At 39.4% G+C, this 230,905-nt stretch overlaps 11 protein-coding genes and 2 pseudogenes across 16 annotated transcripts in view; 6 read left to right on the plus strand and 7 right to left on the minus strand.

Annotated features, from left to right (window-relative positions):
• Positions 1-17,082, plus strand: part of cntnap3 (contactin associated protein family member 3) — a 128,902-nt gene extending 111,820 nt beyond the window's left edge. Inside the window, exons 20-24 of the mRNA XM_088336283.1 lie at positions 2,083-2,216; positions 9,372-9,459; positions 11,602-11,820; positions 12,937-12,999; positions 14,071-17,082. Of these exons, the coding sequence (XP_088192409.1) occupies positions 2,083-2,216; positions 9,372-9,459; positions 11,602-11,820; positions 12,937-12,999; positions 14,071-14,267 (701 nt within the window). The 3' untranslated portion in view covers positions 14,268-17,082. The remainder of the gene's footprint in view (positions 1-2,082; positions 2,217-9,371; positions 9,460-11,601; positions 11,821-12,936; positions 13,000-14,070) is intronic.
• Positions 17,083-24,566: 7,484 nt separating this feature from the next.
• LOC148374425 (U2 spliceosomal RNA) lies at positions 24,567-24,705 on the plus strand (annotated as a pseudogene).
• A 12,102-nt stretch (positions 24,706-36,807) lies between these two features.
• Positions 36,808-79,950, minus strand: LOC148374426 (zinc finger E-box-binding homeobox 1-like). Its single transcript, XM_088336295.1, has 8 exons — positions 79,843-79,950; positions 59,539-59,730; positions 58,332-58,529; positions 56,769-56,968; positions 54,620-54,743; positions 48,343-50,003; positions 44,264-44,444; positions 36,808-42,484 (listed from the first exon to the last, which is right to left on the minus strand). The coding sequence occupies exons 1-8, from the start codon at positions 79,898-79,900 to the stop codon at positions 41,790-41,792; spliced, it is 3,309 nt and encodes a 1,102-aa protein (XP_088192421.1). The 5' UTR covers positions 79,901-79,950; the 3' UTR covers positions 36,808-41,789.
• Positions 79,951-97,926: 17,976 nt separating this feature from the next.
• On the minus strand, positions 97,927-112,290 carry LOC148374427 (acyl-coenzyme A thioesterase 3-like). Its single transcript, XM_088336309.1, has 5 exons — positions 110,431-112,290; positions 107,110-107,587; positions 104,886-105,073; positions 104,196-104,566; positions 97,927-102,286 (listed from the first exon to the last, which is right to left on the minus strand). The coding sequence occupies exons 2-5, from the start codon at positions 107,579-107,581 to the stop codon at positions 102,049-102,051; spliced, it is 1,269 nt and encodes a 422-aa protein (XP_088192435.1). The 5' UTR covers positions 107,582-107,587; positions 110,431-112,290; the 3' UTR covers positions 97,927-102,048.
• A 172-nt stretch (positions 112,291-112,462) lies between these two features.
• On the minus strand, positions 112,463-121,733 carry LOC148374428 (acyl-coenzyme A thioesterase 3-like). Its single transcript, XM_088336355.1, has 5 exons — positions 121,238-121,733; positions 118,341-118,818; positions 117,262-117,449; positions 115,555-115,925; positions 112,463-114,273 (listed from the first exon to the last, which is right to left on the minus strand). Exons 2-5 carry the CDS (start codon positions 118,810-118,812, stop codon positions 114,036-114,038), a joined length of 1,269 nt encoding a protein of 422 aa, XP_088192481.1. The 5' UTR covers positions 118,813-118,818; positions 121,238-121,733; the 3' UTR covers positions 112,463-114,035.
• A 3-nt stretch (positions 121,734-121,736) lies between these two features.
• On the plus strand, positions 121,737-128,401 carry sdr39u1 (short chain dehydrogenase/reductase family 39U, member 1). Its single transcript, XM_088336367.1, has 6 exons — positions 121,737-121,904; positions 122,840-122,946; positions 123,027-123,109; positions 124,312-124,433; positions 124,515-124,664; positions 127,604-128,401. Exons 1-6 carry the CDS (start codon positions 121,889-121,891, stop codon positions 128,062-128,064), a joined length of 939 nt encoding a protein of 312 aa, XP_088192493.1. The 5' UTR covers positions 121,737-121,888; the 3' UTR covers positions 128,065-128,401.
• A 694-nt stretch (positions 128,402-129,095) lies between these two features.
• Positions 129,096-134,647, minus strand: mettl17 (methyltransferase like 17). The gene is made up of 13 exons (XM_088336340.1): positions 134,415-134,647; positions 133,246-133,387; positions 132,944-133,093; positions 132,743-132,830; positions 132,556-132,637; positions 132,402-132,475; positions 131,803-131,897; positions 131,636-131,706; positions 130,425-130,532; positions 130,229-130,348; positions 130,073-130,159; positions 129,800-129,990; positions 129,096-129,240 (listed from the first exon to the last, which is right to left on the minus strand). Exons 1-13 carry the CDS (start codon positions 134,487-134,489, stop codon positions 129,126-129,128), a joined length of 1,398 nt encoding a protein of 465 aa, XP_088192466.1. The 5' UTR covers positions 134,490-134,647; the 3' UTR covers positions 129,096-129,125.
• A 7-nt stretch (positions 134,648-134,654) lies between these two features.
• parp2 (poly (ADP-ribose) polymerase 2) lies at positions 134,655-145,490 on the plus strand. 2 transcript variants are annotated; one of them, XM_088336331.1, is made up of 17 exons: positions 134,655-135,028; positions 136,680-136,898; positions 137,116-137,283; positions 137,755-137,825; positions 137,904-137,954; positions 138,030-138,126; positions 138,196-138,271; positions 138,346-138,448; positions 139,519-139,672; positions 141,120-141,258; positions 141,484-141,547; positions 142,306-142,443; positions 142,530-142,657; positions 142,745-142,844; positions 144,555-144,653; positions 144,730-144,854; positions 144,956-145,490. In XM_088336331.1, the coding sequence occupies exons 1-17, from the start codon at positions 134,959-134,961 to the stop codon at positions 145,128-145,130; spliced, it is 1,977 nt and encodes a 658-aa protein (XP_088192457.1). In that variant the 5' UTR covers positions 134,655-134,958; the 3' UTR covers positions 145,131-145,490. The 2 variants fall into 2 exon arrangements, with proteins under 2 accessions (XP_088192457.1, XP_088192448.1); XM_088336322.1 differs by having other exon boundaries at positions 134,656-135,028; positions 137,113-137,283.
• Positions 145,447-155,810, minus strand: LOC148374432 (protein lifeguard 1). Its single transcript, XM_088336382.1, has 6 exons — positions 155,787-155,810; positions 153,627-153,909; positions 153,284-153,484; positions 148,461-148,589; positions 148,248-148,391; positions 145,447-147,181 (listed from the first exon to the last, which is right to left on the minus strand). Exons 2-6 carry the CDS (start codon positions 153,906-153,908, stop codon positions 147,047-147,049), a joined length of 891 nt encoding a protein of 296 aa, XP_088192508.1. The 5' UTR covers position 153,909; positions 155,787-155,810; the 3' UTR covers positions 145,447-147,046.
• Positions 155,811-156,380: 570 nt separating this feature from the next.
• Positions 156,381-174,259, minus strand: LOC148374433 (uncharacterized). 2 transcript variants are annotated; one of them, XM_088355016.1, is made up of 9 exons: positions 174,096-174,259; positions 170,405-171,075; positions 170,167-170,328; positions 164,151-164,258; positions 159,636-159,708; positions 159,453-159,537; positions 158,310-158,362; positions 158,109-158,219; positions 156,381-156,615 (listed from the first exon to the last, which is right to left on the minus strand). In XM_088355016.1, the coding sequence occupies exons 2-9, from the start codon at positions 170,981-170,983 to the stop codon at positions 156,512-156,514; spliced, it is 1,275 nt and encodes a 424-aa protein (XP_088211142.1). In that variant the 5' UTR covers positions 170,984-171,075; positions 174,096-174,259; the 3' UTR covers positions 156,381-156,511. The 2 variants fall into 2 exon arrangements, with proteins under 2 accessions (XP_088211142.1, XP_088211151.1); XM_088355025.1 differs by lacking the exon at positions 164,151-164,258.
• Positions 174,260-181,859: 7,600 nt separating this feature from the next.
• On the plus strand, positions 181,860-199,104 carry LOC148374434 (heterogeneous nuclear ribonucleoprotein C-like). 4 transcript variants are annotated; one of them, XM_088336430.1, is made up of 9 exons: positions 181,864-182,075; positions 184,910-185,032; positions 187,443-187,708; positions 188,613-188,685; positions 188,796-188,843; positions 188,908-189,092; positions 192,719-192,832; positions 193,559-193,773; positions 198,608-199,104. In XM_088336430.1, exons 2-9 carry the CDS (start codon positions 185,028-185,030, stop codon positions 198,710-198,712), a joined length of 1,011 nt encoding a protein of 336 aa, XP_088192556.1. In that variant the 5' UTR covers positions 181,864-182,075; positions 184,910-185,027; the 3' UTR covers positions 198,713-199,104. The 4 variants fall into 4 exon arrangements, with proteins under 4 accessions (XP_088192539.1, XP_088192556.1, XP_088192531.1 ...); XM_088336405.1 differs by having other exon boundaries at positions 181,866-182,075; positions 188,745-188,843; XM_088336421.1 differs by having other exon boundaries at positions 181,868-182,075; positions 188,793-188,843.
• LOC148374435 (U2 spliceosomal RNA) lies at positions 195,106-195,248 on the plus strand (annotated as a pseudogene).
• A 1,929-nt stretch (positions 199,105-201,033) lies between the features above and the next one.
• Positions 201,034-211,030, minus strand: LOC148374436 (uncharacterized). The gene is made up of 13 exons (XM_088336392.1): positions 210,881-211,030; positions 209,194-209,298; positions 208,647-208,844; positions 208,317-208,418; positions 206,700-206,844; positions 204,970-205,262; positions 204,460-204,564; positions 204,078-204,225; positions 203,711-204,009; positions 203,511-203,618; positions 202,098-202,239; positions 201,925-202,029; positions 201,034-201,388 (listed from the first exon to the last, which is right to left on the minus strand). Exons 2-13 carry the CDS (start codon positions 209,290-209,292, stop codon positions 201,336-201,338), a joined length of 1,797 nt encoding a protein of 598 aa, XP_088192518.1. The 5' UTR covers positions 209,293-209,298; positions 210,881-211,030; the 3' UTR covers positions 201,034-201,335.
• Positions 211,031-230,905: the final 19,875 nt, after the last annotated feature.

Below are 230,905 nucleotides of genomic sequence, written 5' to 3' on the forward strand. Positions count from 1 at the left end.
AATGCATTCAATCGTGTTCACTCCTTTTCAGTTATTTCCAATGATACCAAATTTGTAAGGGTGGAGCTTTGTTATCTTGACTTCACCATAGAAGAAAACGGCTTCCCTCAGTGCAAGCACTTTTTATGGGAAGAGGAGGAGTAAGTGTTTAATACTTTTTTGAAACATATTGTGTCTTGAAATACTGTTGGCATTTTCTTAAAAAGACTATGAACAAGTTAATGTGTTGTTTGCGTTATTTTAAGCGTATTTGAGATGAGTATTTAAGTGTTTAAAAAATGTCCTCCGTAGTGGACATTTGAAGTGATTTAATACATTTTGCTCTTTTATGACCAAACATTCAAATGTATTGGCCCTAAAGTACTAGAGTAACAATTTAGCAGAATCCATGACCAGAAATCACTTTTACTAATATAGAAACTCCATCAAGCTGGTCAACGACCTTGGTGTTTCAGATGAAGAAAAAACAAGTTTTCTCTTGTGGAGAATCATTTCCCTCAGGAAAGGGAAAGCTGTCCAAGTCTGCCCAGAACAGGAAAATTGTCCATTGCCAAGCAAATCGTTTCTTATACTGGCCAGTGTGCCAGTATGTATCGAGCAAACCAAACCTAACTGGACCTAAGGTATTTGTCTTGGCTGCACCAACTTGTCTAATTTGGGATTTTGTTGTCCACGAAGGCAAGACTACTTTTCCAGCTGTAAGTGAAAAGGGCGTCGGGAAGAAGTTGTTCTTCAATCGACAGTCTGTTCCCCATGGCACCCACCTGTTCTTTGACAGGTATTTTACAATAATCAACCTCATTGACACCCTGATGACAAAAGGAATGACAGCGATTGGAACCAAAGATCCAAAGGAATGCAAGATCATAGACAAAGAGCTCTTCCAAAAGAAAAGAGGGTCAGGAGAAATTGTTGTGAGACAAAGCACACCTGAACTTTCTGTCATAATGCGTGTGACAACAAGCCATCTGTCCTGGCATCATCTGCTTATGGAATTGAACCTCAGGACAATCGCAGAAGATGGTCCAAGATAGAGAATACATTTGTCCAAGGGTCAAGGCCACTGGCAATTGCGGAGTAAAACACCAACCAACATGGGTGGAGTGGACTTGATCAATCAAATGTTGAGCTTCCACAGGATCTTCTCTCGCACTAAAAATGGTGCTTGCAATTTTCTATATTTTTTTACCTGGGAATCACTAACTCGTGGCTTTAGTATAAGAGTGACTGCCAGTGTCTGGGGACGAAACAAAGGCTTCTTGACTTCAAATTGCCTCATGGTTAAGGGTTAGTTGCTTGTGCCCAACAGGACATGCAGAAAGTCAGAGCAAAGATGACTAGACTCCCCCACGTCCATAATGGAAACTACAGCCGAATGCAGCTCTGAGACACTATGGTGCTCTGCATCTTCCAGAGACGGTGGATGAACACACATGCATCAATGTGTCACCAATCTTGCTGCAACAGTAAAACATATGCTATGTGCTACAAGTGCAAGATGTTTCTTTGATTTTCCATAAAAGGGAATTACTTTTTGAGGTATCATACCAAATAAGCATAATTTAAACAAAAGTAAAACCATGGTGGACAAATATGTCTAGGTTGAACACTTCAAGTTGACTTTTTAATATTTTTGTTGGACTGTTTCTCAATGACATCATAACTTCACAACAACAAAATTGCAGTATTCCAATTACTTTAACTACATTGGGGAATTTTAAAATAATTTTACATTCTTTTTCCTGGTTGTCAGGAGAATAGCACAGTGCTGTCCTTTATTGGAATTAATTAGCATACTTGAAAGGAGCTTTAAACTCGGTGTGAAGGAAAACTGTTCTATTCTTCGCTGCTGCGAAGACAGCTGAACGTGTCTTCTTAATGTAGGTGTAATATTGGAAAAATTAATTTCTGTCATTGATAGGCAATGAGCTCTAATCCTCTTTAATATGCAAAGCTCCTCATTGAGATTCAGTGCTCGGATGAAAGATGCAACTTTGTACTAACAATAAATGATTCCTGGGCAGGATAAGAAATAAGAAAAAGGTTTCAATTTTCTGTGTGCGTGTGTCTGTGTGTGTGCAGAAAAGTTGGAAGTACGCTACAAGCTCCACGGCAGCAAGGAAGCCGAAGTGTTGAAAAGCCAACTTAAGGGTTTCGCAGACGGGCGTCTGCATACTGTGGTCGTCAGCAGAGTGATGGACGCCGTGTCTCTGCAGGTAGGGTAAAACAAACAAATTGGACGGACCAAAATTCACAAAGGAGCCCATTAGAAGTGGTGTACAATTTTTCACTCACTTGACCCTACCACATTTGCACTGAAGGAAACCAGTTTACTTTTACAAAAATATTTTCTTCTATACTGACAACCAGTGGCGCACCGTGAATTTTACACATGGGGCTTTATTCCAGTCTCAATCAGTGATGTTTCATGCAATTAACAAAACTGAGCAAATTCCTGTGGCACACTAGACAAGGTCTCGCGGCACGCTACTGTGCCCTGGCACGCTAGTTTGAAAACATTGCTCAAGAGCATCTTTCGGTCCAGAAAATGTGGCACTGTAAATGACATCCAGGGAGTTTGGATTCTTGAAAAAGTCTTAAAACCTGAAAATTGGAAATCAGTAACCTGAGTTGTAAACATCTGATTTTGCACTCACATTAAAACGGCTGTTTAAATGTCAAAAAATATTAATAATGTTCATCCTTGGCGTCCTTTGAAGACACAAATTTACCATAGCCACTATATTGAGCTGCCAGGTTGACAGACTTTACTTTATCTTTCCCTTTAAGTCTCAATTCTTCATTTTTCACACTCTCGATAATATTCTTTTTATCGGGTTATGACACTCAGAATTGACGAGCAGTCCTAGTGGAGATGACAAGGTTGCGTAAGGAACATGTAAAGAGCCTCTGATGAAATATTCATCATCTTTTTGGCACTTGATGATGTATAAAGTCCTCTCATCACCTAATTGTCTGAAAATAAAATCCAAGGTGACTTTCTCTGTCTGCATTAGTGTCTTTCCAATTGTGTCTCATGCAACATCAGTCATAAGCATTTATTGTAACGATAAATACAAAATAGCCGGCATTGTTAAATGGAAGCTAAGCTTAGACAAACAACTGATCATCCTGGATTTGTGATTTGGTTGAAACGCCTAGCAGTAGCATAATTGCCGACCTGGAGTGAGCCGTTAGAGATTATATTTACATTGTTTGATATTACTATTAAAGGAATACTTAAAATTAAAAAAATCTATATTTCGTTTTTAATCATTGATTAAATTTATTACGTTTTTAGATGTGTTTAAATTTGTTATTGGACTACTTACAGTGAGTACAAATGTAAGAGTTCTATATCTTACTAACAGTGATAAAGGGTGATAAAGGGAATAATTAATTTTTCTTTTTGTTTGAAATCAGATTCAGATTCAGATTCAGATTCAGATCTACTTTTGTATGTATCATTGTATTCAGGAAGGCAATTTTATTCACTCAAAGTCGAAGAAATTAAATTGGTAAAAAGAAAAAAGTATATATATATATATAATATATATTCATGTATATTCATATTTAATAGAGGGTCTGGCAAACTTTTTGAGTCACAGGCCGCATTGGTCTAAGTAAATTGCATAAGGGGCTAAGAAGGTATTGATTTTACTTTTTGTATATCCCGATGCAGTCTTGAATCCAATACCTTGGCCATATCATATCATCGCTGCTATTTTAAAATCTCAGTCTTAAAGCATTTTTTTCAATGTAAACATTTTAATTATGCAAAAAAATGAAAATATTTGGGATTTTTTTTTTTTGATCGCAGCAATGGTATGAGTCTATGAAATAATTTGTACATTTTACATTTCAGTGTTTTCCTATGGATGGACTAGTTAGATAGATAGATAGATAGATAGATAGATAGATAGATAGATAGATAGATAGATAGATAGATAGATAGATAGATAGATACTTTATTCATCCCCTAAGGGAAATTCACATTTCCAGCAGCATCCCTGAGCTGAGAACAGTACAATAATAAAGCCAAAAGAATACAATATACAAATACCCAGTGTGACGTGCAAATGCCCACTGTAGCGTGTTATATAGAGTAACTAAATAGTGCTACACAGAATACATATTGCAGTAAGATTCGGTAATATCCAATGTAGGTGGTGTGGTTTAATGTGGGCCTTTACTCTGCCGGGTGGAGTTAAAGAGCCTCATGGCATGAGGAAGAAAAGATCTCTTCAGTCTGTCCGTAGTACAAGACAGTGACAGCAGTCTGTCGCTGAAACTGCTCTTCTGTCTGGAGATAATGCTGTGTAGTGGATGCGATGGATTGTCCATGATTGACCTCAGCTTTTTCAGTGCTCGTCTCTCAGCTACTGTTGTTAGGCTGTCCAGCTCTTTGCCCACAACAGAGCTCGCTTTCCTAGCCAGTTTATTGAGACGAGAGGCATCCTTCTTCTTGACGCTGCCTCGCCAACACGCTGCCGCATAGAAGAGGGCGCTTGCCACTACTGTCTCATAGAATATTTTCAGGAGCTTTTTGCAGATGTTGAAGGAGGCCAGCCTTCTGAGGAAGTAAAGTCGGCTTTGCCCTTTCCTACATAGAGCTTCTGTGTTGGCAGTCCAGTCCAGTTTGTTGTCCAGCTGCACATCCAGGTATTTGTAGGTCTGGACAAATTCTACACATTCTCCCTTGATGGTTAATCAATTAACAATCAACATTCACAATCGATGCAAATTAATATATAAAGTCCCCTTTTTTAAGCATTGAATTTGATATTATGCATTGAAAAACTTAAAATGCAATAGGGTTAGCTGAGAAAGGTTTTTTTTTGCATAAATAATAAAATAAATGCATAATCAAAAAAATTGTGGCTAAAGAAAAATGTACCCATCCATTTGAATATTGGGTACACTTATACTGACACTGGCATAAATTATAGCAGTGCAATGTTTGTGTTAAAAAAATGATAGTTCACCGTAAGAATAGTGCAATCAAAATAAGTACAATAACATTTAGCAGCAATACAAATCTCAAAACAAGTCACAAGATTTATAGTTTTAATTACCATCTTATATATATTTTACTTTTAACTTTTAATTTGGCAGGCTGGATCCAGAATCCTGACGGGCCGCTTGTGGCCTCCAGGCGGTAGTTTGCCCACCCATGGTATAGTATATTTTTCATAAAATGGAAGTTTCGAGGCTACGAGTAAACTTTGGAAACTGACTGGCTAAAGCTAGCACATTGGTCATGATCCTTGTTCAGTGCATCTTTATCTAACAAACGCTGCTCGACATGAAAGAAGCTGCATGGGCAGAGAAGCCGACTTGCCGGCTCTTTGAAGCAGGAACTTAAAAGATTTCTGCCGGGATTTAAAGCTTTAGCCCGACAAACCACGTCAGACTTCCGAAACAGGGGTTGTCGGTAGCAGTTTGCGCAGGGTCACCCGTCTTTATAGGTTCATCTTCTGTCTGACAAGATTTAAGGCAGACATGGTTCACAAGGCAAAGATTTAGCTTGGCTTCCACAAAGAAGATCTGGAGATGTTTTCCTTTTATTTTTATTTTGACTTGACAAACATGTGTGTTTATAAGACAGAATGTTAAACAGAGCTGTAGGTTTTGTGGACTATGTCTGAATATTGGTTCCTTTATGACAAATAACCTTTAAAGGACTTAAAAAAATCAGCCTCTTAAGCCATTTGTGTTCATTAACATGACATTTTCTAATCAAGCAAAATTGATTTGTATAGCCCTTAATCATAAAAGGTCTTAAAGGGCTCTGCAGACAACCATTACTACATCCCTGGAGCTGAAAAAACTCCCAAAAACTAAGCATGAGGGAAATGTTGAGAAGGGACCGCACCTGAGGTAACCCCCCTTCCAGGATGTCCAGAGTGCAATGGATGTTGCAAGGGCATCAACAAACAAAACCCAGTCACCTTCAACAATAAGTTCCAATTGACAACAACCTTCCAGTCTCGAAACCTTGGTCAATTGCAGCAACCTCGAGATCTCTGAAGGCAATATACAATGATAACATTAATAAATTATCATAAAAAATACCAAGTATGAGCTATTTGAATGTTGACCATGAGCCCAATGGAAAATCTGTTTTTTACAGTGGAGCACGGATGAATACTGCAGATAAGAAAAGCACCAAAACGACTATATGTATTTGTATTTACTGTGACAATACCGTTTTGGGAAAACAGATAATATTTAAATCATTATACTTACCTCAAAATCCATGTTTGCTGGGGCCTAAGGAAATTCAACCACAGAAATAATTGATCTTTTGCACATTCCCGGCGCTTTATTCTTTCTTAAGTTGGAAAAATTCCTCACTTTTGCATGTTAAATCTCTAATGCCAAAATCCATTAAGAAGTCTCTGAAACCTAAGCCTGGGATAAAAAGACAGTTATTATTTATAATCACTATGTATATTAAGGTTTTGGGTGCTCTGAGGAGAGTGATGAGCACCAAGAGTATGAGTATGGATGTTAAGAGGGGACTGTATGAGAGTGTGATTGTGCAGACTGGGTTGTATGGTGCAGAGACTTGGAGCCTGAATGCAGATTTGAGAAGGAAATTAAATCTTTTTGAGATGAAGTGTTTGAGGAGTATGTTAGGAGTGACGAGATTGGACAGATTGAGAAATGAAATTGTGAGAGACAGAACTGGAGTAGTAGTGGAACTGAGCAAGCGTGTGGATAAGAGAGTACTCGGTTCGTTTGGACACATGGAGAGGATGGATAAGGAGCAAATGTTGAAGAGGATCTACAGAGCAGAAGTCACTGGAAGGAGAACAAGAGGAAGGCCGCGAATGACGTGCATGGATGGTGTTATGAGTGTACTACAGGAGAGAGGTCTAAAACTAGTCAAAGCTAGAGCTATTGTTGGTGATAGAAATGAGTGGAGAGGTGTTGTAAAAGGATAGTGGGATGTTTGGGCACGTTCTAAGGGATGGGCAGGGCCTGTATGATGCGGCAGGGGTAAACCAGTGAAAGCTGTCGGGCCCTGCTGTTGAACAGAAAAGTGTGTTGTGTCACCCTGACCCGGGTGACATGGCCGCTTTCTTGTGTCCCGTTTCATCTGGAGGGACGAAAGCATGACCAACTTGGGTGCCGAGGTGCTTAACTTGTTTGGGTGTTTAGGCATTTGGGTTGGCCATGGTCCAAAAACATTTTTGTGTGTTTTTTGCTATTTTTTCCCTTTTATTTTTTTTGTTATTGAATGTGTTTGTCTTGCTGTCAGTCACCCCTCTTGAGGGATATGACCATGGTAGGTAGATAGATAGATAGATAGATAGATAGATAGATAGATAGATAGATAGATAGATAGATGGATATTAAATTTGCATATTTCAGTTGTGACTGATTCCAGTTCATTTGAATCCCCTCCAGAGCAAAACAATATTTGTGTCATTATCAAACAATACTAATTTTAATATCCTCAATACCTTACAAATGTCACCTTAGAATCCAGTACTTACCCCCGGAAGAGGCCACAGGCATAATAATCTCCTAATCCCTCGTATTGCTTCCTGTCCCTTGATTAACTCCTCATGCAGTGTAGTACAACCCCCCTAACCCCTAACCCCATAGCATTCAAGTTTATTGATTTAATAAATTATGATTGATGGTGTCGAATATTCCGACTGCGTACTGTTTGTTGTATATTGGCTTTGTTATTTCCTCAATTGATTCAATTAATGCTCGAGATGTTGAGCTATTCAATCTGAATCCGTATTGACTGTCAGAGAATAATTTATGCTTATCAATACGTTTTTTTTAAAACATTGTTCCAATATTTTGGGAACATGTGAAAGTAATGAGACCGGCCTGTAATTTGTGAAGTGGTTTTGGGATTTTTTTTTTTGGGGCAGTTTGGGTCTAAAATTTCATCATCATACATGTCATTCTTTTCAATGTTATTATCAATGAAATATTGAGGCTAACTTTGCTGTCTTGAGCCGGGTTTAATAATACTCAAGACATCTCGTATTCTTTTAATATTGTTTTTATAATTGTTTAATACTTAACAATAAAATCATTTCTTAAACGCCTGCCGATTACGTAGAGCAGTTTGATCGGGTGGGCAGTTGCAGGAGTGGACGGAGTTGATTGGGTGAGTGGTAGGGGGCTTCATTCTCACAGGCGCCAACTGCGCTAAAGGAAAATTTTAGTTTGCAGTATTTTGTGACATTTTTACATAGAACTGCTTGCACCCTGTTTTGAAACCATTATCCACGAAACAAAAGAAGGTAAAAATGAGCCTCAATGGTCTTAAGTAACTATGGGAGGGAGACAAGTTTAAAATGTTTTTTGTGGATATGGGACAGAGGCTCTGGCATCATTTCATATATTTTATCATATCATCCAACAGAACAAAGTGAAATCAAATGCGTGGAAAAATTAGCTTTTGTCCGGAGTGCGGCTTTGGCAACTTTGTTGAATTTTTGTCATGAAATATATAATATGGCTCTCTCAAATAAATAAATAAATAAATAAATAATCATAAGATTGTGCTATTATGGCTCTTTGGGTCAAAAAGGTTCCTGACCCCTGCCATATTGGCTTGAATGCTACTTGAATCCTACAGAGGGAAGTCAGACTATGTTTCTGGTGTGCTCTCTAAATGTGTGCACGTAACTGAGCTTATGCCTTCATACGCAAGGTCTGCTTAACGAACCTTGCAAGTAGTCTTTCAATTCGCATAATCCAGACTAAATTCTCCCAAACTTAAAAAGTGTGGGTACACGAATGTGATGTTGTTGCCACCATTTCTGTATGCTTATGTAACCGGTCCAGACATAGACGCTATTGCGCTTGTGCGACTCCTAGCAGAGATTTATTTTGTATAGAAATGCCTCTTTCTGTTGGAAAAACATGTCTGGCGACAATGGTCAACTATTTCCATCATCGAATTTTGTGGACAATATCGACTAATCTTTGCAGCCCTCGTTCTCTGATTACAAAAAGTTTGGACTAATTCTTTTAGTGTGTCCACGAAGAATGAGAATTGGCCAGCGTCGGAAATAAAATTCGAAAAAGTGATAAGCGGTCGTAATTCTTTTTTTGAATCTTTGCTGTCACATAACTGGAACATTTTAAGTGCCTTTCTTTCCTTAGCCCTCATTAAATTCACCTCCAGCGCAAAACTTTGCCACCCTTGATTGAATGTTTTTCATTTGAGATTCTAATTCTGTGGAAGCGCCTTCATCTGCCCCCACGCTCGACCGCTGGGAGCAGCTGTTACCGACCTCTCTGAGGACATACTTGAGCTTCTATATGCTGATCAGTAAAATAACTTTCATCGCCATTACTTTTAAGCCGTGTTGTGTTTCTCTCATATCCAGATTGATCAAAAAAGCAAAGAAAACTTCAACTTGACATCTGACGTCGAATTTAACGGCGTGAGGTCACTGCTGCTCGGTAAAGTACAAGGTGAGTGAAAGAATAAACACTTTAAAATTCTGTCATCGAAGTTGGTTTCAGATTGTTTGCACCATATATTGTAGAGCAGGGGTCGGGAACCTTTTTGACTCAAAGAGCCATAAAAGCAAAAAATATTAATTTTATTTTGGGAAAGAGCCACACCATATATTATGAGACAAATTTACTAAATTGCTAAACCCGCGCCCCAGACAAAAGCTTAGTCTTCAGCACATTTATTTTTGATGATTTGATAAAAATTATGAAAAGAGAATAATGCCAGAGCCCCTGTCCCAAATTCAACAAACAGACCACTTTAAACTTGTCTCTTTCTTGCAATGACTCAAGATCGGTTAAACTCCTTTTGACCCTTTTTTTCATACATATTGGTTTCAAAACCAGATGTACCAGTTTTAAGGGTTATTGATCTATCTTCGTTATTCATTATCCATTATCCAGCACCGAATCCTGGCCACAATCCTACTGCACTTGTAAATGTTAAAGAAAATTGCATTAGATTTTATCTTATCATTACACTATTTTCATTCACGGTGCCACATTGCCGCAAAGCGTGAAGCAGCGATAGCCGAAGCGCCAATTAGCGAGGGGTCTCTACTTCCTAATGCTACTTTGAATTAACGGCCGATAAACATTGACCATTTCATGATGATCCAGATGCTCAAAAAAGAAGAATTGAAAAAAGCCTGTCAGTCAAGCAAGTGGGCCGTTAAAGTCTAACGCTGACTAGCTAGAGGGCACGGTCGTACTTTCACCGGCCTTTAACTGCTGGTGTCAAATCGTAAACAAGGGAAAGCGATGGCAAAGTGGGTTTTCTGTCACTTCCTGCCAAGCCCGTCATCCATCAGCAAAGTAAATAGAGAGTCGAGCATGGTGGGTGTCAGGGACCCTAGAGGAGCTTTTAGGTTTAGGTTACGCGTGTCATTGCACAGTCGAGGTCATGAAGCTGGGACAGGGTTTGCAAATTTCTGTTTACAAAATATTGTGGATAAAACGAGTGAAACAAACGGCTGAGGAAATGTAATTTTATTATCGTGGACCCTTTTAACAAATAGAAAAAAAATTATAGTAACATACAGTAGCATTTCTGTACGTAAAAACATATATGAGCCTGCAAAAACGGTGATGCAGAAAAAACCCTACAATGTAAATGTCAAGTGTACAAATAAAAATATTGTTTCCAAAAAATCCAAGTAAAAAAAAACACTAATGTTATGGTAGATATTCGTTTGCATGATTGGCAATATTGTCACACAAAAGTCAAACATAAAACAGAAGGCCGTTAAAACCAAAGAAAATGATGATAAAACAAATGTTAAGGATATACGTTAAAATAATGCTTTTTATACCATCAAAAGGAACTATAATACATTGATTTTGAAAAAGTCTTTAACGCGGTAAAGAGTTGTGTTTAAAAATAATCCGGAAACGCGTAACTTCTTTGTAATGCTCTAGATCAGGAGGCTTTAGCTCAGGAGGTAAAGTGCTTGGCTCCATGTTATGTCGAAGTGTCTTTGGGCAAGACACTGAATCCCTAATGCCCCCGATAGCAGATAGTTGCCTTGCATGGTTGACGCTGCTATCGGTTAGTTAGTGTTTAAAAGGGAAAAGTGTGAAGCACAATGTAAAGCGCTTTGGGAGGTCTTCATTGACTTGAAAAGCGCTACATAAATGCAGACCATTTACATTTACATCAGGCTGGGGTGCTCATTAACATCAATCACGATCTTCAGGTTTATTTTCAAAATAAGTAATGAAAAATATTAGAAATGAGCACTCACATGTTGACATATTGTGATTACATGTTCAACTATTTTGCATGTATAGGTTGAAGAGCACTGGTGGTGAGACAATTCAATAATGACCCATGCTAATGTGACCGACGTGAAAGATGCAACTGATAATATAGGAAACAGCAAAGAATTGTACCAAACCATTTGCATAGATGTACAGCAAAATCTGTAACTTGTTCAAATAAATTGAGGATGTGCATTAGTGATTCAGTGTTGTGAGGGTTGAACAAGTCATTTTTAGATTTTCAGGTCTGAGCAGTGAAACATACAAAAGAAATTGAACAAATTGTATTACAAATGATGGCATTAGAACCGCCATTGAAAGTCTTATCGTTCCCCGCAGAGGCCAACGAGGTTGATCCTGATCTTTTGCGTTTATCCTCGCTGGGCTTCAGCGGTTGTTTGTCAGTGGTCCGCTTCAATTCCATCAGCCCCCTCAAAGAGGCGCTGCTGAGGCCACAAGCCGGGACCGTTCACATCAGCGGGCCGCTAGAGCGCTCCAACTGCGGCTCCACGGAGGCGTCAAACCCCTACGCTGAACACAACACACCCCACTTATCGGGTGAGACCTATAAAACACTAGCTTACCATGCTAATGCTAATTATCACCACATTTTAAAAAATGGTTATTGACCAAGGGCGTCAAACATGTGGCCTGCGGGCCGGATCAGGCCCGCCTGGGTTTTTAAACGAGAAAAACGAAATGCGGTTTTTATATTCATCTGCTGGATGTCGCCAAAGCCAGGCGCTACTCACAAAGCGACTGGAGTTGTATTTAATTCTCTCTCTCCTTCTTTCTTTATTTCTTCTTTCTCTCATTCTCTCTTTCTTTCTCTCTCTCATTCTCTCTTTCTTTCTCTATCTCTTATTTCTTTATTTCGCTCTCTCTTTTTTGTCTCTCTGTTTCTGTCGCTTTTTCTCTCTCTCTCTCTTTCTCCTTCTTTCTGTCACTCCGATTTTCTTTCTTTCTCATTAATTTACTAGTCCGGCCCCCCTAGGATTTTTTTTCTACCATGTGGCCCCCGAACTTAAATGAGTTTGACACCCCTGTTTTAAAATGTAACATCATTTCTGACTTACAATGTATTTTTTTGACTTGTGACCTGTCATTTCGTTTTGGGCACCAGTTACAATCAGAATTTTGATGAGCGTTAGCTTCATGACATCAGTTTAACAACCAGAAGAGTGCTTTCCGAGTAATCAAGTAATGTTCACTACAAAAAAACAATATTATTCTGTTAATGCTACCCTCAAGTTTATTGTCAATTGAACACAGGACAAAATAATTGTACACGTATTCAAAACAGTAGCAGTTTTTTCCTGCCTTTCCTAAACATGTCTGTATGTTTTATACAGCTAAAAGTACAGTCATATTATATTGAAACATTTGCTATATATCTTTTTCTTGGTTGACTGTGTTTGAATTTATATTATCTGAACTCAGCATCTGAAAGAGTAGGCTTCACTTAAGATCGACAGATACAGTAAAACGGGCGCTTGTATGGATGGAGGGACAGATGATTATAAATCGCTTGAGTTTTTCCGCCGTGCTGGGTGTTTATTTTCCGCCTGGTCGCTTTGAGCCTCATCAGTCATCTGCGTGACTTTGCAATCTGCTTTGCGCTAACCTTCCTTTCTTGTTTTCTGTTCTTCCTCTTCTTGCCTTTCTCTACGGTAGACCCATCAGGTTCTGGTCAACCTTTGGTCAATGCCATGCGGACAGACTCAGCACTCATTGGAGGTACAACTTTGCCGCTTTTATTGGACTGTAAAAGGAAATATGGGGGGAGATTTCATCCGATGGGGCTTTACCTTTCTTGCCCTCAAGGCCATCTTTGTTTATAATAAATTTCGTTTGACTTTATTTTTTTCTCTGTCTGCATTAATTTCTTCACAGGGTTGCCATCTGTTGCTCTGCAGAAATAATCGAGCTTGATCACAATTTCCTTACTCGTGTTTCACAGTCAAAGCACTGCCATGTATGAAGATTAAAATGGCTATAAAGAGGAAGGATGGAAGAAAGGAAGCAGGGTAGGAGGGACGAGGGGAGAATGAAGAAAGGAAGGAGGGGAGGATGGTAGGAAAGACGGAAGGATGGTAGAAGGGAAGGAAGGAAGGAAGGGTGGAAGGAGGGAAGGGAGGAAGGAAGGTAGGGAGGATGAAAGGATTAAAAGGAGGATGGATCGAATGATTTAGGAAGGGACGGAGGGAAGAATTTCGGGAGAAAGGGGAAGGATTGAGGGAGGGAGGGAAGGAGCTAGTGAGGTAGGAAGGGAGTGAGGGAGGGAGTGAGGGAAAGAGTGAGGGAGGAAGGAGAGGGCAAGGAGGTAGGGATGACCGGTTAGAGGCAGGTAGGAAGGAGAGAGGTAGGTAGGAAGGAGGGATGACCGGTTAGAGGCAGGAAGGAAGGAGGCATGACTGGTTAGAGGCAGGAAGGAAGGAGGGATGACAGGGATAGATGGAGGAATTATAGTAAAGTAGGAAAATGGAAGAGTATGTACCTAAAAAGGAAGGAAAGAATGTATGAAAAGAAGAGGAAGAGAAAATGTGAGCAATAGGGAACAAGAAAAAGAATGTAAGGAAGAAAAAATGTAAGAAAGTGGGAAAACAGGAGGGAGCATAATACAAAGGGAAAGGGGGACTCAAGAAAGGAAGAAAATCAATATCTAATTTCACCTTCCTGGTCAAAGGTGGAATTCACCACTATCATGCCAAAAGTTCTGAAATATCCATCCAGCCATACATTTTAAATCTACTTCTTTCTGGCTATTTTGCTCATTAGTTCAACAGATTTATGACTTTTCCCCCACAGGCCTAATCGCGGTAATCATCTTTGTGACGGTGGCCGGCCTGGCTGTGGGGGCCAAGATCCTGTATCGGCGGAAGGAGACATACCGCGACAAAGAAGTCCAAAGCAGTCGGCGTGAGGAAAGCCAAGATCTCCCCTTTGAACACCAAACGGACTCCCAGAATGCTTCGGAGCAGAACACAAAGGAATACTTCATTTGACAACATGGAGGGGAAGGCGCTCACATGGGTCACACGTGTAAATAGTTGTACACACGTGTACATATTCAACAATGTCAACAACAACTCTGTGTCTTTGTTGAAAGTTTTACGACAGTTTTGAAAGTTTCTCAAGTGAAGCGGGGAGAGGAATCGGCGGATAACCCCAGCTATTATGGGCTGAAGGGTACACGCCAAAGTGACATGGAAACTCCAAGGACGTTTTAGCCAATAAAAACTGGAAGGAAGTCATGTTAAAAAAAAAGAACAATGCAGAAATCTATGTGATTGATTTTTGTGATGTATGCTAAAAAAAAATTCAACACAGAGCACAAAATACTTGTTGTGCCGGGGGTCGGGAACGTATGGTTCGTGAGTCAGGTATTGTCATTTCATGAGTACATCTGGCTTAGGGGTAAAACATGGGCCATGTACATCATTCCCGTTTTAGTAGACAAAAAGCCGAAGCAACACAGTAGGCAATTAGTTCTTTCCAGCGAAAACTGTACAGGCCGAGTCCCAACTACAGATTACTGTCGCGGTGTTACACCAACAGGCCCCGTTATGGCTGCACATTTCCATAGAATCCTGTATATGAAAGCTCATTAAACAATATATGTCCACTGTTGAGACACTTTATGATGAAAACCTACAGAACAAACTGTAAACAACCGAAATGCGGGCAAAGCACCCATAACAATTTGATTGGGTTTGCGATAGAAGTGGGTGGATCTCTGCACATAGCAAACTCCCCCAAAATACATCCATATCCTTCTCAGTTGCAGTATTTAGTGACATTCTGAGAAGAAAAATTTGATGTGGTGTATTTTTACATATGGTACACGGGTTCTGGCATTATTATTATTATGTCATAGATATTAAACATCACACCGTGAAATAAAATATCCTGAAAAATTAGATTTTTTTTTCCTGGAGAGCAGATTTTTTATTTATTTATTTTGTTTTGAAATGTATGGTGTTCTCAAAAAAAAAATATTTATGGCTGTTTGAGTCAAAAAGAATCCCGACCCCTGCACTAAATGCATATTTGCTATTTCAGTATTTCTTATTGTGTCCCAGCACCTTTGGGTTTTTGACAGATATAATCACTATGGGCAGTAATTGAGTTAAAAAACATGTACTGAAAGGTGCGCAAAGGTAAATGTTAATGATTGTTATAAAAAATGACTCGAATGGGAAAAAAAAAAAAGTGTGTTCAGATACTTTTAAAGTGAGATCAAACCGGGAAGAAAAAGATCCGGATCTCAACTCGCCTCCATCCCTCATCCCCTTTTGTTGGCCTGGCTGAGGTAACGATCCTGGTGAAAAAGACATCCGATTGTGGTTGCTTTATTCTCGCTGTCCTACTGAATTATTGATCCCATCAACGTTGCTGAAGCCGGACTGAAATCCCCAAAACGGACCTGTGAAATGTCTTTATATCCTCAAAAGCTGATTTAATGTTTTTTTTCGTTCATTCTTATCTCATTTCCCTCCCGCCTGCTGCAAGCTTGCGGCAGCTATCTGAAAGTCCTTTGAGAGCTTTTGAAGCGTCCCCAAAGGAGGCCGCCGGCGGTCCGTAGCGACGGCGCTTGTTTTTTGGAAGAGCTCATTTCGACGCCGCCAAACGCGTCAGGCGCTCATGGACGTAATGAAGAAGCGTCACGACTGAGCCGAACCGATTGACAACTCGGCAGCTGTTTGTCAAGCAGACGGCGAGAGTTTTAATGAGGGAACTTTCAGCAGCTTCAAGGTGCATTTCGTGTTTCATCTCTGGAGCACATTTTCTCTTTTTATACAGTTTTTTTTTCCTTTTTTCGCTTTCCCGCTGCTTCTCGAGCAACAAAGGGTGAAAAGAATCGAACGGCCTTGGCTGTTTGAAGGTCGGGACCAAAGTCTTTGAAAAAAAAACAGTAAGCATTGTAAAGATGATTGGGTTAAGAATAATTCAAGTTTGGGTCAAAAGTTGACCAACCCGATTGATAAGTCTAAATTTAAGTAGACGTTTAAAAAGAGACGACATCAATGGATTCCAAACTTGCAGGGAGGACAGGGAGAGAAGGCTTCATATATGAAAGTCCAACCTGACCTCACCTTAGCCCTTTATTTTTATTAAGTCTGCGAAGTCAAAAAAGCCCTGAATCAAAGAACGGCAACATGACTTGCCAGTGGCAGAGATGTAATAGTCAAAACAACAAAACGGTGCAGAATAATAGTCATAGGCATCCGAGGCAATCTCCTTTGCAGGTGTCCAATATTAAAAACGTAATAAACTTATCACTGATGTTTGGGTCATTCGACCCAATGTCCTTTGTTGTTTTGAAGAAACGACCCCCATATCAATATAATCATATTTTTGTTTTTTTTGTATGAAAAAAACGTATCCCAATACTTTGGTCCTTTGGTGATAACGTACAATGATAATAAATTAATGATTTCTATGAACTTGAGTGAGCAGCTATAAATACACCACGGCATATTTAAAGCACATTTTACCTTTGTTCTTGACTGTTGACACACAATATTAAAAGTCATTTTATAAATAGACAATGCCCTTCTTTTCTCTTACTCTAATAATCGGGCCTCATGCCGTCTCTGATACAAGACTCATAACTTTCAGCCATATCTTCTCATCTGTTTTGAAATTAACACAGCAATAACATGTTCCTTTGATTGTGAGCGGTCGTGCTATTAATAACCAAACAGGTTTTGATGATTACACCTTTGTTATTTTCTTAAAAAACAATGCGAAAACAGTCTTTGTGCTACTCTGCTGATACAAATACCCATGCTTGTCATTGCAAATTGACAGCGAGGCTACTATTGAACAGATTGTGATTAAATGGAAAAATTCGTTCAGTTCTTTGTTTGTGCGGTTATATTTAACTTGAACAATGTTTAAAGATTATTAAGATATTTATCAATCCCCCAGAAAGAGTCAGAAATGTGTTCTTGACTCTAGCCACCTCCCACTAGGGGGATATAGCTCCGGTAATTCAGGGTTGGGTAGGGTTACTTTAACTTGATTACTTTCAATTACTTTTGGATTACTCCAATACCAAATATGCTAATAAAAGACAAAAGAAACTAAATATTAAACAAATTATGACTCACAACACGTGGTAAGCTTTCTCTCCTGGCTTTGATCTCTTTGATCTCCGGCAAAACTAACATAAAATGCGACAGAAACAAAATGAAAATAAATCCAAACAGCTTGCCAACATCATTTTTGCCATTCCATGTATTCCGTTACTCCCCGAGCCTGCACAAAATTTAGTAATTTTATTCATATTTAGTTTCTTTTGTCTTTTACTAGCATATTTAGTATTGGAGTAATCCAAAAGTAATTGAAAGTAACCAAGTAAAAGTAACCCTACCCAACCCTGTCCGGTATGTGTATATATATATATATATATATATATATATATATATATATATATATATATATATATATATATATATATGTAAAAAAAACAAAACATCCAAACATAACAATGCCCATTCACATTTTGGCTTTTCTAAAACCAGTGGTGGGCCGTCGGGGCCAGCAAAGCCTTCTCTGCTGGCCTAACGTAACCAGACATCATTAACATAATTGAAACAAAAGTCAATTTTAAATGTATTTTTCCAAAGTGTATACTTGTTGAGATTATATTTTATGCATTTGGTAGTTGTTAGAATCAGAACAAATGGTAGACCCAAACACGTAATGTTTCACTCAAAAGTTTATTGGGATATCGAGGAAACAAACGCCAGCGATCCGGTGCTTGCTGGACAGGGGGGGAGGGCAGCTCACGGGATCAGAGCGCGATCGGAATGCGGAAGTGGATTTGCCGGGGTAGGAGATTGGAGCGTGGTCAAACGGGGAAAAACGGGTCGATAGACGGAGTGGGAGGTCAGAGCGTGGTCGGTGGTCAAAAACGGGTCGTTAGCCGGAGCGCGAGATAAGAGCATGGTTAATGGACAAAACGGGTTGATAGCCGGAGCAGGAGATCAGAGCGTGGTTGGTGGTCAAAAACGGGTCAATAGCCGGAGGCAATGGGACATCAGGAACAGACGAGTAGGATACGGAAAAAGACAGGACCGACGGGAGCCAGAGCCAAAGTGCTTGCCTTTCGTATGCAGAGGTTCGCTGACAGCCTGACAAGGAGTGACTGGAGTACTGGGTATAAATAGGAGGGGAATCAATCAGGCAACTAGCAGCAGCTGGCACCAAACGAGCGGGCAAATTTGAGTGCAATTAATAATCATGACAGTAGCACTCTTTGCATAAATGTAAGGTCTGAGTATTTATCCAATCATAATTCAGATAGCCTGTGTCGACACCCTGAAATAAATCTGCAGAATAAACAGTGCCGGCGTCAGTGCACAATAAGTGAAGCTGATAGATAGTTGCAAAAGCCAATTTGATCCAGAGTAAGCAACAACAGGCCAGCTAGAAAGTCTCATGTTGAACGTGACATGTATGTGTTTTGTGATTGGATACTCCCTTGAGTTAAGAGAAGGCAGTGCTATAAAGATCAACCAGGAAACATCATTGCTTTTTTAAAGTTAAAAAAAAAGTTAAATGTGTCGGAACAAAAATTTGAACCCACAACGGCGATAGCAGGTGACATTAAACATTTTTGGGAAGAAAGCCATTTTCAAGACGGACCTTTCAAGAGATCGCAGGAGGAGGTCAAACTTTGAGGACATTCCTTTTGATTTTTTTCTTTAATGTTTACAGTATGTGTACATTTTATTGATAAATGCTCCAAAAAATAGCCTGTGTTGTACACGAAAAAGGTGATGTTGACTCCAAGTCGTGGCACGTGTGCCTCTGTGTAGAATTTTTCGAACCGTGATGCCATAAATGATGGTATTTGGATGTATATTTGTTCAAACCAGCCTAAGTCAGACATCACTGAAGGCCGCCACAGTCTAAAATCCTTAACAGGTTATTGCAATAAATTGCAATCAAAAAACGAATCTTTTCTCGGACATTTGGGGAGTGTAGGAAAGGGAGTGCTCACAAAACAATGCTTCAATCAATAAAACGAGGAACAAAGTAGCAAAGCAGCATGAACAAAAGCAGACCAGGACACAGACAATTAAGGGGATGCCTTCAGCGATACTTGCAAGGACCTGACAACCACTGTGATACGTCTTAACACAATACAAGAGGCTGAGGGAGTTGATTAGCTGACAAACTGAAGAACAAGGAGATGCTTGCAAAATTAGATCGACAGACATTAAGAAACACAAATTGGGGTTCAGTGACATGTGGTGAGGTTTGTGTCTAGAGAGGCAGAGATTTACAAATAGATAAACATCATTGATTGGCAGAGCAATAAAGGAATATACAGTCGTATCTACTAGTGATCCCATGAGCCAAGAAATCCGCAGGTTCAAGAGCGTTCTTTATTCGCGCCCTGGTGCTGTGGGATGCTCTTCCCCCTGAGATTCGATATGCAACCTCAGTGGAACTGTTTGAATCTAGGCTTAAAACACACTTCTATTCCATAGCATATAAATAATCTAGATTTAATGTTGACAATATCTGCGTTTTATTTGTTATTGCAACATCCATTGCAGCCTGGTCATTTTGGAAGGGGGATAACCTCATGTGAGGTCCCTTCTCAAGGTTTCTTCATTTTCCTCATGCTGAGGTTTTTGAGTTTTTCTTTGCCCTCATGTAGGTTTTAGATCAGGGGATGGTGTAATAATAGTCTGTGGTTTGCAATAAGCCGGTGGTCTGTGCAGCCTTTTGAGACACTTTGTGATTAAGGTCGTCACAAATAAACATAACTTAACTTACTGTCTATCTATACTATACTATCTCTTGATACGAGCTTAATCTGTTACAGGATTGTGCTTGTAGCTTAAATTGTTTGTATAACGGGCAAATTTTCCCGATATGAAAAAGTAGCTGGTCCGCTCCTTCTCTCCCAAAAGCATCTAAGTGAACACTAAAGAGTGATAACACATCTTCCTCATCACTAAAATAGATTCAAATTGTAGTTAAACATAAAAAAAATCAGTAATAACATAAATAAGAAGATATTGACGAACGAAAATGTGAGTTTATTATGAGGACTTACAATGGAGTCTCTGTAAAGAATGCGTGCATGTGGTGTTGAGGAAGGGGGGTTTGGGTAAGAGGAGGTGCTAGAAGGAGTCACAGAGATTGCATACCGGTCAACTTATACATTTTTGTTTTGATTCACTCACATGCGCCCACTGCTCTGAAGGGAAATACATCAATGAACTTTTCGTTTGCAGTTTGTTTTTGTTATTACATATATACAAGGAACTCTGCTTGCACCTTGTTTTGAAGCCATTATTTACGGGGGGAAAATGAGGGTCAAAATGAGCCTCAATGTTCTCAAGTAACTAAAAGAGCGAGACAAGTTTAAAGTGGTATATTTGTTGATATGGGACACAGGCTCTGGCATTATTCTTAATTCTTAAATTTGATTAAGTCCTCTAACGTCACACAGAGAAATAAAATACAAAATCTTTGTCTGGAAAGCGGGTTTGACGGATTTGCTGAATATTGTCTTAAAATATAGGGAATGGCTTTCTCCCCCCCAAAAAAATTAAAATTGTTTGCGTTTCTTTGGGTCAAAAAGGTTCCCGACCCTTGAACTATAACATATAAAAGAAATGTTTTATCGTTTTACCTGAACAATTAGATGAAGTCTAAAAGCACCGACAGATACATATGAAAAAAGCCCACGCAAGGAGAAAACCAAAATGACTGGATGGCTTGACTTGGTGTTAGCTAGCTAATATATTTATCTATCTATCTGTCAGGAAGGACCAGAACAGAGCAGGGGACCCCAGAGCGTTCGTTACAAGTCTTTATTTGGGGAAGCACAAGGGTTAGCGGGAAACACGATGACCGTCGAACGTCAGCAGCAACGTCGTGAAGACAACTTCGGAAGACGTAGCTAATCGTAGCGTGGGACGGAAGCAGGTCGAGTTTACCAGGACTGGAGAGAAGATCGTAGCGTGGACGGAAGCAGGTCGAATCGGAGGCAGGCAGGCAGAATCAGGTAAACAAGAAGGCACAGGTAATCGGGAGAGTCTTACGGGGTACAGAAGTAATCCTCCGACCAAGAGGTCTCCGCGTAGCATGCTTAAAAAGGGAACATTAACCAATCAGGAAGCACATTCCAGCGCGCCACATGATTACCCTAGGTGGCTCCACTTGGGTAATCATGACACTATCTATGAAATGAAATGATATGCATTTTATATAGCGCTTTTCAAGTGAATGAAGACTTCCCAAAGCACTTTACAATGTGCTTCACATTTACCCATTCATACACACTCACACATGAATAGTGGCCGTGCAGCCATGCAAGGCGCCAACCTGCTTATTGGGGGCATTAGGGGTTCAGTATCTTACCCAAGGACACTTCGACATGTAACACAGAGGAGCCGGGATTCGAACTGCGATCTCTTGATCCCAAGACGAGCGCTCAATCTCCTGAGCTACTCTCTATCTATCTATCTATCTATCTATCTATCTATCTATCTATCTATCTATCTATCTATCTATCTATCTATCTATCTATCCATCTATCTATCTATCTATCTATCTATCTATCTATCTATCCACCTCGGTCATATCCCTCAGGAGGGTGACCGACAGCAAGACAAACACATATAATAACAAAGAAAATAAAAGGGAAAAAATAGCAAAAACACACACAAAAATTTTTGGACCATGGTCAACCCAAATGCCTAAACACCCAAAAAAGTTAGACACCTCGGCACCTAAGTTGGTCATGCTTTCGTCCCTCCAGATGAAACGGGACACGAGAAAGCGACCATGTCACTCGGGTCAGGGTGACACAACACACTCTTTTGTTCAACAGCAGGGCCCGACAGCTTTCACTGGTTTACCCCTGCCACATTATACAGGTGACCCTGCCCATCCCTTAGAACGCGCCCAAACATCCCACTATCCTTTTACAACACCTCTCCACTCATTCCTATCACCAACAATAGCTCTAACTTTGACCAGATTTAGGCCCAATCCCATTTCTCTCACTCGGCCCTGAGAACCCTCCAGTGAGGTCCCTCGATAGAGGAGTGCCCTCCGCGAGTGGAGTGCAAAGTGGAGATGGTTTGGACAAGACTTGCAAGGTTCCACCCCTGTCCAGGAGATGGCGGTAATATTAATTGGCTGTAGAGCTTAGTGACGTATAGGCCTACGTTACATGTAAACAACTCGAGTTGAAAGTTGACCTCAAAAGGCAGTTGCAGTTCCCCAGGGAGATCGCAGAAACATCATTGCAGCCAGACATTGTCCTGTGGTCTGTAGCCAGCATGGCGGTCCTCCTGGTTGAGCTCACTGTCCCCTCGGAGGAGGGAATAGAGGCAGCATATGAGAGGAAACGGGCAAAATATGAAGATCTGGCAGCCGAGTGCAGGGAGGCGGGCTGGAAAACAACAGTATGCCCAGTGGAGGTGGGGTGCAGGGGTTTTGTGGGCTCCTCAACCTCCCGCTTGCTCAGAGACCTTGGATGCACAGGAGCGAGCAACCGGAGAGCAACTAAAGAGCTGTCAGAAGAGGCGAAAAAGGGCAGCTTCTGGCTGTGGCTGCGGAGGAATGACAGGAACTGGGGGCCTTCAAGTAACACCTAGGGCATCAGTGGGGTTGGCAGGGAGATTTCCCAGCCATCGCTCCGCCACCGAGAGATGTGCTGGGGTTAAAGGAGCGAAACATCAATGACCGGTGGTCCCCAGCTGATGACCTAGTCAGGCCCGAGGGTTCAGGGCACACAAGCATTCCAAAGGCGCCGGAGGAGGCGCGTCAGGCAGAAATGCCCAGCAGGAAGACCACCATCCTGTATTTCCATTTGTCAGTAGTTCTATTGTTTGAAGCTGAAATGCGCGCCAGAATCCTTGGTCTATTGCCCTCTGCCATGAGGAAAGAGAATTGCACGCCTCACTTTGCATCCGCAGATGCTCAACACAGTAATAGGCTGCATAGTAATCATATTAAGAATATTCGTAATACAAAAAGGAAATTCAGATATTTTGAAAAAGAATTGTAAAACAAGAATGAACTTTAACACTGAATAAATATAACCACTCAATTTATTTGTAATTCTATATTTCAAATATGACAGGAGACCTGCCTCCCCGACTGGGTTCCATTCACGTACAAAATGATGATACGCGACGTCTACACTGACAACAAGTCGGTATATGCACACACTAACTAACAGACGCCGCATAACATCGCCAACCTATACATCAGCAGAGTTGTGGCACTGATGGAATGTCATTTTCTAAATATTGAAGTCACGTCACTTTGGTCGCATGGACAGAATTTTGGCACTAATGGATACGCATGACTCCAAACATGACTGGTATACAAGCTGTTATTTTCCCACAACACATTTTTACCTCCAAATTTTGACAATATGTTTGCTCAAAATTCCCATAGAGTGTTCCCTGCTCATTGTTATTTCTATACAAATACAGTGCCATGAAAAAGTATCCACCCCTTTCCGAATTCTGTGTTTTGGTGCATATTTAGGACTCACAAAGGTTTCAAATCCTCAAACCAATTTTAATATCACACAGAGACAACCCAAATAAATTCAAAATGCAGTTTTGAAATGTTGGTTCCATTTATTACGGCACACAAAAAAGATAAAAACCTAAGTGTCCCTAAGTGAAAAAGTAATTGCCTCCTGAAACTGAGTTGGGCCACCTTGAGCAGCAATAACAGAAGTCAAACGTTCATGATAATTGGTCATGAGCCTTTTACAATGCTTTGTGGGAATTTTGGCCCACTTTTCTCTGCCTAATTGTTCTAAATTGGCCATATTGGGTTCTTTTTTTGGCATTAACTGCTCGTTTAACGTCACACAACTGAATTTCAATTGGAATTCAATCCGCACTTTGATTTGGCCACTCCAGAACCCTTATTTTATTTTTTTGATCCATTCAGAAATGGACGTGCTGGTGTCTTTGGGAGCGTTGTCCTGCTGCACAATCAAAGAGCCCTTGAGTTAAAGAGCATGTACTGAAGGCCTGACGTTCTCCTTCAGGATTTTCCAATAAACACTAGAATTCATTATTCCGTCGACCCTAGCAAGTTTTATTTTCTAAAGTACCACCCACTACTGTAACGTACAGGCAGAATTGATATTTTCACCCTCGGGCAAAGTGAGGAATAATGTTAATGTTTGGGATCTATATCTGTTTGCCTATCTTTTAAAGAGGCATACCGATGCTAGGCCCTTAGTTTGGCCTAGCTTTGATGCTAAGTCCTTAGCTTGGCTTAAGGCTTTGATGCTAGGTCCTTAAGGCTTTGATGCTAGGTCCTTAGCTTGGCCCTTTGATTTTTGCATTTCGGAGATGGAATATGAGCTTGCTCTGTCCACTCCACGCATCGGCCCGGTATTGCAGTACCTCCGGGAACGGTGCATTCGCAATGATCGCAGCAAGGCTTTAGGGCTAGGACCTTAGCTTGGCCTTTTGGCTGAGAGTAAGTGTCCCGGCTCCTAGGCTTTGTAGCATATTATGAACTGACCGATATCGGATAATGGATAATGAATAACGAAGATAGATCAATAACCCTTAAAAACCCCAAAACCCCCTATTTGTCTGTCCGTCTGTTTGTCCGTTTGTCCGTTCATCCGTTTGTGTGTATGTCCAGCCAGGAAAAGGGGGGAGGAGTTTAAATATCAACACAGGCTGTCAGTTAGCTTACCCTAGATGTGAAAACTGCCCCCCCTCCCCCCCCAAAAAAGCTGACTCTGCGTTGTAGGTTTTGCTGACTCAAAAGCTTTCCCAGAAAGGCCAGAACAAGTATCGCATCACAACACGGGCGATGCTCAAATGACGCGCAGCCATTTTAGTTCCCGTATGTATTATTTTTTTGCCCAATAAACAGTTTCTGCGAGAACTCAAGAGAAGAAAAACAGCAAGGGCGATGCCCTGCGGGCCTCTGAAGTCTCGCTTCCGTCTTGCGTGTCGCCTTTAATCCCATGCTGCCATTCGCACAGCGGGGCTTTGCGGGGTGTGATGAGGGCATGGGCGGGCCCTCTCATCAGCTCTCTGAGGCCTGAAAGGGGGGAAAAAAGGGCTGGGGAGTCGGGAGAGAGTCTCGGGTAAAGATAACATCTGCTATTTTGACAGCAGCAGCATTTTAGTAAATATTAATTGATTTTTCCGGAATGACGGCTGAGTAATGGGCCGAGTCGGGACCGCTTGAAAAGCAATGTCTGCTCTTTTTGATTAGAAGGCTACAATGTGGAAAGATGGCTTTAAGGTAAGGATAAGGGTTTAGTCAGAGGGTAGACTGGTTTTGGGACCATTTAATGGAAAATGTCACATTTCATATGGTGTTTTTGTAAGTGAACAGAAAAAGTCAACTTGTGTTGTGCATCTGCAGTGATTAAAAAGCCAAAGTTAATTTACACCTAATTCTGAATTAAGATAACTTGTATTTGCAACCCTCACGAAATCCATCAATGATGGAAAATTGTCGGTTAATGTATTCTCTGCAGACTCATAAATATAAATGTTTATGCAGTTGTGTAACTTACAATTTGTTACAAGAAACATGCTTTAATTTGTCATCATAAATCACCTCACATTCTACAGAGCCCTAACAAAAAATATGAAATTTCGGGTTTGCTCTGGGCTTGGTCCTGTAATTTAATTTTTGAATTGATAATTCAATTTTTTGGGCTCAGACTTTTGTATTTGTTTGATGAAATTTTTAATTTTAAAAAGTGACATTGACTCACGGCAAAGTTGCCACCAGTCCATTCCTTGATGTTGTCGACTCAGTTATTTTTCGGTCTTTCCCTCCTTGAACTGTGCCCTGGAGAATTATCTTGGTCAGTCCTGATAATATTGTGATGTAACCATACCACTAAAGTTTCTGTTTCTGTGCACAGTTCACAACAGTTCTCCTTAGGGTCTAATGTGCCCTTTGGCGGTGTTGCGCACCGTTTCATTTGTCACAAGTAGCTGATACTGAGAAGTTTTCTGCAGTATAAAAAAATAAGTGTGAATAACCTATACTTTTCGTGGACAATATCTCTGTATTATTTGTGATTGCAACATCCTTTGCTGTCTGCTAATCTTGGAAGGGGGATGCCACATGTGCGGCCCCTTCTCAAGGTTTCTTCATTTTCCTCATGTTGACGTTTTTTAGTTTTTCCTTGCCCTCATGTTGGTTCCAGATCAGGGGATGGTGTAATAATAGTCTGAAAAAAATAGTCTGTGTAATAAGCTGTGAAGCCCTTTGAGACTCTTTGTGATTAAGGGCTATACAAATAAAAATGACTTGACTTGACTTGACTTGCAGCATTGCATCTCCAAGGTCAGGATTTTCTTTTCCAGTTTTGCTGTGAGAATCCATGTCTTGCAAGCGTAGACGAAGATGCAAGTAACCAGCGCTTGCATGAGTCGGATCTTTGATACCACTGTTCTTTGTCCCTCTAGATGGGTTTAAGTCTGGCAAGTGCGGCTTTGGTTTGAGCTAGCTGGGCCATGATTTCTGGTTCTGATTCCTCTTTTGATATGACAGCTTCAAGATATTTAAATCTTGTGACAGGTTTTAGCTTTCGGTGGTTTATGGCGATGTTTGTGCGGATACTTTGGGGATTGTTGGTCATTATTTTAGTTTTTTTGCTGTGCAGATTTCCATCCTGTACCTGGTTGCAATCCAGCATATCATCAGTATAACCGGTTAGTGATGTTGTGTCCCCTAATACTGACTGTACCTTCATGTTGCTCCAGATGTTCAGACATGATCCAGGAAGATGTTGAATAAAGTTGGAGAGAAAATGCAACCTTGTCTGACAGAAAACATGGACCTCGTCAGTTGGCATTCTGCAAAGTTCCTCCATATGGTCTCACAAAGACCCAAAAGGTCCCAAGAGTGACTTTACATCATGTAAAGGAGTTCTTCCAACTTTCCTTGTTAGTTTAAGGTGTGGACATTCCATGTGGCAGCAGTAAAGGTGTTCCCACCACGCAATCTACCAGTCACACTGTAAATGACCTCATCTGGAGTTCATCATAATTATTTTTGTTATTTGCTTCAACACTGCTTAAAACTATTTCAATCATATTAGTAAGATTATTCTATGTTTATATATGTACATGTTCAGATTATATACATCACTCTTATTTTGAAGGTTCAAAACGTGTGTTGACATCAGACACGCAGACCGCAGAGGCACTTTCATTCATTTTGTTATTGTTTTAGCACTCGCCTAAACGGCAGTTTTCTCAAGGTTGTTGGATGTTTTTTTTATAAACGAACAGATTGTCATTAAGCAAACTGAAAAACCATCAGTTAAGACTTGGGGTTGCTACACTTCCTAACAGTCACACACTTATCAATGTCATCATGCTAAAATTGTTTCCGAATATAAAACTCTAAATGGCATTCTCAAAAATATTAAAAGGTGCATTGCACGTGATGCCCATTTAAAGATTTTTTTTTCACAGCAGATTTTTTAGCAACAACAAACACTAAAGTGAAGCACAAATAATTAAATGAAACTCACGACATCTTGAGCAGCAAACAAACAAATAGGGTGACGTCATGAACGTCCAACATTGCAGAGAAAAAATCAGGTTCAGTTACAAACAAAGCAAATACGCTTTCCTGTGAGCTCCCACAGGGCTGGCCCGCCGTTCGCAGGACGAATGTTCGTAATTACTACAATCGTCTCAGCGGACGCTGGTATTACAAACGGTGGGCTTTGTCATTAAAGGCGGCCCGCTATGAAAAGAGATGTATTTTTCTGACTTCCTGCAGGGTGCAGCAATGCAAGTTGCTCCAAAGACAACGTTGCTCATCAAATAGCAAATCATCGCAACGATACTTTTGGAGATGGATGATACACAAAAACTGATGCTGTGGATAACCTCGAAGATGATGAGATTTTAAATGCCACACAAAGTGAATTCTGTGAAATGGAATATTTGAAAGTAATTGCGGAAAACCTGCAGGGACTGCGGGAATGCGGAACTTAGTTGTGGGGATAACTGAGCTAGCACACAAAGAAGAGAAATTTGGGCTAGCTGGAAAACTGTAAGAAAAAAGTTTGGATTTGACCGTAGGTTAGTGAAGGGGACCTAATGCTAAGTGCCTAATTGTTTCTCAGTGACAACCCAGCGGGAAACGGAGATCTTTAGGTAGCTCAAACATGTGGGGAGACCAGGTACAGTTGTAACAAGGGGACAAATGTAACAGTGAAAATGTTACCAATTGGAAGAGAGTTTTATTGATGCAACTGATATATGATACTCCGCTACCATTTAGACCTCAAACAATGTATCAATTGTAGGGTCAAAAACACATTTTCAGGTAAATATTCTAAAGATTGGCAAATTTCTTGCACATGGCTGTAATGTCCACATTCTTGGCTTCAATCATTTGTGTTTTTGTATGCTGGCTAACAATCACAAGAAGAAAATGTTGGCGTTATGATGGCTGATAGGTATGTGTTATGTCCGTAAAATTGTTTGTTGTGCTGTTTTTTTCTAGTAGGCCTAGGGAGAAAATCAGGAATAAATAAGAGTACGCAGCCCAGCCTGGCTCAGCTAGCTCGATCTCACATGGTGAATCAAAGTTTTCAGTCCAGGTACTGTGCGTCCTTATCCAAAATCAGCACCAATAAAAACTGTCAAAAGCAAAAGAAAAAAGGTCCAGAGTCACAAACACCCATGTGAATACTACATGTGAGGAGGAGGAGAGGGATATGAAAAAGAAGAGAAATTCCAGTGCAAAAATAACACTCCACAGATCTTTCTCAGTTCAAAAGAAACAAACGAGAAAACAAATGAGCCCTACACTCACAGAATCCGATGATGAAGACAACTTCTGTATGGTCTGTATGGAGAAATGCAAGGGCAAGAAAAGTGGGTTCACTGTTTTGATTGCAAGCAATTTTCCCAGAAAGGCGGCACCCCAGGCTTATACATTTGCCACAACTGCCTGTCAGACTCTGATTAGCAATACTGTCCATACAAAAGGATAGATAGAACACAAGCATATTGTTTTTCCAATTGAATGAGGAGTTCTTCAAATGGACTATCTGAACCTTATTTGTAATAATAAATCACACTGTTTCTACTAACAGTGTGCAGGTACTGGGTGCGGTTCTAACTCTGTGTATCTCCCCAACGCATTTGTAGCAATTAAACACATATGTCAGGTTGCTGTGTGTAGACTTTATCTCAGCGCTTAACACCATCTTCCCAGGGAAGCTGGCGCTGAAGCTTGAAGCTAAACGTGAAGAGACTGCCTGCGTCATTGTGCCACTGGATCAGAGACTTTCTCACCCACAGGCCTCAGCTGGTGAGAATAAGGAAAACGACATAATCCCCTCTGGTTCTCAGCACCGGCCTTCATCACCCTACTTATTTACGACTGTGCTGTCTACCATCCCACCAATACGGTTGCAAAATTTGCAGATGACTCTACGGTGGTGGGTCTCATCCCAGGAAACAATCAGACCCAATACAGAGAGGAAATACACCAGCTCTCACTGTGGTGTTTAGCAATCAACCTTGTGCTGAACACTGAGAAGACCAAGAAAGTCATCATGGACTTCAGGAGGTCAAGAAAGACTGTGCAAACCCCTCCCTACAACAGTATGGTGAAGCGTGTAGACGACATTGAATTTCTGGACGTGCACATCAAAATAGACCTCTCCTGGTCTATTAACGAGGAAGGCTTAGCAAAGAATCCTCTTTCTCAGGAAACTTAAACGGGGTATTTTTTCTCCTTGGCTGCTCCTAAACTTTTACAACACAACAATCGAGAGCATCTTCTGGCTCACGGTGACTCCATCTTATAAAAGCTGCATGGCACAGGAGAGTAAACAACTGGCATGGGTGGACTGCACAGAGCATCCTAGGCTGGCCATTCCCTGACTTGGAATCCATATATGCGGGCAGAGTCAAGAGGAGGGCAAAGGCCATCGCCATGGGTTCCAGCCACCTGGGTCACAGACTGTTTGTACCACTTCCATCAGGAAAGTGGTACAGTAACATCCACGCTAGCAGAGGCGATTTCTCTTTCAGAGCTGTCAAGTCATTCAGGTCACCCACGACCACCCTAACTGCAGGAAAATAATTAATAGGGGTGAGCCACAGCACAACACACTTTACTAGTTAGTACCTTGATGTACGTACGTATACAACATAAAATTATCTTGGGAAAAAATACACACTCCAAAAACATCTGTATGTTTGTATGTATGTATACATATATATTTCCATCTCCAGACACAGATACATAAAAAGTGAAACATTTGCTTTGACGAAGGCGTGTCTTGGCTTTGTCATTCATGTACCACCTGGCTAGCACCCCGAGCAATCAACATGGCCGCCCTCGCTTTTTCTTACAGCGAAAACAGAAAGGCATTCAGTTTTACACGGAGTGAGATCTTTCAGAGCCGCACGCTGTGCCAGACGTTTCCGCGTTAATCCAAAAGTTCCCGGCAACATGCCTCAACAACTCCCTCACCGCGGCCCTGAGGATCCTTTTTGTCTTTGTTATGAAAAACAAAAGGTTTGTGAAATCCTTTCATCTGGCATCCTTGTGCATACAAAAGTGTAAGAAATATGAGCTTCACCGAACAAAATGACTTGCCAACAAGATTGTGACGTGCTCAATAGGGCTGCAACTTACAATTATTGTAATCAGCGATGAATTGGACCATTATTTTTTTAACTTAAACGATGAATACGATTTTTTTTTTAAAAGACAAGCTGAGATGAGCAGTTTATTGGAAGTTTTTTTTAAAGAAGATTCAGGAACCAATTAGCTACAGTAAAATGGCAGTGAGATTCATGAATGCACAGTCAAAATGGCTAAAATGTACTTTTATACTGGGAGGGTGGGCTGAAGGCTGAGCAAACACAAAACTAAGAGTAAGCTGGAATAGAAAATCCACAAAAAAAAGAGTATTTTTGTCCAAACCGTTTTTAAGAGGAACTGATATGAGGAGCCCAAGCCACCTTCAACTACAAAATAAAATACAACTTAAAATTTAGAGAAGCTTCATAAATGAAGAAGATGAAAACACATTTTTGATTTTTTTTTTTAAGCTGGGCAAAACTTTGCTACACGTGAATTTTGTTTATTGCTCTTTCTATGTTTTTGTTTCGTATGAGTATAAACGTAATATAATTTTAGATAATCTGGTTGGAAAAGAGTATCTTACATATTTTCAGGTGTACAGGATATATCTATTTCTTATTTGTTGTTAAATTACTTGTCAATTTTTGTTTAGTTTTATATTACAGAATATTGTTGTTTTTATGCACTATTTTTCTATCCTTACAAAACTTCAATATTTAAATAAAGTGGAGGACATTTTAAACCTGTTTTTTAGGAATCCGATACATCGATTAACCTAAAGAATAATCGACGTTTTATCAATCATGGAAATAATAATCTGTTTCAGCCTTAGTATTAACGATGTGTTTTAAAATCTTCAATATAATTTCAAGTTTTCTTGATTCGAGTTGAACTTTGATCCACGCCTGTCTGTTCTTTCTTTAATGGCCTTATCCCTCTGCCGGCGTTTTCTGTGCATAGCGTCCGAGAGCTTTGATGACACGTTGGCAAGATATTATTACGCGAGCTCCTGATTTGCCGGCAATGCATTAAACAGCAGCTAAAAATAAATTCCTGCTTACCGTGCCCGCATGAATAATACATTTGCAAATGGACGTATTAAAAGGCACCTAAGTGTGTGCCTGCGTGTGTGTGTTTGTGAGACATTGCTGACAGCAACTGAAAAGAGGATTTGGGGGTATCCGCTTTGCCTGGGTGGGGGTGCACCTATTTCCAAAATATCCTCCTTAATGGCGTCTTTTCAAGTTAGCAGTGCCAATGCGGGCAATCAAATCTGCGCTGCCAGGGAATCTGCCAGCTAGATTTGGAGCAAACGAGACGATTTTTACTACTTGAATAAGGCGCTAATCCTCGCTGAGGAGAGTTAACGGGACTTTGGAGAGATGCTCTGGTTGCCGAGCAACCAGAATGAAAAGACAGGTAAAAAAGAAAAAAAGTTCTCTCATTACTTTTCTCATTTACTTTGCAATATATTTAATTAGTACGTTTGTTTCGTTTTTAATTTTGGAAGAAATGCAAAAAATATTTCAAGGGATGGCAGTTCCTTATTTTGACTATTAATGCACACTGTTGTTTATTGTTTCGACGATTAAATAATTGTTGCTATCAGCCAATAATGTGTCTGTTCTTTGATACCTACACCCCATATTGCTGATCTGTTTTTTGGAACCTTGAAAATTTAACAAAAAAGAGGGGACTCAGGTGATGGGGTTAGAACAGGGAATGGAATTCTCTCATCTAAACGTTTCTCTCCCTGTTTGTCTTTGCAAGGTCAAAATCTATTGATGTCTTCTCTCCTTACTTTGAATGTCTGCTAACGTTTACATTTTACTCAGTGAGCTTGTTTTGTTGAATTGGGTTAAAGCAGAGTTTCTCAAGACACGTCTTTTTTCGTTAGTCAATCTTAAGGCACACTGTCCTGCAATAACGTTTAACAATTAAATGCAGTTTAATTTTTTTTTTTTTTTTTTAAGCTGAACAAGTTTCTTTAAAGCAGCGGTTCTCAAATAATGGGGTGAGTTTGGCTTCATCAGTGGCTATGGGCAACAGCGTCGGGTTGTTTGACTTTTTTTATTACTTTCCCAGAGAGAAGTGCAATTGCACCTCCAATACAGTAGGGGAGCAGTGGTGCGCTCTATATTACCAAAAAAACGCGGCAGGGAGAAGCTACATGTCATAATGTGAGGCTGATAGGTTGCTGTGTTATAACCGACCCAACAGAAGCATAAACTTTAGTTTAATAAAAATAAAACACTTTCTGTAGAACAAATCATATTGTTACAGTTCATCTTCACATTGGTTGAACGTAAAGGCCACAGCATGCCTTTATCCATTTCAAACACTTCTCCAAATTAGTTTTTGGCTAAGGAAAAGGGACAAACCTCACCCCAGCCAATCGTTCTGGAAACCTCTGATCAACGTTACAAGTGCCCCAGACACATTGTTGAACCCAGGGCCTGAGCCTTCATGGGGCCTTAAGAAAAATTAGATTTGGGGCCCCTTATTACTTGATAATTTGCATACCTACGATTACTCATTCCATGTTTTAATCCAGGGATGGGCAACTATTTGGAGTCGGGGGCCCGCATTGTGTTCAAGATTTTGGGCTAATGGGCCAATCTTGTAAAAAGATAAAATTTTTAAATTTGTGAATAAATATATATTTACATTTACATGGTATAGTTCTTTTGAACCTGATTAGTCTCATCAAATTGGTTTTGAAACAATCACAACTACAGCAAAATAATATATAAGGTTCCTGTTTTAAGCAATTCATTTGAGATTTATTTTTTAAGTGTTCCAGTAGTGCTTTTTTTAAAGTATTTTTTTAGTATTTCTGTAGTCGGATTTTTGTTAAGGTTCAGTAGTTTTTTTTGTACTATTTCTGCAGTAGTTTTTTGGGTAGTTTTTCCATAGTAATAAATTCTAAGTATTTCTGTAGTATTTTCGTTGTATTACAATAGTAAATTTGTTGTTGTATGTCCGTAGTATTTTTGTAGCATTACAGCACTAACGATTTTGGTGTTTTTGTAGAAATACTTATTATTATTTTCGTATTTCTTACTATTTCTGTTGTGCTTTGTAGTATTTCCATTGCAGATTTTTTTATGTACATCCGCAGTATTCCTGTATCACTGTAGTTTATTTTTTGTTGTTGTATTTTTGTCATATTTTCATAGTAGATTTTTTGTAGTATTGCTTAGTTGTGTTTTGTTGTAATACTTCTATAGTAGTATTTCTTTAGTAATATTTTCTGGTAGTGTTTGTATTAGTATTATGAAGTGGTATTTTTTAAGTATTTATGTAGAAGTTCTTGTTAAGTATTTCCAAAGCAGTATTTTAGTAATATATTTTAATATTTTTTGAAGTATTCACAAAGTATCGTTTTTTTATTCCTTCAGTATTTTTGTAATAATACTGTAGTTGTGTTTTTGTAGTAATTCTGAGGTAATATTTCTGTAGTATTTTGTATCATAGTATTCTTGTAGTATTTCGTAACTGTTTTTTTCTTCTTTTCCAAACGGTAAATGGTAAATGGAAGCACTACATTCGATCTTTAGTTTTGTCGGGCTTTTGTAGTATTTCTGTGGTTCTGAAGTTTTTTTTTTTTTTTTTTGCAAACACACAAACGAGACGACAAATTGGGTCCAAAAAAAGTGAACCGCTCTTTGGGGCCCCCTAGAGGTCGCGGCGCCCTAAGTAGCCGCTTGGTTCACATATGACTTGGGTCGGCTCTGGTTGAACCATTTTTGATAGAAAACAGTCTACTTACAAATGTTTCAGGTTACAAAGCTTCTCCCAAAACGAACTCAATTCTTAACAAGAGGTACCACTGTACACCACTGTGGATCACATGAGATACAAACATGGACGACCTCAATCGACAGCCACCGGCTGTTGTCATCCTCACGTTCTGATTGGCTGACAACAAGCGCTGTCAGATCTATTAATTCTTCCTCGACTGCCTGAAAATTAAACTTTTCCCAAACTTCTGTCTTTTCTTTGTGTGACTGGTAGTCATAATAACATCATTATCGCCCTTAAAAAACAAAACATTTTATGCCTTTCTGTGGCAATTGTTGGCAGTGAAAAAAAATGATAAGGTGCGCCGCTTGCATATTCATCGAAGCCTTTTAGCAAAGCACTCAGGTGCCCTTTTGTAATGGCACTACCGCCTCATATTTGCATTGGCTGCATTAAGTCACTTTAGCGCACACACAAAAGCTTTTTTTCTTTTCCTTTTTACTTCTTGATGCACTTTGCAGAAATTTACAAATACATTAAAACTCTTCGTTCACATTTTGATAAGGGAAAACTGACAGCGCGTTCATCAGAAGGAATGTTGTTCTGTCTTTTGGCGCTATCTAGTGGATTTTATTTTAGTGCCTCCGCTGCAAAGAAATTCAGGAGATACAATTGGACACCCCCCAAAAAGGGACAGTGTGTATTATTTAGCGGTTTAGTGGTAGACAAATACAATAAAAATAAAAACAAACAATATTAATTTGTATAATGAACAACAATTTAGAAAGTATCATAATAAATGGTATTTATTTTACATCATATGACACTCACCTAGTCAGAAATGTTACACTAAAGTATAGTTCAAATGTTTTAAGTAAATGGTTTACCTTGACAAAACTGTCATTTATTTTGTGAAACATAATATAACGTCAACAACACAGAATCCATAGAAAAAAAGGCTTATTGACCTATCACTAGAAGCAAAAAAGCTCTGTGAGGGAGCCAACTGCCTATTAAAGGGGTGTAAAGCAAATGTGTCGGGGCTGACTGTTCAGCCTGGCGTTCTTTTCACAGTCTTCAATAACCATAGAGGAAAATAAGGTTTGCAGTGCCTGGCAATCAGTGGTGCAGCCTCGTAGCTCGCCTCTGTACCATTTTTATTTTATATGCAGTCACGTGAAAAGGCGTTGCTGTGCCGTTAAAACAGTTTCCAGTTGCTTCACCTTTTCACAGCGTTCATCTCCAGTAAGATTTTTTTAGTCATCAAGTTTTGTCTGGCAGTGCCTCTTGATATGATATACATTGAAAACAGTCAGTCTTTTGGCGAATTGGGCAGATGCAGTTGTTTTGGATTTAGATGAAAACATACTCCTATTTCCACTTGTCCTGTAAAAACAGTTTGGACCGATCAATCATTATCAAAGCTTAATACGTTTAGAGTATAGCTTGCTTCGTGATAAATGTTACTAGAAACAAAAAGAGGCTGTTTGGGAACTAATTCGTGTGGGAAACCGTGAGCACCACCTTCTGGCCGATTCTATAACCACCGAATTGGATTCTAAACCAAATAAATATAAAGTGATTTACTCTACAATATGTACTTCCATCCATCCATTATCTGCACCGCTTATCCTCAGTAGGGTCGCAGTAGTGCTGGAGCCCATCCCAGCTATCGTAAGGCAGCGGGCAGGGGACATCCTGAGCTGGTTGCCAGCCAATTCGCTCGCTCATTCATACGTATTTGCTTTATTTAAATTTTAGATTTCTGATAGTATGTTAATATTTTGAGGATTTTTAGGGGGTCGCTTGTATTGGAGTATATGCAGTAGGCTGCTCCAAGTTTTCTTTGGTCTTGCTGTTTTTAGTTTGTTATGTTTTTAGTATATCATACCACCTCTGGTTTAAACTGCCCAATCGTTTGATTGGATGAATTTGAAGTGTATTTTTACTCTTGATTTGTGTCACAGCCTGTCATTAGGGTGGAAAGGTGGGTCCTCAAGTCAGACCGAGTGAGAACCACTGCTTTAAGGGGTATTGCTGCAACACCTTTGGTACATCTGGCTATTTGGTAACAAAAAATAGAATGTGTCAAAGGGAGAAAGCTTTAGAGATTTGGGCAAATATGACATGGTTTTGTATTGAGCAAACATTAAAATTGGAGACAACCGCATGTCAGGGATGCAGTCACGTTTATTGTGAAGGGACAAAACAAAACAAAAAAGACAGACGTGATGCAACAATGGCACGACAAAATGGATCAAAGAGAACAAAAAAATTCAAGCAAACAAAAAAACCAAAAGGATTGTAACTTCATGTCATGCGTTTTCAATCAGTAGCTTCATAAAGACGACGTGTAACACTTTCGTTCGGCTTTTCTTCATTTTGTAACACTTTATAGAATACAAGATGATTTTTTTTTAATTTTTTTTTTGCTTTTTATTGTGTTTTTTCCCACTTTTTTTTCTGTAAAACAAACCCCCAAAGTCCTAAAAACACATTTCAGGCTTATCATGTTTGAATTCTTGTTTTTCATACTAAAATATATTATTATCAGTCCATACTAGAGTCATTTACACTAAGATGAATAATGCGTAATAAATAACCAACAAAAAAAGGGAAATACAAATCGTAAGACATAAATATTTTTTGAAAAGTTGTGTAGAGACATTGTAATACTGGCTTTGTTAAAAACACACGCTCAAATACAAGTAGAAAAACAAATAAACAAAAACAATACTGTTTCGGTAAAGTCAAGAGGACACAACAATTAATAAGCGAGTGCCACGTTGGCCAACGTTTGCCGCCCAAAGTGCAGGGAAGTGGGCAGCCATTTACAACCTGAAGTGCACATGAAAAACTGAAGTCCACCAAGATAATTTTTTTTAAATTAAGTAAAAGTTGTAAATGTGAACTTTTATAGCTTTGTAGTGGAAAAGTTGAATTTCTTGTTTATAAAAATTGATTCAATTTCACTTTTTAAAATTGTCGACCAAAAAACGCACTTCACTAACAATGTGGTATGAAATCATTTAAGATGAGAGTATAAAAAGTGGCATTAAATCATATTTTTACTTTCTTTAAAGACGGAAAAACATTGAAGTTAACCTTTACCATGGAATGAGAATTTTGTGAAAAGGAGAAAACATATGGCTAATTAAAAACAATTTCCAAATTGTGCAGATTTCCTTTTTTAATATAATCCTGGGATTTTACCACTTCTAAAATCCCAGTAGATATTTTGATGTTATCTTAAAAATTGTAACAAAATATCTACAGCTTGATGAATTACTGCACACACTTGTAAAATGTCTTTATGTGTGAAGAACTTTACGGATAGGAAAAAAAGATAAAAATCACCATTTGCATGCCCGATTAGGAAAAACTAACCACATTTTGAGCTTACCAACGACTACACCATTTTAAATGGATGAACAGTGTAATTTCCACAAGTTTTTAAAGTCCAATAAAATATGTAAAAATCACAAATTGTTTTTAATAAACAAGAATTTAAAGTAAAAATGGAAAGAGATGTAAACCATTTTATGGCTTTGCGATTCCCGATTAATCATTAAAAATGTTTATACATTAATTTTACACTCAATATACTTCCCCAAAATCTTGTTTACTAGATCATTTTTCTCAATTCAAATATTATTATTCTTTTTATTATTAGTTTTTCCTTGTAAAATAAATGTTTGATCAAATTTAGGTCAAAAGACAAAGTCTCAAAGGATTGCAAAGGCGAAAATTACACATTTTTATTCAGGCAGATCCTATTATCTTTTTTTACTCCATCAAAATACTTAATTGTAAACAACTTTTCCATATAATATCAAAAATAATACCTAAAATGAAGGATTTATGGCAACATTTACTCTTGAGGAACAAGAAAAGATTGTTAGGGAAAATAATGGGTTTCATTTATTCTAGTGGGAAAACGATGTGTTTCAATTGTATATTTTACTGCCTTTACTGGTCGAGGAATAAACTACAATTAAATAATTGCTAAATGATTCAGTGATTTGATAGTGTTTCATACAGCAGCTAGCAAATCATTTTGCTCAATTTAAGTATTATTTTCCTTATTTTACTGTATGTCTAATTTGTTTGTTTTTTAAATGTTAACGTGTATACTTAATCAAAATATTTCATTGCAAAAACATTTGTCTATATGATCAAAAATGATCCCTTTGATCTTTTTTTTTATAAATCTTTTTCTTTTTTTTTTTGCAACCAGATATCACTAAGGAAGATAATTGTATTATTTTTAGTGTAAAAGCAAAAACACTTAGTGGAATTTTACATTTTACTTCTTTTACTGTTTATGAATAAACTCAAACTCGAAAACTGTTTAAATAAAGTAATCTAATGGTGTTTCATGCAGAAGCTAGCAGATAATTTTACTCAATTTAAAGTATTATTGTATTATTTTATCAAAGGTTTCATTTTTTTTCATTCTAAAACAAATACTTGATCAAATTTAGGCAGATGGTATTATATTTTTATTTGATCAAAATACTAAATTGTAAAAACCTTTGTTCTTATACCATCGAAAATAATCCCTAAAAATATCTATATTTTTTTTAAATAGCAAATATTCCCTAAGAGAAAGAAGAAATATTACTGGTAATTGTTCTACTTATTTTAGTATAAAAACGATTACAACTGTTAATGTCTTCGAACGCTACATTTGACTGCTTTTACTGGTCTGGAATAAACAAATTGGAAAGAAAGTAAATAAATGATGCCAGTGATTTGATAGCGTTTCATGCAGCGGCTAGCAAATAATTTTGCTCAATTTGGGTATATTTTTCTTTTACTATATCTCAAATATGTTTTTAATTTTCATCAAAATACTTAACTGTAAACACATTTCTTAATTACTTTTAAAAATAACCCCTCAAAATAATGAGATATTTTGAAAATAGCAAAATTCTTAGATGAATAAGAAAAAAATGACTGAGGAAGATCGTAACTGTAACTCACTTGAATTTCAAATTTTTTTAGTACTTTTACTCGTCAAGAATTATCTAAGATTGGATAATGATTGAAATGATGCAGGCGTTTTGATAGCGTTTCATGCGGTGGCTGTGATAAGCAGGCGGTCAAACGGATGCAAACGTGGCCTTGTGCGCTCGTGAATTACAAAAGCAATCCGGATAATGTAAAAAAAACATTAAGGTATGTAGATTAACGTAAAGTAAATCAAAGTAACTCAAAGTAACAGATGTGAATAAGCTCCATACGAGTTGAGGAGACGACCACAACACCGTTCAATGGCACTTTTAACAGCACGCAGGTCTTTGCATAAGGCATAAAGGGTGTGGGGTGAGGGGGTCCGCCCATTTTGCTCATGTATGGGGGGGAAACACTGTTGTTTTCCTTAAGGCTAACAGTCATAAATCAAAAACAAACGCCCAACGCGGACGTCTCTTAACACTGTAAGGGAGTCGGATTGGTAAACCGTAGTGCAGCGACTTTTGTTCAATGAACTCGAGAAAAATACTGACGACGTCGGGAACGTTGGCAACCCAAACGATAACAGAGTCGAGGTTAGTAACACGAGCAAAGCATCTCTAAACGTTTGTAACACTGATTTTTGCACACACACACAAAAAAAAAGAAAGTTCAGGCACACCCGGGTGTTCGGACACAGTGGTGGACCGTTAAAAGCAGCCAACCGGAGAGTCAGAGCCGGAGCCAAAAGCCGAGTTAGAGTCAGTGCAAACAGACCCTAGAAAATATTCCCTCGCCTGCACGGAAGAAGTGCCCAACTCAACAAGATACTAATAGGAAACCTCTTCAAAAACAGTCACCAACTCACGCTTTTGTTCTTCACTTCAGGCAAAAACAAATAAAATTGTACCGTATTTCCTGTAATATAAAGCGCACGCAAAAAGCCCAAATTCGCCAGAAATTTGAACACGCCCCTTATTATCTTATATGCAGGCAAAATTGGAAATGGGTTACCAATTTTTGTGCAATTATTGATCAGTGGATACATTTTATCACTGACCACAATTGAATAACAACAGCAAAGGGGATCAAAATTGTAATTAGAAAAAGTGTCAAATTGGTTCACTTTTTTAAGCTCAAACTAAGTAAAACATGTTTTGAATACATGCGGCCATGCATTTAATTATATCTGTCAGGACAATCGAATTACTTCAGAAACGGTCTTTCTCTTCATTTAGTTAAGAATGACCGTATTACTTCCCACAATGCCTCTTCATTCAGTTAACAATCTTGTGCACTTTGTAAAGACTTTGCGATGCAATACTGTATTTCAATGGTCCCCGAGCTTTTCTGAACCACAGACCTGTTTAATGTTTGACAATATTCTTGCGGGCCAACCCAATGCTAACCAAAAATTTGGTACTGTGACTACAACTGGTGTGATGATTATGCCTTTTTATGTATCGTCTGTATCTCTTGTGTTCCCTAGTGCAGAAACCAAACGTAGGTCGCGGATCCATTCAGTGGGTTGCAAGCTTTGGCAAAAATAATGCTAAGAAATAATAACTAAGGGTCAATTAAGCTTCTCAAAACTAGCTGGTGATTGTTGACAATAAATGCGAGTTGATATGTTTGTTCTTTTAAAAAAATAAATAAGTTTAAGAAGTGGCTTTTCTTCTTGATTAGGGTTGCGGCTTGTAATTCAGGTAGTAGGGTGGGTCCTGAAGTCCGACCAGTTGAGAACCACTGGTCTAGTGGATACATTTGATCTCCATTTAATCCAATGTTATGCAATTGTGATCAGTGATAAATTCTGACTGATCAATGATGCAAAAACATGATCCTTTTGAAAATATTTTTTGGCAACCCTAGCCCTTACTTTAGTTTTAATTCCATGCGCCTTATGGTCTGGTGCGCCTTATAAATATAAAAAAATATATATCACAAAAGACTACTTTTTAGGGGTGCGCCTTACAGTGTAAGAAATACGGTACTTCGGTGCCTTTTCTGTGCCCAAGAACTAAGTTGGCGTAATTGAAGAGCTTCATTTAGATAAAAATAGTGCTTTGTTGCAAAAATGTATGTGGCATCTGGCGAGATTTCACAGCTGTCAATTTGGGGCAGAGTGTCCATATTCTACAGGCAGGTCCGTTACCAGAAAGGTCTCGATCTGGATCAAGATCTAGGACCGGGTCGGCTTATTTTGTGTCCGTCACAGCTTGGTCATCGGAGGATTCCTCGCTGTCCGACCAGTCCCTGATGCGTTTGTACGCGCAGTCGGCCATTTGCTCCAGGCGGACGTCGGCCGCCTCCGTTTGGTCCGCCTTCTCCTCAGTGACGGGCTCCTGCGTCTGGTCGTGTTTCAGCTCCACCTCCACCACCTGGCAAGCAAACTCGTCCACGTCCAAGTTTTTCTCCTTCTCTTCATTTTCTGCTCCTCCCTCAATCTTGTCAGCCTCTTCACTTGCACTCTTCTGCACATCCCCCACCTTTTCCTCTCCCTCTTCCTCTTCCTCGAAGTCACCCTCGTAGATTTCGCACTCACCGTCGTCCACCTGCACAACTCGGATGTCATCCACACACATGGCCTCGTCGTCATCGTCTTCGTCGTCCTCGCTCTCGCCGCCCTCTGAGTCTAACGCAGCATCCGGGCTGCCTGCTTCCACAGCGGCGGAGGTGTCACCAGCATCCGGGCCATAATCTGAGCCGTCTGGCTTACAGTAGGAGTAGCGGTGGTTCATGTGCTGCGAATAGGAACCAGAGTGCGAAAAGCGCTTCCCGCACTTGTTGCACTGGTAGGGTTTTTCGCCAGAATGGAGGCGGGAGTGCTCAATCAGGTGGTGCTTGTGCTTGAAGGCCTTCTTGCACACTGGGCACTCGTGAGGACGCTTTCCTGCAAAGAGTTGAAGAGCCCATCGTTAAATCAAAGACATCAGTTTCCTGGTCTGTAGGTCCAAGGACCCTATTGGCCTTTTTTTTTTTCGAATGAAGGTACAGACGCTCCCCTACTTACGACCATTTAACTTACGAAAAACGGTAGATACGAACATTTTTTTCGGGATGTCGAAAAATATCCAGACATTGCTGTAAGTTAGATTTTGTATTGTGCACCTTTTTCCCAGTACAGGACATTACTGTAGTGCTTCATTCCGCCGCAACTGCCGTGTGGCTCTGCAAGTGGTCACGCAGCATCCACCCTGAAGAAGAAATCCACTTCCTCTTCCGAGTTCGTGGGTAAACATTCTATACTGTATCTCCAGCGCGCTAAGAACTTTGACATTTTTATTGTTTAATATCTCCTGCATTCATTAAATATGGTTGGTGTAAAGTGTAAAGAGGCGAGGCGTTTCTATTGAAATGGAAGTGGAAAGCTTGATGCGTTTGAGAAAATTGAAATGCTTTTTTTCGCCCACTTTCTACCATGAAGGAGGAAGTGACCTAACTCTTGAAGCCCATCTTCCACAGGTAAGTTAAACATTACTTTATTTATCTTTAAGAACATATTATTTTAAGAAATGTTTATTTTTTTAGTACACAACAATACAGGTTACTTCTACAAACATACTCATATAAACCGTAAACACACATTCCATACAAAATATATATCTCGTTCATAATTAGGGCAGCGTCTGTACTTTATATGAGCACCTACAACATACGGTCTTGGTGTACGAGTTATATTCGCAACAAATATGTTGCTCGCCATTACAAAGGAAAATCCAGTTAGCGAGCACTCTCAGAGGCTACCTATAGACCCCTCAGGATTGCTCACCGCTTCTGACTGCTCATTGCCATCTACTAAAAAGTAAGAAAAAAAGAACAATTGCGCTGTAAAAAAGTTGCGTGTTATTCATTTTAAATTAAGACCAAAAACATATAGCGTGGCTCTCTCGAGTTATGTCCCAGTACAATGCGGAGATGACAATTCATGTCTCGATTACTGTAACGTACTAGCCTCCAGTCTCCCAAAGCCCAAAATCAAGCGGCTGCAGCTGGTAGAAAATGCTGCACCGAGGCTTTTTAACTAAGACAAGAAAGTTTGATCACATTACCCCGATTTTAGCTAACCTGCATTGGCTCCCTGTTAGCTTAAGATGTGATCTTAAAGTTCTGTTGGTAGTATACAAAATCATGCATGGACTTGCTCCCTCATATCTTTCAGATTTAATTTCCCCCCATGTTCAAGATGACATGCCAATGTACTCACTCTTTTTATGTGTTTCGCGACGTTTGCGCGTTATCAGCGTTGTCTGGATAATAATGGTCTTCACTTTGAAGATTTGCGAACATGATTCTTCAATTACATTTGTCTCATGTATTCATGTATTCGATGCTATTTCGCTTCACTCTATGTTTATAAATAAAGATTTTCTCGTCATTCTAAGAGTGAGTACATTTTTTGAGACACCCTGTGTATATATATATATATATATATATATTTTTTTTTTGTTTGTTTGTTTTTTGTTTTTGTTTTGTTTTTTTTTTGTTTTGTTTTTGTTGTTGTTGTTGCTTTTACGGGTCTTTGGGTCGACCCCTGGACTAATCATTTTAAAAAATTCTTTAGATGCAGCACCAGAAAAGAAAAATGAATAAAGTTGTATTCTGCTGAGAAATTACTTCACCAGAAGTATTTTATGGAAAAAAGGTTGAAAAACACAGCACTAGGCCAAACCTGTGTGTTCGTATTTGTGTCTGAGTAAGGAGCTCCCCTTCTGGAAGACCTTGTTGCACAGGTCGCAGGCGTAGACGCCGTTCTCCAAACGCAACCTTTTGGCTGGCAAAGAGTCTTTCGGTTCGTCGGGCACCGCATCAGCAATCAGTTCCGGCGCCGCATCGGCGATGGGTTCCGGCGTCTGCGCGGAAAGACATATAAATAAATGTTAAAAGAATCTTATATATGGAGCTGCGGAAAAAATGTTATGACTTGGTTACTCGGGGTTGCCCCAATCGTGAGCGTCGAACCATTCCGGGGCGCGAGGTAGTAATTTTTTCTTTTTGGGACCACGGGAGCTGTCCCTTAAAGGGGGGGCTCTGTCATGGTCGCCTTGGCGACCGGTCTGCCCCGCCCCCTGGGCACCAGCTGAAGCAGTTCAACTAATCGCGTGTCTGCCATTTAAGGCTGGATTGTGGGCTTTGCGGGGGCTGGCTCATTATTATATACACATTGTCCGTTCTGTTATGCCTTGTCCTGTTTTGTTGAGTTGGAAGAAGCCTGTGTTTGCACGTTTTGTTAAAACCTGTTTGTTCTGTCTTGTCCCTGAGTTATGGACAACTTTTATTTTGGTAAATAAAAGTTTTGGATCGTCACGCAATTGAGTTCTCCCTTCCTGCCTCCTGCCTCCGTTCTGGTCCGGTCACCCCTTCCACTCCGTGACAGAATGAGCCAGCCAACATTTGAACTCAGCGAACGATCCCTGCGCGATTTGGGGAGAGCTGGAGGACGCCGTTTGGCAAGCACCCATTGAGGTATCCTTCCCTCCCCGTTCGAACCACGGCCCCGCCCGTCGTGGCCTATGCTGTGCCTTGAATGGAGTCCCGGGAGGATTTGACGCCTGCTATTCCGACTCCCCGTCCTGCCAGTCCGACTCCCCGTCCTGCCAGTCCGACTCCGACTCCGCCGCCTGCCAGTCTGACTCCGACTCCGCGGCCTGCCACTCCGACTCCGCGGCCTGCCACTCCGACCCCGACTCCGCGGCCGGCCAGTCCGACTCCGACTCCGCCGCCTGCCAGTCCGACTCCGACTCCGCCGCCTGCCAGTCCGACTCCGCCGCCTGCCAGTCCGACTCCGCCGCCTGCCAGTCCGACTCCGCCGCCTGCCAGTCCGACTCCGACTCCGCCGCCTGCCAGTCTGACTCCGACTCCGCGGCCTGCCACTCCGACTCCACGGCCTGTCACTCCGACCCCGACTCTGCTGCCTGCCAGTCCGACTCCGCCTGTCCTGTTTTCGCCTGTCCTGTTCGACTCTCCGGCCTGCCTGTCCTGTTCGACTCTCCGGCCTGCCTGTCCTGTTCGACTCTCCGGCCTGCCTGTCCTGTTCGACTCTCCGGCCTGCCTGTCCTGTTCGACTCTCCGGCCTGCCTGTCCTGTTCGACTCTCCGGCCTGCCTGTCCTGTTCGACTCTCCGGCCTGCCTGTCCTGTTCGACTCTCCGGCCTGCCTGTCCTGTTCGACTCTCCGGCCTGCCTGCCCGTTCGACTCTCCGGCCTGCCTGCCCGTTCGACTCTCCGGCCTGCCTGCCCGTTCGACTCTCCGGCCTGCCTGCCTGTTCGACTCTCCGGCCTGCCTGCAGACTGCCTGTACTGATTTTGTCCAGTCTTGCCTGTTCTGATTCCGCCTGTCCTGTCTTGCCTATTCTGATTCCGCCTGTCCTGTCTTGCCTGTTCTGATTCCGCCTGTCCTGTCTTGCCTGTTCTGATTCCGCCTGTCCTGTCTTGCCTGTTCTGATTCCGCCTGTCCTGTCTTGCCTGTTCTGATTCCGCCTGTCCTGTCTTGCCTGTTCTGATACCGCCTGTCCTGTCTTGCCTGTTCTGATTCCGCCTGTCCTGTCTTGCCTGTTCTGATTCCATCTGTCCTGTCTTGCCTGCTCTGATTCCGCCTGTCCTGTCTGAATCGCCTGTTCTGAATCTGCCTGTCCTGTCTGAATCGCCTGTTCTGAATCTGCCTGTCCTGTCTGAATCGCCTGTTCTGAATCTGCCTGTCCTGAGTCCGACTCTTCTGAATCTGCCTGTCCTGAGTCCGACTCTTCTGAATCTGCCTGTCCTGAGTCCGACTCTTCTGAATCTGCCTGTCCTGAGTCCGACTCTTCTGAATCTGCCTGTCCTGAGTCCGACTCTTCTGAATCTGCCTGTCCTGAGTCCGACTCCCCTGATTCTGCCTGTCCGACTCCCTTGTTTACCTGTCCTGTTCTCGCCGGTTCTGCCTGTCTGTTTTCGCCTGTCCAGTTTGCCCGCCGGACCCCCCCTGCCGAGCGCCGATTCCGATCCGCCCGACGCAGATGGCGCCTGCCTCTCCCCGTTCCTGCGTGTTCAGAGGAGGGAGCGGGGTTGCCCCAATCGTGAGCGTCGAACCATTCCGGGGCGCGAGGTAGTAATTTTTTCTTTTTGGGACCACGGGAGCTGTCCCTTAAAGGGGGGGCTCTGTCATGGTCGCCTTGGCGACCGGTCTGCCCCGCCCCCTGGGCACCAGCTGAAGCAGTTCAACTAATCGCGTGTCTGCCATTTAAGGCTGGATTGTGGGCTTTGCGGGGACTGGCTCATTATTATATACATATTGTCCGTTCTGTTATGCCTTGTCCTGTTTTGTTGAGTTGGAAGAAGCCTGCGTTTGCACGTTTTGTTAAAACCTGTTTGTTCTGTCTTGTCCCTGAGTTATGGACAACTTTTATTTTGGTAAATAAAAGGTGTGGATCGTCACGCAATTGAGTTCTCCCTTCCTGCCTCCTGCCTCCGTTCTGGTCCGGTCACCCCTTCCACTCCGTGACAGATGTCTATCTCAATTTGGTTCTTTAGGTGGTGATGATTTGGTTTGACGTGCTTCTCAAGTCGACGCAAACTACTTTTTAATGTTTAAAATAGTGAGTTTTTTAATGACAGGGTAATGACTTGTTTTTGACGGATCTTATGAGTAGTCTCTACTGACCATTTTCCAGAAGCACACAGCATACAGAAAAATATATACTTGCTCCAAAAGATGTGTTATATAGTGTACTACAAATAAATATTTAGGGATGATTAAGATCACATTTGTTTATTAAGTACCCAAATCTTGAATATTAATCATTAACAATGTCACAATTTAATACTAATATTATCGACAATTACCTCTGCAAAACATAAAAATATTGGAATGCCTCTTGACACTTGAATAGGGAATTTGCACATTTCTTAGGTTGAGTCCTTAGTTTAAGTTTCCACACATTAACCATTAAATACATAAAATACATGAACATCGTATCTGCTTCTACTTACTGACTACAAATTTGGCTAACTTGAAATGAAATGATCTGCATTTATATAGCGCTTTTCAAGTCAATAAAGACTTCCCAGAGCGCTTTACAATGTGCTTCACAGTTCCCAATAGCGGCTGGTCAGCCATGTAAGGCGCAAACCTGCTTATTGGGGGCATTAGGGGTTCAGTGTCGTGCCCAAGGACACGTCGACATATAACACGGAGGAGCCGGGATTCGAGCTGCGATCTCTTGATCCCAAGACGAGCGCTCTACGTCCTGAGCTACTGCAGCAAAGTGTGCAGAAACATCCCTTTATCGTTATCACACGCGAGGTTACAGTGGTTCGGTAGGTGGAACTTTAAGGCTTCAATCCTTTTAAGTGTAATTAGATCTTGCACAAGTGAATCATGGGCCCTGAAGTAACTGAAGCCATACGTTGTGATCATCTAAAAAAATGCTGTTTTTATGTCACTAGTTATAAAAGTCTTATGTTAGAATGGTAAAAACTCTGAACACACGGTCTCTTGAAGGCAAGCGTCCAAAATACAAGTGTTTTAAATATACCATATAAAACCAAGGGATTGCTCTGATATGGGGATTATATTTTATGACGCTTTAATAAAACAGTCCTATAGTTCTACACAAAAGGTTTGTGTATTTTGAGCTAAGCTAGCCCTTTGAGACTCCATGTGATTAAGGGCTATACAAATAAACATGACAATGATAGATAAATTAATAGACATTTTCCAGCATGCACAGGGTTCTTTGCTCGAACAAATGTTGTTGCTGAAAAGACATTCATACCTTGTGACCATTGAGCACAACTGTCTTGGCTGTGCCTGTGTTGGTGTTGGCGTATGTATAGGTGAGCTGTGGGATGAGGATGGTCCGCTTGGCCGAGCCCTCGAGGGTGCCGAGACAGCCCACTGTGCCCTGCCCTGCAAAGGCCACCAGGGTGGGCAGCTGTGGGGAGGCCACAATATTGACAGCGTTTTTGCGCTTCTGAGGCGTGACCATGTAAACAGTGCGCCCGCCTACTTGGTCCTTCCTCAGACAGGTCAGGTTAAATGGCTGCGGTGCTTTTTTGGCAGGTGGCAAATCTTCTAAGGGGGTGACTGAAGGGGGTGTGGAAAGGAGCTTTGGAAGAGACAGGTCCAAGGGTTCTGCCTGGGATTCCGGTGATTTGGGTTCCTCTGGCTCACTTTTCACTATGACCAAGTCACTGGTGTTTAGTGATGGGGAATCAGATCGGGATTGACACGCAAGTGGTTTGAGTTCCTCCAAAGCAGACTTTTTTGATTGTACCTGTTCGGATAACGTTTTTTTCTGGTTTGTATTCGTCCCAGAGTTCTTCTTAGCGAACCAAGTACGCAACACACCTACAGGAATTCGCATAGAGTCTGAGAGCTTTTGCAGCTCCGCATGGTCGGGGTTGGCGTTGGAGGCAAAATGAGTCTTGAGGAGGGAAAGGAGATCGTCCCCAGCCGGCTCCTGCTTCAGCGTCACCCCGGCGTCACTGAGTAAAGCGGCAAAAGAGGGGTCCAAGGCTGCCGAGTCCACTGCCTCACCATTGGCAGTCTTGTGGTGTTGAAGCAAGTGCAGGGCCTCAAGGTGGTCAGGACACTCGTCACAGAGAGAACAAGTGCCAGAGTCAGTGTCGGGTAAAAGCTCCTCAGCTGCTTCCTCCTTGATGGTCATTTTCTGGTCTGTTTTTTTTTCTGTGATCAGCAGTGACTCTTCTGGTTCATCCTTGACCAAGCTTAGGTCCACCTTGGGAACAGGTGTCTTGTCCGTCTTGGTTGGGATGGGTGCGGACGGGACAATGTTGTTTTTGACAAAAAGCGGCACGGCTTGGGGAGAGGTGGCAGTAGTGGCCGCGGTGGCGGGCGCGTGGCCAATGCTGTAGTTGATGATAATCTTAGTGGTGCCGTCTGTGTCTACAAAAGCAGGTAGGCTGATGATCTGCTGCTGAGGTTGTTGCACAACGATCCCAGTCTTGCCTGGTGCTGCCGCCCCATTGGCGGTCCCCAGAACTTGCCGCAAAATGTTCCCATCTAGAGCCACCTTGAGGACGTTCTGCAGCTCACCCATGTTCAGGTTGATGGGTGGAACCAAACCCACAGTAGGGAGCACCATAGCCACGCCCTGAGAAAGAGTTTGGGCCTGAGGCGACGCCCCATTGGCCGCCGGTGTCGCCACAATGGGCTTGCCCGACTGCTCGCTCGCCTCAGATTTGATTTGTGTGACAGGGAGCTGCTCCTGGAGGGGTTTGCTTTCGACACGGGCGGCAACGACAGCGACCCGCGGGAGGTCAGCGGCAGCTGGAGGCGACTTGACGGGCTTGCTGGGCAACCCGTTGGGAGTGCTGGCTGCGCTCGCGCACTTCTTACTGCTGATATGCGAGCTATATGAGCCTGAGTGGGAAAATCGCTTCTTGCAGTTGGAGCACTCGTATGGTTTCTCACCTGAAAATCAGATATATACGTAGTGTTAAAATAGAACAACTTGAACATTTACAGGTCAGAGACCCTTTTAATTATTCGTAGCATCCCAAGTTACATGAGTCAGAAGATGCGTCTCAATTCATTCATCCTGTCAACAAATCCACCATATACATATTGTGTACACCTTTTTCATGGCCAAATCCAAGTACTTTTTAAAGCATTTGAAAGCCAATTTTCTAATTTCTACAGTACCATTAAAAGTATCAGTTGTATCATGAATTTTAAAGCTCCACAAATATATCTGAGATGTATTAAGCCTATGCAGTTTTTTAATCATGTCTGCGCCTTTATCAGGAAATAAGATTTTTAGATTTTGAGTAAATCACGACTATCTTAGGGGATCAGAACAATAGGTGTGTCAGTATTTTTGAGACAAATCTCCCCTCATACAGGTGTTGGGTAAAAATGACAGTTATATGTAGCCTACATTGTCAGTTGCAGGAAGTTCTCTCCATTACAATTTACCACTGGGAAAAGCGCTACCATATTTTTTTTGCATTGGCCCATAATAAATCTCCATATTTGATACCTATGTGTGTGTGTGTTTGTGTGCGTGTGTGAGTGTGAAGCCTATAACCACTAGAGTCATAGGGGCACCATTTCCTGTGGAGTGTGACAAGAAACATGCCTTAAATTTCAAGCATTTACAAGCACTTCCAACCAAAATTTAAGCACTTTTCAAACCTTGAAAACACAACATTGAAATTCAAACATTTCCAGTACCAGTATGAACCCGGTATTATTGACTTTGAGGTATTTCTTAGATGTAGGGTACTTGAAATACAGTACATTGTTTCAAAAGAAAATATGACTATTTGGTCTTTTGTTTTAATAAGAGAGTTTTCAGTTAAAAAAATGGGGTAAAAAGTACAGCACAATAACGCTTGTTGACCCCTCAAAAACATTGCTCCTCAAACATCAATTTTGTGCGCCTTGTGTCTCTTCTGCTTATCCAACCTTATATTTTGGGAGAACTTTTTGTATTCCAGGTTAAAATAAAAACGTTCAGTTTTAAGCAGCTCTAAGGAAGAAATACCTGAAATCAGAATAGACTCAATTTAGTTGTTTTTCGTGATGGCATACATTCAATTACACCAACAGTCACTCGAGTTACTTCCTACCTTTTTCTATTTCTATATGCCAGAATCAACACTGCTCAACATTTTCGTGTCTTGGGAGATCATTTTACTAAATCTACTATATTTCTTGATTATCTGTTCTGGGCTGACCATTTTCTCTACAGTTCTTTATAGTTTTAACCACATTCTTTCAACTCAATACAAAAACACAGCAACTAAAAATCCAACAAAGAAAGACATCAAAGTAGGAAAAAATGATTAGTAAAACTTAAAGATACTTAAAATGAGCAATATTCTGGGCCAACAGAACAAAAGTTAAGTGAAAAAAACTATCGTTGTTCTTACTTAAAATATCTTTTTCAATGTTTATATTTGAGTTTTTGCATGCAAAACAATTTTGATTTTGAGCAATTCAGCATTATAGTGGTGGGTCTTAGGATAATATCAACTCACTTCATGATTTTTCTGGCAATTTTAAACTCCAATTAAAAATTACTTTATCATTCACCACTGATAATAATTAAAGTTGATGAAACAAACCCCTTAACGTTTCAACGGCCCGCCGGACTGTTAATTAACAAATAATTGTGTCGCTTGGTTTTATATATAAGTTAAACATTAGAAGAATCGACCTTCCTTGTCTTGCACCCACCTTAAATACATTGATGGTGTGACAAAAAATAATAATATTAATGTTATTGTTATAAATATTACTATAAAAGATCTATTAGCTAGCACCGGCAGAAGCAATCTTAGTCGGTATTGTCAGCATCTCCCGAGGTCTTACCCTAATTACACTTACTAAAACATTCAGTATTCAGTTAGAGCCAAATTAGATTACCACGATAATTGACATAATGTGAGATGGGCACTTCAAACACGGACATTCCTTATGATAGCCTCAGTCCAGTCAGTTATTTTAATGGCTTGCAGCTACAGGCTCCTATGGTGCTTTTAAAAAGGCCTGTTTCTAGGGCTATCGCCACTATGACATATTGGTCTAATCGCGAATATTTTTCACATTTGCGATTACTGTCTTTTTTCTGCTACACCCCCTCTGGGACAACCCTTGATTGAAAAGATTGAAAAAGAGTCAACACGTAGTGACGCACATGCGGAAGTAAACAACACCGGCTCTCTGTGTGTAGTCATTGTAGCAGGTCGATTTTTAGTTTCAAAACCGCCCACCACTTCATTATTTTGGAAACATTTAGGGTTTACACAAGCCCCAAAATATCAAAGAAGCATTTTTCAAAGTTTGTCTCCAGAAGGGGGCAGCGAAAGGAGCTAACACAACTATTCTGCAGCATCTGAAGTCCAGGCACAATTCGCCGAACTGGTCCGCTAATGAAAAAGGGCAAACAATCCAGGGTAGCTTATCAATTGGATATGCAGTGGAACCTCGGTTCTCGACCATAATCCGTTCCAGAATCCTGTTCGAAAACCGATTTGGTCGATCACAGAAAATTGTTTTTCCCATTAAAAGTAATGTAAAATTGTTTTAATTCGTTCCAAAACCCTGAATGTTTCCGTAGGAAAGATTACGCTAACATGAACGTGTAAAAATTAAAAAATCAGGTCGTTTACACGTCATTAGGCACCCGGGTCTCCACAACAAGTGGCTAGCGCTTCATTGGAAAGGGAGCTCCGTTCCAACACCCTGAATGTTTTACGTAAACAAAGCTAACCCAGGCTAATCGTACGTTCGCGTTAGCGTAATCTTCCGTACGAAAGATTACGCTGACATGAACGTGTAAAAATAAAAAAAGGATTATGAATAGGATTTCTTACCTTTGTGGTGGACGGTGGGGAGAGAAATATCATCAAAAGTTTTTCAACCTCTTCCAAAACTTGCGTCAGTTGCTTGCTTATAGCGCTAACTTCCTTAGCCGCATCACTCGATTTCACAGCCTCCTTATTCTTTACTATCGTACTGATAGTAGATTTAGCCATGCTGTATTTACTAGCAAGATCGGAAATTCGTACACCTCTTTCTTATTTAGCCATTATGTCTTTCTTAAAGGCAATAGTTGGACGAACAACTTGTTTTTTTTTTCACCTGTCCTGCTTGCACCGACCTTCTTCGGAGGTATAATTAGGGGCTAAAACACCCGTACGCCGCTCAGCATCGCACCCTAGTGTGGCAGCGTTCGAACTCCGATTTTTTGACCGAACGGCAAAGCTAGAATTTCTCGAAATTTTTGGTCGAACACCGATTTGTCCGAGGCGTTCGAAAACCGAGGTTCCACTGTACGTGAAATTTACACTAGGGTTACGACATACAAAAAAGACAGTGTAAAATGGCGCACGCTAACAGTTTTACACAGTACATTGCTACTTAAAGGCTGATGTCATGTTAACAGAGCTTAAGCTCTGCAATTGTTTTTTTTAACAGTTTGTAAGAGAAACTGTATTTCTACTTAGAGACTTTTTTACTGATCATGGACTTGACTACTGTGTACCAGACTTTGTTTTTAAAGCCTAAGAAGCATTTACTTTACTTGTGTTGAAGTCTTATAACTTGAAGCGAAGCAAATTAGACTATTTTCATCCTTATATGTGAACCTCAATTTTGCATTTTGTTGAAACACTTAATTACTGAAAAAATTAGTCAAAGACCTTAGGAACCGTTACCCAATGAGCATTGTTCCTCAAAAGGAAATCCTGCACTGTTGCATTTGTTTTAATAAAAGGAACAGGATTTTACGTACATAATGATTTATTTATTATTTCTTGACCAATACCATACCTTTCTTTTTTAAGGCGTACAATATATGTTATTTTAAGCTAATTTTGGGGGACAACATATTAGTCAATCTTTAGTATTTGTGCGGTAATTAATTGTCTCGAGAATTTCCTAATCTTGACATCCCTTCCTGTTTCCTCTTGAAAAGCAAAATAAAAATGTTTTCCCCAAAATCTTGACACCCTTACACACAACAGTTGGACATGTTGTATTTGTAAATTGTGACTCTAATAACGCGGCAGTAGCTCAGGAGGTAAAGCGATAGTTTTAGGATTAAGGGATCCCAGTTCGAATCCCGGCTTGTCCGTGTTACATGTCGAAGTGTCCTTGGGTCAGACATTGAACCCCCAATTAGCAGGTCAGCGCCTTACATGGCTGCACAGATCACGGCCGCTATTGGGAAATGTGAAGCACACTGTAAAGCGCTTTGGGAAGTCATTGACTTGAAAAGCGCTATATAAATGCAGATCATTTCATTTCATTTCAAATCAACACACAAGTCTTCTCTAGCTCCATTTAAACTCCTACTGCCATTGCCGCTGTATTGGGTCCATAATGCGCACATATTGTGACGATCCGTGTATGACGTAACTGAAAAGGGGTCTATACCTACCACCTGTGCTAAATCAATTACTCTTTCTGGAAAGCCTGAGTCAGAATAGTAAGACCTGATGGTGAAGCATCTAATGACTCCTGCGCAATTTTTCACATTTGACCACACCTTGCCCATAAGGCCTGTTTTTGCCACTTACCGCTATGTATGCGCAGGTGCTCCTTCAGATGATGTTTGTACTTGAAGGCCTTGAAGCACTCTGTGCATTTGAATTTGCGGGTTCCTCCGCCGCTTCCACCACCACCGGATGTCTGCACATGACGCTGAGGTGGGAAGCAAAACAAATTTACTCAGACGATCAAAATAAAAAGAAATCAGCTAAAAGAAGCAAAAATAACAGCCATAATATCACGATTAAAATGCAAGGCAAGTTGAAGTACATTTCACAAAAGGGGTGCGGCTAACCTGAGTCGGACTGGTCCACTCAGATAAAAGGGGGTCCAAAAAAGGTAAGGTGTGGAATGATTACCAGAAGTCAGGTAGCCACTATAGATGTTGATTATCAAATAAATGATCCGGTAAATGATCTTACTAGGATTTCAATGTTCTGTCAAGAGTATTTTGCATATGAAGGCGGAGCAGAGGTGTTTTGGTCTCACCTGCAGATTTGTTCAGTTAATCATTCATCATGTTTCGGTCCTTGTACTTCCTCTGGTTTGTTTGACTTTTTAACAGTTGATAATGGGAATAACCGGAGCTTAAAAACTCTGCCTGGTCTGGTATATTTGGCTATAGTATACGTTTCACTCTGACATTCATTAAAAAAATGTTTTTCAAATATATGAAAGCTCTATAAACATTGTTGTGTGATTCATCATCCAGAAAAAAATCCATTTAACTAGTAGTATCGGTTTTTAATAAGTGTGTTTTGCGATCACATTGAATCTGGAATAGATTTTAAATATTTGAAAAGAAAATGCTTTGGAAGTAATACTCCAAAACTAACAGCAAGGTTTCCCACAAGGGTTAGAAAAGTACAGTTTTTACTTTAGTCACTTGTGGCTATTTTTATACTAAGAATTTCTTGAAAGCACAATCCTTGAAGCTAGTTTAACTTAGCCTTAAGAGCTTTCATAGGTATGGTAATGATGAGGAGACCCATAAAAGAGTCTTAAGAACCTCTATTGTGAAAAAAAGGGGTGACTGCTGCTTTATTTTATAGACAGGCCCTTTATGAATAGCTTTGGCAATTTCTATGTGTCAAAGTATTGTTTGAGCATTTTGAGATAAGATTATAAGTAAGGTTGTACGTCTAGCTTGCTGGCGCTGTAAAACGTGACGGTTTCCCAAACTACGATTGGCTAGGGAGCAGTAATCCACCAAATCACGTCAACGGCCGTCAAACAAGGAAATAATACTGTTGTGTTGATTTCATAACAAAAGGTTGGACAACTCAGAAGCGAGCCAGCCTTTTGCAAGCGGGAAAAGGTTTTGTCTGCCTCTTTCAATCTAGAAGTAAGCTCTGGTTACCCCGAGCCCGACCGCATCCAAATTTCAGGCCTAAAATGTCAACCATTAGGTTTGGTCAGTCGAGGTTCTCAATCTTAACCCAACAGCTCTGTGCATTGTCTCTGTTTATACAGTCTTGTTTACCTTTTATTTCGTTACAGAATACAGGCTTTATGTGTAGGCGCCTTTATGTTTGACATTTGATAATTTGATCAAATCTATGAAATAGATATAAAAAAAAACAGAGCCTGTGTCCCATAACAACTAATACACCACTTTAAATTTGTCTCCTTCTTGCAGTTACTTAAGATTGTTGAGGCCAAATTTGACCGTTGTTTCAATACAAGGTGCAAGAAAAAAAATACTGCAAACAAGAAGGATACAAAAGTATTTACCTTCAGCTATGTGTCTGCCCACCCCTACTGCTCACCCAACAAAAAAGCTCTGGGTACTTGACTGGAGTTTTCAAGTGTTAACAGTTTGTCCTTTGAGTTTACATCATTAAGTGTCTCAACAGTGAATGTAGATTGTTTAATGAGTGCCATATATTCCATAGATTCCTTAGAGACGCGCAGCTAAAACAGGCTATGTTAGTTTAACACCGTGAGTGTATTCTAGACTTGAAACTTTGCCCTATATGTACTGTATATTGGACCGAAAAAAAAATGGTTAACTCTGTTGATTCCTCAAGTTAGAAGTCACAGAGAAAAAAATGTGGCACTCATTTGATCTCTGAGACAGATCTACTCATGAAAAGAGCCATATCTGGCTCGCGAGGCCTAACACTAGAAGAATATGCTCTTAACCTGTAAAATAAATATATGTGTTTTTGTACAAACCTGCTCCTTGTTGCCCCGGTGATGGCTCATGTGCCTCTCGAGTTGCGAGCGGTATGTGAAAGTGTAACTGCAGTGCGAGCATCGGTAGTTATCTTCGCTGGTCTCGTGCCGATACTTGATGTGCTCCTTTAGCGAAGCGTTGCGCTTGTAACCCCGCGAACAGTACGGACACATGTGCAGTTGAAGCATATCCGGCGTGCCTGGTGACAAATCTCATGTTAAATTGTGTTCATTGATTATGAATTATTCTGACAATTGTGAAGCCAAATCAGGATTTTTGTGTTTCAGGCTTTTCTATAACATATTTGTACTGAATGATGTGAAAAGTCACCATGCACAAGACTGACACAGGACAGAAGTGACAGTTACCAATAAAGAAGTGATCAATTCTGCAAAGCACCTTAAAATTGGTTTCAATGTTTAAAAAAATATGTAAAATAATATGTTTGCGGATTGATATATGGATATTGATAATATAATCCCTGAATTATAGTTTCATGTTTAGAAAAATAGCATTAGCTTTATTATCTATTATTTAACAGTGTGTATTATTTGACGACTAGATGTCACTCTATTGTGTAGAGAGACCAATAATAAGTGCGACAGAGCACAAGGAAGAATATAAACTACCGAGTCGTAAAGTGACCATATCAGACAATTTTTCTTATTTTTGTCGAGCATTTCACAATGTTTTTGGATTCTGGGGGTACCCTTAGCAGCAAGATGATGGAAAATCATGTTATGTAAAATTAATACACATTTCTCAACCCACATGTGCACGTTTAAAGTATACTTGATTGCTTATTCTTTATATCAATATTGCTTTTATATTGAATGGATAATTAAAAAAATTGTTGTCTGCTGTAAACGGACAATTATAAAAATGCAGGGTCAGCAGGTAAAGAAAGGGTCAAAGCAAGTTCAAATGGGAAATTTGTGGAGTTGACCTTTCCATCCGTTCATTATCTGCACCGCTTATCTTCAGTAGGGTTGCGGGGGGTGCTGGAGCCCATCCCAGCAATCTTCGAGCAGTGGGCAGCGGACACCCTGAACTGGTTGCCAGCCAGTCGCAGGCCACACAGATACATACAACTCACTCACTGATTTACACCTTGGGACAATTTGGACCGGCCAATCAACCTGACATGCATGTTTTTGGAATGTGGGAGTAAACTGTAGTGCCTAGAGAAAACCCATGCAAGCACAGGGAGAACTTGCAAACTCCGCACAGGAAGACTGGTGGCTAGATTTAAACCCAGGACTTCAAAACTGTGCCGCAGACGTGCTAACCACTCTTCTGCCGTGCCGCCAAGTTAGCTTTCGTGTTAATAAAATAATTGAATTGTCTTTATTGTCATTGATTTGAATGTCAATGTTGTCAAAAATTGTGTGAACATGGACTCAAAATTGTTTTTTAATTTTACAAGCATTTTACTGTCATTGCCTTTGACATCAAAATGTGAGGTATTGCAGATTAATTACACAAAAAAATTGATTAAAAAATGTCAAAATAAAAGCCCCTGTTGTTATTGTTTACAAAAATGAAACATTTGAAGCTGTCACCATTTTCATCTGCGCCCCCAGTCTCTGCCGGACTTTGCTCATCGTAGGGGGCTCCCGGGTAGAGGACGACCGTGTTTCCTTTTTGAAGGAACTCCTCGTCATCATCATCCGCCTCTTCTTCCTTCACCGCAACCTGCTGCGCTTCCAAGCTTCCTTCTAATCTTTCATCTTCTTCTCCAGACACGCACTCCTTTTTCACTAAAATATATACATAACCGAACTGAGTATTTTCAAGAAAAATGTGCTGTTGTTCTAAAAATGTGAACGCTAGATGGAAGCATAAGCCATGATTTATGTTTGGAACAGGTTAACAGTTTTTAAAGAAGGGGTTTGAAGTCACCTTCGTGTCATTCTTTTTTCCCCTTCCTGTATTTAAATTCCTTCCATGTATCATGATTACTTCTGAAGACTTCTGCGCATACTTGTTTCTTGCCTTCCTTTTTCTTCTTTTTTCTGCTCCCTTTGCTTCTCACTGCCTAATTCCATCTATTTCCAAACAATTTTTTGAAGGAACTGTATAATATTTGGAACTCTGTCTCTGCTGCCATCTCCTGGCTTGTGTCAACATTACAGCCCCAGTCAGATCACTCATGATGCACGTGCCACTCCGTGGATTTCTTAGACGTGCTTGAATAAACATCTTTTTTCCCGATCTTTCTTGGGGTCTGTGTTGGCGTTTGGACTCTACTTGAAACAGGCCTTATTTTACTTTCATCATTTTCATGCTACACTGACAAAAAGAAAATGAAAAAACATGCAGGGACGAGAATGACGTTCATCTCCAGCGATCCCCCCTAAAGCCCGTTGCTCGAACCAAAAGTTTTCCGCCCCGAACAACTCTGATAAAAGTAAAAGTTGACGGACACAGTGGAAAATAAAGCATAAGTGCTATTTGTACTCAGTTGGGAAATGTTAAAACATAGTTAATAAAGAAAATATTCAACTTTTTAAAGACACCTTAAATGACGTACATCACCTTTAAAAATTAAAACTCCACAAATGAACCAAACCCACGAAAAGCTTGTTGGTGCTATGTGGTCTATGTGTTGTGTTCTTGACTTAGGGATCCATGCATCCTCCAATCCGTAGCCAAAAGTTTATCCATAGCAGGAAGTATATTTAGAATTGTTCTAGCATGACGTAGTTGAACATTCTCAACGCTTATTGGGCTAGGTTTGATTTGTCTTTATATCCAATGTGTTTTTACCTCCATTCCAGGCTCCGTTGTGTGCTAATACTGCAGTGTTGGTGTCTGTTGTGTCTTTGGCATAGCGGCGGCCCCTCTTGGTCAGGGCGGTCCCCTTGGCCTCCGGCAGGATTTCATCTTCCACGATGTGTAGCTTCTCGTCATCGTCCGAGTCTGAGCTGCTGGCCTCCAGGCCGCCGTTCAAGTTTGTCACTGCGAGGGGACGGGAGAACACGGAAAAAGTTCATTTTGTTGTGTGTTTTTCAGACATTCAGAGTTGCTTGACATTAAAGTTGCTTAGTACAAAAAAGTGAAAGTTTAAACGAGATAAAAGTTAATTTGAGAGTAAAAAAGGCGATAGCAGTAGTAGAATAATAGATTTTAAACTACGGTGCTTTACCGCCGCCTAAATGATGTTTCCCAGGGCCTTTCAGAAGGCCGTCACTTAGCAGACTCTAAATCTGATTGGCTAAACCAACAGTGTTATCGACACCTATATGCTGCGGGGCCTGCAGAATTGATTGTGAAAACCGAGTCAGATTTTTGAGCTTAGGAATAAGTAATGGCTGAAATGTGGTTGGTTAAGTGCCTCTCTGTTGGCTGCGGCTGCATCGGCTCGCTACAACGGGTCAGGTGTATCGACATTTCGTTCTTACAAAAGAATGACAATACAAAGGAAATTATTATTATTATTATTATATATGAAAGCTCAGATCTGGAAGCAGTGCAGCCAGGCAGAAAGCAATGAAAGAAAGCTGACAGACAATTTGGTTTTATTTAACAAGTATTGAGGGTCAAAGTATAATTACATCACATTATTAAGATTTTTCTACCGCACCAGAGAAGGCCTTTGTTTAATGTTCGTGTATAGTTAGGGATAAAAATGTGTACTAAATCGCTTTACACAATGATTCCGATATGGCTGTTTAAAAATAAAATGTTTATAATTATATATAAAAAAATACACAAAAGTATTTGAGTAAAATATTCTGTTAAAAACCTGTATTTAATTAGGTAGAGCATGCGTCTGTAATGATGTATGTATGGTATGTCCTGTTAAGTAAGTTGGGGGAAGGAAATGAACATTGTTATATTTTATATGTAAAAAAACAACTACCCTTGTTAGGCTAGGTTCACACTGCAGGAAAAGTTGGCACAAATGCAACCTGTATCTCACCGGTCAAGGACCCTCGCCCCCTGTTTTGGCTGAAAAGTCAATCTGGAAGGCACACATTCATTTTTTTTCACACCGAATCCAGGCCACTTTCATATGTGGTCCTAAATCCGATACATGTATTTTGGAATGCAACTGCCGTGTGTACAGTCGAGATGCACTTATGCAACATGTATCGATAGGCAGCAGACGTCACTATTCTACGTTTAGCGAGGGAAGCGGAAAAACCCAAACCACGGCAGACAATAACACAGAGAGCGTTCAATGGAGGGAGAGCAAGGTTTTGGATTAAAATCATATTCGAGGGACAAAACTTCCTGTTTTGAACAGATGTCACCCTCATTAGTGAGTGGACACCAGGCCAGACTCCCAAAACAGAAGAAGGGTAAGTATGATAAGTTGAGAACAAACACAACGAGTGAGGGGGAGGTCCACGAGTGGTGACCACAGGTGAGCAAAATTGATGTGAAATGCATCTCAACTCATGTGAATTTGTGTGTATTTGTGTGTTGACCCAGTGCAGCTGTGCAGCATGGGAAGTCTGCCAAACGCCCATTGGACAATTACCCCACTGTGTGTGAACGCGTGCGTGTCTATCGCGTGTCGCGTGTGTATTCATGTGATTAGGTGTGTATGCGTGTGTCTGTCTGCAGTTAGATGTGACCAGCCTTCAACACAGAGCAGCTGTAGGGCCTCTTGAAGGGACTTTCAATTGTACTTCTATTTCCTCTATAATAAATAATAATCATAGCCATATGAATATATATATATATATGTATATAGATATATATATATATATATATATATATATATATATATGTACCGTAAAATTCAGACTATAAGATGCGACTTCTTTCCCCAAGCGTTCAACCCTACGGCTTATGCAATGCGGCGACTGATTCATGCATTTTTTTATAACATCTGCCAGGGGCGCACGAGTAGTATAGGTAAGAGTGAGACAGGTGGTATGTATGTGTCGAGGAAGACGTGAGTTTAATGTAATTTTGTGCTTTGAGCATGAATAAAGCTATGAGTATATAATAATAATGTAATAATGTGGCAAAACAAACGGATTACTAAAAGTAACTTTCAACGAAGCAGAAATGTTTTGGAGAGATTCAAATTCATGTGTCGGCATTATTGTGTGATTTGGAATAAATATTTTACACTGTTGGATTCAATGGAATGTCGTTGATGTAACAAAGCCATTTTGCAAATATTCAAAAAAGTTGAGGACGGCCAAGGAATATAATGCTGAGTTATACCGGCTTTATAGTTTTTGGGTATTTTGTTTCAGAGGAATATACATGTTTCTCTGATGAGTATATTTCAAAATGATATTTTACCTTGAATTGCAAGAGTTTAAGCTTTCCGATGATGTATGACATATTTCAGTGACTGGCAACATCGTACGGACACATATTTGCGCTCTATAGTCCGAATTTTACCATATATATATATATATATATATATATATATATATATATATATATATATATATATATATATATATATATATATATATATATATATATATATATATATATATTCAGTTCTGTAATGAAACCACTAAATTTATGAAAATACATCATTAGAACTGCTCCAATGCAAACAAGAGTATCTGGTATGTAGTTGTTTATCCTGCACTATGAGGGGCCCATACATACTACTGTACTCTAATAACCACTACTATACTCTTTCACACATTCTACTATACTCTCATACACACTACTATACGCTTTTACACATTCCACTATACTCTTATACACGCACAACCATACTTTTTCACACATACCACTGTACTTTCATGCCCACACTACTCTCACACATAATACTACACTCTTCATACACACAATCCTATACTCTTTCCCACATATTACTATTTTCACATACACACACTACTATACTGACAAACACATACTACTAGGAGTAACCCCAGGAAGCAACTCCAATTTGACGTGGAACTAAAGAACCTATACACAAAGATCAGTGTCCATCGCCATGGTTACCAAAAGTACCCAAATTAAAACAACACCCAGAGGTGAGGCGATCATTACACTAGATGTGGAAAAAGACAAATAGTAAGAGCAATTTTAATGGTGTGCTAGAATAAATAGTCATGTGTGTAAGAATCTGATATAAGAGTCTGATATATAATAGTGTGTGACAGCCTATAGTAGTGTGTGTGAGGTTGGGGGATTGAAATAGTAGTGTGTGAGAGAATATAATAGTGTGTAGAAGAGTATAGTGGTGTGTTTTAAAGACTCTAGTAGTGTGCATTGGTAAAACTGTCTGTATGTGAGTATAGTTGCGCATGAGTGGGAGTATGATATTATATGTGAGAGTACGTATGATTGTCTTCTCAAATGACCTCTCATACGACACAGTTCTGTTTCATTTCTACATGTAGTATTTTTATGATATATTTGTCTAATACACGTTATTAGGTGTGTCCTATATAGCACTGTCTACTGTTAATTCCTGTTTCCTATGTGCACAACATTCCTCTGCGAACACAAAATATTTGACTCCTGCAGCCCTACCCTATATGCAACTTTAACTATACAAATACTGCATTAAAATACAATGAGGGATGCATTACTACAAAGTAATTTGTGGCCAACTTAGTCACATACAGTGCGTCAACACACACACCACACAAGTCACATACGAGGAAACCAGGTACCAAGGCAGGAAGTGACAGAGTGAAGAAGGGTTCTAATCAGTCACTTCCTGTTTGTGTCTCCCTGTCACTTCCTGTTTCCCGCTCAGGTGAAACATTAACATTGAAAAGTCATGTTATCATTAGCGTTTGTGCTGACATTTCCGCATTTTTTTTTTCACTTTGCTGGCAGTTGAGTGTTTTACCTTCAGAAGGTAAAACTTGGCCAGTGGATATGTGTGCGTGTATGTGTGTGTCTCGTGCAATTCTACAATAATCCCCCGGAGGTTGAACTGTTATTCTAAAAATAACTGCTAATTATTGTGTTTATACAAATTGCCGTTTTGCATAATGTATAATATGGAATGTAATTCTGTCTACTATTTACGGATGTATAGGGAACAATATTCAAAGAAATGTTCGATTTGACTCAGGGGCTAGATCCAGACTTTCTGTTCTGAGATGCTGTTATCAGTAAAAACATCCATCCATCCATTATCTGAACGGCTCTTCCTCAGTAGGGTCGCGGGGGTGCTGGAGCCCATGCCAGCCATCCTCAGGCAGTGGGCAGGGGATGCCCTGAACTGGTTGCCAGACAATCGCAGGGCACACAGGGACAGACAATTCACTCGCTCATTCACACCTAGGGACAATTTGGACCGGCCAATTAACCTAACATGCATGTTTTTGGAATGTGGGAGGAAACCGGAGTGCCCGGAGGAAACCCACGCAAGCTCGGGGAGAACATGCAAACTCCACACAGGAGGTTCTATCTCATGACCTCAGAACTGCCCTCAGTAAAAATGTTTAACTTTATTTGTCAGTATTATGCTTTATCTGTCAGACTACTTTAGTAACCTACCCTACATATTATAATCACGCATCTCATCTCATCTCATCAGCTGCACCGCTTATCCTCAGTAGGGTCGCGGGGATGCTGGAGCCCATCCCAGCAATCATCGGGCAGTGGGCAGGGGACACCCTGGACTGGTTGCCAGCCAATCGCACAAATCAATTATTCACAAATAATGGGTAAAAGAATTATATTCATGTTTCGCACTGAATGCGTTAACAGGTTTCTTTAAACAGTTGAGTGAAAGCAGTTGAAACAATTCACCACACTATACAAACTCAAGTGGGAGCTATGAAAAAATTTGCCATAATTGTTGTACTAGTTTAAAATAAATAAAAAAGAAATTCAAAATAAAGGAACTCGGCCTACTAAAGCTGAGAGAGAGGGGAGTGCATGGGAAGCTCAGGCTGGCGAACGCCTGTGACCAGTGCGGCCGGGTCATCGCCGGCAGGATTCAGCCCAGCATTTCTGGCCCCGTCCCTCCGTACCACTGGGCTTCCTCTCGGTGGGGGCTTGAGAGTTTCCTGGGATCGGCCCATCTCTTCTCTGAGCCTGATAGCAACAGACCATGTCCCATCTTAGTCCACCGCCCGTCCCCCTTGGTGGCATCATGGTTCGCCTGCCCTTGGTACCTAAACCCATTTGCCAGGTATGGAACACCAGGGTGAAAAGTCGCACCATATTTCTAGCTGGAAACATCATGTTGTAAATGTGAATGTCTATTTCCTGGTACTAACACATTTACTGCCCTCTAGTGGTCAGAGAGAGCATTTGGTTTGGATTTATTTTCAAAAAAAAATCACAACTTTGGTTGAAAGCACTTACTTCTTTTAATGACATACTCAGAAATTTAAGGCGGGCCAGAATAAATCTCTCTGGTCTGGGTTTGACATGCATACTTTAGACAATGGACATTTTACCAAGTTTTTTTCTGTCAAAAATACCTCCCTCCCAATTAATTCGGAGGACAGAAAATCAATGGAGAAAAATTTATTTAAATTAGTCAACTTGGTCTCAAAATGGGCATTTTTAGCAAGGCTGTTTCCACTTATTGATTATGGGTATTGCCTCGATTATTTTGTACCCAAAGATAGTTACCTAAAACTGGTTAAATATAAAGGTGTGTTGTGTATGTGTGTGTTTGTCTTAACATGCCATATTACTGGGGGGAAAGGGGAAATTGTCACCACATACATTCAAACTTATACTTTTTAAAGGAATGTTTTACCTAGACAAGATGCCACAGAGGAAAAAGTTAGAGCATTTAGCAAGTTGTGCTTCAGCATCCACTATTATAGCATCACTTGCCATTAATCAGAGTCCCGTCTGGCCTCCATTAGCCCTCCTCCGCAGGAAACCGACCGTCCCCGAGGCGTCGCCACTTTGCACTAACAGCATCATCAACATGGACCCCAGGGAAGTACACAAAGTTGCACAATACTATTTCAATTAATAGGTTGCGTGCAATACATAAGTAATGTAATCGCAAACATCTTTGAATAATAAATCTGAATTTTTTTTTGTAGCACAGAAATGGAAAAATGCCTTGACTGTCGTGGTTCTTGCACAAAAAAGGCCAATGTGCAAAATGCTAGATTACCATATCTTAATGAACTTTGTAACAATGTATTTTTACACATGTGCACCGTAAATGTGATCTAAAAAAATTGTACGATTTTTTTGATAAACTTGAACCTGCAAGAAGGGGACTTCTATTGCCTTATTTAGTTCATAAATATGATTCATTCGATAATATTGAATTACAATGGAACTCGTGGCTCAATCCCAGGATCCCTGATGCTAGTGTGCAGTTAGCCGGCCGCCTTCTACATAGACTTTTACACTGAAAGGAGAAACCCTCCAATTTCGGTGTACATGTCAATGAAGAACATGAATTCATTCATTCAAAATCCTTTTGACAAAATTTTCAGTTGGTACTAGTGGCTTTGAAAATACCAATTGCAACAGAAAAAAATATTTTTTATTTTTCTGTAAATTACATTTTTTAAATTACATTAATTTCATTTTTGGGGGTTAACACTTGCATGAATAAATGAATGAACGAATGAATAAATGAATGAATGGTCTGCATTTATATAGAGCTTTTCAAGCCAATGAAGATATCCCAAATCGCTTTACAATGTGCTACACCCTTTTCCCTTTTACACACTAACTAACGATAGCAGCATCAGCCATGCAAGGCAACTAACTGCTCATCGGGGGCATTGGGGATTCAGTGTCTTGCCCAAGGACACTTCGACATATAACACGGAGGAGCCGGGAATCGAACCTGAGACCTCTTGATCCCAAGACGAGCGCTTTATCTCCTGAGATAATGCTGCCCCGAGGACTTATAACTTGCAGCTATTAAAAATACATACTAAGGAGTGCACTAAGGAGTGGACAGGCATCATTGATTTGAAAGTATTAAAAAAACATTTGTTGTGAGCTGCAAAAATGTAAAAGCTTTATGTAAGCCTTTTAAGTCTGTCTGTCTGTCTGTCTATCTTCATATATACAGCACTGTATATATCTATATTCCTTGGAAAACATTAAGAAACCATATCATTTTCCATTATCAAAGAGTTTTGAAAAAAGTGCCAGGGAGCGACTAGGAAGCACCAAAGAGCTGCATGCGGCTCAAGAGCCGATTGTTGCTGATTCTCGGTATACCCATTAATCACAAAAAGTCTCAAGGGCTGCACATACCTGCATTACAACATCCCCTGATCCAAAATCAACATTACTGTACTTTATTTTTAAATGATCAATTCTTCTAATTTTAATTAATGTTTAATTGTTTCTATATTTTTAAGCCTGAAAACCGCTGCCAATGAAATGTGGTCCTTGAGAATAACGTTATCCGGACAGAATGCAGTTCAATTTAAAAAAAATGTAGAGGTTTGAGTGTGTTAATCTTGAATAAAAAATTTTGTACCATTTCTGTTGAATTAAGTAGGCCCTTCTTACTTTGCCAAGCAACAAGTATTGCAAAGCAATGTTACTTTCTTTGAAATAATAGCTATTGATGTGTTTTCTTATTTCAGAATGCGCAAAACTGTTTTGTTATGTAAGCAAGTCTACCTACAGTAAGTTTCAGTACGGTGTGCTTAACTCCAAACCTCCGTCCCCCCTTTACCTCCCCACCTACCCCTTTAGTGCAACCAGCTGCTTCTTTTGAGCCTCTCAGGCCCAACCAAAGAAAGAAAGAGAAAGTAGGACGGCGAGATATGCAAATGCAACACCGGCACAAGAGACATACAGGACTTTCCCACCGCCCCCACTGGAGAAGGGAGGCGGATTTGTCTCATACACACGCACACACAGTTTTGCTGTTTTTTGTGTAGAAAATGGCTTATTAAAGCGGTCGTTGATTTTCCTTTAGCTTTAAAAAAACCTTTAGTTAAAACAGAAGATGCAACATAAAGTTGAACCTGATTACATGAAGAAATGATGCTGTAGCGTTCATCTGTTGCATAGTTATAGTGAAACGACTTAAAAGGAAGGATTTTGATTATCTGTAATCTGGTGCACTTGGAAAAGAATTGTTGTTATAAATGAGTAGAGGCTTAAACCTCACAGGGCTTACTAGATAGGGCAGTAGATTTCAGGAGCTGAAACACTACATTTCCCACAGAGGGCACCAACCTGGAGGAAGTGGCTGGAGAGCGCCCACTTGCACTTCATCAGTCTCCACACCTGCACCACATTATTCCACCTCAGACCATTAGAAGTTGTCAGGTCATTGGTTTTGTCCTTGTCACGTCATGTCATGTTTGCTTCTTGTTTGGACACTTTGTTCAATGTTTTAAGACCACATGTTTACTACTTTGTACTTGGGCCTCCAGACACACTGTACCGACTCCACACTGCTTCTGTACCCTTTTACGGCAACAAAGGACCCTTAGCAGACCCCAATGCTCCAGCCATTGTTGGGACTAACACATTACTAAGGAACACGTTCATCCTGAAACACAATTCCTTTTCCTGGTAACAAGTTGTTAATGAAATGTTGTAACTCTACTGTTGTTATTACACTATTCATTAAATGGAGACCATGTATCACAATGTGCTAAATACCTCTACATTTTTCACATTGTCACATACAATCCTCATTCCACAGCAACAACAACGGAGGGTGGCGCCGTCTCAAGCACAGAGTATGAGGATGCTGAATTTTCACGGAAATATTTTACCTCGTGTATATATTCACATTCAAGCTGAATTTACATCTATAAATAATACTCAAATCACACTGTCAGCTTGTATGATCATATTTGGTTGTGTGTCACCAGTACGGAATGGTAGGCAGCGCTTGTGGAACGGGTCATGGTTTATACAGGAACAACAAACCAAAAAAAATCAACAGAGCAAACGTAAGCAGAGAATGTGCAGAATTTTAGTTTTTTTTAATTTGTAAAATTATTTTTGCAATACTCGATGCCAGGAGGGAAAAAAAAGAAAATGTATTGGACGGTAAACAGAAATAGAGAAGGAAATCGTCGAGTGATTAAAGCGCAGAGACAAAATGGATATGGAGTGTCTTGTGTGTGTGTGTGTGTGTGTGTGTGCAAGCGCTCAAGATTGCTCAAGCCAAGAAATATGGGAGGTTAGTGCTTCCACAAGTTGGTATAATGTACATGTTTTCTTTTAGTCATTTTCTTATGTTGCTTCTTCAAAGTAGGCAAAGGGGCCGTCTTTTATGCCAGCATATTCGGTAATTTGTAACTAGATTGGTACTTTCTGATTAACACGTACTTTTATGGTGTCAGTAATCTGGGTGGTGACTGAGTTACTGTTAAATGAAATACCTAGTAACTGTAACTAATTACAATTTTTCAGTAAACTGGCCACAGCCTCCCTACTCCCTTACCCACCCATCCTTGGGACGGTTTTAGTTGTTTTTTGACACCCAGCCTTTGAGGAACTGGGTAATCTGTTGGTAATCTGGCATACCCTTTTGCTCCGGTTCCGACCTGCGGGGAGTGGCTGGAAAGTACCCACCTGCTGCGCATCAGTCTCCAGCCCTGCACCTCATTATTCCAGATCTTTATATTGACTGGTACCGACAGCAGAGGTTGTTGGGTCATTGTCTCTGTCATGTCAATGCATGTCGGGTTTTGGTTTGGTTTTTGTCTGGACAATATGTTAGTTGTTTTGACTTGTTTGTTTTTATTGTATTGTCTGGACTATAAGGCTCACCCAAAAACTGTACGTTTAATTATATGCTCCTAATATACCTGTGAGCCTCATATATGAAAAAATATCACAAAAGACTTGTTTTTTGTGGCGCGCCTTATAATCCGGTCTGACTTATAGTGCAGTACTTTGCACCTGAGTGTTGTTTTTTAACGCCATATTTTTTTAGCACCCCTGCCTTAGGTCTTAGTTCCTAAAAAATTGGGCACACCCCAGAAGTGTGACAGTACGGTAATTGTGAAATGGAAGTACCAGTACATCAAATCAATTCCAGACATATTTAGAATTTTAAAATATCTTAAAAATTAACATCAAAACCGGAGAAATTGCTTCTTCTTTCTCTTACACAGACAAGAAAAAAATGTGCCGCATTGGCAGATCATTTTCATTCATACATGTTTAGACCGCTTGTTCTAATTAGGTTTACAGGGGTGCTGGAGCCCAGCTGACTTTTGGGACATTCTGGACTGTTTGCCTGCCTGTGGCAGGGCAACCATTCACATGCTCACTCATATAATTCCAATGGACAATTTTGACCTGCACTGGAATCCAAAGTGCCTGGAGAAAACCCACTCAGGCTGTGGAGAACATGTAAACTCCTCAAAGGAAGGCTAGGAGCTGGAATTGAGCATTGGATGTCTAGCATGTCTGCTTCACAGTTCAGTCTGCCACTGTGCCACCATAAATGTACATATATTTTCTACATATATTTGACTGCGTATAGTTTAGCTTCCATCCAGCCAATTTCTGCGGCGCTTATCCACAATAGAGTCGCGGGGCTGCTGTAGCCCATCCACAGAGAGACATAGAACTCATTCTCTTATTTGCACCTAGGGACGGAATGTTGTAGGAAACCAGAGTTCCCAGAGAAAACCCACGCAGTTAACTCGAATTGAACCGTGGACTGCGCTATAACCATTCAGCTGTGTCAAATTTAATTCACTTTATTCAAATCGAAACCTAAAGACAAACAAAATTATTTGGTATTTTGCTATAAAATAAGACATTACAACTATATTTTAAATTATTATTTATCTTATTTTACTCGTTTACAAACAGATTCTTCTAGTAAAAAAATGTAATCAGCAGATGTTGCAAATAATTTGACTACTTTGAATATATTTTACAAAAAAATAATATACAGCAATTTTGTATATGAAAATCTTTAAAATAGTACTTAGAAAAGCAAAATGTTCTCATATTAAGGGTTATATATTTTTACTAGAAAGGGTAGTCATAAATATGATTTGAAAAAATTATAAATAGATAAAAAACATTGTTCTATTGACAAGGAATTTTGCGGGTCGATGCAAAATGCGGGGAAGCCAGAACAAAGGCAGATGTGTCCAACAAAGGATGGTATTTATTACCAAAAACTAGAAATTAAAATAACAAACCAGATCTTAAAACAACTGGCAAAGGGTCCAAACCATAAACAGTATCCAAACCGGACGTGGTAACAGAGGATAAAAGTGGCATAAAAATGGCTATGACCTGCCCCTGTAATCAACATCAGGTGTGGGAAGTTGGACGCAGGTGTGCACAGATTCCACACCCTTTGGTCTGTGCCCTTGTGTGAAGTTTGTGTGCCAGATTCTGAAATCCCCTCCTCCTTGAGGGCCTAATGCCAGAAAGCCCCAAAAAAACAAAATATCATGGAGCCTGCAGAAAACAGTTATTCTTTGGAACAGGGGACGGCTGAAAGTCCATGGCCGTCCTTGTCCAGCCGAAGCAGGGCCAGAAGCGGCCAAGAGACCTTCTTGAAGCCAGGACAGGGACCAGAAGCTACCAAAGGACCCTCCCCACGCTGCCAGGACAAGATACAGAGGCAACGGAGGGACACTTGCCTGACACATTTCATGTATTTCTTTCCGTGTATGTATACCAGTTAGACTGAGCAGACTACATGTGCTCATTACTAATATATATATATATATATATATATATATATATATATATATATATATATATACACGTATTTTTTTCTTATCTTAGGTTGTTTGTGCCACAAAGAAATTAGGACTTGTACTACAGAGATGAATAACACACCCTAACTCAAGTTAACTAATGTGTATTGGTTGGTCTCTCTTGGAAATTGACATTTTATTTTTGCGAAAATTGAAAGACAAGCAAGCTGGTAAAATTTCTCTTAGTCTACCCCTGACACTGATTTCTATATCAGCAGGTTCTGCTATAATACAAGAAAACTTTCCTTGAATATATTTGGATAGTGCTTCACAGTGCTAATGGATAAAGTATACGGAAGCATAAGAACTCTAATGGAATTGGTCAAGTCAATAAAGTAACATTTCAGTTGTGAAGACCACAGAGAAGTAACATATTTCTGAGAAACTGAAGATTGTAATAAGTGGAAGCCTGGCAGAGCGTCCTGACGGACTAAACAAAACATCTGGTGAAGTTTATTTCTAGATTCCAAGCTTGAAACAATGAAAAGGTAAAAACACATATTTCTGATTGCTCCCTTCAAATTCATAATATTGCAGGTAAATAATACCTCATAAAGGGAGTGTCCATAACTCCCCCAAAAAAGAGTAAAATCATGTTTTCAACACGCAGTCTTGGAACTGGAGTAATGCGTTACAAAGGAACGTGTTCCTGGAATGTAATTTCCTTTCTCGGTAACAAGTACTGTAACGTGTTATAAATACATTTTTTTAACTCAAATGTTGTAAAAACATGGCGTTACTCCGCTACATTTAAAAGAAATGTAAATTACAACGTTTACTGCCGTTTGACAGGTTCTCCTTTTAAAGTCGCATCCAAACCTCTCTTTCCGCCAGCAACACAATGCATAGTACAAGCAACTTAAAAGGCTGGGATGTTTATAGCTACCTACAAAATACGACTGAATACAGTTACTGTGGCTCTGTCTAAGCACAGAATACGAGAGGACGTAATTTTGCCCAAATGATATTCTGATATCTTTTCTCCGCATATAAGCCGCATTAACTATGAAATAAAATACTTATGATATGCGCATACATATTTGCTTGTTTGTAATTAGTAGCGTATAGTAGACAGCTCGTGGGAGGGTGTGTTGCATGGCTTATATCAGAACAATATTATCAATAAGGCAAACATGAGCACAGAATTTAAGGCAAAAGAATGCTGAATTTTGGTATTTTTATCTGTAAAACTGTTTTTGCAATACACCATGCTTGCAAAAAAAAGATAATGTTTTAGACATTACACAGAAATTGAGAAGGAAATTTCTGAAGATTTGAAGACGGAAGACAAAATGGATATGGAGTGTCTCAACTCTTTGTTTGCAAGCTCTCGAGATTGCACAAGCCAAGAAATATGAAGGCTTCACCACTTCCACTGTTGGTTGGCCTACACATTTTTTCCATTTCTTTTTATAATGTAGCTACTTATAATCAGTTTTAGACTGTAACTACATAGTAACTGCTTTTGGTTGTAAGTGATCTGGGCGCACTTATTTTTAAAAGAAGTAACTAGTAACTGAAACTCTTTACTTTTTTCCAGTATGTGCCAAACACTGGCAACACGTCACTATAATTATAGTTATAGTCCCATGATATCTGTATTAAAAGGTGTTGGTGCTGCTAAGGGTTTGTTTTTGCTTGTTTTTGTTTTGTCCTCGATCAATGTACATGGTAGTGGACAGCATTTTAGTGTGTGATGATGTAATGAGATTATTTAAGCGTCCACATTGTGCCGACTTGCACATGTGAGCTAACGAATCAAACAAAGCGTTGGGGGTTTGCAAAAAAGGGGGCGAACTCTGACCTTCTAAAAGGGGCTCAGGGGGAGTTAGGGCTCCCAAGCAAACACTTCATTGTCCAGATGCTCAGGCCACGCCCCGTCCCCAGCAGCACCTCCATGCTAGCATGCTAACACACGAGTTTAGGGCTCACACCAGTGCTTTTAGCTTTCACTCATTTCACTTCCTCTTCCTGACAAAATAAGACTCAAGGAGTGTGTTCAGTCATGTGACAACAATGCCTAATTAAACATGCTCTAGTCATGCTAAAACACATAATTATACAATAAAATAGAAAAATGTAAAAAATGTAAAATGACTTCACAGTTTTTTTTTTATTCACGACTATACTCCATGTATTGTATATGTATTTTTTTGTTATTAAAATTATTATTTCTGCTACCATAGTGTCCTTTTTATATTCTCAACTTTTCTATTTTACGATTTTCAATAATTTGTGTGTCATACTTACGTTTTTAGACCTGGGTGGATTCAAATGATACAAATTAATGAAGCAAAGGCATATATACGGTAGAGCGGCATGGCAGCTGTGTGGTTAGCTTGTCCGCAGCACAGTTTGAGGTCATGGGTTCAAATTCTGCCTTACTGTGCAGAGTTTGCATGTTCTACCCTGTGCTTGTGTGGATTTCCTCCAGACTCTCTAGTTTTCTCCCACATTCTAAAAAAATGCTCGTCAGGTTAATTAGGATGTCCAAATTGTCCCTAGGTGTGAACCAAGGAAGGATGAATATATATATACAGAATACATCCATCCATTTTCTGCACCGCTTATCCTCACCAGGGTCGTGGGGATGTTGGAGCCCAGCTTAGCTGTCCTCAGGCAGTGGGCTGGGACACCCTGAACTGGTTGCCAGCCATTAGCAGGGCAAACAGAGACATAGACTAATGACTCACTCGCTCATTCACACCTAGACAATTTGGAATAGCCAGTTAACCTAACATGCATGTTTTTGGAATGTGGGAGGAAACCAGAGTGCAATATGCATACTCCACACACGGGGAGCTGGAATTGAACCCTGGATGTCCAGCACCATGGGGCTGCGTGCTAACCACCCAGCCGCTGTGCCGCGTATACACTAATACATTTTTTAAAGTTTTTACGCAGTGGTTGGCGCGTGTGTGGCACACTTTTGAGGTCATGAGATCGAATCCTCCTGTGTTGTGTGGAGTTTTTAAGTTCTCCCCATGCTTGTGTGGGTTTCCTCTGGACACTGGGGTTTCCTCCCACATTCCAAAGACATGCATGTCAGGTGAATTGGCCGGTCCAAATTGTCCCGAGGTGTGAATGAGAGATTGAGTTTTCTGTCTGTGTGCCCTGGCAAACAGTTCAGCGTGTCCCCTGCCCACTGCCCGAAGATAGCTGAGATGGGCTCCGGCACCACCGCGACCCAACCGAGGTTAAGCGGTGCAGATAATGGATGAATGGATGTTTTTTTTTTTACCAGAATGCTCACAACAATGGATGTGAATTACATGCAGGATATTAAATAGTTTTGTTTAGTATTTGTTTGAATGACTATTTGTTTTGATTTGTTGTTAAAAATAGTTAAAATCCCAAGCAGAGGGGAAATGCTGAAGCTCATATTGAACTGAGCCTGCCCCTTTAACAAGATCACACTATTCAAATCGAGTAACTCAAATAGCACACAAAAATATTTTATTAACATAAAGATCCAGGCACAAACTTCACATACCTACCAATCAATATGATATTATTTCAAAGAAATGTTGGAAATTAAAATAAGTGTTACCAGGTGCAGTATTTTTGTTTACTAAAAACTAATTAATTGAAACAATTACTACTTTGACAATACAGTCAGTAGCCTAGATGGTAGTGTGCCCGCTTTGAGACTGGGAGGTTGCTGGTTCGCGCCTCGGCCGACTCATACCTAATTGGTAAAATGGCGGCGCCCTCTGTTGGCTGCGGCTGCATCAGCTCGCTACAACGGGTCAGGTGTATCGACATTTCGTTTTGTGTACATTGTTACAAAGAATGACAATACAAAGGAAATTATTATTATTATTATAATATTTGTATCTGAATTTGGAACTTTGTTGCTTTCGCTGCCATCTCCTGGCATGTGTCCTCATTGCAGCCTCAGTCAGCTCATTTAGGATGCGCAAGCAAGTTTGTGCATTTCTGAGACACGCTCAAATAAATTATTTTTTCATCTTTCTTTGGGTTTGGGTTGGCGTTCAAACTCTACTTGGTGCAGGCCACTTCTTAATTTCACATTTTCATGCTAAACCGACAAAAGAAGGACATCACTCTCCACCACCACCCTCATTCCTCAAACCTAATGTGTACCGCCCTAAACAGCTCTGCTAAAAGTAAGATAAGTGGATAGACACAGTGGAAAATAATGCATAGGGCTATTTGAATTCAGTTTGGCATTGTAAACACATACTTAATAGAGATTGGGTTAGGGTTATTTAATATTTAACTTTCAATTTTTAAAGACAACTAAAATGACGCACCTTTCCTTTTGATTTTACCTTATAACACATACTGTACAAGTCAAATTTAAAAGTACATTGTATACTGTTGTGATCTTATTTTAATGCCATGTCAGAATAAGACAATTTACTTCTATTTCTGTCTTATTACTCCACACATTACTGCGTATCAATAGAAAAACAAGATCATTTAGCAAAGCAGGTAAGGAAAGAAGCAGTTTCCCTAATTCAACACATTCAAATGCACACGTGCTTTATGGCTCAATTAGTCACAGATCAGCAACAGTAGCAGCAGTAGCATCAGTAACTCGATGCACACCTTCCCCCATACATTTTGCACAGTAAAAAAACAAAAAAGGGGAGGATTTGATGGTAACTTGCTGTAGACGTCCTGTTGTGCTTTGTCATACATTCGTTTCACTCACACAAACACACACACACAAACATGATAATGGAGGGAAAGCAACATAGCAGCATCACACGACAACCAAGAAGTAACAATGGGCCGCACTATGTAAAAACCAAGATACAAAAATATTTCAAAGTTCGCATGACATTAAAAAAACAGCCCAAGTGCAGATAATTTAAGGACCACAAAAAGGCACTGTTGATTGTCCAAAGAAGTCACATGACTTCAAAGCAGGAGATACTGACCAACACCAAGCAAGGCATTATTATTATTATTGCTGTTACAGGATGCTATTCCATTTGACTGGATAAAATGATGGTTACACCATGACCAGATCGCCAGCTCAGATCAGTTTCTAACAAATAGTTTGGATCCCTTAACCACAAGAATCGTAGCGGCACCATTTCCTGGCATGTGTCTTGAGCCAGAACAGCCTGGTGGTGCCCATCCCTCTCCAGACCAACAAATACGACAACTAAAAGCCTGGTTGGCAATCGACGTCAAGGCACATTTAGATCAACTACAGACTGCATAAATCTAGGCTGTAAGTTTGGTCTGTAAGTTTGTGTCTTGGGCCAGAACAGCCTGGTGGCACCCATCCCTTTCCAGACCAACAAATACGACAACTAAAAGCCTGGTTGGCAATCAACGTCAAGGCACATTTAGATCAACTACAGACTGCATAAATCTAGGCTGTAAGGTTGGTCTCCGCATTGATAGGGATGTAGCGCAATATTTAAAGTGATCGCATTATATTGATGGTGACAGAACACAACTTTGAGACACTACTTTTCCTAAAAGCATTACCTTTCTTTTTTCTATCATGGAGATTATTTTTCTATTTAGTGTCATTTTTTACGTCACTGTGATTTTATTGCTATTTTGCAGCATTCATTTTACAGACCCACCTTCACGTTATGATTGGGCATGAAATGTGATGAATACCAAACTTATTACTGTCAACTTATACGTTTTCCCTGTATTCTCGACATTTTCGATCATTTCAAATTGTGTACAACATATACAGAAAAAAAGTATGTGTGTGTGTGTATATATATATATATATATATATATATATATATATATATATATATATATATAGATAGATACTTTATTCATCCCCGAAGGGAAATTCACAATATATTACTGCTACTTATAATAAGCAATACTAAATATACTGTAAGTGGGTAAATAACTAAGAAAGATACTGAAAGAATTGTTTGTGTTGTTTACTTTGTAAATAAACTTATTACCACAAATTATCTTTGTTTTTATTCCCCATATCCTGTCTTGCTGTGAGTAAATAGGTGCTGCGTTCTGTTTGAAAGATTTGTTATCACTTAGTAAGTGAAATTGAAATATTTAATGGGAGCAATTGACTAAAGCAGGGGTTGGCAACCCAAAATGTTGAAAGAGCCATCTTGGACCAAAAATAAAAACAAAACAAGAAAAATAAATGCTCTATATAAGCCAGGTAAGAAAGGCAAGGCATCCCGTATATATCTTGATTCATTGGAAAACGTTTGTCATGTTTGTCCTACAGTAACCATTTTATTTTTAACTATCAAACGTTTTTGAAAAAGCACCAGGGAGCCACTAGGGAGCTCCAAAGACAAAGACGCTTGTTGCTCTACCCCAAGCTAGGTTGACAGGTATGCAAACTTTTCCCATGTTACTGCACTAATTTTCTATTGTTATAATGCACTCTTTATTATCACTTTATTATTATTTCATTTTAAATATTTTTCAGATTTATTCTGACGCCCTTTTATCATTTTTTCCTCTTTAAAATCTAACGAATGTGTAAACGAATGGCAGCCACTCCAGCAGCTCCCGTGTTATTTTCGATTGTTCTCGATTATTCTCAGCTCAGGGATGCTGCTGGAAATGTGAATTTCCCTTCGGGGATGAACAAAGTATCTATCTATCTATCTATCTATCTATCTATCTATCTACCTGGAGTGCATGTCTAATCGCATTGCATACAATGTTTCACCACGTTTGTATCAATGACTATAAAGACTATTCTAAACTGTCAATCATGCCATATGAACGACACTCTTGTTTATGACGTCATATGAAACACGTGGTTTACAATATGATCTAAAAACCTGGTCATCATCATCTACATTATCAGCATCATATTGCCGCGCCCCTTGCAGGCCGATGAAAAGGGGTGGGGGGAGTGGTAAACACCTGCGGCCATGACGGCACCTTGGGTGGTGGGGGTATCTCAATCTCTCCCTCAACCAACTGCAACATCCCTGGACCACGAACGCAACACTCACGCCACAAACCCCATTTCAAAAAGGCACCTTAGCAGAGGTTTAGCATCACCTGTACGGCACGAAAGAGGCGAGCGTGTCTGACTCCGGAGAGAGTCGTGGACCACCCGACCCCACCCAACACGTCTCCCGCCTCCTTCCGCTGCAGTGACGGCCGCCATTGAGCAGATAAAAGTGTAAATGAACCGCACCGCACGATAAACGCCGAAGCAACACGCGTGGATAGATATTCATAGCAACGAGTAAAAATAAGGAGGCAAATAAATCAAACCACGCACAAATCGACCACGGCGACATAAATCCCGCGAGATTATAAAACAAAAAAAAAAGAATAAGAAGTGAGGGGAAATATATATTACCTGCGCAGGTTGTCATTTGCAGCCCCTTGTGTGAGCGCCTATCGAGATTCTCGCGACACACGCACCACGAGATCCGCTTCCGGTCGAGTTTCCGCAGGTATTTCTCTAAATTCGAATGATTTCTAAGGCATCGCAAGGTTCCTTCAGGTAAACATGGAGAGGGGAGGATGGTGATGATGATGATGACGATGATGATGGTTCCTGGACGGACGCACCGTCGTGTCGTCATCAGGACAAGAAGAGGGGGGCTCAGGGGGGAAAGGTGTTCTCAACCCCCTCCCATCCACACGCGGATAACGGTCCCTATTATTAGCGGGCTAAAGCACGCCCAAAGTAAGACACGGTGTGTGTTTATCTGCTCAAAAACCACGCCGAATTTACAAATGCGTGAAATACTTATGTGCATGCACTTTGTGGCACGTGATCCACTTTCTGTGGCGTGGAAACGCACTCCCACGCAAGTTTAAAATAGAATTCGCAGATTTGTTAAACGAGTCTGGTGTGACCGATGACGCCGAAGATGAAAGTACTTTTTTGGCATAATGACTTCCAAGCTCACACTAAAAGTAAACAATTGAGCAGCAGAAGGGAAGGAGGAGCGGACAGGGGGGAGACAGGAGAGGGGGGAGGAAGTGGACACGGAATAATAAACATCCCATCGCTTTGCAATCACTTAAACCTCGTGCGAAAACACTGCAGTGAGCCTCGCGACCTGGAGCCAGGCTCCAACCATCAAAGCCGTCAAATTGAGGGACTCCTATGCAACGGTTCGGCAAACCTTCCCGAGTCCCGCCTAGCCTCGCCCCTGAGATTTCATCCGCTGTCGTACACAACGTGCGCGCGACCGAAGGCCACGTTTTATTGTGAAAAGTGGTCAAAATCAACTGTTAGAGTGGTTGAAATGCACTTGAAAAGTCACGACACAAGCGTTTCCCAACTTATGGTAACGGATAACGGTTCTGCCAAAGTACCGCTAGGCGGAGAGAGAGACGCCATCCAGGTATAACGGTACACTTTGAAAAAATAAAAAAACCTGCCCCCACTAAACTCCTCCGAAGTCGAGCGCAACAAGTTCTGGGTGTAAGGTAGTAAGGGGTTCTTTCTAAGTTCCGAGTGTTCGCACGGCGGCGGTTACCCGGTACGGGCGGGACTTGAACTCACCGCTGCTTCTTTTCGGGTTGGCTTGTTTTCTGCGCTTACACCTGGGGCCATCCGCCATGATCGCTTCACTGGGAGTCTGAAACACACAAGCACTCTCGAGTCACCCCCCTCCCCTCCCCTCTCACCATTGCCCCCACCCCCGCTTCCTCACCCACCCATTTCTGCTTTACGACGTCACCTTCCCCCTCCTCCTTTCCGAACACCTGGTTTGCGACGTTGCCTCTTGCTTTACGACGTCACACAACCCCTCCCATTGCCTCCCGCACCTAACACCTGGTTTGCGACGCTAGCTTCCTGTTTACGGTAAACACCTTGTTTGACGTTAGAATAAACCACTTACCCATATCTTTTTATTTTATCGCTTGCTTGTGAATTTCTGTGCTACTTCATCATACCACTTTTGTGTTAGCAACGATTGAACACAACCTTGCAACCCTCGCTCTCTAATGAACACCTGGTTTGTGACAGTGCTTCTCACTTTTTGGCAAACACCTTCCCCTCTGTTCCCATGACACCGCCATCAACCACCTGGTTTGCGACGTTTACTCCTGTTTTACGACGTCACCTTGCACCGACTCTTTTTTTCGTTTATTTAATGTATTTTGAATGCTTTATTGAACAAAACGCCTAAACCTTTCCAAACAAAATGTCACAGCAATGTTGTGTTAACTGTACCACCAAACAATCCAAAATACGAGGATATAAAATTAAACAAACATGCCAGGGGGGACAGATATGTTACATAAGTTATATTAAAATACCCAAATATATACGACTAGTATTAAGCTTTATGAATACAATTTATTGTTTACCACACTTTGAAAACCAATTAAAAATATCATAAGTAATATTTTTCTTCCTGTGAATTTGTATTTGTGAATGCAGATTTTGGCTATGATGTTAAAAAGTAAGTCAAATCAAGTCAAGTCATTTTTATTTGTATAGCCCTAAATCACTAAGAGTCTCAAAGGGCTTCACAGATTATTACACTATATTACACAGACTATTTTTCAGCCGACGAGAAGAGTAGGTTATTCATATGCTATGGAGTAGAAGTGAGTTTTAAGCTTAGATTTAAACATTTCCACTGAGGTTGCAGATCGGATCTCAGGGGGAAGAGCATTCCACAGCACCGGTGCCCGAATGGAGAACGCTCTCGAACCAGCAGAACACTTCTTTGCTCTTGGGATCACCAGAAGACCGGCACTCTCAGATCGTAGGCTTCGGACCGGGACATTGGGGCAAATCAGATCTGAAAGATAAGAGGGAGCAAGTCCATGTATGATTTTGTATAATACTAAGAGAACCTTGAAATCACATCTAAGGCTAACTGGGAGCCAATGCAGGTTAGCTAAAATCGGTGTTATGTGATCGTACTAAAAAGTAAGACATTAAAGGTTTATTTTGGTTTTACTGGCTATATATGTCTCTGAGTCATATATTCCAAGTTCAATATCTTTCCAAAACAATTTGAACGCGTTGTCAATCTTATCAGCTGTAAAATTACAGATCTCGGACCTGAGACAAGATGAAACGCGTCACAGTTTCACGGTCAGTAGAACAAAATGTACATTAACACAAATATCTTTATTAAATCTTTTTAAAATATATATGTTGGTGAGGTAAATCTTATGAATTATTTTAAACCATTTTTTTCACACTTTGTTTCTTAATAATTGCCTAACTACAACCCGAAAAATATAAATTAAAGCCAAAAGAAACCTTTGTTGTAAAGCTTATTATCATTATAGCTACTGTAAATTCTTTATACAAAAGTGCAATTTTACAGGTAGAGGAATCCATTTTATTTCCTTTCAATGTGAAGTAAAACAAAACATTCTATCCATAAAGCTTTACCACAACCAGAAACCCATTTAATAATATTTTTAAACATTTTGGTATTTTTATGTTCTCTCTATCTCTATCTATCCTGGTCATATCCCTCGAGAGGGGTGACCGACAGCAAGACATACACAAAGTAAAAAGTAGCAAAAAATTTGACCGTGGCCAGCACAAACAAGCTAAGATCCTCAGCAACCAAGTTGGTCATGCTTTCGCCCCCCCCCAGATGAAACAGGACACAAGAAAGCGGCCATGTCACTCGGATTTTTATGTTACTTATCTTAATAAATTTGATATATTTTTAAATGTTATTTTCACAAATAAAATTGAAATCATCTTTACTGTCATTGATTACAACCTTGTGAATATAATTTACAACAAGATAAGACATTGCACTTCAGGTTAAACACATAGTACAGACTTAAAAGAAAAAAAAGACAAAAAGAATGTCAGGATAAAGAGGCAAAGTATATAATTTTTTTCAGTCTTTTGCACTTGATAAGGTAGCCTCTGAGGCTGTTACTCCTGTTTTTTTTTGAAGGACCTGGAGCGTTTGCTAAAGGGGAGCATGTCAAAGAGGCAGTGGGCGGGGTGAGAAGAGTCCTTATGTGCTTTTACTACACCGAACAATCATAAAAAATATGATAAAATATGGTTTAGAAGTTCTTGACTAAGCAACACTTAATGTCAAAGTAATAATATTTCTTTTTTTCTCCTTTTTTCCTTTTTGCTCGTTTTTTTAAATGCATATTCAGACTTATTCCGTTTAGGCCGCGGCCCATTGGCTCAACGGGAGGCCACAGCAGGTCAATGTGGTGGCCTTTGCTGTGTCCGTTGGGCTATTCTTGTACCTGCAGAAGATCAGGTTTCCATACCCCCCAATGTGTGCCAGGTGCTCCTGAACCACACATGTGAATCTTTCATCCATCTTGGGGTCCAAATAGATGAATCAAAAAGACAAAGTTCAATTAGAAATCTGTAATTTTTTTTACTTTTTCTAATACATTTCTTGGTAAAACAAACAAACAAACAAATAAAGAAAAACATTCCATGTGATTAGGATGAAATAATACTGCAAAAAAAGTTGGATAGAAGAAAAAAAATAATACAAAGACGTTAATAATAATAATAACAATGATCGATGTTCCCAGAAAACTCAATCATTTACATATAATAAATATTTTATAAAATGAGTCATTCACATTTATATTACTTATCTGTTGATTTGTTTATGCTTAAAATATTATCTGTACAAAAACACCTAAAAACTGAAAGAGAATTCATAATAAAATAAAAGGCAATTTATTTAGTAATACAAAACAAATTTAACCCGTACCTCTATTTCCTTATGTATCATTTTGTTTTTATGGTATTTTATTGTATTCTGTTTATATATATTTAATGAAAAACTCAAATCTGCACAAATAACTATTGTAAGCAGTGGTGGGCCATGCATTCCACACCCAGGCCTTCAGTAGTGCTGCGTCTGAATCAATCCAACCCTCACTAACTAGTCTATGGCCAACAAACCTTTACTGCAGCTACAGTCGCAACACATAAAAAAACATCAGTAAATTGCAACATTATTTGGGAATAGTGTTGCATTTTTCTCACAACAAATCCTTTTTTTAACCCATCTTCTTTTCTTCACTTTGGAGTGGACATGTGGGAATGTAAATTTGTGTTTCTCTCTGCAATGACAGAAAGAAACTCCACATAGTTTCCTTTGTTTTGGAAACCAGCGCTTTCATCATGTCCCCTGAAATTAAAATTCCTGCTTGCCCCGGTTGTGACTGGCTTGCCAGCTTCAGAGTTGTCAAACCTTTCTTAATAAAGTCCAGCTTTTCTTGAAAAGTCTTTCTCAAAGATCGCTTTGACAGTAAATCTCCAAACAAACCTATTTTTTCCTCTCCTTCAGCCAGTGCTGGTTGACAAAACGACTATTAAATCAACACAACAGTATATTTGCTTGTGCAGATCGATATATATACTGTTTGCTAAATCTAGTAAATACAATCTATCAATATCCATTCATTCTTCTTCGTCTTCTCCAAGATTATTGGCTGTTGGCACCATAACTTTGGTGCAATATCTAGCCAATCATAGTTTGTGAAAACGCTGTTGTTTCCCTATGCCAGCTAGTAGGTCTTGGTGTGACCAACTAGAAATCTGATTGGTTTATCAGCTTCATCAACACTTCTCATGATGCACCGCCTGCAGAACTGATTGTGAAGACCTCCAGGTAAATTTCTGACATTGGCAACAACTAATCACTGAAATGTGATTGGTTAAATGCTTGAATAAAGACAAACTTCTGCAAGCAACACAACCAGGGGAGAAACAAATAAAGGAAGCTGACAGACAATTTGGAATTGTTTAATAAGTATCCATGGACAAAATACAATCAACATCACGATTCAGACTTTTCTTAGGCCAGCAGCGAAGGCCTTGCAGGCCCTTACAGCCCACCACTGTTTGTAGGGGGTAAGGTAAAAGAGTGTCTTAATGGCTGTTTATTGAATTCTGTCCTAGTTTTTCAGAGAGGCGGGTGTCCTACATGACAACACCTCCACAGGTGAGCTCAACACTGGTTCATATGCATCCTAGGAGGAAATGAGGCTTCTAGTCAACACTTCTGAGAAGGACACTTGCGTTCAATGCTAAAACCCCTCGGGCTCCATCACAGCCTGACTTCCCAATCCACTTGGCCCTCAGCACAAATCTGTTTTTTCCATGCTTCAGGCGGATGTATCTCACACCGGGTGAAGCTTTAAAACCTTTGTGGCGTTATTACCCTGGTGAATTGCTAATAAGAATAGTAATATTAAATGAGAATGGGTTGGGGGTGGGGTGGTAGGAAGCTTCCTATTGTTGTGGTAATTTTGGACTTTGAGGTATTAGTAGCATATGATTCGCCCTGGTAGGTATTATTAAGGTAAACATGACAAGTGAATAAAGTAACAACTTGCATGCCAAGTATACAAATTGGATGCGATTTGGCTTGAATACTAAATGTGTGACTGTTAGAATTGGTTAAACTGGTGTATGTATCAATGGACAATAAGATATTTTTAACAAAGAATTGTAAACATGTTTGCCTATTTATCTTAATATACTTTTTTGATCTTATATTATTTTTATCTTTAAAGTCTGTATAACATGTTTATCTTGGAGTGTCGCGTCAAATTTTGTTGTTGACAATGTTTACTATGATGCCTTAAATGACAAAAAAGACAATTCTAGTTCTAACCCTGGTTTGAGAGATGTTAGCATTTAGCATTACATTAGCATAAGTGCAAGAAATGGCGTAGCATGTAGTGTCTTTCTTTTGATAATTTAATTGTTAATGTGAAGGAATGTTATCTAAATTATAGCATGAAAAGGTGATTTAGACTTGTTATGTATTTGGTGGCCTTTGATGTGCACAGGATGGTACTCTTAAGGTTTTAGCATTTTGGATTAGCACAAAAACTCAAAGATAATAATAAGCTCTCAGTGTAAAGACAAAAGCCTAAATATTGTGTTTTACTGCATTGAGTAGGGGTTAGTGGTGGAACCCCTCCTACTTTCACCAAATATGTGTGTATGCATGTACATTATTTGAAGTTGTGTGTTTGTAGTTAAGTATATTCTTTTTTTTATATTATACACTGCAAAGGAAATTGCCTAGGATGCCTAATTGTTATTTTGACTATGATATATTAATGTTCTTCGTTGTTAAATGGTGCACAACACCATCAGGGGGCACATTGGACCCTACAAAGAAATGTCAACCATGCAGAGACGAAAGCTGCAGTGGTATGGTCACGTCACAAGATCATCAGGACTGACCAAGATAATTCTCCAGGGCACAGACCCAAGAACAGGCCAGGGACCGTCAATAGTGGAGAAGGCTGTCCAGAGTAAAGTCCTTATTTGTGCCCCGACGAACCATGCGGTTAAGGGCTCCGTAAATCGTAAACTGTTAACATCATTGTCACTATCGTCCACTCACATTGCTATTTGACTTCCACATCCTGTAGGCCGGATCTGCTTGAGTACCTATAATATTTGATCAAGTGTCTCAGAGGATGGCTTTTAGAACAGGTTGGACTTTCTTATCTGAAGTTTTGGTCCTTTATTGTTCCTTCTGCAATTTCAAAATCAATGTATTTTCTCATTGTTTTAAGTGTCTTATCAACTTAAACTGAACTTAATGAGTTAGATTTTGAATCATATAAATACGATATGTCATTATCTTCAGTTTCCTAATCTGGATCCTTGGATTAACTACGTTGCCTAATGAAGGTAAAAAAATTGAACTAGACTCCACGCCAGTCCCAACACTTGTTACATCTATTAATATTGCTGAATCGCCTAATTATTCAGAAAAAAAAAAAATTAAAATTAAAAAAAAAAAAATATATATATATATATATATATATATATATATATATATATATATATATATATATATATATATATATATATATATATATATATATATATATATATATATATATATATATATATATATATATCATACAAATACTATAGTGCAAATTGTGAATACGTGGCTGGTTGCTTTTTAAAACATTTTTTATTATAGCATGTTTACAAGATCACTGTCAAGCAGATCCCATAATTGTCAACACAAAATAGGATGTCAGATTTTTTTTGTATCCGATAGTATACATAAACTTAACACAAAATTTATTGGATTTTCAGAAATCCAAGACTTCAAAGCTACTATAATGCAGAATGGATAACACGTCCCAGCTACATAATGTTGAAACACTAAACGGATCAAAATGATCAAAACCTCATAGAAAAAGGACACTTGATATATTGGAACACAAACTAGCTCACACTGAAATAAAAGAAATAAACTAATTTGGTAAAAACAAAAACGCACAACATATTTCATTGACACTGTAATGACAATAAAAGCATTGTATTCTTTTCTATTCTATATACCCACACGTTGATAAAACATTAACAAGAGTACCATGACTGGGACAGCTTAAAATATAGAATTTACCAGATGAACGGCATCATGGCATTGAGCAATTGGAGAGACATCATGGCAGAAAGTAAACAAAATATATGATATAATGAAATTGTGTGTTTAATTGCTGTTAAAAATGTCGGAAAAATTTGTTAAAACGTCATATTGTCAGATATAACGAAATTGTCAATATGCTTAATTGCTGTTAAAATTGTGGAGAAAAATTGTTCAAACCTCACATTGTTTGTTTGCTGTTAATAGTGTCAATAAAAAATTTCAAACCCCCCAAAAAACAGAGAGAAATAATCAGTCAAAGCTGTGGATGCCCGTATCTACTCTCCAGAACTCTGAGACGTTAGATCTTTGAAATAAAAAACCTTGTGACAACTAATTCTCCAGACATCAAAGATAAAAAAAGTTTCAAAAGGAACTGACCTCTGGTCTGTGCTATGACATACTGACATGATTCTGTGGAAATCTATGGCTAAAAAGCCAGTTCGACAGAAGAAGTGGAAACAGGGATTTTTCGTTGTGATACCTCCATTACCTCCTACTAGCCAATTATAGTTTTCAAACCGGTGACTTTTCCCAAGGATCGTTAGCAGGCACTGACTCTCCGACTTGTATCTGATTGGCTAAACAAACACCTTTATTGAACAATGATATTACGCTTCAAGGCATGCAAAATCATTCTGAAAGGCCTTCGGGCAGATTTCTGAGCCTAGCAACAACCAATAGCTAAAATATATTTGGTTAAAGGCTTAAATATGAAAGCGCACGTCTAGAAGCAACACAACCAGGGGGAAAGCAATTAAAGGAGGCTGACAGACAACTAGGACTTATTTAATAAGTGTTGATGGACAAAATATCATTAACGTTCAAGATTCAGATATTTTTTCAGGCCAGCAGAGAAGGCCTTGCAGGCCCTTTAACCTCAGATTATGAAGGCAAAGAGAGAAACAAAGATGGAGAAAAGGCCTTACTGTAAGATAGTGTTTGTGTGAGAGAAAACCATTAGTGCGAGAGAGGTAATCGTAAGTGTGCGTGATTTTGATTGTGCATATGAGAGAGGTTTGTGAACGAGTGTGTCACTGGTCACGTGGTTGAGAGTGATCATCCTGCACGGTGTGCCTCCTGCTGTTCATGCGTTAACCTGAGGGCTGCTGACCTCATTTTTTCGTCTGAAGACCACCACTCCAGACACGTCACATGACCTCAAATCCCTATATAGGAAAGAACACACACACACACACGCACACACATTTTACAAAAAATGATGTGTTATTTCCCATATTCATTGAGCTCAGTGCATGATGGGATAGGTGAGGGGAAGTGGGATTCAGTGAGGACGTAAAATCACGGTGACTCACCTGTGTGACTTTGTTCAAAATGATAGTGGAAAACCTGCATAAGATAATGCAGCGCACAATTTAACAAGAAAAAGACAAGTGTAGCACCTATGCTGATAGGCAAAGGAAGGAAAAACTACTATACTTGTCCTAGGTTTAATAAGTGGTAAAATGAATAGAAAAAAAATATAAATTGGAGAAAGCAATTTAATAAACAACGGATATTTAGATTTATATGATATATAGACTCAACCTAGATCTGTCGTATAAGAAAAGTCCCACAATAATACACTTCAAATTGTAATGACAATTCAAATGAATGACAAGAAGGTTAATGGTAAATGGTTTGCATTTACATAGCGCTTTTCAGGTCAATGAAGACCTCCCAAAGCGCTTTACAATGTGCTTCTCACTTACCCATTTACACACATAAATCAAATAAGAAAAAACACTAAAACACAATTCCAGCGTTTTCCAATGAAGGAATCCCAAAATCATGGGTATTGCTATTTTCCAAAGTTTAGCAGTCCACAGTCAACACCAAAGTAATATTACAATTTCTACCATGACCTTGATGTGATGCTTTATGATGAATTAGATTCTTGTTGGATTCTTGGTCTGGGTAGATCGCCACTCGGATCAACAAGATTTCCAATATCCTACGAATGGTGGAATTTTCACAGGAGGGCAAAGGAAACCTGGCCGAAATTCACCCAGATTTGATTTTTTGTCCATTAGAAATCACAAAGTCACCTGGGTGTAGTTAAAACAAAGAAAAGGAGAGATTTTTTTCCAGGTAATGTCTTGCTAACAACAAAGTTCTAAAAGAAGAAATCCGGTGTGAATCATTTTTTTGCAAAGCTACAAAAATATCTGCATATTACATATGCGATTCATAATCTTGCAAGTGCATTTATCATGAGTAAACCACTCAGACGAATCTTTCGCCATACAGGTGTTGGGTAAAAATAGCAATAAGATGTAGCTTCCATTTTCATGAGTTCTTCCCGTTCAATTTTACCCCTGAGAAACGCTACCGTCATTTTTTACATGGCCCACAATAAATGTCGATAAATGAGGCGAAAGATGCATTTCAGGTGAATTGGCCGGTCCAAATTGTCCCTAGGTGTGAATGAGCAATTACAGATTTCTGTTACAAAAATAATGAAACACTAACCAGATCAAATTGAAAATAAAAACTAAAAAGAAAGAAAACACCTGATGAATTGGAACACAAACTAGCGCGCTCTGAAATAAACATGGAAGAATAAACTAACTAGTTCTAACCAAAAAAATGTGAAAAGAAAAACAACAGAGTAGGGGGTCCATGACGTTCAAACTAATGCAAACCGCCGTTAATCCCGAGGGAAATAGCAAAATGAAGCCACTAGAGAACAGTGTCAGCGTCACTTTTAAGCAGACTTGTTGAGAAACGTGGCAATAATTTCAAACATTTACAAGCACGTCATCCAAAATTAAAGCACTTCACAATCCTTAAAAACACAACATTAAAATTCAAGCATTTTCAAGGATTTTGAGAGCCTGCACAAACAATGTAAGAACCGGTTCTTGCTATGATGTCTGTGATGTATTTTTTTACAAAACTTAATTGAAACCGGGAATCATTATTCAATAATTGATTGAATTGAATTCATTTAATTTGATAATTTAGTTACAGTACATGATGAAAAATTGTATTCAAATGTCAACTTGTCCTTTTATTTATTTATTTCCAACTCATTTTTTAAAGAGGATTACACGAGCAGCTCGTGGGAACATTTTCCAGAAATTTCCTTCTGCTTCATAATGAGTAAAAAAAGATTTTTTTTGCATATTAAACAAAGACTCAGCCAACAGCAAAGCTGAGATTCTGGCGTGTACCTGTCAGTGGCAAATGATGGCAATCCTTTTCCTGTGGGTGGGAAGCGCCGTAATGAGATCCAGATGGAGCATGAGGTGTGTGCACACATTTGAGTGTGTTTGCGTCATGACATCAGTATGACTCAAACACGTGTGCTAGGTAACTGTATTAAAACAATTTTGTCTGCATCACTGCTTGCTGCATTTGCTATTTTTTGTTATGTATGTCATAATATGGCCTAGAGAGGGATGGGCGCCACAAGGCTGTACTTGCACAAGACACACCATAGGAAATGCTGCCCCCATGACCCTAGTGGTTAAGGGATCCAACCAACTGGCCGAATCGACCGAACCGAACCCGACCTGACCAACCAACCCAATCAACCAACCAACCCGACCAACCAACCAACCTGACCAACCAACCAACCAACCAACTGACCATTTTGTAATAAACCCCTCCCCTTTCTTTATAGTGATAATAAAAATAGTCTTAAACATGGTGTTCGGATTATTACTAATTGTAACGCTACAAGTTTGGTTTTACCTGCACACTAGAGGTAGAGCTAAGATTCATGGCCCGAGCCCGAACCCGAACCCGAACCCGAGGCAATTTCGGGCCGGGTCGGGCCTGAAATGTCAGTCATACGGTCGGGTCGGGTCGGGTTCGGTCCTGCTTTTTTTTTTTTTTTTTTTTTTTTTTTTTTTTTTTTTTAATTAATTAATAATTATAAATATATTTTCATTAAAAATATATACTTAAACTATGTATGGATACTAGACCAAGGAATACTTGTTATAAAATAAATAATTTGGATAAAACGGAGAAGGAGCTGTAATTGCTTTTAACGGAGCCAGAGCATGCTCTGTGCACGTGACGTGACGTGAATGCTGTCCTCTTAATAATCTTCCCCTCCGCAAATTCGCGTGATTTTGGCCTGGTATCCCCGATATGGAGTCGGACCAACAAGAAGTTAAGGATAAACTCAAGAGAGGAGAACTGACGAGGAGAACGCACTCTGGTAAGAGTTTTAATAAGCGTTTTATATAGAATATGATCGCTTTTGTCGGAAGTGTACATTGACGTTGGTGACATTTTCATCCGCGTTAAAAAACGCAATTTGCAGAATAAAATCACGCTTTATTGTTTAAATAAACGCGTTATATAGACTAGGATCTCCCAATTTTTATAATTAGCTCGCTTTATTGTTTTAATAAGCGTTTTATATAGAATACGATCAGGGGGGGGGGGGGATTTGCATAGGAGTCGGAAAAGGGCACAACACGTCAACACCCCCTCAATGATAGTGCCGCGCTAAAATCTTAAGGACGTACTACTACTGCTGCTGTGGATTATGGCCCAATGATCAAGTCGTCAAAATGACGGACGCCCTTAAATGTTTTCGCTACCTCAAAAAATGATGTAAATGTTTATACAGTTTTATTTAACTTAGACCTAGATGTTGTAACAAAAGGCAGAGTTTAATTTGTTATCATAAATCACCCCTCCTTATAAATAAAATATGTAATTTCGGGCCCCCTCGGGCCGGGCCAGCAAATCCAGTTAATTAGTCGGGCTCGGTCCGGGTCGGGTTTAATACCCCTCGGGCCTGCGTCGGGCTCGGGTGCTTTTTTTGGGCCCGATCTTACCTCTAACTAGAGGTAAGATCGGGCCCAAAAAAACCTTGCTCGACCCAGGCTTGCGACCAATGAAACTGATCAGAGGGACCGAGCATGAACCAAACCCAAATTTTCATATTTTATTTGTGAGCACTTGGGAGAAGGTTTTTTTTTTAGACGGGTTTAGGGTCAGGTTCGGGCCTAAGATATCACCTCCTCTACACACTGTAATTTCCATTCAATAGCATGTGGCAAAATGGCCCCGACTGTAGGACCAAAACGAGGTTAATTTTGCTTCTTAAAATATGCTTTCTACAAACGTAATTATAATCCCAATTGGGTTTGGATATGTGACGTTGGATGGAACATCGTATATTATAAAAATAAATTGATGTTGACTGTAGAAAAAATGAAATAACGTTCTGATATTTAATTTACCACACAAAAACCTTGAGATTTTCTTTTGGGTGATGCATACATTCCATCCTTTTGACATTAAAGAGCAGTAGATGTTATAATCCGTCTCCAGAATCTAACTAAAAACAACAACAATACTGTATGTGTATGTTAAAAACTGGAGATGGAAAAGTATTCCAAAAACGGAGCATTGGAGCAGTTAACATATGCGCAGACACTAAGTCTTGCTATGAAATAAAACAAAGACTAAAACACTAGTCTCAAAGGTTTTGTTGCTGTTGTTCAGGTATGGTGAAATGCTTATTGTATGCACACTATTGTATGTTTGCTTTTCATTAACATATCAGTTGCTTTTTTACACATTTTATCAAATTAATTTTTTTTTCATTATTGAATATCCATGTCTTTCTTTCTTGAAGAACTAATGAATTGAACACGGTATCATTTTTGAAGAGACACTGTATAACATTTGACCACTAGACATCACTGTATTGTTTAGTAAAAACAAAAACGGCTTCTATACACGTGCTTCTATACACAAGGAAGATTACAAACTATGGAGACTCAAACTGGCCAAACTACTATTTTTCTTCTCAATCTTTGCCCTGGTTTTCCAAAGGTTTTTGGGCTACCCAAGAACACCAAGATGGCGGAAAATCATGTCAGCTCCCTCGAGGGGGGCCTTATATCATTTAAAACAAATACAAATGTCTTGACCTATGAGTATTTAAAAGAAATGCACATTTATATGATAGTTCACGTATTTTTGTGTATTGTTCGGATCAACAGTTTTTTTTTAATTAAGTTTTTTTTACCACAAAGAAGCACAAAATATACACAATGTCCCTTTCACATATATATTTTATTGTAATTTTTGTTTCATCTTAAAATTTTCATTTTATCTTTATCCATAAACTGGTTTTATCTTGATTTTAATCTTTTATCTTTAATTTAATTCGATTTTTTTTAAGACAGGAAACTGGATTAAATTAAAATGTCAATTTTTTTTTATTCCAATACAAGTCTACTTGATGGCTAAAGCATTAATCTTACTGTTTAACATCAACTGTGGTTGTACTTTTCCGGCCAGGCAGAGCGGTTTCTATAATCAGGAGCTTCTTTATGAGATGAAAAGATAGATAGATAGATAGATAGATAGATAGATAGATAGATAGATAGACAGATAGACAGACAGACAGACAGACAGACAGACAGACAGACAGACAGACAGACAGACAGACAGACAGACAGACAGACAGACAGACAGACAGACAGACAGACAGACAGACAGACAGACAGACAGACAGACAGACAGATAGATAGATAGATAGATAGATAGATAGATAGATACTTATATTCTATGAGACAGTTGTGGCAAGCGCCCTCTTCTATGCGACAGCGTGTTGGGGAGACAGCGTCAAGAAGAAGGATGCCTCTCGTCTCAATAAACTGGCTAGGAAAGCGAGCTCTGTTGTGGGCAAAGAGCTGGACAGCCTAACAACAGTAGCTGAGAGACGGGCACTGGAAAAGCTGCGGTCAATCATGGACAATCCATCGCATCCACTACACAGCATTATCTCCAGACAGAAGAGCAGTTTCAGCGACAGACTGCTGTCACTGTCTTGTACTACGGACAGACTGAAGAGATCTTTTCTTCCTCATGCCATGAGGCTCTTTAACTCTACCCGGCAGAGTAAAAGCCCACAGTAAACCACACCACCTACATTGCATATTACCGAATCTTTTGGCAATATGTATTCTGTGTAGCACTATTTAGTTATTCTATATAACACGCTACAGTGGGCATTTGCACGTCACACTGGGTATTTGTATATTGTATTCTTTTTGCTTTATTATTGTATTGTTCTCAGCTCAGGGATGCTGCTGTAAATGTGAATTTCCCTTCGGGGATGAATAAAGTATCTGTCTATCTATCTATCTATCTGAAAAGGGTTGTTGACGCATTATCAAACATGTCATGGAGTTCCTCTATTTGAAACCAATTTGCTGAATTACAGATAAAGTGTGATGAATGAACGTGGACCATTTTCTACATCCTCAACAGCAGAAATGCTATTCAGTCACGCCACCAGTGTCGCGTCGATCTGGTATTGATGATATCCTCTCAAAATCAGCCCAGGTGAAAATGTCATTATCATTATTAAAGAACACCCCAAAACCCATTTCACTCCATCAAAAAGGTCACCCAGCTCCCCACAAGGAAATAAATTGACAAGAAATGCAGTTATCCATCGATTGATTTTGGCATTGGTGTGGACATATCACATTTTTTAAGTGATCACATATTATCGGTGAGGACAAAACAATGATTGCGCAATATTGGTGGGCACACGTCTCCTCCTTCCATGCAAAAATTACGCCCTTGTTTTGTAAACTAACTGCCAACTCGCAAAAAAGATTGAACTCAATATTTGACCCTCAAATCACAGCATTTCATCAAAATAAATCTGTTTCTTATGGCCAATAAACAATTATAATCACCCGGTGGTGGGCCATGAGGCCCTGCAAGGACTTTTCTTCTGGCTTAAAAAATATCTGAATCGAGTTGCCTGTCAACTTCCCTCCATTTCTTCTCCCTGGTTGAGCTGCTTCCAGATGTGTGCTTTCACATTTAAGCCTTTAACCAAACAAATTTAAGCCATTAGTTATTGCCAGGTTCAGAAATTTGCCCTGAGGCCTTCTGAAGGAGATTTACAAGCTTTGAAGCGTGATATGATTGTTCGATAAAGCTTTTGGATAAACCAATCAGATTCCGAGTTGGAGAGTCAGCTGCTGCTAATGGACCTTGGAAAACGACACTGGTTTAACAAACTATGATTGGCTGGAAAGAAATGACCTAAGTATCACAACAAGACGAGGAGTAAAAAACCCCGTTTCCACTTCTTCTGTCGAACTAACTTTTTGAGCCCTAAATCAAATAAAAACTCATGCCAGAAATGCGACAGGCCAGGCTCGAATTTCAGCATTAGCTTCAACAGCAATAAAGAATAACTTCTTGATGGAACTGAAACACATGAAAAATCTGTATGACAGACTAACTGAAAACTTGTGGAAAGAAAGGAGGGATTTTGTTCCCATATACAAAAGATTCATGATATACCTGTATTCCTGAATAATAGTGCAATTTCATGAGGTTATTATTGATGCTGTGAGGAGAGTGATGAGCAATGAGTATGGATGTTAAGAGGGGACTGTACGAGAGTGATTGTGCCAACTGTGTTGTATGGTGCAGAGACTTGGAGCCTGAATGCAGATTTGAGAAGGAAAATAAATGTTTTTGAGATGAAGTGTTTGAGGAGTATGTTAGCAGTGACAATATTGGATAGATTGAGAAATGAAATTGTGAGAGACAGAACTGGATTATTTGTAGAACTGAGCAAGCATGTGGATAAGAGAGTACTCACTTGGTTTGGACACATAGAGAGGATGGATGAGGAGCGAATGTTGAAGATGATCTACAGAGCAGAAGTAAATGGAAGGAGTCCAAGAGGAAGGCTGCGATTGACGTGGATGGATGGTGTTATGAGTGCACTGCAGGAAAGAGGTCTAAATATAGTGGAAGCTAGAGCTCTTGTTGGTGATAGGAATGAGTGGAAAGGTGTTGTAAAAGGATAGTGGGATGTTTAGACGTGTTCTAAGGGATGGGCAAGGCACCCATATGATGCGGCAGGGGTAAACCAGTGAAAGCTGTCGGGCCCTGCTGTGTTGTGAGTGTGTTGTGTCACCCTGACCCAAGTGACATGGCCGCTTTCGTGTGTCCCGTTTTATCTGGAGGGACGAATGCATAACCAACTTGGGTGCCGAGGTGCTTAACTTGTTTGGGTGTTTGGGCATTTGGGTTGGCCATGTTCCAAAAATGTTTGTGTGTGATTTTTGCTACCTTTTCCCTTTTTTATTTCTTTGTTTTTGTATGTGTTTGTTTTGCTGGCGGTCACCCCTCTCGAAGGATATGACCAGCGTAGATACATAGATAGATAGATAAATAGATTATTGATGCTTTTTTTATATGTGTCGCAGATGTAGCTGCAATTAATGTTTTATAGACATACATTACTTATTGAGGATTGGATAGATTCAGACGTAACACTGTTGAAGGTGTGTTTGTGAAATACACGGCCCGGGACTGTTATCACCATAGATGCAATGAGCAACAATCCCAGAATTTTAGTGAAAAACAACTGTAGAAAGATTACATATTGTTGTGTCCTACTAATATGTACAGCAACCTTGGGTATCCTGATAGGCACTTTAAAATACAATGTATTATTATTATTACTACTATAACATATACAAGCATGTATTCTTTACCCTCTGCAGAGAATCAACTAATTTTAACAAATCCATTTACAGTATCATAATATTTGTGCAGTTTAGTCAAACTTTAGAGTAACAAATGCACAAACACAAAGAGCAGAAGTACACTATCCATTGAATGTTGCTTTTTAAAAGTAACTTGAGTCTTTACTGTATGTATAAACAAAAAGAGCACATTGATCAGGTAAGCAGCAGTGTGGAAGCTTTGCTAAGCGCATACTCTACATAGCTGAAGTGAGTCCATTTGCCTCCCCTCCTGAGGTGCGTTCAAGGTCCTCGGGTGACTTGATATTTCAAGCCTGCTCTGCATTAAAAACCACATGGCGTTTATTTTTCTTTCCAAGCATACCTGGCGCCCCACCCTGAGCTCATGCGATCAGCGAAGCGATCGGGTGTTGGGACAGGCCATGAGAGGGGAGGTCGAGTATTTCCACAGCTCACCATTTTTTTTTCTGATGAGTGCTTTTTCGAGGTTTTTTGAAACACAGTGTTGAAAATGTGACAAACAAGTAATGCTACCAAATCATAAGAATAGTGTACCTTACACATTAAGCCAGTTTAAAGCTTCAACCTCATAGTTTTCAATATTTAGATTTAACACCACAAATATTCAGTGACAAGTGGCGAAGTTTGTGTCTGGGAAGGCACAGTCAGAATTATAAATAAATAAACCAACATCTTATTCTTCATTATATTAGCAGATCAAGAAAGCAATGTATAAGATGTAGCATAAAAAAAACTTTTAATGTCTTACCATATCTTAAAAGTTAAGTCTATGCTCCTTTGAAAAACAAATACTGTATCAATAGATAGGTAATCATGCATTATGAAAAAAAGTCCATGCAACGAGAAAAAAATAATAATGGATCTCTTGACTTGCTGTTAGCTTGCTATTACTATCGCCAATTTTATTATTTGAGCATGAAGTGATCACCAAATCAGAATCTTTGATCCCACTATTACCCTCTGCTATGAGGCAGGACAATTGTCTCACACTGCCTCGACAGACACTCAGCACAGTGATACGTCACATACTGCTCCTTTTGAATAAAAGTCTCAATAAATAGGTAATATTCCATTATGGATAAAAGTCCATGCAACAAGAAAATAATTACTGGATGGCTTAGGGGGCGGCAGTAGCTCAGGAGGTAGAGCGCTCGTCTTGGGATCAAGAGATCCCAGTTCAAATCCCGGCTCGTCCGTGTTACATGTCGAAGTGTCCTTGGGTAAGACACTGAACCCCTAATAAGCAGGTTAGCGCCTTACATGGCTGCAAGGCCGCTATTGGGAAATGTGGAGCACATTGTAAAGCGCTTTGGGAAGTCATTGACTTGAAGAGCGCTATATAAATACAGATCATTTCATTTCAGTAACTTACTAATACTATCACTTATTCTATTGTTTGGGGTAAAATATGTGTCAAATCAGAATCTGTGGTCACACTATCGCCCTCTGCCATGAAGCAAATAAATTGCGTGCTTCACTCTGCCTCTGGAGATGCTTAGCAGAGTAATATACGTTGCCTACTGCTCCTTTTGAACAAAAACGTCAATAGACTCCATTTTGAAAAAATGTCCATCAACAAAAAAAATAATGACGTTCATAATATAATGTCAGAATAAAGCAATTTTGGAAAATAAAATCTAAACATTTTGAAGTTAATAGAGGAAGAACCAACACTGAATATTTTTTTTATTGATTACTTACACAATAACAGCCGAGGCAAAGCTTCACCTGCCTCCCTTGAGAGCATGTCACGTCCAGTATCAAATTATGCTAGTTTAAGTTCATTAGCTCGCAGGTCGGTAAAAACTGAATTTAACATGAACTGTTTCAGTTAGGTGGGGGTCTACAACATACATATTAGCTTACTAGTAAAGCAATCCCTCGTTTTTCACTGGGGTTACGTCCCCAAAATAACCCGAGATACGTGTAATCTGTGGAGTCGTAACCTTTATTTGTTCACAATTATTATACAAAGAAATAGGCTTCAATACATTAAAATCAAAGAACAAAACCCCTTTAAAAGGCCCAAATATTTATTTAACAAATAAAGTACTGTATGCTGCACATGTTAACATTTATTATCATCCAAGCTTGCGCCCTTTTGGACTGTTTAGCCAATCAGAATGCAGAACAGAATGCATGATGAAAATCCATTGATCTTGAAGATTGTGAATGGTGAATGCGTTACAGCGAGGGATTATATATTAATAAGATTTTTTTTCCAAACTTCTGTAATGTTGGTGAGCATTTCTCAATGCAAAAAAAAATATGGGGTTTATCTTCAACCCTTTTGTGTACAAGAAACCGACCGTTTACTTGTTAAGAAGTGTTCAACTCGAAGGTAAGAATCGTGCATACCTCGACCTCACGTACTAAAAATAGTTGCAGGTCACCAGTGCACTCTTATCTGAATTATTTCCAGACCTTCAGCGCTCTCTACACGAACACCGACAGACACATTGAACAAGCTAATGAAAATACCACAATTACATTTACATAATGACGTAGATACCGCTGAGAAAGGCAGGGATGGCAAAACATTAGGTAGGCTTTCAACTTTTCAACAATATTGCACACGAAAAAAAGTCTTGTTTCATGAAGAATTTCCACCCAAAAACATTTAACGATAAATGCTTATGTTTCTGGTTATAAAGTCAGTGTCTGAAACTCATGACAAAAAGTTACTGGACGCCACGGCAGACAACTCTGAAAAGTTGCCTGCCCCATTTTTCCCAACTTTAAACAAAATAAAACAACTAATCGCAAAAAAAAAAAACATTGTTGCAAAATATTAAGGATTGATAATCAGAATATAAACAGAACAACACTTTAAAATTGAGTTTAGCTCAGGAGGTAGAGCACTCGTCTTGGGATCAAGAGGTTGCAAGTTCGACTCCCAGCTGCTCCGTGTTATATGTCGAAGTGTCCTTGGGCAAGACGCTGAATCCCTAATGCCCCCGATAAGCAGGTAGGCGCCTTGCATGGCTGACTCCCTATTGGTGTGTGATTGTGTGTGCGTGAATGGGTAAGTGTGAAGCACATTGTAAAGCGCTTTGGGAGGTCTTCATTGACTTGAAAAGCGCTATATAAATGCAGGCCATTTACCATTTATTATAAATCTACTTATAACATTCATTGCATGTATATGACATCGCTGTTTTCCATCTGCCATCAGTATATACCTGTATTTAATCATCTTCATTCATGCAATGTTTGCGTTGCACCGTCTGCTACAAGCCACGTGAACTCCTCTTTCCACGATGCTTTTACTGTACGTTTACGTTTTGTAGCGTCATACATTTTGTTAGTTTCTTCTTGAGCTGAGATTTTGGCTTGATTCCTAACCACTTCTCCATTTTTTTGTGTTCTCTGTGAGTCTACTTTGGAAAATGATATGCAAATACACGACCTTATAACGCTCGGAAAAGTCCGGAAGCACGGAAGCTGCCGAGTATGCAAATTGCCAAACGAACTGAAATTCCGAAATTTCCAAACCGAACGAAGATTTTGAAATCAGAATAAAGCAAACATTTGATTTAAAAAAATAAATAAATAAATAAAATAAAAACGAAAGATTTTTTTTTCCTTGAAAAAGTTGTCGGCCACCCGGACAGAGACGTTGTGAAAGTTGTACATCCGACGTAAAAGATGCACGCCCCTGGCGTCCGGGCAGACTTTATTTCAGACACTGGTATAAAGTCATAATTTTAACTTGTGAAACAGAAGTTGTTATTAAAAAAAAAAAAAAAAAAGCAGTTACGAAAGTAAATCTAACATAAAACAATTATTTTGTTGTAAAAGGTTTGTGTACATGAAATGTCAGATTTTCTTTTTAACTTCCATCACATTTGCTTGGGATAAAGTTATTACAGAATTCAGTACTTTTTAAATTCTTTTAGGATAAAGCAGACTTTCAAGTTAGTTCGCTTACGATACAATTATGTTTTATGAGGATTTAGTCTCAATTTTATGACCAGTCTATTTTACTGAGAAAAATAATTGCCTACCCTCAATAAAATTGATTTTATCTGACAAGGTGATATTTTATTCCACAATATTTTCATATTTACAACAAGTATAAAGACAACAAAAACGTACCCCATTGAGAAGGTCTTTTTTTTAAGATGCATTCTCTCAGTTCATTCTTCAAATTCAAATAATCAAAATTGTTTACTGTGGCAGAGAATACATAATCCTGCTTATTTTGGACACATACTACTCCTTCTTTTAAGTATTTTTTTCTAATCTTCATCAAAAAAATAACTCTTAAAATATCGACACTCTGCTTAATACTTGTTATCTTTTTTTATTTTTCAAAAGAGATAGTGTAAGTTAAAAATAAGGAAAATGATACTTAACGTACACTACATTTTTGTTTTTTTGAAGCGGTGTAGGATCAAATTTAATTTTAAGATCAATAAATTGTTTTAATGTTCCAATGTCAACATTTAGCCAAGAATAACTCAGATGAATGAAATGTAGACAAATTTAGAGATGTAAAGTCATTTTTCAAGTTGTAATCTTGTATTGTCATTGCCTTAAATGATAAATTGTAAAAAAAAGTTTTTTAAATTAATATTTACAGCGTACATTAAAATCAATATAATCTGAATTCAGAAACTGATATTGCACTTCAAAATGTATCTCTTCAAAAATCTCACAGAATAGAAAAATGTAATAATTTTTTGATACAACAGTGATCGGCAACCAAGAGACGGCGGACTGGTACCGTGCCGCACAGAAAGATAAAAAATGCCCTTGTCTTTTGCTTTTACTGTATTTATTCACATATGCACACAGGTTGTCTGACCTAAATCAACCTCAAGGTTTGTGTGGTTTTACAGAGGTAGATTACCATGTTTGAGTAATGTTTGATCAATCAACCAATGCTGCCAACCAATTTTGCGAAACATTAGAAGAAACGAGGATTGAACCTTTATGGCGACATTAAAGAAACCATTTAAGGCAGTGGAAAAGATATTCAATTGTATCTCATCATCACACTATTTTTACTCACGGTACCCTGGTGTCTCGTGTTTTTTTTTTTTATCCCAAAGGCGCACATTATTGGTCAGTAGTTGTACAATGTTTTTTTGGGCTGAACTCATTTAGTGTTGCTTTGCTCACAGCTTATTCGGCTCCCTATTGATCTAGTAATAACACAGTGAATTTAGGCTCATTATTATTATTATTTTAATTGTTTTTTCGACCCACAAGCAAAGAGAGAGTGAAAATTACATCTAAAAACTGCCAAAGAAAGCTGACTTGGCATTTTTGGTTTTGCTGACACGGCAGCTTTCCCATAAAGACATTCCACTCTCCAAGGCCAAAACAAGTTTGACCAGGATCACAATATTTCACAAATCATCAGGTAGGTCATTCTAGAGGTGAAAATACCCCAAAAAGCCTAAATACGCACTTTTGTTTTACTGTTTTGGTATTATTTTCCCAGAAAGAGATTACACTCACTCAGATAAGAATGACATTGAATATCAACACCATCTATTGAAGGCAGTCAGATAGGTTACCCCAGATTTGGAAACCACTGAAAGAACTTGACTTTGCGATTTTTGTTTTGCTGACTCCACAGCTTTCCCAGAAAGACATTCTACTCTCTCAGGCCAGAACAACTTTGGCCAGGATCATAATCTTTTACAAGCAGTTGGATAGATCCCTCTAGAGGTGATAAACCCTGCCAAAAAGGGAAATGCCAACTAAAAATGCTTTTGCGTCTCAACGGAGGTGATGGCGCAGAAAATGTTGCCGACCACTGGAATACAGTACTTAATAATTTTACAATTTAGCTTTAGTGATGCCTTGTTCCCAGTCCAGCTGTTGCCTGAAGAAGTCCACCACTTTGGTCCACGCGAGTACCTCGGCTTGGGAGTGCGCTCGGGGCTCGCCTCCCCACAGGACAGGTTGACGCAGCATCCCGTGAAGACTTGTGTAGCAAAAAGGCCCAAACGGCGGCTCAAGAAGGTGCCCAGCTCGCGGATAGCATACTGTCTGCACCGTCTGCTTCCCAGAACGCCTGAACCCACCAAGAAAAAAAGAGCCGACATTTCTTAAGGAAGAAAGTCAGAAATGTAAAGGAATCTAATTTTGTGTCGACCAAAAGATAGATATTTGGAAAGCAGAGTAAACTGTTTTTTTGAAAAGACACTGTGTAAAATTTGACCACTAGATGTCGCTGTATTGTGTAGCACAATAAAAATTGAGTCCTACAAACCACAAGGAAGATTACTAATTATGGAGACTCAAAATGATCAAACTGCACTTTCCTTATCCTTTTCGCCCAGCTTTTCACAAAGTCTTTGGTTTTATGGGTGTACCCCTAGCAACAAGATGGTGGATAATTATGTCAGCTTCCTTAAGGTGAGCCTCATGTTCCATCCATCCATTATCTGCACCGCTTATCCTCAGTATGGTGCCGGGGGTGCTGGAGCCCATCCCAGCTAACTTCGGGTAGTGGGCAGGAGACACCATGAACTGGTTGCCAGCCAGTAGCAGGACACACAAAGACTGACAACTCACTCGCTCATTCACACCTAGAGACAATTTGGACCGGCCAACTAATCTCCAAACTAAACACAGGAAGGTTTAATCGCATGACCTCAGAACTGTGCCGCACACGCGCTAACCGCTGCGCTGCCGTGCAGCCCCAAGCCTCGTGTTATGTAAAACAATTCTTAACTAACAAGAATTTTAAAAAATGCTCTTTTACAATGGTTTCAGTATTTTGGATTATATATTTTAGGGGGCGCCAAATGATACACTATTTTCCTTTCAGGAAAAAAAAGTGGAATTAAGTGGACTTTTACAAGAATTCTGAAGGAATAGCCAAAACGTGAAGTATAGATTTTCATCAAGATTTGACTACACAAAGCAAGTTTGATCATATCGCCCCAAATTTAGCTTACTTTCAATGGCTCACTGTCCATTTAATATGTGACTTTAAGGTTCGGTTACTATTATACACAGGTTTGCATGGACCCCGTTCTTTCGATTTTGGTTATGCTCTATGTTCTTGCTAGGAGCTTCCACTTGGAAAATACTGGTGTACTTGTGACTCCAAGAGCCAAGAAGAAAGCCGCAGACTCGAGAGCGTTCTTTATTCGGCCCTTGGTTCTGTGGAATGCTCTGTCCCCCGACACAAGATATGCAACCTCAGTGGAAATGTTCAAATTCATACTTTAGATTATAGTTTCTGATTGTTGCCGACCTCGTACGTTTGTTTTCCTGTCCTTTCTGGCTTCCTGGCTCGTGGAGGAATGAGGGAAAAGGACAAACATTTCACCTTCTGCATTGGCCAGCTGACTGAGATGGGAAGCTGCTGTCTTGGACTTCTATGATTATTGTTGATGTTGACTAGTTTTTGTGTCCAGTTGCCTAAGCAACATCTATTGCAGCCTGGCTATCCTTGGCTATCCTTACCTCCGGTGTGGCCCCTTTCTAACAAAACTGTAAGAAATATATACCTTGCCACTTTTTTTGTTTTTGCTGCTAAATCCTATTTCACTTTTATCATAGCACTCTTGTTATGATGCACTATCCTTTCCCATTCACGAATATTGCACTATAATTATAACTTTGCCCAGTCTCTGAGCACTCTAAGTTGTAAATATTTTTTTCTGCCTTTTATCATGATAGTCTTTTTTTAATCTATTTTAACATATTTACCCTGGAGTGCCATGTCCAACCTAGTTGCACACAATGTTTCGCAATGTTGATATCATGAACAATTAAGACAATTCCGTTATTTTTCTCATGCTGTTTTTTAGTTTTTCCTTACCTGCATGCAGGTTTCAGATTTAGGGATGTTGTAATTGTGCCCTGTGCAGTCCTTTAAGACTTTTCTTGATTAAAGGTTATACAAATAAATGTGACTTGACTTCTCTTTTCAGAGTCCCATTTACATTTTAGAGGGTTTAATGACCCACCTGAGTCGTGCTGCTATTCTTTCCATGAAGGCCCGACTGTCAAAGTTGAGATCATCCTCAGAGGCCAGCAGGAGGAAGTGAGCGTTGGCTTGCTCTACGGGTATCCGGCTGGTCCGGTGCTCTTCACTGTCTGCATTTCCGAAGACAAACTTGATGATGCTGGCACCTTCTGAGGTGGCTAAGATATTGGTCAGGTCCATGGTGAGGGGGGAAAGGATCCTTCGACCTTGGTAATACAAAGGAGCTCCGATGTTAGCACTGGAGGCGTTGATCCATACAACGGCACGCACGCTTGGCAAGAAGGAAGCCAAGGACAGCGCAATGTCCCCCGCTTTGGATCGTCCAATCAGGCCCAGTCCACCACTGCCCACCTAGAGGCAGAAACATGTATGCATGTAACGGCTATTTCTTTTTTTTTAGTCCAATTGGCTGAGGTTTACAGGTATGTTGGTTACATGATTGCATTATTGTTAAGGATTTCGATTGTGAAGGGCACGGGACCAAGATGAACTCTGGCTTTTTCCCGCCCGCCGTATTCTTATTTCAGTTTTCTCAATGGTTTATCAAAATTGTTGATTTTGAATTCATTATAACCTTGTACTTGAGGAACAGAGGAGAAAAATGAAAATATCTATCAATCAAACATATATTGTAACTAAGTATAGGTCTCCTAATTCTTGGCGTGGTCACCTTAGGGTGTTGCTGCAACAACTGCAGGGCTTCCTGGAAATAGTCAAGCTCCAGAAACTTAAGCTTGGTGGCCTTTTCATAAAAGACAGGCATCGTAAGGACCAGGAAACCTTTGTTGGCCAGTAAGCTGGCTCGCTTCTCCGAGGCAAAGGTGGACAGATCCAAAATGGCTGGGAACGGACCATCACCTGCCAGAGTGGTAAGAAATTGTCAACAGAGATCAAGTTGACAAGTAACGGTGAAAGTTTTAAATCAGTAAAATAAATTAAACTGTCAGCCTCGATCTTTAGTTAAAAAAATAAATATAAATTATTTTGCAAAAGCTGAGTGAAGGTCGAAAATGTATTTTAGGCTCAAGGTGTCATGACCGGAACAAGCAGTGGACCCAAATGCGCAACGTTTCACACAATGCTTTGTTAAGGGATCGTAGAAGTGAGGGCGAGAGGAAAAAGACAGCGATCTGGTGCTCGCTGGGCAGGAAGAAGAGGTGAGAGCAATTAGCAGGCAAGAGACAGAATCGTGACACAAGGCTCAGTACATTGTTTAGTTGTTGGAATTTGGAGCCTTACCTCACTGAAATAAAAAGATGGATGGCATTTAATTGTTTGCAATTTAAACATGAAAAAAAACTGAGATGGTCATGCCATTATCTAGAACCTGCTGCATCAATCGAGATTTTGTTGTTTTTGCATGATTTCAGTTATTATTCTATATTTAATGTTGACTGTTTATTAAATGTGGATGCCCTTGCAACATCCATTGCGGTCTGGTCAAACCTGAAAAGGGGGATTACCTCATGTGTCAGACCTTCTCAGGGTATCTTAATGTTCCTTATGTTTTGGTTTAGGGAGTTTTTCCTAGCTCTCGTGTAGATTTTAGATCAGAATACGTAGTAATAGTGGTCTGTGTAGCCCCTATGAGTGATTAAAAGTTATACAAATAAATGTGACTTGACTTGTTCTTGAACACTGCTCTGAACGCTGACAAACATAATATCACCTAGAGTGATTCTGTTATAAATCTTTGTAATATAGTTTTCTCCAAACTGTGGTTTCAGTCACATGTGAAAAATATAGATACTTTTCCATCGTCGCAATAGTGAAAATCCTCCAGCTGGTGTAAAGCGCTTCAAGAAGACTTTTGACAATGATGAGAAAGTTTAATCATATTACACTAATTTCAGCGGACTTGCACTGGATCCCTGTCTGATTAAGATGAGACGTTAAGGTTCTGTTACTAAAGGTCCGGTCACACAGCCTTTTGCGACTGTATCACGGGTAAAATTTTGCGATTTTTTTTTTTGCCCGTGGTTGCCCGCGGTGAAAAATGTGCAAAATTGGCCGGCGACTGTTCCGCGTCCTTCTGGCGACTGTTCCGCGTCCTTATCGCTGGTAACCGCGGCTGCATCGCTGTGCCGCCCGCGGTTACCCGTGGTCTAAAGTTTTGAGCAGCGCAAAACTTTTTCGCGTGGCCAACTGCGTGTAAATTTCTTACCGCGTGTAAAGCACGGCTGTATCTCGTCTGTATTGCGATCTCAAAAGCGTCCAACAGCATCTGCTTCACGGGCAGAAATTTCTGGCCGTGATTCAGCCTCGATACGCCCATGAAAGGCTGTGTGACCGGGCCTTAACATACAAAAGTTTGCACGGTCTTGCTCCCCCTTATCTCTTTGACTCAGTTGTGCTGTATGTATCTGCTTGGAACCTCTGCTCTAAAAATGCTGGACTAAAGGTAATATCAAGAGCCAAGACGCGATCTGCAGGCTCAAAAGTGCATTTACAGTATGACCTTGTGCAGTGGAATACTCTTCCATCAGAGTTAAGAATTACAAATTCAGTGGAAGTAATTAAATCTAGACTTGAGACACATACTGTATATACTCAATGGATGTTGTTGCCCTAATACTATCGTTTTCTTCCGTTTTGCTGCTGCCCAATAGTTGGCTGAAAGATGAGAAGGACAATTAGGGATGCTACTTTTAGCATGTATTCTGAGTCAGAAGACCATCACTTTGACCTGATGCCTGCACCATCACATAAAGCCTTCTCTATCGACTGGCTGGTTTGGATAAAGAAATGTGTCTTGATCTTAAAATTGGATAAAAAATAACCCAACACAACTTTAAATGTTTTTGTAACTGTTTTGGTAAAAAACAACAATTGCATACATGGATTCATTTAAGACCCCAAATTGGTGTACCCAGGCCTTTTTTAAGGTTTCTAACCTGGCGGTGTAAACAACACTGCGGTACACTTCTCGAGGGTGACGACCTCCCGTGCAACGCCCTCCTCCATAAGGACTCTTTCGTTGATGGCCTCCGCCAGGGCGCCTCCCAGATCTTCCTTCTCCACACTAACACCATCGTGCACCGAGAACTTGACCATGTGGGGCCTCAGAGCATTACTCCAGTGGAAATATTTGTGGGGGACGGTGGGCCGCATTGACCACAATAATCCCATGGGCTCCACACCCTCATAGGTGCCACAAAGGGCAGCGTCCCGGCAGAGATCCAATGCCCCACTGTCATCTGCTCGATAGACGGCTGCCGAGTTGAAAACCACCCCACGCTCGTCGGTGGCCCTTGCTCGCAGGGTGACCACCTGCCCGGGGCAAAGACCTGTCACCTTTAAGTGGACAGGGGTATCGTAAAGGCAGCGGGCACTTGGGAGGAGATGCAGTCGAACTTGAGATGACATTCTAAACTTAAAGGGAGCAAAAGAGAGAAACTTTTATTATTTATTAAGTACTGTAAACTATTTTAAAATACATTTTCAAATTGATCATAACCGAATGATTCGTTTTTATTGATTGATTGATCAACAAAGACAACGTAGACTTTCTTTCGGTCTGCCCAAGTTAAAACTACAATGAATAAATATTTTGGTTCTCTCTCAAAGCATTGAGAAGTCACTCTGTATTAGATTAGGAATTTTAATCTGAAAGTAAAAAAAAAAAAAAAACTCAAATGGATGACCACACATATTCCCACCGCTCCCAAACAAAAATGTCCCGATCAAATACAGCGCAATACAAGGATTTATTTTGGGGCTACATTTCCAAGATGGAGACATTTCAGGGGAAAACTACAGATGAAAAGTAACGCTGCCCTCGCCAGCTATTTACTTCACCACAAGAGAAGCGCTATATAAATGCAGGCCATTTACCATTACCAAGAGGACTTTATGTTTGTGTTTTGAATGCCGCTGTAATGCCAAAGTATTACATCCTCTCCCTCTACCGCCCCTTCGTCTAGCTCTGCCTCTTCTCCGCCCTCTTTGGCTCGGTGTTTCAAGTCTACACAAAATGATGGAGTGGTTAATTTTATTTAGCATAGTTAAGTTGCATGTACGAATGTGAACGTAACTAAGCTGTTAAAATTAGCAGCATTAGTATTGACGGTGGTACTTCAGTATTGTCTTCCAATGTGTCATTACGCTATCAATTAAAATATCTAGAAGGAAGTCTGGAAGTAGATCTGTCGAGTCCTCTCTGAATAAAAATGACAGCTAAATCATTAAAAAGATGTACCGTATTTTCCGCACTATATGGCGCACCATGTTATAAGGCGCACCTTCAATGAATGATATATTTTAAAACTTATGCCATACATAAGACGCACCCCATTATAAGGCGCTATAAGTGCATGCTGGTTTAAGATCAGGTAATTGTGCAATTTTGTAATTGTAATCCTGTGCAGTCCTTCGAGACATTTTTGGGATTAAGGGCTATTTACGGTAAATAAATGTGACGACTTGACTACAGTAGAGAATGTAGTTACGTTATGCAACCTCTAGATGTTGCCACGCTCAAGGGAATGTCAACAAAACATTCAAAAAGGTCAAACTTTATTAACAAACAAGCTTTCCACAACTCCATTCACTCCCAAAATAAATAAACAGCCGTTTTATTATTTTCTCTGAGGTAAAGCATTTTCGTGACACATCTTTAACATCTTTGAACAACATCGACATATCATTTTATTTTTTGTCCATTTAGTCAACACGCAAAGAAAAAAACGTCTGATACTGTTATTTTAAATGAAACGTTTAATATTTCCCAGTATGCACAGCGCGAAAAATGGAGTCGGCGGCTGTTTCTCGTAGTTGCGAGACCTTGCAAATTTAATATTGAGCCATATATAAGGCGCACTGTGTTATAAGGCGCATGGTCAGCTGTTGAAAAAAAATAAGACTTTTAGGTGCGCCTTATAGTGCGGAAAATACGGTAACTGACTTGAGGGAATGCCAGAAGTTGTTCGAGAGGAAACTATGCTCGCGTGCTGAAAAGCTGTCAACCATGGCCACGTACATTTGAGGAAAATATGGTGCTGTTTGTCTACCTGGAGTTTCCGTAGTGCCCCTCGCTTGCACCAGACAACAGAGTGCCAACTACGCCACTAGGAGACAGTAAATATTACAAACTGTCCCTTTAACTGACAAATTAAAATACTGTCGCTTTAAGTAAAACAGTGTTTTTCAAATGTGGGGATGTGTGTGCGCAGTTCAGGCATGAGAGATTTGAATATATTTAAAAATATCGAAATAAAATTATCACTCTTTCAGGAAAATATAGGTACATAAAATACATAGGATAGCCATCATGTTAGTCATTTTAAATGTTAAGACAGGGGCGGCAGTAGCTCAGGAGGTAGAGCGATCGTTTTAGGATTAAGGGATCCCAGTTCGAATCCCGGCTTGTCCGTGTTACATGTCGAAGTGTCCTTGGGTAAGACATTGAACCCCCAATTACCCCCAATAAGCAGGTTAGCGCCTTACATGGCTGCACAGATCACGGCCGCTACTGGGAAATGTAAAGCGCTTTGGGAAGTCATTGACTTGAAAAGCGCTATATAAATGCAGATCATTTCATAATGATGATAACTTGTTTTCTCTTTTTTCTCTTTACAAACTTTATTACATGTTTACACTAGAGTGCCATGTCTAATCTTGTTGTATGCAATGATTCCCAACGTTGATGTCAAGGACAATAAAGACAATTGACTTCAATAATGTTATTCATTATTTTTTAACAGAAATATTAACTATGACATGTAATAACAACGTATAAACGTTATATATTAATATATAGGTTCATTGTAAAAAAAATTGTACTGTTGGCTGATAATTTTGATTATTTAGTGTAAAACTGTGGATATATTTACTCCTATGGCGCGATAATAAAGAATACAACATTTCACTAGAAAATGTGCTTCAAGACAAAACATGAGAAAATAAGAAAAATGTGATTCATAACGAGAATTATTTTCCAACCATAAACCTTTTTATTCAAAAGACGATACATTACAAAACTCGACATTTTTCCGTACACAAAGTTTGTAATGATTAAAATCTGTAATCAAATTTTAATGAATCAAAAATAACAATATTTGTCAAAAATGTGTTATTTAGAAGGCGGTATTAAGGGAGGAAATAACAGTTTTGGACCGTCGACACGGAAATCGAGCTGGGTGTTTGCACTGATTTCACGATACAAAAGAACGAAAGTGCTATAGCTCATATTTTGAAGTGACGTACAGTAAACTTACCACAAAGACAAAATGTTTAGGAGTCAAAGTTTCCCAAGTTGTTGTTTTCACCACTGAAAAGCGGTGTCATTTGCACTTATAAGTTTAACGTGACGAGATGAGAGTTTATTTTAAACTCGGCTTGTGAAGCAAAGCACTCTGACCTAGGGTCCAGGGGGAACACTGAAAGCGCATGCGTAAACGGGACGAATCTCTCCAGAGTCTCCAATCTTTTTCAAGCGTCCAGCCACTTTTTGTTACTAGTTAGCGCAAAGGGCAGCCAATATGATAGAAATTTCTAAAATAACGACTTAGCTACATAGCTTGCTAAATAGCTAAAAAGGTAGCTTTATAGTTAGCTAGAAAGATAAACGAGTAAAAAAAAATTAAAAATAAAATAAAAAGGAGCTAGATAGCTAGCTAGAAAGTTAAAAAGTACTGTACCTAGCTGGTTAGAAAAGAGCCATACATTTAGCTGGTAACAAGCAAAAAAAAATCTTAAATAACTAAAATGTAGGAACATAGCTAGCTAAAAGGTAGCTGGATATCTAGCTAAAACAAAGAACGCCATTTGATATGAAAAATAGCAACTTAGCTAGAATGCTTGCTAATTAGGTAAAAGTAGCCTGTCAACTTGTACGTTTTTGCCAAACAAAGTGCGTTTATTATGCATTTTAAGACGTGTACGACGTACAAGAAAATCTGTACGGAAAAACGCAAATTTGTCAATTACGGGTACCATCCGATATACAGTAATCCCTAGGTTATCGCGGTTATTGGGGACCAAAACCACCCGCGAAAAGTGAAAATCCGCGAAGTAGCGACGCCCTTTCAAAAATGCTTAATTTAAAAAAATATATATTTTATTATTATTATTTTTTAGTCCTGTTAAGCTCTGAACCCGCGAACGTGGAACCACGAAGTAGCGACGCCCCTTCAAAAATGCTTAAAAAAAAAAAATATATATATATATTTTTTAAATTATTTAATTTTTTTTTAGCCCCGCAAAGCTCTGAACCCACGAACGTGGAACCGCGAAGTAGCGAGGTCCCACTGTACACCGACTATGACGAAACGCCAAATCAATCAAACCAAAGGATTTTTTCGTTGCAAACGAAGCGAGCAGTTTGATGCTACTGTGTGCATGCATCTGCCACCTCGGATTTCATGTGGTAGTTATGAAGTGAAAGGAAGTCCGTCTCTTTTTAGAGAACCGGCTTTTTCGGCTCATTAAAGAGAGCCGGCTCTCAAACGGCTCACTTGCTTTGATGCATTATATTACGAATCAATATTGTTGTATAAAGAAGTTAAGAAAAAATGGAAGTATAAAAGGAGAAAATAAAAAAGACAGGTTTGTGATTATCCCTTTAATCAGTATATTACCAACAATAATTTAAAGCAGAAAATAAATTAATAATTTGAATAAGAAAATGTATTATTCTGCAAATCATATTTGCAAATCATATTTGCATGTATTTTTTCCTTCTACGCCAAGCTACTTAATTTTTGAACTTTTTTTATGATAAACCTCATTCATGTCGAGCAACTCAGTATCTCACAACAAAATGTTAATTAACTATATATATTAATTAACTAGACACATGTACAATATTACATGTTAAACTACATATATAAACACGTTTGAAAAAAAAGTATGGTGTAAGATTGTTTTGTAAGGGAAAATACATTTGTAACATTTTGTAAGGGCATGGAGCCGTGGAGGTTGACAGGTATGGAAAAGTAATAAGTTAAAAAACTAATAGGGAGCTAGATAGCTGACTTGCACTTTCTTTGCTCATTCGCTTTGTAAAACTGGTTAAATTGGAGTTTAATTTGTTGTCTCATCTCCTCTCATTAGCTGCACCGCTTATCCTCAGTAGGGTCGCGGGGGTGCTGGAGCCCATCCCAGCAATCATCGGGCAGTGGGCAGGGGACACCCTGAACTAATTGCCAGCCAATCGCAGGGCACACAGGGACAGACAACTCACTTGCTTATTCACACCTTGGGACAATTTGGACCGGCCAATTCACCTGAAATGCATGTCTTTGGAATGTGGGAGGAAACCGGAGTGCCCGGAGGAAACCCACGCAAGCACGGGGAGAACATACAAACTCCGCACAGTTAGGCCGGGAGCTGGATTTGAACCCACGCAGGAGGTTCCCACGACCTCAGAACTGTACCGCACACGCGCTAACCACTGCGCCGCCGTTGTATTTCCTGTAAAATAAATCGCTAAAAGATGAAAAAAAATTGTTCTATACATAAATAGCTTCTCATTCTGTTCTTTTAATTTGATTTAACAATCATCAATACTTGAATATATATATATATATATATATATATATATATATATATATAATTTGTCAAAGCCCATGAATTGGAATGTATTTAATTGAGTTTCTAAATAACAACTTATCATGTTATCACTATGTTATTACCAGGTTAATTCTTATAAATAGGGGTTACATTTACTCAGTCAACCAAAAAGAACAACACATTTCTGGACAAGACATGAATACATAAGCATTTATATAATCAGATGAAAAATATGTAATTATTTGCAGACAAAAATAACCAAAACACACTTTTCTTAGGTCGGCAGCTCATTTAAATTTTAATGATCACTGAGCCACATCATTTTTAATAGTTTAATAATGATTTATATATATTTTTTTTTTACAGAACAAGATCTTTTTTTTTGATAATACATTTTTTTAATCTATTACTCGAGTAATGTCAGATACAGGTATATGTAAAATACTATGTGCACAAATAACAATGTCATTTTAAACTTCTTTAAAGGGTGTTTAAAAGTAAAGACAAGTTTTTCATAAATTTTACTCTCAAGAAAAAAAATGTTTTATGAGAAAAAGTAAAAAAGAAAGGGTGTATTTTGTTTTAGGAAATTTTACATAAAATATGTCATGATAAAGGCAGCACGGCAGGGCAGTGGTTAGTGCGGGTGCGGCACAGTTATGAGGTCATGAGCTCGAACCTCCTGTATGGAGTTTGCATGTTCTCCCTGTGCTTGCGTGGGTTTCCTCTGGGCACTCCAGTCTCCTCCCACATTCCAAAAACATGCATGTCAGGTTAATTGGCCGGTTCAAATTGTCCATAGGTATAAATAAGCGAGTGAATTCTATGTCTCTGTGTGCCCTGCGATTGGCTGGCAACCAGTTCAGGGTGTCCCCTGCCCACTGCCCGAAGTTACTGTTGCTGGGATGGGCTCCAGCACCCCCCGCGACCCTACTGAGGATAAGCGGTGCAGATAATGGATGGATGTCATTATAATGTAAAAGCTTATCATTTTACAGAAAAAAAAAACATTCGTAAAAACACAATCGTAATGACAAATAGGTAAATGTAAAACAATTTTCCAAACTACTGATTGTAAAATAAAACCCCGTTTACTGTGTTCTTTGAAACTCCCAGAGGTATAAAGAGGCACAACAAATGTATCTGGATTAAAAAAATCATCACAAAAAATAATCAATCAAGGATTGTGTTTCGAGAACTGTGTGATTCGTAATCACGACTAGTTTAAAAGGAACAATTGAGAAAGAAACAGATACTGCCCATCCTAGTATTGTGATCACATACTATTTTGGGAGTCCCCAACTCCAATTTATAACTTGGCCTTGCTGCTTGTTTGTCCGCAGCTCAGCCGACTCTTGAAGAACTCCTCCACCTTCTTCCAGGCGAGCACTTCAGCATGGGCGTGTGCCCGGGGATCTCCACCCCACAACACAGGCATGCGCAGGAACGCGTGCACACCCGAATAGCAGTGGGGCCCGTATGGCGGCTCCAGGTGGTGCCCGGCCCTTGGGTAGCATACTGCCTCCACGTTCTTCTTCCCGGCTTGCCTAAGTCCATTCAGGAAAGCAATGTTATTGTTTTGTAAAGGAAAAAAGACAAAATCGTATCAGAATTAGGTGCAAAGTAGCACTAAAGCAGAAATTCAACATGATATCTTGAGCATTTTATTCCTGTAGGATAAGAGTTAACAAAAAATAGCCACCTGTTTTTCTCCATCTTAGGGGGCAACCATTTTGAGACCCGCTGTCGAGTGAAGAGGACATCACTTGTTTAGGCTTCAGCTAATTACCAATCATGTCTCTGATTCAGAAACTATGAACTATGATTGGTTTCTATTAAGCCCTCCAAAACTTCAATGAATTCTTTACTTGATAGAGAGCTTTAGTATGGTTATTTAAAGGAGGATAAGAATAATTTGATTTTCTTCTTCCTTAATTATCCATTATTCCATTATCTGCACTGCCTATCCTCAGTCGGGTGGCCGGGGTGCTGGAGCCAATCCCAGCTACAGTAACTTCGGGCAGTGGGCAGGGGACACCCTGAACTGGTTGCCAGCCAGTCGCAGGGCACACAGAGACATACAATTCACTCACTTATTTATACCTAGTGACAATTTGAACCGACCAATTAACCTGACATGCATGTTTTTGGAATGTGTGAGGAAACTGGAGTGCTCTGAGGAAACCCACGCAAGGACGGGGAGAACACGCGAACTCCGCACAGGAAGGCTGGTAACCACTTATCTGCCGTGCTGCCTTCCTTAATAATATTCTACAAAAACAACAGATTAAAAAAAAACGGCTAAGAAGGAGGTTCTTTAAAACAGGTTGAAATTTTTTATCTGAAGGTTTGCTAGCTTTTCTTGCAAATTTTAACACCATAGATGTCTTCTTTCCTTATTTTGAATGTCTACTAATCTTTAAATTTATCAACAATGCTTCTGATATAAATAATCACCATCACCAGATAAATTTGTTAACTTTTAACACTGTCAGTTTTGTAGTCTAACCATCAAGAGCAAAGGTAGCGCTTGCCACTAATGTGGATGCGATTGCTAACGTTTTTGACTGGGGATAATAGTATTAACGATTAGTGGCATTTCGCATGCCGATCCCTTATTTAAAAACACACTGTACTGAACCTTCGCTTGTATGCAAAAATGATGTTCACAACAATCAAGGTGAATTTGTTCGGTCTTTTCAATATAATCTTGCCTTCAATCTCTACATTCTTGACATAATGAATGCCAGTTTTAATGTTTGTGTGTTTTGTTGTATTTACAGTACACACATTTCACACTGCATGACATTATAATTAAGAACAATTGCCTGAGTCGTGCTGCCATGCCCTCCATGTAAGTACGGCAGTCAAAGTTGAGGCTGTCCTCAGAAGCCAAAAAGAGGAAGTCAGCAGTGGCTCTCTCCACGGGTATCCGGCTTCTTTGGTTCTCTTCACTGTCAGGGTCACCGGCGCCAAACTTGATGATGTTGGCACCATCAGGAGTAGGCAAGATCTTGGTTAGGTCCAAGGTCAGAGCAGAAAGGATCTCCCGACCCTTGTAATGCAAGGGCGAACCGATGTTGGCACTGCAGGCGTTGATCCAGACCACTGCACGCACGCCTGGTACAAAGGACGCCAATGACAGGGCAAGGTCGCCCCCTTTGCAACGCCCGATCACACCTACCCCATCACGTCCCACCTAGAGAAGCAAAACCACTACTAAGCACATGACATCTCAAACCTAGGCACAATATGTTTTAAGTTGGTTCTGATATTTAGTACAATACAATTTGGAAATCTGAACAACCAGAATATTAAAAAAGTTATGTGAGCAGATAGATTAAAATTATGGATGTGCAAACTTAATCCAACTTGATACTTGCCTTTGAAATTGTGGGTCTTTTTTTGCAAAGGTATCAAGAAGTAGGTATCAATAATGTGTAGTATTTGTAATGACTACTACTCAAGATTTGTGAATTGGCATCAGTCATAAAATGTAGCATTGTACCTAACTAAATTACATTTTTGGTGCAGAAGTAAAGAAGAATAAAATGTCCCAAAGAACATTTGACTGTTTAACAAAACCTTAAAACCACGATTGGGATTTTGAACAAGGATAGATGTGGTTAGATTTGAAGTTTGGGTTAGGGTTTTCAAATTAGAGTTTACTAGATACAATTTCAAACAAAGAATAGTTCATCTTATCCTTAAGGGAGCTGTACGGAATTGGGAACTTTGTTACTCTCTGCTGTCATCGCCTGGCTTAGTGATGATTGCAGCCTGAGTCCGCTCATTCATAATGCACGTGCAAGTATGTGTATTTCTTAGACGTTAGATCACTGATGCCTTAACCACTTGGGTTGTAAGGGCACCAGTTCCTGTGGTGTGTCTTAGGCAAGTACAGCCTGGCAGTGCCCATCCATCTCCAGGCTGTTTTTTTTTGGGTAGGGGATTGCTTCCCTGGATGAAAAAGATTGTACTGGCTTCCATGTTTATCAGAAGCAGGAGAAGCCTTGGTCTGACTCAGATACAGCACCTTTATCTTCTGGTGGCTGTTCAGTGCAATGTCTCACCCCACTCTTCGGAGATGAGCCAGACCTCTGCATTGAGGGGCAGCGATATGTGACGATACCAATAATACATCAGAAATAACTGGGTAAAAAGTACACACTTGAGTAAAATCTTCTTTTTTCATAATTCTTGGGGTTTCGGTTCACATTTGGACTCTACTTGAAGAATACCTCTCATTAGTCTCACCATTTTAATGCGACACACGCACACAAAACATGGGAACGAACATGGCGTCACTCTCCAGCACTCCCCCTAGCTCTCATTTCTTAAACCTGATGTTTTCCACCCCGAACAGCTCTGATAAAATATAAAAGCAGATACGCCCAGTGGAAAATAAAGCATAAGGGCTCTTTAACCTCAGTTGGGCATTCTTAACACATTCCCAATAGAGAAAATATTTATCTTTGAACCATTTGAAGACACTTCAAATGACTCATCCCACCTTTAATGATGTCAGAGGTTACCTTTGGGTGCTGCTGTAAAAAACGCAGAGCCTGATGGTAATTGTCTAGTTCAAGATACTTGACGTCGTAGGCCTTATCATAGAAGGCGGGCATGCTCAGGACCACAAAGCCTTTGTTGGCCAAAAGGCTTCCTCGCTTCTCTGAAGTGAAAGGGGACAAATCCAGCACTCCGGGGAATGGACCATCACCTAGAGTAGCCCCAACAAATGTGGTCATGTTATTACAAAAAGGTAATAAATTAGGTAAGGATTAATTTGGGAGTCTGGGTGAGGGTTTCTAAAATGTTTTTTTTGAACAATGGTTAAGGTTTGGAAAAGGAATAGCTGACTACCGATACCAGGTATCAGTATTAAGGATAAGACAACTCTTTTATAAGATATCTATACTCAAGACAGTAGCAGAGACCAGTATTGGCTGCCCTTCTAGTGGTCATTTAATAAACAAGAATTTAAAATTAAAGGAATCGAAATTTTCTATTAAATAAATGCTGTGTTGGGGGGATTTAAAGCAGGGATGTCAAACTCTGTCTGGTTCTGGGGACAAATCAGTGAGATAATGTCAATTTTTTTGCTTTGTTTTTCTGTACTGTATTATGCTTTATCATTCAGCCAACATTAGTAACCTACCCTACATATTGTAATCACAAATAACAAGGTTTTTTTTTTCCAAACACAACACATTTATTCACAAACAACGGGGAAAAGAGTGTCATGTTTGGCATTTAATGTGTTAAGTAGTTTATTCTAGGTGAATGTAGTTTTACGCCTGAACCAACTCATCACGCTATACAAACTCAAGAATGACCTCTAGCGGCTGGAGAGAGCATTTAGTTTGCTTTATTTGAAAAATCCTAACTTTTGATAGAAATGACCTAGAGACCTGAGTCTCAGAAATTCAAAGTGGGCCGGAGTGAATCATCAACGGGCTGTATCCAGCCTGTCGGCCGTATGTTTGACACACCTAATATAATTTTTGGGGGCAGAAGAAGGGGAATTATTTGTGCTACTGCTACTGACTGATATTGGTCTGAAATTTGTGCTATTGAACATTACTAGTTTAGAATGAAGCCTGGCTCTTACCTGGTGGTGTGAACAACACTACAGTACACTTGCCAATGTTGAAGACCTCCCGTTTGAGGCCATCCCCCATCAGGACCCTTTCATTGATAGCCTCCGCCAACGCGCAACCCCGCTCTTCTTCTTCCACGTCCACACCATCATGCACTGAAAACCTTATCACATGGGGATTCAAGGCCTTATTCCACTGGAAATATTTGAAGGGGATAGTGGGACGCATGGACCAAAGAAGTCCCATCGGCTCAACCCCACGGTAGGTGCCGCACAGGGCGTTGTCCCGTCCAAGGTCCAATTCGCCGTTGTTGTCTGCTCGATAGATGGCCGCCGATTGGAAGACCACTCCCCGCTCATCAGTAGCCCGAGCCCTCAGGGTGACTACCTGCCCTGATCCCAGACCGGCCACTTTCACATGGATGGGCTCATCGAAAAGACAGCGGGCACTCGGGAGAAGACGGAGGCAAACTTGAGGCGACATGCTCAACTTAAGGGGAATATGAAAGGAAGTATCAGTCACTCTAATAGAAAAAAACAACGCTTTTACTCTGTAATACACTTTCAAACTCTAGTTAATACCATTTGGAGAGGACACATGTGATCCTAGGCAAAGCGAGTTTTGTAAATTAACAGTTGGTATTCCCCAGATTGGTACTTGACCCTCTGTCCCTTAGCAACTACTTGGTGATATCATAAGCTTAAAGGTAGTGTCCGCAACATGAAATTTTGCTATTCTCTGCTGCCATCTCCTGGCTTATAAAGTTATGATTGTAGCCTCAGTCCGCTCATTTCTCAAGTACAAATAAACTCTTCTTTTTTCATATGTTAGGGGGTTCTTATTGGTGTTTGGACTGTCTTTAAAACAGGCCTTATCTTACTTTTACCATTTACACTAAAAAACAAAATCTAAAAACGAACATAAAGTCACTCTCCACCCGTCTTTCCCCCTCCCTGCTTTATAACATGCTGTGGGTCCCAGAACAGCAGTGCTAAAAGTAAGATAATAGCAAATAGGCGAGGTGGGAAAAAAATAAATTATAAAGGCTTTTTGAACTCAGTTGGGAATTGTTAACGCATACTTGATAAAGAAATTATTCTACTTCCAACTTTAAAAGAAAATCTCTAATAACACGCCCCACCTTTAAATTTTACATTGTGCATTATTATGCCCAACTTTTGGATAAATGGTTAATGAAATAAACCATTAAAGGAGACATATTCAGCTGAATCAAAATTGACCAATTTATAATTCCAATTACTTACTTTGAGAATTCCAGCACATTTTTGAACTCCAACCTGAGCCCCCTCTAATGTCATTACAATTTTGTATGCACCACTGTCAGGACACTTTTCTATTAGTTCTTTTTTTTCTAGAAATTTAATATAATGACACTTAGCATTTATCAAGTGAAGCTTATTTGAAGATAAATTTTGAAGTAGTATTTAGATAAAAACATCTGAAATGAAACCGGAAAAAAGCAAAGCAAAGCATTAGGGCCTTTTGTCTAAAATAAAATCAGGGTTGGCACACACTTTTATTCAAACCCAACTTTCAACTTTTTTTAAAAATGTAATCAAACCCATAGCTTTAGATTTACGTGTATGCTTTAAGGACCGCAGGAATTGTACAGAGTTTAGAAGCCTTGGGTGTCTCATGCGGTCCTCTGCACCCTTTGCACGCCAATTTTTTGCCACTACAGTGGTGAAAAATTAGGTTTAGTCATTGTCTTATTGTTTTAAGGTTGAAAAGTGACACTAAGGAAAGGGGAGCCTAAAACATACATTGCGTTCCTCACATGGTAAGTCTGTGTCTTTCCATAATTTTGTCATACATTTATTTATTTTTGTAATGTACTTTATTATCACTTGTTTTGTTTTTATTTTAGCCTTTGTGAGAGTGTCTGTTTACAGCAGAAGTCTCCAACATTTTTCAAGCTGAGAGCTACTTTTTGTTACTAATTAGCGCAAAGGGCACCCAGTTTTATATGCATTCCTAAAAATAACATATTATCATGTGTTTACTATGTTTTGCTATGATATTAGCAGTTTAATAATTGAAAGTAGGGCTAAATAGACTTAGGTAACTACACATTTTGGGCAGCACGGTAGGGCAGTGGTTAGCGCATGTGCGGCACAGTTCTGAGGTCATGGGATCAAACCTTCTTGTGTGGAGTTTGCATGTTCTCCCCGTGCCTGCGTGAGTTTCCTCCGGGCAATCCGGTTTCCCCCCCACATTCCAAAAACATGCATTTCAGTTAAATTGGCCGGTCCAAATTTTCCCTAGGTGTGTATGAGCGAGTGAGTTGTGTGTCTCTGTGTTTCCTGCGACTGGCTGGCAACCAGTTCAGGGTGTCCCCTGCCCACTGCCCGAAGATAGCTGGGATGGGCTCCAGGGCCTCCGCGACCCTACTGGGGATAAGCGGTGCAGATAATGGATGGATGAACTACACTTTTTTTTTTTACTAGAAAATCACAATGACTGGTGAGATAGAAGGGGTAAAGTGGGTGGGGATATTACAGCATGCTGCATCGAATGTTTCATGCAGCACTTTATTTGCAAATTGTTGTTCTACAAATAAAATTTGTTCTCTTTCGACTGTTATCGTAATTGCTTCATTTGACTGGACAGTGTTTTGTCGATTATTCCTGAAGCAAAATGTTACTTTTACTTGAGTAATGGTGCGCTTATTGCGACAGTTAAACTTGAAGGGACAGCGAGTACAGTAAACAAGAAGCTGTTAAGAGGCAAAGATTACAGGAACACAAATCGGTAACTGTACAGTGCAGTTATTCGTCGTTTTTCTGTTTTAATAAGCAAGATAGACCCGCACAGCGTAATTATAAAAAAATCAGGGTATCAGGGTGCAACAAATTGATGGTACAAAGTCAAATCAATATTAACTTGCCTGGGAAGGAAAAATTGATCACTTCTGTCCGGTTTCAAGTGTCCCCTCTGACTTTGCTTGGAAAAAGCAAAGTTGAAGCTCACACGTTCAAGTACAAAATGTATTTGCGTCCATCTTGGTGAAGTATTAAGTCGTAAGTCATTGAAAGGAAAAGTTTAACTGGCCGAACCAGCGTAAGTGGTAATCCCCAACTCGACAACTTGCTGTTTGTCGTCGTTTTAAGAATTTAAGAGTTTTTTTAACGTTTCAGCTCTACAGTGCCTACCACCTTCCAACTCTCGAGTCGAGTTTCACAGTGACGTCCAAAACCAGCACCAACAAATGAACATTAGAAAAATCACAGGGACGCACAGATGCACGTTCCTATAAAATAGTTTTATAATGCCCCACCTTTTTTCAACACAATCACTTGTCAGTCTTTTTTACTGTTCAAAATTCAATTAATAACTTTTGGACTACAAAAATAACTACGCCGTACTCGAATGATTGGACTACAAATTGACGCAGCGGGCATGACAACGGCAAGTCAGAAGATCCAAAGAGCGAGTTAACCAAGTGAAGCGTTCTGGACGATACACGAATATATACGCCTTGTTCCACTCGGTTATTTTTTTTCACAGTGAGAAAAATTGCTATCCTTTTGGATTTACAATGAGGGTTGTTATAGGTATGTAACCCTTATCATTTATCCAATATATTTTGAAAAAGTAAAGGTCAATGTCTTGCTAGTAGTTGTTAGCATTGATATTCCATATAAGCTATTTATTGTAATGCCCACCACAATAATATACACATGCAAGTACTAAAACACATGACAAAGTTGCATTATCAAACTGTATCGATGTTTCGTCATACTAAAGTCTTATTTCATTGCCAGTTTTGTAAGCGTGCGATTTACGCGATGCGCATGCGCGTTATTCATTTGTACATTTTATTTTTTAGTTGATAATCGCAATCAATTTTGACATCCACATGACATTTTTTTTAATAATTACAAAATGATCCTGTCTATGTGAACTTTAAGTTAAACGTTTTTAAGTTAAACTTCAGATTTCTTTAGACTTTCTGGAAAGGAAAGCGGCTACCTCGCTGCCACTGCGTTCAGTGACAGTCTGAGAGTCTATTTCTATACATACCTGTCAACTTTTACGTTTCCCCCGTATTTTATACGTTTTTTGATGATTTCAAATTGTGTGAGTCGTATAACAATTTTTGTGCAGTTTTTTTTTTACTTAACTGCCAATTATAAAAAACAACACTAATTTTACTGCAATACGGGAAAGAACTAAGAAACATGGTGAATAGTGGTTTGTGTTGATTATTTGGTAGATAAAATAATTTTGTTTTACACAAAATATTTTTTATCCATTTACAATTTCTTGCCTACATATGCTGTCTTGCTCTGAGTAAACATCGCTTTTAAGGGGAATTGCAATCATTAATAAGGGGAACAATTGGCTGAGGTTAACAAGTATGTCTTAACAATGATTACCCATTGAATGTAGTGATGCTTTCATAGTTTGACCAACATCCTTGTTTCCACCTACCCTCATGTTTAGTCCATTTTTTTCTGTAAACCAATCAAATTCTGTATACCTGTAGGAGGAGGATCAGGTTTTGTAGGTCGTGAGTTGACTCGCCTACTCCAAAACAAAGGCCATGAAGTCACAGTGATCTCTCGCCAACCTGGCCCTGGGAGGATAACATGGGTATGATGATCTCAATCTATCACAGTTACTCTGCATTTGAATGTATCATGATCTGGCTCTTCCTTTTTTGATTCTGCCAGAGTGAGTTAAAGTCATCAGGCCTCCCACCTTGCGAAGGGGCTGTCAACTTGGCAGGAGAAAATATCATGAACCCCTTGCGATGGTATGCATCACTGTAAAGTTGCTAAATTCAGTAATCAACTGTTCCTGAATTGAGCGAGGAAACAAATCTACTCAAAAAAAAGAGACTGGCAGAAATTCATTGAGTCAACAGGACGTGCACCCACAATTGCTCTTCTCACAATTAGTCAAAATAAAAGTTACCTTCCAGAGTAGAAACAATTCACAATTTAAGATGCGGTCTTTCACAGATTGTTGCAATTGATATGCAATTGTTATCAGTGAGATACCAGTTGTTAAGGGTAGAGGGTTTAATCCAAATATCAAGAATATCGATACCTAGCAAGTACTTGGCTCAAAACGATACTATTGTCTTAAGATTGATACGGTCGTCACATTTTTATTATCACTATATTAATGTTGATAGTGACTTGTAAGATTATAGATATAGCTTTTAAATTCTATCCAATTGTGGTTACTTTATTTGCAGTACTGATTTTGTTTTCAAAGTATTGTGCAGTAAAAGGTACATAATTTTCCAGACAATAAGATACACTTTAAAAATCCCCCCTTGTGAAAGTTTTTTTTCATGTGTGTGTGTGTATATATACATATATTTACATCTCCAATATCTGCAACTCTTATCCTCAGTAGGGTCGCAGGTGTGCTGGAGCCCATCCCAGGCATCTCCGGGCACTGGACACCCTGAAGTAGTCGCAGGGCACACAGGGACAGACCACTCACTCGCTCATTCACACTTAGGGAGAATTTGGCCCGGCCAATTAACCTGACATGCATGTTTTTGTGAATGTGGGAGTACCTGGAGGAAACCCATGCAGGCACGAGGAGAACATGCAAACTCCACACGGGTAGGCTGCGGTAGCTGGACTTAAACCCTGAACCGCTCTCTCAGTTATACGTAAAAGACACAGAACAGAAAGAATCAATGCTCTCAAAAAAAAATCTACAAGATGATAAACAATTCAATTGGGAACGTTGTGAGGTTCACAGTTTTAATATACTGTATGTTCAATATTAATAATACAGTGTAATGTATTTTTTCACTCATAATATCTGCAACCTTGTACAACAAAAATTAAATTAAAACTAGGGGTGAAAAAAAACGTTTAAAATTAGATCATTACATAAATAATTTAAGCCACTCTTTTTGAGTGATTCCTGAACAACAGAATGACAAACCAACCAAAAATAAACCAAAACTGAAACTTTTTTTTTTTATTTCAGGTGGAACGAAAGCTACAAGAAGGATTTGATTTCGAGTCGCAATGACAGTACAAAAGTGCTGGCGGATGCGATTGCGGCATCCCCAAGTCCTCCCCACTCCTGGGTCCTTGTGTCAGGCGTTGGTTAGTAATTCATCCCAGTCCTATTGTGGAATGTGGATGGTGTTTTTATTTGCTGGAGGTAAGTTGTGTATGTGACTGCAGCGTGCTACAAACCTAGCCTGACAGCCGAATACACAGAAGACAGCGAGTGGTCGCCCTTTGATTTCCTATCAAGGTTGGTCAAAGATTGGGAAGCTGCTGCACTTCTGCCAGAAACTATGACAAAGACCAAGCAAGTTGTAGTGAGACCTGGTATGTAAGAGATGAAGTATAATGTACAATTGCACATGTTAGCATGATTTTTAAATTATTTTTTGATTAAATGCTAAAAAATGTAATAGACTGTAACCATTGTCATGATTTTTTTTATTTTAAATTTAAAACGCATTTTAAAAAAAAAAAATAAGTTGTCGGGCCGTAAATTACTTTTATTGCACAATTATTGCATTACGTTACATATCCTGCTCATTTTTAAATGCAGGGTTCGTACGGGTGCTTGAAATCCTAGAAAATGCTTACATTTTGATGTTGTGTTTTCAAGGATTGGAGAGTGCTTGAATTTTTTGTGAAATGCTGGTAAATGCTTGAATTTGTTGCCATGACGCTCAACAAGTCTGCCTAAATGAGACAATACTGCTCTCTGGTGTGTTTAATTTGCCATTGCACGTCTTCTTCCCTTGTGATTAACGGCTGCTGGAATTATTTGGATTGACATTGTTCTATAAAGCGTCATCGCCATCTAATGGTCGCGTCTAAGAAGACAAGCGTGCTACACCTAAACAAGGCACCATGAAATGTTTATTAGTGCAATGATTACGTATCTATTTAAGACATGTATTATAGGCCATGCAAAAATTAATTACCGTATTTTCTGCACTATAAGGCGCACCTAAAAGTCTTAATCTTTTTCAAAAGCTGACCATGCGCCTTATAATACAGTGCGCCTTATATATGGCTCAATATTAAATCGCAAGGTCTCGCAACTTACGCAACAGCCGCCGACTCGATTTTCCCCCGAACGTGGAGTAGTCCGCGGTGTATGCTGGGATTTATATACCGGCGTTTCATTGGCTAACCAATGTGTCAATCATTATTTGAATCGATCGCTATTGGTTAAAGTTATTCAGAGCCTCGGATAGGCTAGAGGGCCGAAACAAACCCTGCAATTGGCCGAAAAAGATGTGTCAATCATCCGTTAAATCGATCGCTATTGGCTGAAATTATTCAGAGCCTCGGATTGGCTAGAGGGCCAAAACAAACCCTGCAATTGGCTGAAAAAGATGTGTCAATCATCCGTTAAATCGATCGCTATTGGCTGAAGTTATTCGGAGCCTCAGATAGGCTAGAGGGCCGAAACAAACCCTGCAATTGGCCGAAAAAGATGACTGAATAGCAAGCTTGCTAAACTACGCCATAAAGAAACATGTTTCATTAGTCTGTATTTGTAAATATTTTACTCTCCTGGATTTACTTCACTCACGGTTGTAAGAAGACCATGATTGCGTATCATTATTGAACGTGAGAACTTAGGTGAGCTATGCGGCTTTATATTTTCCCGGTATCTTGTTTTAGAACGATCTTGATGTTGCTGTGATGAGTTGAGTGAATTAAACTCAATTCCAAGTGTTTATTGTCATATGCACAGTAAAGTTGCGAGCGAAAAAGAAAATAGAAACTAAGGAATGGTTGGCATTTCTTGAATCCCAAGACTTTAACCTTCCAAATGATATTTGAAACGATGCATTTGAGTGACATCGTACGGACACCACATCCGCACGTGTCTACGACACGTATTTGCTTCTTTGCAAGCTTTGGGAATGTTAAGTGGGTAATCAGTTTGACTGAATCATCTGACTGTTTTGTCGACGTTCCCACTGTAGCGCCTTATAATCCGGTGCGCCTTATCTATGGAAGATATAGGACCAAAAACTATTTTTTGGGGGTGCGCCCTATAACCCAGTGCGCCCTATAGTGCGGAAAATACGGTAAGCGTAACTTCGAATACTGTAAAAATGTATAGCTTACATTTTCAGTTGCAGGGAGACAGATTTGTCTTAAAAACAATTTACTCGAAATAAAAGGAGCGTAATTCTTGATAAATGCACACATAAGATTAAAATCTCGTGTAAATTTCAGGTGGGGCGGCGGCTGAGTGGTTAGCTTGTCCGCAGCACAGTTCTGAGGTCGCAGGATCAAATCCAGCTACCAGCCTTCCAGAGTTTGCATGTCCTCCCTGTGCTTGCGTGCGTTTCCTCCAGGCACTCCGGTTTCCTCCACATTTCAAAAACATGCATGTCAGTTTAATTGGACTGTCTAAATTGGCCCTAGTTGTGAATGAGCGAGTGAGTGGTCTGTCACCTGTGTGCCCTGCGACTGGCTGGCAAGCAGTTCAGGGTGTCCCCTGCCTACCCCCCGAAGATAGCTGGATTGGGCTCCAGCACCCCCGCGAACCCTACTGAGGATAAGCAGTGCAAATAATGGATGGAATGGATGTAAATCGCAGATATATTTGTGGCTCTGCAAAATACATGGTTCACACCAGATTTTTTTCTTTTAATGGTACTTGATAAATTGGAAGATTGGCTTTGAAAGTCTTTAAAAAGTGCCTCAATTTGGCCAGAAAAAAGGTGAGGCAGGGCACACTACGTTGCAAAAGACAGAAACAGTCTTTCAACTCAATAGTATACAAACTCTTTTACTTAGGTATAGATATTAAACCAAGAGGTTACTGGTGCACAGTGAATAAGTGGAAAGACTGTTTAATTTAACAGAATGCACTATGCAAATCAGTGTTGCTGGCACCGTGAGTATAAATTGTGTGATAATGAGATAAGCTCTAATGCTTTTTCGTACGTCCAATATACCACAAGTAATTGAACGTTGAAGCCATTGTGTTTGATTCTCTGTGCAAACAATATCTTGTGACTTGAATCAGCGATACTTTTCGACTTATCAATTTATATGCTGGAATAAACACTGTAACTCTTATTGTAGTCTCAGTATCATGCGCCTAATTTTCTGGTGCACATAATGTATCAGAAATATATGACAAAAACAATTTTGGGGGGATGCGCCTCAATCTGGTGCGTCGTATCGTGCGGAAAATATGGTCTTTTAGTTAAATAATAAATTTGGATTAACATCAATTTCACCTATTTTTGACATAACCTCTCGTGTATTCCTTCCTGCAGGAGCAGTGTTGGGCCGTGATGGTGGTGCCATGAAACAAATGCTGCTTCCCTTCTGGCTAGGCCTGGGTGGCACTTTGGGCTCCGGCCAGCAACCTTTTCCTTGGATCCACGTGTCGGACCTTGCTGGCATTATCGCTAAATCCTTGGAACTGCCCTCTCATTCTGAGGCCCCAACATCTGTTTCTCCTGGTGGCGCACCATCTTCCACGTGCCAGGTCCTCAATGGCGTGGCGCCAGCCCTTAACACCAATTACGAGTTCACGAAAGAGCTTGGTCGCCTGCTGAGTCGCCCCACAATCTTTCCTGTGCCCACCTTTGTTCTTAACACCCTGTTGGGCTCGGAAAGGGCCGTGATACTGGCTCAGGGCCAGAAGGTAGTACCGAAAAGGACTTTGGAAATTGGATTCCAGTACATGTACCCAGACTTAACGTCGGCTCTTAAAGAAATTGTTGCCAGTTAAAGACTATAGGAAAACCATTTGGTCAACTTTCAACAATTTGGAATGGCTGATTGCCATCAAACATCCAGTGATGCCCTTCAACTCAAATAAATATATAGTGAAATAATTTGCTTGGTTTTACTGATGTAACAACGGGATTTTTCATCTACATGTATACACACTGCATGAAAACATTTCAATAAATGATGACTTATTTCTGTGTCAGTAAGCTAAAGGCGCTGTACAAAAGTTTGAACTTTTTTACTTGCTGACGTCACCATCGCAGCTTCTGTTAGGGTCCTTATGTTGTATGTGGATTTCTTAGATGTGTTTAAATAAACTTGTCTTTACTTCATAATTTGGGGGGTTTGGGTTGTCCAAACGACTGTATTTGAAACAGGGCTTTTTTTTTATTATTTACATGCGAGCCCAGCCACACTGCGGAGAAAACTTGTCTCAGCCGCTTGTATGCAGGATATTGTTCTTTTGGTCATGACTCAGTTCATGACCATAAAGGAGGGTAGGAACATAGATCAACTGGTAAATTGAGAGATTTGCCTTTCAGCTCAACTCCTTCACTGCAACGGACCGGTACAGAGTCCACATGACAGCAGACAGTGCATTACACTGTTCCGGTTGAGAAACATGGTCTTGTACATGGAAGTGATGATCTTTGCTGCAAACCGCCCCGATGAGAGTTGAAGGTCACGGGTTTGGGCATAGGATGTCAATCATTAAGTTGGGCCGGGCCTTTATCACACTCATTAAAAAAACCTTATAATTATGCACTTGTCATGTGTTGTTTCTTTTTCTTAGTGGAATGCGTGTGCTGCGAGGCGAGTATGCCACGTTGGCAGATCTGTGACTCGCCGGCCGATCAGTCCTGCGCCGTGTTCAGTGCATATGCTGTTTGGTGGCTCTGTCAAAATGTTGTTGTCCAAATGTTTTTAACAATTCAGAGCCAACTTCCCTAGCATTGGCCATCGGGTCAGCTAACTTGTTTGGCTTGTGCGTGTTATGTGATGAAGAAATGAGGCAATGTTAACACGATATGAAATTTGTAGCCACGTTTAATTAAAACATTAGCAAGGCGCTGGTTCTCTTTTGTCTCCTTCCTTTTGGTTGACGTGGTCACTTTGTCGAAGTAGAGGAAGTTGGTCACCCCATTCACAACTCCGGGCACAGCGGTACACATCTCTAAATGGAAAATGACAAAATATCGTTTTTTTATTCAATGCTTTTAATATTCATTTCAGTACTAGTAATGCCGGGAAGTTTACTACTAAAACTCCAAAATTTATAATGAGCTATTTTCTTGGACTACAATAACATGAACCACTTAAAATAAGGAGTGCCTTATTGACTGAATTTTAAGGTAGTTGACAAATGTGCCTAGTAGTCCACAATTTCTAAGCCTTAACATAATTTCCCCCATTCCTTCTTCCTAATGTGTTTTGTGTCCCCAACAGGGTTGCCAAAAGTAAGATGAAAGCAGATAGTGGTGGTGGAATAAAAAATATAAAGGCTATTTGAACATAGTTGGGCATTGTTAACACACAAATATTCTTTTAACTTTTTAAATTCACTTCAGAAGACGAACCCCATCATTAAGGTATCTCGTAACGCTAAATACAACACATGTTCAGGTTTATAAATTGTAATCCTCACTAAATTGTTTTGTTGTTCAGCAAAAGATTTCTAATTGTACTTATGTTGCAGGTCATGTCTCTCCTCACTTGAACCCCAGAGTGCTCACCGTCCATGTTTGCTTGCAGTCACTACCATGTGTTCCAGGTGTCCACTTGGTTGACACAATCGGCAGTGCACATGCCTGGTCCTGGCCTGCACGGGTCCTATAAGCCTGGACCAGTCTATTGCTGCATCTGCCTCTTGGGGATGGCAACGAGTCATGATCAGGTAGCTGAATTTCTCCATCTGACTATTATGCTGAAAAAAAACATCATTATAATGCTTAGTTTGCAATATGAAGCCAAATATTTTAACCCGAGTTAAGCATTTGAATACCTACCCCTTGAAGAGGCATGTACACCTGCTGGAAGTTACAAGGAATGATGGATGCCAGCTTTAGTTTTGGACATGTAGCTTCGTGAGGACACTAAATGTACAAAAAGTGCGCTGTTATCGCAGTTAATGCATTATCATTACAAATAATTAAAAAAAATACCGGTGCAAACACTGACGCCAGTCTGGCATCATAGACTATTTTGTCTTTGTTATTCAGTAGAGTGTCGCGGGCCTCCATTAGCATCTGATGTCCTTCTTTCGTTCCGTTTTCCACTAATACCTAGGGAAATAAAAATAATCATATCAACACAACCGTGTTGTAATTATTGTATTATATTCTGTTCTGTGCTCCACACCAGGTAGGAGGCAGTCTTTCTCCATAATGTGACCACCACCTCTTCACGCTCCTTTGCACTGGGAATTTCTGACAATGTGTAGGCTGATGCAACCAAGTCAAACTGAATCTATGAAAACAATAGTACAAAACACAAACAAAAAAAGTATAACACTGTTTATCCTTTTGGTAAAGTCATAAATTAGTTCCAAGGTACCAAAAGAGTTTGTAACCTTAGACAGTGCTCATGCAGCATTTTCAAGGCCAAATGCAAGCACTTTTTAAGGACTTTCAAAGCGATTTCTCCAGTACCATTTGAAGAGAAAATGGTGGCGTAAATCATGTATTTGGCAGAGCCATAAATGTATCTGTGATTTACATATGCAGTTTTTTTATTTTGCCTGTGCATTTATCAAGACATATGATTTTTAGATCTTGAGTAAATTGCAAATATATTTGTTTTTGAGACAAGTCTCTCCTCATCAAAGTTTTAGGTGAAAATGATGGTAACATGTTGCTTATATTTTCAGTTGCAGGAAGTTCTTCCCATTACAATTTACCATTGGGAAAGACTACATTCGTTTTTTAAATGGCCCATGAAAAATTTACATACTCGATATGTAATCATACTGCCCTGTTCAGGTGTAGCCATCACCTGTCCTCTTGCTACGACCCTTAGGGGCCGATAAAGCTTCTTGTGACAATGCTATACAAACTAATGAGTGCTGCCGTTAATCACGCGGAAGAAGAAATACAATTGCAATGCAAAGTGAGAGAGGTGTTGGCGTCATTTGTAAGATGACTCGTTGTGAAACATCGCATTAATTTCACAAGCAATACACTCAAAATTTAAACAATTGTCACTCCTTGAAAACACATTCAAATTCAAGCATTTTCAATGATTTAAAGCACCCATATGAATTCTTCTTATTTAATTCAAAAACATAAATCATCCAACTACCGTACATTTTTACTCCGCTGTTTCATACCATAATAATTATGATTCATATTTTGGTCCTAAAGTGAAGTTACCAGAATGGTTGCCCTCTTGATTACAAAATTGAAGGACTGCCCTGCTACGACAAAAGGCACCAAACCTAACTTCATGATAAGATGGTTTGTTTCCACGTAAAGAAGGGGTACTAAAAATGGTTAGGGTCAGTGGCGCACCATCTTCCAGCTGAGTAATTATTGTACCCAAATGCTTTCATGTCAGATTAGACTTGATCTCACCTTGGGGGATACAGGAAGGAACTGCCTGAAGTAAACGTCTTTGATGTGAGCGTCAGCCGATTCCTCGTCCCCTAACCAATAAAATAAAAACCCCAATAAAATCCACATAGTCTTAGAAGATTCATTACTATTATCAACTAAACTTGCAGGGTGATCATGCTCTCTACCTTTAAGAAGCCGTTCTGCCAAAATGTTCATGGACCCTGAGGCATCCACACACACCAGCTCTTTCAGGGTGGAAGACCAGTAAGCCTTGGATGCCCTGGGGAACGTAATGATGGATTTGTATTTGAAAAACAGTGGCTGTTTATAAAACTAATACACATTTTTAACTCATACAGAATTAAGGCCCTTCTATATTTATTTGCATTTGAACCTACTTACATGGGTAAGCTAGGCAATTAAAATTAACTATGACAAAATACAAAACATTTCAAATGGTGGTTCATTTTCATTTAACTTGTAGATTTTAGCAAGCCATTGCGATAAAGAAACATGGCGATTTATCATGTAAAATACTTTCATTTTACTGGCTGACAATCCAAAATAGATTTGTGAGGTAAAAGAAAGTTGTATCAAGTTTTCAGCCTTGATTTGGTTTTGCTTTAAAATCAATTTTGAGAATAACTTGAGATTCACTTTGAACTGTTTTCTGATAATCTTGTTTGTTGGTTAGCATTAAATATAGGAGGTATAAAAAGCAAGTGGAATAGTTTAACTTTGTGTTGTATTTTCATACTGTGAGGGGAGAAAAATGCCCACTCACCAGGCCACAGTTCCCAGGCCTGAACCGAAATCCAGCAGAGAATGAGGAGCAAAGGTGGGATCACGTTTCTTAATCTGAATACGACAAAACAATTTATTTATCATTTACTAAATCATTACTCTTTGCACAAGTACCCGGTAATTTTAATCCAGACCTCATTGAGAGCCCTCATCACAGCAGCGTAGCCTCCAGCCATCCTGGCAGCCATGTAAACCACGCCAAGCTCCTCGTCATACCTTGTAATGTGACAGATGCGCTTAATGGAGTAAATGATAAGAGTACACAAATCCGTGGCTTGCATTGTATCCATTAAGGAATATAAAAAGGATCAAATCAAGTACTTCAGAGGAGTCCAATGATAAAACGCCCGCCGGAGTTCCGACATCACGCTCCTTTGGATGCGCTCTGCCAACAATTGCTCGTCTATATCTGATATGTGAACAAAAGAAAAATCACAATAATATTCCTGTATTACCACACACACATTTTATATATATATATATATATATATATATATATATATATATATATATATTACCTACCTGATCCTTTCTCCATGGCTTTCTTCCACAGTTCCTTCTCGAGACTCATGGCTTTTTTCCTCACTGCCAAATCCTCCACAGCTCGCTTTCGGCTCCACAGGAAATTTGTGAGCTTGCGAGCACGATCAGTAAGATTGTTCACCTGAGATCCTAGTAATGAATGCAAAAAACGAATGTCGGGAAAAAATCTTCCCATCTCAAAAAAAAATCATTACCCTACCCAAAAAGGGGGTTATAAACAAAGTTAATGTGATACTCTCTTCAATAGGAAATCATGGTAGCAAAACACATCTGAGATTTACTGTGGATAATGGAGCGGGCAGCCAACAGGAGTTCATCGGGCAGACGCAGGGTTTTGAGGTGGGTTACACCCGGGTGGCGTTTGTGTGGCTCTCCTTTGAGGAAGTCAACTTTGGGCTGGAGCTTTGCTGCAGTGTTTAAGCTCTGGGGATAACATTTTCAAATCAAACATAACAACATCTCTGGTGAATTAGGACAGTGTTTTTTTATTAGTGTGCCGCGGCACACTCGTGTGCTGTGAGACCTTGTAAAAATGTGCTGCAGGAAATTTCACGATTATATCTTTGCAAACAAGCAAATATCTTTGCTTTGCTCCACTTTTCAGCCGAGTAAAGAAAACATTCATCTATATCAGAAGGTGTTACTAAAAATAACAAAATAAAATAAAACCTTGCTCATAATTTTGCTGATTTCAGTTATAATCTTAATCTTCCAAAAAACTAACAAAACAAAAAGAAAAACAACATGGAATAAGTTAGAACCACTGCAAATGGCTGGCAACCAGTTCAGGGTGTCCCCTGCCCACTGCCCAAAGATAAAAGGGGGGGGCTCCAGCACTCCGGGACCCTTGTGAGGATAAGCGGTGCGCAAAATTGATGGATGGATTAGAACCAAGTAAAATGGGTTTTGGTTCCTCTGGCATATAAAGTTGCTCATTTTAAGTATTGTTTTATCTTTTATTAAATCAAGATCAAAATATAGTAAAAATTGAAAACAGGATAAACGTGTAGTAAAATCCGTAATTAAAGCAACTTTTTTTAACCAAAATCAATAATCACTGTTTGCTCCTGAGCCATGGAGATCATAAAAACTGTATACAGGACTTTTAAATCAGGCAACATAATTTAAGCTTAAAACAAACGTGAAAAAAGTGTCTGTACTTGGTTGAACATGTGCCTCGAGACATTTTGATAGGAAAAAATGTTCCATGGCTCAAAATAGGTTGTGAAACACTGAAGTATGATATATTGGTGCATTAGATTAAATGTAAATGTATGCGTTGTGTGTCAGTGGGGAACTTTTCGGTCAAATTTTGAATACTAGAGTCAAACACATATTGAAAAGTAAACTGCTTATATAATTGAAATAACAGATGCACATAAAAAACAGCGGTCGCATTGGCTTTTAACGATGGTGCGTTCAATGATATTGTCCATGATAGTGACCTCACCCTGCTTGCTGCTATCATCCTCACAAGACTCGCCCGCTGGCAAAAGACGCAAGAAATGTAGCTCTGTGTCGCCATATTTACGATTTAGCCCACATTTAACTAATCAATTACAATTTAATTTGAAGCGACACTTTGGATAGCGCACGCTTCCGTAGTGCGTTGACAAAATAACTCCGAGTGAGGTGGAACTATTGTTCATTGTGGGTTTAGTTCCGGGTGTCTATCGGAACGCTGTCCCGTTCTGTAACATTGCCCCGGCTTTATTTATTTCATTACGACTTCGTCAATTATATACTTATATATTTGACTGGTATTATTGATCAAATGTGAAAACAAACTAACAACAGCAGTTTATTTATTTTGCGAACAAAACTATTTTTTATATACGACCCCTGACTTGACCGGACGACTGACCAGGAAGTAAAAGTTTTCCCTCCCACTTTAATTGAACGAGTCTTGTTTAGGATCTGCTGTGTTAAACTATTGTTTTTGATAATAAACAGTCTTATTATTGTTGTTAGTAGTGAACGGTTTCACCACCTCCATGAAGCGTTCTACAAGAAATTTGAGAAGCAGAACAGTGTTGGAAAATGAAGCCAAACAACATGATAAAGGTGAACGTTCTGTTGTAGGCTTTACTGAACGAATCATGCGACCGCCGTGGTGAATTCAAAGCTTGAGCTCTCTTGTGGCACAAATACCTGCTATTGTTAAAGAACTGATTGTTCGCGCCTTTTCATTTATTCCATACATCACACTAATATGGTTAGGTAGATATACTTTTCCTAACTAATGACGCTTTTGTACCATAATTATGACACCCTAATAAATCCAAACTAACTCACAAAATAAGTATGTAACTTAACACCATAAAATGTACGCCCTAGATCACAGATCAGGCCCGCTAATGGATTTAATCGCAAGAAAAAAACAAGCTGCAGGTTGAAATATGTCAACTTGATGTTGCCAAAGCTAGGTGCCTCTCACAAAGACACTGTACTTGTATTTATTTCTCTCTCTCTCTCTTTTCCACCCATTTTCTCCCACTCTGTCTCTTTCACTCTCTCTGTCTCTTTTTCTCTTCCTTTGTTGCTCTTTGTCTCTTTCTCTCTTTCTGTGTTTTAACCTCTCTAACTTACTTTTTTCTTTTTCTCTTCTCTTTCTCTCTTCATACCCTTCACACTTTCTTTTCTCTTTTCTCTCCTTCTGTCTTTCTATTTCTCTTTGGATTACTTTCTTCCTCTTCCTTTCTGTCCCCCTCTATCACGACTTATTATCTTAAGTTTCTCACACTCTCTCCCTCTCTCTCTTTTTTTCTTTGTCTCGCCCTCTCTTCTTTTCCCTCCCTCTTTCTCTTATTTCTTTATCTCTCTTTTTCTTTCTCTTTAATCTACTAGTCCGGTCCCCGACAGAATGTTTGTTCTATCGTGTGGCCCCCGAGTTAAAACGAGTTTGACACCTCTAGGGCCTAGATTATGTTTCAGTTTAGGTACCTCTGGTCGTTCATTGCCCGAAGGTTCATTATTAGGTTCCCTAAATTAGATTATTTTTTTGTCTGAAATGCTTTCCATGAATATTATATATTCAGTCGTCTAACAGGCATCCCAAAAGTCAAGCTAACTCTAAAAAAAATAATACTTTTATAAGTCAAGTCATGTTTATCTGTTTAGCCCTTAATCACAGGGAGTCTCAAAGGGCTGCACAAACCACAGATTATTGCAAATTTATCACACCATCCCCTGATCTAAAACCTACATGAGGGCAAGGAAAAACTCAAAACCCCCAACATGAGGAAAATGAAGAAACCTTCAGAAGAGACTGCACATGAGGTAATCCCTCATCCAGTATGACCAGGCTGCAATGGATTTTGCAATAACAAACATTACACAGATATTGTCAACAGGAAATATAGTCCATTCATAAGTGAGATAATAGAAGTGTGTTTTAATCCTAGATTTGAACAGGAGACTTTGAAGAACACAAAACATTAACCGTTATACAATGGTAAAACTTCCTAACAAATTTAAAAATGAAACATCTTCCCTTTTTTCTGTGTGCGGTGATGTTTAAAGTGACTGTAAAATGAAAAACAACTGTACTGTATCTACATAATTTAGAAATTTAAATCCCTGGTTTCTTGCCTGTATATTCTTGCCATATGTCATCAAGTAACACTAAGTGAAAACACTTCTTGCCATGTTATGTAATTAAGAAATCAATAATGATTCCATACCTGGCTAACTAAGGTGTTGTGTGCCATGTCAGGAGTGTGGCAGTGGCTGGGTGATGAAGGCCAATGGGAGGATTACTCTCCATCTGACTGTGCCCTGTTGGACTCTGCCATTACCTCGGGGAAAACTGGTGTGTCCCTGACTTTGGTATCAGGATTCGTCTACCAGATAGACCTGAAGAAGATGGTTCAGATCAACCCTGCTACTAAGTACAAGAGAAAAATCCGCAGATGGCCAGCAAAAGAAAGTGAAGGTGTATAGAGAGTTAGGCTTTTGTTAATTGTATCAGCAAGCAAACAAGTTAAACTCCCTCCGCTAATGTTAAAAGTTTCTAAAAATATCCTATTCCCTTTGTGGTAAAATGAGTGTCGCTTCATCTTTGACCCCTCCTATAAAAAAAAACCTTTAATTATTGGTTTACCAGTACATTGATTAGAATTCTCAATCTGACTGTTGTATATTTTCAGCAGGTTGCGATGACACTGTGGCAGACCCCAACGTTACCAACGGGGGTTCTGTAGCAGACAAACATGAAGCAGAAGAGAACAAGAATCAGCAGATTAATAGCAAGAGGAAACGTGGCAAGAGCCAGGACAGTATCACAGACAAGAGACTGAAGGAAGAGACACTGAATGAAGGTGTGTGACACACCTGGCGCACTCAATGGGAGACACAGCCACCATGGTGTATTTAATCACTTACCAACAATCACAAAATCAACTCATAACAAGTGGATTCGTAGTGCTGCATGTGCAAACCTTTCTCTACATGCAAAGTATTTCTACCTACCTACTTTATCATTATAAATGCGACCATGTGCATGGCTTTCAATTTGTGTTAGGCGTTTTAAGTACAAAATGATTATTTTATCAACAAAAACAAATTCTATAATTATTAATTTATATATTATATATATATTATATATATATACATTATATATATATAATTTCAATATTTATTTGTTTATTTGTAGTACAAGTTTGAGACACTGGCAGGGATAAATTAAACCCCTGCGGCCGCTAGAGTTTTATATGATATGGGAAACATTGCATTCCAATAAAGCACCTGACATTTATATAAACAAATGCAAGGTGTCTTTCATTTTCCAGAAGTTGTGAAGACCGTTGTAATGAAGGGAAAAGCTCCCGTGGACACGGAATGCAAAGCAAAGCTTGGGAAGGTAGTGCTCTTGTCTCCAACATTTTCAACTGAGATGCTGTGGACTCTTACTTCCACAACTGTGTTTGTGTTTCTAAAGGCTCACGTTTATTGTGAAGGAACAGATGTCTATGACGTGATGATGAACCAGGTTCAGTATATTGTATCATTGCTTTATTTGAAGGTGTGCACAGAAGCCATATTTTGATTTGTATTTTTTTTTCAGACCAACCTTCAATTCAACAACAACAAATACTACCTGATCCAGCTGCTAGAGGATGATGCGTCCAAGGTGTTCAGTGTTTGGATGAGGTGGGGCAGAGGTGAGTCCCTTGTGGCTTCTTTGATTTGTTTCGTTTTCCATTTTGAAACCAACTCTTTGGTGCCCCCAGTTGGCAAAGTGGGTCAGTCAAGCCTAACTTCCTGCGGAGGGGATCTGCCGAAAGCTAAAGAAATCTTTAAGAAGAAGTAAGATGTTGGCTGAATGGTCAGCAAGCTCTATTATTTACTTTCCTTAACTGAAATTGTTTGTTTTGCTTGAGGTTCCTAGACAAGACCAAAAATGAGTGGGAGCACAGGGCCATGTTTGAGAAGGTTGAAGGAAAGTATGACATGGTCCATGTAGACTACAGCACAAGTTCCAAGGTATTTTTCTTTATTATATTTTTTCAGGCATTAAGGTTACTGTACATTCCTTACTTATGTATTTCTCTCTTTTTTTCAAATAAAATCTTGTTTGTCTTATTTTTATTTATGCTTTTGTTTCTTTTTTTTTTCTAACTTTTCCGTCTATTTGGTCTGTATTTCATTTATTATTTACTAATTTTACATAATTTTTATATACAGAACTACGTACATAGTTTTTCAGCATGAAACAAACAAAAAATCAGATGAAGTAATAAAATGCTTGAATATGGAATAGGGTTCCTGTGAATCCTTGAAAATTCTTAAACGGCGTTGAATTCATTATTCTAAACATAAGGCCTGAATTGGCATTATCTCATCTCATCTCATTAGCTGCACCGCTTATCCTCAGTAGGAGTCGCAGGGGTGCTGGAGCCCATCCCAGAATCATCGGGCAGTTGGCAGGGGACACCCTGAACTGGTTGCCAGCCAATCGCAGGGCACACAGGGACAGACAACTCACTCGCCCATTCACACCTTGGGACAATTTGGACCGGCCAATCCACCTGAAATGCATGTCTTTGGAATGTGGGAGGAAACCGGAGTGCCCGGAGGAAACCCACGCAAGCACGGGGAGAACATACAAACTCCGCACAGTAAAGCCGGTAGCTGGATTTGAACCCACGCATGAGGTTTCCACGACCTAAGAACTGTGCCGCACACGCGCTAACCACTGCGCAGCCGTGCTGGAATTAGCATTAAAATGTCTTAAATTAAAAAAATAAATTGTCGCCTTTTAAAAAATTTATTTCGAAAGGCATTTAAAAAAAAGTTTGGAATTTAACCTGCTTAAGCTGTAATAATCCCATGGAAGCCGAGTGTTTACATTACTATTCACCACTATGTATATTTTTAGATATTTTTATATCGATCCAAGACATATAATATTTGTATTTCTAAAAACATTACCGCTATTTTTATTAACACATATACATATATATATATATATATATATATATATATATATATATATATATATATATATATATATATATATGCTAGATTGTTTGTCGCCTTATTCCTATGTGCAGGAGGAAACACAAACTCTTGCAATCCCCAAAGCGCCCAAGAAGGCCTCAAAACTGAACATGAAGGTCCAATCTCTGCTTGAGCTTATATGTAACATAAAAGCCATGGAGGAGGTAGTACTGGAGATGAAGTTTGACACTCGCAAGGCTCCTCTAGGTCAGTCTGAAAAAAACACTGAACAACTAAAGGGAATGTGTGAATTTTGTTGTCCGATCCAATGGTAAATTAGGCTTTTACTTTAAAAGGCTATTATTGGTTTGATATGCAATAAATTTAAATGACTAATTTAGTCAAGTGATTAAAGTAGTGAATAAAGATTAATCATATTTATTTCATAGTTAATAGTCTACCTGTGTATAACTGTGCCCCAAAAAATCTCTGTCTAATGCAACATTGACAATGTTTACGTTCCTGTTAATGCAAATTTCTTTTGCGCATCTGAAATAACAACAAAAAATATTAAAATCGAGCTAGTTACAGTTGATTTTTAATCCTGATTTGCTCTATGTTCGCAAGAAACTATGTTGCAAATATCACAAATTGACACAAATAGAAGTATACAGTGAGTCACAAAAGTGAATACACCCCTCACATTTCTGCAGAGATTTTCTCATAATGTTTAATTGAACAACACTGGAAAAATTTTGCTTTGATTATATAGCAGTGTAAGTTTATTTTTCCTCCCAAAAACTCAAAATATAGCCATTAGTATCCAAACCCATGGTAACAAAAGTGAATACACCCTGAATGAAAGTTCCTGAAGTGTCAATATTTTGTGTGGACACCATGATTTTGAGGAACTGCCTTAATCCTCCTGGGCATGGATTTCACCAAGAGCCTCACAAATTGTCAGTGAAATGCCTTTTCACTCCTCCATGACAACATGACTAAAGTGGGGCATATTCAAGATCTTGTGCTTCTCCACCTTCCGATTGAGGATGCCCCAAAGATGTTCTATTGGGTTTATATCTGGAGACATGCTTGGCCAGTCCACCCCCTTTACCCTTAGACAATTTAGAAAAGCCCTCGTCATCTAAGATGTTTGTTTGTTAGGGGTAATTGTCATGCTGGAACACTGCTCTGCGACCTAGTTTCTGGAGGGAGGGAATTATTCTCTGCTCTAGTTTTTCACACAACATACTTGAGTTTGTGTTTCCCTTAATGAAATCCAACTCCCCGAGTCCAGTTGCACTCATGTAGCCCCAAACCTAGACATTCCCAACACCATGCTTGACTTAAGGTACAACACAAACATGTTTGTACTCCTCACCTGGTTGGCACCACACATGCTTCACACCATCTGAGCCGAATTAATTCATCTTTGTCCCATCAGACCAGGAGAAATTTTACCAGTAAGCCATGGCCATTGTTTACATACCTCTTTTGACTGTGTCAAATTACGTTTCTTCTGTGATGTTCTATTAAACATTAAAATGAAATCTCTGCAGAAATATGACAGATGTACTTACTTTTGGCACTTACTGTACAATAGATCTGCAAAACAGAACCACAAAGTAACAAGGGCACCCTAGATTGCATTTATTCCAAATTTATTCTACATATTCTGCACACTTCTCTTATGTTCTTTTGTGTTCTACTCTAGGCAAGCTAACCGTTGAGCAGATAAGTGCCGGCTACACTGCTCTCAAGAGGATTGAGGCATGCCTGAAGAGGAAAAATGGCGGCCGTGATTTAGTGGATGCTTGCAATCAGTTCTACACTCGAATCCCCCATGACTTTGGGTGCGCAAAATGCAATTTTATGATAGTAAGAGCCTGGTAACACAACTCACCTTGCTACAGTAATGTCCACAGTCTTTGTTTTTCCTTTTTCGGAAAACACTTCTACGCGTTACAAGATTTTCTATGTTATCATTTCTTTTCAGAAATTAAAACTTAAAAGGTTGCTTATTTAAACAGATTGCCAGTATGCATTTTAAAACCTTTACCTGTTGTCTCTTCCCCAAGGTTAAAAAAGCCACCACTCATTCAGACAGAAGATGAACTTAAAAAGAAGATTGAGTTGTTGGAGGTAACACTTTGAAATCGGTGTTAAAATAATGCCAATTTTTCTATTACTAAGAGTCACATTTGATGAGTGAAAGGTTTTAAGATTAAGTTAGGTAACTCATTTGTATAGCACTTAATCACAGAGACAAGCCAACAGCTAACGTAGTTACTATATACCCTGATATCATATGTATGTGACAGGCAAAGAAAGACTAAAAAAAACAGCATGAGGAAAAAAGAGGAACCTTATGACGGCGACCCACATGAGGTTAATCCTTCCCAAACCGCTGCGCTTTCAATGTATGTTGGGTGGGCACCATAAAAAAATGCCAATGATGCTTATAGCGGTCAATGGGAGTGCATACTTTAAATTGCATCCTGATGGGACAATAACACTGTTGTCATTGTAAACCTTACTTTTAGCAATGCTGTGCCAGGACTCACAACACATTTGGATGTGGGAACGGGGGCTGAGGGGTGGAGGGTGATTTATGCTTGTTCCTGGGTTTTTCTTTTGGTGCATTCTGACAATGATCAAAGTAAGAAAAGGCCTGTTTCAAATAAAGTCCAAACACCAACCCAAACCCCAAAAACGATTAAAATAAAGTTTATTAGTTATTGAATGAGCTGGCTTAAGCTGCGACCATGATTTTAAGCCAGGAGATGGCGGCAGAGAGTAGCAAAATTTCAAGTTGCGGACACCACTTCTATTTTTTTTTTTTTCTAATTAAAACAACATTTTTCAAATTGTTTATTTTTTATTAACCTCTACCTGTTCAGACCCTCAGCGACATCCAAATTGCAGTGAAAATGGTTGAGAGTGGTGGCGACGGCCACGACGAGCATCCTATGGACCGCCACTACCGCTCCCTCAACTGCCTGCTTGAGCCCCTGGACTCGCTATGCGAAGAGTACAAGGTCCACAATTTGAGCTGGGACGATTTTCCACCATGGTTCTGTTAATTTTTTTAACTCTAAATGTGTTCGTTTTTATGTGATTGAAGGTGATTGAAAAGTATTTGCAGTCTACGCACGCCTCCACGCACAGCGACTACACCATGAGTGTTTTAGACATCTTTGCTGTGGAACGCGATGGCGAGAGTAGCCACTTCTTGTCAAACATTCACAACAGGTCTGGATGGCACAACAAGAGGGGGAAATGCTTGCATTTTACTACCACGTAACGTATTTTACTTCTTCTTTATTTCTAATATGCCAGAATGCTGCTGTGGCACGGATCTCGTCTCTCCAACTGGGTGGGTATCCTCAGCCAGGGGCTCAGAGTGGCACCCCCAGAAGCTCCCGTCACAGGTTACATGGTAGGAAAAACTGGTCTGAGTATTTTGTTGAGACATTTGTTAAAATTGGGAATGGTTATGATCTAGTGATTCTCAGAGTGGTAGGTGGGCTCACTTTAGTGCAAGGGTCTTCAACGTGGTGCCGGCAACACCAAGTAGCCCCTTAAAAACACCTGAATAGCCCCGGAGAGGGTCTAAAAATAGTTCACTAGTGATGGGTCATCATTATTTTCTCGAAAATTTGATTTCTAATGGACATGATTTTTTTGTTGGTTGACTGAACTTCGTTTTAAAAACCTGTTAATAACACAGTAACAACATGGTAAAAACGCAAGTTATTTTAGAAATGTCTTATCAAAACGGTAGCCTTTTGCATCAATCTGTAATAAAAAGTAGTTTTAAGCTTTAAAAAACTCAATGACCCCTGCTCTAGTGGCATCTAAAGTAGGCACCAAATCAAAAGTTTTTTTTGGTTTGTTTGTTTTGTTGTTGTTTTTTTTTTGGTTTTTTTTTTCAAAATATGGACATTTTTAAACTTAAACTTCTTAATTGTATTTCTTTTATATATATATACATAATTCATTATTCAAACTATGTACAAATAGTTTTTGTCGTTGTTAGTTTAAATTTGTCTATACAAAGGGTTCCCAAAATACATCTAGACAATTTTGATAGATTCTGTTTTAAAATGTCATGAAATAAATGACTTCTGGCCAAGCCCAGGAAATTAGGTTTGGCAATATGATAATAAATCATGGACATTCCATCGCATCCACTACACAGCATTATCTCCAGACAGAAGAGCAGTTTCAGCGACAGACTGCTGTCACTGTCTTGTACTACAGACAGACTGAAGAGATCTTTTCTTCCTCATGCCTTGAGGCTCTTTAACTCTACCTGGCAGAGTAAAAGCCCACAGTAAACCACACCACCTACATTGCATATTACCGAATCTTATTGCAATATGTATTCTGTGTAGCACTATTTAGTTATTCTATATAACACGCTACAGTGGGCATTTGCACGTCACACTGGGTATTTATACGTTGTATTCTTTTTGCTTTATTATTGTATTGTTCTCAGCTAAGGGATGCTGCTGGAAATGTGAATTTCCCTTCGGGGATGAATAAAGTATCTATCTATCTATCTAAAAACTTAAACAAGGTTGTGACTTATAAAAATACAAATATGGTTTGATCATCTATAGTGCCTATCCTATTCATGTTTTCCCGTGCATTCCTTTGTTTATTTTTTTGGACTTTTTTTGTTTCATTGTTCCATTGTTTTTAAATTTAGAATGGAACGTATCTGTGATGGAGTGGCTCCTTGTGACCAGAATAAAGTAAACACAGTCGACACCACACCAAGCATTTTTTTTTTAAATTAGTTTTTCTATCTGTTTAATTGTAATGAAAATCTTAAATAAATGAGCAGATTTGTCAGAAAAATACAATTAAATAAACAAATGTGCTCTGCGACTAGCTGGCAACCGGTTTAGGATGTCCCCTGCCCACTGCCCCAAGATGGGCTCCAGCACTTCCTGCGATCCTCCTGAGGATAAGCGGTGAATATAATGGATGGATGGATGGCTCTTTCAACATTTTGGGTTGCCAACCCCTGCCTTAACGAAGCTTCATCTATTGATGTGTACAATATGGTGTCAGGATTGTCTTACCTTAGTAGAGGTGCTTGTTTTTAGTTGTTCTTACCTTAAAATTGTTTTTGTTTCAGTTTGGCAAAGGCATCTACTTTGCCGACATGTCATCCAAGAGCGCTAACTACTGTTTTGCCAGAAATCACAACAAAGTCGGACTCCTGCTTCTCTGTGAGGTATCCATCTCGTCTTTGCAAATGTTCCCGCTTTTGTATGAATGGTCTCTTACACCTGTGCGTTCTGTGTGTGCAGGTCGCCCTCGGAGATTGTAACGAGCTTCTGGACGCAGATTACAATGCTAATAACCTGCCAGCGGGAAAACACAGTACCAAGGGTATCGGTCTGACAGGACCCGATCCTCAGAATTTTGTCGATCTGTAAGTGCTATTTTATGGGCCAAATAGAACCAATATCTTAGTTCCTTTTCTTGAGAAATGAATGCAACAAACCCATCTGTTTACTGTTCAACATTTCTCAGCAATGGCGTAACAGTTCCGATGGGTCCTGGAATCAAAACGACACAGATTGCGGCCAAGTCATCTAAGGGCGGAGCTTATTCGCTCCTGTACAACGAGTACATTGTGTACAACCCAGCCCAGACACGGATGAGGTACCTGCTGAGGGTCAACTTCAAGTATGCCTCCCTGTGGTAACTTGTCAGAACGTGTGCGATGGGACATTGTTATGTTGGCCTAGAACAGAATACGGTCCTCGAAGGCAGCAGGTCTGCAAGTTTTAGAGATTTCCCCTCGTTAAACGCAGTTAAATCATATCAAACTGATTTTTACTCTGGCAGAGCTAGAAAATGATCTGGTGTGTGAGGAAAAGGAAACCTACAGAGCTCCGGCCCTTTTGGGATTCAGTTTGACATGGCATGCCTAGAACATTGTACTGCTTGTTTACGTGCCTCAAATTAAGGAATGTCACAATAATTCAGTCCAAATTTTAATTGAAAATATGCATATTAAATCTCATGTACTGTAGGTAAATATTAAAGGTGAGAAAATGGTCAATTTGTGTTATTATTATTATTATTTTGATGTGTTTCTTTACATGTATGTGATGAAACATTGCATTCAAACAGAAGTGCGTATTTTTTTTGCCCAACATTTTTTTATCATCAATATTGTCCACACAATGGAAACTGGAAATGTAAATCCTTGATTTTAACCCCAATCCCATCTGGAAAGCCTAACCTATATTTGAGAACACATTATGATGCCTCAAATCATTCTTAAAGGGACACTGTGTAACATTTGACCACTAGATGTTGCTCTATTGTGTACTGCAACTGAAAACAAATGCGACAAAGAACAAGGATTAATACAAACTTCACGGTTCACTGATCCCTTAATTGGCCGGGTCGTCAGGTCACCACTGAAAACACAACTCTGGACAGCTTTCTCCATTTTTAACAATTCCTGGCTTTTTTGAAGTTGTGGCAAAGTTGGCACTAGTCCATTCCTTGATGTTGTCAGCCCAGCTCTTTCTGACCAGTCCTGATGATCTTACGATATGTCCATACAACTGCAGTTTTCGTCTGCCCACAGTTGAAACAACAGTACTTTGTCGGGTCCAATCTGCTCTCTGATGGTGTTATGCACTGTTTAGTTTGTCTCAGGCTATGTAGCTGATCTATGTAGCTAATACAAACGACAAAGACTCAAAGTGACAAAACAGCACCATTTTTTTCTCATTTTTTTGCAGTCTTTAACGAGGTTTTTAGGGTACTTGTTGCAGCAAGATGGCAGACAATCATGTAGGTGAGCCTCATGTTATGTCAAATACAAATTTGTCTACGAGTGTTTAAAAAGATGCGTGTAAATTATATCTTAGGTATTTTTGCTGTTATTCAAATTAATATTGTTAATTATTTAGTAGGATTTTTTTACCACTAGGGTGCAGTAAATAATACAAAATGTCCCTTTAAAGCTATTCTAAAAATATATTTATATACATTTTACAAGCATTATCAAATTTTAGAACCTTGAAAAGCTAGCTCAAGTTTAAAACTTGATATGTTCAATACACCTTTTTTAAATAGCCACAGATACTCATACCCACATTTTATGAAGTTATTCATCTCAGACACTAATCCCACCAGTCTATAAAAACACCTGAAATTAATGTTAATTTATTGTTCATCTCATTTCTAGTTGGTGATTGCTTTGCCGGTACTCATGCATCAATATATGTCTTCCATAGGCACTGATACTTGTACCTTCTGTTGGTACTCACAGAAATTCCTTTACCTTATATTTCAACCTATTTTGTTCTTAAAACCTAAGATTGTAAAATAATTAATAATAATTTGGCTTGAAACACTAATTTTAGTTTAAAACCTCAACACATGATTTAAACCATAATCCGATCTTGAAATCCTAAAACTTTGCAAGGAAAAAATTATCAATTTAAATGTAAAAATTTCATTTGCATGCTTTTTGTTGTCAAACAAATTGGGCAATTTCTCCTCCAGAGCCACAAAACGCCTCTTGTGAAGCATTGACCATTGCTCTAATAACTTTTAAGAAACGGAACGGAAAGCAGGGTTAGGGCGCAGGTGAAGGCTTCAGTGCTTCCCCATCAGGTAAATGAAGATGAGCATGATATCCAGGTAAATGATGAGAGCAGCACTGACATACTCTTCAGGGTCCAGACGGTGGTTCATCGCTCCCATCATCAGCTGGACGTCGCACATCAGGAACTGAGCAAGGAAGGTGACGGCACATCGGAACACATCTTATTTTCCACTTCCAACAACAATACAAGTTGTACTTAAAACCATAAAGATCAAATTTCCATACAGGAATAACGACTCTTTTGAATCATTAACAGTAATCCTTAACATTGTCTTTAAAACCCAGGACTTAATCTTAAAGAATAATTTGAAGCCTAAAACCAAAGATGTAGATTTGAAAATCTTTTAAACCTAAATTCTGATTTGAAGCGTCTGTCTTTAACCCCTTATTTGAAGGCCTGTCTTGAAAGAAACCTGACTCTACCCTATTTTAAATGTACCAGTATTTGAAATTCTGAAATGTATTACATATTGTTGAGTGCAGTGTTTTTCAACCCTTTTTGAACCAAGGTACATTTTTATTTGTGAAAAAGTTCCGAGGCACACCGTCCCTTGAAAATGAAGTTATGTCAAATATTTTCACTGTACTACCTCATAAGTAGGTAATTAGTCTATAAAAAGAAGAAAATAATACTTCAAATAAAAAAGTATGATGTGCTTTATTTGTTTTTATTTTTTACAGTGCAATCTTAAACCGCTCTGTTAAACAAATTAAGTTATTAAATGTACTGTGCTACCTCATGAGCATATAAGTATATAAAAAGTATATCAAAATATTGCCACCAACTGATATGGATGACTATTACAGCTCCTCGTCTGAAGATAGCAAAAATACTGAATAATGGCCTGATTTTTCTTGTAAGATAAAATTGGGCAAATTCCAGCGGCACACTAGACAAGGTCTCACGGCACTAGTGTACCCCGGCACACTGGTTTATAAGTTACATCAAGCCTTTTCAAGGCAGCCATTATGCTTATGCGGCTCTCCGTGAAAATGAGTTTGACATCCCTGAGCTAAAGCACACTTTTTATGCCATGAATTTACTAGTCCAGTCCCAATGACAGTGTTTTTTTTACCATGTGGCCCCTGAGCTAAAATGAGTTTGACAGCCCTGCTTTAAACCCTACGTCTAAATTTGAAACCAGGATATTAACCCTTCAATGATACATGAAGGAAGATGTTTCTGCTTACCAAAGCGTACACTAGGGCACCCAAGCAGCCGTAGCAAACCTGGGGTATGTACAAGTAGTAGAAACCGCTGAACACACCGAACATCAGTAAGTCTACCGCTAGGATGAGCAGGAGGCCATAGCAGCAGGAGAAATCATAGCGTGTCTGTGAATGTATTTGTCCTATCAGTATGAGGTATTGTTAGAAATGATGATGTCCAGCGTCAAATCTGACCTGAGCCGAGAAGGCGATGATCGTGAGGGAGATAACCAAGGTGGTGGCCATGGTGATGATGACGGCGCGGGTGTCATGGTAGGAGGCCATGGTGCCTACCACGTATGACAGGCTCAGTGTCACGATGGCCTGAGGATAGGCCAAAAAACACATTGATTTGAAAACTTGCCTTCAATGTGCATTGAAACTAAATAATACATATTGATTTGTTATAAATATTGGGATTTGCTTTAATATACTGTTGTACAAAATAATAGCAGTGCAATTTAACTAACCAGGATATTTCAGGTTTTAGATAGATAGATAGATACTTTATTCATTCCCGCAGGGAAATTCACACTTCCAGCAGCATCCCTGCGCTGGAGAACAAAACAATAATAAAGCAAAAAGAATACAATACACAAATCCCAAATGTGATGTGTTAATACCCAATGTAGCGTGTTATATAGAGTATCTAGATAGTTCTACACAGAATACACACTGCTATAAAAATACGGTAATATGCAATGTGGGGGGTGTGGTTTAATGTGGGCTTTTACTCCAACGGGTGCAGTTAAATAGCCTCATGGCATGAGGAAGAAAAGATCTCCTCAGTCTGTCCGTGGTACAAGACTTTGACAGCAGTCTGTCGCTGAAGCTGCTCTTCTGTCTGGAGATAATGCTGTGTAGTCGATGTGATGAATTGTCCATGATTGACCGCAGTTTTTCCAGTGCCCGTCTCTCATCTACTGTTGTCAGGCTGTCCAGCTTTGTGCCCACAACAGAGCTCGCTTTCCTCACAAGTTTACTGATTTTTTAGTCTATTTTCATTGTTACATGCCAAACAAGTTACCAGTATGTGCAGGTATATTGTCAGAAAACAAACAAAACCCAGCAATTATAATAATGGGCATGCTCCGAAGGTTGTGCAATTGGGCAAATAGTTCAAAGAGGTGTGTTAAAAAAAGCAGTGACTACTGTTGACTGTACAAACTTAAAACTATTTTATATTTTCCCCAAAAAGGCAGGATTTTGCATTTCTAATATTTAGTTGCATGGCCCAATTGATGTGTTCTTTGGCAAATTGTAACCTCTTCTGCACATGCCTTTTTTTAAACAAAGAGATTTTGCATGGGATTCTTGAAAATAAATTTGCTTCACACAGACGTGTTCTAACAGTCACAGCACTTACAGGTAACTGCAGACTGTGTTTGATCGTCCTGGAGCTGGTCATTGGCTGAGCATTTGCCATTCTGGTTATTTTCTGGTCCATTTTAAAAGTTGTCTTATGTTTTCTTCCACGTGTCGCTGTTTTTTCTACCCATTTGAGATCATTTTAGCTGAATAGACAACAATTTTTCCACCTCTTTAGAGGTTCTTCCCTCTCCAATCAACTTTTTAATCAAAGAACGCCTATCTTCAGAGCAATGTCTTGAAAGACCCATTTTCCTCAAATGCATGTTCAACCTATTCTGGATTAATCATCCTTAAATAGGCACCACCCAATTCACACCCGATTCAGTTTTTGTTTTTTTTCTTCCCCGAAATGGATGGACTCAGAGATTGGTGGCCACACCTCTGAACTATTTGCCCAATTGCAAAGCCTTCGAATTGTGCCCATTATAAATGTTTGGTCTTGTTTGTTTTCTGAGAATCTACTTGAACCAGCTGGTAACTTGTCTGGCATGTAAAAATAAGAGACATATTAAAAAACAGGGATATGTTGTTGTTTTTTTTTTGTTAGGAGTCCTTAGGTTTAGTCCGAGTTGGCCAGAAACCGTCTGAAAAATGACTGGTGTGAAGCTGGAACTTTGGGGACTTCCCACTGACTTATGTTCCCTTTTCATCATAGCCCACTGTATTCTTCCCCTTTTGTATAGGAATAATTGACAACCATCCTCACTTGTGAAACCACACAATCTTGTTCTGTATACCCAAGCCCAGAATGTTGCTTTATCTATTTTATTTGTTTTAATTCCATAAAAACCTCAACTGAACTGCTCCTCCAGCGCTTGTTTTATCTCATCTCGTTACCTGGATGTGAGTGGAACTCGCGAAGGAAGGAAGAATAAAAAGAAAGTTTGATCACATTACCCGGATTTTAGCTTACCTGCACTGGCTCCCTGTCAGTTTAAGATGTGATTTTTGCATGGACTTGCCCTCTTATATCATCTGTGCGTGCCCATATCAAGTTAGTATGAAATATTTTGTAAAAAAAATGTTCCCACACTGTTAAAATATATGGTAATACTTGTGAATATTGTATTGCATTTGAACTGGAATCAAAATTGACTTCGCTTGGAATATGATTCCAAGAGCCAAGGAGAATTCATCGGGTTTGAGAGTGTTCTCAATTCAGGCTCTGGTGCTGTGGAATACTATGCTTTACAGCTCTTTGAGATTTTTTTTGTGAGTAAGGGCTATACAAATAAACACGACTAAACTAGACCTGACTTTGTTTCCTTAGTTTCTGCCGCACACACTGGTTTACTCATGCTAGCACAGCACCGCTACAGTTTTGGGTAAGTTATTTGATTAGAGTTTGTTAAGTCAAGTCAAGTCATTTTTATTTGTATAGCCCTAAATCACGAAGAGTCTCAAAGGGCTTCACAGATTATTACACTATATTACACAGACTATTTTTCAGCCGAAGAGAAGAGTAGGTTATTCATATGCTATGGAGTAGAAGTGAGTTTTAAGTTTAGATTTAAACATTTCCACTGAGGTTGCAGATCGGATCTCAGGGGGAAGAGCATTCCACAGCACCGGTGCCCGGATGGAGAACACTCTCGAACCAGCAGAACACTTCTTTGCTCTTGGGATCACCAGAAGACCGGCACTCTCAGATCGTAGGCTTCGGACCGGGACGTAGGGGCAAATCAGATCTGAAAGATAAGAGGGAGCAAGTCCATGTATGATTTTGTACAATACTAAGAGAACCTTGAAATCACATCTAAGGCTAACTGGGAGCCAATGCAGCTTAGCCAAAATCGGTGTTATGTGATCGTTCTTTTTTGTCCTAGTTAAAAGCCTCGCTGCGGCATTTTGTACCAGCTGAAGAGACTTGATTCTAGACTTCGGGAGACCAGAGAGTAGTGCATTACAGTAATCGAGACGGGAGGTAACAAACGCATGAATTATAATTTCCGCATCAGACTGAGACAGTATTGAACGGATTTTAGCAATGTTACGAAGATGGAAGAAATCGGTTCTAGTAATTTTCTTTACATGCATTTCAAAGGATAGATCAGGGTCAAATATGACACTTAAATTTTTAACTGAGTCACTCTGTGTGATGTGACATTTGTCAATGTTCACAGCAGTTTTTGAGAATACTGTATATCACGGCATTTAGATGGACCAATGACTAACATTTCGGTCTTTTCAGAGTTAAGACGCAAGAAATTGAGTGACATCCACTCTTTTATCTCAATGAGGCAGGCCTCCAAATTTCCACAGTTTAGTGTGGGAGATTCTTCCAAGGGAAGATATAGTTGAGTGTCGTCTGCGTAGCAGTGGAAGCTGATATTGTACTTGCGAATAATATCACCTAATGGAAGCATGTAAATGCTGAAAAGAAGGGGGCCAAGCACTGAACCCTGCGGAACACCGCAGGTAACATTAAAGGGCTCAGATGTCATTTCACCATATTTAACACAGTGCGTCCTATCTGAGAGGTAGGATCTGAACTACGAGAGGACGGTTCCTGAGAGACCAATCCATTTTTCCAACCGTTCTAGTAGGAAATTGTGGTGCACTGTGTCAAAAGCAGTACTAAGATCCAGCAGCAGCAAAAGTGATGAAGCGCCAGAATCCATTGCCAGTAGCTACAGGCCTCAAGTCAGTTCATTTTTGCCATGACACAGTCACAACTTCTATTTAAATTAGTTTCTTTTTGCATTCGTATTAGCGCATAGCCTTTTAGGCAACTACACTTAGTACCTAGCTTAAGCAACTTATGCTTTGGACACCAACCTTAATGAATAGCTTTGTTTACTTGGACACTACCATTGGCGTCTGGCTAGAAATGGCGATCAACATTTCTGACATGATTCTAATTTTTGGGCAAAATATTGATTTTTTTTTTTAAACTGAAACTCATTTAGGTGGGCATAATCAAGTAAAATATGTTATTTTGGTCTCCTATATTCATACCAGATTATTTGTTATTGTATTGGTTATTGTGTGTATGGCAGGACTATTAGAAACGCTTCAAACCGCCAATTTAGAGCTAAAACGACACTTCAAAGCCCCAGCTGGAGACCATAGAAAGGCTTTAAAACCCTAATTTGGGGCCTAATCCTTACTTTGAAACCCTAGCTGGAAACTGTAGAAAGGCTTTTGAACCCCTTTTTGTGACAATCCCTACTTTAAAACTCTTGCTTGAAACCCCAGGGAATGCTTTAAAACTACATCGCCAAAACCCGAGATGTCAACCCCGGAAAGCTTTCAAACCCCTGATTTAGGGCCGAAACACCCCCCTTCAAAACCCTAACTGGAAACCCTAAAACATTATAAAACTTTAATCTGAGCCAAAACCCTACTTCGAAACACTTGTTAAAAACCCTAGAAAGGGTTTAAACCCCTAATATGGGGTAGAAAACCCGTTTCAAAACCCTGGCTGGGAAGGCGTTTAAACCTAGTTTTTGGGGTGAAATCCTTACTTCAGAACCCTGTAGGGAAACCCCTTGTAACCCCAATTTGAGGCGGAAACAAATTCCGCAATCCTATAAAACTCGGTGTAATGCAAAATGAAAACAAATTTCTCAACGTACGAGTATTTTTTAAAAAGACATGTTTATACTGTATGATAGTTCATATTTCATGTTTAGGGGACCACCCACCAGACCAATTATGTTCCATGGGTATTTGCGCCGAAGGGACTTGGCACAGTTGAGGGTGATGCAGACCACGGCGAAAATTAAGAAGGAGCTTATGTAGACCCAAATGTTCTTCTGAACAGCCCTTTTCACCACCGGGGAGAAGGTGAACAGAGACACCACGCCGAAAGTGAAAACTAGCTGTAAGGTCAGGATGCTGAATACCTGGATGGAAAACACATTGCAAAAGCTTAAATGTAAAAATATAAAATAGCATAATTTAATTGAAAACAATATTCTTTAGGTACAGATACACTTCGAGCCTGTATTTCTCTGTTTCTCCATCTTTTTTTAGCCAGGCACCGACCTTGCGAACAAACGCCCTTCTGACCGTCTTGTCCTCGAAAGCCGAGGTCTCCGCCAGCGGGACGTCCTCTGGTTGAGCCTCCGATTTAGTTTCGGGGCATGACTGTTCGCCCCCTGTCCCGTCACATTCTGCCATTTCTCCTTTGGGCTCAGCGTCCTCCAACAAATCGATGGAGTAGGGCGGTGGCTCTTGCTGCACCGGTTCTTCGTAAGGTGGCGGAAGAGGCTGAACCAAAAACTCGGAACCCGAGGGCTCAAACGTTGTCTCTCCTTGATCTGACATTCTAGTCATTAATACAGACCACAAAAGATTGATTGGAATCTTTTTCGTCTGATTTGTTCATTGCGAGCCTACTTAAAGGTAAGATCGGGCCTAAAAAAATCCAGCCCGACCAGACCCAGACTGGCTAGTATTAAGCCCGAGTCTCAACAATTGACTTGATTTGCAGTACTGAGCCCGGAGCAAACGTGAAATGTAATGTTTTTATCTTGGAGGACTCTGCAGGAGTATAGGTGATTTATGATTACAAACTTAAGCCTGTCTATTGGAACAAAATCCAAGTTAAGCAATACTGTATAAACATTTACATCTTTTATATTTCTGTGTCAGCAGAGGTTACATTAACCGACTTTTTTCCATCATTGACAGATTTTTTTTAAGAGTTGAGTGGAAAATCTTAAGGCTGTTCGTCATTTTGAAGGGGTTGAAAATTGGAAAACCACAGCAGTCCTTAAGAATCTAGCGAGAGAGAGAGAGAGAGGAAGAAAGACAAAGAGTTTGCATTGCAAGAAAAGTACAGTATGTGTTGTGATGAGGCAACTTCTGTTTTTTTGTGGACCACGGTCTCTTGTGGCCAAACCGTATACAGACTCAAAACGCTTCTGCGCACTGTGATGTGTGTGTAGTATATCTTTTCATAAACATTTATTTAAAGAGAAACCTGGCCCAACCCGAACATAATGCTTTACGTTTTGGGCTTGAGATAATTCTTCTCAGCCTACTTCAATGAAAACTACAGTTTAACATCTATATTTGTCAAAATCTCTTAAATTTAAGTGGACTCAAAAGTTCAAAAGTTGAAGAGGGTGTCCTCAGCAGAGAAATGTGGACGGAGTAGAATAAAATTAAACTGAAGAGTTTAGGTTTAGATTAGACTTGATTTTTGTGTGGTGTTCTAGCAAATTCTCAACTAAAACGTTGGATTTTATTGAGCCTTAAAGGACAACGAGGATGTAAAATATGGTTGGTCGAGCTTGTGTTGCATCATGTCGCCAGGTTACAAACGTCAGAAAAACGCTTTTATATCTTGCTTTTAGAATTTGTATACTCATCTTGGTTTAACAATAAATATATATATAAAACAATATAAATTCTCTTACATTGAAAAATCATGATCGTTAATTCAAAAGACAAGGTATTGGGAACCTTCAGTATTAGGCTGAAAGTGAAAGTGAGGAATTTACAATTAAAAAAAAAACGTTTTCCAGACCACCGCGTCCCAATGCAACTCGTGGCCAGTATCAGGGATAACCAATATCACTTTTATCAGACCCATATATTGAAGTTTTTGGAATAGTCATCAATACGATACGTGGTTATGATACCACTCGTACGTAAGATTTTCTACTTTGCCCCCAAAATGACTGATATTGAATAAACACCCTTATAAATCCCAACCAAATATATTTATCTAAGATGGCAAGATAATAAAGCCAATAAAAAAATAATAGAATTTCACGTCTTAATCCAACAATGGCCACACAATTGCAGCCACCGTCCCAAATATAAGGACCCATATGGATACTTGGCATCTGTGCGTGCCCATATCAAGTTAGTATGAAATATTTTGTAAAAAAAAATTCCCACACTGTTAAAATATATGGTAATACTTGTTAATAGTGTATTGCATTCGAACTGGAATCAAAATTGACAAATTAAGTAGCTACGAAATGTGTAGCTCAGAATGTTTTGCCATTTTATGCATAAGGTATATTTTCCTTTATAGGAATACATGCAGCTGAGTTAAATACAATAACATATTGAGAAAATTCCTTATTAATGAATCCCCATTTAGACCTGTGACATTCATTTTATATTTTAATGCTATAATGTAAAAAACATTTGATGAAATAATTGAAGATTAAAAAATGTGTCTCTTACCTTTTGTGCTGCTTGAGTGTGAACTCTAAGAATTCTAAGGTGCAAGAGTACTTCCTGACACTTTTGTAGGGGAAGTTTAACGGAACAAATGGACCAATAAAGAAAAAGATGAAGAAAAGGGCAAGTGGAAGTTCCACTGTTGCATTTTCAAATATTAATCAGTTATACATTTACTTGGAAAAGCTGAATTAGCACTCACAAAATAACACTTACATTAAACAATTGTTTATTATGTTTAAAAAATATATGTTTTGTAATTAGTTAATGTAAATATCTATGTACTAGGACATTAAAATTGAAATGTTACTGACGTTAAGGAAGTGATGCAAGATGGGGACATATCCTGTGGGCTCGCTCACTTTCATCAAACATTTGTTTTTTCAAACAACTGTAAAATACAATGTTTAATAGTACAAAGGGTACAGTTCAGGGTAATGCGAAATCCGGAAAGAACAAGCTTGTGTCACAAACCCCAAAAACTAGAATGCATATTAGAATAATAAACCTTTGAAAACCTTATCCATGCTTCGAATTGACTTTCTTATGACAATTAAACGCATCATGTTGAAGCAACTTTAATGACAGGAGGCATAATAGTTGATATGTTTTTAATGGCAAAAAAAAAACTGCTCTTGGATTTTTCGGGGAAGGACTTATAACAAGTTGAGTAAAAAAAATGTCGAAATGACAGAATGTTTGCAAAACCCGACCTCCGGCATATGAGGTCACGAGTCCACGTAGACTTCATCCACCAAGCCGAGGCGACGGTTTACAGCTTCTGTGTAGAAATGGAAGTCCTCGTTGTCCGGGTCCTGGATCAGGTCGAATGCTAGAATGAGGGAAATACAGTTTCACGCTACCTTTTGAGGAATGTTGTTCATAAATAATTGTGTATGCACTGAACTTGAAATCACCTTGTGCGTTATAGACCCCTTTCCGTGTTTGTAAACCAGTGTGACATAGCCTAGCTATGTTGTTGAGGAAGAACGGCGGAATTGATGTCAGTTCATACCAGCAAAATGATAGAAAAAGATCGTAGGTATTAAAAAAGCACAAAGTATGTGCAAGCGGCAAGACAGCTACTTCATTTTAGTGATCAAAGTTAACAACAACAAAAAACATTTACATTGATCGGCGCCACATATTGATTGTGCGAGCCACTTTTTTGCCCAGTATACAATGCCAGTCTCTTGTTGGTGATAGGGATGAGTGGAGAGGTATTGTAAAAGGATAGTGGGATGTTTAGACGTGTTCTAAGGGATGGGCAGGGCACCTGTATGATGCGGCAGGGGTAAACTAGTGAAAACTGTCGGGCCCTGCTGTTGAACAGAATAGTGTGTTGTGTCACCCTGACCCGAGTGACATGGCCGCTTTCTCGTGTCCCGTTTCATCTGGAGGGACAAAAGCATGACCAACTTGGGTGCCGAGGTGATTAACTTGTTTGGGTGTTTGGGCAATTGGGTTGGCCATGGTCCCAAAAAAATTGTGTGTGTTTTTTTGCTACTTTTCCCCTTTTTTATTTTCTTTGTTTTTGTACGTGTTTATCTTGCTGTTAGTCACCCTTCTTGAGGAATATGACCAGGGTAGATAAATAAATAGATAGATAGATACAATTCCAGTCAAAATTGAGTAAGCAAGTTAAATGGTCGGAAAAGGTGGCTCAGAAGACCAGTTCATATTTACACTAGCTAAGTTCACACATAAGTTAAACGCACCATCCTTAAATACATTGTTTTTGTTGGTTGGATCAATAAAAACAATGCTCATGAAAAACAATTATTAATAATCATTATTAACAACATAATAATGTCTTATTATCAAATATATATTGTATAAACTAAACATTACTAATAATGTTAAAATTACATTATTATTGTTATAACCATTATTATAAAAGATCTACTCCCTAGCACCAATAATAACACATTTACAGTGTATAGTAGGTATTAGAAGCAAACACTTGAAAAAAAGAATGAACACTGCAAACGCGGACATGCCTTATTATGTCCTTAGTCCAGCCAGTTATTTTAATGGATTGAAGCCATCAGCTTCTACGGTGCTTTCGAAAAATCCTGTTTCCTCTGGGTATTGCAAAAAAAAACCTGTTGCTTAAAATTGTGATTTGTCCACCAGTATACAAAACAGCTGGGTATGTTGTTTTTTGTAAATTGTGACTGTAAAAACGCAACTTACTCAACATACAAATATTCTCTCGCCCTATTCAAACTCCTACTACGATTCCAGCTGTTTTGGGTCAACAATGCGCACACTTCCTGGTAAGGGGTCTATAAGTTGAGTGTGAAAAAGCAATTCCATTTCCACCTGCAGTGTCTGCTGTTTTGCCATGTGGGATATACGTAGAAGGCTCAACAAAGCCACCATCAGCCGTTGACTGAGACTGCCTCCTCTCTCCAAAAATCCCACCGAGAAACACTATAATAAGATTCATATTCAAGCAAAGGTAAACTGGAGTAAAGCCGCATTTGTGAACCTGGTGTCAAGGCGGCTGGTTGCCATGACTACCTTGTTGATGCTGGACTGGGGCCACATCTGTGGCCGTGGACAGCGTGTTCCCCCTGTAAATCAAACAATCATATAAATCACAAGTAATTGGTAAAAAGGTTCTTGCTTTCTAAAGGGTGCAAGTAAATACACTTTAATTTTGTGCCCGACTTAAACTCTCGGGTAAAGCAGCAATAATGCTTATCAACTTTCTTAAATTGAGTAAACATTTAACTTTTAGGTTTAGGCATTAACTTTTGTGTTTAATTTTTAATATGACTGCACTATAACTTTGCATCAATGTTTGCAGTATAGACACCCCCAAACAGGAATCGCGACTGGGCCAAATGACTGCTTGCTTGTTGACAGTCCTCTAGTCCCGTACGAAATTTAATGGTAATGTGTATCATGATACAATATTTGTCAGAAGCTAGAACATTGAGATCTGTCCTTTCTCAAAACAAACTTGAACAATACAGTATACACTACTGGACTGAAAGCATATTAGCCAAAACTTAAAAAAGAAAACTCAAAAATGTCTTCAAAAGTTCTAAATTAGCATATGAATATGAATGGGAATGCTACATAAGCATTTGCAATATCTAAAAGGACCTTAAAACAAAAGTTGCTCCTTTAAAAAAAATCATGAGTTAAAGAAATGTTTCTGCAGTGGGGAAAAATGTGATTAGCACTGTACACTAAAGTACAATTTCCACCTTAGCTTGAGAGTTGAGGGGGGTATCCAGGAATGTGCTGATCTCTGCGCAAACATTCTGACTCAACATGGAAACTGAAGGGTGCCAAGTGTAAAAAGAAAGCAACGGCAAGGATGATATGCGGTAGGGGGGTCATAAACGAGGTTTGGATGGACGATGGAATTTTCCTTGTTGTGGGTCCCATGAGGGGGGAGGTAGGATCTTGGCGTTTCAATGCTGGCTTCATAAATCAGATTTATTGTGGCCAGCCAGCTCCGCTTGCATCTTATCGCTCAAGATGTTTTTACTCACTTTCTGAAGTCTAAGCATCTAAAGTCCAGTTGGCTCAAGGACTTTAAGACTTTACATGGATCTTAGCACCACAGTGGAGTCGAACACCCGAGATGGCCTAACTTTTAAAGTTCAATAACAGCACAGAAGGCAAAGAGAAGTTGAGTATTTTACAGACCTGCGCAAACTTCCATCATTGCCAAGATATTGGATATCCACTTGGTGACCCAAGGAGTTTGTATTATCTTTGTTTGTTTGAGAACCTGAATAAGACACAATGGAGTAGTAGTCCACTTCAAAATGAGTAGTTTTATGAAAGACAAAAATCTCTGCTTAAATAGGCTGTGAAGAGGTGGCATACCTGAGAAGATGCTTGAGCCCAGAAGAGATGAGCCATTCAACAGGTCTAATTCTGGTACGGAGTACAAAGGAAACTGTAAGAAGTACAAGATAACTGTAACAATCAATGACATTTAGACTCTAAACCACATTTTAAATTTAAAATGTATATACTGTATGTTGGTCATTGTACACTTTTTGGCCATCTATCCATCCATCCATCAATTCTCTGCACCGCTTGTCATCACTAGGGTCATGGGGTGCCTGAGCCCATCCCAGAGACTCGTGTTCCTAGGTTTTAATGACACTTTTGTTCCCGGTGTAAACCCTAATCCCTAAATCTGTGGCCTCTGGACTGAATTATTGGCTCTTGGATCAGATAGAGTTTAGTTCCTAATCCAATTATTGGGTGTTTGTCTAAATGTTTGTGGCTTAGGACAATATTCAATGGTCTGCACTTTTACTTTTAATAGTTATATTGGGTTATTTATGGGTATTGGGTTTTTATCTATATGTATTCTGGATATTTATACTGTGGGTCTGTTCATTTTCTTTTAACTGTGAATGAATGACTGGATGCTCGAAGCAAGGTTTTGCTGTTTTTTTGACAATGAAAATAAACATTCTGGACCTGAACCAATTTCAATTCTCAACAGAAAGAAACGAAATATGTTTGTATTTCTATCTAAATCTCGTATCAGAATCCGAAAAAAAACTGATGTTCCATAGTTTTCAAATGTCATTTTTTTTCTCGATTCCCCACACAAAACAACATTAATTCATTCATTTATTTATTCATTCATTATCTGCGCACTGCTTATCCTCAGTAAGGTTGCAAGGACAAAACAACATTTAGAAATAAAAACAAAACATTTAATATTCATTATAAAATAAATTAATCAATCAGTAATAACTTAACACATGATCTGCTAGAGCTGCACTTGAGAGGCCAGTGTGTATTGTTTATGGCCTCCTAGTGGTAGAGAAATAGAATTAACACATGCATGTCAGGTTAAATGGCCGGTCAAAATTGTCTGCTGGTGTGAATGAGCGAGTGAATTGTCTGTCCCTGTGTGCCCTGCGACTGGCTGCCAACGAGTTCAGGGTGTCCCCTGCCCACTGCCCGGAGATGGCTGGGATGGGCTCCAGCACCCCCACGACCCTACTGAGGATAAGCGGTGCAGATAATGGATGGATATGAACATAGATGTGCATTTTTCTTTAAATATCTAATGGGTGAGAAATTCCTATTCGTTTTACATAACACGACTCCACCTAGAGGGAGATGACATGAGTCTGCCATTTTGCTGAAAAAGGTACCCCAGAAAAAAACAAAAACCTGGCAGCAAAAACTGGCTGAAAAATAAAAGACAACCAGATGTTTTACTTGTGATTTTTAGCACATTTAATTTTGGTTGGACAACAGAATATGACAACATCTAGTGGTCAAATAATACACACTGTCCCTTTAAACTTTCTTTTTAGGGCGGGGGCCTAAAATCATTATCCACAAATGGCTCCAAAGACAACAAACCAGGTACATATATTGCAGAACAACAGGCTACTTAATCTCAAATTTCAGGGTATGGGCGTGTAGTTCTCCATTTCATCCTCCTAAATCAGAAACCTTGCGAACAATAATTCTTCATGCAAACACTACAAGTGTCATTATTAACTTTGAAATGGTAACACAACTGGTAGTAATTGTAGCAATTTACAAAATGTCAGGCCATATGGCCAAGATCTGCAATAATTTTGAGAGGTCAAATCGTTTTTAAAGACAGCTTTTAACAATTTCCAAAAATTACAGCAAACATTAAGATTTGATTGTTACAATATGATAGATACCTCCTCCATACAATCCTGACTTTATTATGACACTAATAAAAAAAAAAACTTAAATGTTTATTTAAACATTTGTCTTTATCCTGCTGGCTCATAATTAGAAAAAAGGTTTTATTTTGATTATTGAACACCTGCAAAGACGATTGATTCAGATACCTTATTTTGAATTTTATTGTGCAGTTGTTTGTTATTATGTCAATTATTGAGAACTTGTGCAATGTTGCATCATTGTCACTATTTGCCAATCATGTTGCAGTTCTATGATCGACACATCCATTAGTTTTTATCTGCTTTTTGTAACCTAGGAGATTTTAATAAAGGAACCTTTAGAATTTTTACATCTTGAGAATTTTGTACAATCTTCTCCCGTTCTCCTTACAAGTTCAAAATTTCATAACTATTCTCTCCTTATTTTGAGTGTTCATTTTGCTGTAAATTTATCAGATGATTTACATATACATTAGTGTAGTCAAAATAATACTGATAACATTGTTTTCATTGTACTTCATTGGATGGATGCATGGTAGAGCTTATTAGGAGTAGCAGTGAAACTATGATTGTGTGTCTTGTAAGGTTTTTGAATATATGTTTTATGCTTGGAGTGGTACCAGAGGACTGGCCTAGTGCATGTGTGGTTCCCTTGTACAAAGTGAAAAGGCTATCCATCCATTATCTGCACCACTTATCCTCAGTAGGGTTGTGGGGGTGCTGGAGCCCATCCCAGCCATCTCCGGGCAGTGGGCAGGGGACACCCTAAACTCGTTGGCAGCCAGTCGCAGGGCACACAGGGACAGACAATTCACTCACTCATTCACACCAGCAGACAATTTTGACCGGCCAATTAACCTGACATGCCTGTTTTTGGAATGTGGAAGGAAACCAGAGTGCCCGGAGGAAACCCACACAGGCACGGGGAGAACATGCAAACTCAGCACAGGAAGGTTGGTAGCTGGATTTGAACCCATGACCTCAGAACTGTGCCGCACACGTGCTAACCACTGCGCCGCCGTGCTGCCCTTCTTTTACCCATTCACACACACACTCACACACCAATAGTGGCCGTGCAGCCATGCAAGGCGCCAACCTGCTTATTGGGAGCATTAGGGGTTCAGTGTCTTACCCAAGGACACTTCGACATGTAACACGGAGGAGCCGGGATTCGAACTGCGAGGAAAAAGGCTAATGTGTAGTAATCTAAGAGGTATGAATCTATTGAGTGCAGCACGGGGGCGCAGTGCTTAGCGCGTGTGCAGGCACAGTTCTAAGGTCTTGGGAACCTCCTGTGTGGGTTCAAATCCAGCTACCGGACTTCCTGTGCGAAGTTTGTATGTTCTCCCCGTGCTTGCGTGGGTTTCCTCTGGGCACTCTGGTTTCCTCCCACATTCCAAAGACATGCATTTCAGGTGGATTGGCCGGTCCAAATTGTCCCTAGGTGTGAATGAGCGAGCAAGTTGTCTGTCCCTGTGTGCCCTGCAATTGGCTGGCAACCAGTTCAGGGGGTCCCCTGCCCACTGCCCGATGATTGCTGGGATGGGCTCCAGCACCCCCGCGACCCTACTGAGGATAAGTGGTGCAGCTAATGAGATGAGATGAGTCAATTGAGTGTGGTGGGAAAGCTTTATGGCAGGATTTGAATTGGAAGAATAAGGGATAAGAAACTTGCAGAAGTACAGGAGTACTTGGGGAGGAATAGTGTGGGTTTAGAAGAGGTAGATGATGTACAGATCAGATTTTTTTTTATATTGAGGAGTTGTGTGAAAAGTCTAGAGCGAAAGGAAAAGGGGTGTATTGGGCATATATGGATTTAAAGAAAGCATTTGACAGGATAGATCAGGAGGCATTGTGGCAAGTGTTTAGGATTTGTGGGGTGGATGGCAGGTTTATATATGGCTCAGAGGCTTGGGGTATGAGAGTAAATGAGCGTAGTAGGTGAAATGATTTTGAAATTAGATGTTTTCGTAGTATGTGTGGAGTGACACGACTTGTTAGGTTAAGGAATGAGGGAGTAAGGAGAATAACTGGTGTGGTGAGAAAGCTTGCTGAGAGGGTTTATGAAAATGTTATGAGATTGTTTGGACATATGGAAAGAACTGGATGGAGACCGTTTGACCAAAAGAGAATGTAGTGCAGAAGTGGTGGGAAATAGAATGAGAGGAAGGCCCAAAAATGTTTGAATGGACGGAATAAACGTGCTGATGTGAGGTCGGTTAAATTCAAAGGACGCACGGTTGTGTTTTAGGGATAGATGTGCGTGGTGAAGGATAGTTAAGAATGACTGATATCGACGCATATGATGCGGATGGGGTAAACCAGTGTGTGCTGTTGGGCCTCTTTGCTGATGAAGGGTTGCAAGGCACAGTAACTCACATTTTGTTGTGCTGTGCGCTTATTGTTCAGTGTCAGATTGGGAAGGGAAGTCGAATGAACGAGCGGTCAATGTGAGTTTATTTTTTTCTCTAGCCACCTCCCTTGAGGGGGATGTGGATATGGCTTCGGTATATTGATTGATTGATCATTATTTTTCAGTTTGTTATATTTAAAATTATTGGTGGGCAAACTGTGTGGAATTACTTTTCTTGGACTTAAAAAAATACATGTGTTCTGTATTCCAGATGGAAGTACATTTATCGCAGAACATGAAAGCACCAAATATATTTGTATGCATAATAAAGTTTGTGTTGCACTATTCTACCTTTGCTTCCTGGACACCGTTGACTGAATGACTTTTGACATGTTTTCTCAGAGAGCTTGGGTCAGTGTAGCGCTTGGTGCAGCCCAGGATTTGGCAGGCGTACGGCTTCTGTTAGTAAAAATGAGAAACAGCAACAAGTGTATTTACAGTATATGTCCAAAACAAGCTTAATAGTAACATTTCAAAATACCTAACTAAAATTGTTTTCAACTTTTTGGGAGTGGAGACAAGGCTTAAATGTTCAAGCCACATGTCGTTGTATGCCAGGTTCCTTTAATGGGACCCTGTCTAATATTTGACCACTAGATATCATTGTACTGTGTAGTGCAACAAAAAACAAGTTTTAAAAAAGCACAAGGAAGAATACAAACTACGGAGGCTCAAAGTGATCAAACTGCACCATTTTTCCTCTCATTTTTGCCCGTTCTTTTACAAGGTCTTGGTTTTGAGGAGTACCCTTGCAGCAAGAATGCAGAAAAAAATGTTAGATCCCTCTAGGTGAGCCTCTCGTTATGTAAAATAAATACAAATTTCTTGACTTAAGGGTATTTAAGAAAATGCAAAGTTATGATTTTAATTGGTAAAATGGCGGCGCCCTCTGTTGGCTGCGGCTGCATCGGCTCGCTACAACGGGTCAGGTGTATCGACATTTCGTTCTGTGTACATTGTTACAAAGAATGACAATACAAAGGAAATTATTATTATTATTATTATTTAGCTTATTATTAAAATTATTTTTCAAACCACTAGGAGGTGCTAAAAATTACACGATGTACCAAAATGTAACTTTCCGTGGGTCTGAGCATTCACACAAAGTTTGTGAGCATTGCTAGGAACAACAGTGAGCAACATCGTCACTGCATCTAGCAACCACATAATTATCACACACGCTGAAGTGCATCTAGGGGAGGCAGGTAAGGCGCTGCCTCCCCTGTCATCATAAAAATTAAACATATATTCAATGTTATATTTATTCAGTGTTAAAGTTCTTTTTCATTTCACTTTACAATTCCTTGATTTTCTTTTACAAAATCACTGAATTTTAACATTATATCGTGGATATTATTATAACAATTAATATGTAACGTATTAGTGTGCTGAGTGTCTGCAGTGGCAAAGTGAGGCACGCAATTCTCTTGCCCCATGATAGAGGGCAATAGTGAGACCAATGATTCTAAGTTGTGCACGCCTCAGCCCCAGATAAAAGAACAAAGTGATAGTTTTAGCAAACTAATAGCAATTCAAAACATCCAGTAATTTTCTTCCTGTTGAATGGACTTTTTTCATCTATTGATGTTTTATTCAAAAGGAGCAGCACAGAGACTTCATTTATAAGTTAAAGCAAGATAATATTTTTTTTCCATACTGCTGTTTTTATATGTATGTCTTGCTCAGCTAATCAAATAATAAATAATATGTAGTGGCTCAGGAGGTAGAGCGCTCGTCTTGGGATCGAGAGATCGCAGTTCGAATCCCGGCTCCTCCGTGTTACATGTCGAAGTGTCCTTGGGTAAGACACCCCTAATGCCCCCAATAAGCAGGTTAGCGTCTTACATGGCTGCACGGCCGCTATTGGGAAACGTGAAGCACATTGTAAAGCGCTTTGGGAAGTCTTCATTGACTTGAAAAGCGCTATATGAATGCAGATCATTTCATTTAATTGACACCAACCTCATCGCACTTGATACCGCACCAAAGCCGGAGAAAAAAATCAGGTTAGATTTGATGGGTTTTTAGCATAATTAATTTATGTTTAAATATTAATGAATTGGCCGATGTTATTTTGGACAGGCTTCACAGATCGCAAGCGTTCCTTTTTTAACATCTGTTTTCCATGATATTTTCATGTTTATTCAAGACTTTAATTGCATTACCTTGGGGGTAGGCAACAGCGGGCTCTTGAGCCGCATGTGGCTATTTGCTCTCCCTGATGCCTTGATAATGGAAAATTATACAGGTGTAACAGAGTTGAAATTTGATTGTTTTGAATGTTTTTTTGAATTCTCACAAAATCTGTGTTTTTGTTGTATTACTGTTAATATTCCGGTACCTCATTCAGTTGTTAAGTCATGGGCGTCTGCGACTGTTTTTTTCGTTTGGCACTTTATGGGCTTCAGCGCTTGCCGTAGCTTAAGTGAATTTGTAAGCGTTGAAGGTAAGATGTGCCCAATATCAGTTGGATAAAAAAATGCATATTTTGCTAGACATTTGAGCTGCTTTCGAAATTATTTTTGTATATAAAGATATATAAGTTGTTCTAAATGATGTATAATAAAAAAGCACTAAATAAGAAGTTAAGCAATACAGCTTGAAATGAAGATGCAACGTGTTTTGATGCAAACACGCCACGAGGTGCGGCCTGTTGAGTGATGACCCGTTCTTTTGTATCTTCAATATTTTAGATAATTGCAGTCGTGAACAGAGGCCCCTGACTTTTGTATTGTTTTGTTTACTGAATGCAGGTACGTGGGAAAGTTATGTTCATTGTTATTATCGAAGTTTCATTATTAATGTGCTCGCATGTTGTCTGCTTGCCGTAGCTGAAGTGAATTTGTAAGCGTTGAAGATAATTGCAGTCGTGAACAGAGGCCCCTGACTTTTGTATTGTTTTGTTTACTGAATGCAGGCAATAAACCCAGAGATTGTGAAACCTTGTGTCGTGCATGAAAGAGGGTCGCTACACATACATACACACACATACATATATATATATATATATATATATATATATATATATATATATATATATATATATATATATATATACATACATAGAAATAAACATACGTACAGCACGTCTTTCTTAACAAGTTTAGATAAAGCTTTTTTTTGCAATATGGTGCTTTCAATAATTTTTGTTGACTAATGCCTGCATTAGGTGATTGCACAGTGCTTGGTTGTACTTTTTTGTGAATGTACATTATGGTTTATCGTTTTATCGAATGAGCTATTTTTTTGTAAAGATTATAGTCTTTGACATGTTCGTGTTGTGTCTATGAGCATGTAAGCCAAGAAGTAATACTCAGTCATATTGCAGGGCAGAAGTCCACCTAAGTCAAATTAGAAAAGTTAAGAAGGAATGATGGTTACATGTGCATCACATCTTACTGAATTGAGATCAGGGAGAGCACATTTCCCGGAACACTTTTGAAAATGAAGTAAAACACTTTGAGTAACAAGAATTCAAGAGTAACCAAAAGTCTTCTATTTGGCAAATATGACCTGAAGAGTACAAAAAAACAAGACATTTTTCTCGTGGACTGTATAATATCCATTTTCTGAACTATTCATTTTCCGGGCTACAAGTCTGCTTGCATGACATGGCAAAGGGGAAGGGGGAAAAAAAACTCATTTCTTTGTAATGACAACAACTCGCTTGTGTATCGTTTGTCAGATGCATATCAGTATTTAATTGTGCCTGCCGACAATTGTAAAAATATTGCCATTCTTTGACAGTGGGTATTGAGATTTCCCAATCCTAGTGAAAAGGTCAAATCAGGTAATTATGCGGGAGTGGTGAGTATGTGTAACCTATGCGTTCCCATACTTCTTTTTGTCCATGTACAGATGTTTAGGTCAAGTCAAGTCACATTTATTCATACAGCCCTTAGTCACAAAATGTCTGAAAAAACGCTACAGGCCACAATCACACCGTCCCCTGATCTAAAACCGTCATGTAGACAAGAAAAACTCAAAAACCTCCACATGAGGTAAATAGGCCACAAAGTCATCCCCTTACAGGATGACCATGCTGCTATAGATGTTGCATTGTGTAAGAATACACAAAATGTAGTAAACATCAATAGACCATCAAATCAACATTTTTAATATGTAAAAATGTTCAACAAGTCAAAGACAGTGACGACACATGCTTCGGGTGAGTTTCAGAGGTAATGAAGTTTTCACCATAACACATTTTCATATTCTGCTCTTGGTCACTTTCTTTCTATCTCACCTTAGGGGACCCAGCCATTTAATCATTGCATGTCAGTTCAACACTATCTATACTTTGGAAAGAGCTCATGTATACTATAGTTTTCAATATTTGCATATTTAATGAATTCCAAAGATTTTATTTGTACAGTTGTTTAGAGACGTGTATTTAGAAAATATTAAACAAATTTTTAAGGTGAAAACAAACCTGTGATACAAATTAATTCAGTGGTGTGCACAGATTCATATGGGGCCAAGTGCTAAAAGGACAACAAAGTCGATTATGGCTATTTCTTTATAAAATTTTTAGGAATGTCAATGTTTTAAACCTCCAGTTTGGATCAGAAATTATAAAATATAATGCAAGACCAATGTTACAAAAATTGGAGGATCGTCATGTTTTTTCACTCACAAAGTTTGCAACAGTTTAGAACGGACAACATGTTCTCATTTTTTACGTCAGCACTTTTTACATAACACCGGGAAATTTCAGCTCCACAGTGGGTTGTTTTTTCAAGTTGTTTCTATTTACATAAACAATAAATTTACAAAAATGCAGACATTCTGCAAAAGGGTTTGCTGTCATTATTGAATCGTGAAATATTTTTACTTTTCTGATAAAAAAACAAAAACATTTTGATAAATGTTTTTTCAGGAACTCTAGTGTCACCAAGTGTACACAACTAATTGCATCCACATAAGAGCTGAATTTTCTCACCTATGCAAGTGGCAAAATGGCCGACACATATAAAAGACTTTAATGCTTAAAAGGATAATGTGTTATATTTATGCCTCCTGATGTTTAAAAAAACACTCAATTAATTAATTTATTTTGAAATCAAAAAAATCTAAATATTTTGCTATTATGGCTCTTTGGGTCAAACAGGTTCCCAACCCCTGGTATACAGAATAATGTTATAAATTGAATGCAACGATACCTCTACATACAAGCTTCTCAAGCAACGAGAAATTCGATACTTTCACAAAAGGGGTCGGGAAGCAGAAAGTTGGAACTCATTTGCGTAGATGATCTGTCACTTTAATTGAGAAAGAAAAGTTGTCCAACACACAATCGGACCACAAACAAAACAAAGCAGGCTCAAAGGCAGGCAAAATTACAATCTAGGCATTACTCAGATCAAACAGGCATGAACAGGTTTTCAACAAGGTTAAACAATGATCTGGCAGCGGGCAGTTCCAAAAGGCGCGTTTAAGTACCCATAGGGGTAATCGGGAAAATGCAGGTCAGCCGGTGTTAAGGGGTGGGGCCAGCTGGGCGCCATGACAACCGTGCAGGACACGACAGATACTCGAGATGTCTTTCAAACAAAAACGTTTCCCTATATATGTGAGAAAATCCAAGTAACAAGAATTTCCAGAGGATATCTACTAGAGACCGGGGCTTTAAAGTCATTTTATTATCAACTTTTTCTGTATTTTTATCTTCAATTACTATTTGAATATGTTTTTTAGTGATCAGGAAGATGTCTTTTTTAGCTATTTAGGGTTGACTTGGATCCTTTTGGGAGGCCAGAAACGGATTATTTAGTTTTCATTTATTTCATATCGGGAAGATTTGCTCGGGATACAAGCAATTCTAGATACGAGCATGATCCGGGAATGAAGAAATTTCGTAAGTAGAGGTATCGTTGAATAAGAAAATCACATAATCTTCTTGGAGATTTTTAGTATAATTTAAAATCATTGGCACTTTGTGGATATCGTAGTTGCCACGATATGTGGGAAATGTAATTTTGATCAAACACTCTTTGACCTGTTTATTTTTCGACACTTGGGCATTTAAGCTCTCGAGGGCCACATAAAATCATGTAGCCACATTTGTCCCGCAGGCGATGAGTTTCACACATGTGACCTGCTGGATCTACTACTACATGCTCAAATAATGACTAAGGTTACTGTAATTTCTTATTTTACTGTCAGCGCTGCTGTTTTAACTATTTCAAACTAAAGGGAAAAATACAAGTCATGTCGATTATAAATGTTTTACAATATCCACACAAAATATGTTTTTAATTAAAAACAGAAATAGGTTAAAGCGGTTACTACTAAATAGATGGCCGACCGTGTTAATGTGTGTCCGTTGATGCTTGGCTCGATCGCTGGAGTTGCTGAAGGACTTGAAGCATCCAAGGTGCTGACAGACATACGGCTTCTCCCCTGTGTGGCTCCGCAGGTGGATTTTAAGGTTTTCCAGGCGGGAAAATGCTTTGTCGCAGCCCTCAAACTTCACGACAGTGCAAAAAAATATTATAAACTCACTCTTCCACATGTAATCATTTTTTTTAATCCTAAGAACTCACCATGCACTTGTTGGGCTTTTCCCCAGAGTGCACCCTCATATGGATGAGCAGTTTGTACCGCGCATTGAAGGGCTTCTGGCGTCGGATGCAGTCGGCCCAGAAACATGCGAATTCTTCGCCTCTACGCTGGTCCACGTGTGTCTTTTCAATATGCCTTGCTAGTTCCTCCCGACTCAGGCAGGTTGTTTTGCAGTTGGTCCAAAGACACTGCTGGTCGTGTAATACATCCTGTGTGGGCTCTTGCTTAACACAGGGAGGTTCTGAAAAGGTAGTCCTCCTTGGAACATTGTAGGGTACAGGAAAGGTTGGTTTGGAACCATGACAAAATCCCTGAGAGGTTGAAAGACTTGTGAAAAAACTCTCTCCAGTTCCACCAACATTTGACTTGCAAGTGAAGTCCACAGAGGCCATGGAAGTTCTATGTGAAAAGCACACCCCGTTACCACCTGAGAGGAGAGACGTTAGGACCCCAAAGTACGGTGTCCCTTGGTGGTCCTCCATATCTTCAGAAAAACCTGGAAGAGTCATCTGTGTATCCGAGGGTCCATGGTCCCTGGGGCCTAAGTCTGGGGGCCACATTATAGGTGCCCTCAAGCCGACCGGAACATCTCTGTGCTCTCAGGTTTCATATTTTCAATTTCTTTCCATGGGCAGAAATCCTCATTCATGCACTGCGTGGATAAAAGAATACTCAACATGAAGCTAACGAATACATTAGGACAAAAGTTTTTTTGATCAGATATCTTAGTTTAAGTCATGAGTATGCAACGGACATTTAAAAAATATTTCTGACTATTTCGTTTTTGATGAGACCAACATATTGAGAACACAAAAATAATGGCTCCAGAGGCTCACTAGTTGAGAAATATATAATTCATCTAAAGCGGTTTCCCTCATATTTTGCTGAGGTCATTCGCAGTAGTTAATGAGTCATGGATAAAACCCAGCCGGGTTCTTTAATGCGGATGCGGCTGAGAAAGTGAGTAAGTGAACATCTAAAGGGCCAGTCTGTCTTAAAGTGTATGTGTCAGGCACGTATTTTACTGGTTATAGGTCTGGTTTACAGTTTTATGTTTTCCTGTAACAGGAAGGCATGGGAATTTGACCCAAGCATGATTAGAGATAATTAAAGTGTGTGTATCAGAAAATATGGGACAGGCATCAACATTAAAAGTTTGGGGTCGTTGGTCAGTTCACTCGGATGGACATACTACTGTTGTCAAAGGTTACATTTTCAAAATGTTCCAAAATTGGCCTGGTCATTCATTTTTGCGGTAAGTCATTCCTAAGGATGGAGCCCCTATTAATCTAAATATGATTGTGTTTGTAAAATATGTGATAAGACTTATCCCCTGATTTTATCCATCTAAGGTGGTGAACATTTTGATACTTGGTGTCCATGGATTATGCGTGGCTAAGCCATGTTTTACTGGTCATTATTAGCCATTGCATTGTTTAAGGTTCACTCAGGGTATGGACATGTTCAAAATAGAGTAATCTTAAAGATGAAGATGGGACAGTTTGTAGTTTGCATGTGATGTCTTCAGGGCTTTGAGTTAGGGTTAGCCTTAACCTGACTTCTACTATTGAACACTTTAAGAAGCATCGCAATGGACCCCCATGTGCCGTTCAGCAAGCATTCCAACTATCAAGGGCAATAAAAGCACTCTGGGCTGTGGTCCATAAAGAAGAGTGTTACGGTAAAACTAAAAAAGGTTTTCCCACAAAGCCCACTGCGAGCCAGCATACTGTACGGCAAAATGGCAACCTTGTCTCATGTGGCTTTTTAAGATGTGTTGGCCGAGTTTAGCTAAACACAGCTGTGGCCTTTTGAAAACCAGCAAACGCACCGTCTCCACTCACAAATGCTTGTGCTTCTGAGCCCAGATGGCAAACGAAAAACGTCACCAGGATCCAGCGATGCAAGCGCTTCTATCCTCTTTTCTTACTTTATGTGGCCCAGATAACAGTATAATGATGTAACTCTTTTTCTAAACCGTTGCTAAGATTTTTTTAACGGAGCATGAGCAGCCCACAAGAACCCTCCCGCGCCCTAGGATGTCCACAATCGTGCCAGAAATTGGCCAGATTTCACAGTTGTGGAGCACAGGACCCCAGTTTGGGGCATCTACAGAGTTGTGCTCTTATACTTGGTCTGAGGCAGGATCTTTTTATATGAAATTTGTGTATTTATTCTTACTCTCAACTTTTTGGGAATTACATTTGAATTAAAAAATCCTTCCTTCCAATGTTTTCAATTTTTTGGAGCACAGGACACAAAACTGCGCTTGGTCAGACATCAAACTACCCAACATTTTTGCAGTAAACATTGGTGTATGCAAAATTACACAAGACTGCTCCCTCCTAAAAAATAGATGGAAAGATAGATAGAACCGTTCTGAAAACAGCCAGTGATGGATCATTGTAATTTTCTCGGGAATTACATTATTAACAGGCATGAGGAATCATTGACATGATCAGTTACCTAAAATAAATAATAAGTTATTTTTAATTTGCTCTTTATAAAATCGGGCTATAATTAAGAAATGTAAGAAACTGTGCCCATATACAAAGCAGATGTTATTCATTTCATGTTTTAGTGGTTGACTGAGCCCACTTTAAAGGTGGGGTGTGTCATTTGAGGTGTCCATAAAAAGTTGAAAATTACATATTTTCTCTATTAAGTATGTGTTAACAATGCCTGACTGAGTTTAAGATGCCCTTATGCTTTTTTTTTAGTTTATTTGAGCGTGCATAGAAAAGCATGCGCATCATGAATGAGCTGACTAGGGCTGCGATAATGACTTCAAACCAGGAGATGGTGCCAGAGAGTAACATATTTTCAAATTCGTACAGCTTCTTTAACCTTGTTTCTAATCATTGCAACCTTGTAATGACATAATGAATCAGGGGTTCTCTTAAATCATGTCATGACATGATATTTTTTTAGAAATTGATATCAAACTGCTAGCGCTTAGCATAAACCAGTAATGAAAAAGTAGGTCTGGCCTTAAAAAAAGACCCCAGAGCAGGGGTCTATAACATTTTTAAGCTTACAGCTACTTTTTGTGACCAATTAGCGCAAAAGACACTCGGCTTTTTATGCATTTCTAAAATAATTACTTATCATGTTATTACTATGTTGTTAATTTGCTATTACCAGGTTTATTATTGAAAGTATGGTTAAATAGACCCAGTAAACCACACAAAAAAATCATTTTACCAGAAAACTACAATGACCTAGCACCAGTGAGTTATTTTCAGGAAAAGGTCCGCGGGCACCTCAGCTGTATTTAGGAGGCACTCTGGTGCCCGCGGTCATCAACTTGGAGAACCCTGCTCTAGAATATGCCATAAAATGTGCTCATTACCAGCACATATTGGCCGCAAACACAGAGGAAAGTTAAAGAGACTTTGTAGAACATCTGTATCTCACTATGCTGATGGGAGAAACATCTGTTTATCACTACTGCACTGACACATTTGTCAATGCCAATTACAAAACATTGGCACCAAAATTTGAATTCTGTAGTGCAAATACATTATTATTCATGACAGACTTATAAATATTCACCATTTGTTTTCACCAGATAATAATTGCTGCATATTACAGGCTTCGATTTGTTTACTTGATCCATATATGTTGCACACTTTACCGGATAATATTGTAAAATAAACGGAGAATACATACATGTCACGTTCATTAATAACGTCCACTTGTCAACGAACGTGATGCAGAGGGAATTTCCGTACGAGCAGGTCTCATTAGGTTGCATGCTGACCGCTGACTACTGAAGTTTTTGAACGTCTCGCCACTCTGCTTTGGTTGCAGCTCTCAGTCAGGATGCGCGACCCAGCCGGACTAAAGGCAAATCTTCCAAATGCAGCTTATGCAGCGCATTCTGCAACGCCCCCTATTTCCCGGTCAACTTAACAGGCAATCGTACATGGTATTGTTTCGCTCTCCATTGCAAAGGAAAGATAGATAAAAAACGTGTGACATTCTGCATTCTCAATTGTACAATATACTCAATATTCAGAAAGAAGCAACTTCTTGAAACATACAAGCCTCTGAAATACCAAAACACCCTCACCCCCAGAAAAAAATAAAAAAGAGGGGGGAAAAGGGATGATAATAGTCATTTTAAAAAAAAAGCATAGGGAAGATTCACTGTTTTATGATACATGAAATAATTAGTTGGCGGCATCTGTCTTCCAAGTAAAGCAAATTATTCTTTACTTTGAAAATACAGTCTGCGCATTTTTCTGAACTGTGTGAAATGGAAGTGGTCGACCCCAAGGAGTAATTGAGTGTAGAACTGCCAATGTCTGTGGGTTCTTCAATGAAAAAGTCCATGGAACATGATTTTTTGTTGTGTCACGCACAGTCTTAACAGGTAAAAGATCAGTTTAGTGGTTTTAGTTGAGTTGCGATAAACTTGTAGATTTTTTTCTAATTATCACACTCATTTTAGTCACGCTACCAGAGATGAGTGTTAATGTTCTTGTGTGTTTCACATGTAAATTCTATTCAACTCACAACAACAAATTGATCGTCATCATAACAGTGAAATGCACTTCGAAATCCAATACCATTTCGTATTCTACATATATACAGTGGAACCTCGGTTTTCGAACGCCTCTCAGTTCGAACAAATCGGTTCTCGACCAAAAATTTCGAGAAATTCTTGCTTCGCTTTTCGTTCAAAAAATCGGAGTTCGAACGCCGGTACGCTAGGGGCGATGCTGAGCGGCGTACGGGTGTAGCTTGCCCCCACCCCTCGTAAAGAACTGTTGTCACGTGAGCGCGCACTCCTTTTTGCTTTTGTTATTAATATCGGTGAACGGAGTGTTTTAACCCCTAATTATGCCTCGGAAGAAGGTCGGTGCAAGCAGCAAAGTTGCTACAGGTGAAAAAAGAAGAGTAGTGCGTACAACTATTGTATTTAAGAAAGAAATAATAGCAAAATATGAAGAAGATGTGCGAGTTTCGCTTCTTTCGAGGGAATAGAGCTTCAGCAGACCACCACAAAGGTAAGAAATCCTATTCATAAATCTTTTCTTTATCCTTTAACCACTCACCACTAGTCGTGGAGACCCAGGTGCTAAATGACGTGTAAACGACCTGATCTTTTTATTTTTACACGTTCATGTTAGCGTAATCTTTCGTACTAACGCGAACGCACGATTAGCCTGGGTTAGCTTCATGTTTACGTTCGTGGTAAACATTGAGGGTGTTGGAACGGATTAAAACGATTTTACATTACTTTTAATGGGAAAAAACGATTTTGGTGATTGAACAAATCGGTTTTCGAACAGGGTTCTGGAACGGATTATGGTCGAGAGCCGAGGTTCCACTGTACATGTGTGATAACATTAGTCAGGGATTTTTCTTTTTTGTCTGTTTTAAAGTTGAAATCGTCCGTTTTTTTTCAGTTTTTTTTACTACTTTACTTAATTTCTTTTAAAAAAAATTGACAAATATTCTTGGAATTACAACGTAATTTGACAATGGACATTCATTTACAACATGTATTTATCCAATAAAATATTTATATTGTGTTCTTACAATTATAGTGATTTCAAAGAATTTACATCAAGCAAGAAGTCTTTTAGAGTCAATCTAATCTTTGTTCCGAAAAGGTCCGTAAAACGTTCAAATTTGTTTAATTTTACTCAAATTCTCTTACGAATAAGTTGTACAGGCAATCATCGGCAGTAAAAATTTTGCTGACGCGTTTATGCAGTCGCATGTGCGGATGTCATCATAACAAAAATGCAGGAAAGAACAAGCAAACATCTGTTCCCCGCATGAGCCTCATGGAAGATCTCCACAAAGGATGGATTTTGTTACACTATCAAACTGCAAGGCAAGCTCTTTATCGGAGAATCCCAGCAAAACATACACGTATATGTGAATAGTCATAAACAAACACTGCAGAACCAGGTGGGCAATTGGCAATGAAAGTTAAATAAAATTATGATGCATTAACATATTTTTGGACCACAGGTCAATGCACGCCACATGAAATTTGTAATCATTGATGGAACACCATGCAATAACTGGAATTTCTTCTCATTTAAAGAGAGATAGAATATGTTCTCTATTAAGTGTTAACAATGTCCACCTGCTTTTATATTTTTTTCCTCTGCGCCAAAGCTGGTTGGGACGCACAACCCATTAGGCAGAAGGGAAGGGGGGAGACAGAGGGAGGTTGTAGAGTGACTTTTTGCCCGTCACCGTACTTTTTTGTTAGTGTACCATGAAAATGTTAAAATTAAGAAGAGGGCTGTTTTACATCAAAACAGTCCAAAGGCCAACCCAAACCCCCAAAAAGATTATTTTAAAAAAGGGTTTATTCGAGCGTGTCTGAGAAATGCACATACTTGCACGCGCTTCATGAATAAGCTGTCTGATGCTGCAATCATGACCTTAAGCCAGGAGATGGCGGCGAAGAGTAACAAGGTTTCAAATTCCGCACAGCAATAACGTATCTTGTCAGAAAGATCTCAATGAACATAACCATGTGCTAAAATTAAATACAGTGGGACCTCGCTACTTCGCGGTTCCACGTTCGCGGGTTCAGAGCTTCGCGGGTCTAAAAAAATAATAATAATGAAATAAAATAATATTTTTTTTAATTTTATTTTTTTTAAGCATTTTTGAAGGGGCGTCGCTACTTCGCAGTTCCACGTTCACGGGTCCAGAGCTTCGCGCGTCTAAAAAAAAATAATAATAAAATAAAATATATATTTTTAAAAAGATATATAGTTTTTAAGCATTTTTGAAGGGGCGTCGCTACTTCGCGGATTTTCACTTTTCGCGGGTGGTTTTGGTCCGCATTAACCGCGATAATCAAGGGATTACTGTATATGTCATTGAATTTCACCTTTCATAAGCAATATAGAAATATGGAGGAATACATTTTTCCAGGGGCACGTTTATTGTTTCCATACAATGACAATGAAGCTGCCACGTATGATCTGCACTCTTTGGTCACCTGAAAGCAATACTGTGTAGTACAATCGTTATTGTACATTGCGGTCTCCGACGTGGTCCCCGTGGGTACTGGGTAGCCCCTTAAGACCACCCAAGTAGCCTGCAGACTGGTTTTAAGAATATATCATGGGAAATTGTAGTTTTCAAGAAAATGTATTTCTAACTGGCATTGGTTTAAAAAAAATAAAACAACATAATGAACCAGGTACTCAAGTATTCAGGTATTCAAAGTGTTTATTGTCATATGCAAAGTAAAGAACCACGATTCCCTGCACAATGAAATTCTTACTTTGCTGTTCACACAGTTGTCAGCATAATAGAACTAAGAAACTGTATACAAGTAAAAGAATATAACAAATATTAAAAGATAAAAATATAAGATTGACTCAAGATGAGTTAAGGCAATATGATAAAAAAAGATAAAACAGTTTAAAGTGTCTGGAGTGTGCTGAACGTGTCTGTGTTGTATTGTTCGATCAGCAGCTGTTTAAGAATCTGATGGCAAAGGGGTAAAAACAGTTCTTGTCCTGCATTTCACACTCCTGTACCTCTGTCCTGAGGTCAGAAGTGTGAACAGTCCGTGTTGTGGGTGGGTGGGGTCCTTAATGATGGAAACAGCCCTCCTGTGGACTCTGCGGCGGTATATGGTCTGCAGAGAGGGTAGTGGAGTCATGGTGATCCTCTGGCCGTTCCTAACCACTTTCTACAGGCGTTTTGCGGTCCATGGCTGTGATACTGCCGTACCAAACAGTGATGCAGCTGGTCAAGATGCTCTCCATGATACAGCTGTAGAAGTTGCTGAGGATCTTGCTTGACAATCCAATCTTTCTCAGCCTCCACAGGAAGTACAGTCGCTGTTGAGCTTTCCTGACCAGCTGTGTGGTGTTGAGGGTACATGTGAGGTCCTCAGCGATGTGCACGCCGAGGTACTTAAAGCTGCTCACCTGCTCTACTTGACGCTCCCAGATAAATAGTGGCTGATGAGGTCTCCTCCTCTTTCTCATGTCCTCTATCCTCTCCTTTGTCTTGTCCGTATTGAGGGTGAGGTTGTTGCCTCGCACTATGTCACCAGACTCGCCACCTTCTTCCTGTAGGCCACTTCATTCCCCGCAGTGATATAAACGCACATTCTTTTGAAAACCCCTGGATGTTGAGAAATTTGTATGATTTGACGCGATTGTCCACCATCTTTCTGCTACAGGTACCCCAAAAAAAGGCTAGCCAAAAACAAATGTGAAGAAAAATGATGCAGTTTGATCACTTTGAGTCTCTATGCAGTAGTTTGTAATCTTCTTTGTCCTTTTTTAGTACTTGTTTTTCAGTTGCACTAAACAATACAACAACATCTATCAGTACACACTGTCACTTTCATATAAGTGCAGCCAACACAAACTGTGGATTCATTTATTACTGGCTGTTGGATTTTCTGAGTAATTGTTGATGTTTTATCTTTATTTTTTTTGTCATGATTACTAACTCTGATCACCTGGAGCAATCATGTGGCGCCTGGGTGGGCGCCTTCTGATTGGCTAGCACTTCGCTCTTAAGTTCCGTGACAGAGTGTACATTTGTAACTCTGTGTGTTTCTCCTGATTTCCCATTCGTCTAAGAACTCTGCTTACCCGTTTCTGCCTGCCTCCGATCCGACCTGTTTTCGTCCCACGCTTCGATCTCCTCTCCAGCCCCGGTAAACACGACCTGCCTGATTTCCGCACTCCGATTGCCTACTTGATCCGAAGCTATCTCCCCGGCGCCGCTGCTGACGTTTGACGGTCATCACGTCTCCTGCACGCCCTGAACGCTTCCTTAAATAAAGAACTAAAACGAATGCTCTGGGGTTTCCTGGTCTGTTTTGGTCTCTTGATATTTTTGGTCTTATTGTGTATAGAGATTTTTACCAAGCTATTCTATTCTATTGGGGGTTTATCCATGTATTTTAATTTATGGGGTAGTTGGGGTACAGGTTAAAAATAACAATTGTTTCATAAAAGGATAGGTTAACTTTCAAGGAACTGGTTGTTTATGTTTGCTCTATCCAGCCATCCGTCCATTATCTCAGGGGTGGCGAACACGTGGCTCTAGAGCCTCATGCGGCTCTTGGCCAATGAGAATGCGGCTCTTTGCCTCATGATATTTTCTATATACTGTGGCTCTTTGCTTGTTTCATGTTTGTGTGTGTGTGTGTGTGTGTGTGTGTGTGTGTGTGTGTGTATTGAGGGTGGACACTTTCCTTGAAATCAACACAAGAACAATTAGAGCTAAGATTCATGGCCCGAGCCCGAACCCGAACCCGAGGCAATTTCGGGCCGGGTCGGGCCTGAAATGTCAGTCATACGGTCGGGTCGGGTCGGGTTCGGTCCTGCTTTTTTTTTTTTATTTTTATTTTTTTTAATTAATTAATAATTATAAATATATGTTCATTAAAAATATATACTTAAACTATGTATGGATACTAGACCAAGGAATACTTGTTATAAAATAAATAATTTGGATAAAACGGAGAAGGAGCTGTAATTGCTTTTAACGGAGCCAGAGCATGCTCTGTGCACGTGACGTGACGTGAATGCTGTCCTCTTAATAATCTTCCCCTCCGCAAATTCGCGTGATTTTGGCCTGGTATCCCCGATATGGAGTCGGACCAACAAGAAGTTAAGGATAAACTCAAGAGAGGAGAACTGACGAGGAAAATGCACTCTGGTAAGAGTTTTAATAAGCGTTTTATATAGAATACGATCGCTTTTGTCGGAAGTGTACATTGACGTTGGTGACATTTTCATCCGCGTTAAAAAACGCAATTTGCAGAATAAAATCACGCTTTATTGTTTAAATAAACGCGTTATATAGACTAGGATCTCCCAATTATTCTAATTAGCTCGCTTTATTGTTTTAATAAGCGTTTTATATAGAATACGATCGGGGGGGGGGGGGGGTGCATAGGAGTCGGAAAAGGGCACAACACGTCAACACCCCCTCAATGATAGTGCCGCGCTAAAATCTTAAGGACGTACTACTACTGCTGCTGTGGATTATGGCCCAATGATCAAGTCGTCAAAATGACGGACGCCCTTAAATGTTTTCGCTACCTCAAAAAAAAAAAACCGTCAATGACAGATTGTCGCTTAATGTAACATCTGCAGTGCAGACACAGAAATATAAAAGATGTAAATGTTTATACAGTTTTATTTAACTTAGGCCTAGATGTTGTAACAAAAGGCAGAGTTTAATTTGTTATCATAAATCACCCCTCCTTATAAATAAAATATGTAATTTCGGGCCCCCTCGGGCCGGGCCAGCAAATCCAGTTAATTAGTCGGGCTCGGTCCGGGTCGGGTTTAATACCCCTCGGGCCTGCGTCGGGCTCGGGTGCTTTTTTTGGGCCCGATCTTACCTCTAAGAACAATACAGTACTTGTTGTATTGTTAGGAGAGGAGTGTGTTATGGGAAATAATATGTTTTAATTGTGTGTGTTTGTGTGTGTCTGTCTGTCATGGCAGGTCATTGCTTGGTGTGGCTCTTTGACTCTCACAGTTAAAAATTTCGGCTCTTTGTGTCAAACTTGTTCGCCACCCCTGCATTACCTGCACTGCCTATCCTCAGTAGGGTCGCGGAGGTGCTGGAGCCCAACCTAGCTATCTTCGGGCAGTGGTCAGGGAACAACCTGAACTTGTTGCCAGCCAGTCGCAGGGCACACAGGGATAGACAACTCACTCGCTCATTCACACGTAGGGACAATTTGGACCGGCCAATCCACCTGAAATGCATGTCTTTGGAATGTGGGAGGAAACCGAAGTGCCAGGAGGAAACCCATGCAAGCACAGGGAGAACATGCAAACTCCACACAGGAAAGTTTGATCCCATGTCCTGCTCTAGTTATATTTTGAAATAAATTAGAATATTCTTATTGTAATCTGTAACAACGTGGCAAACATTGTCTACGAAAGGATTACACATGGCACAAGATAATAAACACATGTTAAAAATAAGATCATATAAGAATTTGTTAATAGTGCTCGAAGACTAGCCTAAGTTGTAAATGTATCGTAACTATAGTGCAATGAAAATTAACACAATAAATACAGTACAACGGCTTCGTGTTTTCATTATGTTTCCATTCCACTGATTGTTCAACAGCTCTATCTATCGATAAACTTTAAAACTGCATCAGCGACCTTGCAAATGCCCATACAAGATGCTGAGCTTAAATTATGAGCAATTTGCGCTCAAATATGGTTGGGAACTGTATTAGTTTATAGTTTAATGTCCACATTGAGTGACTATATAGGGGAGCCGTCGTTTCAAGTGTGGCTTCTGTAAAAAGACCATTTTGTGACTATTGGGTAAAGAGTGATGACGGTTATGCATTACAAGGCACACCGCTAGCCCGCCATTCAGCAAGCGAGACCCGTCTCCCCGTGCAGAGGAAAGTTCCCGCCCCCCAGCTGCCCGCTCACGAGCACAACGCCGAACAGTAAAAGGAGCGCTCCCCAAGTGCGCCATTAGCCAGTGACGTTAGTTGAAAGAGGAGACGAGAAGCTAGTTGGCTTGCTGCTCACCGGAGGCTTCACTTTAAAAAAAAAAAAGCCTGCGCTCGCCAATAAGACGACATAAATAACACAAAAATTGAGTGATTTTACCGAAAAACAAGGCACTTTGTGCTCGTAAAGGGTCGCGGTGAGTATTTTGTTTCCAGCTATTTTTCCATTTTTCCTTCCTTTTTCGGATTTTTTTTTCATCGATGCTTTTTCTATTTTGCCGAGCTAGAAGCTAGTCGCCCTCCTCCTGCTGCTCCCCCGATTTAGGAAAGGAAAAACACAGTGGTTGTTGTTTGAACCACAAAGAAATCTTTTGGAGGCATCCTAGCTGCATTTTCTTCCAGTTTTGCAAGTTGGCCTAGATTTATTTTTCTGGAGATTGATTGGGAATCCGACCATTTGACTGGACTGATGTGTTTTTGTCACGCTTTTTAAACGACCTCCCCCACCCCCTCCAATTCACGTTCAGACACGCAATTTGGCTCGTCTAATTTGCTAGTTTTACCCCCCGCCCTTCCAGGTTATAGAACAGAAATCGCAGACTTTTGTTGATTTTGCTATTTTTGGGGGTGGAATTCTGATTTTTAGCTGCCAGGCTAACATTAAGCACGTTAGCCGGAGCCTAGCTAAGGCTAAGCGCAACGGGAGTGTGTGACACACTTTGAAGCCAAGGGATGGCGCTATTGAGCAGTGTTTGAGGAGTTCTCTTTTAATTTTTAAACATTATTTTTGCTTTTCACGATCAGACTGTGCAGTTGTTTTTACATTTTTCTTTTTGGAGTGTTTTTTTTTCCCATGGTGATGCTGAGGATGACGGGGGCCATTTTGAGGACAAGGGACAATATTTTTCTCAATAATTTTACATGGACTACACGTGGCTGCTATTTTCTTACACATTTTTAATTAATTAAAATATTTTATACTAATTAAAGTATTATGGTGGTTTATATTTGAAGAATATATGGGGTGGATCAATTCCTCTTTGCCTCCATCTTCAGTTGTCACAATAAACTATCAGGAATATACAACATTTATGAGGAGGAAACACAAGTGTAAGTTGTCAATAACGAAACTTCTGTCCTTTGTTTGAAAAATGGAATAAATACCACCACCACCACTGCTGTATTGTGCACAACCTAAGTTCCTGAAATCGTAGAGAAAATTTACAACTGAAACATTCAGCGTTTGAAATAATTATTGGTAGAAACAAAAAATGGAATTTCATCTGTGCAAGACTTTACTATATATCCCCTTGACAACTACACACAATAATTTAAGAGAAAATTAATTAAAACCTTTAAAGAAAAGACTGTTCAGCCAGTGAGACAAAGAGGGTAGAACATCAAGAAGAAAATGAGCCCCATACAATTACCTGCATTTTTAAATATGTCCACTGGATGTTGCCAAAGCCAAGTGCTACTCTCAAAGCTGATTTTGCTGACTACCAATCATTACCCAGATAACATAGAAGGACAAAGCCATCCCAATGTTATTTTACTTACAACTTAAGTCACGGCGCGCTGTTTAAGACAATGTGATTGCTCTCACTTGAATTGAACTCACTTGGATTTCTTAGAATGTGTCTCTTCTTGTACCCTCTAAGACTATTTTTTTTTTCGCTGATGGCCAACATTCCAAAAGCTAGCTACATTTTTCTGCACTTGCTCTTTTTAAAATGTTATCACTCAATATACATTTCATGCAATTAAACACGTCTGTAGTAGCCCTATTGTATTGAGTTTTTTAATGCAAATTATCACATTTAGTGCTTCAAAAGATACAACTGTGATTACTTTTAGTTAAAGTTTTTATTTGTAAATAAATTTATTTATTTTTTGAGAGTTTAATAATAATTTGGATAGAAGATCCTTTGGTTATTTATTAAATCAGAAGATAATTTTTTTTCATCTCAACGACCTCACTAGAATCTACTTGGATACCGATACTTTTTACATATGAAAAATTTGGAACGTGTTTTGACAAATTCAAATCTCTATGGAAGGTACAAGAAAAATCGACATTGACGTCTCATCTCTTTTTAGACAATGGTATTTGAGACACTTTTTATTTTTATAACGTACTTATTTTTTCTATCAAAATTAGATGGGCTAGGTGCATTCTAGTGTCGTTGTAATTGAGGCACTTAATGACATTCATTTTTCCTTACTTCTGTCCAACCGCTGTCATCTGTTCAAATCATCCGACCACTAAACTTGACAGCAGTGATTGCAGCAGTAGTTGATATGTGGGTTTTACTTCTTGTCATGCTTTTATAATGGTGCTTTCATTAAAACGTGAAGTTAATGCACATCTTGAAATACCGGTTCTTGTAGGGCAACTTCAGTCTGTCTTCTTTGATACCCATGTGACTGTATTTGCTGCTTGGTGCCATCTAAACCACCTTGCTGCAGGAATGGTTTATCAGATAGTGTTTAATGAAACCATAAATGGTAGTTTGCAAATGGTTCCACCTTTTCACAGCTATAGCATAAATTTCTGAAATTGTTGACATTTATCTTCATAACAGTTTTAATGTTGTTGATAATGCATAAGAACTTGTGCTGGCAAAACCAAAAAAAATAGTGCAAAGTCACTTAACGTTGAATTCACAAGAATTAAATTGTATATTAAAAAAATAAATTAAATGATAATGTGTTGGAGAACATATTTCAGATACTGTATATTATTATACCACTGTCCTAACGTTAACTGCATATTTTTATTCGGAAGTAAAAAGAGAGATAAATGACCTTACAAATGCAATCCGGTCAAGGTGAGACATACCATTGCAGTTTCAAACTAAATTGAAATGAGAAAAGTCGCTTGTGTGCTTCTGTTACGAGCCACTCAACCTCTCACCAACACCACTACTACTTCTCCCTACACTGCACACAGGTAAGAAGACTTGCTGCGCTGTAACCCCTGCTTAGTGTGACCGAGGTGTGTGTGTGGTTTTTTTTTCTGTCGCCTCAGTTTAAAATCTCAGGCAAGAGAGAAAAGAGGGGTGAAAAGGTGAAGGTTCGAGACCCCAGGCTAAAGTGAGCCCCAACCCCCAGTGTCAGAACAGACGACTGCCCTGCACACAGACACTATGGAGTGAGTCCCGATGAATCGAAACAACCTTTACTCAACAGTTTTCCTCTGTTCCCTACTATTGATCCCACTGCTGTTTTATGATTGTTCAGTCAGAATGCGGACCCTAGACAATCTATCAAAACTGGTATTCTGGTGTCCCAAAAAAGAGAGAAGTGATAAATCAAAAACAATTGAATTATGTCATCTGCGTCTCATTCCAGGAATCCAACTTCCTTTTGGTCCCTACCAAAATTGACTTCAAATTTATAATTATGGCTACACATTCCATTGTATGATGCTGGCAGGCTCAAAGGAGGGGTGGGCTTTTAAAACATAAGTGAATAATCCTTCATTTTGGGGGGTTACTCTCGTGAAAATATCAAAACGAGCTCATTTCTTTTGAATTGATCAATTTGAATGTTTGGGGTGGCCGCTACAAAAGCTTTATTCATATTGATTTTGGAAGTTCTCGTGTACCGTGCTTTCTTCAATATAAGGCACAGTGTACAAAAATGTCCTCCCCCCAAAATAGCCTTTTGTCATACATATTCATACATAAGGTGCACCAAACTATAAGCTGCATGAAATTGAGACTACAGTAAGGGTTATCCCATTTGTGCATTTTCATTGGGCTCTTTATGTACTTAGGACATATAATGGTGCAATGACTGGGTTAATCAGTCGAGAAGCATAGCTGATTGAAATCGCAAAACATTGTAACGGCAATCAAAAATTCTCTGTTTAATATGTACCGCATAAGTACGTAAGCGAGCTTGTACAGTATTTAATTGAAAGACCTTTTTCTTTTTCTGTCTTTCCCAACATTCTCATCAAGGTTAATAATGCAAATCAGTGTTTTAAGCTAAAATACTATAATAACGAGATGAGCTCTAATGCCTTTTTTGATAACTGCACTACTGTAGTTTTAGTGGTAAATTGTTGGCGCCCTATCCACTATGACCTGGTTCGAATCCCGTTGCATACGATCTATTGAGATTTTGGCCAGAGATGAGTATTGATCAATCATTGCTCAAGTACAGGAGTATACCATCAAATCCTGTGTAGTAACGCATCCCTAGAAATACTGTACAGATTTCCATTCTTATCCAATCTATTCTGTTGTGTATGGGCGTACCAAGATATGGGGCGAACTTTCAAATTTTGGGGCCAATTTGGAATTTTACATTGCGCTTTATAGTCCGGAAGAAACAGGATATAATTCCTAAAATTTGGGTTCATTTAGGGATTTCCCAAAAAACTATTTTTCATTGGATTATGTACCTTAAACATCACCCGATGCTGTGTTTGTGTACTTTGTATAAAAAAACCTCCACCAACTTACTTCTGATAAGACAATTTGTTACAAAAAAATAAAGAGTGCACAGCCCTATTACAGGGTTCCCGCGGATCATTTAAAAGTCTTAAATTGAATTGAATTAATTTTTCTAGAAATTAAGCCTTAATTGGCCTTAAAGTGTTGTAAATCCACAAAGTCCTAAAAATGTAAACACATGACTAAGATTTATATTTGAACTAAAATAATTTGGTTATATTTATCAATTGTTTTTTTTAATAAAACACCAATTTACATTCGTGGCAACATCGCACGACAACAATAACGGAACTATCAAAACGGTGTTGTGGTTTCAGTCGGGCCTTTCAAAGCGGATACATGTCTTAGGTTTACCCACAATACACATAGCAACTCCGGACAGGGATGTTCCCTTTGGACCGTGGGAGAGTGTTAATATAATGAAAAGTGGCTGTCTGACAAATGTTTTTTTCCATGGCTAAAAGCTGTGCCATATAATGTGTACAGGGGTATTGTTTGCAAGAAATATTTTTTTTGTTTTGTTTTTTCATTTGTGGGGGATTTTGTCGACTTGGTCTTAAATTTAATTTCAAAAGGCATTAAAAAGTCTTAAATCTAACTTGCCTGAAGCTGTAGGAACCTTTTACTAGTTACAGGATGGTGATGAATTGAAATATGACATATCCTGCATTTGGTGTCCCATGTTGGTTAAGGGAAAGTTTCAGTTTACCAATTTTTCTTCTGATTGAATTTGATATTCCATATGTATTAAACATGAAAAATGAACAAAATGTTGACTTTCATCAAAGCCGTGTAATCTTAGTAGCAACGCCTTAACATTTGCGATCCTCAGTTTCACACAATCACCTAGATTTTTAATAAATGTAACAAGAATTTGAAGAAAATTACTTTTGGTTTCAAAGTAACATGTGAAATGATGAAACACACAAATTCTTTGGCAAGCGTCATTACAGGTAACATCACTCACCAACAGAGGTGTCCAGCTCTTCGTTTGTCCATAGTGAAGACGTTTTGGTGTCTTGCTTGCCACATGGTGGTTAAAAGACCATGCTTTTTGTTTTGTCGTCATGATCCCCTTCCTCCTCACCCTCCATCCAGCCGTTCGCCCACAGCCAGCCTGATGGCAGCCAGTAACGTGACCAACAAGACAGACCCGCGCTCGCTCAACTCACGAGTGTTCATCGGCAACCTCAACACCTTAATAGTGACAAAGGGCGACGTAGAGGCTATTTTCGCCAAGTACGGGAAGATCGTCGGCTGCTCTGTGCACAAGGGCTATGCCTTCGTGCAGTACGCCAATGAGCGTAACGCTCGATCTGCTGTCGCCGGGGAGGACGGCCGCATGATCGTTGGCCAAGTGCTGGGTAAAGAAGACTTTTTTTTTTTTTTTTGCTTCTTTTTTTCCCCACACCAGAGACCAAACTGGCATTTACCTAATTAATCCTGACAACAAGGGAGCTAGTAATGTAGCCTAATGGTCAAAGAACACCATCACCATAACCGGGACCTCACTAGCTCAAAGATTGTACGGGTGCTTGAAATCCTTAAAAATGCTTGCATCTTTGTGTTGTTGTTTTTTTTTTTTCGAGAATTGAAAAGTGCTTGAATTTTGTGTGAGGTGCTTTTAAATGCTTGAAATTGTTGACTTTGTTTTACAACAGTTTGGCTTAAAAATGACGCTGACACAGCTCTCTAGTGACTTTGCTATTGCATTTCTTCCCTCGTGATTAACTGCAGCAAACATTAGTTTGTATAACATTTTCCAGTGGATAGTCATCGTCCCTTACAAGTCGTGCCCAAGAGGACCGGTGTTGCTACATCTAAACAGGGCCCTGTGGAATATGTATGAGAGCAAAGGTTACATATCAATCATGGGTATTCATTGTAGGCCAGGCTGAAAAATAATTTCCTAGTGGTAAATTGTAATGGGACAAACTTCCTGCAACTGAAAATCTGGGGTACATATCGCTTTCATTTTTACCTTACACCTAATATGGGGAGAGATTTGTCTCTGCACGATAAATAATTCACACTGGATTTCTTCATTTAATGGTACAGGAGAATTTGAAAAAAAAAAGTCCTGAAAAGTGCTTGAATTTGACCTTGAAAAAAAGTGTACAAACCCTGCTTGAGATGAACCTATCCAGTATGGCTGTTTTACTCTGGTTGTTCAGATGTGTATTACGCTATAGGAACTACTACTATTGGCGTACTTGGAGACTAAATTCACTTTTCATGTTGCATTCAAAACATGTCTGTCCTTCTTAGACATCAACTTAGCCGGTGAGCCCAAACCTCATCGCTCCAAAACCTCGAAACGTTCCGCTGGTGACATGTACAGGTAATTGCAAGTTTGATCATCATACTATGGATCCTAACTAACACAATGAATCATTTTAGCCCACATTCCAATGCAAGTTTGAACCTTGCTATTCTCCCCCCACATAGCAGTTCCTCATTTGAACTTGACTACGACTTCCAGAGAGAATACTACGACAGGTGTGACAAAAACTGCTCTGGAGAACTTTCTTGGCCACACTTTTGATTGTTTTTGACGCCACAGAATGTACTCGTACCCATCCCGTGTGCCCGCCCCGCCTCCACCTCTTTCCCGTGCCGTGATTCCGTCCAAGCGCCCCCGTGTCAGCCTCAGTAGTGGCGGAGGAGGTGGGGGAAGCAGCCGGCGGCCTAAGACCAGCTTCTCCTCTTCCTCCAAGAGCAGCCAGAGGACTTACTCATCTAGAAGTAGTGAGTACTTAAACTTGCCTGCCCCAAGTTGCCATTTAAGTCACTTAAAGGTCAGCTAGCTAAATTGTAACTTTTAGAAAACCTGTATTGTAATCGTTGGTACAGTGATACCTTTTCATATGAGCTTAATTCATTCCAGAATCGTGCCTGACCTCGACTTGCTTGTGCTATGAGCCAGTTTTTCATCTGAAATATTTAAACTAATTGGCCTGTTCCCGACCCCATAAAAGCATTAAAGTGAACCCTAAAGAGTTTTTAAACACATCTTTCTTATGACTAAAAACACATGAAAGTGTTACAGAAATCACAGACCTGTCAACATATACAGTCGTATGCAAAAGTGTGGGTACCACCGATCATTTGCAAGATTTTCGTTTATAAATCATTCGTGGTTCGGATCAGCAATTTCAATGCAATATATCAAATAGCAGACAAACGCAATGATATCTCAGAAGTGAAATGAAGTTTATAGGATTTACAGAAAGTGCAATAATTACTTAAACAAAAGTAGGCAGGTGCATAAATTTGGGCACCCTTGTTTTATTGATTTGAATACCTTAAACACTAATTATTGGAACACAACATTTGTTTGGTAAGCTCATTGACCTTTGACCTACATAAACAGGTGAACCCAATCCTGAGAGAGGGTATTTAAAGCGGCCAGTTGCAAGTTCTTCTCTTGGCATCTTCTCTGAAGAGTGGCAACATGGGAACCTCAGAACAACTGTCAAATGACCTGAAAACAAAGATAGGTCATCATCGTGGTTTAGGTGAAGGATACAAAAAGCAAGCTCAGAGATTTCAGCTGTCAGTTTCCACTGTGAGGAACATAGTGAGGAAATTGTAGACCACAGGAACAGTTCTTGTTAAAACCTGGAGTGGCAGGCCAAGAAAAATCTCAGCTAAGCAGAGGCGAAGGATGGTGGGAACAGTCAAACTCGACCCACAGACCAGGTCCAAAGACCTACAACATGATCTTGCTGCAGATAGTGTCACTGCCCATCGTTCAACTATTTACCACACTTTGCACAAGAAGATGCTGTGTGTGAGAGTAATGCGACAGAAGCCTTTTCTGCGCACATGCCACATACGGTCACTTGAGGTATGTTAAAGCAGATTTGGACAAGCCAGCTTCATTTTGGAAGATGGTGATGTGGACTGATGAAACTAAAATTGAGTTATTCGGACATAACAAGGGGCGGTATGCATGGTGGAAGAGGAACACAGCATTCCAAGAAAAACACTTGCCACCCACAGTAAAATTTGGTGGTGGTTCCATCATGCTGTGGGGCTGTGTGGCCAGCGCAGGTACTGACAATCTTGTTAAAGACGAGGGTCGCATGGATTCTAGTCAGTAGCTGGAGATTCTTGCGAACAATGTTCTGAAATCAGTGACAAAGCTGAAGTTGCGCTGGGGCTGGATACTTCAACAAGATAACGACCCCAAAACACTGTTGAAATTCTGCTACGGCATTCATGCAGAGGAACAAGTACAATGTTCGGGAATGGCTATCTCAGTCCCCTGACCAGAATATTATTGAAAATTTGTGGTGTGATTTAAAGCTCGGAAACCATCAAACCTGACTTAAGTGGAGATGTTTTGTAAAGAATGGTCAAAAATTCCTTTAACCAGAATCTAAAGCCTCATTGGAAGCTATAGGGAGCATTTAGAGGCTGTTATTTCTGCAAAAGGAGGATCTACCAAATATTGATTTAATTTTTTTTGTTGGGGTGCCCAAATTTATGCACCTGCCTACTTTTGTTTAGGCAATTATAGCGCACTTTCTGTAAATCCTATAAACTTCATTTCATTTCTCAGAAATCCCTGTTTTTGTCTGCTGTATAATATATTTAACTGAAATTTCTGATCAGAACAACCAATGATTTATAAAAGAAAATCCTGGAAATGATCAGGGGTACCCAAACTTTTACATACGACTATGTGTTCCCTGTACTTTATTTGTGATTTAAAATAATGTACCACAAATTAAGACCGATCTCCTCTTGCCCATTTCGACTCTCATCCGGATTGCAAATGATCGTAAAACTTAACAAGGAGGACTTGCAATAGTTAAGAAGGGGAGCAATTGCCTGAGGTTGGCAGGTATGAGCTCAAGAGACTGTTGATAATTTCCCACTCGTTTACTGTAACCTTCAAATTGAAGTTAATGTACCTTAAAATGAACTTCCACACAAAAAATATTAAAATGTTACCCCATAGTAGTTTTCATTTGCAAACTGGACAAGCTAAAGCTGGCAGTGAGCAGTCATGAGTGTTGAAGGGTCTTTAGTGGTAGATTCTGGGACTGCTCATGAACTAGATTTTTCCTTGGTATTGCGAGAAAGATTTTTCTTGCAACCAAAACTTTTGTTTAGAGGTGCTCATATAAAAAAGTACCACTATATTTTGTAAGACTGCACAGAGTTGCAGCTGACCCTTGAAAAGTCCTTAAACGCATTTAAATAATTCTAAAAATTTGGCCGTAATTGGCATTGAATTGTCTTAAATTCAATTTTCCATGGTCTTAACAATGTAAACACAAATATTTCAAAACATTTATCAATTTTCCACATCCAAGAAGTACAAAGCTTTATTTTCTCAACTGTTTTTTTAAGATGCTACACTCAAAATTGTTCATGACTATAGTGTTTTTCAAAATGTCTTTAAACTGGACTAAAAAGTCATTATTTCAGCTTCATGATAAAAACTCTTCATTAATGTAGCAATAGAGTTCTTTGGACTTAGTAGTCATCTGCCAGTTTTAACTGTGCATACATGAAGTACTGTAAACATCATTTTTACTTATTGGTTTTGTTTGTTTCAATTGTGCTTCCTAGTCGACTTTTTTTTTTTTTTGATTCAAAAAGGGATTAAAACAAGTCAAAAACATTCTTGAATTTAACTTGCCTCAATCTGTAGGGACCCTGCTGCATCACTTTTAGTAGGGCGCAGATCTTCTGGCCATGTTGTGGCACATAACGGTACCACTCTGTGTACTCCTAAATTTTTAAAATCTAACCCCAGAGATCCACAACATGGCAAGGGTATGATGAATAAGCCATATCATTTACCATAAAAAGAGTAAAGTTTCATGTGTTAAGCGGCAAAAAAGAACAGCCTGTAGGGCTTTATATCAGAGGTCGGGAACCTTTTTCATTCAGAGAGGCATCAAAGCATAAAAGAAAATATATATTTTTGGGGGAGAGCCATACCATATATTTTGGGTCAAAATTAAACAAAACTGCCAAACCCTCTCTTCAGACAAACACTAATACTTCAGGGCATTTTATTTCACTATGTGACGTTTAAAGATTAGATCAAATCTATGAAATAATAAGTATGCCTGAGCCTGTGTCCAATATCTAAATATATATATATATATATATATATATATATAATGTATCAAACTCATTGACTGTCAGTATTGTCTCTGATTCGCATGTGTTCCAATCAACTCTGCAAACTAAAATAGATTAAATAATTGCATAAGTTCTATTTTATCTCCAAGCTATATGTACTCATGAAAACTGCAAGCGAGCCATATGTTCCCGTTCTCTGCTTTAGATGATTGGCTAGTCGCCGTGAATTGCAAATATATCTGATGTTGTTTCAATTTTTTTCTTAGTTAAAGTTGACGAGCTGCAGACCATTAAGCATGAGTTGACTCAAATTAAAAGCAAAGTGGATGACCTTCTAGACAGTCTGGAGCGTATGGAGAAGGATCACAGCAAGAAGTCTGGTATGAGAGTATTCATTTAGATCATTTCCAGTTGGATATTTGTAAATCGCCTGAAAATTGTTTTCCCTAAATTTTTCGCGGAATAGTGGCATCTAGATAACCCTACTACGACAGTTGCTTTTTAGGAGTGTTTGAAAGGTGGCGTTAGTAACTTCAAAATATTCCACTTGCCGACACCTCTGTCAAGCTAAGTGTATGGCGCGTGCATGTGTCTCGTAGCATCTTTTTGGGAGTTAAAGTTTTCATTCGGACAGGGCTTTTCTTACTTTCACCATTTTCATTCTAGAAAAAAAGGAAAGCACGTGCATGGAATCACTTGCCCCCACCCTCCTTTTTACCAAATGCGCAATGTGGCTGGAACACCAATGATAAATTAAGATAAAAGCAGTTACTTTTCTTTACTAGACATTTCCCCGCAGATTTTTTGTTTAATGTAAAAAAATTGATGTGTTTGAATTAATTTTTATAGCTATTTTAGCCCACGGCTCCAAATCTGGTGTTGTCTGTAGAAAGTCAAAGTCGAGTTTCTAAATTTGCACATGCGGCTCTTTAGTCCAAAATTTATGGTATTAAATATCTCGTCGTTAAAATCAGATTGTATTGCTCAAAAATGTTTTTGCTCTTCAGTAAGGGGGGTTCATGTTTTGTTAGTTGTTGTTGTGAGTTTCTATTAAAAAAACAAAAAGCAATTGAACTTGGTGAACTTTTGAATTTCCAATCTGACAGAATCCAAAGATGTGAAGACTGAGCCTGGTGAAGTTACTTCCCCGCCTCACTCTAGCAACAAAAACGATGTTGACCTGAAGCGGGATAGCCATGAGCTGGATGACACTGAGGAGGAGGAGGACGAGGATGAAGAAGAGGAAGAGGAGGAGGAGGAGGAAGAAGATGACGACGACGAAGAAGAAGAGGAGAGAGATCTGCTGGAGGAAGAAGAGGAGGTATGACAACTGGCATCTTGTACAACGTGTTGCAAATAATTATTTGAATAAATGGTCATATTAAGGAAAGATACCCTTTTTTATCTATGGTTCAATTTGAGAGGGTCACTTGATCAAACTTCAAAAACTGGTAAGCCGTTTTTGGTCATCACCTGAGCAACTGTATTGTTATTTTCATGGTACAGCATATTTCAGAATTGATTTTTTTTTCCCATTTAACTCTATCTACATTAGGGCTACACGATTAATAAATTCTGATCAATATTATGATGTGGCGAAGTGCGATAGTGTAATTGTATGACACTGTTTTTTCCCAAGGGTGTATAGTTTCCCATTGTAATTTGAGTGATAGAGCGTAGGGCTAACCAGAATTGTCACAGTTTGAGTTTTAACAGCACTAGCCAATAAAGGCAAGGCAAAGTTTGCAAGTTGCACGTTACACACCCATGGTTGTGATTCTCTTGAGAGCAGACAGAAACCTTAACACTCCCCAGAAGAGGGTGCTGTTCACTTAAGTTCAAAGCATGTCACTGTAATTAACCCTTAGATGCAAGTGAGGGATTGAAAATGATCCCATAGCTTGTTAAACTTCAAAATATTTAAAAATCAACAATGTTGTAATTGTCATTTTCCAGGTTTTCCGCGTGATAGATTTTTATGACATGATGCCTTCAGTATTTTTTTTTCCCCACTAGTTTTTGACCCCACTCAAGGAAGTACTTGCATCCAAGGGTTAAGTACTTACAAAAAATCAAACTAGCACAGAAAAATGCGCTTGGCTTTTTAAACCAAAAATCAAATCCAAATTGCAGTACTGGTCTGAAAATTAGTTTTTTTTTCCCCACCAAATTGTGCAGCCCCAATCTGCATATACCTTATTTATTTGTTATTAATGCACACCCCTTATTTTTTAATAGAATGTGGTGTACATTTTTGTTTCATTTATCCCTGCTCAAACTTTGCAGTTGGATCCAACAGGAATTGAACCCGGGTCACTGCGGTGAGCACACTGAATTCTAACCAGTGGTACTGTTGACATATGACAAATCTACTGCCTTTTATCTCATTATCACACAATACAATTCTATTCTCCTGGCCTATTCTAAGCATTGTGACAAATGTATTGTTTCTTTAACATGTCAAATTCACTGCAAAATTAACATTTGTCTGGTACCGTGACTAAAGCTAGTGTGGTAATGAGAGAAAACACTATGCCTTTTTGTATGTAATTACTGGTAGTCCAGTGGTATAAGTTTGGCTCACTCCCTAGAAATCCAGAGGATAGGATTCAGCACCTGGCAGGGGAGATACCTAGCAAGGCTTTGATGCTAGATCCTTAGCTTGGCCTTTTTGATGCTAGGTCCTTAGCTTGGCCCTTTTTGATTTTTGCACTCCGGAGATGGAATAAGAGCTTGCTCTGTCCACTCCACGCATCGGCCCGGTATTGCAGTACCTCCGGGAACGGTGCATTCGCAATGATCGCAACAAGGCTTTAGGGCTAGGACCTTAGCTTAGCCTTTTGGCTGAGAGTAAGTGTCCCGGCTCCTAGGCTTTGTAGCATATAATGAACTGACCGATAACGGATAATGGATAATGAATAACGAAGATAGATCAATAACCCTTAAAAACCCCCCCTGCTGGAAAGCCGGTTTGATTCCAGTTATAACCAATGTTTTGCAGTAAAACCTTGTGTATTGGGTCATGTAAGCTTTAAGTTATTTATTAGGGAAGAAAAAAATTTAGTTATACAGTAATTGAATATCTTAAGTTGAAGTCAGCACACAATTGTCAGAGTAGTGCGTATTGAAATAAACAATTAGTATTTTGATCAATTTGAGGATTAGTGCCCACATAAAATCTGATCTCTTGTTTTAAATCTCACAATTGTCAATATTTGGTTGTACTTTCTTTTAAACTTAAAATATTTACTTTGATACCCAATAATGAAACCCTTTTGCCTTTGTCTTTAGGACTAAAGGAGAATAAAATATTTCATCAAAAAACGATTTAGTCATATCTGTTTGCACAACTGCAATCATTTTGCATTACGTTAATCCCTCGTTTTTTGCTGGGGTTGGGTTCCCAAAAAGTCCTATGATTGTCAAACCCCGCCAAATATATGAACCTTTATAGTATATCGACCAAATTTACAGGCTCAAGTATGTGTTAAACAAATAAAAGTACTATACTTTTAAAAATAATTTTTCCCAATTAATAATTTCTGAACTGTCACATTATGATTAAAATATTCTGTTTTATTGCAAAACTGTAGTTATTAAGGACCTGGATCGCTTAAAATTACACGATAATTTACTGCCAATATGTGGTTATGGTAAACTGCTTTTTCTGTCCTCAGGAACCCTTTTTTTTCTATCATTAAACATTTTTGGCAAAAGTGCCAGAGAGCCCCTAAAAGGTGCCTTTGGCTCCAGAGTAAGTCAAGAGCTTTAACTTTGTTGGTGATAGAAAGCATATACCTCTCTTTAGCCAATCATGATGCAGAACACAAAGCAAGATAAAAATATGCAAAGTACCGAAACGGCAACAAGTAAACTGCGATTCAGTAAGGGATTACTGTATTCAAAACTATTGACACTCATAAATGTTGACCTGGCCACACCCCTTGTTAAAGGAGTTCTGCCCGATACTGAACTACTTGGATATCTATACGCTTGGTAGAGCTAGGCGGACGTGTTAGATGTTACCTGAAGTGACTGGGGATACTTATTGTTGATATAAATAGATCTAAATTAAGGACGCTTAGGACAGTATTCAAGTAACCTAAAACAAACATCTTTATTCTACAATCAGTCCATTAAACGCAGATTACAAAAGACACTCAAGTCCAAGGGACAACGACAAACCAGCTTCCGCCCAGCTCAGCTTAGGAACACCCTTAGTCTTATTTATTCATCAAATAATACTTAAAAAAATGAACAACAGTTATCACTAATAAAAATAAAGGATTTTGCGGGCCGTCGCAACATTGGTAAATAAAGTCGTGTCTTCACGATGTCACCAGTCACTGAAATACATCATGCCACATATCATTGGAAAATATACTCCTCAAAGAAAGAACACGTTAATTCCGAAACAAGATGACTGAAAACGATGAAGCCGGTATTGATCACCTATAACGTCGTCATGCAATTCCCAGCAAATATGGTGTGTTTACATTCACGTATGTCCAGTGAATCCAACCGTGTAAAATATTAACATCAAAACATGAACGTGTGCGTCGATTAAAAAAAAATCCACCTATAAGCATTCCTCCAATGTTTGCTCTGTTGTATCCGTTTTTTTTGGGGGGGGGGGGGGTCAAACAGAGTTGCCGGACACAACCGAATGTTTGATCTTACATTACACATAGTCCAGCGTTTTTCCGAATTGCTCAGTCCACAATTGAATGGATTTCGGAGTCCAAAATTGAATGGATTTGGGAGTACAGTCCATAAACATGCCCGATTAAAGTCGCCGTCGACGATAAAGCTCTGTTGGGGTAGTGCAAGCTGCTCTTTAGCAGTGGGCAGGAGATTCAGCGCTATGCTAACGTTAGCATCTAGTGAAACTGTTAGCGGTGGAAAGTATACAGCAAACACAAAGACCACAGTTAACTCTCCCGGTACATAGCTAGAAACTCCATATCGAGTGAGCAGTGTGTGTCAATGGTTCCGCTATTATTGTAGCGCGTAGTCTCCAACCCCTGTTTTTACCGGAATCTTCGTCTCGTTCGAGCCGGTGATGTAATGCGGCGTCGGGTAAGCCAAGACTCCGTGATGGCAAAAAAAAAAAGTCCGCAGCTCAATTCACTCATTGTGGACGGATGGATCTGGCGTTGGTTGAACATGCTTGGGAGCGCTGGTCTGTGTGGTCGCCTTCTTAGCTTAGCTCAGCCTTTTCTCCGTCGTTGTCGCCTTCTTAGCTTAGCTCAGCCTTTTCTCCGTCGTTGTCATTGTCGGCAGGCGGCAAATCTTCCAGGGAGATCCGGTGGTCTCTGTATATCCCTCGGGATGTAGTGGATATTATTGTAAATGCGAAGGGAGTCGAAGGGAAAATAAGAGGGATCAGGGGACACTGAAAAACAAAAGACGAACTGGAGCCCGAGCCGCAGCGTCTACCCAACGCGCCGCCATCTTGACTTATAATATACTTATATACTTACTAATATTAAGAAAGAAGTCAAACATTTAAATCTCTTTCACAATGTTTAAAAATTGGCCAAAGTAAAATACACAAGTTTTAAGGGCTGTAATTGGGTCATCCCCAAATGGCCACATTTGGAAATGCCTATCCCCACCATGAGAAAAATGTATAAAATAAAATGTTTAGTTTTTCAGATTTTGATCAAATTTGACAAGGTATACTAGGTAAGGCTTCAAGCTATTGTCTCACCTGTGTTCCAGCTAAGATGCCCATGCTGCACCCTTTTGTAGGCCTTTGATTGGAAAAAAAAAAAAATCAGGCTGGAATAAAAACATTCTCTTTCTGTGTGTTAGAACTGAGATTACTCAATGTTAGAAAAACTTGCAGTGGTTATTTCAGGTTTTGACAAAACTTCAGAGTGTTATCTTTCAAAAGAGACCAAAAGCGTATATTCTCCACAAACATTTCAAGAACAGCATTCAATTTACTTTGGGTACGTCTCGAATTGGGTGAATTTTACAGCAATGTTAAGGGTTAAACATTTGAGTAAAATTGATAAATGACTCAAACATGCAATATCAAAATTGTTTTTCTTGTATTTGCTGCTAAATGCTTCTGTTCTGAATAGTAAATGCGGGTGTTTTTTCTTGTCTCACTCACTTTAATTTCACTCTTGGAATAATTCACACAGATGAAGAGCCAAGAGCAGCAGCAGCAGGAGGAGGAAGAAGAGGAAGGTGAACATGTGGAAGGGGAGGATGACGGCGACAGTATCAACGGTGAAGATGACTCGTAGGCCCCCAGCTTGACCGCACATACTGCATTTAACTCTAATAGTAGGAACTCAGAATTCGGTTTATCACTCTTTGGATTCGACAACAACCTAAAAAAAACGTTAGAAAGGAAAAAAAAGAGGTGTGCAGAAATAAGCATGGCACACATGCATACACACATGCTATGTTCATTTGTGGTTGCTTTGACTTTCTGTGTAACCTCTTTTTAGCGCGTCCCAACCAGAAAACAACACCCATGTTGTTTTTCTTCTAGCTCTTGTAGTCGTGTTTGTTCACTTACCTTGTCGGCAGTTTCCTCAACTGATACCGCAACCCTCACCACTTGTGTGTCCTTTTTAAAAAAATATATATTAACCTTCACCTTCTGTTTTACTGTAAAGGAATAAAAATGGCAATAAAATATTAAAATGGCATGGCCTGCTTCGCATACTGTTTTAAACATTCTAAATATACAATATTTGAACACAAAAAAAACCCATTATATTTTCAGGAAACCATTTGTGACATGTGGCAAATAATTGCTATATTTTCTGAACTCTTAGTTGCTCCAGAGAGTATAAGTCGCATCAGCCCATAAAAGAGCATGATTAAGAGGGGAAAAAAATATGCATAAGTTGTACCGGTAGTATCGTATAAGTCACATTTTGGGAGGAAATTTATTTGATAAAATCCAACACCAAAAACGTACATGTCATCTTGAAAGGCAACTTAAAATAAAATAAAATAAAGAACGGGGTAGAATAGGTGGATAGTACACTCAAGTTACATGACTGACATGCCTGGTAATGTCAGTAACGACAACACGTTCAGAGTCATTGAGATAACTCTAGCTTAAAACATGCTCAACAGACTACCGGCTTAACTCCATATCACTAGATCCAATGAAATCTTCACCTTTGGTGTCACTTATCGCTAAAAACTCCCCCAACTTGGGAAGTAGGCGATAAGCCGCTTTCTCTTTCTGCTTCTGCTGTCACCTCTGCTTATTGCTAACTACAAACTTTTTACTACTTGATTACTGTTTTAAGTTGCATATTTACAATTAGCAGCTTGTTTTCTGCAGAGTATCATTTTCTTTTCGGTGCCATTTTTGTTCGGCTTTTATGAGTTTTTATAGATAGGCGGTGTTGTGCAAATGTGGTCAGCGATATTTTTCAACTGATAATTCATTGCTCAAATATGGTAAGACACTTCCGTTTCAAAATGCGCATGATGTACCGTAGAAGCAAAAAAAAAAGCCTTTTTTTCCTATGAAAACTTTATTTCTTTGCAGCCCTGTACCAAACGCTCCACGACCTGGTACTGGTTTGCGGTTCAGTGGTTTTTAACCACTGGTTAGTTAAACTCCTATCTTACCAAGTCAAATTCCCTCAGGCTTACAAAATCAATTGACTGGTCAGGGACCATGGTCGTGCCTGTTTTTCATGTCTCTAACACCTGATTTGGTGACTGATTGTTATCAAGACCTTTACGGAGCTTGAGACATGCACGACTGTGGGTCTAACTTCCTTGCGCCAAGAGAAATTAGTGTGTTAACCGGTCATTTCGAAATGACGGTGAATGAGAAATAAATTCCCATAGATCCATACCAAGAACTGCGTACCATTTGGAACCGCAGCCTGTTTTACGTTTTGTAAGACCTAACGTCCATACATTTTCGCCATCAGAAAAGAAATAATGGTATTAAGTTTCACACACTCTCCTTTCCACCTATCCTTTTTTTTTAACTTGCGTTTTGCATAGACCTACAAATTAAAATGAAATCATGATGGATATCCATACAGGGAATATTATTTTTCCAACTATGTACGTCCAAATTAAAAATCCACTTCAAAACAAACCTTAAACTTAAAAGGCTTTAAAGTCTGACGTTTTAATCTTAGGTGGGGCTACATCGTCTTTCCAAGCAGCTTAATGACTCCAGCGTAATTTACGGTTCTGAAACTTTGCCAACAGGATATGACGCAATTTGTTGGTTTGGCCTACTCATTTTTTAGTAATATTTGATGTGCTCTTCAAATTTAAAGCTGTCTTTGTTTGAAGAAAAGATGAAATGAAAACAATAATAGCTGTTACTTCAAACCCATTGTAGATTTTTTTTTTTAAACTCATTATGACTTTTCGGAACTTTTTAATTCCCCTACCACAGGAGGCACGCGTGTGACGAGTTTATTTATGAGGAAATTGTTCAACTTTGTCTGAAAGGCAACACAGTCCTGTATATGCTTTTGAAAGACTTGCGTATTCTAATACTTTTGCTGAAACAAAATTGTATGTGGTTGAGTGCTGCATAAATAATATTAATGAAATCTCACGGACAATCTGAGTTTCTCATATTTTCAAATTTATTCTGTCTTTATTCATCATCCATAAATACTTTACATTTCTGGCACATAACAAATGAACACATAACTCATCAAGAATAGGGCGTGGTTGCTAACTCAAACAGTTCAAACCCGTTAGACCAGACATTTCTAATTGAGTTTAATTAGCTGCTTTCATGATATCTGCCCACGTCATGCAACACAAGTTGTCAAAAAAAAAAAAATGGGCGAAAAAGGTCTTAAGGACACATGGTGATTTCACAGGAATCTGATGGCCTTCTTGTCTTGTCGCTTGTGATTCTTAGCCTCGGAGCACAGCAAGCAGTGAGACGAGGCTCACCAGGATCACCATGGCTGCATGGGAAAGAGAATTGAGTTTTTAAGTTTTTTCCACAATCACTTAAACCTGACAATTGCATGGCTTCATGTTCTTAATGGAACGCTGTCTTATGGTGTGGTCTCCTAAGCCTAACAGGTGATGATAGACCAATGTTCCCACGGTTTGAAATTTTGAAAGACGAGAATAGAATAGACTGCGGGAAAAAATGTCTTTATTTCCGAGTTGCCTCACCATCACCCAAATTTCAGGGGAAGAGACTTAGAAATGAAGAAAGTAGATATTGAATTAGAAATGTTTTGGCCTGTTAATTCACAAATCAGTCCCGCCATCAAAAACTCACTATTGTGACTTGTTGACTCCTTGTGCTGCTGGGCCAATGGGATCATGACATGACATAGCCAAACTTATACCGTTTAGCACTGATCTTACGTACAATTATCCTAACGATTGTATCATCAGTTTCATTGTCATATTAATGATATTGTGATGTTGGAAAATCAATACATCCTAAAACCGCCCAAGTCCCATGTAAAATTCAATCTCCAATTACCGTCACAACTCCTTTGCGCTCCGGCGCCATTCATTTGAACCACACCAGATGCTGAAGTAAGGTTCAGCGTCTGTGACCTGAGAATGTTCGCTGAGCTGGGAGTATCTGAAGAGTGATGACAGAGCAGTGAGAACCTTCCAAACAGCTCTTACTTTTGGCTGCTTTTGACTTACCCCGATCCAGCGTTCCGTTCATAAGGATCACAGTTGCGACAGTCCCTACAGTCTCCCGAGCCTCCACCATATTTAAATTTAGGATGGTAAACATGCATTCGATGGACCTGCCGCTCACTTCGATGATGGCATCGCTGACGCTCTGCGAACAGAAAGTGCTGGAGGTGTTAAAATGTCTTAAGCAGCTGGAACTGCAGTTATTTTACTCTATGATCCGTTAATATGTAACCTAAACCAGACAAGTAGTTTTGGTTTTTGTAATTGAATCTATAAAATGCTTGGAATGCTAGTTGTTACATTAACCCTGTGCTTTTGCATCACCCATCAAGTGTTTAGGCCAGGGGTGTCAAACTCATTTTAACTTGGGGGCCACATGATCGAAACATACATTCTATCGGGGGCCTGACTAGTGAAAGACGGAAAGAAAAAGAAAGAGAGAAAGAAAGGGAGACAGAGAAATAAGAGCGAGAGAGAAAGAATGTAAGTAACAAAAGGGATAAGAAGACAAATAGTGAGGGAGGAGGAAAAGAAAGAGAGAAAAAGAAATCCAGAAAGAAGGGGAGAAAGGAGGGGGAAGCAAGAGAGAAAAGGGAGAAACTGAAAAAAGGAAAAGAGCAAAAGATGGTAAAAAGACAGAGACAGAAAGTGACAAAGAGGAAGAAAGAAAAAAGAGACTGAGCGAGAGAAAAAGGGAGGGAGAGGGCGTGAGATAGAGAAATAAATAAATACAAGTACAGCGTTTGTAAGAGACATCTGGCTTTGGCAACATCAAGTGGACATATTTCAACCTGCAGCCCGTTTTTCTCTTGCGCTTCCCTCAGTGTTGTCTTGCGGGCTGGATTCATTCCCTGAGCGGGCCTGATTTGGCCCGCGGGCCGCCTGTTTGACACACCTGGTTTAGGCCATGGTCTCGGGCTTATCAGTAGAATACTATCAAGTGAATTTGGAGACATTTATTTACATTCCCAGAAAGCGGGGTAACAATCTCACAGGGTTGCCCTACGCTCGAAAAACTACATGTGTAAAATAACCCGAATTTGGGTCAAAAATGGACCCATCCATGGACACACACAGTTTAGTATAAAACAAACCAATTTTGTTTGTTTTTTACCTTAATGGAAATTACTCTCAAATTTGCAGAGTTATCATGTACGATAAAAAATATATAATTCAGTTTGTGTGGGGGTGATTTCTGGGTCATGCAGACCCAAGTACTGGATTGGGTTGGTCCATTTTGGAACCAAATTTTACAGAGTCCATGTACGATAAAAAATATATAATTCAGTTTGTGTGGGGGTGATTTCTGGGTCAAGCAGACCCAAGTACTGGATTGGGTTGATCCATTTTGGAACCAAATCTTACAGAGTCCAAGGACAAAGTGTATGGTTATGTATAGGGCGCCTGAAAACTCACCCTGTTGACCGAAGTAAAACTAGAATCTGTGTTGTTTAGGGTAAATGTTCTGAAGAAGAGTTGCCCTGTCTCGGTGTTGTTTCCACAGGCGTAAATTGTGCTCACACCCTGTGCAGGAACGCAAAAAAAAAATGTCATTCACATGTCAAGTCTTCTACCGTTACTGTCTACTTGACCACCGTTTCATCGGCGCGTCTCACCTCCGAGATGTTCTGGGTCAGTCCGACAGCAAAGTAACCCATGGAATATCCATCTAGTCTGACGGTCATATCGAAAACCTCGTTGGCTAAGGTGGTATTGCTCGACATGAACTGGCACATAGCGTTGGTCAAGGGGTCGCAGTCGTCTGGCTCCTCCAGGCACAGAAACGTTTCACCACATCCCTCCCGGGTGAAGTTTAAGGGTGCCAAAACCACCGGATTTTCGGGCACATTAGCGGAGGCGTCAGTAATGTCCAAAACGCCAGTAGTCTTGTTGGGGATGAACTGACCAATTTCATCTGGAGAAATTGAGCAGGTTTGAAGAGCATCCTTTTCACTGTGGACAGGTTTCCAGTGCTACACTTACCTCCAGTTATCGGTCCAGTCCCCAATACGATGATGTTGTTGGTTCCCGTGACAGCCTGTCGACTCATGGAAGTGGAATTGATGCCGGAAATGGTAAAGGTGCATTTTATGGATGTGCCATCCACATCCCCAATGAGGTTGTCTACTTGCTATTAAGGCAGAGAAGCAACCCCAAAAAACACATTACATTTGAGGCCAAATGATGCCAAGAAAACAATGTAACATGTAAGACTATTGCCCTGGTTACAGTTTGTTAGCACTGACTCTGGCATATTCCACATAGGTAGTTGGTACCGCTGTACAGCCATCACAGTCAAATTAGGTCATTGTCATACGTTTTGCAGGGAATGTGTTGATGCAAGGAAAGTATATCAATGCCTCACCCTCTCCACAATTGAAAGATCGTTGTTGGTGTTGTTCTGGTCCAGTGAACGGAACAAAAAAGCGCCTTCGCTGTTTTTGCCACAGATGTACAGATTGGTTACACCCTGTGGAGATAGAAATGGGAACGTTTTGAGGCGTGTCAAGCATTTCTTTGTGAAATCGAGGGATTGATAATTAGAAACAAACAGCCTGAAAATCATAGATTCGGGGGTGGTTGCGGAGGCTCATCAGATCAATTGGCTAAAACTATTTCTCACACTTCCTTTAATTTGGCTGTCATCTTCAAAATGCAAAGATTTTCGTTTGGTGAAAAATGACAATTTATGATTTTTGGCGAGTTTCATTTATCGTTGCACTGTCTGTTCTTCAAAACATCACAATGGGCTCTCTGCAAAATGCCATACGCTGCCATTGATTTTTTTATATCACTTATTTCCAGATCGCTTTTTGGGTTATTAAATTTGGAGATTTCTTATGGGTACCCACATTTTAGTAATTTTTGTAATCACCTCTGAGGCGTTTGCTGTCAATCCCATGGCGATGTACCCGTCGGACTGTCCAGAGAGCTCCACCGAGATGTTGAAAGTTTCCAACGTCGCGTCAGTGGTGTCCAACGAGGTGAACAGACAGGCAGCATTGGTCTCAGGGTTGCAATCCTCTGGTTCTTCTACACACAGTTTGGAGACTCCGCAGCCATTCCGAGTGATAGTCAAAGTTTGTGGTGGGGTGATGATGACTTCACCCGTGGCATCGGTGAGGTTCACCTGTCTCCTGAGCAGTTCTGTAAAAGTCCCCGCCGTTGCTGAAGAGGACAGATATGATAATATGTTGTCAAACTCATTTAGCCCGGGAGTTTCATGATAGAAAAACACATTCTTACTGAGGCCAGACTGGTAAATAAATGGCATAAAAAGTGTACCTTAGCTGGAAGGCTGGGGGTCTTTTCGGAGGCTCATAATACATTTTTGATTCAGGATTGTAAGATTTGATAACAAAAAAAAATATTGAGTTTTTTTTTTCTTTCACTAAAATTTTAAGATTCTATCTTTTGTATCTTGTACGATTTAATCTCTCTAGGCTTTATAAACCGTAAAAAATATTTTCATTTGTTGACGACCATCTGTACTTCTATTTATTCCCCTCTAGCGACCCGTTTCCTATTATAAACTAGAAATAAGAAAAATAGGTTGCCATTTGTACAATTTAAATTTGAGTGGAAATGTTATGCTGGAATTTAAAGATTTTCTTTAAAAGTAGAGGATAAGTCTTTGTAAGTTTTATAAAAAAAAATCTAGTATCTGTATCTGTAATGATCACAGTAATGACACTATAATGATATCTGTAATGATCACTTCTCAACAGTTTAAAATCTTATCTCGGCCAGAATGTACCGAACATTCCAATTTAAATTTCTTAAAAAGATGGATTGTTATTGGGTCGGGGAGGAGACTGAGGCTGTATTGGGAGATGAAGCAATAGTGGGGCCTTCTTCTATGGCTATGTAACAAATCTAAGGCGCCACCTTTGCCGAGCCTGTATCTCACCAAAGCCATATCCATTACCCCAAAAATGGATGACCTGGAGCTACAACTCTTGGGAAACCTCTACAATCGTGTATTGTAATCATCACGGAGACCTGGCTCAATTCTAGGATCCCCGGTGCTAGAGTGTAGCTAGCCGTCCACTCTCTAGATCGCTTTCTTACACTGTAATTGGAGGCCCTCCAATTTTGCATTACTCTTTTATAATGATAATTAGGACCATTAATTCATTCAAGTACAATTTTGTGTTTTAATTTGTAGATCTATAGTTGTTATTGTGTTACATTAGTATATGGGGTTTTTAAGGGTTATTGTTCTATCTTCGTTATTCATTATCCATTATCCGTTATCGGTCAGTTCATAATACGCTACAAAGCCTAGGAGCCGGGACACTTACTCTTAGCCAAAAGGCCAAGCTAAGGTCCTAGCCCTAAAGCCTTGCTGCGATCATTGCGAATGCACCGTTCCCGGAGGTACTGCAATACCGGGCCGATGCGTGGAGCGGACAGAGCAAGCTCCTATTCCATCAGTATATGTATATTTTATTGATTTGTAATAAAGAGATCTATTTCGCTGGTTTTGACTGTCGAGGATGCTTTCTGGAACATAACCCTCGTGTAAACTGAGGGATTACTGCAAAGCCATTTGACAGACAATTGTCAAAGCAACCGTTAAAAATAAAAAGCTACGTAGCTCACCAGTCGAATCGATGATGCTGACACTTCCTTGTCCCAAGACAACATTAGCGACGGTTCCGTCCGAATCTTCGCCATTTGTGTTCGGAATGATAAACTCGCATTGGATGTGAGTCGCGTTCAGTTCGCTGCGGATCTGAGTCGTGTTCTGAGGACGAGGTAATGAAAGACAAGGGTGAGGTCAAATGTGAACTCAAGCAGGAAAAAAAGGCCCTGTAGTTGTAGTTTATTTGCACAGAGCAAACTTCTTTCAGGCCTGATGTTTAACTGCTGTGCTGAGAATCTCAAAGCATAAAAATGTTAAGCATTACTGTCTTTATCTTCTTCAGTGCCTGCACAAACACATTTTAATCGGGTACATCTGTCAATGGCACAGATGAACTCATGGTTCATATCGAGATCTTAGTCAATCAGACTGTATTGGAAAAATAGAACTTTATCCTGGTGTAGGAGATTTGAGAAAAAAAATACTAAAGTAGATCCTTTTTTTGATCGTGTATAGCAACCATGCAACCATTATCATACAAGTTTCTAGCTCATTTCTATCAAAGGTTACCTGCCACAAAGAAACAGTGAAGTGTAAAAAAAAAAAAAAAAAAAAGCGGACGTTCAGTCCAGTTTTATGTTCAAGACGATATTGTGCACAGTTTCAATAGGTTGAGCCCAGTAGTTTGACCTGATGTTATAGCCCCTTCGCTGCTCTTTTTTGGTGTTTCATTTTTATTTATTTTAAAGCCGTATGACTACTGAGCCGGGCATATTTTTATCCGTAGTTCCCACTTGAGTTTGTTTATATTTGTGGTGAGTTGGTTAAAAGGTGCATTTACTCAACTGTTAAGATTCACAGATTATTCATACATTCAATGCCAAACTTGAGAATATTTTTTCACTATCCTTTGTGAATAAATGCGTTGTTCTTGGAAAAGATCCCTTTTCATCTATGATTATCATTAGTAGGGTCCACTACAAAGATAGGCTTAAAAATAAAGGATAGTACTGCAAAACAAAGCCTAATATTTGGCGTTGAAATTTTTCTTAATGTCCCGCCTAGCTTAGAACAAAAAGTCTGGCTCCGGCCCCAGAGCCGAACTCAGTTTGTCATGCCCGGTCTAAGGCACATCGTCAATTTTGTTTGACTTGATTTTATTAATTATACAGCACTTTGTACGCAAAAAGTTTGTAAAATGAGGTGCACTTGAGCTTAACTATTTGATCACATATCAAGTTGAATGAAAAAGGGGAAACAGAAAAATAAGCATAAAATAGTAATAATAATTAGAAAACGCGAGCACCACATGTAAAATAAATCCCTGTAATTAAATATTAATTTATGCGAGTTTAAAATTGAACATTCCTGAAGTAAGCACGTTTTTCACATGAAAAGAAATATAACTATTGAATATTTTCTGTGAAAAATAATACTGCCATCTGTTTGGTCTCAGTTCTTTTGAGAAAGCTTACACTGCCAAATTTTGCTGCAGTTGACACAAAAACGGGTTAGACAAAAGTGAACATCGCCTAACCACACGCTAATGTGTCACATGAGCTAAACAAATTGTTTGACATTTTAGTTTATTTTGTGACAAAGCATAGAAAGACAGAGGGAAATGGAAGGCTTACTCTCTCGTTTGGCGTCAGTTCTCCGGTTGAGCTTCTCATCAAGGTTTGGAAGAAAAAACCATCACTGCCGTTGTTCCCGCACACAAAAAGCTGGGTGGCATTCTGTGGGGTCGCAGCGACCTACAAGTTAATATTTATTCTATACAATTCAAAGTCACAATTTTTTTAGTGAGTTCAGCCCTGCTTTTAGATGCTACTGATATACTCATTGTGTTATAAAAGGAAATATTTGAAAAACTGAGGGTAGCAGAAATGTGCAAGTTATAATTTCCATCCAACTGTTTTTGGGCAAAGTTGAAGACTAGTTTTCTACCCCTTGTTGCATCTCACCGTAGAGGAATTCATGAGTCCAAAGGCGATAAAACCCGATGAGTTCCCGCTGAGATGGACAGACAGGTCGAAGGGGGCAGGGGCTTCAGCGTTCAAAGAAGCAAAAAGACAATCGGCTGAACTATCGGTTGGGTCACAGCCTGAAGGAAGGTCCAGACAAAGATTGGTGACATTACAGCCTTCCCGGGTCACGTTTGCCTGTTAGGGAAGAAAGCAATTTGTAACATTTAAAGGAGATTTTGGAGTCTCAGCTTAAGTTGTTCAAGGAATCTCAGGTTGAACGTGTGTGGTTTAGAGTCATCAAAGAGTCGAATGGGACGAAGATGTATTAGCGTTAAACACTGCTTTGGGAACATTGAAAAGAGTTTTTCCTGTGCCGCTGACGTCAATGAGCTTCATTAACAAAGCCAAAATCATTGAGGACAATTAAGTTGGTATGTGTTTTTTTTCTTGGTGGCATTGTGCCAAACCAGTAAAAAGTGCTGGAGGTAAAAAGCCCAGAACTTGGTCAACTGTAAATGTCAGTTTTGAGAAAATGGAAGCTTACCGGTGTGCTGTCGAAATTCAAATGTTCCGTTCCTCTCACGGCCCCAAGTGCCGAGAAAAAAGCCAACACAACACCTACAAGGACGAGTCCACGATGCATTTTTTACTGAAAAACGAGATGGAAATCACGAGTCACTCAAAATATATCGACAATGTCATGTGTCAAATATTTTTCTGGAGACATTTTTAAACACGAAAGCAACAATACATTCCATACTGATAGATTTAGAAAGCGATTAGATTGAGCGACGATTTGAATAAAGCTTGCTCTGAAGATACGTTCTCATGACAGCAACGCTATTTTCGAGAATGTTAAATGACAGAACAATAAATAGCACTTCATTTCAAAATGATGAAGCCTTTTATTGTGTTCTAGACAGAAGTTCTATGAGAAAACATTCATGGTGAATGAACTACGAGTTGTAATGCGCCAATGCCGTGGTAAATGTGCTAAGTGTCTCTTTATATGATATGATGTTTACATTTATTCTCAAATTTACCAATTACCATCAGATTTCTATGTATCGAGGAGAAAAAGAACGTATGTGTACTATCGTTTAAAAGTTTAGGGTCGCTTTGAAATGTCCTCTTTTTAAAGGAAAAGCACCGTTTTTTTTTTCAATAGAAATAACATGAAACTATTTAGAAATACAGTCCATACATTGTTAAAGTGGTAATTGACTCTTTGAACTTCAAAGGTCTGCTTTTTACTGCAATGGTTATGTAGGAATATACAAGAAAGCAACACTTCAGTGTTCTTATAATACATTAGATTTGCTAAATGCGATGGAGGGCTTGGGTAATGATGTTAGAACAGCTGAAAACAGTTCATCTGGTTAGATATGTTTCTAAACTGCCCTTCCTTTGAGTTAGTCGAGTAATTGGAGCATCACATTTGTGGGGCTGATTAAACTTTTTGATCGGCCAGAAAAAGAAAACTTTTGTTTGAAACTCAACAATCTATTCTTGTTATAAGAAATGAAATTGCCAATTAATAGAAGATCTCACACAGGGATGAAAACTACTCCCAACAAGGAAGGACGCAAACAGGGTCTAACCAGAGTAGAAAGATAAGTGGGAGCACAACCAAGCGACGGAAAAAAGATGCTTTCCAGGTCCTCAACTATCAGTTTTGTTAAATAGTAGCGGCAAAACACCAGACTCAACATCAACAGTAAAGAGGCCACTCCGAGATGCTGGCTTTCAAGGCAGAGTGGCAAAGAAAAAGCCATAAGGGGAGATTAATAAAGGAACACAGACATTGGACAAGTCACTTGATCATAAAAGAAAGCACAAAATTATCTGGGTACTCAAAACGTTTCGGTCGTGTATTTAGGTGGGGTCATGATATTGGTATGCTCATACTGATTTTTTTTGTGACTTAACATTTCAGTATCTTGCACAGATCTTCATGATTTGAAATAAGTTATCTCCGTTAAACACCACCATTATTCAACATTTGAAGTTTCAATTGAATACAACTCCAAACAAAGACTTAAAATGCTTTAGAAACAACATTTTAGAAAGCTTCCGAAAAGTTACGTGTATTAGGTCACCTCTTGTCGTGTTTCAGACAAAAATACACATTTTACATATTTTCTAACAGCAAGCCTTCAAAATAGGTTTCCAGAATGTCTATATTTGTCAAAAAATCCTTATGTAAATAATACTAAGAAGTCTAACCTTACCTGAGCCTTAACTTTGTTTTAAATAGAATCGTCCCAAGTATATTTTCTGCTTTGGAGTGTGCGAATGAGTGTCAGAAAACAAGCGCACTCCTTAAATATGTGATGCTGCGTTCAGGTGTGGCGACTGCGAACGGCACGTCCCCCAGCAAGGTGCTTTTCTCATTTCCTCATTATGAGACGGAAAATTCAAATAATATGACGCACGTTGATTCTTCCAATGCAGTCACGCTGGTTTTCCAAGCATTCTTAGTGGAGGCAACAATACCCAGAAACTCATGAGACAATAAATCAGCAAACACTCACAAGGGGGGTTTTGGGGTTTTTTAAGGGTTATTGTTCTATCTTCGTTATTCATTATCCATTATCCGTTATCGGTCAGTTCATAATACGCTACAAAGCCTAGGAGCCAGGACACTTACTCTCAGCCAAAAGGCCAAGCTAAGGTCCTAGCCCTAAAGCCTTGCTGCGATCATTGCGAATGCACCGTTCCCGGAGGTACTGCAATACCGGCAATTGACTCCATAGTGCGGTAGGATAATTCGCAGGAATTTAAAACTATTCAATCCATCCATCCTTTATCTGCACCGCTTATCCTCTGTAGGGTCACAGCGGTGCTGGGGCCCATCCCAGCTATCTTCGGGCAGTGGGCAGGGCACACCCTGAACTGGTTGCCAGCCGGTCGCAGGACACACAAAGACAAACAATTTACTCGCTCACACACACTTACAGAACATTTGCACCAGCCAATTAGCCTGACATGCATGTTTTTGGAACGTGGGAGGAAACCCACGCAAGAACGGGGAAAACATGCAAACTCCCCACAGGAAGGTTTAATCCAATGACCTCAGCACTGTGCCGCACATGCACTAACCACGACGCTGCCCTAAAACTATTCCTAAACACCAAATTTGTTTTCAATCATGCACAGAATGTGTACTGTTCCTCCAAACAAATTTGCAGATATGTTGCAAAATGTTCAAAGCACAGGGGGATTGGGAAATGTATTCTCAGACTTGACCCATCTGGCTTGTTTCCTCTAAAGCTGTGTCGTCATTGGAGGAACACAGAACTTTGAAAATGGCGAGCCCATTAACCCAACATGTGAGGCTTGCTCCAAAACATACAGCGATTGTATTGAACAGTTTGAAGTTTCTCAGACCCCGATTTTAAGGCTGATCATGACGCACAGCACGGCGGAGCAGTGGTTAGCGCGTGTGCGGCACAGTTCTAAGGTCTTGGAAACCTCCTGTGTGGGTTCAAATCCAGCCACCGGACTTCCTGTGTGGAGTTTGTATGTTCTCCCCGTGCCTGCGTGGGTTTCCTTCAGGCGAGTTGTCTGTCCCTATGTGCCCTGATTGGCTGGCAACCACTTCAGGGTGTCCCCTGCCCACTGGCCGATGATTGCTGGGATGGGCTCCATCACCCCCGCGACCCTACTGAGGATAAGCGGTGCAGCTAATGAGATGAGATAGGAGATGAGAACAGAATAGTCTTTTTTTTCATTGTGATGAAACATGGTATACAACGAGATTAGAGATGGCACTCTAGGGTAAACATGTAATAAAGACTTAAAATCAAAAAAGACTTTCAGAGTAAATAGTCAAAATATTTACAATGTAGTGCTTAGAGACATGTTATAAAAAATAATGCAATGAAAAATAGTGCATTGTAACAATAATGCAAAAAAAGGAATGCAAGAGACATTGGGAGCAACAAAAATTCCCAAATAAAACGCAGGACGTGTATTTTCACAGTTTTGAGCGCTTAATTAGGGTGGTGATAACCCCAGGGAAGAAGCCGTCTCTGAGTCTGTTTGTCCTTGTCTTGAGGGACCTCAATGAAACCAAAACTAATTTTTAAAGATTTTAAAAACGACATTGCAATAAAAAACATTTAGGACTGTGGTCTTTTTTAAATACAAAATATTACAACTCATGACAAAATAATATCCTTTTCCAATTATTTTTAATAGTTTCAACTAAAAAACATTTTAATTTCATTGAATCCCAGACAATCATATCTCCACTTTTAAATTCAAATATCATACGGGGATACATGTCTCTTTGTGAAACAGACATCTTGGAGGGTAATGGCACATTATTTACAGTATGAAGACTTTCGTTTGGATTTACCGTGTGTAAAACTTGATGGCGTGTAACAGCCTAAAATATGTAAAGGTCTTAAAGAAAGATAACCAAATATCTTGCAAGAAATACTGTTAATAAGGAAATGTGTGTACACTTTAAGAGAAACCGAGATTTTTTTCCAAAACAAAACATAGAACGGAACATAATCAAAAGACGCAAATCAATATATGATGTAAACTTATGAAACAACCTTGATAACAGAACAACAACAAAAGCACAATCTTTTTCTAATATGAAGACTGATGGGTAGTATTTGGCCATTACATGTCGCTGTATAGTGTACTGAAGCTATAAGCAAGTGCTAAAAAGCACAAAGAAACTAAGTGGAAAAAAACGTATCATTTTTGAAAAACTATTTTGCCCAGCCTTTCTGAGGTTTCTGGGTATCCATTCTATTTGTTTTCCTGATAAAATGATCTAAAATCCTGTCATAGCAGCAGTCACCAAAGTAGTGGTACTGATATTTGATGAAGAGTTTCAGGAGCGAGCAGCAGCAAGTCAACTGCAGGAGAGAGAGTGGGAAAGGTGAGATGGCACAACATTCATTTGGACAGGAAAGGTGAGATGGCACAACATTCATTTGGACAGGTAACTTAAAATTAGTTTTACCTGGTTATATCAGTATCAGAAATTATTTTCCCCCCATTTTATTAACACTCCACTTATTGAAACATAAATATTTTGTTTGTTTGTTTGTACATGATTCAATTGTTTGTTTGTTTGTACATGATTCAAATTGAATCGTTTCTCCGGCGCCGTCACGAATGGCAGCCACTCCAGCAGCTCCCGTGTTATTTTCGATTGTTCTCAGCTCAGGGATGCTGCTGGAAAAGTGAATTTCCCTTCGGGGATGAATAAAGTATCTATCTATCTATCTATCTATCTATCTATCTATCTATCTATCTATCTATCTATCTATCTATCTATCTATCTATCTATCTATCTATCTATCTATCTATCTATCTATCTATCTATCTATCTATCTATCTATCTATCTATCTATCTATCTATCTAAAAACATGTGTTGAGCTTACCCATTCACACACACTCAGACTCAGACAGCGTCAGCAATGCAAGGCCGCTACTTGCTTATAGGGATTCAGTGTCTTGCCCAAGGACACTTCAACATATAACATGGAGGAGTCGGGAATCGAACCTACGATCGTTGGAGCTACTGCTGCCCTAGGTTGAAAATTGATCGCCTTTTGTATTTACACTCCTATGTATCTCCTAATTCTCATGTATAAAGATGTGTGTTACTAAACACATCTTACTCAACGGTTGCTTGTTGTAGATTGAAAAATCAGGACTGAAGAAAATGTTAGCATTTTTTTGTATTTGTATTAAGTATTCTTGGGCAAAAATAATTATAAGTACGGAATCATCCTGTTTTTGCTTTTTATCTGTCTTTTTTTACATCGTATAAAGAAGTGCCCCTCCACGTATTGATCAAAAGTGGAATTGCGCCTTAAAGAAACAGAACCCAAAAAATAGTGATAAATGGCCTCTTGAAAAAGAATCGCCATCGTGCGACCACAAACATATAACCAGTGATGAAGCAGGGTTTACTTTATGGAAATAAAAATACAACCTCTAAAAGAAGTTGTTGGTGACACTTTCTCGAAAATCACAATTATCTTCTTAATTTGACTTTGAACCCTCAAGCAAGCGAGAATCATTTCTGTAAAACTGTTTGAAATTAAATATTATATTTATGCGTTTTAACCAACAAGGGAAGCAAAATCATGTAAATTGAAGTCACCCATCTGAGATGCCTTCATATGATTCTCAATAAAAACACTTCCGTCGAAAAAATAAAATTGAGAAATACCTAACTTGGGCCAAAAGTTGAAGCTTTTCATCCCATTATCCAGTTTGCTAGGTTTATTTTGTATTGTTCTAAGTGACCCAATATTTTGGGATTATCTAATCAAAATGACATTTTCCGAGATGTGTTGTTTGTAAAAACAGGACTCCATTTGTGTTTTGTTTTTCAAACAGAATATACCGCTATTTTGGGTGTACCGGTTACAACTGTTTTTTATTATTATTATTTCAAAACAAATAAAATTGTTTTTGGAAAGTGTTTTTTTACCCGGTAACCCAATTTTTGAGATTGTTCTAAACCAGGGATGTCAAACTTGAGGTGGGCTGGATCAGTAAAAGAATGTCCACTCCAATTTTTTTTGCTTTGTTTTTCAGTATTATGCTTTATTCAGATTCAGATTCAGATTCAGATATACTTTATTGTCATTCTAGTACACGTGTATACAGAACGAAATGTCGACACATCTAATCCACACCGTTTCCTTGAATGTACAGATATAAATAAAATGTTGTATTGAGTTGGAGTTTTGAAGTACTAATAATATACTAAATAATTATGGCTTTGTATAGTATTATACAATAGTACAAAGAGTGCAAGCGTAGCAGCTAACCAGATGTGCAAAATGGGCAGTCAGGTAAACAAGTCACTGTACAGTAACAATAACACTGTAGTGCGATAGTGCAGAGGAGAACAGATGTACAAAGGAGTGGCTAGGTGTAAAGAACTCCTAGTAGTGCAAAAAAACAAAACAGACAAACAGATGTACAGATTAGCAGCAGTGTGGACTTACTATGTGTGTGATTGACCATTTAACAGTCTAATGGCCAGGGGGACAAAACTATTGCAGAACCTGGTGGTCCTGCACCACACACTGCAGTACCTCTTCCCAGAGGCTAGCAGAGTGAACAGTCCATGATGAGGGTGAGAGGGGTCCTTAATGATGTTCTTGGCTCAGGATAGGCAGCGCTTCTGGCCAATGTCCTGAATAGAGGGGAGAGAAGTCCCAATGATTTTCTCTGCTGTCCTCATCACCCTCCTCACACTACCCCAGTCCGAGGCACCGCAGCCTCGGGCTGGGGTAGTCAATCACCCTATATCAGTAACCTACTCTAGTTATTATAATGATGGATGACAAGACATGCTTTCGAAATACGTTTGTTCACAAAAATGGGGAAACAACATTTTCTTGTTAGGCATTGAATGTGTTAACTGGCTTATTTTGGCAGTTGAGTGGATGCAGTTTTACACCTGAACCAGCTCATCACCCTGTACAAACTTAACACTGCCCCTCAGTGGCCAAAAAGAGCATTTTTGTTTGCATTTATTTACAATATAACTTTTTGATCGGAGTTTGGTAGGGTTACTTGATTACTTTCAATTATTTTTTGATTACTCCAATACCAAATATGCTAATAAAAGACAAAAGAAACTAAATATGAATAAAATTATGACTCACAACACGTGGTAAGCTTTCTCTCCTGGCTTTATCTCTTTGATCTCCGGCAAAACGAACTTAAATGCGACGGAAACAGAATGAAAATAAATCCAAACAGCTTGCCAACATCATTTTTGCCGTTCCATGTATTCCGTTACTCCCCAAGCCTGCACAAAATTTAGTAATTGTTTTCAAATTTAGTTTCTTTTGTCTTTTATTGGCATATCTGGTATTGGAGTAATCCAAAAGTAATTGAAAGTAATCAAGTTAAAGTAACCCTACCTAACCCTGCTTTTGATACAGTTGACCTAAAGACTCACTCTAAGTTTATGGCAGGCCGGCTCAAGTCGACCAACGGGCCAGATGAGGCCCAGGAGGTTCTATGTTTGCGTGGAATGTTTTAAACAAAAAAATAAATAAAAATGGAAAAAGTTGTGGCTTGGAATATACATGGCAAATTTTAACATTAAAACACGGTAGGTGTTGTCATGCACTCTATTTTCATGCGCGAAACACAATCCGGCTTCAGAATATTAAAAAAAAAAAAATGTGCCTGTATGAAAAACTGGAAGTTAAGAACTTTTACCAAAATGGAAATCTAATGCAATCGTTAGAGGGGTTTTTTCACGCAATTTGTCTGACTTCAATATAAAGCAGCCGTAGACTATAATACTTGGCTCGAATCAATTATTTTTTGTTAAAATATGAAAAAAAAAATCCCATAAATTTTGGGGAAATATCGTAGGCGTCTAACGCATAAAACAGTAATGATGGTGAGCATGTTTCTTCACTCTTGACCCATCCAGGGTTATTTATGACCCAAATATTTTTGAGTGAATAGATATGTTGGGATGAACTTAAAAACAATTAAATGAGGTTTTTGGCCAAAATTGGTTCGTATTTGACCCAAAGTTTTAAAGGCAACAAATCAAATGAACATAAAATGGATGTCATTACTATTTCTTTCAATTGTTTTCAACATTCCGATTTTGTATTTGAAATGACATACAAACATGGCTTCCTGAACACTAAACTTTATTCCTTTGCTAAGTCAGTTGTATTTTTGGATGGGAAATCTTAACCTTTAGCGCAACCAGAATTATTTTTCAGTAAATCTTCATAACCTGAATTTTGAAGTCACCTTGTATGATGCCACCATTACAATGATTCTTTGTTAAGGCGCGTCTTGCTACCATCGGCTTACCCAACTGTCACGAGTTTGACTTTTTGGGAACCAAGATATTGCTATCAGGCCAGTTGCCAAGCAAAGAAAACCGGTTGTCGATGAACAAGTGACATCCCAAAAGCTTGATTGCAAAGTGCAATAAGTGACACGTGAAAAGAGCACAACAATGCAAATTCTTGTGTGGCCAAGATATCTCGCATTCCTTTTACGATTGCAAAACAGGAAGTTGAAAAGCGGGTCGCGTCGGTCTAAAAATTCAAGATGCAATTTATTTATTGTTTAAAAAAAAAAAAAAAAAGACCTCTCACGGCTCACAGCTCAAAGATCCCTTAAACACTCAAAATACCGGAACCACTTCCCATGGTTTGTCTAGCGCCGATCCCTTTCCAGACCGTGTTTTTTGGGGTTGGAGTTTGCTCCCTCACATTGAACAAGTAGTATTGGTTCCCATGGTTTTCAGGAGCAGGAGGAGTGTCCTGATCGGACTTAGATACCGCACCTTCATCAGCTGGTCGCCTTCGTTTTTGGGTGAACGGCGTCATCTTGCTCTTCTGAGATGAGTGACAATACTGGTACTAGAGCCTAAATCACTGCGGAAAAACAATTCTGAGTATCACATTGTACAATACTGCATCATTTGTAGCGTTGATATTTTTGGCAAAAAGAAAAATTTGTGGTGATGATGTTACATCCTTTTTTGTGACATATTAAAAGGCACTTCACTTTTTTTAAGGTAAATTATGGTGAATAAATTAATCATATCCAATCTTTTGAGTCGCAGCAGTGGGGAAAAAATAGTGACCACAAGTAAAATTAAAACGGCCAAGAAACGCATGGAGTCTCGGCGATACAAATATAATCTTTATTTTTATTTGGTTGGTGCTCTGAGGAAAGTGATAAGCGACAAAAGTATGAGTATAGATGTTAAGAGAGGACTGCATGAGCGTGTGATTGTGCCGACTGTGTTGTATGGTGCAGAGACTTGAAGCCTGAACGCAGATTTGTTGGTGATAGGAATGAGTGGAGAGGTGTTATAAAAGGATAGTGGGATGTTTAGAAGTGTTCTAGGGGATGGGCACCTGTATGATGCAGCAGGGGTAAACCAGTGAAAGCTGTCGGGCCCTGCTGTTGAACAAAAGAGTGGGTTGTGTCACCCTGACCCGAGTGACATGGCCGCTTTCTCATGTCCCGTCTCATCTGGAGGGACGAAAGCATGACCGACTTGGGTGCCGAGGTACTTCACTTGTTTGGGTGTTTGGGCAATTGGGTTGGCCATGGTCCAAACATTTTTGTGTGTGTTTTTTTCTACTTTTTCCCTTTTTTATTTTCTTTGTCCTTGTATGTGTTTGTCTTGCTGTCGGTCACTCCTCTCGAGGGGATATGAGGGTAGATAGATTATTGTTCATGCAGTGAGAATAATTTTACCTACACGATTATAAAGTATATTACAAGCAAGCACTAATGAGGATTTAAATTAAAGAGACTACAACTAAAATATTGAGTCATGGAATTTGATGTGACCTACAAAAAGCAAATGGCTAAATCATATAATGAGGTCAGAGACCAGCTAAAAATGCACAGGCCTTTACAAAAACAAGACTTGGACACTCAGAAGATAACTTACCGTTTTAGTGTACCAACTCAAGATTGGAAGTGTCTGGAACTGGATTGATGGCAGGCGCTCTGATAATACTGAGACACTGGAAGCTCCCGGTTAGCATAAAGATTTGGAAAACGTTGATGAGGGATGCAATTTCTCGTGAAAGAATGCTGGGGAGAGTGAACAGGTTAAATGGGATTAATGAACGATGGGAAGACTTTGGTCTTTTTTTATCCACAACCACAAACTGTAATGCCTGATAGTGCATAACACCACACTCTTTGTTAGGTGTACTGTTTCTATTTTTCCCTTTTTCACATGATGAACTGCACTTTTGCCTGTCGTTATTTGGGTTTGTTTGGAGTGAGATTTTTATTGATTTTTGTATGTAAAACTGCTAAAAACTCCCAAAGAAATAATGGTGTAAAACTTGATGATCCTGTGCTAATGACCTGTCAATCACACAACTGGCACAGGCGCATGTGCATGAACACACCTTGAGCAATTTGACTTTTATGAAACGTTTGCATTTTTAGAATTGGTTTTTGAACTCAGTGAACCTTATAGTTAAGTTATTACACGGATGTCGTGATCTGGCCCTTCGGGGACATATCATGCGTTTTTGAAATGTTTCCCTCCTGTCTATTCATCTGAATCCGGAAAAAAACTGAAATATGCGGGATGGTGGATCTCGGGGACCAGATTTGGACTTCTCTCTGTATGTTTTACAAACATCAAAGCTATGCTACCTTTGTATTCAACTCAATTTATTTACATTCCCTATTTCAGTGTTTTCAATCAGTGTACCGGAGCACTGTTTAAAAACACTGTTTACTGTTTAAAAGGTTGAATTGTGCTCCAATTAGCCAGTACAGGTGTGTACTCTTATCATAGCTGCCAATACTTTCCCGCTGTATTTTATAGTTTTCCCGATCATATCAAATTGTGTCCACCGTATAACAGTTTTTATACGGAAATGTTTATTTTTTTCTTCTCTTCAAAATATGCTTCTACGAATAATACACATCACTAAATTTGCTTCAAGGGGCAAAAAAACTAAGAAAGATACTGAAGGAATTGTTTGTGTTGATTTTGGTCAATAAAATGAACTTGTTTCATAAAAATTACCTTTGTTTTTACTTTACATCTCCAGTCCGTCTTGCTGTGAGTAAACAGGTGCCACGCTGAGTTTGTAAGGTGATTATAACTTAATATGGGATGTTGTAATCATTAATAAGGGAAGCAATTGACTGAAGTTGGCACATATCTATCATACAGAGTGATGGTGCTTTCAGGAACCCACAGACATGTAATTGCCCCCTTATGCAGTATTTTTCAACCAGCCATGGGACCTTGTCCAGTGTGCCGCAGGAAATGGCCCAGTTTTATCTTTGCAAATATATCATTGCATAGCATTGTTCAGTATCTTTGCTTTCTTCCAGTGATCTGCTGTGTACGTTCAACCATTATCCACATGAGTAGGTGGCATCAGATAAGTTTTCTTTCTTTTTATATAGTAATTTTATATCCAGTCAAGTCAAGTCATGTTTATTTGTATAGCCCTTAATCACAGGAAGTCTCAAAGGGCTGCACAGACCACAGATTATTGCAAACCACAGACTATTATTACACCATCCCCTGATCTAAAACCTGCATGAGGGCAAGGAAAAACTCAAAAACCTCAACATGAGGAGAATGAAGAAACTTTCAGAAGGGACCGCACGTGAAGTAATCCCCCTTCCAGGATGACAATGGATGTTGCAATAAAAGATAATAAACAGATATTGTCAACATAAAATATAGGTCATTCATATGCTATAGAATAGAAGTGTGTTTTAAGCTTAGATTTAAACATTTCCACTGAGGTTGCAGATCGAACCTCAGGGGGAAGATCATATGTCCATGTTGCAGCATTTGTTATAACTTATTTAGTTTATTTAAGCTTTTTGTGTTTGCTCTGCAAATTATAATAGAATACCTTTAATTATTTTTCTAGAAGAAAAAGGAAATTATGTTATAAAACTTAAAATCTTTAGTTTTTAGTTTGAACTATTTTTATTGACACTTTTAACAGCAAATAAACAATGTGAGGTTTGAACAATTCTTCTCGACACTTTTAACAGCAATTAAACATATTCACAACTTCATTATATCATTTAAAATATTAAAATTTTTTTTTTTTTGGTTTGAACAAATTTATTGACACTAATAACAGAAAACAATCATGACAATCTCAACAACAATTAAGCACATTCACAATATTATATTTCAATATGACGTTTTTAACAGCAAACACAATGTGAGGTTTGAACAACCCTTCTCGAGAATCTTAATAGAAATCAAGCATATTCACAATTTCATTATATAACATCTTTGTTAGTGTCAATAGATCCGTCCAGGCCAAAGTCGATTGTCCTTGGTCTGAACAAATCCACCGACACCAACAGCAGCAAAACAAACACGACAATCTCAACAGCCATCAAGCATATTCACAATTTTGTTATATCTGACAATATGACGTGACGATATGACGTTTTAACATTTTTTCCTGACATTTTCAACATCAATTAAACAATTTCAGAGTTATTTTCTTTTAACAGTAGTTAACCAACGTGTAAAGGGCAATACTATTGTGCAAGGGCATAGCTCTGACATCCCACCCTCCCAAGCAGCATCCTTCCAGTCCTCTGTGTGGGTCCTCTCCCTTCTGTGTGGGTCCTCTCCCTTCTGGGTTCCACAACCCAGGCCGGGACCCCCACAGTGTAGCTCCGGTTCCCCCCTCCGGGTGGGTGCAGAGGATTCTTCTTTATGGCTGCGTCCTAGGCCCACCGCTCGCAGATTGTATGGTATCTGCAGCCATTTAGAGCACAGCCACGGAGGGGGATCTGCCTGCACCTCCATACCAGCAGGTTTCTGGAGGTCCAGATGGCGTCCTTGATGGCGGCGAGAGTGAGCCAGTCCCTGGCAAAGTCGTTCTGTGACATCCTCGACCGACTCACCCCGTAAAGCACGTACTGTGCGTCAGGGACCTCCCCTGCTGGCAAGTCCGGCAACTTTCCTAGTTGGTCGGCCATTGTCCACAAGTCCTCGGAGGCGTTGCACTCACAAAAAAGGTGCCTCACCGACTCCTGGGCGCCACAGCCAGGTCCTGGGATATTGATCCATTCGACAAATCTATCTTTTCTTAACATTTGTGCCAAAGGTTCAATGCAAAGAACATAGAGAAGGGGAGACATAGGGCAACCTTGACGTACACCGCAGTTGATCTCGATTGCTTCCGATAAATTCCCGTTAATCATGAATTTGCTGTAGATGTCTCGGTATAGCAGTCCCACCCACTTGATGTATTTTTGGGGAAAAACACATTTTTGCAATACCCTGAAGAGGTAATGGTGCGAGACTCGATCAAATGCTTTTTCAAAGTCTAGGTTTAGGACCGCTAGTCGCATGTTTCTGTCTCTCGCATAACAAATGGTGTCACGGATCAGCATGAGACTGTCGCTGATCTTCCTTCCCACGATGGCACAGGTTTGGTCCGGATCAACCAAGTCTCCCAAGACTACAGACATTCGTGTTGCAAGAAGCTTGCTGAAAATTTTACAGTCCACGTTTAAAAGCGTTATGGGTCGCCAGTTTTTTAAGTCAATTTTGTCTCCTTTTTTGTGCACTAGAGTAACTATCCCTATTCTGAAACTGTCTGGCATGTTGTCTCGACTGGAAAATTCGTTAAAAACAGTAATCAGATCTGGTGCTAAAATATCCGAAAAAGTCCGGTAAAATTCGAGGTTGAGTCCGTCCTCCCCGGGTGATTTGCCTTTTTTCATAGTCTTTATGCAATCATTCAGTTGGTCTTGGGTAAAGTCCGATGTTAAAAAGGGGTCTTGACGCACTGATCTTGAAATATGATCTAATACATGCCCCATTTCATTCTCATGTGTTTCTTTCTTTTGAAATATTTTTTTGTAGTAGTCTTTGACTAATTTGGTTATTTCACTACTTTCCTTTGTTATTTGCCCGTTTTCGTTTTGAAGTTTAAAAAGCCCCTCATTTTTGCTCATAATTTTTTTAAAATGATAGCGTGTACATTTTTCCCCTTCTTCTATTTCTCTTTCTCTGCTTCTTATTATGATGCCTTTGCTCTTTATTTCCGCCAAAGCGTTTTGTTCTTGTTTGGTCTCTTTGATTTCATCATTAAAGTCCATCCCCTTGTCTGTTAGGATGAAATAGCGTTGGTGTCTTCTTTGTAGTCCCGACATGCGTTTCATCTCTTTAAGTTTCTTGTTTTTCCCTGCATTTTTAAAAAAGGTATGTGTTCGTTTCTTTGTCATTTCCCACCATTGTGCTCGTGAATCATACGAGTCTTGAAGGGTCTGCCAGTCTTTGTACAGCTCCCTGTATTGTGCGGCTAGAGCCTCATCCTCCAGCAGGGAGCAGTTTAACTTCCACAGACCCTTCCCAGACGAGAGAGAGCAGGACAGTAGCAAGTGATCTGAAACCAGGAATTAATCTTGCATCACTCTGTGTTAAACCCCTTGTAAATATGTAGTCTATTCGAGAGGCTCTGGCATTGTCACTACTGAACCAGGTGAAGCCCTCCTCTCCTGGATGTATGGATTTGAAACAGTCCTCCAGTTTAAATGTCCGGCACATGTCTTGTAATAAAGTTGATGTTTCATCTACTTTAAAATCCTCATCGGTTCTCTTTCTATCCTTCCTACTTAGGATGCAATTAAAATCTTCTCCCACGATTAGTGGTTGATGGCCCAGCATATGCGACTGGATGTCCTCTAAGAGTTCGTACCTGAGTTGTCTGTCGGCATGGCCGTATATGTTAATGAAGTTAAAATCATTCCCTATATAAGAAAGTCTTGCTAAGATTGCGCGTCCGTCTCTCATCACAGTACTCCCCTTTATGATGAGTTGAGGGTTGTTTATTAAAATGGCTACCCCATCGTTACGGTTTTCGTTCGAGCCACTTCATAATGACGGATATGGCCAAATCTCTTCCCACTGTTTATAATTTTTTAGAAAGGGGATGCAGCATTCTTGTAGTAAAAACACATCCGTTCTGATAGTTTTTAAGAACGGTAAAACACTGTGAGCCTTAACCTTTGATCTCACACTTCTCACATTGATAGTAGAGAATGTAATGTTCATAATTGTTGTTAAAGTATTTAAACTACTTAGACAAAACCGGGGGATCCGAGTCCATTCTTTGGTGATCATCGAGAGTGTCACCTGTGTCAGACACATCACTTAAGAGCAGTACCTCATTTGGAGACTCACCGGGGAAAACTCTGGAATCCTCTGACTCCCTGTCTGTGGTTCCAGGTCTTCCCCTTTTTTCTGGGTTAGGGGGTGTGCCAGAGGACCTATCGAGGGGTCTCTTACTTCCCTGCCCACAAAGGGTCAGATTTTTTCCTTCCCCGACTTCCTCCGGGTCAACTTCATACAGTTCCCTTGTGGGCTTTTTCATCGGCAATCGGCTTTCTTCTAAATCTCTTCTCTTTGTTTCCGGTGTTTTCACCACTCCCAATTTTGTCTTACTTTTACCCCTCTTTCCAGTGCCCGTATGGGTTGTTGGAGAGTCGTTCGCCTTTTCGATTTGTTTGTCTTCTCCAAATCCCGGCAGTGGCGTAGCAAACAAATTTGCTAATTTGGACTCTCTTCCAGGCCCTTCCTGATTAATATGTGTTTTTGGAGTGGCAGTTGCCTTTTCTATTTGTTTGTCATGTCCAAATTCAGGTATTTTATGAGAAATCGAATTAGAATTTCCAGGTCCTTCCTGATTCAAATTTGATTCTCTGGTCTCTCCTCCAGGGGTTTTGGTAGTGACATCTGTTTTTTCAATTTGATTGTCTTGTCCATTTTCTTTGTGCATTGATCAAATTCATTGGGTATTTCCATAACTTTATTCATTTCCTGTTCATCTTCATTGGGTATTTCCATAACTTTATTCATTTCTTGTTCATTTTCATTTGGTATTTCCATAACTTTATTCATTTCATTGTTTTTGTTACATTTATTCATTTCATTATCTATGTTGTCTGACATCATTTCATTGTCTTTGTTGTCTTTGTTAACTGCCTTCCTAGCTTTCAATTTGTTAGCAAACGATTTCGGGCAGTTTCTAAAGAGGTGATTCGTTTCTCCACAGAGATTGCATTTTCTGCTATTGATACATTCCTCAAAGGTATGTCCAATTGTCCTGCACTTTCCACAAAAAATTTGATCACATACCTCAGCCAGATGCCCATGCTCACCACATTTGCGACAGAGTTTCGGTTGCCCTTGATAGTGGATAAAGCCACGGTTTTCCCCCAGGAATATAGTCGACGGGAGGTGTTTCAGTCCCTGAAAGCCCTGAGGATCTTGCCATTGTTGGACGGGTACCCTCCAGGCACCAGTCCAATAGCCTTTCTCATCCCTCACCTTCATAGCCTGGCCTTTTACCGAGCAGTATCTACTCAACCAATAACAGACGTCATCAGCACTGACTACCTCACAAAACATTCTGACAATGACAATCTTGTTAGCATTATCAGTCAGCTTCTCCACTGTAAATCTAGAAAACTGGGGCCTCACTTCCTCAAAGCGATTCCAAAACTCTTGATAAGGAGCCGCCGTTTCAAAACTTACATCAAAGCCCTTGCCTGAAGGCATTTTTATGACAGCATGTATCTCCTCCTTTTTAAACTTCAGAAGCTTTTCAATAAACTTGTTAATAAAATCCAGCCTTGACATTCCCTCCGAAATTGCCACAACATCTTTGAGCAAGAATCTTACGCAGTTACGTCTCCGCCCGCCGGTATAATGCCCGGCCATGGCAAGACTCGGCTGCTTTACTTCTAACTATGTTAAAATGGTTAGAATTGTAATATTAATAATTAACAACACACTTAAAACCGAGACTTTTAACAGCAGTTAACCAATGTGTTAAGGGCAATACTATTTTGCAGGGACATAGCTCTGTATCACAAGTACAATATAATTTAAGTCCATTAGTCCATCGTTCCCGGAGGTACTGCAATATTGGGCCGATCTTTTTAAGATATAGCAAAGTAAACTAACAAAGCTAACTCCCGAATACTGTAAAAATTTAAAAATATGACAAAAATATATTCAAAATTGGGTAAAGTTATTCAGCATAATAAATAACCTGTATGACTTCCTGAGCCACGGTGACCACAAGTTATATGAAAATAGTTCAACTGTCGATTCAGGTTAAATGATCATTGTAATGTAACTTTAAAATATTCTACGTGCTGACGCCATTTTCTGGCTGAAATCATCATTGCAGCCTCTGTCAAACTACTTATATGGAACGTGCATGTACATAAACTCTTCCTTTTTTCATCTTTTGGGGGGTTTGGGTTAGCATTTGGAATGTATTTGAAACAGTCATTTTCTTACTTTCACCATTCTCATTCTGGAATAAAAGAAATCCTCAACCATCTCATCTCATCAGCCGTACCGCTTATCCTCATTAGGGTCGCGGGGGGGCTGGAGCCCATCCCAGCCATCTCCGGGCAGTGGGCAGGGGACACCCTGAACTGGTTGCCAGCCAATCGCAGGGCACACAGGGACAGACAACGCATTCGCTCATTCACACCTAGGGACAATTTGGACCGGCCAATTCACCTGAAATGCATGTTTTTTGAACGTGGGAGGAAACCGGAGTGCCCGGAGGAAACCCACGCAAGCACGGGGAGAACATACAAACTCCGCACAGGAAGTCTGGAGCTGGATTTGAACCCACGACAGGTTCCCATGACATGAACTGTGCCGCACAAGCGCTAACCACTGCGCCGCCGTGCTGCCGAAATCCTCAACCATGTGCGTGAAATTACTCTCCACCTCCTCATCTCTCTGGCCACTTTTCCTCCAGCATAATGTGCTGCATGGCCAGAGCACTAAAATAAATGTAAGATAAAAGTAGATAGGCACAGTGAAAATAAATATATCAAGGCTCTTTGAACTCAGTTGGGCATTGGTAAGACAAATTTAACAGAAAAAATATGAAATTTTAAACTTTATAAGGACCCCTCAAACTACGCACCACATCTTTAAGCTTTATTAAAAGAAGAAAAAAAAAGAAACCTCTGCCAGAAATTAATTTTCAAACATAATCGGGAAACGCAGTCCCCCGTGTTTTTAACGCAAACGTGTGCCCTGGGTAAAAAAAGGTTGCGTAACACTGCAATCATTCCTACATTCAAAGTACTGTACTGTAAAAGTAAATAGATCCAATCAAACAAAATAACACAAACTTACTTAAGTTTCAGAGATGTTTTTGTGGTATTTAATATAAAGCCCGGCAGCACTGCGGCGCAGTAGTTAGCACGAATGCGGCACAGTTCTAAGGTCATGAGATCAAACCTTCTGTGTGGAGTTTACATGTTCTCCCTGTGCTTGCGTGAGATTCCCCCAGGCGCTCCGGTTTCCTCCCACATTCCAAAAACATGCATGTCAGGTTAATTGCATGGACCAAATTGTCCCTAGGTGCGAATGAGCGAGTGAGTTGTGTGTCTCTGTGTGCCCTGCGACTGGCTGGCAACCAGTTCAGGGTGTCCCTTGCCCACTGCCTGGAGATGGCTGGGATTGGATAGGCTCTAGAACCCCCTGTGACCCTACTGCGGATAAGCGGTGCAGATAATGGATGGATGGATAATATAAAGCTTTATTAAGGCATTTTTTACACTTTTATCCATGTTTATTTTGTCTGATATGTGTTCTTTGTTTCTGCAAAATGTTTTCGTTCACTCTCAAAGCAGTTCAAGGGTCAGGGAATGTAAACAATATTTGGAACATTTTTGGGGAAATTTTGTTGGTGTATGCCCCTTACTTACATCGAGATAAAAGCTTTCATATTTGCCCCATGTGACCGAGGTGAAGATGTTCGGCACAGTGTGCTTACAACATGTGAAACTTTAGACTGTACATAGTTTGGGGCAACTAGAAAGACTTGATCCTAATGCAACAAAGACTTATTGTGCCGTGCTTATCGCTGATAACGTCACCATAGTGCAGGGAAACGAGATGAACTGCGACAAGGGTAACATTTTGCACGGAAAAAATAGCGACCTGATGGACTGCATTTCAGAGTTGACTCATTTCAGATTTTACAAGGCTATTTGGGCAAATTAAATTACCTATTTCATGCTCTCTAAAGAGAAATGTGCATCCAGTTTGTTTCATTAATAAAACAACGACAAATCACTTTTATTGTCAGCTTGGATGAAACAGTAAAAACACGATGGAAACAAAAACCAGGGGAAAAAATAAACAAAAGGATGCATTTATAGAAAGGAGCTGTGCAGAATTTGGAACCTTTTTACTCACTGCCGCCCTCTCCTGGCTTGTGTAATCATTGCAACCTTAGTCAGTTCATTCAAAATGTGTGAGCAGGTAAATATATTTTTTAGATAGCAAATGGACTCCATATCTATAACGCTTAACCGGTCACTGAAGACCTACCTGCTTGTTGGTGGCATTAGGGTTTTAGTGTCTTGCCAAAGGACACTTTGACATTGAACTCGAGGGAGCAGGGAATCATAACTGGTCCTAAGAAGGACCACTCAAATAGACTCTTCCTCTTTTTTTTTACCCTGGAGTTTGGGTTAGCGTTTGGACTCTACTTATAACAGACCTTTTCTTGTTTTTCACCATTTGCATGCCACACAAACAAATAGAAACAAAATAAAACCCGCGGGGAAGAGCATGATGTCACTTTCCAGCACTTCCCGACCCCCAATTCCTACTACCTAGTGTGTTCCGCCCTGGACAGCTTTTATAAAAGTAACATCAAAGCAGATAGGCGCAGTAGAAAATAAAGCATAAGGGCTCTTTGAACTCAGCTATGTTACACATACCTAATAGTCATGTCAAGTCATATTTATTCGTATAGCTCTTTATCACAAGGAGTCTCAAAGGGCTGCACGGACCACAGACTAATGCAGGCTACAGACTTATTACACCACCCCCTGATTTAAAACCTACATGAGGGCAAGGAAAAACTCAAAAGCCTCAACATGAGGAAAATGAAGAAACTTGAGAATGGACCGCACATGAGGTAATGCCCCTTGCAGGATGACCAGCCTGCAATGGATGTTGCATTAACAAATAATACACAGATATTGTCAACATAAAATATAGGTTATTCATATGCTATAGAATATAAGTGTGTTTTAAGCTTAATATTTGACTTTCAGCCCTTTAAAGGACACCTCAACAACCCACCGCACATTTAAATAAATTCTGTATAGGAAAAAAAGGAAGGACGCTTGAATATATAAACAAAATACAGAAACAGGTGGGAATTGAATGGGGTTAATAAAAGAACAACGGAAGTCAAGCCAAAAGATTTCACAAAAATAATGTGTTTTATGGGCCCCTACTAGTTCAAAAATTCGAAAAATATATTTGATATGAGTTAAAATCAAATGCCCTCGATTTGTATCCATAATCAGGGTTGGGCATTTAAAATCAATGATGACAATGTCACTGCAGCAGTATATATATATATATATCTCATCATCTCTCATCTCATCAGCTGCACCGCTTATCCTCAGTAGGGTCGCGGGGATGCTGGAGCCCATCCCAGCAATCATCGGGCAGTGGGCAGGGGACACCCTGGACTGGTTGCCAGCCAATCGCAGGGCACACGGGGACAGACAACTCACTCGCTCAGTCACACCTAGGGACAATTTGGACCGGCCAATTCACCTGAAATGCATGTTTTTGGAATGTGGGAGGAAACCGGATAAATAAATGAAAACCTATACATGTACACATAAGTCTAATGCCACTGAACATTTTGGGTGGTTGCAAGTGAAAAAATATTCATAAATGACTGAGTTATCGCACTTCAAGTTCACTTCCAAACCCACGCAAGCACGGGGAGAACATACAACGACCTCAGAACTGTGCCGCACACGCGCTAACCACTGCTCCGCCGTGCTGCCCATATATATATATATATATATATATATATATATATATATATATATATATATATATATATATATATATATATATATATATATATATATATATATATACGTATATATACGTATATATACGTATATATATATATATATATATATATATATATATATATATATATATATATATATATATATATATATATATATCACAATTGTTTCAGAACAAAAGCCTAGAGAATCAAATAAAAAAAGCAGCAATGTAACAAAAACACAAATATAAAAATGTCAAGTTGTCAACATGTCAACTATACCTTCCATTGCACAATATTTTGAAAATAAAGTAAGAAAGTGCAGATAGGGTAAACAATACATTCTAAAAAACATTTACCAATATAAAAATTAAATATATATTCTACGACAACTGTTGAACAGCAAAATTTAAGGAGATGCAAAGCAAAAAAATCGATAATGTAACGAAAATGCCCTTTTGTTTCTATCGTGACAACGGATTTACATGTTTTTGTCCAGTAACATTTGCACATTTACATGTTTGGTTCCGCTCCTTGCTCATAGGACTGTAAACGTTTTTCGAGTGTTTATGTAAATTTGCTATATTAGCAGAACCCCTTTACCACACTAATGACACCTAGCATTGTCTGTTTGGAGAGGAAAAAAAGAAGCCAGACTGTGCTAGTATTCCCATTTGCCTTTGTCATATTGAGCTTCTCATAAAGGTGCGGTTGCAGTTTAGCCCTCTTTTTTGACTGGCAAGCAAGATAGTGCAGGAGGCCAGGTAGGGAGAGGAGCTTAAACAGGTATAACAGAGCGTGGTTGAGAGTGCTGGGTGAGATAGAGAAGGAATATTTATATACAGAAGCAGCGC

This window comes from Urocampus carinirostris, chromosome 1, assembly GCF_059441175.1.
Source record: "Urocampus carinirostris isolate Australia breed hairy pipefish chromosome 1, RoL_Ucar_1.0, whole genome shotgun sequence".
Classification (NCBI taxonomy): Eukaryota; Metazoa; Chordata; class Actinopteri; order Syngnathiformes; family Syngnathidae; genus Urocampus; species Urocampus carinirostris.

Bases quoted from the DNA above. Each gene is read 5' to 3' on its own strand.
- parp2 (XM_088336322.1), top strand. From the start codon at position 134,959: ATGAAGCGTTCTACAAGAAATTTGAGAAGCAGAACAGTGTTGGAAAAT. The intron at 141,259-141,483 runs GTGCGCAAAATG...CTCTTCCCCAAG, and splicing joins CGAATCCCCCATGACTTTGG to GTTAAAAAAGCCACCACTCA. The intron at 141,548-142,305 runs GTAACACTTTGA...CTACCTGTTCAG, and splicing joins AGAAGATTGAGTTGTTGGAG to ACCCTCAGCGACATCCAAAT.
- LOC148374432 (XM_088336382.1), bottom strand. From the start codon at position 153,908: ATGTCAGATCAAGGAGAGACAACGTTTGAGCCCTCGGGTTCCGAGTTT. The intron at 153,485-153,626 runs GTCGGTGCCTGG...TTTTCCATCCAG, and splicing joins GAAGGGCGTTTGTTCGCAAG to GTATTCAGCATCCTGACCTT. The intron at 147,182-148,247 runs GTAAGCAGAAAC...TTCCTTGCTCAG, and splicing joins GTGCCCTAGTGTACGCTTTG to TTCCTGATGTGCGACGTCCA.
- LOC148374426 (XM_088336295.1), bottom strand. From the start codon at position 79,900: ATGGCGGATGGCCCCAGGTGTAAGCGCAGAAAACAAGCCAACCCGAAA. The intron at 59,731-79,842 runs GTGAGTTCAAGT...GTCCCCTCGCAG, and splicing joins CAACCCGAAAAGAAGCAGCG to TGACAAACTTGAACGGCGGC. The intron at 44,445-48,342 runs GTATGAATGTCT...CTTTCCGCGCAG, and splicing joins TTGTGCTCAATGGTCACAAG to ACGCCGGAACCCATCGCCGA.
- LOC148374428 (XM_088336355.1), bottom strand. From the start codon at position 118,812: ATGTCGCCTCAAGTTTGCCTCCGTCTTCTCCCGAGTGCCCGCTGTCTT. The intron at 117,450-118,340 runs GTAAGAGCCAGG...GGGCTACTCTAG, and splicing joins AGTGTTGTTCACACCACCAG to GTGATGGTCCATTCCCCGGA. The intron at 114,274-115,554 runs GCAATTGTTCTT...GAATGGACTTAG, and splicing joins GGCATGGCAGCACGACTCAG to GCAAGCCGGGAAGAAGAACG.
- LOC148374427 (XM_088336309.1), bottom strand. From the start codon at position 107,581: ATGTCATCTCAAGTTCGACTGCATCTCCTCCCAAGTGCCCGCTGCCTT. The intron at 105,074-107,109 runs GTTAGAAACCTT...CCACTCTGGCAG, and splicing joins AGTGTTGTTTACACCGCCAG to GTGATGGTCCGTTCCCAGCC. The intron at 102,287-104,195 runs GTGGGTCATTAA...TGGTGGGTTCAG, and splicing joins AGAATAGCAGCACGACTCAG to GCGTTCTGGGAAGCAGACGG.
- LOC148374433 (XM_088355016.1), bottom strand. From the start codon at position 170,983: ATGTGGCCCCCAGACTTAGGCCCCAGGGACCATGGACCCTCGGATACA. The intron at 159,538-159,635 runs GTATGCCACCTC...TGTCTTATTCAG, and splicing joins GGGCTCAAGCATCTTCTCAG to GTTCTCAAACAAACAAAGAT. The intron at 158,220-158,309 runs GTAGTCATGGCA...ATCTTATTATAG, and splicing joins CCCAGTCCAGCATCAACAAG to TGTTTCTCGGTGGGATTTTT.
- mettl17 (XM_088336340.1), bottom strand. From the start codon at position 134,489: ATGGCGACACAGAGCTACATTTCTTGCGTCTTTTGCCAGCGGGCGAGT. The intron at 131,707-131,802 runs GTAGAGAGCATG...TTTATTGGTTAG, and splicing joins GGCAGAACGGCTTCTTAAAG to GGGACGAGGAATCGGCTGAC. The intron at 129,991-130,072 runs GTAGGTATTCAA...GTTTTTTTTCAG, and splicing joins TGTACATGCCTCTTCAAGGG to CATAATAGTCAGATGGAGAA.
- LOC148374434 (XM_088336405.1), top strand. The intron at 187,709-188,612 runs GTAAAGAAGACT...TGTCCTTCTTAG, and splicing joins GATCGTTGGCCAAGTGCTGG to ACATCAACTTAGCCGGTGAG. The intron at 193,774-198,607 runs GTATGACAACTG...TAATTCACACAG, and splicing joins TGCTGGAGGAAGAAGAGGAG to ATGAAGAGCCAAGAGCAGCA.
- LOC148374436 (XM_088336392.1), bottom strand. From the start codon at position 209,292: ATGCATCGTGGACTCGTCCTTGTAGGTGTTGTGTTGGCTTTTTTCTCG. The intron at 208,419-208,646 runs GTGAGATGCAAC...GCGACCCCACAG, and splicing joins GACTCATGAATTCCTCTACG to AATGCCACCCAGCTTTTTGT. The intron at 205,263-206,699 runs GTGAGCTACGTA...TGTCCTCTTCAG, and splicing joins CAGCATCATCGATTCGACTG to CAACGGCGGGGACTTTTACA.
- sdr39u1 (XM_088336367.1), top strand. The intron at 123,110-124,311 runs GTATGCATCACT...TTTTTATTTCAG, and splicing joins ATCATGAACCCCTTGCGATG to GTGGAACGAAAGCTACAAGA. The intron at 124,434-124,514 runs GTTAGTAATTCA...ATGTGACTGCAG, and splicing joins GGTCCTTGTGTCAGGCGTTG to CGTGCTACAAACCTAGCCTG.